Here is a 269836-nt window from a genome sequence, read left to right as displayed (position 1 = left end):
GTGCATGGTAGGGACCCGATTAGCAGACTGGGATCTAGAGGACCATTTTTAAATACAGTGGTACCTCGCGTTAAGTACTTAATTCGTTCCAGAGATCCGTTCTTAACCTGAAACTGTTCTTAACCTGAAGCACCGCTTTAGCTAATGGGGCCTCCTGCTGCCGCCGTGCCGCCGGACCCGATTTCTGTTCTCATCCTGAAGCAAAGTTCTTAACCTGAAGCACTATTTCTGGGTTAGCAGAGTCTGTAACCTGAAGCGTATGTAACCCAAGGTACCACTGTACACTTTTTGCAATGGTATTGAATATGCCTTTGGTAACAAATGCAATTATACCACACTCGGCACTGGTTGTTGACACTCTGTGGTTGAGTGATCATTTTGTAAATATAAAAGGGTCATATTCAACATCACACTCTTCCAGTCATTCCATTGGCACAAGCATTTCCGTTTGCACAACAAAACGACCTGCTGTGTGCTGTTCTGTGATTAAAATAAATATTAACATTAACACTGAAATGGTTACAGAAGGGTAGAAATGATCTCTGTCTGTGGGTCAGAGAAATTTTCTAGAAACTGTAAGAAAAAAGAGCTGTAACTGAAAAGCAGCCATACTCACGGTGTAAGTACGGTATATTTAAGACTAGTTACTGTGCATGGGTGCAGTAATGGGACAAAGGAAGGTGAAGAGTATGTGTTGTCAGTCATGCAACGCAGCAAAAAAAGGGGAAAGGCAAATTCCTTCATGAGACTTAATGCTATGCGATTGATGATCATCCAGGCAGCGTCCTTCTGTCAAGTCTATGTAGTATGCATGAGTATATGTATAATTTCTGCATGATGTAAGAAGCCTTTCAAAGGCATAAATAGCTTATTTGGAACCAATGGAATAAGACTTGACTGGTGTGAAACTGAATTGACATCTTAACTAATAGCAGTGCAAGTTGTGTTGGAATGAGGTATCATGAAAAGAAATAAGAAAGAGTATAGTTCTTTTTAAATAAGGAAAAGTGTATAAGTGTGTGGGGGGGGTCACAGCTTACTATGACAGTTCAATGCACTGGTAAAATATCTGCCTATGGAATATATTAAGTGTTGCACTTAAATTGATTTGACCCTATTAGCACCAACCGCAAACAAGTTCAAGTCAATATTATTATTTAAAAGCAAAGGAGGGACTGATGAGAAGCATAAGGTCACTAGTAGTTTCATAGCTAAGGTCAAACTGAGGTTTCATTTAAAAGTGTGAATTAAACCACCAGTTTATTTTCAGACTGCACAATTTAACCGAGTCACCAGATTTGCATGCCTGCTTTTTTTGTGCAGTGCTACATTAAAATAATGTGGTGTGTAAAGAGCAGTGAAACCATGCTTATGTTTACTAAGAAGGAAGTTCCATTGTGTTAAATGTGCATACCATATGTTATATGTGGTATCTATAGTAGAATTCAACAGGAGAACCACCGTGGTAAGTTGATTCATGGGGAATGTGCATCTGTTTTGAGCCCCTGTAACATCTTGCCAAATTATGAAGATAATTTTTTGCTATTTCCTTTCTTCTACCACCTTCCTGCTATAGTGCACGATAACACATGTGGTAAAATTCTCTGAGCCACTTGGCAGGACATTGTGGAGACTAGCTTACCAAGTGGTTACATTACAGTGATACATTACCCGTGAGGTAAATGGTCATCTATATTCAACCAGACTCACTTTGGGTTTTTCAGTCAGTACTGTACTGACATTTCAAGCAGCATCTTCAAATAGTTGGCATTTATTTATTTATAAAATCTATAATTTGGCCTTCACTTGTACTGATACCAGGACAGGAAACAACATAAAAGAAATGTTAACAAACAAAACTAGTTCTTAAAACACATGTAAACACATGCAAACAAAGGCAATCAAAAGCCTTGGGAGTCAAACGTTCAGGCTCCCAAAGTGTTCTGGTTTTCAAACATTCTTTTGGAAGCCAAATGTCCAACGGGGCTTCCACAGCTTTCAATTGGCTGCAGGAACTTCCTGCAGCAAATCAGAAGCCGCGTTTTGGAAGGCGAACGTTTCTGAAGTCGAATGGACTTCCGGAACAGATTCTGTTTGACTTTCAAAGTATGACTGTATAGAGTTCGAAGGGACCACAAGGGTCATCTGCTGCAACCCCCTGCAAAACAGGAATCTTTTGCCCAGTGTGGGGCTTGAACCTTGAGGTTAAGCTGTTGTTGAAAATTTGAAACTGAGCTGTTGTTGAAAATGTGTAAAGCTTGAGTCAATGGGTAAATCTGCAGCTGGCAGCAAAATGACAACAGTGTCAGCACCCATCACACATACCTGTAGCAGGAGGGTATTCCACAAACAGTGCTCTGCTACAAAGAAGGCTTTATTCCATGTTAACACTGAATGAGTCTCCCCTAAAAGTGGATGTGAAGTGGAACGCCAATCATATAGTACAGGCATACTGATATAGGGAAAGGAAGATTATCAGATATATTAGCCCCAAGTTGTACCTTGAATTGGTCTCAGAAGCAAATAGGTAGCCATTAGTGTTTGGAAGTTGGTGTAATATTGATCTCTTCTGGCTGCTCCTGTCAAAATTCTGGCAGCAGCATTCTGCAGGAGTCTTCAAGGGCAGCTCCCTGTCTAATGCACTAAAATGATCCCAATGGGAGTTTACTAGAGCATGGACCACTGTGACAGGGCTATTGCCTATCCGGGTATGGTCATAGCCGGCATACCATCTGAAGCTGGAAAACCTTGTTCCTTTTCATTGAGATAATGCTGGATCTAGGAGTAGTCCCAGGCTACATAACCATTCCTTCAAGTGAATCCTACCCAGAGCAGAATGTACACCTAATTCCTGGACAGAGGAACCACCTACCCCATATGGCCTCCTCTTGTCAGGATTCAGATTCAGGTTTATTGGCCCTCACCCACCCATTACTAAATCTATACGGATTCAGAATCTGCACAGCCATACCTGACTAGATTTCCATATTGCTAATACATTGAACTAACACCACATTCTTCCAGTGTGAAATGCCCGACAGAAACACTCGTTCCCTTTTTGTCCAAAACATGTATTAAAGGGCAAGCATGGCATGGCAATGTTAAAGTCATTAATACTGCCAATGTTATGGAGTTCTGATTATCTGAATATTATCTGAATACCCAGGGCAAGGTGCTTTGAATATTTAAGGTTCTGGAGTGATGGAGAACTACAAAATTTGAGTGAATTACTGCCTGAAGAAAACTGGTGAGAGTGTATGTTTTAATGCAATTGATTTTATGCTGATGGATCTACTTAAAATGCTTTCGTAGTTGGATTCCTGCAGCCCGCTGCCTTCGTTCCAGAGTGTTTTTGTTTTAATGGAGCAAAATGATGCTCAGCCTAGCCTTTTTTGTCTAGCATAATTGCAAGGTTTGCCTTGCCAGAAGACATATACAACAAAAAATCATACCAACTGAAGAAATGTCACGGCCTTTCTGCTCATAAGCCAGCAGCAGTCCCGACGATTTTGTAATAGGCTTAATTCCCTGGCCCCCTCAAAAAGAAAGGGTTTTGTTACTTCTCATGCTGGCATGGAGTTAATGCAAGCCTTCCGCCTCCAAGATTCGAGACCTCGAGGGGAAAATGTTAATCTCTTAAACTACTTGGTTTGCCAGAGTTTTCTGATGGGGAACCTATTTGCTGCACATCTCTTTTGGTACACTGGGGCATTGGGAGGGGGCGGGGGGAAGTGATGATAAATGGTGCTACCTGGAATAAAAGGTTTTGTTATCGAGAAGAAGGAATAAAATAAGAAGAGGATCAGCAAGGTATGAACTCTAGAGAGGCAGGAGTTGTCAGAAACCTTTCCCCATCAAACAGGCTTCAGAGAGCCACTGCAGACGGGTTTTTAGTAACAGTCAGTCATAAGAGTGTAGGAAGTTGACGTCCTGTCCCTCAGAGAGCTGAGGTATTGACAAAAGACATGCAAACTTGAAAAACGTACATTTGTGGAAAAATCCATCACGACAAGAGACTGCACTTAAGTCGCCAAATGGACCTCACCCCTGGGACAGAACTCACTTATGGTTGTACATCCAGTGAAGCCATCCATGGGATTAAGCACACAGCCAATAAAAAGGGAAGCATTTGGCAATCAGATCTTTCAAAAGCTATTTGGCTTTTAACACTGAGGGCTTGCTGTCATTGACATGTACTTCCCCACAAAACCTCAGTGAATCCATCAGAAGTGCTGAGCCATTTGGAGCTGCGCTGAAGCACAAACATATCATTCAAATGTCATTTAAAGGAACCCCTCAAATTACCTTGTTGTAATCCTGACTAAGCCTTTCAGCCACTGTTTGCATAAATTGCATAGGAAAACTCAGATTTTTGGTGGTGGTGGTGCATGTTTGTACCAGCTAGTTGATTTTAAGGGATTAATGTTGTGGTCCTTGACATGTCTACTCAGGAGTAAAGCCCATTGTGTTCGATGACTTACTTCCATAGAAGTGGGTATTGGCTTACAGGGGTCAGCAACCTTTTTCAGCCGTGGGCCGGTCCACTGTCCCTCAGACCTTGTGGGGGGCCAGACTATTTTTTTTGGGGGGGGGGGGAATGAATGATTTCCTATGCCCCACAAATAACCCAGAGATGCATTTTAAATAAAAGGACACATTCTACTCATGTAAAAACACGCTGATTCCCGGACCATCCGCGGGCCAGATTTAGAAGGCGATTGGGCCGCATCTGGCCCCTGGGCCTTAAGTTGCCTACCCCTGGCTTACAGCCAAATCTGAAACTTCAGATTACATTGCTTTCCTGTGATCCTTTCCTCTATTTATTTTCTTTAAAGCATGAATCGTCCTGGGGCAGGCAGCATCTGGGACAGAAGAAGTTGGCAACTCTTTCTTCTGCAGTCATTAAATTACACTCCCCAGGCTGCTTTTTTTCATATTTTAGAGGAAGGCAATGGGGAAGATTTAGAGAACTCATATCTTTCAGTCACAGAATATAAAAATAAAAAAATGGCTTGGGAAGGATTTTGAGTTGAAGAAAAAAGGTTTTAAGTTGCTTCATTCCACACACCCCTCCTCTGCTTCAAGTTTCAGCTTGCCCAGGCTGATTCAGTTTTTTTTTAAATACACCAGGGGAAAGAATAATGGAATTCTGTATGATATGTTGTTTGAGTTGAGTTAAATAGTTTATTTAGGTGCTTGCCAGAGGAGTTCAGAGTCCATCATACTCCTGGGTTGATAGTGAATTCTGAATGCAAAGTAGAAAAGTATGACTTTGGTAGAATTATACTAAAATAATATTGAATTTTGTCAGAATTGCACTAAAATAATATCAAAACATAATGTGGAACCTGGTGAAGAAGACTTTGGCCTGGAAGAGCTAATGGTACGATATATTAGCAGAAATCCCTCCCTGTTTGTGACAGATTGGCTCAGAAAATAAGTGGGATTCTTTCCAGTTCATTGTTGTGAACCAATATAATTTATTTTTATTGTTTTATTTTATTGATTGTGTTTTGGTACTTATTTGTAAACCTCTTGGTGATTTTGTTTCTTTTGAAAAGTGGTTTACAAATCTATTAAATAATCCTTGGAAGCCTGCAACATTGCCACTCTGTGACATTTTGTTTGGTGTCCTAATAAAGGTAGTAGCATGCTGTGGATTGGGGTTAGTGTATGGAGTACACAAAGTTATTCGAGCCATTATTCACAATTAACAGTACAGGTGGCATCCCAAAATGCACTATGTACCGAGAAAATTGAAACTGCTGCACATTTGTAAGTATGCCATCTTACTTTGAATATATGGATAACTAAAACTGGAAACAATTTGCAGAGAGATGGCCATTTTAGTCAGTTGTAGAAAAAAAAGAGTGTCTTGTGGCACTGTGAATACTTATTTACTTTAGTTATTTCATAAAATTTATACACCGCTTGATTGTTTTTAAGAAAACCTCAAAGCAGTTTACAAAAAAAGTTAAAACAATAAAAGTATCACTAAGAAAAACTAACAATAATCAGTGACATATGGAAAGTCAAGGTAACAACAGACTAAAAACAAAACTCACAAATACTAGAAGGGGTGTGGGGGAGGTCTAGTTTTTCCTGGGCCAGAATCCATTTGATGAAGTAGATGCTGGTCCACAAAAGCTTATGCCGTAAGTTTTGTTTGTCTTAAGGTGTCAACTAAGCCTCATTGGGTTGGATGCAGACTTAATGGTGCTTACTGTAGACACATTGAAATAAGTATTAATTTCACTAGGTCTTCTTTGAGTATGACTATAATTGGATATCACTCCTTAACTCTGATTTTTTTTTTTTAAAAAAGAACCATAAGTTGCATGGTTTGACCTCCAAGTTGGTTGGCTGGTCTTTTTCCACAGGGTTTTGCTGGAAATTTTACAGCACTATCAGTGATGCCAAGTCCTGGATGTAAGCAGAAAGGTTTGGCACTATTGGGCAGTCCATGAGTTCTGTGGTGACTTTTGGATTCCATGGACTTGGCAGTCTTCTGGCAGCTTAACAAAGCATTCTCTCCTTCCGTTCCTGTTTTGGGGACTAGAATAATAATAATGATAATAATAAAAGATTGGAACAATAGATGTCTTTAAGTATGGGAACACAAATCCTTTATCAGTCTCCTGGCCATGCACAATAAACAAAGCTGGATATTATTTCATTTATAGCTCAGCCTTCAGAGACTGTTGCTGCTGTGTGTGATATACTCAAAGAGTTGAATTTCTCTATACACTATAGCACCCAACAGCTGTTTCTGGCTAATAGCAACAAAGGCCGAGGGTAAACAAATGGCTTGAAAGCCCCAATGATGAGTTCTCATGATCTAGTTCCACCCACATGCTCATATGGTAGTGTAGATAGGATTTTTAATTAAATAAATGAAATAGAATATTTGGAAATGGGGTTGTTGAAATGTCACCATAGTTGGCCCATGGTTTTACACCGTGCCTTTGGTTCTAAGTAAGTAACAATGTAATTTGTTCAAGGAAAAACAAAGTTTCCTGCAATACAATTGTCCTGAAAGGGGGGGGGGGGCAACCTTGCTGTCATTTTAAGCATGTCCACATCTCTTGACTCAAGAAATCTCCCCCTTGTCTGGGGGGAGTGTGCAGATCAAAAGCTCAGGAGCACAGGAGAAGAAAGCTACAGTTGGAATTGTATTCAGCACTATGTGAGCAGAATTCTGTTTGTGCAATAGGAATGCCATTTTCTCACCTGCACACCCCAAAATCTGCTTTGGATGGTCCCCCAAGTCTCTGGAGTTGATTTTAAGGGTCTGCAGGGAGGTGGGGCTGGAGGGGATAGGAAAGGGAGAAGAAGTTTTGTTGCATGCCCATGGTCTGTTGCGCAAGCAGAGCTTCAGAGTTGCGCAAGACATAGCCCAAGTACTACTTCTGGTGATGGCCTATCAGGGGGTACAGTTAGCTTCAAGCCCTGCAGGGATTCTGGTTAGAGAGTACCTCAGAGTCGGACCTGATAGGAAGCAGCTTCCTTTGGAAACTATGTAAAAAAACCAGCAAGTATGGAACCTAGCAGGCAATCTGGGCTGGCATTGGTGGTTGTCATAGGACTGGGTCTCAGCAGGACTTCTTTTCCAACCCTGAACCTGCTGCCATCAGAGCTGTGGCAATGCTGCTGCTTGCTGCTGGCACTGTTGCCCCTACCTCAAGTCACTCAGTTGCACCCACTTTTACTTGCCAGTGGTATTTATTAGGGTTGTCCAGCAGCTTTAGACGAATCCCAAATCCCGAGCCAAAGCAAGGTGCTTCAGAGGCTTTTCTGAGCTTGTCCAAGGCAAAGCACAATCTGTACAAGGTGCCTCAAGTCAAAGCAGAACCTGCCAAAGCACTTGTTTTGCGTTTCTGCAAAACAGAAACGCTGCCAACAGGTACCTGCAAAAAGTGAAACCAAAGTCCCTAAACTTAACCTCCTGTATATGGAAAACACCAGGGCGGGGACTGAGCAAATGAGTGAGGAGAAGGAGTGGAGATTGCTGTGTTGTGACTAACAGGTCAGGCTGATAATAAGAGGGAATGATTTGTCCAGGCTCTCCAGTCTCAGTGCTTTGTGGGGAGGGATGTTGACAGAAATAAAACATTCTCTTGGTCTTGGTCTTCTTGCTCTGTGAATGTTGTTCTGTTTCTGAGGAGCAGCAGCATTAAAGAGTTGGAGGATTTTGTTTACCACACATCTTTCCAACCCAGCCTCTTCTTTATACCCCACTCATTTTCTTCCAAACTGTAACTGCCATGTTTACTTTGTTCCTTTGGATTTAATCTTGCTATGGTATGCATTTCTGTTTGAGTAAGTGTTGCTTGCTTGCTCTTATAAGAATTAGTTGGTGCCCCTTGCACCTTCCATTTAACATAGTTACTGGAAAGTTCAGGTTGCAGTCTTCTTTCATCTGTCTTGAGTGATTTTATTATTTTATTAATTTCTCTGCCGTAGTTTGCCTTATTAATTATTATCAAATTATTACCTTTGCCTGTTTCACACAAACACACCTGCTTGCTTTGTGCTGGCAGCAGTGTTAGTATATATTCTGTCACAGTGATTTTACTGTTTTATTAATTTCTCAGCCATAGCATCAAAATTTGGGTGTGTGTCTGTTTTGTGCACATTTCAGTCTGTTACTGAACTAAAGTGCTATTGTGTGTGCTCAAGCATTTACTGTTGTGAGAAGCAAAGCGTTACACAATGCACATTTTGTCATTTATCATCATCATCATCATACCCGTATTGTTAACAATCCATTATTTTGTCAGATAATGAGAAATGCACATGGTGTTGGCAGCAACAATAGGGGAGATTAAGTTACCATTTGCCAATTGCCATGGGACTTTTGGGGTTTGGGTTTGAGATGGGTTTTTGGAAGATGCCTGTGAGTGAATATGTTTTATGTGTGGAGATCAGTCCATACTGACCAACATGCAGTCTTTGCAGTAAGGCTCTGTTCCGATGGTATGACTATCACGATGGCCAGTAGATTCTTATCTGCTGCAACCTTCATCTGCCTTCACAGCCATTGTAACATACTGCTTGTTATCTTCCACCTGTTCTGCTGTTGAGGACTTCTTGGATCATTCTTTGTGTAGCACTTCCCCCTTGACCTTACCACCTTGGGTAACCCTACTGGGAGTATGAGACTCCCGACAGTTTTGCTCACAATGATCATAGGAATGTGCAAGCCCACTCACCACAATAAGGCAATGATCCAGCGAGTGAATGTGAAGAAGCATACAACTATTCTGTCAGCAGAGACTGTATTGAATCTTATCAGAACTGTGAAAACCAGGTGAGAATTGGCAGGAAAGGAACAGTTTTACAGGATGCTAAATTCATGTGTGCCTGGTGCTGAGCAGTAATGAGTCACCCTTGCCATGGAATGGAGTTGAACTGACCAAAAACTTTAAGGAATATGTACCTTCAGCGACTGAGAAAAGGCACAAAGGCACAACTAGCTGTAGGCACCAGTAGAATACTTGCTTTTTCATACCTAAAGGCTTTTGAGCTTTGCATTCTCCTCAGTAAAAGGGATACCTTGCCAGAGGCAATGGCATTCCACTGCAAGGGGAATATATTATTAGAGAACTGATACAGAAACAGAACAGCTGTCTGACAGAGGTGAGCTTGTGCGTGTGTGTGCCTGTGAGTGACTGAGCTACATACTCATGTACGGTTAGCAAGGCACAGTGGAAATGTGCATAACTTGTCCAGGTTTCTCCTTGCTCCACCCAGCTCTGTACCAACTTGTCACTGTTATGGCTTCATATATACCTCCCAGATAATAGTTCTGTTTTAAAATGCTAGTCAAGTGCACTCTGCGTTTCAGAGCTAAGAAGCCCAGGTAGGGCTTGACAAAGAGCTGCAGGCGAGGGGGCAGCAGAGGGGGCAACATCTTGCTGTCCCCTTGTAATGCTAGGAGGGGAGCTTGTTGTTCTCTATCACAACAGGCCAGATATGACCCTTTTCTTCCATGTACCAGCAGCCAGGGAGAAAGTGTTAGGAGAGTCCGACTCAGGTTGACTTGGTGGAACTCCACATATCTGATTGTTTCAGCCACCCACTGAACAGGAAGCAGTGGAACACCGGTCATTTCCCAGCTCCGTGACGCCCCATGAATTTACAGATGGGCCAGATACCTTGGGATGCAAGCCCAGTGCTACTGTAGCGGAAAGGGGAATAAAAAGGAAGAAACTGCTTGACATCTTCCACCATTTTGATACACCCAGCCTCAGGTTAGGACAGTGTCGTGAGGTGAAACTTTTCGTAGGGCAACAGTTAGGGCCAGAGGCACCAGCTTGCGAGGGCAATTGGGGGGGGGGGTGACATCGTGTGTGTGTGAACCAGGCAGAAGCTTCCTGGGCTTTGGGAAGGAGACACCAGAGGAACATTTAGAGGGCTAGCCTAGTTCCCCTAGTCCACTGACTGCACACCACTGGGTTAGGATTATTCTCCCCACCTCCTCAAACTACCTTATCTGTGTATCCAGATTTAAAATTTTGAGATGTATAATTGGCGTGTTGAATTCTTACAGCTCATTGTTTTAGCTGTTCTCTCCGGCAACACGCCATATACACTAGCAGGTTCGGAATCTCCAGGAGAATATTTTTCTTCTTCTTCTCACCCTCAAATGGAGTACAATTAACATGGAAAGCAACCGGCAAATATGGAAATGAGTCTGCTGCCGAGAAATCTGCACAAATAGGGTTATTGGAACACCCTTAGAAAGTAGATTATTTTTCAGTCCAGTCACATACTGGTTACCTATGTGATTGTGTGTGAAGAAAAGGATGGAGCACATCTCTGAGAGTTCTGTCTGTTCCCAGCTACGCTGTTTGAACTGCACATCACAGTCCAGTGACTGACAACTGCAAAGGCATTAGCTACTAGTCATGGGAAAAAGGACAGGGGGAGAGAAAGAACCCACATTGATTTTGTATGATCAATACCCTAAAAAGTTGTTTACCTGCATCTGTGGAAAATAGTTTGTGCAGCTAGTTTTCTTGGAGAAAACCATGCTGGAGAGAAAATCACAGTTTCATATTTTTCCTTGCTTACACTGAGAGCCTTATGTCTTGCCTATGAATAGTATGTTATAGAGGATCCACCATCAAATCACCCGAGCTCCTTGGAAGATAGGAAGCTGCTTGTACTGAGTCAGACCATTTCCTAGCTTAATATTGTCTACACTGATTCAGGCAGGGAATATTTCCAGCCCTTCCTAGAGATGACAGGGACTCACCCATCTGCAAAACAGATGCTCTAACACAGCCCTTCCATCTCTCCCCCTCCCTTTTTTTTCATTTCAATACATCTGTAAGAAAATGAAGGGCCATTTTCTTCCTGCAACTGCAACGGGATGTTTTTCAAGCAGTGGTTTGCTGCCAGGCATCCAGCTCCCAAGACATGTTGCATTAGCAAACTAGCCTTTGTATTTGTATTTAGTGCACAGAGTGACAGGCTCTGTTTTGTTTTTCTCTTTCTTCCCCATAACAGAACTTCAGAATTTTTTTGTTTCAGAAAAGGGCAACCAAAATGATCAAAGGGCTGAAGAAGCAACACTATGAGTGATGGTTGCAGCATTTGTCACTTTTTGAGGAAAGGTGAGTAAGACAGTGGCGTAGCGTGGGGGGTGCCAGGGGTGCCGGCCGCACCGGGGGTCAACATTTTGGGGGGCGCGTTTGGCCGGCCCCCCTCGAGGAAGCGGGAACCTCTCCAAGGCGCAGCGTGCCGTCGGTGGAGGAAAAGAGCCGCGCAGCAGCAGCAGCAGCAGCAGCAAAGCCGGGAGGAGGAGGAGGTGGAGCGAGCACTCATGCTTGCTTTACAGCCAGGAGGAGGGGGTGGAGCTGAGGAGGAGGGAGGGAAGGAGAGCCATGCCAGCAAAGCGGGCAGCAGCCGCTTACACGCGAGGAGGGACAGACGGGAGCCATAGGGACCCGGAAAAAGCGCCACGTAGCCAGCAACAGCTGCTGCAGCCTCAGCTTGCAAAGGTCCGTGCGCTCTCTAAACGGAGCAATGAGGCTGCAGAGGGACGGCAGGGAACAGGAGGGCTCTGAGCCACGAGCGCAGTGAAAATCAGTAAAAAAGTTTTTTAAAAGGCTGCTGGGGACAGGAGGGCACGGGATGAGGGACAGGGGGAAATTACAATTCTCCCAGCGTCTCAGCTGATCCGCTGAGCAGGACTTGGGTTGCAGGGGATTCACCATTAGCTGTGTAAAGCAGCAAAGAGGGAGAGAAGGAGCAAAGCGGGAGTGGAAAGGAGCTGCTTACACTGCTGTAAGTGGCTGCTGTCCGGTTGGCTCCTTTAAAGCAACAGTGCTCTTTCCCTCCCCCCTCCCCGCTCAGCTCTCCGAAAAGCTCCTTCTCCACCCACCCCATGCGAGCTCCTTTTCCCCTTAGACCCCCCTCCTGCATTATTAGCCACATCCTTCTCCACCCACCCCACGCGTGTTCCTTGTCCCCTTAGCAGTGGCGTAGCGTGGGGGGTGCAGGGGGGGCGGCTGTACTGGGCGCAACATCTGGGGGTTAGGGTTAGGGGGCGCAAATCCACGGGTTAGGGGGCGCAAATTGCTTGCCTTGCCCCGGGTGCTGACAACCCACGCTACGCCACTGGAGTAAGATGTGACATGATGGTTTCTGGAAAATATTGGGGCTCAGTACCCAATACCCTGTGGGTTCAGCCTGGATGGCCAATAAAATCCAGTTACCAATTGTCAGTAAAACAGAACATTTAGCTGGTGTGACAGAATCTCAACTAGCTACTGAGGTGGGGCGGGCACACCAGATATGAAAACAGCACAAACAATTATACATTTAGAAGCAAAGGGAAACAAAGGGACATTTACATCCGTATATGGCAATCCTTCTACTAGCTTGTACTGGTTTGATCAAGAGGCATAGCAAGTCTCTTATCTTTCTGCCCCTCCTGCTTCCTCAACAGTTATAGCAATAGCTCCGATGTATCTGTCGTTCCACCCTTCTCTTGCAACACAACCTTCACATTTCAGCCTGCGCTCGTTCACCCTTCTCTCAAATATTTCAATTTTTATTCTGCAATTTCTTCGGCGATACAAGTTTACAAAATTATGCATGGCATGGAGAAAGTGGATGGGGAAGAGTTTTCCTCCCTCTCTCATAACAGCAGAACCAGCGGACATGCAGTCAAGCTGAAGGTTGGAAGATTCAGGATCAGGCATAGGCAAACTCTGGCCCTCCAGACGTTTGGGACTACAATTCCCATCATCCCTAGCTAACAGGACCAGTGGTCAGGGATGATGGGAATTGTAGTCCCAAACATCTGGAGGGCCGGAGTTTGCCTATGCCTGTTCAGGATAGATAGATAAAAGAAATCGCTTCTTCATGCAGCACAAAGTTCCATATAGAAATGGGTCGGCCTGGAAAACCCCTGAAAAAAAAGAAAAAAACCACAGTTTTTTTCCATTTCCCCCCAAAGCCATTCCCCCCCCGCCCCAGAACATATTCCACACACTATCCCCCCCCCCCCAATTTTCCTGGAAAAAATGGCTTAGGAAAAAAACAGAAAAAAACTTGTGCCCTCCCCCCATTCTTTTGTTTTTTCCCTCAGGCCTTCCAGCACCCACACTTTGGAGCTCCCTGCCGATTGACACCAGGCAGGTGCTCTCACTGTACTCTTTCCGGCAACTGCTCAAAACATTTTCGTTAGGGCCAGCCCAACTGAACACAGAAGCTGCATGCGATTTACTTCCTTTTAACTACTGCTGACTTTCATCATCTTTTGAGTACTCTTAAATACCTGCTTTTAACTGTGTTTTATCAATCATTTTAATGTACTGTTGTATATTATTGTAAACTGTTTAGAAATCTCTCTTACCATCATGCGGTTTATAATAACAAATTCAATTTTAAACACACACACACACACACACACACACACACACACACATTTTCCTTTCAAACAGAGTTTGAGCCTTAGTGCAACATACTATTCAGTAACTGGATATTGGTTACTTCTGGGCCTGGCATGCAAAAAATTTGCCTTACACTTTGCCCCAGCTGTCTTCAAGGAGAGATGGGAAGGCCTGGGAAACCCCAGGGAGAAACAGGTTTTTCCCATTTTCCCCCAAAGCTGTTTTTTTCAGAAGTCCATGAGAAAAATGACAAAGAAGAAGAAGAAATGGAGAATGATAGCAGTAGTTCAGAAAATGAGATAGAATAAACTGCATGTATATGTTGCATCTTCTGTTTAAAAAGCGCTACTCAAAGGGTAGACCTTCTATGGAGCTTAAATATTGAGGTGGATCTTAACTTTATTTGCTGTTGGTGCTAAGGGGCAAATCTGATTATTTTTTATGTTGATGGTTTCTTGCTTTTTTGTTGCTTTTGGGGGGAAAGGGGGAGGGTTACCTGTTTTACTGCAAGCATAATACTTTTATATACACTGCGTTTCACGCAATTTGTGAAACTACTCCACCCTGAACTTTTTTTTTCAATTTTTCCAAAATTTCCATTTCCCCCCAGGAAAAAACAGGGGGAAAACGTTTTTTCCTCATGGCTTCAAAATTCCTGGAAATTTTACATCTCTGGTTCCATCCCTCCCACAGAAGGCAGCGATGGCCACCACCTTGGATGGCTTTAAAAAGGGGACTGGACAAATTTTTGGAGGATAAGGCTATGTTCTCCCTTCATGGTAGGAGGCACTAATGCTTCTGAATACCAGTTGCTGTAAACCACAGGGGGGTTGTGTACGTGTCTTGTATGTGGGTTCTGATTTTTGGTTTCTTTTATATATAAATTTAATTTTATTAATTTTTCTGTTTTACAATTTAAGATACTCATTTAAACATCCTTAAAATATCAATGACTTCCCTTCTTCTCTTTCCATGGTTCATTTTGCATCTCATAAATCCCTGCATATTTTTAAAAAACTAAACCATTCAGCATTCCACAATTGCATTCATCAAAACTTATTTATATTGTTGTGTTGAATTTATCTTAATGCTGCCAACATTTTCCGGTGTACACAATTCCCCCCTGTTATGTACTGAAGTTCTCACCCTGGGCCAGCAGGGGGATACTGTAGATAGTTATGCAAATGAAGGATCGAAAGTGACGTTCAGTGATTGGATAGTTTTAGAAAGTTGCTACAGTAACGTTGTACTGGAGCTCTGTATAAGCAGGCTGACTGAGTCCTTCAGTTCAGTTCTGTTCTGTTCTCTGAATAAACAAGAGCTGTTTGAAGAATCACTGTGTCGTCTGATATGTTCACCCACAACTTAACACCCCCCATATATTCAATAAATGTTTTCCAATCCTCTCTAAGCGTATGTTCTTCTTATTCTCTTATTCTATATGTTAAGTCTGCAAGCTGCGCATATTCTGTCAGTTTAAGTTGCCATTCTTTAGTTAGGACGTTGCTCGTTTTCCATTTTTGGGCTAGCAAAACACGAGCCGCAGTTGTAGCATACATAAATAACCTTTTTTGACACCTGGGAATTTCAGTCTGAATTATCCCCAACCAAAAGGACTCTGGTTTTTTTTTTTGGGGGGGGAGTACTTTTAAACATTGTTTTCAGTTAATTGTGGATTATTTCCCAGTACTCTTTTACCCTTTTACAAGTCCACCACATGTGAAAGAATGTTCCCTCAACCTCTTTGCATCTCCAGCATTTACCTGATTCAGTCTTATACATCTTAGCACTGCTTTTGGGTTTCCCACAGACATCCGGTTGGCCACTGTGAGATCAGGATGCTGGATTAGATAGGCCATTGGCCTAATCCAGCAGGCTATTCCTATGTTCTTAATTTCCTCTCATATGCATCTTAAACTCATTTTTTAAAAAAGTGTTATTCTTTTTAACAGCAAAGTCAATTTAAAACTTGACTGTGTTCACACAACTTCTCCCACCTGAGGAGAGATGTATATCTGAATTGATTTGCATATTTATTGAATATGTGTTTCCTAGGACGGCCACACTGAGATGCTGTATCTCATTTGCAGCATGTTCCTGCTGGTTTGGAGGCTTGTTAAAGGAGGGGGGAAATATGTTTTCAAAAAAAAAAAGGAGAACACATTACATGTGGACTGCAAACATAAAAGTGACTCAAGTAGGAAGAGAAAGAGATAGATTGGCAGCCTGGAGTCATAATAAACCATTAAACCGTTTACAGGAGCCTTACCACAGCTTGCTGAGTTTGTTGTTCAATTACTGTTACTGATGAAGAATGCCAATAATTATGATTTGGAGCTCTGTATGACATTTGTATTTGTAAAAATAAAAAATAATAATAATCTGACTGAAAAATCAATTGAACAACTGTGGAGCGGTAGCTACCTCTACATTTCTGGTACCCAGCTTGGTTTTGGACAAAGAATTATTATTGTACTGTAATAAAGAAAGATGGAATTGGCAGAGAAGTGCAGCTTGCCAGAATCCTGCATTTCATGTCGGAAGGTTCACACTGTAGCCTGTGATCTTACCTGAGCAGAAGCTTCTGGCTGGCTGTACAGTGATCATCTCTGATACTTGCTATAGCCCACAAAAGAGCCAGCCAAGACTGGGGTGGCATGTAACAACAGAATTTAAAAACGAAAAACCCACACACTATTTTAGGCTTCACTTCTGTACCCATTTAAGTGGGGTTGCACCATTAATGCCATTGTCTCTTCTCAACCGCCTCCACCCCGCTTATCTCCATTTTCCTAGGTAAGGATGGTGATCACTGGACCTTCTCACTTATTTTCCAGGTTCTCTCAGATGCAGTGCCACCCACTGTGTTCATTAAGGCTTACTTCCAGGTAAATGTGCTTTAGGATTGTAGCCTTAATTAGGAAGTTTCTGCTTTCTCTGTGCCTTTGGCCTACATTCCACATTAATCCAACCTGCCAACAGGTATTTATATACACGCTTGGCCTCAATTCATTTGGACACACTTTTTTTTTTTTAATAAAGGATGGTGTTAGCATAAGATTTTGGAAGTCATAAATAATATTGCGTTCTTCTGACTATTGTTCTTCTTTGGCAACACATGAAATAATAAGCTTTCTTTCTGTATATATATAAAAAACCTCAGGTAAAGACAAATGGGGATTAGGAGAAAAAGACAAATTGGAATAATGAAGGAAAAGTCATTATAAGAAAAAAAAAGAGAGATGGATAGAATCTTCTAAAATTTAACCTAGAAGAGAGAAACTTGAGGTGAATAACTACATCATGTGGAGTGCAATGCATGTTTACTCAGAAGTAAGTCCCACTAAGCTAAACAGGGTTTCTAAAAAAAATCAGGCCCTATTATTGCTGCCTACAGTGAAAGGGGTTATTTATATATATAAAAAAGGGACCCAAACTTCCTCTTCTGGAACAAAATGTGCATACAGATTTACACTAAGGTTAGTGAAATATATTTTGTGTACCAAAAAAAACAACAACAAAAAAACCCCCAAAAAGATGTCACAAAGGGCCACACAACCCTCATGTCAATGCAGCAGACCAGTGGAAGTGTCTCTCAGTTCTTGGGGTGAGGAATGGTTAGTACATAGGTGGCATGAGAAGTAAAATACAGTGTGATTGGAGACAGTGCAGCCTTTTAGGAAACGCTTTGATGCTACTATAGCACACTTCACACAAAAAGCCTCAAAAAGTCCATGAAAGTTTGAGGGCTGAGCCAAACCATGGCTGCATGCACACCATACATTTAAGCACATGGACTCTGTTAAGTTGTGGGTGAACATATCAGACAACACAGCGATTCTTCAAACAGCTCTTGTTTATTCACAGGCCAGAACAGAACTGAACTGAAGGGTTCAGTCAGCCTGCTTATATAGAGCTCCAGTACAACGTAACTGTAACAATTTTCTAAAACTATCCAATCACTGAAAGTCACTTTCAATTCCTTATTTGCATAACTATCTACAGTATCCCCCTGCTGGCCCAGGGTGAGAACTTCAGTACATAACAGACTCCACCGCAGAATCCTGGGGACAGGTAATGGTAGCTCTGTGAAGGGTGAACTACAGTTCCCAGGGTTCTTTGGGGGAAAGCTATATGCTTTAAATGTCAGCTGCTGATATTGACATGCTGCTGTGGCCATGAGTCTCCTGGCATCACTATATTCCACTGAATGTGCAAATACACATATGATCCAGAAACCTGCGCATTCAGGATTCCTGTGCTTGAAAGCTCTATAAACAGTTGTATGTACGCTTCAACTGAACTGACATCAGGAGCATGGTTGGCCATTCCCCTGTCATGTGCTCACTGAGCATGTGCCAGACTTTTTTTTTTTTTGAGTCTGTGCTTATGAGGTTACAGGCAAAGGAAGTACCGTAACCTCAGCTACACTGAAACTGGTAAAATAAGGCCACTGCACAGAAATTTATCTTACAAGAAACTCGCCCCCTCCTTCTCATAGAGTTGATGTGTTTTACATATATTTCAGTTGTTATCAAATTTCCATTTATGCAAGCTGCCCTGGGGATTTCTGTTGAAAGGAATTTCTAAAATAAATAACACAGCATAAGGCCCCTACACAGAGGAAAATTTCCTTTAATTTCTGAACATTTTCTTTCTGGTCTCTTTGACAGGTCCGGATTGGCTGGCACTTCCTGCTTCCTTATTGGTTGATGAGGCCTAAATATAGAAATAGGCCCTCAGCAAACTAGGAATGGCTGGAAAATATGTTAGTTATGAGCCCGTGATCTAGAAATCTTGGCGAGTGAGGTACACTCACCTCACTTAAAAACCATTCAGCTCTGTGAGGGAGGAAGCTGAGCTTGAAATATTTCACAGAATTACATAGGAAACTGACCTAGACCAAGTCATTATAAGAAAAAATGAGGTCATTGGTCTATCTAGCTCAGCACTGTTGACGGTGATTGACAGTGGTCTCCAGAGGTTAAGATGGGAGATTCCTAGCCCTACCTAGAAATGTTGGGGATTAAATTGATGATCCTTTGCATGCAAAGCATGCACTTAATTCATTTATTTCATAAAATTTATACCATCAAATGATAAGTAAGAAGAATTAACAACAATTTAAGACTTTGAAAAAGTTAAAGTCGCAACAGACTGAAAACTCAAATCAACTTTTTATACATCTAAGTAAAAGGTAAAGGTACCCCTGAACGTTAGGTCCAGTCGCGGACAATTCTGGGGTTGCACACTCATCATGCTCTATAGGCCGAGGGAGCCGGCGTTTGTCCGCAGACAGCTTCTGGGTCATGTGGCCAGCATGACTAAGCCGCTTCTGGCAAACCAGAGCAGCGCACGGAAACACCGTTTACCTTTCCGCCAGGGCGGTACCTATTTATCTACTTGCACTTTGACGTGCTTTTGAACTGCTAGGTTGGCAGGAGCAGGGGCCGAGCAACGGGAGCTCACCTCGTCGCGGAGATTTGAACCGCCGACCTTCTGATCAGCAAGTCCTAGGCTCTGCGGTTTAACCCACAGCGCTACCCGCGTCCCCAGGCTTGTCTAAACAAAAAATGCTTTTAGCAGGCAATGAAAAGAGTGCAGTGAAGAAACCTACCTGAATGGCCACACATGGGGTAAATCTTGCAAGTAAACTGATACTAACAGCAGCACCTTGAACTTGGTCTGGTAACAAATCAGCAACCAGTGTGGAACTTAGAGCACAGGTGTTGTATCACAGAGCAATGGCCCTAATGGTCCTAATGACCTAAAACTACAACTCTGTACCTGTATTATTAAGGGCACAGGAGCCAGTCCCATAATGTCCGTAATGACGCTACCGAGTGCTTGTGCTCCAACCATCTCTTTCCCAACGCATTCAGTAATGCCTCGAATCTGGATGAAAAGCAGCCTGAACAGGGTCTGCTAACCTGAACCTCTTGTGAAATTCTGGTGGTTTCCTGAGTCCATGCCATCAAAACATGCGCTCCACCCAAGCATGTTAAAGGAAGCACACTCAAAAAGCAAAAGCCCTTCCTTGCTTTTCAGTCAGGGCACCCAACCCCCTGTACTTATATAAGTTTTACCATTTTGTTGGTTTAAAAGGGGTGGATAGGGTGGGGTGGGGGAGGGAAACCTTAACAAAACATTCCTTATTTTCCGGAGGAGTCTATTGCTGCCTCCTTGCCTCTGATAGCACATTTCCTCCTGCTAAGAGAGTGATCAGTGGCTCCCTTGGGCTTCTGGGAGGAAGAAAAGGAGAGGAAGCTGGGGACAGATTCACACCTGCTAATAGATGAATTGTCAAAGCAGGTCACTGGGGAAAATGGATTCCCTCACGGAAATGCAAAGAGTTAAATAATTCCGGGTGTTTCCTTGCATGAATTATAGCCTGCTGGAAAGCGGGTAGAGAGGTCTCTTGGAAGGGGAGGGGAAAGCCCCCTCACATTCCAGAGGAGACTGCTTGGTAGTATTAAGAAATATATCTCTGCTCGCTCGGCTCTCACTGTGCACGCCATACTGACAGTGCCTTTCCCCAAGTACTGAACAAAAGGATATTTGGTGTGGGGTGTGTGTGTGCGAAATAACAACACAGGGTTGTGAAGCTTCTTCTTCATTGTACATCACATTCTTACTGGAAGGGAGGGTCCCCCGAGTGAAAAGTACAGCCTGGCCTTGAGTAAAAAGGGCTAATACACATCAATACACTCCCAGCGTCACTTGCACTGTTTTCAAGTTGACAGCTCACACTAGGACTCTTGCAGTGTCTCTCCTGTGTCTGGAAGAGCTGGGATGTCAGTTATAGGGGAGGAAGGACAGGCTTGGGCACCCAGGCATGAGCAGAAAGAAAGAGGGATGACATGCTCCTAGTAGCTACTCCTGGGTGTCATCCCAGACCTGACCTTTAGAATGCAAAGCATTTTGTCAGATAGCTGGCAAAAAAACCAGCTCCCTCGACCCCTGGGAATTCAGAAAAGGAATGGGACTGTTCTTTCTCCCCCCCCCCTTCTCTCTCACAAATGCACACACTTTCCTTCACATTTATCCCCTTACTTTAAATCATAGAATCACAGAATTGTAGAGTTGGAGGGGACCACAAGGGGCATCTAGTGGTTCTAGTCTTGCAATGCAGGAATCTTTTGCTCAATATGGGACTCAATCTTAATCTCTTAATCTCATGACCCTGAGATTAAGAGTCTCATGCTTGACCTGCTGAGCTATCCCAGATATGCTCTTCCTGAATAGCAGGTGTTTTTTGTGGTTTGGTCCATTAATTTATTTGAATTATTAGCCACTTACTACAAAAAAGGTCTCTAAATGGCTTAGATTCAGCGTCTAAGTCTTTCTAAGATTCAGAGCCAAAGGTACAGCATAAAAACAGAAACAATACCTTACAATCAACACTTATAATGACCCATAAAAAGACCCAGCCGTAGACAGCAGAACATTTACCGTGATCCATCATATACCTGGGGGGAGAGATAAGCTGAAAGGATGGTAATGATGGTGCCAGGTAGACCTCACTGGGGAAAGCATTCAACAAGTGGGGAGCCACAAGAGTAAAGACCCTCTTCCTTGTTGCTGCCCTCCAAACTCCCTCAAATGGGACCCATAAGAGGACCTCAGAAGAAGATCAAAGGATAGGTCCTGCCCTCAATGCCAAACTTAACATTTGAGGATGCTGGCCTGAAAGAAGTGCTGAAAGGATAGCTTGTTGGAGAAAAGCAAATAAATTTCCTTCTCTTGAGTTCATAAGTAATGCATGTGTAACTTTAAACCACCAGAGGGCATTGTTTGCTTATCAATCCAGCTAGCACTTGTTTGTAGCTCTCTAAATTAACTCCACCTCTAAAAACTGAGCCATTTTGTTTATTGGTCTTTTCCAACTTGTTGAGACAAGTTGCCTGCTCTCTCTCATCTCCATCCAACCAATAAATAAATAGTTCCTGCATGAATACAGCCTTTGAACTCTGTAAGCTGCAAGTGATTATTCCAATCTAATTCACCCAAGCTGCAAGGTCTGCCAACATAGCTAGCATTTGGTCACCTCACACCAACAATCATTTTAAAGCAGCTGCTCAACTGTGTGTGTGTGTGTGTGTGTGTGTGTGTGTGTGTGAAATCCATGTCTGCATGCCCTTAAATGACCCATAAGGTTAGGGTAGGGGATTAGTCACTGTAGACATCTGAGGAGCTTGAAAAATGGAGACTGTGTGTTGAATGAGAGGTGCATTCTGGGGCATTTCCAGAGAGTCATGGCATTAGAAGAATGCAAGGTGATAAAATGGCTGCAAGCATAGCCGAGACCTAAATTATTAATGTTGATTGTGAGCTACTAGCAGTGGTTTATTGACCTGGAGTTCTTCGGTATCCTAGCAGCCAGTGTGTACTGGAGAATTCCGCAGACATTTAACTCTACTCTCCACTGCAGAGTCAATCAGCCATGCAGATCTCTTGTTCTAGGAACCTTGTCAAGAGAGCACCACTGTCATTTCTCCAGTGACACACAGAAGGCACCTGAGTTATAAATTGGGCTTCAACATAGCCGGAGTCAGAAGAGGGTAAAGGAGAACAGCGGTCCTGCATGTGTCAGCAGCCACAAGAAAGTGTGGAGCGAATTAAGAAGCTGTTAATCAAATCCAGGCTGTGGATCTGTGCTCTGTGCTGACATCTAGCGGAGCAACTGGAACATGGCGCCAAATGCAAAACAATGGCTTGTTTCACTGACCGGGTGCTGCTACATACAAAACGGTTTACTCCACCAATCACTAAAACAACCGTAACAGTTTCCATTGTGCTTAAAAGCTGCAGAAGAAATGACTGTACAAAACAGTAATTTGGCTCGAACAAAGCCAGGTCTGTTAAAGCTCCAGCTTCTCCCAGATTGGCTGGCAGGAGCATAATCTTTTAGCTCTGGCTCAGCTAAAAATGTATCAGAGATTTTGAAGGCTACAGATATTGAACAGCCGCACACAGTAAACACATGGTAGAACCCAGCCAGACTTTAGCACTTTAAAGTCCAATCGATTTCAGTGTGCCAGTATGTTAAAAGGGTGTGTGCTTCAGTCTGCAATGAAATCAGTGTTATCTCAAGAGTGCCTTACTGGATCATGCCCATAGCTCAACCTGGTGTCTTAAAGGTGTTGTTGTTTATTCGTTTATGAATCACTTCCCACGAGGCATCTTGAAGTGATTTCGCAACGCAGTATAAAACAATTGCACATATAACAACTGTTAAAACAGTTGCATATATAAAAACAATCAAAACAATTAGATGGGTTTTTAAAAAAACACTATTTCAAATCTCATACAGATACCAGCTATATCAACAGGCTTTGGGGAACCTCAAGGTTTGCAGAAGTATATTCATATTGCTGCTTACTCTTCATCCAATGCATTCCACAAACTAGTTTTTGAAGCTGCATTCATGCATGCGCCAGGATCCATAACGACCCTGTAATTTCTTGACAAATACAGCTGTTTGTTGCATCTCTCCCCCCCTCCCCAATCCAGCTTCAATCCAACCAGAAATCTAGATGTGGAGCAAGCAGTAATGTGAACATTTGAGGAGGCAGCTGCCTATGCACAGATTACTGTGCATGCACAAATAACATTGGGTGGGGTGGGGGTGGTCATGCACATCAGGTGAACGCATCTCCGCCCTTTTCTCTGATGTGAACAACCCCTTGCAAATGAAGCTTGAGGTGCAGCAGGGGAAAATGACCTCATTGTGTCTTCACTGTCTGGCCTTCTGAGCTGAGGGCAGTAGAGTCTTAAAAATGGATTTAGAGAAGGGGTAGGCAACCTAAGGTCCGGGGGCCAGATGCAGTCCAATCACCTTCTCAATCTGCCCCGCGGACTGTCTGGGAATCAGCGTGTTTTTACATGAGTAGAATGTGTCCTTTTATTTAAAATGCATCTCTGGGTTATTTGTGGGATGAAGAATTTGTTCCTTTTTTAGTCTGGCCCACCACATGGTCTGAGGGACGGTGGACCGGCCCATGGCTGAAAAAGGTTGCTGACCCCTGATTCAGAGCATGTGTCCTTGCACCTGTCCATCTCCAGCTGTGGAACCTGGCTCACTAGCAACCTTTTGCATTTTTGGTTCACATGTCGCGACACATGTGCTTTTGGCAAAAAGGGGCACACACATGCAAGTGCTTCACATCTGATCCAAGGGAGGAATTCTGATCCCAGAGAAACCAAGCAGGGTTATACGTGCTGCATATAAAGTAATGAGGTAATTCTCCATCAGCGGGGATCTTCGGAAGCTAATAATATCCCAAACCTCCCTTTTGCCAAATACAGATGAAGGAGGCATTGTATCTGTTTTGACTGCTCCATTTGGCTCCCTGAACACGGCTAAAATAGATCCTTTCTCAGCAGGAAAGTCAGGCTCCTGCTGCTAACTTAACCTGATCTTGTGTCATATGCTCTTGTTTGCAGCAGATGCAGCACTCCTCTGGATGAGTCACGTAGACAGCAAGGCTGAGACTCCTTACTCATGGTTAAGTTTGCCTGGTGTCCCCCTCCCCCCATTACAGCTATTCACTAGAAGGTAATGCCAGCCTTGTGACCCAAGGCACCCACAACATCCATTTAAAGCACATAGCTTCCAACAAAGAATATTGGGAACTATATTTTACTCTTTGCAATTGCCAGCGTCCTACAATTCCCCCCAAACCCACAGTTTGCAGGATTCTTTGCGGGAAGCTATGTACGGTATGGATGCGCCCCTAGTGACTTTTTATTTGTGAATACATACACAGAAACTTACTTAAAAAGCCATAGCGTTTGTCCTTCTAGCTGCATACTATCTACTCTGTCCTCCAAGGTCTGGTATATTGTTTTGCCCCTGGTAATTCCTCATGCCCTAGAAGAAGGGGTGGGAAGATCTCCAATCAGTAGTGGATGATGTGGTAGGGTGAAGATGCTTACAGAACCTCCCAGCAAGTGAGTTGCTGCTAGTTACCCAGAGGGGGAGTGGCAAGGCAACAGGGAGGGTGGTTCAGATTGGCCCTGCTGGTGTGTTAGCCCTGCGCTTCCCTCCTTGCCACCCTAGCCCCCTCTTCAACTCAGTAGGTCACAGCAATACACCTGCCAGGAGGCAACCACCTCCAGCACACCACACTGCTGCTTGCTCCAAACATCTTCTGTGCCCAAGAAGCTCCATACAAGCTCATATGTTGCATCAGAAAATACATTGGAACCTGAAGAAGCCTGTTGGGGATATAGGGTCATCTTTGTTAAGTTGTGGGTGAACATATCAGACGACACAGCGATTCTTCAAACAGCTCTTGTTTATTCAGAGAACAGAACAGAACTAAACTAAACTGAAGGGATCAGTCAGCCTGCTTATATAGAGCTCCAGTACAACATAACTGTAACAATTTTCTAAAACTATCCAATCACTGAACGTCACTTTTGATCACTTATTTGCATAACTATCTACAGTATCCCATCCCCCTGCTGGCCCAGGGTGAGAACTTCAGTACATAACAATCTTAGTACATCTCCTGCACTGAAACATATCCCTCCCTATCCCTAAACCAATACTAATATATCAGCTGTAAGCAGATCTCACATCTAATGATGCAAGGGATCAAGATCTAAAACAGTAATAATCAATTTTGTTATTGATGCTGTGCAATGGACAGAATTAAGTTGTGGGTAATTTGTAAAAGCCTGGGATTATTTGTTGTAATTTTAGAGCAAATTACCTTCCTGGTACACGTTGGTTGCCAAAACTGAACAATAAATAAAACAGAAACACTTTTTTTTTTTTTGAGAAGGATTAACAAAATACTTCCAGGAAAAAGAATAGCCTTTTATTTTTGGATGCTAACCCAAATTACAGTCTTTAGAAGGCTCTTACATGAGCACACAGATGGTATTTAGCTGGAGTTCCTTTGCGCTGGTGTTGCGTTATGTTCTTGGATTTCATTTAGATCTGACCCTGCATAGAATTTGCACCAGAGGGCAAGAAGAAAAGATGGCGCACTGCAGGGAGCTTGTTAGTACTGGAGAAGGTAACAAAGCATAAGGGGAAGTATAGAATTGAGAAAATAAGGCAGGGTTGTTAGAAGTAAATGGACAAGGGGGAATGAGTGCTGTTTCTGCACGTGGAGATCATGAAAAACAACAGGAAGAGGCAGAAGTGGAAGTCACACATGGAAGAGAATGAGGGCTTTCCCACACCTCCGTTTGCCCCATTGCTTTCCAGTTGGGTTTTCTGAAGATAGCCATTTGTTCCGATTTATCATTAAAGTGCAGGTTTTCTGGGGGAAAGTGGCAGGGCAAAGCCAAAACTGCTCAGACCTGTGCTTTCCAGGCATGGGAAAAGCAGAAGTGTGGACAAGCCCAGAATGAGTAGGTAGAGCAGAGCAACAGAAAGAATGACGTTTTAGCAGGGCTGAAAAGAGGAAAATGGGCTTCAGGATACAGCAATGTGTATTTAAAGGTACGCTCATCTTGCTTTATTGGCCAAGGGAGCCGGCATACAGCTTCCGGGTCATGTGGCCAGCATGACTAAGCCGCTTCTGGCGAACCAGAGCAGTGCAAGGAAACGCCATTTACCTTCCCACCTGAGCGGTACCTATTTATCTACTTGCACTTTGAGGTGCTTTCGAACTGCTAGGTTGGCAGGAGCAGGGACCAAGCAATGGGAGCTCACCCCATCACGGGGATTCGAACCGCTGACCTTCTGATCAGTAAGTCCTAGGCTCTGTGGTTTAACCCACAGCGCCACCCGTGTCAATGTGTATTTACATGCATGCAATATATGACTGCAACAAAAGGGTTGACAAATGCTTGCATTACATATGGGGAGCTGGGGTGGTTCACTTGAGAGTACCAGCACATAATATGTGAAGAGGCCCTGTGATATGCATGTGTAAGAGCATAAGAAGACACCTACTAGATCAGATCTAATGTCCATGTACTCCGTTGTTCCATTTCCAACTTGCTTCTCGAATCTATGACTTTTGTTATTGATCTCAGAACATTCCAGTCTTTAACCAGAAGCTGACTACATCTCAATGTCTACTTCTAATTCCCCTTTCCTTCTTACAGGGACCCGCAACAATCAAGCAACCATCTTATATGAGAGCAGATTAGTTTTAGGCATATCTGTTTCCCTTACAATGACTTAAATCACCCCTGACCAATGACTGTGCTTCGTTCACCATCAAAGCACTAAGCCATAATAGCTAATAAGAGCACAAGAGGAGAGAGAGGACCAATGAACCATCAATCAATCAATGAATCAATCAGTCATTATTATGGTCAAAGACCAGACAACAGAAATAACAGTACGTAACAGCATGTATAACTCTGCATCAGCACAAGCCTGGTAGATGAAGGGAACGCAGTGGATGTAGCCTACCTTGATTTCAGCAAGGCATTCAACAAGGTGCCCCATGATATTCTTGTAAAGAAGCTGGTAAAATGCGGTCTTGACTATGCTACCACTCAGTGGATTTGTAACTGGCTGACTGACCGAACCCAAAGGGTGCTCATCAATGGTTCCTCTTCATCCTGGAGAAGAGTGACTAGTGGGGTGCCACAGGGTTCTGTCTTGGGCCCGGTCTTATTCAACATCTTTATCAACGACTTGGATGATGGACTCAAGGGCATCCTGATCAAATTTGCAGATGACACCAAACTGGGAGGGGTGGCTAACACCCCAGAGGACAGGATCACACTTCAAAACGACCTTGACAGATTAGAGAACTGGGCAAAAACAAACAAGATGAATTTTAACAGGGAGAAATGTAAAGTATTGCACTTGGGCAAAAAAAATGAGAGGCACAAATACAAGATGGGGGACACCTGGCTTGAGAGCAGTACATGTGAAAAGGATCTAGGAGTCTTGGTTGACCACAAACTTGACATGAGCCAACAGTGTGACGCGGCAGCTAAAAAAGCCAATGCAATTCTGGGCTGCATCAATAGGAGTATAGCATCTAGATCAAAAGAAGTAATAGTGCCACTGTATTCTGCTCTGGTCAGACCTCACCTGGAGTACTGTGTCCAGTTCTGGGCACCACAGTTCAAGAAGGACACTGACAAACTGGAACGTGTCCAGAGGAGGGCAACCAAAATGGTCAAAGGTCTGGAAACGATGCCTTATGAGGAACGGCTAAGGGAGCTGGGCATGTTTAGCCTGGAGAAGAGGAGGTTAAGGGGTGATATGATAGCCATGTTCAAATATATAAAAGGATGTCACATAGAGGAGGGAGAAAGGTTGTTTTCTGCTGCTCCAGAGAAGCGGACACGGAGCAATGGATCCAAACTACAAGAAAGAAGATTCCACCTAAGCATTAGGAAGAACTTCCTGACAGTAAGAGCTGTTTGACAGTGGAATTTGCTGCCAAGGAGTGTGGTGGAGTCTCCTACTTTGGAGGTCTTTAAGCAGAGGCTTGACAACCATATGTCAGGAGTGCTCTGATGGTGTTTCCTGCTTGGCAGGGGGTTGGACTCGATGGCCCTTGTGGTCTCTTCCAACTCTATGATTCTATGATTCTATGATTCTATGATTCTAGTTAACAAGAAGTATGTACATGCTTCTTAATCTGGAATTTTCAGGAGATATGGTGTAAAACAGAGCCTATATTCCACACTTTTGTCATGATTCCTATGCAAATTCCTAGTTCTTCTCCACTGCTATGTAATTGCCCCTGTTGTCACCTGCCCATGTCTGGTAGATGGTAGGTTCGTGTTGCAAACACGCAGTTGTCACTTCTGCAGATAAGTTTATTTAAAATTTGGTCACACTACAGATATCTTAATTTAATTGAGTTTAAAAAAAATAAAAAATAAAACTGCCACTGCATGCTAATTAGGAACAGATTTGATTGTTTTAAAAATATTGTGAAGTTTGTGTAATTGGCTGCAACGGTACTGAATTAGCATATACTATCTGTTGCTGCTCTTCTAGGATATAATTGGGCTTTTACTGTGCTTAAAATTGAGATTGATGACTTTAAAAAAGAAACCTTCTCTCCTCCTCCATAAGCCACAGCAGTTCTGTTTAACAGGAGCAGGTGTGTTTCCACCATGTACTGAACAAATAAGGACCACGCTAGTCTTAATTAGACACTTTCCCCTCTCAGCAACGTCTGGGGCCTTTTAGTTTAAAAATGTGAGGGGGGCAGGATATGATAGAGGTGCTTAAAATTATGCATGGTGAGAAAGAGGACAGGGATAATTTTTTTCTCCCTAGAACAAGGAAATACTACATATGGTGTAAACCTAAATTATGGAATTCAGTATCCCAAAATGTAGTGATGACAACTGACTACTAGTCATGACTGCCATCAGCTACCTCCATGATCAGAGACAACATGTCTTTGAATACTAATTGTTGGGGGGGGGGGGCGACAAGAGGTGAAGGCTATTGCCCTTCCGTCACCAGTTGCCAAAATTACTCGTCTGGCCTTAGATACTGTGCAACTTGGCTTTTGTGGGTAGTGGCCCCATTTGCTGTTCTGCCTCAGGCAACAAAATACATTTGGCCAGCCCTGTTTTCACCGTGTGTGTGTGTGAAAGGTGAACTTACAGGACTCTCTAGCTGGTCCTTGGACCACATCCCAGGCCAGACCTTCCCTCATCAGGCCACACCTCTCATTGGCTCTGCTTTGCACCCCATTCTCCTGGCTAGAATGTGTCCTTGAATTCTGATAATGTTACTTGTTTGCCTAGATCAGTGGTTTTGGGGCCATGCCCCACCTAAGCATATCTAAAATACTGACCCCGCCCCCCGTGACATATAATTCTTGTTATTCAAAATGTGGAGGAAGCCTAAAAGGCCATTAACTGTAACTCATTCTCAAATTGCCCCCTTAAAAATCAAATTGCCCCCAGTGGGGTGGGTGCCCCACGTTGGGAACCACGGACCTAGACAGAAGATGGAGAGGGGTGTGTACAAAGGTAAAAGTCCTATCCACTGATTTGTTTAGGGAAGTTTTTAATGCTTGATGTTTGATCATGTTTTTAATATTCTGTTGGGAGCTGCCCAAAGTGGCTGGGGAAACCCAGTCAGATGGGCTGGGTATAAATAATAAATTTGTTGTTGTTGTTGTTGTTGTTGTTGTTGTTGTTGTTGTTGTTGTTGTTGTTATTTGCTTACTTCTGCCTCTCACTGAGAGCCAGTGTGGTGCAGTGGTTGGGAGCAGTGGACTTGTAATCTGGGGAACCGGGTTTGCGTCTCCTCTCCTCCACATGCAGCTGCTGGGTGACCTTGGGCCAGTGACACTTCCTTGAAGTCTCTCAGCCTCACTCACCTCACAGAGTGTTTGTTGTGGAGGAGGAAGGGAAAGGATATTGTTAGCTGCTTTGAGACTCCTTAGGGTAGTGATAAAGTAGGATATCAAATCCAAACTCTTCTTCATCTCATCTACCACTGCCACATGGCCCTCAAAAGGTTGACCAGATAAGATTGTGACCCTCAGCCTGGAAAAATTTCCTCACCCTATGGCACCTGTACTGAGTTTGAATCTGAATTGTTCAGTCTTGGAGTATCACTCAGGTAGGTGCTATGTACATTTTGGCTTAGATTTATGCTTTTAAAACAAATTAAATTCCTGTTAAGCAAATCTTCTACGTTATTCCTGCCTCTGAGTTCCCTGCCTATTTAAAATTCTGTTCCATGAGCTTACCTGGATTGAAGCACAAAGGTACAGTATCTTCACAGGGATAGCATTTAGTGACTCTAAAGTACAAAACGACACATTCAACCTTCTTTGTATTTATGTTCAGGTACATTTTGGAACCTTCTGGCACATGTTTTATAGAATTCTTTTTTCTTATACAGAGCTAGATTTCAAGGTACAGGTAAATGTGTTCAAAAGCTGCCCTTGCACTACTGTCATGACCAACCACGTAAGCAGAATGACATTTGTCTGTGCATCCTCACACATGTTCTGCAGCTAAGGAACTTCAGAACTGGTTCGGGTTTTTGTGGGTTCCAAAGCAAAAGCTATCAGTGAGTTTCTGAACGCTGTCATCCCAAAGGAAAAAAACCCCCTAAAATTTCTGTTTGTGTGCGGTCAGAGATATATAGCCTAAGCAGGGGCTTTTGCACCTCTGGAGTTCCGTTAGAATCTCAGTTAAACTAATAAAAGTTTCTAAACTCTCATAATGAAAGTTAGAGTAGATACAGTTATTGTAACTTCTGCTTTGCAAGGAGAACATGCCAAGTAGTTCTTGGAATACAAAACTTTGCCTTATTATTGTGCCTCTTTCTATAGCTCCTTTCTTTCGCTTTCATCTTTTTCTTGCATTTTCTGCTCCTTTCTCCCTGAGCATAGTGGGAAATTTAGTCTCCTTAAGGCTAATACAGAAACTCTTAAAGAAGGGGTGGCTGACCTTTAGCCTTCCAGATGTCAATAGATACAACTCCCATAATCCCTAACTATCTGGCACGCTGGCTAGGGTTGACTTGGAGTTTGACAACATCTGAAGGACCACAGTCTAGCCACCCCTTGTCAGGAGCAAGCCAGCAGTTTAGGGCAGTTGAGCAGACAAAACACATCAGCTCTGCTGCCCTTTTATACTCTGCATGCTGATTGCAGCATCTGGGCTTGATGAGGCTTGTGATCCTCACCTGTTCAGAGCTGAGGAATCGCACCCCTCCTCCCAGACAGCTGAGATGCTATGTCTGCTCAACCGCCCATGTTGAATTGGATGTGCCTGGACTGTGCTTCGGGTTTGACTCTGGACTGTATCCTGGACTTCAGACTTGGCTACTTAGATTGACCCTGAACCTTGCTTCCTGATGTTTGGACTTTGGATTTTGGGCTTTGGACTCCACTTGTATGGTTCAATCCTTGGACTTTGAATTTGGACTTTGCATACTGACTTGTTGCCAGGTAGGCCAGGGGTTCAGGACAGGTGTGTGTGCTCATGTTGCGAGTTTGGTAACCCACTAATAAAAATGTAATTAGATCAGATACTGTCAGGCTTAAGCTATCTTCTAACCTCCAGCATTTGGGAAAGAATAATGGTGTGTTTTGCTGCTTCACTGTGATGTTACACACTTCCTCTATAAAGTGGGTCTGTGTACTGTCAGGTATAGGAGATATGCTATTCTGTAACCACAATACTGGCAGGAATGAAAGTTATCTTGGCTGTGCAGTTTTGTTGTTTGTGTAGTTTAGCTCTGGGGGTCCATTTTCCTATTTTGTGTCAAATGACAGTAACTGCAGATCCCACCATGACAGTGTGCCTGCACAGATAATCTTTGTCATTGTTGCTTTGTCTAGGCATGTTACTTTTGAGAGCACTAACTTGTAATGATGTTTCAGGAGTTTTATCGCCATATTATTGGGTAGCAGTCAGAAAGCAGCTTAATGCCATTTGAGGGTTTATAGGCTGAATACCTTTCCGCTTAGTTAAATTTCATGATCTAAATTATGGCTGAGATCCAAAGAAGAGCCTGGTGGACTGCCTCAATTTTCTTCTTCTTCTTCTTCTTCTTCTTCTTCTTCTTCTTCTTCTTCTTCTTCTTCTTCTTCTTCTTCTTCCCATGCCCTATCACAAATCACATTGGAAACTTCCATCAATTCCAAAAGCAGCTTGAAATGGTGTGTGTCTGTGTGTGCAATGCTATTTGAGAAAAACATTAAAGTTTCCTGGGGCTCACAGAACTAGTTTCATGTTGTTTTGGAGCCATATGTGTACCAATGTGTACTATATTGGTTTCATATAGCTTCTTGTGTTTGTTTTTAAAGCAAGGTAAGAAGATCCCTGATGCATCAGACCAGTGGCCCATCTATTCCAGCATTCTACTCTCACAGTGGCCAGCTAGATCCCATGGGGAAGCCCTCTCCTAGCTTCTCTGCATGTCTCCTTTTGGAACCTGCCAGCTTTTGAACTGCACTGCTGGGTTTCCTGTCAGAAAAGACTAAGTAGTTTGCACAGTAGAGCCTGCTTAACACATTCCCATGAAAATATTCTGTAAAACTTCCATGGCACAGAACAGTGACCTAAGAGTTGGAAACTGCCGTGGAGTCGTGCCTGGTTTTGAGCTGGGGATCTGGTGGATTATACAGTCAATGAAAGTGCAGGGAATAATTTCCCATCCTGTTTTTTTAAAAGTATGTGGTATGCCTTTGTTGACCAGACTGATTTCTACCTTTTCCATCTTCCTTTTCTCCCACATAATCATGAAAGGGTGCATTAAAGGGTTACAAAAGCTTGACTTGGGGCTTGAGGTTACGATTCTGGCTCTGAGGGCAAACTGCCAGCAAACTGGATGAATCTTAGGCATCAGTGTGAGGGATTTTATTCAATGCCCCTGCTGGGGATTGTGCTAAGCCCGAGCCATAACCTCCATGTCAAGGGTCTGGTCTCAGTCTGACCTCACCTTCTCTGCCATATACAGTGGTACCTCAGGTTACATATGCTTCAGGTTACAGACTCCGCTAACCCAGAAATAGTGCTTCAGGTTAAGAACTTTGCTTCAGGATGAGAACAGAAATCGTGTTCCGGCGGCATGGCAGCAGCAGGAGGCCCCATTAGCTAAAGTGGTGCTTTAGGTTAAGAACAGTTTCAGGTTAAGTACGGACCTCCGGAACAAATTAAGTACTTAACCCGAGGTACCACTGTATTACAAACATTTCTTTGTAGTGTGGCATTCATCTTCCTATCACATGTAAATGTTTCTTGGAGCAGTATCCCAGAGTTTGAATTATAAGTAGTTGAGAAAGGAAACTGCACAGGAAATCATAGAACCATAGAGTTGGAGGGACCCAAGGATCAGTCTAACCTTAATATAGAACCTTAACCCCATGATTATCTATATGATCATGCAAAGCTAAATGTTCTACATTTTGTCGAGTAGCATGGCTTTACATTGATGTTTAAGGCTGACATCAGTGCTTGGTATCCTTGGGCTCAAGGCCCCTAGTAGGGCCCACTGCTGTTGCCTCCCCTGCCCCCCTAATTTCCCCCTTCCTGTCCCAACTCCAAGCAATGCTAGTGAACTGGATTGGCTGGTGTTTTTTTTAAATGATTAAAAAAATTCTAAGGGAAAGCTGGATTTTCATGTTTTAAAATAAAAGCAATAGAATCTGACTGAATTCCTTACTTGCGTAAGAGCTCTCAAATCAGAGCTGACGTGAAGGAGGTTGCAAGTGGGAAAGAGCTTTAACAAATTTCCTTTGGCGGAACTTGATGCGATCTCTTCACCTTAATTTTTACCCTATTAATTTGCTTTGAAGAACACGTGTGAGCCTAATGTAGCAGCAAAATCCTCAAAAGAGCTGAACTATAAATGTTAAAAACAAAAGAAACAGCTAAACAGAGCAAGGGAAACCTCATGTATCATTAAAAAAAAATATTTTTTTTTTACCTAAATCAGTAAAGATCAAGCAAGGTAGAGGTTTTTTTAAAAGAGAGAGAGAGAGAGAGAGAGAGAGGAGAAGAAGTGTTGCTATTCAGTGTTAAAAGAAGCAAACCTGGGAGTAAGCCCAATGCTTCTGAAAGGGGCTTTTCATGATACATCCTCATGAAAAACGACAACCCTCCCATAATCCATCAGATATGGTTCTGCAAAGGCATTTAAATGTGGGGTCCTGTCAAGTAAGGCAAAAGCCTAATGATGGATGATCCAAAGGAGTTTATCTTGCTCTGGGAAAAAAGGACTTTGGAACTGACACTTTATGTATTTCCAAGCCAATAACAACATCTTAAAATAACGCCCTCTCCCTCCCTCCAAGAGGATCTGACAGCACGGGAGAGGAGGGGGCTGAGAGAGCAGCGATCACAAATGATTCAGTTTCAGGGTCTGAGAACTTTGTTGTGGGCAGCACAGCTCTGAAATGATTTATAATTAACTACAAGATGAAGACTCAAATGCCATGCTTTCATAACAGGGCTATAAAAATAACCGCATTCATGGTGTTTGCAAAATTGGAAACAAATGTCCCAAGGAAAACAAGAGCTCTTTTGCTTTTTTTACCCATGCTTTGGTGAAAGGAAAATACTGGGAGTCCGAACATTAGCACAAAAGATGAGCCAGTATCATCTGTCATGGGAAATTCATCTGGGCAAAAGCAGGATTGCTCCATTACTCCTTTATGACTCTGACAGATGTATAACTACACTGAAATGCCTTACATTAAAAGCCATTATATGCCCTCCTTCTTTTTTCATGTTTGGTTCGTTTGCATGTAAAAGGTCTCAGAAAGGAATACAATGCCCTACAGTAAAGGCGTATGAAGTATTACCTCACATTTTCTGGAAGGCATTGGAAGGTTAAGATAATTCGAAGATCCAAGTTAAAATTCATGGCCAGCCCCAATATATGATGACAGCCCTGGGCAATTATTTCCATTGGTAAAACAATAATTTTACTTCAGAACAATGTGCATTTTGGTCACAAAAAGTACCTAATTATTGTGGTAAAGTATATTTTATCACCTTCACCATCACCACATTTTTATGAATATGAATGAAGAACTGTTTGACAGTGGAATGGCCAGCCCTGGAAGGTGGAGGACTCCCCTTCCTTGGAGGTTTTTAAGGCAGTGGATGGATAGCCATCTGTCATGGATGCTTTAGTTGAGATTCCTGCATTGCAGGGGGTTGGGCTAGATGACCCTCAGGGTCCCTTTCAATTCTACCATTCTGTGATTCTATGATTATAAAAAGAGAAGTGCATCCCCCTTTTTCCTTTCTGACTTAAGGTCTGAGGAAGTGTGGCATTGATCAGGCCTCATAAACCAATATCCATCAGTTTTCTTTGTGTGTGTGTGTGTAATATATATATATATATATATATATATATATATATATATATATATATATATAAATTTATATAGCACCATCTCATGTAAAATATCAAGGTGGTGTACAACAATATATACACATACAATAAAACATAAAGTACCACAAAAGGCAATTATAGAAAAGACTGGTTAATCCTAAGAAAAAAAATAAGTGAACAGGCTTTCAGAATAAAACAATATTTAAGAAATATCTGAAAGTCAGCAGTGAGGGCACCTGCTGAATCTCTGTTGGAATAGTTTCCCATAGCATACTGAATGCCCAACGGTTAATTGTGGCCAGTTGGGTCTCTGTAACATAGGGAACAATTAAATGGTAGATTACACCATGCTGCCTCTTTCAAACAGAATCAATAGTACAATGGGACATTTCCCATTTAGATGTGAGAAAGACCCACATTCAAATTCATTTCCCCCGAAACCAGCTTTAATCTGAACTGAGAAAAAGAATGACACAGCTGCATTTTAAGCCTTCTTGCTTTGCCAGACCTTTCTTAGGCATTACAAGTATAGGCCATCATTAAACATCCATATATAAAAATTTAAAATATATACAAATAAACAGCCATGTAAAATATATAATGACAAGGATTAGCAGTTTAAGCTAGTAATGTGTACACAGCCTTTGAGGGGTCAGATGCCTTCATCAATTGTTTCATCAGTCAAACCCATACCTTCAAGAAATTACCAGGTTTTTATGAATACACAAATCAGGAATGCAGAGCTTACTTCAGCAAATGACTTTCAGCAGCATTTGTGCTGATTATTTCTGGAGTGGTTGTTCCATATTCTAACATTCCTCTATAAAAATGTTTCTCTTCTGATCTGGACCCCTACTATGCTCACACTGAGATGGGAAGGAGGAGTTTGGCAGGAACAGGACATCACAAACACGTCAAGTCAAAGCAACTTTTGTTTTCTGTGCCAAAAACCTCAGTGGCATTTACAGACTCTACAATATATTTTTTTTTAAAAAAAAAAACTTCTGAAAGTTAGCACATAGCATCCCTTAATGATAAACAGAAGTAAAATTCCAGTATGTATTTATTTAATTTGATATATATTCCTCTATTCAAAAACTGAGGGCAACGTGCAGCATTTTTGAATATTAGAAACACCAGATGCTTGCTCAAATAAAGAACAAATTACCTTTCCCCTGAAATATATTACCATCCTATTTCAGCAGTGTCAGGTCCCTAAAGAGAACATGCTGTGCTACCATCTTGGCATCCATACATCCAATATGAAATGCCTCCATGTTGCTGGTCAAGATAAACTTGCTGTTTCGCAGCTCAGTAAAGCATCCATCAAAGTTAGCAACTGCAGATCAATATTGTATTCCGCATCATAAGAATCTTCAGAATCCCTCTGCAATTAGAATGTTCTTTCCTGATGGGACATGGGTATTCATGGAAGTGGAGACGTCTGAAATATTCACAAGCCATCACACACACATTCCAGACTTAAGTTCTGGAATTAACTTCAATGAGTTTCTCCGGCAAGAAAAGTAAGCTGGCCCACTGACCAAATAAGAGCACCAGAGAGTGTAGATCTAGGCTCTAAAAAAGAAATTCAGGGGAGAGAAAAGAAGAAAGTTGCTAACCAGGACTAGTCTCTTCATTTGATCATCTCAGACAGTGGATGCAATCCATTAAGTGCAAGTAAATACACCAAGTTTTGGGCCAGTTATCACGTGGGATTGATATCTCATCTCTGACTGTCACAAAAACCTGGGAACTCCAGAGAGGCAAAGGAAGAATGAGCAACCAACTGTTTTCTTTCAGAAAGTTATTTATTGAAAAAGTCTCCAGACACAGTAAAAAAACAAGCTCAGAGTCAACCATGTCTATAGCAGCCAACAGGGCAAAGTCTAACAGGCTTTAGGATCCGGCAGTGTAACATTTAAATCATTACCAATTTATTATAGGCAAAACTTATTTCTAGAGCCAGTGTGGTGTAGTGGTTAAGAGCGGTAGTCTCATAATCTGGGGAACCGGGTTCACATCTCTGCTCCTCCACATACAGCTGCTGGGTGACCTTGGGCCAGTCACACTTCCTTGAAGTCTCTCAGCCCCACTCACCTCACAGAGTGTTTGTTGTGGGGGAGGAAGGGAAAGGAGAATGTTAGCCGCTTTGAAACTCCTTAAAGGCAGTGAAAGGCGGGATATCAAATCCAAACTACTACTACTACTACTACTACTACTACTACTACTACTCTTCTTCTTCTTCTTCTTCTTCTTCTTCTTCTTCTTCTTCTTCTTCTTCTTCTTCTTCTTCTTCTTCTTCTAATGCTGTATGCAAAACTTGCTATCCTTTTTTGCCCATTGCACTGACAGGCCATTGTTTCTTCGTCTTCTCTCCCGTCCCCCAGCTAGAACATTTTCAAGGGTAGATTTTTTTGTTGTTGTTTCATTCTCACATCAAGGTCCTTCTGATCCCAAGCTTGCTATTATCCATAAATTAATTTCTGGCACTACAATAAATTCTAGCAAACCCAATAAAACTGCAAGCTTACAGTTAATTCTTTGCCATTTTTCTTTTTAAAACAAGCGCTCCATGAGAAAGGAGGAATAAAAAGCAGTAAACGTTTGCTGGAGTGCCAGCCGGATCAACAGAATGAATTTATGTTTCCAATTGTCTTCCTTCCTCGTCAAAGCTCTTTAATTGCAGTCGACACCCTTTATTAGCTTTGTTGGATGGGGCCAGTTTTAGAGCACCTCATGCAATCATTCTCAGGGGCCTGCCTACAAACACACTTTCCATTCTCACCCAGATGTGAGCAGATGCTTCAGCTTCAGTTCAGGCAGAGTTTCTGCTGTTTTCAGTTCAAGCATCAACTTGATTATGGGTAAAAATCGTAGATATGGTGCCTGCTGTCATATGCAGCCTCTGAGATCAAAGTTTCCAGGGTTAAAAAGGAGAGTGGAATTTGTATAGTCGGGCATCACCTTTAAGATTGGGGCTGACTAAGCACATGCAATACCCCACAACAAATATTTAACTTCAAGTAAAGTTAAATAAATCAGGTTTCAAAACCCAAATGATAGCAAGAAGGGGAAGGGACAAAGGAGCATGGATACCAAACCAAACCAAACCAAACCAAACCAAACCAAACCACACAGCATCAGAACAACAACACCAAACTGAAAGGCTAAGGGCTAATTTAGCATGACAGACCCTGCTGGTTCTAGAAGGTGAGCTATACAAAACCTCTGAGCCAGCCATCTCAAATCATCCCAGGTGTTGAGGGTGGTTACCTGTCCCTCCCTCCTCCTCCTGAAAAGAACGTAGAGATGAAGAAGGAAGTTGGAAGAGTGACTCGCTTTCCTGTTTTCTCTTTCATCTATACATGCCTTTCAAAGCTCAGATTGATTCTACAGGATCCAATGTTTACACAGATGGATCCATAGAAAACTGGAGTGTGCACAAATGTGCTTTCTCTCTTTCTGTTGGTGTGGCACTTGGCTGTGACAAGAAGTGACAAGTGGCCATGGCATCCATGTGGGAAAGGGGCCCACTGTGAATCATACTGGGTGGGCATAGAGACCTCAAAGGATAGCTCCCAGAATTTCCTCCTGCTGAGAGGAGACCAGCAGTGGCTGCTATTCAACAAGAAATTGCTTCAGAGGCAGACTGTTGGGGTGCTGCTGAGATGGCGGATCAGGCTTCCAAGGAGTTTGTTGCAGCTAGGGCTGCCACTGTGACAGTAGGTGATGCATTCCTTGGAGGTTGGTTCTGCTGCTCCTGTGGATCCTGCCGCTGAGGCGGTAATCTCACCTTGCCTTGTGGGCTGCCCGGCCCTGCTTATGTCTGTAGATCTCCTGGCCTGCAGCTATTACTGAATCATTGCTCAGAGTGTGACAGTTCTGCAGAAAGCATTTGCCATATTTGTTTGTTATTATTATTTTTAGGTGATCCAGGTTTTATGTAACTTTGGTTTTCTTACGAGTCGTGTTATTATATTGTACCGCTGCTTTTGGATTATTACAATAAACAGGGGGCTAGGTACCGTATTTCTTAAATAAATAAATAAACAAACAAATAAGCCCTCATGCAGGCCTCACCATAGACTGCCATGAATTAGCCAATAGGATTTAACACCATTAACAACCAAGGCAAAGCCTGTCGCTTGCAGCTCATTCCTCAAGACAAAGGGAAATGTGTATCTAGTCCATTAGGTAACTGAAATGTGAAAATAGCTTCATTTTTCTTGGCACGATAATACAGATTTAGAGCCTCATTTCCATTAAAATTACTGGGTTGAAATGTCCACTTGGAATTCTTATTATGATTGATATGTATTTACAGGCAAAATATACATCCTGAAATCTCTGGTTAAACAGTCCGTCTCTTTTGGAGTCATCCCAGTTTGGAGATTTGTGTTAGGAGATGCAAGGTCAGTGGGAAGTAAGAGCAACTACCTCAGGACACCAGATGACCTTCGAAATAGTGTGTAACTGAGACTGAGATTCCATTTGTTGGCTGATGTTAATTCATGCCAAAACTTTTGGTTATATCAGAATATCAGGAGCATGATAGTAATAAGCTGTAATAGGCTGAGCAAAATCTACCAAGGGCCAGTTTAAGGCTTAAGCCCAACTCTTTCTGTATGGCTTTAGATTTCAGTAAATATCTTCCACCATGCTTGCTGTTTTTTTGTTTTTGTTTTGCTGTTACCTCATGGGGAAAATTACAATATCCCTTTGTTAATTATATATAAAAAAACTAAACTGTATGTCCATAACAACCAAAATTCTTCAAAACAGGAAACAACCCACATCAAATCAGCTAGAAAAGTGCACACAGTCTAACACTATCCTTAAATTTGGCAGTCCAGAATAACATAAGCAATGTTCATTTCTGTATGAATTTGTTTTTCAGTGTGACTCTTTCATGATTTCTTATATAATACATCAGCTGTGGAACTACAAGGAACTTTTAACACAGTTCATCAAGAGTTATGCATGGCTGGTCTTTTTACAAATCCAGAGTCCATGTGGAACCCATTATGGGGTTACTGCAGATCACCATGTGGTGATCATGTAAACTTAATTTTCTCATGCCCTGACATTTTCTTAGGATGCAATCCTAAACAGATATCCTAGGGACAAAACCCTACTGAATAAAGTGAAACTTGCTTCTAAGTAAAAATGCAAAAATGTTCCCTGAGGTAGCAATCCTACTTTTGAGGGAAGAAGCCTTCTTGCACTCAGTAGACCTTTCATCTGAACTGACCCATACATAATGACACGTGGTGAATTCTTTTTGTATACAGTACAGGAATGTGTATGGGACAGGAGAGCTGGCCTGCCTCACAACCTAATTGGAACAGTAAATTCTTTAAGGGTTATTGAGTGCTAGAACATTACCCTTGCATAGTTAGATCTAGCAATAAATATTGTTTCCTCCAAACCTAAACTGGCAGTCCAGTAGAAAGGCCAGAATGAGTCTGATTAATGGCACAATCCTATTCATCATTACTCAGAAGTAAAGTCCCACTGTGTTCAATAGAGCTTTCCCCCAGGTACATCAGATCATAGCCTAAGCGAATCAAAATGAGCTAGTCACAGTTGTTCAGCAATGAAGACCCAGGAAAGAAATACATTTAAATAAATGTTATTTTGGAACAGATATTCACATAAGGAAAATATCTGGGTGGCAGTCAATAGGTTCTTTGCCCCTCCCATGCCTACTGATTCTTCACAGCAAATCCTCACAGGTCTGTTCCATACACATCCCAGTTCACCTTCAATTTTGAATCCCAGTTAGAAGTGACCTGGTGGTGGTGGTGGAGAAACCAATTAGAAAGGTTTTAGTAAAGAAGGGTGGGGAAGAATTAAGAAGGAAGGAAAAGATAAGTACTCCTCTCCCACCCACTGATTATTCCATGCAAGTCATTGTCTTCCCTGCAGCTCAACAGTCACATAAGCACTGCAAGGGAACCATGTGGTTGGTACTAATCTACTGCTTCCCTCTTAATTGTAGCTTTGCTCTTGGGTGAAAAGAACTAGGAGGAGAGCAAAAGCAGAATGCCAGAATAGAATAAGTACCGATGATGGTCACAACAGCAGCAGGTATTGTTTCAGTTGCCAGAGCACCTTTCCTTGGAACACACCTGCCCACAATTCATCTCACCTTCTCCTTTTTTGATTGGTGGATCTATGGATTTCTGACTTGTAGTTATAGAGACAGGGATATAAAGCATGTATCAGGCCAAGGAGGAAGGACCTGGAAATCACTGTTGTAGCTTAAGTTGTTTCATCCCAGTAACTTGAAAGGCAGCGACAGCATCCCTGGTGATGGGATCCATGCCAGCTAATGTTTCTGAAGAATCTGGACTTCAGGCAGACTTTCCTTAGTGACATGCAGTGCTCTCTCTCTCTCACTTGAAAGAAGAGCAGTGCTGGCTGAATACCTTGTAATGTTAGCAGGTACTGCAGATAGATGGTTTTAGATACTGCCTACCCACTTAGATTTTGGAGATGTAGAATATCAAGAGCTGGTGCCTGAAGCATCTCAGAAAAAGGGGTTGAGGGTCCACTTGACTTTGCTTCAGTTGGGTTGGCTTTGTGTCCATGGAGACCGATCCTCACTTGGGAAGGTTCAGGTATAATATGAGACCATAGAACAGGCAAGGCTCCACACAGAATGAGGAAAAGCCACTGAGGATCAAGACCGGGTCAGTCCAGTGGGCTAGAAAACAGTAGAATGCACCTAGAAACAACCTCCTAGTTTATAGAATACTACAACAGGAAACATTTGTTTCCCTCCCTGTCAGCAGTTCATTGGTCTCATTTGCTCCCTCACTGGCCTTCCTTCACATTATGTTGAGTTCAGGCTAAGGCCATAGATTTCTTTTCACTTCTTTATGTCATAAACAATCAGCTGCTGACATAATGGACATCTATCTCATAGCCATTGACTTTTGCCCTGCACTTGTAGGAACCATTACTGTATCACAACAAGGTTTTATGGATCTGGTGGTCTGGAGAACAGATGGTGGGATTTAATTAGTTTTCAGACTGGGTTCCTTCATTTATTTCAGGGGTAGCAAACATGCGAGCTGCAGGCCAGGATTTTCCAGTTCTGAGCTTTTTTTTTTTTTTGGTTCTGGCTTGAAGAGTTGGTATAAAAAAAGAACTGAGTTATTTGCAGCAAATATCTTATATACGTAAAAGTAGTCATGTAAGCAATCATCCTTGATTCAAATATTTCTTCTTTTCTCTCTGTGTTAAATATGGCAGTGATTTCCAAAATACATCAATCTGCCAAGTGAGGAAAGACTAAATGTTGTAAAGTCTACATTTTTTGTTGATGTTCTTTCTGTATACTCTTCCTGATGGACTTTTCATGAGACATGATGATGGATTCTTCGCAAGAGGCCCCTGAGAACACTCAAAATACCGATACGCCATGTTGTGATGCTAATCTGGAGAAATAGCCTCTTGTAACCTGTACTTTTCTTGGAATGGTTCCTATTTACACTCAAACAAAAATGGCCGTGATGAAATCTAATCCGTGATTCCAATGCAAACAATTTGAATGGAGTTTGAATTTCCTCTATGACAACAACAACAATAATTTACAACATTGTGGAAAAAAAGTATATAGGAATTGGCCAATGGTCTCATGGCCATTTGTCAAAGTCTACTACCAGGAAAACTGTAACAGGAAAACTGAAAGATGAAGTCTTAATACGAACTGGAAGCCTTATATGAAACTGGTCAGTTTTAGAAGTTTGACAAGTGTCATAAGCTGCTGCTTAGTTTTAATCATGTCTTTGAATATATCTGAATGTTACTATTTATTAATAAAAATATTTATATACTGCCTGTTGTGTGGGCATATTGAGATGATGTGTAACAATATCACAAAATTTAAATGCAATCAAAATAGTAAAAATTCATTATAATGAGCAAGCACACACAGACACACATCCACACATCCACACACACACAGAGGCTTGGGAGCCTCAATAGCACCCCTCTAGAGGCTTCACCTGGGGCAAAAAAACCTGGCTAGACCCCCTGTAGCTAAGGCACTACCCTTCCAACAAATACTGAAGGGGCCGAAGAAACCTCGGCCCCCTAAAGTTGGCACGCCTGATAGTTAACTATGGACCAAATTGTCTCAATCGATTTGGATATAGCAGAGGATATGCTTACTACTGGTTTTCTGTTCTATCCCCCACTTGCCCCCATCAAGTAATGAACTAGACAGGGAAGCAGATATGTGGCAGTACAGCAAACTGGTTCATCTTTGTAGTTCTGTAAAAAAATATATATTCTAGGCCTGTAATGATGGCTTTTAGTTATGGAGGAGAACATCTGAAATGGATAATTTGAACAAAGGCAAAAGGACCATCACTTTGTTGTATGTGATATCTTATGGAATGAAAGCCTCTGGTGGGTGGAGCTTACTTTGTGAGTGAAGGTTTTTAAAAACAGACTAACTCCAATATGCTGCATTTCCTCTTCTGTTCAGTTTCCCCCTGTGCTTCTTGGTTTACCAGTCTAAACGACCCAAGACTTGGCATTTTACTCTAGGATCCACTGTGTATGGTGGACAATCAGCTGTGAAGCAGCGGGAAGTCATTAATTTTTCCAGCTTACTGCACCTGCTTTTTAACCAACCCTCCCATAATAATGTTGTTGTAAATCAATGAACATGGTTTATAATAGCAATGATGCCCTTGAAATCTGTTCACACTGCCATCAGCGAGTGGTTTGCCAGAGCATTTGCTGCCCTTGGCTTCACCTTGGGCTATTAGCTGACAAATCGGTCATTAGCCAATGGTAATGACCAATTTTGTAGGGATGATTGCTTAAATATCGCCCACCTTGAAAAGAGAATTATTGCTCAACTGAGAAACGAACCCTTATTTTCAACTCAGTGGACCTAATGATCTTATCTTATTTCCCATCCTACGGTGCTGTGGGATCATAGACGTGAAGGGCTGCATTCAACGACTTGTCTTCAGAGGGTGGGGGAGGGGAACGTTCTCCATCTTTGTATTAATTCTTGAAGCATCAGTGGATGAAGACAGATGGTAATGAAACCAATGTAGCTGAAAGTGACTGAAATGATAATAGATTCTTTACGATGTCCAGAAATTCTGGACTCTTAGTCTCATCACACACACACTTCAGTGCCAAAGTCTGCCATCTTAAGCTTAGTATTCCTGTCGCCGCCTTTGGGCTCACTAGAGCAGCAAAACCTAGCAGAGGTTTGCCCAGATGGCTCTTCCTCTCTTGCCAGGCTGGATGCAACAGTAGCCACTTGCTGGCATTGCGACTAATATCATGGATCAAGAAGCACAAGGTGGCCAGTGACTTCCCACTAGTCTTAATTTGGTTTCATATGCACTTTTAATTTTGGCATCTGTATGGACTGTAAGCTCTCTTGAAGGTCAAAGTTTTGGGGGGAAACAGTGGGACAGAAATAAATAATAATATGTGAAAATTAAAAATGGGATTCCAGAGCTTGACATAAATGTTGGGATGTATGAGGTGCTAGGGTAGGGGTAGTACCTCTGGTAGGGGACACATCACATTCCTCCTGGGGTAGTTTGTTCACCTTTGGTTCCCACCCTGCACTCAGGTCTCACCTGTGGCTCTTAGAAGCTGTCAGCATGTGACAGTGGCCCAGGATCGGCTTCGACTGACTGGCTAAACCAGGTGAGGGTAGCCAATGGGTCCCAAACCCTCAGTGAGTTAGGTACTTGCCCTGCATGTGAAGGCACGCTCTAGCAGATTGAGTGGACGAGACCAGTTGTGGGTCCAACAGTCAAGAAGGTGGTTTCTGCACATGCTGTAGAGGGAAGTGAGGGGCCTATGGAGTTCATCAACCTGGGAAGGTAGCCCAACTAGGAGAAGGAAAACTCTGATCCTAAACCTCTGCTGCCTTGTGGAATATCTTTGGGAGAAGAAAAGGCTAAGGAGTAAACCCTATGCCTCTTGTATACCTCCTTCTGGCAACCCCTGCTGCTAGGCTGGTGCCCAATGTATTGCTCTGCTTTCTTTTGGACCACATTATTGAGGCTGAGTCCATGATCACTGCAGATGGTGATAGCAGCCACGAAATTAAGAGACACCTGCTTCTTGGGAGAAAAGCAATGACTAACCTAGACAACATCTTAAAAAGCAGAGACATGACCTTGCCAACAAAGGTCCGTATAGTAAAAGCTATGGTTTTCCCAGTAGTGATGTATGGAAGTGAAAGCTGGACTATAAAGAAGGCTGATCACTGAAGAATTGATGCTTTTGAATTATGGTGTTGGAGGAGACTCTTGAGAGTCCCACGGACTGCAAGAAGATCAAACCTTCAATTCTTAAAGAAATCAGCCCTGAGTGCTCACTGGAAGGCCAGATCGTGAAGCTGAGGCTCCAATACTATGGCCACCTCATGAGAAGAGAAGACTCCCTGGAAAAGACCCTGATGTTGGGAAAGATGGAGGGCACAAGGAGAAGGGGACGACAGAGGACGAGATGGTTGGATAGTGTTCTCAAAGCTACCAGCATGAGTTTGACCAAACTGCGGGAGGCAGTGGAAGGCAGGAGTGCCTGGCGTGCTCTGGTCCATGGGGTCGGACACGACTAAACGACTAAACAACAACAAATTGAGGCGGAGAGGGGGGGTCTTGTCATCTAGGCAGCCCAGGATCTCCATACACACTGCCCAGCCTTGCACCCTGGGGAAGTCACTTCAATGCTGCTAGGGCAGTGGGTTGACTTCATTCTTGGAGGTACACTCCATTATATCCTGAGACAGATGGATGCCAACAACATAAATGTCCTAGTAGACACAGGTTGTATATGTGTGTAAATATATCATATATAATAAAGACACCGCAGTCTCCGCCATGCCTCTTTGTTGTAAAAGGAAACTCAGACCCTGGTAAGCACGCCTGGAACCCCTGGAATCTCGCACCACTCAGAGATTGGGGTGACATGGAACAATATGTTCTAAACTGAGACTGGAGTATTTCTCAAAAAGCTGCATGAGACCTATGGATTGTGGTTAATGTCATGTGTATTCAGCTTCAGAAGTCAGTGGTGGGAGCAGAAATTTGTACATAGCTTACCCCCCCCCCTCTCTCACACACACAGAGAGACAGAGACAGAGAGAGAGAGAGACAGAGACAGCGCCAGCGCCCCCTTGGGAGATTCATATGGAACTGCTCATCAAATGATCAGCATGATAACTAGGAAAGGGCAGTTTGCATCTCCCATCAGGGTACTGGGCTGGCTGGAGTGCTTTAAACAAACAAACAGATGAAAAACAGTGTTATGTCTCTTTACATATCTTCATTTTTGCCACTGCTGCCCAAATTGGTGGGGTCTGCAGGGGGGTGAGGATAGAAAAAAATTGTTTGGTGGCTGGATCTATAGGAAAAAAAATTCCAAATAAATTATATTCTTCCCACACAAGACTGACACACAGCCAGGTTTGTCAGTCCCTGGTCACCTCTAGCAATGAGAAATTGCTCCCTAGGTGAGCAGGCGGTGACTCAGAGTTTGTGACTTACAGCACAGTCTGAAGGGTAAGGAATTTTTAAAAATCCACTAGATGGACTCAATTGAGTGCAGATTGAATTCTAGTCAATTACTGAGCCAGTACTTTCACTAGATCTCTTGTCCTTTGTGCTGTAGAGAAACTCTGCTGTTTGCATCCCTTTAGGCCGCTGAAGACATGTTAATATTGGCTTTAATTATTGCTGGACATTTTCTTAATTCTGTTGGTGTTTGGGCTATAAACCACACTGGGATAATACTTGATGAAGGACAGTTTAGAAATTAATGAAATACGTATATAGATTAAATAAACAGAAGATTGTCATCTATTGCTCTGTGAATGCAGTCTTAGGCTTTGGAAAGAACTCTTTTATGTTCTTTCATTTGCCTTTTCCTTGCCCCGAGGCCGAGTCACAGGAAAAGGTGTGAGGTAAACTCTAATTAGCTGTTGCATTTGTTGCAGAAGCTGCAGCTGCCCTCATAAGAGAAAATAGCCTGGAAACTGCTTGCGTGCAGAGTTGAGGGCTAGGTTAAGACTGCTTACCCAGTAAATAAAAATGGGTAGTAGACTGTATTATTTTTCCATGTCCTTGGGCAGAACTCCACATTGTGTACTGTATCTTGATGTGAAATCTGTGCACTACAACTCTTGTATTCATGGAAGATAAGGTCATCAGTGCTACTAGCCACAATGACTATGCTGTGCCCAAATGGTTGGAGGCAGAGATGCTTCTAAATACAGCGGTACCTCGAGTTACAAACACCTTGGCCTACAAACACTTCGGGTTACCGACTCTGCTGACCCGGAAGTAGTACCTCAGGTTAAGAACTTTACCTCAGGATGAGAACAGAAATCGCACGCCAGCGGTGTGGCGGCAGTGGGAGGCCCCATTAGCTAAAGTGGTACCTCAGGTTAAGAACAGTTTCAGGTTAAGAACGAATTAAGTTCGTAACCAGAGGTACCACTGTACAAGTTGCTGGAAACCACACAAAGGGACCTGATTTTGTGCTCTGATCCTGCTTGAAGGTTTCCCATGGGTGTCTGGGTGGCCACAGTGAGAAAAGGATGCTAGACTAGATGGGCCATGTTCTTACATTCTTATGATGTGCAGTGATTGCCTGAGGGGTTAGTTGGAAGTCTATTCTCCATTGAGTGGACAGGAAGGAGATGGGGATGAGATTTATCAGGAGGAATGCCTTCACTTGTTCCATCTCTTGGGGGGAGTATAACATAAGGTTACCAGACGTCCCCGTTTCCCGGGGACAGTCCCCGGATTTACAAATCAGCCCCCATACAAAATCCATTGAAGTTGAAGTGTCCCCGGATTCATTGAAAAAAATCTGGTAACCTTAGTATAACATTACACCTCTATTGATGTGGATTAACCCCTGACCAAGTTTAGAATTCCAGCAAAGGCCTACTTCTTCCCCACCTCATCCCAGTTCCACCCACTTCCATCCTGCACTGGCAGCAGCCTGCTGCTGGCACAAGGCTATCTCTGCAGCAGCAAAATTTATTATCTGGTGTAGCTTTGCTCCAATGCCAACACCAGGAGAGTTTGGGAAGAACTCTGTCACGCTCAAGCAGGGAAAATCCAAGTACACCATGGCTCTTTATAATATTTCTTATCTCTGCAGCCAACTAGAAAGCTCCGTACTCAAGTGTGTGATCATAGACTGAATGTGTAAGGCAGCCTAACAAGCTGCCCAGTGCCTTTCATGATTATATCACAAGTGGTTTCCATCAGCCGACACATCAAACACACACAAAGCTTGCCACCAGAGCTGAAACAATGTTGTTGGCAACCACCAGATGGTTTAATTAAAAAAAATTTTTTTTTGAAAGGAAAAGTTTTGAAAAAATATGGACCATTCTTTTAGGCTCCCTTGGCTAATCAACAAAGGAAAGCATGGCCTTGTTTTGTTTCTAGAATCAAACAACCACCGCCTTGTCTAATTTCCCCCTCCTTAGTGAGAAGAAAGATAAATGTAAAGCTAAGCAGCCTCTGTGTGAAAATTAGATATGGACTTGGAGTTGTTACATCGTCACAATGTTGTTACATTGGAGCAGCTTGTTGTTAAGCCATTTAAACTCAACATATTCCATAGTGCTGTAGTATAATACAGTCATGTATATAATAATGCAGTCATGTCTGTTTTGATACTGCCATGTCTTGGCGCTACTTGGATAGTCTTACATTACATGGAATTAGTTCCACATTTCTTATTTTGCCATTAGCATATTAATGCACAAAGTTGATAACACTAAAAGCCAAGATACTCAAGCACTTCTAGTTTCTTCACCACAGAGCCATGCTTCTTAGCTTTATAAAGCTGCATGAATGGATCAGCACATATTATTTTTATTATGTCCCCTGTACTATAGCTGATATACTTTCTCTGTTTCCTTGTTGATGGTGGAGGTGGTCTCAAATTGGTTGAAGTGGGTTTAATGATGAAGCATGGTATTTTATGGTTTTGATTTCAATCACATCTTGTACCTAATAGTACATCATTTGGGCATAGGTATGATTCATTTAATTCAGGGGTGCCCAACCTTTTTCCAAAGAGGGCCAGATTTGATGAAGTGAACATGAGTGAGGGCCGACCTTTTTTTACAATTTTACCTCAAAGTTGTTGAGCTTTTTAAAGGATTTGACCCCAATAAATAAACTACCACAAGGGGTGGAGGGGCTGGATTAGGCCCCCAAAATGGACTTTGGGCATGCCTGATTTAATTGAAGCTGGGGGAACAAATTATCACACTGAATTTCTCTAGGGGAAGGAAACATTCTCCCAACAGATTGTGGGTGGATAGGGTCACCATCTGCAGTGACAGTAGCACACATTCTTCCTTTTCCTTGAAGTCTTCATATTTTTGCTGCTGCTGCAGCTTGCAGGGGCATCATCTGTGTTGCTAGACTGACCACCATTTTGCATCCTCCACCTAGCATCGTTCCAGAGCATGGCGAGTGGGGAAGATGACAGCTAGCACTAAAATTGGTGGAGAACACAATTCACAGCAACTGAATAATAGTTGCTGGAGGAGAGAGGGCTCCTGAGCTTGGGTCCTGCTTCCAGGATTCCCATCAGTATCTGGTTTGCCACTGGCCAACAGGATGGTGGCCTAGATGGGCCACTGGCTTCATCCAGCAGGGCTGTTCTTCTGTTCTTCTGACTGAGTGGCATTCTGATGCGTGCTTCTTTGAAATTAATTTCATTATGTTCAATGGTGCTTGATCTCAGGACTGCAGTTTTAAATCATTTGAGCTCCCCTAGTAATGCAGGGTTCCTAGTCTGATGTCTGCCCTGTATTATAATATGACAGACTTCAGATTATTTTCATAAGAACTCATACTCTTCAAAGCTATGCTGGCTAGAGCTGATTGGAGCTGTGCTCCAAAATGTCTGGAGGGCACCAGATTGATAAAGGCTAAACTAATATATTCAGAGAATAATAATAATAATAATAATAATAATAATAATAATAATAATTAATAATAATAATAATTTATACCCTGCCCTTCCCGGTTTAAAAACTGAGCTCAGGGTGGCTAACAGCAAATATAAAACATTGATTAAAATGTGACTTAACAACAGCATAAAACAGCATCAATATCAATAAAATCCAAAAATTTAGGGGTCATTTTGGGGAGAGAAAAACAACAACCCAGTCAGTAGACATCAAATGATCACCAGGGTTAACTGGTCAAGTTGGTCCTACTAGGGCCAGCAAGGAGACCAAGGAAGAATTTAAATGTGAGGTCCCAGAAAGAGTTTCTTCATAGAAGAGGAAAGAGAAAAGGAAGGGGTGGAGCCTCCACACCTAGCGCAGAGACTCCCTTCCACAGTCCCACAACAATTACAGGCAATTCTCCACTTGCGCACATTTGAGATGCATGCAGCCACACACACATGCCATTTTTGGCACTGAAAGTGGGTGGGGTGGGGGTGGAATGGGGCAATCTCCACCTGCGCATGTCCCAGTGATGCATGTGGCGGCCGGGAACAGAACCCTCTGCGTAAGTGGCGATTCCCCGGTATTCTTGAAACCATTATGCTGTTTTTGAGCCTAAATGCTGGAAGTGGGCAGGTATTTTGATATGGGAGTCTTTTTTGCAGCAAGGGAGGGTGGAGTTAACCCTGTGCAGCACGACACACACACACACACACACACACACACACACACACACACACCTTTCCTCCAAAAATCACCCACCTGTACAGCAATTACACTAGAAAACAGCCTTCTATTAATGCCAGTTTAAGGCTGCATTCAATAGTCCAATTGTTGCATCACAGAGTGTCAGTCTTTGTGGAGGTTGCATCTGGAGAAGGAAGGGCTAACCAGGGCCAGCCCACCCAGGAAGCAGATTGGGGGCAGTTGGGAGGGGGGGCAGATCCACGCCCCAAGGAGTGTGCCACATCACTCGCCACCACCGTATCCTGTTGCTGCTCCGCTGCTACCTGCCCCTTTCTGGCCTCCTTTTTCTCCCCCACCAAAGGTAGCAGGAGAGAGAGGCAGGTTCAGTGGGCGGGGCGGGGAGTGGGGCTTCAGTGACAGGTAGCATTTTCTGTTTTGTTTGGCTCAAGCAGCAAAACTGGCCTGGCTCTGGAGCTAACCATTCTCTCTTTGTGAAGGTTTTCCTTCTCAGCAGCAATTAAGGCTGGTAAAAAGCTACCGCACATGCTTTTTCCCCAAGGGAAGTTGGTGCTGGAGTGGAAAGGAAGGCATAAGAGATGTCATGCATCCAGACATGTGAATTTTGGTTCCATCTGTGGGTTGCTGCCATTGGAAGGTTGGCCACTACTGGACTGAAAAAAATCACCTGCTCCTTCAGATTCCTTCCAGCACGACACCTATGCATTTCAGGTAGTATCTCTTGATCACTGTGGACAGACGAAACTCATTCATGCTAAATTCCCATTGTAGAGTTGTTGTTACTTATCATCCCTCACACGAATAAACTACCAACCCTGCAACTATAGGTTCTGAATGAATTGCATCTTCCCTGTGCACCACAATGGAAATTCTAAAGGATGACCTGGATATTTAGATGGAAACCAGACTACTGCCTGACATAGCTGACATGTATGTGAGCACTTTTTATGGTGCATGCTAATACGCAGGTGTGTTTGCAGTATCTGCAGCGTTGTAATGGTCACATTCTGCGTGACTGCTGAAACTCTTAATCAGTCCCTCCTGATGAAACATTAATGAACTTTGTAAATGCAGGAAGCAGTGGGAAATAAATGAATTTCAGCTGGGGTTTGAAGAGCTGTCAGTTCCTCTTGCTGCAATGTTTCAGAGGAATGTCCTTTCTGATAAAGCCTCTGAGAAACGTGGAGGAGTTTGGAAAAACAGGATGCCGAATGGCAGGCTTTACTAATGTTTAGCATCTGCAAAGAATTCAGCAACAGCACACGGTGCAAGTGAGGGGAGTGCTAGCAAACAAGGGAAAGTTGTTAATCTGAGAGTGATGGGTGAAAGGGGAGAAATTAGTCGTCTGTCCCCCTTTTTCACTCTCCAGCTGGAGGCCTGCTAGCATTTTACAGTAGTGCTACAGTGAACAGACTTGATTACAGCAATAATGAACAATGCTACTTTGTGTGCCTGTAGATTCTTTCATCCTAGAACCATAAAGGACTTCACAAACACCATGTAAGTTCTGGACGTTAAGTCGGTAGGGATCTTTCACAATGGGACATTGATACTCTTAGTAGCTGATATTAGTAGTATACAGATTAGTAAACAGAGGTATGGGGGGGAATCATAGAAGTATTTAACTGTCTTGATTTTTACAACAATTCGTAAAAATAAAATAGTAGCACTACATTTGATGGAATCTTGAAAAATTATAACTGATTGGTGTCAGTGGCAAAGCTGGCATCTAGGTCACAACCTATTCAATGCGTCCATGTTCTTCTCTTATTGTGTATCACCAAGTAATACCTTGTTTAATTTTACCAATCAAACTGCTGCATCCACTGAGATTTTCTGCAAAGTCCAGCTTTCTCAAAGGTGTGTTTAGTTATACACCTTTGCTGGTCTTTTTTGGTTCAAAGACTCTGGAATTCCCACAGTAATAGGCTTGCCATACGTCTCTAGCAGTGTCCGGCAAAATGTATGGGGAATATCCGGACGTATGGCAGCCCATGTCAACAGTGCCGTTTTTTCCAGTTTCCCACAAAAATAGCTCAAAAATGGCTTCCCCTTTTTTTCTTTTGCAATCTTGCCAAAAAAATGCAAGATCTTTGGGCAAAATGAAAAAAAAATATTAATCAACTTTGCCCCCCCCCGAAAGCTCAACAACTATATGTTAGGTTAGTTACCACAAGTACAATGTTCACAAGTACCACAGGTACAATGTTCATATTACCTGACTCAGACATAATTATTTTAATATAGTTCATACGTTCACTTTGAGTATCTCAGTGTCGAGGCATCCAGCAATAAAAGACCAAGTGAAATATGCACATGTGTGAAGCAGGCTAAGTCTCCTTGGCCGTGGCTGCATATCACATATCACACCAAATCATAGTTTAGTCCAATGTGCCTGACCTACAACATGCCTCCAAATTGTGTGCTTCTGCTCCCCACATCCCCGCGTGGCTAGGAAGAGGTTTGGCTAACTAAAAATGTTAGTCAAAGCTTCCAAAGTCCTCTTTCTGGGCATGCAGGGAAAGGAAACAGGAAGGGGGAAATGTCTGATTCCTAGACCCTCTTTGGCTTATGTACTCATGCTAAACTGTGGTTTACTGTGATGAACCCAGCCTGTGGCTCACTTTTAGGCTGCAGTCCTATGTGTCCTGGAGTAAGGCCATTTACAAACAGTGGTGCTTAATTCTGAGCAAATATGCACAGACTTGTACTGCACCTCCTAGTGATAAATCTTGCACTTGTGGCTGGATTAGAGGGATCTATTTGTCTATCAAGAATTGCAGTAGTAATATAATTGGCCTTTTCGTCCCCGAAAGTTTGGTCCCCGAAACTCACTTCTGGCAGCCTGTTGCCCTACCCACAATCCCTGCCAAAGCCATTAGTGGGTTGTGCAATGTGATTCCAAGATCATAGCTATTTATTTAGGCCAGATTTCTACTCTTCTCTGCGGTGATTGGAATCTTTGGAATTCCACAAAACTCTTCCTTAGGAAATTAAAGCCATTCAGTAACCTGCTCAAACCTTTATTTCCAGGACAAAAAACATGCGCCCAAGAAGTTAAACATATTCTCAAAATCTTTGCTGAACTGAGATATAAAACATTGTTGGCTGCAATGGTAGGAATGTGAGAGTGATTTTGCAGTTTACTTATTTTATTTATCTCTCCTTGGATCGTTATGGCTGGATCATTGCAACAGAAAGGCATTCAAAACATCCTGATCTCTATCAAACGATATAACCCGAGCCTATAAAATCCAAGGACTAGACAATTAAAGTATGTAAGCAGGCATGAAAAATACAGAATTTTTCAAAGCTAAAAACAAACATGGTCCTGATCCAATGAACATCTGTACTGATGTAGTATCTTGAAGGAAGAGGCAGGAAGTCTTTTATTTGCTCTGTCCGAAGAATTCAAAGTTTCCTGATTTCTTGGGCGGGCACAACCTTACAACATTAGCCAGACTAGACTAGATAATGTAGCGCACAGCTGTGGGTCTTGTTTTTTTCTACCTAAGCAACGATACTCCTCAGAACGAACACAGTGGGTGGGCAGGAGAGGGTTATCTCTTCCTTCCGCAGTACATAGGAAGCTGTCTTATCCCAATCAAACATTGCTCCATCCAGCTTAGTATTAACTACTGGCAACAGCTGCTGTCCAAGGTTGCAGGCAACAGTCTCCCCCAGCCATACCTGGAGATGTTGGGGATTGAACTTGAGACCTTCTGACTTCAAAACAGATGCTCTACTGCTGAGCTACAGCTGTTCCCCAAAGCATGGCTGGAAAAACGCACACCCTAAACATGGCTAGGAGACTTTTCTCCTAAGGCTCCCTAGCTGTACAGGGAAGGGGTGTTGTTCCAATCTTGCTGGGTAAGGACAGCCTCCCCTCTTCACTTCCTGCGCTCCCCATCAGGATTTGTCCTTCTCTACATGCTTGCAATTTAGGAAGAAAAGACAAGGTATATAGATGCATGTACCTCTAGCCCTCAGCTGCCTCAGTAACAAATGGGATTGATATTCTCCTCTGTGTACCACTGACCTGTCCTAGGAATATGCTTTAGCTATGTCAGTGGGTGGCGCTGTGAGTTAAACCACAGAGCCTAGGACTTGCTGATCAGAAGGTCTGTGGTTCAAATCCCCACAACGGGGTGAGCTCCCGTTGCTGGGTCCCAGCTCCTGCCAACCTAGCAGTTCAAAAGCACATTAAAGTGCAAGTAGATAAATAGGTACCACTCCGAGGGAAGGTAAACGGCGTCCATGTGCGCTGCTCTGGTTCACCAGAAGTGGTTAGTCATGCTGGCCACATGACCCGGAAGCTGTACACCCTTGGCCAATAAAGCGAGATGAGCGCCGCAACCCCAGAGTCAGCCATGACTGGACCTAAAGGTCAGGGGTCCCTTTACCTTCACCTTATGTCAGTGGGAAAGAAAAGCTGCCTTTTTGGAAGGGACTTCCAGTGACACCTTGAGCTGAAGTAGACAAGGAAGACAAGTCCCATTGATTTCAATAGAAAATTCCAAGGAAATGAGTTTAGGATGACTGCCTAAAGCTACGTCGAATGACTTTTAAATTGGTCACCTTCAGTTAAATGCATTATAAGTTGTTACACAGCGCTTCATTGGTGATTGGAGAGGGAAGTGAATTTACACATCTCTGTTTTGCTAACTGGAGGGAATTGTGAAAAAGGCTGGAAGGACCATTCCCCCACTGCCTATGAGCTTTCAGAATTCGACTCACGGGGTAGAGAGGAAAAATTCAGGAAGAGAACTTGGGTCCCCTTTTGCAGCTTCCATTGGGTATCCATTGGGTATTATGCTCTTCAGTTATTTCAGAAGCTTCCTTAATATTATCTCTTTTAGGATTCAGTAACTGTTAGGTCCTCAGCAGGTATTCGTGGAATAAATGAATCTTCTTCTTATTCCTGTTATTATTTATTACATTTACGGTATATATCACCCTTCATCCGTGGAGCACAACATCTGAGGTTTACATTATAAAACCACAAAAAGACATACCGTAGCAAGTAGGTTTAGGAATGCAGTGTAATTTATTTCATTTTATTTAATCGTTAAATTTATATTCCTCCCTCCTAAAGGTGCCCAAGCATTTATGTGAATAAAATTGCAGTTAGAAACGAACATACTTAGAACTGTTAAAAACCTATAAAAACAATAAAACACAATAACACATCTGATGCAAGTTTAAGAACAGGAAACGTAAGTCAGGGAAGTGTGAAAAAATACACCCACTCTTTTATATGGCAGGGCAAACTGCTAGTATGAATGCATGGAGAATCATGCTGTACAGAAGAAATAAAAAGAAGAAGACAGAAGATAGAAGATAGAAGATAGAAGAAGAAGAAGAAGAAGAAGAAGAAGAAGAAGAAGAAGATGATGATGATTAGGATTTCTCACCCCAAAGGCTTGGAGAGCACAACAAATGAAAAGCAGGGTACTAAGAAAAGATGAGTCCCTTCTCGTTTAAGGAGTCACATGACTTGATGTGAGGAATCTGTCTGGGATTGATTGATTGACTGGCTGATTGTTCCTCCCACCCCTCAGCCCCCTGCCTGCCTCTGGCTTTAATCTTGCTCACAATTAGGCAAGTTATGTCTCATGAATCAGATGCAGATTTAACAGCGCACAGGACTCTAAGCATAGCAAATGCAATTTTAGTTACATTACACTTTTGACAAATGGAAGTGTGTTTGGCTTTGCAACTGCACAGAACTCACTTTTTCCTCCAGGGTTCCGTTTCTGATGGAACCAGTATTACCAGAACTGGGAAGGTTTCCATTCACATTTTGAGTTCTTCCAGAATGGAGGTCTTTCAATCTGGCATTTTAAAAAATAAAACAAAAATACTCATCACTTTTTCTGAAGCCATACTCTGAAATGGAATATTTGGACCCAGCACCTAAATACGATAAATGCATGTGCAAATTATGAATGCAGGGTGTCAGTAAGGATATGGTTGGGGATGAAGTGACTTGAGACATCTTCAGCTCTGTGAAGGGAAACAGCTTTATTATAGATTCCCACACTGTAAGTCAGCTCATCAAATGAATGACAGACCTTTTTGTAATAAGCCGAATAATCACATCTGTTTCTCTAGCATGAGAAAACTTAGAAAGCGATTCAAATTCCTTAAATTGGCACTGCATACTTGCGTTTTTATCAGCCTCCATGCAAGAAAGATGTTTGCATGTAATGGACCCCACATCTGTAAATATATATGCAATTGCAACTACTATCTGTATTTGTTTAAATGCATCTGTGTGAGGAGGTACGGTATATAAAGATAATACGTGACTCATAGAAGCCCTTTCCCGGTATTCAGTATCTACAAGAGTGGGGGCATCCTGTCACCCCCTCCCTCCTGCAGCAACATGTCCCGATCTTCTTTTTTCAGCCCTTCATGAGTTGGAGGCTTCCCATAGCCATCTGGCTGGCTGCTCTGAAGAGGATGTTCAACTACAAGGGCCTTTGGCCTGATCCAGCCGGCTCTTACTCCTATAATTGTGGAAATTCCCTGGGCAGATTAGAACAGGGATTGTGCAATATTCTAAATCGCACGGGGAGTCTCAATGAGCACAGGAGGCTCCCTGCTTCAGAAGATCACACGCTAGCTGCATTGAACACCTGAATAGGTCTGTTTTACCAGCCAAATTCTAATCACATTTATCAGGAAGTAAAGCCCTATATTTTTTTTTTTACTTCCATGTAAAATTGCTTAGGATTGTACCCATCCTGAGTAGTCTTATATAGTAAAACTGCCACTATATTTAGAATGCGTATCTGCCTTCACCATGGGATTGCAAACAGAGGATTCAGGTGAGGGCGCAGCGAAATTCTTTAATTAATGTTGGTGGTACAGTACTAGGGGGAATTAACCAGATTATGGGAAAGTGCATTATCTGTTGAAGTGTTTACAGTTCCAAATAGTTCCGTTGCTCTCTTTCTTTCTTTCTTTCTTTCTTTCTTTCTTTCTTTCTTTCTTTCTTTCTTGTGATAAATAGATTAGGCACCAGAGGGCAGGCTTTCCCGTGCCTGAATCGCATAGCCTGGATCCACAGCTATTGTTATGTTTATGCAAATAGCCTTTGACATAATAGCTTTGAAACAGTTGAAAATTGGATTGTGCCTTGAGGCCAAACATTCAGACCACCACCTTGGCTATATTCATCTGCCAGAGTAAATTGGGTTCAGTGTAGGCTCCACGTGCTGTATTTCAGAACGAGATTACAGGGTGGCAATAACTTTTGTCCAGGAAAGACAAACGCAGGTTTCTGGCAGGAACAGTGGAAACACTTAGCCTCCCACTATCTGATGAGATATAGATTGCACAGAGAATTTCTTTAGACTTCCAAGGACAAATTTTCAAAGTGGGATCTCCATTTCTAGCTTTTGCCTGCATCTCAATCAAATTAAGGTTGAAACTCCTGAAATAAATACCTAGTAACGAATTGAAGCTATTCAAAGAGTGAATTTACTACCCAGCACAAATCCATATCTCTTTACCTGATAGTGCCAGAAGGATTGAAGGTGCTATTGAAGGGTTAACTGTTTGCCTTTCTGAAGTCTTGCCTTTTTTAAGGCTACAGATCTGTCTGCCACAAGACAAATTATGCAGAATGTAAGTGGTAAGAGTAAGCCAATCATTAAATCTCACAGTCCATTCTGCCTGTCATCATGAAAAACTGAATGAAAGGAAAAGGAAGAGAAACAGCAACATCTAGGGCTGGAGTGGCCTGATGTGACTGCAAGGCCTCAAGAGAGATGTTTAATTTTGTTTTCATTCCAACCAGAGCTTAATGGCTCTTTTTGTTTTAGTACTCAGGAATGGTCAATGACGTGGTGCCCTCCAAATGTTGCTGGTCTATTACTCCAATCGCCCCTTGCCATTGGTCATGCTGGCTGGGACTGATGGGAGCTGGAATCCAACAATTGTTGTTGTTGTTGGCATCTGTCTGTCTCAGGGGACAATGGAGGAGTGTGCCTTTGAGTGTGAAGTCAAACTGTTGGAAGGTTGCAACGCCTGCTATGGCTGTAGAAACCGATAGAGGAGAGGCATGTTTTGTTGCAGCTGGGGCAGATGTAGGCGTCTGGTTGTGCTGCTGCAGATGCACCATGGCGTTTCTTCTCTCTGCGCTCCTTCCAGTGGTCATTTCTCATCTGGTCCCTGCTATGGATACGCAATCTGACTGCCTGTCTCCAGGCACTGCAGCAAGGGATTCCCAAACGGCGGGGTTTATGTTGCCAGCCTTCATGCCGCATTTGCAGACCTCTTTGTAATGCAGAGTTGGTCTGTCAACAGACCTGGTGCCTGAAGCCAACACGCAAGCCTGGTAGACCTCCATCTTGGTATTGGATGTTAGCGTCACATTCTCCCATACCCTTTTGGAGAGGCGAGCCACTGCTGTAGCTGCCTTGCCAATACGCTTGTCCAGGTCGGCTTTGATGGAGTGGCTGCTGGTTATGGTGGAACCCAGGTAGACAAAATTGTCTACCACCTCAAGCATGTGTTCACCAGTGTTGATGTGTGAGGTGCTGGCAATGTCCTGACCCAGGAGGTTGGCTACCCCTGGGTAAGTTATTTAACTGACTGAAAGGCTGAATGTTATGAAGGTGGGCCAGAAAAACATCTTGCTTGACTGTGGGTGTTTCATACTGAAATGCTCCAAAGATTGCAACATACAAAATTTAGGGACCTCTTAAACATGATGCCATGTCTATTTTAGACAGCCGTTGATTTGTAATAGAAGCAGGCCTGATCCAGAAGCCCTTAGCCATCACATAGGTGGGTGTGGGAGAGAGGTTGGTTAATTGTGGTGTGGATAGTTAGCACTGAGGGAGAAGCACTTGGCTTACACTCAGATATACTCTCTATCATTTTATGCACACCAGGGCTGCTCCTTAAAAAACAAACAAATGAAAATGGATTCCAGGACTAAGCCCTGTGGAAACCTGGTTTGTTTTTGATAGTCCTTTCCTCAGGCATATACTAGAATTTGATTCTGATTTCACATGCAGTGATGTACTTCATTGATTACTGTTACCACTCCAGGTGAGCTGCATTGTCCCTGGGTCAGGAAGACAAAATATGGTTGTTCCATCTGGTTTTCTCCAGACACTTAAAAACAACCTAAATCACAGTGGGCTGAAATAGGTATCCTGAATATTTATCGCATCTCACAGCTCCTTTGTATGTTAAAAGGTAAAGGTACCCCTGACCATTAGGTCCAGTTGTGACCGACTCTGGGGTTGCGGCGCTCATCTCGCTCTATAGGCCGAGGGAGCCAGCGTACAGCTTCTGGGTCATGTGGCCAGCATGACTAAGCTGCTTCTGGCGAACCAGAGCAGCACATGGAAACGCCGTTTACCTTCCCGCCCGAGCGGTACCTATTTATCCACTTGCATTTTGAGGTGCTTTCAAACTACTAGGTTGGCAGGAGCAGGGACTGAGCAACGGGAGCTCACCCCGTCACGGGGATTCGAACCACTGACTTTCTGATCAGCAAGTCCTAGGCTCTGTGGTTTAACCCACAGTGCCACCCATGTCCCCCTTTGTACGTTACACAGCAGCAAATATTATATATTTCATCCCATGTATAGAATCCAATCTCCTATATCACATTCTCTATCCTTATATATTGTATCCACACTGCCTACAACTTCCTAAATATGTCACATGTACTCTCACAGTCAGTTCCAATTCCCTATATCAGTATGCATGTCTATCCATCTGTCTGCCTGTATAATGATTCCCCAGCAGCTAACACAAAACAACAACAATACAATAATAACACATAAAAACAACATAAAATAAGAGTAGCAGAAAAGCCAATAGCCAGATTATACATAGAATATTTAAGGCCTAATTCAGGAGTAGCTGATATAGTGCCCTCCAGAAACTGCTGCACTTCAGTTCCTATCAACCTTAGCCAACAGAGCCAATGGTTAAGGATGTTGGGAGTTGTAGTCCACCAACACCATCAGGAGGGCACTATGTTGGCTGAGCTGATCTGGTCTCCGAGAGGTATCAGAGTTGGAGCCAGGAGAGTCTCCCTGGGGTGGTACAATTGAAGAGGCTCTATATCAAGTGATCCCTGCCTCAGTGCCTCAAGTCTGAAAGTGCAGGTGGAATGGGACCTGCAGGCTAGCTTCTGAGGCCAACCTAAGTAGTCAAGTATGATGCTGGCAGGACTTAAGTTAACATATATAAAAATGTACGTTATCTATAACATGGTCCTTATTTTTTTCCTCAGCTCCTGGAAGCCTTTGATTTGGGGTTGTTGGGTTTTGGGGGTTGTCCCCCCCCCGGAAGGCTTTGTAAATGAGAACTCTTTTTGCTCTCCCTACCACTTTCCCTTTCTTCTCTGTTTCTTTTACAATTAATTAGCTAATAATTTTGCTACTGATCTAGTCCTCATTTTTTTTAAAAAAAAGCTGAATCCCTGCCTTAGATCTGGTCAGAACAAAGGTGGGAGAATTTATGTCTTAATTTTAGTTCATTACGGCAGAGAGAGCATCTCCTCCCATCACTCTCGCGCTCCCCCCTCCTTCCTCCCTGCCATCCTTTGGAGTATCAGTTATCACCGTGCCCCTAAACTCCTCACACTCGGCAGCGGCACTGGAAGAGCCATCACTGCCCTTTATCTTCCGCTGCCTCATTAAGAGAAATGAACCTGAGTCTGAGAGAAATGACACAAGGGAAATAAAAATGTAATCCCTCGGTGCCACCTATAATGAATTGTTATGAAAACCATGAAAATATCTGTCTGCGGATATTGTTCTTTGATTTGAAGTCGGTGTTGTAAGCAGTAATTTTTGTCATTAAAGCTGTTAATCTGTTCGGTGCTCCTCATAAGTTTTTATGAAGAAAAACAGCCCTGCTGCCTACATGCTCATCGCAGGGAGCTCCTGAGCAACGCACCACAAAGCGCAGTGCATTTGAATAATTAGTTTTAATTATGGCTGAGGTCGCTGTCTGTTTCGCCTGCAAAGTTACGGCGCTTGTGGCGGCTTGTCCACAACAGCTCCATGTTGGGCTGATCGACCCACTTAGCTTGTCACAGTGTTAGCCCCCCCGTGCCAGCTCTGACAAATGCCAGCTTTGTGGTGGGTACAGCATGACACACCGAAGAACCAAGGCAATTCTGGCTGTTCCAGAAAGGGAAGGGGCCATATTTGAGAAGCAGGTCATAAGCTCTGGTGGCTTCCTGACAGCTGCAGAGTTAGGAGGACACTGAAGGAAGAGCAAAGGGAGCAGAAAGACCTCCTAAGAGAGCTGGCACATTCTCAAATATACCCATAGCTTTCATAGTCATATGACAGAGAACTAAAACACCATCATACATGGAGACTGAGGCCTATTTGTCACCATCAACCATGCTAGGCCAATGTGCAAAGTTTAGGAATTAACTGTAGGGACTGGATTAAATAGAAACTGTTTTATGAACCTCACTGAGGCATCTGCTGTGGTGCAGTTAAGGGATTGTAGAGTCCAGACTAATTTTTTTTAAAGGGGAGGGGCTCTATAAATAGTTATGTCTGCCACTTCACAAATAATACACCTAACTTTAGTTACTTCAGACTGTGGTAAGCCAGCCCTGCTGCATTCTGGGAGCCCTCCACATTTTGCTGAACCCAGGGCAGGACTCACCTAAGGAATCCCATCAGTGGACTTCTGCTTCCAGAACACGGCTTTACCCCTTTCTTCTCCTGTGTGCCCCCCCCCCCAAACTGGCCTGGGAGGGTAACAGGAGAACCCTCTCCTCCAAAACACTATGCAGGGGAAAGAGAGAAGTTCCATCTGGCAAAGTCCAGTGTTTGTGCGTACGGAACATTTGTCATAGAATAATACTGAATTCCACCACAGGTGGTACAAAAGATGCAAAACACTTTCTGCTGGGTTTTGGGGGGGGGTCTTCTAGCAAAAATATTTAATCAAATTTTGAGTACATGTGGTACATGTGAAAAGGATCTAGGAGTCTTGGTTGACCACAAACTTGACATGAGCCAACAGTGTGACGCGGCAGCTAAAAAAGCCAATGCAGTTCTGGGCTGCATCAATAGGAGTATAGCATCTAGATCAAGGGAAGTAATAGTGCCACTGTATTCTGCTCTGGTCAGACCTCACCTGGGGTACTGTGTCCAGTTCTGGGCACCACAATTCAAGAAGGACACTGACAAACTGGAACGTGTCCAGAGGAGGGCAACCAAAATGGTCAAAGGCCTGGAAACGATGCCTTATGAGGAATGGCTAAGGGAGCTGGGCATGTTTAGCCTGGAGAAGAGGAGGTTAAGGGGTGATATGATAGCCATGTTCAAATATATAAAAGGATGTCACATAGAGGAGGGAGAAAGGTTGTTTTCTGCTGTTCCAGAGAAGCGGACACGGAGCAATGGATCCAAACTACAAGAAAGAAGATTCCACCTAAACATTAGGAAGAACTTTCTGACAGTAAGAGCTGTTCGCCAGTGGAATTTGCTGCCAAGGAGTGTGGTGGAGTCTCCTTCTTTGGAGGTCTTTAAGCAGAGGCTTGACAACCATATGTCAGGAGTGCTCTGATGGTGTTTCCTGCTTGGCAGGGGGTTGGACTCGATGGCCCTTGTGGTCTCTTCCAACTCTATGATTCTATGATTCTATGAGCAGGGGTGCCTTATGTTTTCAATTCAATATAGAAACTCTGAAGGGGCATCATCCCCTCCCCCCTTTTAACGGCAGGTTGAGGTCCAGCAGTGCAGATGTGAGAACTTCTTCCATCATCATCATCATCATCATCATCATCATCATCATCATCATCATCATCATCATTTTCTATACTGCCCTTCATCCAAGGATCACAGGACCATTTACAACGTAAAATGCGTGATTTTGTCATTCAATTTTATTTATTTCCCTGTCTTCCACCTTTCTTCTGTCTTGGAACTCAAGGCAGTATACATGTGGTTCTCATGCAGTTGCACATCCAGATGCTGGTCAGATCTAGACCTGCCTAACTTTGGTAAGGTGGTGGTTTCATGTGCCTTCAGAGCAAAGCTGTGTATACACTATGCCTTCTAAAGCACATCCGAAGCACGTTCCACTCCTCCACAAAGAATTCTGGGCACTGTAGTTTATCACAGAAATGCAATTCCCAGCAACCCTTAACAAACTACAGTGCCCAGCATTCTTTGAGGCAGAAAATGTGCTTCCAGTTTGCTTTACAGGTGTGTGTGTACACAATCTGTATCTGGTCTGAAGCATTACTGGAGGAGAGTGGATCCAGCCATAGGGAGGTTTCAACATGTACATTCACCTTGAATAGTAAATAAGTAAATAAATTTCTATCCCACTCTACATTCCAAAGGAGCCCAGGGTAGCAAACGACAAAGCAGCTAAACAACACAATTTAAAAATAAATCTCTGAATGAACAGAGATTATTGATATTTTACATGAACAGTGTTGGGCTTCAGCATAAATCCTTGTAAGAATGAGTGGCAGATACAATCGAAGAAACAGTGGGTGGATGCATAAGAGAGATGAGACTACACTGATTTTTAACGTTTTCTTTAGGAAAGTGGAATTCTATGTAGGGCAGATTTCTCTGTCCTTCTCCTGAGTCACCTACATGCAAAACAGCAAGCATGTAAGCCCCCTGCCCCCTGCTCTTCACATCCAGGAACATTGTTAAGTTATTTTATAGTGATTTTCTGAGTCGAGGACAAGATGATTGGTGAAAGAGAGGTTTTGAAGGCACCATTAACATGGTAGGCTGAGCCCGTTGACAATAAGTCAATGATTGTTTCTGACGTGACTCTTAAGAGTAGCAAAAGGACATCTGTAGGATGACTCATATTAATGGAAGAGGAGTATGTATGAGTTGAGATTTAGGACAGATGTCAAGTTCAGGAAAGTGTAGTGTAAGGAAGATCATTTTTATCATCAGAGTAGCAGGAGACAACTTGTCAGATTGATGTTGACTCCCTTCTTTTTATTGTTTTGGCAGTTCTGTTGGCAAAGGAAGAAAGAGCAGAGGGAGAGGAAAGATACCAAGTGGCAACCTTGACCAAAATACTCTGTAGGTAAGGAGAACGACCTCCTCTGAAATATGGCTAATCTGCGACCACAGCAGGGCAGAGGGAAATGGAAAGGGAAAGGGATTGGGGGTGAGCGAGTGGGAGGAGAAAACTTTGATATTAAAAGGAAGTGTTAAGTGCAGGTATCATGGGTTTCTAATGCTGCAGTTCTGTGCACACTTACATGAGAGTAAGCCCCACTGAACACAGTAAACATACATACGATTTCAATTCAACACTTTCGTTTTGTTTGTTTGTGTTTTACTTGTTTGGGGGTGTGTTTTGCCTGCTTTAGGGAGAGGGTTCTGAGTATCGCCTGCTTTTCATCTGTGGGATGGGTATCTTGTGATGCCCACAGCTGCCCTCACGCTCTGGAAGGTTGGGCACCCTGGTTTTAAACTTGGAGTTTTGGCTGCTTCTTTATTCTCACTGTTTATTTACATATGATATTCAAAGCGATATTTGGTGTTGTTTACTCTCGTGGCTACTTGATATTTAGTTGCCTATATTTGCTGCAAGTTGAAACCAATTTAAGCTGTGCGTATTCCAATACAGAAGTTATTAACAGCAGGCTTAAAATAGCTACCATGTTAAGTTCAAAGTGCTGGTTCTGGTGTATTTAGCCCTATACAGCTTGGGACCTGAAATATCATCCCACCCCTTAAATACCCCTGCTGCAAGTCAGTTCTTTACAGTGTATGTAGGTATTGGCCATTAATGTTGTGGCACCTACCCTATGGAATTCCCTACCACTGAGTATTAGGCAGGCACCATCACTGTTCTCTTGCCTCCTCTTTCAACAAAACTTTTAAGTGGAGATCTTTCCTGATCTGCATCTGTGCTGGAATGGTTGTTAATATGTTTTGTTTTTTTTAAATTGTTTTACCACTTTTTTGCTGCCCTGGGCTCCTTTGTGAGGAGGATTTTTTAAAAAATAAAATAAAATCAGATATTTTCAGAGGTGGTCTACTACTAGCAGAAACTGCCAGGAACTCCCCATTGCTGGCATGGCACCCCTGCTATGACATCACTTACAGCACCATTTGTTTTAGCTTTTGCGGACCGTGGTCAGTTCCTTGTAGAATGTACCATATCAAAGAACTCTTATTAGTAACAGGGGCCTCTTTCCTGATTAGTGAGGCATTGCCTAGGCCTTTGTTGGCTTTTTAATATTTTAAGCCTGCTGTTAATTTTTAAATGTTGCACGGTGCTTTGTACATTTTAGTTATTTTAAAAATATTTTTTCAGTGACGATTATGCTGTGTCATCATTCATGAAGGGACCATTTTGTAGAATTTCCAGTCTAATTCACATTTCTGTAATTTCTGTAACATTTCTCCCCATCCTTGGGGATTTGGCCCTGGATAAGGGAAGGGGTGGGACACGGGTGGCGCTGCGGGTTAAACCACAGAGCCTAGGGCTTGCTGATCAGAAGGTCGGTGGTTCGAATCCCCGCGATGGGGTGAGCTCCCACTGCTCGGTCCCTGCTCCTGCCAACTTAGCAGTTCGAAAGCACGTCAAAGTGCAAGTAGATAAATAGGTACTGCTCTGGCGGGAAGGTAAACGGCATTTCCATGTGCTGCTCTGGTTCGCCAGAAGCAGCTTAGTCATGCTGGCCACATGACCTGGAAGCTGTACGCCGGCTCCCTCGGCCAATAAAGGGAGATGAGCGTCGTAACCCCAGAGTCGGCCATGACTAGACTTAATGGTCAGGGGTCCCTTTACCTTTACCTAAGGGAAGGGGTGGACCACATGATTTGCAGGCAGGAAAATCCCAGGTTCTATCCCTGGCATCTCCAGGAGGATTTGGGAAAGGTTCCTTCCTGGAGAACCACTGCAACTCACTGTAGAGACAATACTAAACTAGATAGGCAAACCATTGGGCTCAGTATAAGGCAGCTTCCAATATTCCTATATATTTATTTATATCTGCAAGTGCAACAAAGGAATCAGTACAGGTAGGATAACATGCAGATAGAGGTCCTTCCCCGTAGAGGTGCTTCCGGCACCTTCATTGTCCAGCTGTCCTCATACGCTGAAGGTACACCTCTCTGCCCTTCGACACTTGAGAGGGATATTTTTAGGACCTGCTCTGGTTGTAAATTGGTTTTAAACGCTGTATTTTGTATTGCTGTAACCTGCCCCAGAACCTTCTGGTGAAGGGAGGGTAATAAATCTAATAATAACCAAACTAGTACAGTGGTACCTCAGGTTACAGATGCTTCAGGTTACAGATGTTTTAGTTTACAGACTCCACTAACCCAGAAATAGTACCTCGGGTTAAGAACTTTCAGGATGAGAACAGAAATCGTGCGGCGGCAGCGGGAGGCCCCATTAGCTAAAGTGGTACCTCAGATTAAGAACAGTTTCAGGTTAAGAACGGACCTCCAGAACGAATTAAGTTCTTAACCCGAGGTACCACTGTAATAATATTATCATCCTGATGCTTCATGGAATGTATACCACAAGTTTCCATGTTTCTCAAACAGAGGAGAGCTTGCAGATTAGTTGAGAAGAACGTTATGGATAATGTAGCAAGTCAGCTAGGACTACCCACCTTTCTACAGTGGTGGAATTTGTTTTGGGATTGGTTGGATCTCTGTCATGGAAAATCCCAGCGCTTGTATCCTTTTTTTATCTCGATCCAAGATTAAACCAGTCCAAAAATGTTAAGAGTTTCTCTTAAATGGCTTCTTTGGAAAGAGAAATATGGAAACAATCCATTTCATTCAACCTCATCTCCAGCTGTTCAAATAGCAGAGGAGCATAAACTGGATGAAGAGCCTGCAGGTCTGACTGCTGACACCGTCAGGCTCAGAGAGACAAGGCCTTCATTCTGGCCTAGAAGTGTGAGAAGCTTCTCTGGAAGGGAACAAATCTTTTTTATCAAGAGCTGCTGTTCTGGGGCTGCTTGTTCTAATGCTTGTACCACATTTGGTTTGTTATGCTTCTAGCACGACAGAATGGAATCTCTTGCCGAGGAGTGTTTGGTGGTGGCAGCAGCTAGATCTGGCACCTGAGGCTGCTACCTGAGGCAACCACCTTACCTGATATGGGGGCTGGCCCTGTATACTAGGGTAGAGTGTGAATTAAAATATGCATTGTATGAACACTTTTACCCTAGTATATGCATCATCGCATCTTAGTAAAAAACTACAAAGATGCCTAATATTAGGGAAACCTGCTTGCAAAAATAATGCCTAGGAATAATGTGTGCAGGAGGAGAAATTTTCACGAAAACTGATGAATTTTCATGGGCACTTTTAAAAAGAAGATTTTGCAAATTCATGTGGAGAACTGAGCTTAAGATTGGAAAAATGAGAATAAGAGAGAAACTGAAATTGGCAAATTTGCCCTTCCCTATTCCAAGCAACTAGCATTCAGAGGCATACTGCCTCCCACAGTGGAAGTGGAATACAGGCATTATGGCTAGTAGACTTCGATAGCCTTATGTTAGCTTTCCCTTCCATCTTTACCTGTGTGCAGTATTGCATGCAATAAAAAGAGCCTCTAGTTTATTTATGGCGTTTCTGTAGTTCGAACTGCCAGCAGAGGTAGAATGTTGTCTCTCTGTAGGAGGAGCTTGGAAGTGAATGGGAGCTGAACTCTGCCGAATCCAGAAGGATGGGACCTTTTCATGGGAGGATCCTCTCTCCTTCTCTGAGGTGAAATACGCAGGCAGGGCTGAGCTGTTTGTGCTGTGATTTGCTTCAGAACTCTCTGTGTTCAGTTCAGCCTTGAAACAGAAGCTGCGGGATGAAACATATCTTCAGAACCCATTTGGTGTTACGGTGCAACTAAAAGGTCAGCTTGTGTCAGCAAACAGCACTGTTTGATTCTTGAAGCAATGTCGTTCTCTTTTTGCCCTGTGTGAAGCCCGCTATTGCTGTAGCTTCTGGACTCTTTTTTTGAAAAAAGGATGTCTGCATTCAATGACACTATGTCTAGCTCTCATCAAAACAAGTCTAATGAAAAAGCAAACCTCGCAGTCCACCGTCCGGTTCACATGTCCTTTAGGATTTGCTAATATTGCAATGAGTCAAGCCATAACTCCAGTGCCTTAGTTGTAGTGTTTTATGGCTGTGCTGACCTGGTGATGTCACACAGGCATCGGAGATGAGGTGTGGGGTTAGCAGCATGCCATCTCCTAGGAAACGGCAAAGTTACATGGGAGATGGGAACGTATGGCCCGAAACCAGCAGCGGGGAGCTGGGAGGAGAAAGGAGCTGTGTAGGAGTTCTCAAGGCAGGATTTCAGTGGCCCATGGAGGAAATGTGGCTTATTAGTCTGCTTGCCAAACTTTTAACCTGACCTCCCCCTTTACCCCAAACCAAATATATCCACATTCTCTTTAACAGACAGGATGTAGTTGCCAGTAAGCTCTGACATTGCAGTGACCCACACTGAGCAGAAATATCAACAAATCAGCACAGGGGAAAGTCAATGGTGAGGCAGCAGAAAGTGCCTATGTAAATTCCTTTCAACTAGGACCACCACTTTTTCCATCTAGGGACTTCCTTGGATCCTGCAGTCTAATCAAAATAATCCTGTGATTACTGCTAAGTAATTCTTTAGAAATCAAGAGATTAGCATTTTGATGATACTACTGGAATTAAGATAACCTCATGTAAGAAAGTGTATCCAGCAGATTGTGACTACTGAACAGTATTCCTTTGGATATGTTTCTGTGCTTCTAGCTTTTCAAGAAGACTTTGAGGAAGCAGCTGATGTGACTTTTCTGGACAGAGATATTGTTAGGTAAATTATTTCATTTTACAGTATTTAGGGCAATCATTGGATGTCTTACTTGTGGCCACTAAATGCATTTCCAAATTTAGCTGTGGTCCCAAATTGATGTACCTCTGAGTAAACACACTTGCCATCACACTGCTCATGTACAGCTACCAAAAGTCGGTCAGTCTCACAGTTCATCAGGTTTACAGCAGAAAAGTAGCTTGGGATTGGAGTGATGCCATCTGAACAGCAAAAGGTGGTGCCACCAAAAGGCTCTGTTTGGTTGACCATAGAGATGGAAGGGGGAGCATGGAAAGCAGGGCTTGGATGCACCATAATGGAAAGAAAGGTTAATATAGGTTAATTATAGATATTAAACCTAAGCTAAATAGTGATCAGATCTTTTTGGCTTTACGGGTCAAAACTGTACTCCTGTAGTGAAGCAATTAAGTCAGATTTTTTTGACCAAATTGTGCACTTTGGGTTAAAAGCATCAAAGTTGCCATGGACATCATCAGTTTATTTTTATACCACTTTTTGGCCAGGGCCCCCAAAGGAGTGAACAGATTAATACAAAAGAAAATACAATAAAGCAGCAGTAAATACAAATAAAAAGTACAATACAGCAAATCAATAAAAACATAAAAGAGCAACAACCCAAGCACACCATGAATCACACTTTGTACATTCACGAGTTGCATTTGTGCTCTCACCGCAAACATAGCTACCATCCACAAACAACGGACCATACAATAGGCTTCTCCCTGCAAACAGCAAAATTCTTACACTTGCCCTCCAGGTCAGGGCTAGCTGGCTCAGCCTTCTGGCTCCTCAACAGGTTGCAGATCTTCAGGTAAAGGAAGAGGAGCAGGTGCAGTAAAGGGTGGGCTAAAGCTGGTATTCACCTCCCACCCAGCAATAGTCCTATTACTGCTACCTATTACTGCTGAATGGCATGCAGTGATAATGCCTAAACATTTCCTGACATGGATTCATCCTCATGTCTATTTCTGTTTCAAAATAAATGAGTTTTAATTTTACACCGTTTCCTTATAAACAAATATTCTCTGCATCAATAGAATGTTCCCACTGGTAGTGGTAGGTCCCAACTGAATTAGATAACAAATATAAAATGGATATTCCCAGACAATAAATGCAAAACAAGAAAACAAACACAAAACGTATTTCATAATGTTGTATGTGATGGGAATTAGTAAGAGGACATATTAATTATATTTAATCCTCTACAGACCCACACGTGTGGGTTAGCAAACAAAACAGCTGGTGCTTGTTTTTTTTTAAAAAAATGTAGGGCTTGCACATAAAGAGCCCCAGTAGCAAATCTTAAATCCCACCTTTAGGCAGATTTAATGACACATAGGAATAGGTTTTTAAACCTTCTTTTAATACATTCCAGCTCCTTGAGGTAGCTGGCCCGCTTTACCCCACCTGCAGAGAAACAGACCACACACTGAAGTAAGTTTAAAATATACTTTACTTACAGTCATGCATTGCCCTTAGCAATGACAGGTAAAATATTCTTAGTTGAAAACTATAGCAACGGCATCCTCAGACACATATCTGAGGCACATACATATGTTGAGGCCAGTCTTCCTCCATCATGTGCAGCGAGAGAGAGAGAGAGAGAGAGAGAGAGAGAGAGAAGGAACAGGAAACAAACTCTACTTCCTTCCTCTCAGGAGAAGAGGGGATGTGACATTACCGAGCCTAATCTAGCAATCAGAACTCTGTGGTCCTTAATTCCTTCACATACTAACTAGAATAGTTAGGTGTGACAGTGTCTTCCGCAGTAGGAATTCCTGTAACATCACTTTTAAATAAATATTTCATAAAATAAAAATATCCATGTACAATTATTTAGTGTAGGTCAATCTCTGTGTGTGCTAAGTTTCATAGTTTTAACCCAAAGTGCATGATTTTTTTGGCTGAACCACTCCACCACTGAACTATATCTGAAAGACAATAGGCAGCTGGAGCAGATGCTAGAACCAGGATGTAGGTTGCCAGTGTGTGAGGTCACTGCTATCAACCTGCTATAAGTGTTGTCAAGAATGATGGTGTATAGGAGGCTCAAGATACAGCCGTCTCACCACTGAAGAACCTTTAGACTAACTAGGCATGAAAAGAAATAAGTACTTGTACAGGGGAGAGATGCAAAGGCAGTTTTAGTGACCTCCATTGGAGTTCCAGCTGCAGAATATGTGAAAATACAGTTTGGACTGGAAAGAAAAAGGTTGTCCTAGAAGCTCTGTGACAAGAGATGATAAATAACATGTTAAATATAGATCCAGGTAATTTGTTGCAGATAAAAGCCACACTTGCTTATTGAAGACATGTAAAGAAAAATGATGTTCTGTGTTGGGATTTTGGGGTCAGAGGAAAGATGGTATGGAGGGGGGGGGACCGCCCCACAAAATGTGGTTGGGAATCTCAGTTAGGAAATTATACAAATATGAAAGAGAACACACTGTGGTGGTGGTAAAGAAGTCCCTGGGTGACCATTTGAAATATGGGAACAGTGACCTTTCTTACAGTGTTGTTCTAAACTAGCCCTACTGAAAGCATTCAGAAAATAGCCCTACTGAAGCATTCAGAAGAATGTGTGAATGCTCACACTAGGGAGTGAGTGCCTTCATGCATGCCAGGTGCACCCACACCACTTCTGACCTTCCTAGAAGGTCTGAAGGGGGCTTGTTTAGCAGAATAAGAATAACAATGTTCTTTAAATTTATATGCTGCCCATATGTTGCCCCAGCCACATAAAGGATACCATGACCTTGTTTGAATGTAATGCTAAACCATTGTTGGGGCTTATGGAGATTGAAGGCATTTCTCTCTCTTTTAAAATTGCTCTGTGGCTTGTTGTTACCTTGAACTGAGACAAACTGTGATTTGTTTTAACCATGGTTTGTCTGAACAAGCCAACTTTGAACAATGGTTTATATCAGGGTAGCTAATCCTTAGTTTGGGAGCCTGATCCACATACACTCACCACAGTAATTTTTTCTGTCCCCATATGAACCGACTTATTTTGGTGAGAGTAGTAAAAATTAAAATAAATAAAGTATATGCAGCACTAGGGTGTTTGGAGCCCAATGCCTTTATGGAGATGAAAAATAGCCCCCCAGTCATCGGTTTGAACATATGATGAGCAGAGAGGGGGCAACAACCCCCCTCCTCAGCTGACCTGCATGGGTAAACAGGACTTCTGAGCAAAACAAGGAGTGGCAATCCATGGTTTACGTTCTTGACTTGTTTTGATAAACCATAGTTAAAACTAAACCCAACAAATGGTAGTTAGATACAAATGTAAGTGACTGAAGCTGTGCTGGTAGAGGAGAGGGAAGGAGTAAGCATTTGAGAACAGAGGCTTGCAGAGTTTTGTTCCCGTAGCACTAAATGATGGTTTGAACAGTGGTCTTGTTGGGTCACTACAACAGAGTTGGCAATTGCATCCCACAATGCTTGTCAGTGTGTATTACGTGTAAAGAGTGCTAAACTTTCTTGTCCAACCTAGAGAATGCTAGAGATGCCCAAGTCCGCAGTGGGATTTAAGCACATAATTAAAGAGTTTTATTCCCTGCGGAATTGCACATTTTGTGATTAGTCTACAATCTGTCTGAAGTGCCTGGAAATATTTGCAGTGATAACCAAATTCACTTTCCTTATTGCTGCATAATAGGTACCTTTTTATACTCTGCCTGATTAAACACCAGCCCTTTAGCAAATTGAGTACTGTGTCAACTACTTATTTATCTGGCACTTTTTCTAATAAGCTGTAGATCTTTAGTACGTTTAACCTCACTACAGCCCTGTGAGGCAGACAGCTAATATTTACAGACCAGGAAGGCAGGCTCCACAGTGAATCTATTGCCCCCTTCGCACTTGAGGCAGTGCCACAGGCTGTTGGGCTTGTGGCTGGGCACCACTCGCACAGAGGTGCTATTAGTGAGAACTGGCCCCACTATGTGAAGGGTGGACAGGACATGTGATATATTTAATACCAGCTCTCTTTCGGGCCACTGTGCTCTTGCAAAATTGTTACAAATGGCACCTCAATTTCTTTATTTAAAACATTTTAATCTCCCCCTTCTTCCCCGCCACCCCCAAGCTTCTGCAGTGGCAGACATATACTAGTTCTTAGTTACACAGATATTGTAATGAGCCAGCTGGAATTGAGCAATTTGGAAAGAGAGGAGCCAAATGTTGCTAGTCTTTCAGTAGAACTGATGCAAAGTTCCTGCAGTCTCTTTTCTCTGCCATAGCCTGATGGAATGGCTGTGGCAGATGGTGGTTGAGAGTGGAGGAGCCTGATGGAGCTGGTCTTTGGTAGAGTTGATGGAGAGGCCTTGCTGTGACTGTGAACCCTGCAACCACTTCTATGAGTTTCTGTGGCGGGCACCATAAATGTGAACTCAGCTTGTGGCAGAGGCGGAAAGGGAATTGAGCTCAGCCAAAATCCAAACACCTTGCACTAAGATGTTTTCATTGAAAGCCTTGTTTTGATTTTTGTACATTATGAATTGCCCACAAGTGTTCACCGCAGAGCTCACCAGCAGCCACAGTCTACCTTGTATCAACTCTAGTTGCAGGGTCTTAAGTAAAAGAAACAAAATAAATAAATAAATAAATAAACAAACAAACAGATTAGTATGGAAGAAATGTTCCAACTAGCAATGAGTACAGTATATGCAAGTAACACTGGAGCACTTTATGAGGATGCTGTTTTAAGGTAGCAATGTAAGATAGGTTCAAGAAAAAAATGTAAAGCATTTATAAACTGCTTAATATTTAAACATCTCAGAGCAGTGTATAAAAAACAAGCAATATCATTAAAGCAAAAATATAGCCTGAAACCAATAATGCTGCAGAAGAAAAGCATCTAAAAGTGTATAAAAACAAATAAAAAGCAGGAATTTGGGGGATTCAGACACATAAAATGGGGTTCAATCTTATTGGCCATGGAAAGCCTGAGCAAAAAGACAAGCCCAGATGATCCTAAGTGGTCTTACAGGTCTATATAGGGGCAGCCAGTCTTTCAGATGACCTGGTCCCAAGGGTTTTATATGTTAGCAAGAAGACCTGGAGCTGATTGGCAGCCGGTGGAGTTCCCTCAGCACAGCTGTAATGTATGTATGTGTCCAGGTTCTCCACTCAACAACCTGGTTGCAGCATTCTGCACTGGCTGCAGCTTCCAGACCAGTCTCAAGGGAAGCCCACAAAGAAATTGGACAAACATGCTATTGCAGGTGTCCTTATCTGGTTATTACACATCCCAAGAAAGATGGATGATGCCACATCTGGGTCATAATACATCTGGCAAGTCTGAAGAAATAAACATTAAGAAATCCTTCCAAGGAAAGGTATTTCTCACTCTTTTCCCCCATCTTGCTAATTAGGGGCTAATGAACCACAGACTTGTTACCAAGAAGGAATATTGTTTGCATTGATTATGTACCTAAAATAAATGATAAGGCATTGAAACGCATACATCTTGGGACACAAGCATGCCATGCAAGGAAGTTTTGGAATACATTAAATGTTAAGAGGCCGTGCCTGTGTAGTAGTACTGAAAGTTGTAAGAAACCAAATAAAAGTGGAACCTATTCCTTCATTTCCACAATAACATTGCTGCCATTTAGCATTTGTTCTTCTGTTCTTCTGTACTGTCAAAGCTCAATTAATGCTGCTTCCAAGTAGGGATGGGGTGGAATTTTACTTATCTGCACTTCCTGTAATAAAACGCAAACCAAAATACTCAGCTATCCTCCAAAATTCATCTTTTCCTGAATGTTGCAGTGCCTTTCTTCAACCAGAAACTATACAAAAGTGCCTATGTTAGAGGAAAGTGGACATATATTAGTGAAAACAACATATACATGATATTAGGGTATACCCTTGCATAAATATGTTTGTTGGGCATAACTGCATAGAAACGTGCAGTCCTTTTATCTGGGGGGAAGCAGGGGTATGCATACCCCTCAACATTTTTTGAATCTACGTTTGGCCTCATTGAGGGGCAATATTTAAATATGAGTCGGAAAATGAGAGTACCCCTAAACATTTTTTAAAGAAAAAAAAGCACTGGAAAGGTGTATATTACCAAACCACATCTTAAAATGCTCAAGAATTGTTCTGACGACTTTCCCCCTCTAAACTGGTGCAAAGATGTAGCAAACTGGAATTAAGATTGAAAATATGAGCAGCTGGAAGAAAATGAAATTTGACAGATTCATCCATCTCTACTTCCAGGTATACTTACAGACTTTAACCTAGATCCAGCTTTCTGAACATAGCTAAGGCTGTATTTGAATACTAGTGCTGTGTACCTAGATGCTATCATTGTTAACCTCCACAGCTGCTCTTGGAAACCACAGCAAGTTCAAACTGATGACACTTACCATTAACCAGCCCTGCCTGCTTTGTCTCTGCTACAAGGTTGGGACTGCCAGGAACTGAGCAAGCTGCCTGCTTCTCTGTTACTTCTTAATGACGGCTGTGCTAAATGTAGGTTAAAAGCAAAAACATTGAGGTGCATCTTACTGCTGTGCTTCAAGGCAGAACAGCAAATTTCAGCCTTTCTTCTAACCCTGCTAATTCTAATATAGGCATCTCCTGCTTAGATTGTTAATTAGGAATTAATTAAGCAATTTTATTTATTTATTCCCGTTTGCCCTATCCCAAGTTAGTGATATTAGAATCAAAATTCAACGAAACCCATTAAAATCCCAATTAAAAGTGCAGAATCAGAAGTAAAAAATATTCTGTAGTTGCTTTATCCCAGCTGTAAAAACCAGACCTTCCTTCCTTCCTTCCTTCCTTCCTTCCTTCCTTCCTTCCTTCCTTCTTTTTAACATTTTTGTCTCTTCTTTGGCAAATCTACTCAGGCAGGGAGTTTTAAAGCTATTGGGCTGCCTCCATTTGACATTGAACCCAACCTTCTAGTGATTATTGGAACAGTCAACAAGAACTAACAGTACAGGAAGAAGCTGGTACCTGACTCTATCTGACAAAGAGTATAAGTCAGTATTGGATCTTTAGTGGTTAGTATTGGATAAAATCTGACAGCTGGAGAGCTCAGTTGGTTAGAGCATGGTGCCGAAAACATCAAGGTTGCAGGTTCACTCAGCTGCATCTTCCTGCATTGCAGGGCATTGGACTAGATCAGGCATGTTCAACCGGTCGACCGTGATCTACAGGTAGATCCCCAGGTGATCGTTGTCAATCACAGGCTCCTTATCTATCATGGGATGGAAAATACTTGGGAATGAATGTGTCCGCCTCCCCCACCCCCGGGTCCCTCGCTCTTCCCTTCCCTTGCATGTTGTGGTGGGTCGTTTTGCGTTTGCTGTTGATGACTGGGGATATGATGATTGGCTTGTGCACTGCATGGTCTTTTTAGCGGTGGATTTTTAGGTGACCGATTTAGAAGAAGAAGAAGAGTTTGGATTTGATATCCCGCCTTTCACTCCCCTTAAGGAGTCTCAAAGCGGCTAACATTTTCCTTTCCCTTCCTCAACAAACACTCTGTGAGGTGAGTGAAGCTGAGAGACTTCAGAGAAGTGTGACTGGCCCAATGTCACCCAGCAGCTGTATGTGGAGGAGCGGGGACGCGAACCTAGTTCACCAGATTATGAGTCCATTGCTCTTAACCACTACACCACACTGGCTCTCATTTATGCCATTTCCCCTTTAAAGAAGCTCAGCAACTCTGAGCAATCCTTCCCAAAATAAGCTCAGCAACTAAGGGCAATGCTTCCCCCCAAAAGCTCAATAACTCTTTGCAATCCTCCCCTTCCACCCACCCACCCCACGCATGCTCTCCCTCCCTCCAATGGCAATGGGTAGATCACTGCCATTTTTCTTATACTGGGAGTAGATCGCAGTCTCTTGGGAGTTGGACGTGCCTGGACTAGATGATCCTCCGCGTCCCTTCCAACTTTATGATTTTATAAGATATCTATGAGATGCAGCAGAGTATTAGATAAACTTTGCGCTAATTCCATCTGCTAATGGTTAAGCTTCAAACATCTCTGAAAACAAAATAGACGGCAGTATTTAAAATCTGAAATGCTTTGTATACAGTGAAAATCATAGCTCTACTTTATGCATTGTGGGACCCTGAAATGAGGGCTGCAAATATTTAGCAAAATGTAGTTTGCCAAATTGCCTAGGAACCCTCTTGCGAGGAGGATGAGATGTAGACCTGAGAGCCTCATTGACAGGAGTTATTCTCTTTCCTTGATGATAGGTTCTGGTCTCTTCTGTTTCACCAGGCAGTGTTTAACTATCACGCCAGGTCTGAGCTGGAAATCACAGTGTTTGACTGGGAAGTTCTTTTCCCAGTGAGCTGATTGTGATTAGGGATGAAAGCAGTAAGAAGACAAGATGGCCAGTCTGCCCCTCCCAGCTCAGTGCTTTGCATATGGTTCAAACCCTGGCGTTGATGTGAAAGACTCTTGACTGAAACTCTAGAGTTGAAGTCAGTATAGACCATGTTGTGGAACCTAAGACACAGGAGCTGATGTGGCTCTCTCTGTTTGGCCATTGGGACTCTTTCCAGGCCACACCCTTAACACCCACCTGGAATCATTTTGTCTGGTTAGGATGCGCCCATAAACCCTGACAATGCCCCTTTGCTTTCCTGGATGGAGGGTAGAGAGTGGTGTCTGAGCATGTGCAGAAAGCAGTCCACTGCACAAAGGTCATTGCTATGCCTGCATTTGCCTCTGGCCCCACCTGCTGCTGGAATATGGTCCCCAGAAGGGTGCCTAGAAGGGAATGCGGCTCTTGGGCTGAAAGAGTTTTGGTTTCACTGTGGTAGTGAGCTCATGTTGGAGCCCACAAACTAGAACAAAAGCATTCATTAACAAAAATGAAATGATTGTTATGTTTTCAACAAATATTTCTCATAAATAGCTGTAGCAACCATCCAGCGGAGCCCTTCTGTGGCCATGCCTAGGCTAAAATACTTCCCTGCCTAGAGAGGCTGACTTGACCACTTGAGGTGGTCTTCTAACATTTCACGCAAAAAAGGACTTTGGGCCTAGTCAAGTTTGTAGTTGTTTTATGCTCTCTGGAATATATTTTTGTCTAAATCAATAAATAAACAAACAAACCCCCACTCTTGTTTTTCTTTCTTAAAGCTTTTATATCGTGTTTGTATTTTTATGCTTATTTGTTATTAACATTCACTCTGTAAACTGCCTTGAGTGCTTTTTTTTTTTTTAAGCAGAAAGTTTGGGGTATACATTTTGTAAAAAATAAATAAATGGATGAATCCCGTGTCTCCTTGGGAACGAGCTCATCTTTCCCATTGAATTTCTCCTTCTCAGAGTTTCTTGAATGACACCCTGTTTGTTAAATGCTCCTGGTGTACAATTTTGGTCTTATCTGGCCTACTTCAAAAGGCATTGTGCGAGCTGGAAGCTGCAGTCAGTTGATATCCGGGCCTTGACGTACATCATTATGAGGCCTAACAAAAGAGTGCAGTCCAGGTCCTGTAGCCACTCCTCTCTCCCTGCGCCCAGCTTTGCATCAGATGTGTTGTGCGGAGGTTAAGAACCTATGATTATCAAGTGCAGGACAAGGGTCCCACCTGTTCCATCATTTCCCTAATGTCTGTGTGCAGCCTGCCCTGAGAGGATTCCAGCCAATTAAATTATGCAGCTAGGTACTAAGTACAATGTGCAGCACATGGTGGTGTAAAATTATGGAATTTGGGGGATTGTTAATGAGCTCAGGTGCTATACAAAAGAACATTTTGGGGTGTTGTTTCCCCCTCCCCCCGCTTTTGCCTATAAAATTATATGACTTGGAATCAGGGCTTTTATATAACCCAAACACAACCATTCTAGTTAAAGAAGTGGAGGGAGGAATGAAAGGGGCATAACACAGCAGTAACAATGCCTGGGCCCAGTAAAATTAAATGCAGGTTTCTTCATAAATCCTTGGCTCCAGCAGATGTGTAACACATGTTGGAAATCCAGAATATGTCACTGGGACTTGAAACATAGGCATGAACCTGTTCCCAAAGACGAAATATCTGTTCACAGCGAGGGGCTGACCCTACTCTTTATGCAGAGATCAAGCCTCTGCACAGCCTATTGTGTATCTGCCATGTGTTTATGCTCCAGGATTGGGGACGAGGGCGACTCAAGGAAGGACCAAATGAAAGAAAATAACAAATTGCACACATCACAAAGGGGGCAGTGGCATGCCGGGGGCAATAAATGATTCGGGCAAAAGGTGACTTAACTACCACAGCCGTCAAGAGCCCAATTAAGCTGGGTCACTGGGAGTGTGCCAGCTTTCTCATCTGTATTTTTAGGGACTCGCGGTCCCTTGCCCTCTAGCAAAAAATATTGTCACCCACTCCATAATGGCAGATGGCATAATCTGCTTCAAAATATGGTTGTGTGTTCCCTGCCTTCTTGCTCCTTTTGTTGAGTGGGGACCTACCCCCCACAACCTGCCCTAAGTAGCCTGCAAACACGCCATACATTTAAAGGACGTGGTTTCCCCCATAGCGTCCTGGGAACTGCAGTTTCCACCCACCAACAGCTACAATTCCCAGCACCCTTAACAAACTACAGTTTCTAGGATTCTTTGGGGGAAGTAATGTGCTTTAAATGTATGGCGTGTACGCAACCATAGGTTCATGGAACATGGCAGGGTAGTGCTGAGGGGAGGGCAGTGCAGACACACCAGTGGCACCAGTCTGGCACTCCTGCTGGTGTGCCTGACATGACCTCATCCACCTCTGCACCTTCTTGGTGTGCGGCGGCAGTTCTGTTGGCAGGAAGCCAGATCTGCAGTGCTGTTCTGTTGCTCCTGGGGGTAAACAGAAGGGAAATGCCAATTTATTCCTACTTATATATTGTACAGCCTGTTGACTTGCATTGTTTGTAAACCCAGCCCCGATTATGAACACCAGCACCTCTCTTTTACCTTACTAAGGATATAGGAATTTGCAATTCTCAGCTATGATTATGGTCAGGGGAGGTCTCATGTGAGCATTTCTAGGTAGGCATTTCTAAGCACATTTCCTTCTGAGAAACAGCATGAGGAAGGAGCTCCATTAGCTAATATGGCTTTAAAGTGTTTTTGTGGCTTTGAAACTCACCAATCATGACACTGTCAGCGCCTGAGCAATTGACAAAGTAAAGCTGGCTGTCAGAGCTTAGACACAGTTTCCTTAAACTGGAAAATTTTAAATGTTCCCAGTGGCCCAGCTATTTGTCCTTTCACATGACTACTAGTCAATACGGTGCCGGGGATATATATTAAGACAAAAAAGGGGCAAAAAAGGGAGACAAGAGGCATTATTATTAATAAATGAATGGAGCTATTTGTTATTTATTATTTAAACCCTTGATACCAGCAGACCTGAGTGATACATGAAATATAGGCCAGTAATTTATTTATTAAGGAAAATAATGATTTCTTTGGGTGCATGGTGTAGCCCTCTGTGACCCAAAGCAGCGGGAGGTTTATCAAATCCAAATACGATAGCGTGTACTTTTAGAGCTTTTCAGAGTGCTGTAACTGACAAGCTTTTTAACATAAGTACGCTAAGCAAATTATTTATAGAAGTATTCTGGGAATATTTTAGGGTGTTTTATTATCACTTCTGAAAGCTATGCTGTGTTATTGATCTTGGTGTTTTAATAGAATCGAAAAGTGAGGGCACATGTATGCCGCTCTAATCCAAATCAGCATTGATGGCATCCAGTATATCTCACAAGAGGAATCCTTGGAAGGGAGGTTAAAAATTGGATAGCATATTATAGCCCGTAGCTTAAGGTAATGAATTTTGGTCATTATGGTGTTTCTTAACTTAAAGTGTCAGAAAACATCCTATACTTTCTTCTTTTATCCTAACCTTTCCGCTCACCGTTCTTCTGAATCTTTATTTCTTGCATTAGTATAATGCAATTTGCATTGTATTTATGAAGGCTTCATCCCAAGGAAGGTGTAATCATCATTATCCCTTCCTACATGCTATTAAAGTAGCACATTTCTCTTTAAAATTGGATTGCTTTCTTAGTTGAGCCTAAAAAAAAAAAAGTTCCATGTGAATAGCTGCTGTTTGGGCTGTTTCCATATTTGTCTTTGAGGACTGCTTCTGACATTAGTGTGTTTGCTTCATGGCATGCACACACAAGTTACTTCTCTCAGGGAAACGGAAACAGTGAGAGGTGCAGTGCCTAAGAACAGGGGCTGTAACCTGGCAGTCCCTGGTTCACATGTCAGATCAGGCATGCAATTACTGACATGCAAAAGTTGGTGAATCAGTCTCTGTTTCAGGCCTTCATCTGTACTATGGGAATAAGACTGGCCTACCTTGCAAGGCTGATTTAAGATTACTGAGGTTGCAATGTGGTGGGGACAAAAGAGATCAGTTGAATATGTCTTGTATTGATCAGTTGCACTGGATGTCTTTGGGAGAAGAGGAAGCATGGGTGGAGTAGATGGGAAGGGGAAATTTTGTTTTAAGACAATATAAAATCCACAACATATGGTATTCTTATTTGCGGTTGCCAAAGCAGCAGGCGACGGGGGAGAATTATACATCGAAAATAATGTTGGAAAGAAAACAAAACATGACATGTTAGGAGGCGGGAAAGGCCATCTGGTTTCCAAGGCTGCGCCTTTATAGCAGGCCTTAATCCCATTTTCCTGCTTTTTCGCCATGTGCTTGTTTGTGATGAAATGTGGACCTCCTTAACAAGTGCCACTGCATTGCTGGTTATCTCAATTGGCGACTCCTAATTAAATCAGAAAGGAGCTTTTTATATATGTCAGGAGAGATTTTCCTACACCTTTATTTCTCAGTAAAAACCCCCTTTGCTCCTTCATAGCTTATGGCAGGGCTGATGCCTTTCTGAACACACCATGTTTCTGGCAGTCCTGAGTGGTTCCCTCCACTCCTTTACTCTTTTGTCATTCCCCCTTCCTCCTTTTGCCTTTCCCCTCATTGGAGATTTTAACATTTGTTTTATCCTTTTTTTAAAAAAGGGGGGGAGGGGAGGAGGAAATGCAAATGACACAGGAGACCCGGTACAGTTAATATGCTTGTTCTCAGAGGAGAGAAACACTTGTGTTAAAATATAAATTGTGTATTGCTTTTTCTATTATGCTTATTTCCCTCGTAATGGACAATAGGTGGTTTCGAAAGGATAATCACATTGTGACAGACTAAATGAGCCTCTTTAGAGTGCTAGGAAGCAAATATGCAAATGCAAAATTGTTTTAGGGAATAATCTTTCCAGTGATTGAGGCTGGAGATTCTGCAAAATCACTCTTCCAATCCCCTGGGATGAGTTGCACTGTGCGGAGGCCTGGAGCCCCATAGGAATTAACCTCTCACCCCGACTCCACGAACATATGCATGAGAGTGATGTATATACATTTGACTAATATATATTCCATACATTTGCCCCAATGATTGCTTCCAGATACACTCTCTAGGGCCAATTCTGCAGTAATACAACTAGGGCCTCTGGAGGACCAAAAGGCAGGGAATAAATAGAAATAAATTAATTTTCTCTCCCTCTTTTGAGGGTTAGGATGGTTGTATACATAAATGTTAGGGCAGCTCCAAAAAACAGACGTGAGTAGACCTCAAGAGATTCTAGAAAACAGTGTATTAAAAAGGTCCTGCTTTGCTTTTTACCAATTCTTACGAGCACAGGAAACTGCCTTACACTAAGTTCATCTATTGGCCTACCAAGCACTTCATTTGTTTACCCTGGTTCTCCAGGGTTCCAGATAGAAGCCTTTCTCAGACCTACCGGGAAATACCTGTAATTGAACCTGGGATGTAAAGTGTGTACATTACCACCAACCTACAGCCCTTCACTATGGTAGTTAAGCCAGCCCTCTTCTCTTTCCCTTTCCCCAAGGTAAGGCTTTCATTTTTGTTTGGGGAAGGTTTGTGAGGTGTTCCTGTGCTCCTATTGGAAGTTTCTGATGCCTGTTAAATTAATCTGTGTATGGGGCAATTGTACTCTAGGACCACAGTGGTTTATCAGTCAAACCCTCTTCCCAGGGATCTCTGGGAACTGCACCCTTAATAACGATGATTCCCAGGATTCTTTGGAAAAAGCCATGACTGCTTAAAGTGGTATGATACTGTTTTAAATGTATACTGCAGATGGCTTCTTAGAGAGACAGGGCTACTGTCCACTCATGTTCTGCTGGTGCAGTTTCTTCTATCGCAGTGTCCCTGCAATACCATACCTGCAAAATCATCTATTTATAGCTGTTTGGAATTGAGGTACTGCATCCATCAATAGTTGAGTACAATATGGCTTCCTATAACATTATATGTATGAAAATTAAAGGCACGCTTGCATCATCAGATCACTGTTGCTCATGTTCGTTCTACATGGAAACTGCTTTCTGGGTAGGAAATCACATGCAGCCAGCATTGACAACAATCAATATAATATTAATAATCACAAATGATCCTCTGCTTGCAATTGCCAGTGAACCAATCCTTATCTGGAATGTTTTTCTAGATTTTTTTTAAAAAGGGAGATCTTCAAAACTGCAAAAATGTATCATGAGATTTTTCTATTGATTTTTCATCTGAATTTGCAGAGCACAGGATGGTATAACTTGTGACATTTCATATCTATAACTTGCAGTATTTTGTTATACTAGGTGAAAGTGTCATCATTGACCTGGTATAACAAAATATGTAGGTTGAAGCCAGGGTGCTTCTAATTCACAGTTGATTCAATGACATTTAACTATTGCACTTTATCAGAAGTGAAATAATGTGAAGATATTTGGTAAAAGAAATAAATTCCTCTTCCATGTATGATCATTTAACTTTTTTTTTTTAAAAAAAAGCTGCAGTGAACTCGTTTCTGAAAATTCTTCTCATAATTCTCCATTTTGAATAGCAATAGATGTCAGATTCCTCCTCCCCATTGCCATGGAAGCATTCAGTGTCCTGGAGCAACCTAGGCCCAGTGTCACCAGTGCAAGCCAGAGATGGAATAGGAAATGACTTTGTCCTCATTCAGACAGCACTTTATTCCGTCTTTGCGACGTATCCTTACCTGTTAATTTTATCCAATGTGCTTAGAACAGGCCAAGTCTCTTTCTTTTAAAAGAAACACAACAACAGCTGAGGGAGAGGAGAATCTAGATTTGGACCATAGTGTGGGAGAGGGGTAAGCTTTTTCCCACACACTGCCTCCTTTGGGAGCAAATACCATAGTTTAGCTATGCACTGCATGAAGAAATACTTAATCTATCCTGAATCTTTGAACATTCAGCTTCACTGGATGTGCACGAGTTCCAGTGGGGTGTGTTTGTGTGTGTGTGTATGAGAGAGAGAGAGAGAGAGAGAGAGAGAGAGAGAGAGAGAGAGGTTTCTCTACCCACTTTCTCCTTGCCATACATAATGTTCTACAATTGTATCATGCCACCTCTTATTTGCCTTTCCCACCTAAACTAAAAAGTCCCAAGTGCCACAACCTTTCCTCATATAAAGTGGCTCATAGGAGTAACTCATAGGAGGTACTCTTAAAATGTATTTCAGAATACTCTTTACCTGTGTATTTTCTCTCAAACCACATATTATGACATGTGTAAACTACCAAGAAGTGTTGTAATATTAAAAGGAGTACAAAATCTCGTGGATAGCTAAGTTCTGATCCACATGTTAGCTGATTGGGTCATTTTGTAGGGGAATCCGCAAAGATCCAGCCCCTCAAACATCCCTAACAGAAGGTTTTACTCCAGCTGATTAATACATACATGCACAAATTCCCAGATATGGGTTATAACCTCAGGGAGTTTGTACACACTCCGATAGTAATCTGTAGGGCTATAAACGCCAGGTAACACCATTGTTTTCTCTGGAGTTTTCCCCACAGCAACTCCTAGCTCTGAATGAACCATCAAACAGCTTCTCATACGCTATTTAATGATTTATTATAAGTATTTTTATAGTACCCTTCAATCATATTCTTAGGGTGTTTCACAAAAACAGTAAAATGGTAAAAAACAAACAAGCACACCTGTCTGACAGTATATGTGTGCAGCCCACTCAGGCAGGGTAGTGTATAGAATCATAGAATTGTAGAGTTGGAAGGGACCCCAAGGGTCATTTAGTCCAACCCTCTGCAAAGTGGAAATCTTAAGCATCCATGACAGATGGCCATCCAACCTCTGCTTAAAAACCTCCAGTGAAGGAGAGTCCATTACCTCTCGTGGGAGGAGTCTGTTCCACTGACAAACAGCTCTTACTGTCATAAAGTTTTTTCCTGATGTTTAGTCGGAATCTCCTTTCTTGTAACTTGAAGCCATTGGTTTGAGTCCTACCCTCCAGAGCAGGAGAAAACAGGTTTCCTCCATCTTCCACCTGACAGCATTTGATATATTTGAAGATGCTATCTTATCTCCTCTCAGTATATTTTTTTCCAGGCTAAACATACCCAGCTCCTTCAAGTGCTCCTTGTCAGGCATAGTTTCCAGACCCCTGATCTTCTTGGTTGTCCTCCTCTACACACGTTCCAGCTTGTCAATATCCTTAAATTGTGGTGCCCAGAATTGGACACAGTAGTCCATGTGTGGTCTGACCAAGGCAGAATAGAGTGGTACTATTATTTCACTTGATCTGGACACTATATTTCTGTTGATGCAGCCTAGAATAGCATTAGCTCTTTTTTTTTGCTGCTGCATCACACTGTTGACTCATGTCCATTAAGACACCTAGATCCTTTTCACATGTACTACTAGTAAGCCAGGTGTTCCCCATCTTATATTTGTGCAGTTGGTTATTCCTGCCTAAGTACAGAAGCTTACATTTCTCCCTATTAAAATTCAAGAATATAATGTACATATACACAAGGTTCTTTCATAGTCAGTATTCCATTTCAACAGAGAATGGTTGAGTATTTTCAGTCAGGATGAATGCAGGTTCCCACCTAGCTCACAGTGGCCATCAGTTATCCCTACAGTTGCAGCCTTAGGTTTGCCCTTTCTGCAACTTTTAAAAAAGTATTTTGTAAAGACAAAATAAAGTTACTGATTGCTAGGTTTTTGACATGCACTTGTTTGTATCTTTTCCCTGAATATGTTTAAGATTTTAAGTGAATAACTGGTGGCTTAACTCATACTTTCTCTGTTGTTTTTCTGTTCAAAATTTCTGCTTTTCTCCATAAGGGGAAAAGATTCTGGGTAGGGGGGCAGCTGTTTGAAAGGAATAAACAGCACTTTCCTCTGCTATTTCTCTGCTTTAACTCATAGCTCATGTCTGCTGAGGGACACAGGTGGCGCTGTGGGTTAAACCACAGAGCCTAGGGCTTGCCGATCAGAAGGTTGGCGGTTCGAATCCCTGCGACGGGGTGAGCTCCCGTTGTTCGGTCCCTGCTCCTGCCAACCTAACAGTTCAGAAGCACGTCAAAATGCAAGTAGATAAATAGGTACCGCTCCGATGGGAAGGTAAACAGCATTTCCATGCGCTGCTCTGGTTCGCCAGAGGCGGCTTAGTCATGCTGGCCACATGACCCGGAAGCTGTACTCCGGCTCCCTCGGCCAATAAAGCAAGATGAGCGGCGCAACCCCAGAGTCAGCCACGACTGGACCTAATGGTCAGGGGTCCCCTTTACCCTTTACCTGCTGCTGCTGTTACTGTGAAGAGCCATAGCTCAGTGACAGAGCAACTGTTTTGCATGTGGAAGGTCTTTGGTTCAATCTCTGGCATCTTCAGGTGAGAGAGATGCCCACCTGAAACTCTCAAGAGCCACTGTTGGACCCCACAGACAATATTGAGTTACATGAACTTATGGTCTGGCTCAATATAAGGCAGTTGCCTATATTCTTATATAGGCAGAGGGGTGTGTGTGTGTGTGTTGGGGAGGGAGATACAGACGACTGGGTGTCATGCCTACTTTAGGCTTTTGCGTACCAGTCACATCAGGTTTATGCTTCCGATTTGGTTGGTGCCAGTGCATTTTTATTTAGGCTTGATAATGAACGGAACAGTCAGGTGCAAGATTTTAGGTTTCAGTGCAGATGAATTGTTCACAACACATGCCGAGCAGCCAGAACGCCAGCAACTCTCAGTGACAGAATGCATTACTCACTGCTGCACAAGCTCTTGGAGGTTGCCACAGAAAGATGTTTGCAGTTACCTGAAAGTCATGTTATTAGAGTCTGCTGTTGCATTAACTCACTGATGTGCAATCAAGTCAGATACCAGCAGTGAGTGCCTATTAGGGCCAAACTGGATGTGAAGGCAGCAGTTCCCTGTGTTTAAAAAATGTGGAACTTCCCCAACCACATGTAAAAAAAGAAAGTAAGTCAAGGGTCTGGTTTTAAGAGCACAAAGGGCAAGGAATGCAGAATGCTTCACCCTGCCTTTCAGCTTACTCTTCTCTAGTTACTCTCTACTCTGGGTGTTTTTCTTGTCACCCAGATGCCACACATGACCCCTGGCTGAAAGACAGGGATGTGAATGCTGCTGAGTAATGAGGCCCTCACCTGAATGAGCCCCTTTTGCCCTTTAATCAGTTTTAAGTAGATTTAAGCCCAAATGCGTTCATTTCAAATCTCTTATGAAGGGGGCTTCCAGGGATGTTTAATCTGCACCAGGTACTGATTGGTTTCTAGGCTCAATTCTTTAGAGTCCGAAATGGTTTGAGATCTGGGTATCTCAAGAACAGCCTTCTCCTGAATGTTCCTCCCCATGTGTGCTGCTCAACATTAGAGATCCTGTTCTGTGTCCCTGCACTATTGGAAATACAGCGGGTATCTGCAAGGTGCAGGGCCTTTTCAGTTGTGGCAACTCTGCAGAATGATGTCTCTTGGGAACCCCACCTGACTCCATTTTTAAGTGTTGTTCAATGCCTATGTCAAAGATAGGCTTTTCTGAGAGGTCTTTCAGGGTGTCTGACTACTTGTTGCTGCTGCTTCAACTAAGGTGTAAGGTTTGTACCTCATTTTGCTGTCTACTTGTTATTGCCACCTTCTTTTGCAACTATTTTTAATTGCCATTGTTGGCTGCCTTAGTTTTCCATAAGAAAAGAAAACAGAATGCCATTTTCAAAATGATGAAATAATGAACAAAATCACCTTTTTAATGTAAACATGTGGACATTAGCTTGACAATTTGTCAATGTCCGCGTGTACGACATTTGGTCAGTGTCTGCCAGTATTATGGGATAGTTACACGGAGGCTCAGACGCTTCTGCATCAGAAGAGGAGGCCACTTGGGACAGCAAGACTGTGAATATTTTCCTGGACTACCTGAAGAGGCAGCCATGATGGAAACCCAGATCTTGACATTGCCACCGTGCCAGTCTTAGAGGCACTGGGAGCAGTACCAGCATCACCAAGGCTCACGAGCCCTGTGCCTTTAACCAAGAAAATTCCCCTTCCATAGGGAGAGGACATGCTGAAATACTGTAGATGATTTTCATGCCTGAGAATGCTTCAGACCAGCACTGGAGCAGTGCTTCCTGCTGTCTCCATTCTATCCAGCTCCCACAGGAGCTATCCAAGGTTCTGACCCTAGACTGATTCCATTATCTTCTCCATCACCATCTGCCAGCCAGTCCATAAAGTCCTGTAACCCATTCACTGCTCAAACATCAGCTAATTCACAGTCTTCGTCATCCCCACCAGTAAACATTGGGTTTTGTCAGGGGCAACAAAATTAACACCTGAAGCCGTATGCATAAGAGTTTCACATCACAATCAGTGTTGCTATTTAGGAGATTGAAAAACACATGCTCTCCTATCATTGAGCTCCCCCATTATCTTTTACAGAAGGAGATTCCTTGTCATTTCAAAAGATTAACTATCAAATTTTGTCACTACTTGGGCTAGTTGTGTGGTTCAAATGAGAAACTCCTGAATGGTGTAAGGGCAGTTCTGCTCACTGCGAGCCAACCAAAAGCTTTTATATTGAGGATATTAAAGGCAAAAGGAAAATGTGGGTTGTGACCAGGAAATTAGGTGTGGCTGGAACAGTTCCATATGAACACCAGTCATCACTGGTGGGCTACACCTTCTTAGTACGTTTTAAAAATAACCCAAGTGGACATAAACATATTAAAATTGGTGCACATATCAGCATTACTGTTTTAATTAGAAAGAAGCAAACAGAAACAAGGAGCCATAAGTGATTCAAGGATGCCTGCTACTCTCTTGCTTTAATTATTTATTGGAGTCAATAAAATTAAATATTTTCATAGCAATCCTGAACAGGATCTGAAGTAATTACTCTGTCAAATTCATCAAAAATTCCCTCATCAAAATAAAAACCTTGATGTCACTGAATAATTTATAATACAAATACAGGGAAATTGTAAAGTATTATAAATAGAAATCTGCAGGGTAAGTGAACATGAATTAGTTAGGGGTTGTGTTTCTGAAAGAGGCTGTCATAAGCTGTATACATTTTTAATAAGTTGTTTTTTGAGGCCTATTCCACTCCCCGCCCCCCCCCCAAACACTGTATACCAACAACTTAAGAAAAGAAATAATGGTGATTTAGGAGCACAGCTGTTTATGATACCAGATGAACTGAATGAAAATTGATGCTCAGAGATACAAGCAACACCTTGAATTAATGATATTTGCTACTGAATGAAAGCTTGTGGCTCAATACAAATCATTTACTGGCACAGCAAAATACATTCAATAACCTCCCATCTACTATGAATGAGTAATATCTCCCCACAGGTTGGTCTTCTACTGTGGAAGCACCATGAAAAGAAAAAGGCAGCAGTATTTATTGCCCAATATATGGATAAAAATGCTATTGCAGTTCCAGTGGGGTATGTGTGAGGTGCTTTGAGCCAAGCAGTCTGACAAGCAAGAGAAAAACAAAGCCAACCTCTGAAAGTAGTATATCCTTGTATAAGACAAACAGACCACCTTGGTAGAAGAGTTCTCCACTCTTGACAGGCATCTTGGTTGTTGGACTGGATACTAAACCATGGGTTTCAGACAACAAGAAAGTGAGCAATTTCCACAAAGTGCAGCCGAGCTGTCATAACTCACTGTAAATCATCAAGCACACCACCACCTCACGTGGACTGCAAGAATAGCATTGTAAGTATGGCCAGATTGATGGATCTCAGTAGATCTGCATTGCTTGCTGTCTTAACATAATGGAAACAACGTACTTTTCCTCCAGTTGTAGGTCCAGGGGGGACAAAAACAAAATCTGGATAGATTTCCTCTCGTTTATAATTTGTACCATTTTTCTTAAAGGATCTTTCAAGTCGATTTCTCCAGTCTTTTCTAGCATGTCTATTCTGATAGACATGTCAGTTTTGTTTACATCTAGAAGAGCCTGGGCCAATGTTGATCTTTTAGGAACCGAAAGCTTGCACTTAAAAATAAAATAAGATCAGTATACGTGTAACATATCAGTACAATGATTTTCAAGCTGCTAACAAGACATGATGGCTGCTATATACTGCCATCAGGATCAGAGGCAGAATGAATACTTCTGAATGCCAGTCGCTAGGGAACAGCAACACAAGAGGACTATTGCCCTCTCATGTCTTCCTTGGGGGCTTCCCATCTGCATCTGGTTGGCCTCTTCAGAAACAGGATGGTGCACTAGAAAAAGACCAGCCTTTGGTCTGATCCAGCAAGACTCTTCTTATGTTCTCAATTTTAAAAAAGTAGAATAAGATGTAGTGTTTGTTAATCTTAGTTTATGCCATCTCTATTTCTAATATACTATGGCTAGAATCCTAGACACATTAAACTCAGTGGCACGTACTTCTGAGAAGACATATAGAGGATCGTACTGTTAAGGTTATTTTTGAGTCATGGGGACATGTCTCAGTTCCATTTACAGCAGAGTTATCCTTGTGATGTACCTAGCATGTAGACAAGTAAATAAGCCAGACATTCCCGCAAATACTTTCAGTGCTGCTGGAAGTGTTCTTGTTGAACCTAATCTCTTTAAAACAGATATTGAGTTGCATTACCCCTGTGTTTGTGCAGTAGTTTGGAGACAAGTGTATTATCAGCTCTGGCATTTTGCAAAAGCTGTAACGGAATATAACGTTCAAACTCAATTACAATAGAATAGAGCCAAGCAATGTGTTCACCAATAAGGGCACATTGAAAACAGATCACGAGAGCCATATATTCCTGCAGCACAATCAGATATCTCCGTGTAGATGCTCTCCAGATTTCAAAACACACACACATGTGAGACAGTGCAGTGCTGTGTATGTGGCAACTCATTATTTAAATGTACTGTTTGACAATGAAATTACTTATTTTGGGTATTAGAACATTGATATCCTTCCCTTTTAAGATGATACAGAAGGACTTATTACTCCATTGGTGGAACTGACCCAGAGTGTGAGCCAGGAGCTCCCCAGTTCACATATATACGGAATATATGGAAAATAACTCTGATCTTGTAAGGATTATACTGGGAAAGCAGGAAAAGTGCTTTTAACTCTGAAATGCTCCAAATGAATGCTAAGTATAAGTGGTTTTCCCCCTACTACTACAACTGGGTTTTTTACACAAAAACCACAAAGTTATAATATGTAATATGGTCTTTCTTTCTTTCATAATTGTAATATGTATTTCTTTCCATTAAGAGCACCATAGGTAGAATTATTGTGGCTGTTGTGACTTTTCAGTTCTTTTCAATTCCTTCTTTTCTGTCGGCTGAGTGCTTGACAACCTTCTTTTCCAACTCTCACTGGCATTCAATAGCAGATCACTCTTGGCCACCCTCTAGAGATACATCACTGGGACGTACGGATTTGGAATTCAATTCGTATTTTGCTATTGATAACTCAACCCTTTTGATGATGGAGAGCTTCTCATTTACATCTTACATGCTGATCGTCATCAATCTGGTGTGAAAATGAAACAAAGTCTATATGATATTTCCAGATTATTCTTGGGGCATTCATGATCCACTTGCTCGAAAGCATTTTTACTTTATCCCCTTGATTTCCCCTCCCTTTGGGTTTGGAGTCTTTAAAGGTTTCCTCTTCTGTTGCTTGTGGTTTCATTGAAATGTGATTCTTATCATTTTGTCCCCTTCCATCTGTTTCATTTTCTACTTGACAAGGACCTCATAGATTTCTTTTGGAAGTCAGATGGGACAACAAAGAAAAAAGAAGAACCCCACCATTCTTTTTTAAAACTATGAATAGCCCCCTTCCCCCAACTTTTTTATTTTTTAAAATAAAGTTCTGGTTCATCTGCAGCTGAATTTATTGGAATGTGTGGCTCAAAAGTTCAGCAAGTGAGTGAAATTCTCAAAGATCAGAGGCCCTCTGCTGTTTCTACTGTCTCCCCTATTTCAATCCCACAATAGAGAGACATCTTTGGGAAGTATCAAGGTCAGCCATGGGTCTATTATTATATTGAATGGAAAGAAATTATTTTGTAGTTGTATCCAACTTCTCATCTTTATCCTGAGCCCAATGGTTTCTTTGTAGTCCCTGGAAGCCTAGGTGCCACCTCTGGCCCTTTGTAAATGTTGTGACTTGGTTATTTTAACATTTTCCTAACTTGTATAAAAAGAAAAAAAAAACTGGTCAGGAAATTCACACTAATTTTTAACTCTATTAATCATTTCCCCCCGATTTCCTTTCAAAGTTTAAGAGGGGAAATGTATGTCCCTGAGACATTATATATATATAATTATTATTCTCATGTTAGAAGCGATAGAACAGAGACAGGAAATAGAAGGCAAAAAGAAAAATACCTTTTCTTTTGGCTTGATTTGCTGCCCTGTGCATAATTATTGCTCTGGGATACTGCCCTGGGCACCAGAGTAAATGCCACACAAAGCACTCTTACTAGGAAGAAAATCACATCAAATTTAGTGGGTCTTAGAGCCAGAGGTGACAGCAGCCACGAAATTAAAAGACGCCTGCTTCTTGGGAGAAAAGCAATGACAAACCTAGACAGCATCTTAAAAAGTAGAGACATCACCTTGCCAACAAAGGTCCGTATAGTAAAAGCCATGGTTTTCCCAGTAGTAATGTATGGAAGTGAGAGCTGGACCATAAAGAAGGCTGATCACCGAAGAATTGATGCTTTTGAATTATGGTGCTGGAGGAGACTCTTGAGAGTCCCATGGACTGCAAGAAGATCAAACCTCTCCATTCTGAAGGAAATCAGCCCTGAGTGCTCACTGGAAGGAAAGATCCTGAAGCTGAGACTCCAATGCTTTGGCCACCTCATGAGAAGAGAAGACTCCCTGGAAAAGACCCTGATGTTGGGAAAGATGGAGGGCACAAGGAGAAGGGGACGACAGAGGATGAGATGGTTGGACAGTGTTCTCGAAGCTACCAGCATGAGTTTGACCAAACTGCGGGAGGCAGTGGAAGACAGGAGTGCCTGGCGTGCTCTGGTCCATGGGGTCACGAAGAGTCGGACACAACTAAACGACTAAACAACAACAACAAAGAGCCAGAGGACTTCACAGGAGACAGTCCTAATCCACCCTGAACCTTCTAACATTCAGCTTCGTTGGATATCCACTGGGAGAAAAACCCAGTTTCTCAATGCCATGTATAATTTTATAAACTTCAATCACGTTATGTCTTGCTCGCCTTTTCTCTAAACTAAAAAGTCCCAAAGACTTGCTCCACCCCCTTGATCATTTTGGTTGCCTTTTTCTGAACTTTCCCCAACTCTATAATATCCTTTTTTAAGGTCAGGTGACCAGAACTGTACATAGTATTCCACATGTGTTTGCACCACAGATTTGTATAATGGGATTACGATATTGGCAATTTTATTTTCAATTCCTTTCCTAACGATTCCTGGTATGGAATTTGCCTTTTTCACAGCTGTTGCGCACTGGGTCGACATCTTTACTGAGCTATGCATTATAACCCCAAGGTCCTTTCCTGGTCTCTCACCACCAGTTCAGACAACGTGAAATTAGGATTGCTTACCAAAAAAACCCCATTATGTAAGTTGTGGGGAGGAGGCAAGGATACTAATTGAGATCCTCCCTGCCCTCAGAATGACAGATTGGGGGGCTTCCCACTGGCTGCTGCTATTGGGGATCACTTTCCAGCCTTCGCCCTCCAAATTTCCTCTTTATTGGGAAATGCCAGGGATTGAACCTACAAAACATACACTCTACCACTGACTCATGGCCGCTCCCATGTAAAGTCAACTCAGATCTGACTTCTTCTAACTCCTTAGTAAGGTTTTCCTAATATTCTCCACCCAAAATGTAGAGTAGATCTGTAACAGACGGCCAGAGGTTTGGAATAACAAATGATTTTATGCATGCTTGGTTAACCTTTGGTTACATGGTGCAACAACTGAGGTTCAGATAAACAGGAGCCCCCAATAGTACTGTTTGCCACAATGCCGTCTCATTCCTGGTCCAAGGTATGCTTCCTCCTTTTGGGGTTGCCATCAGTGACAGTGTGATAGATTATTCCAGTCCTCTTCTGCACTCCATCATCATGCTTAAGAATCACTCTTGTAAGCCATCTTCCTCTCTAGTTAAAATAGCATCTGCTAACTAACACACTGGTCATTAATCAAGAGTAGCAATAGATTTCGCCAAGATTACAGTTCTACATGCCGTTTTTAAAGGGTGCTGGTGCTGGGGAACCTTCGCCATTTTATTTGTACTCTAAGAGTGATGTTCTTTTATTATTACATTTCTTAAAAGGATTATATGGAACATCCATGGTGATACGATATAAAAACACTGCAGAGAAACACTTAAAGAGAACTGCTACTTTACTTTTTCTGTTTTACAAGACGAAGAATCTATTCTCTGTCATCTTTCAATGGGTTTCTCTTGAACAATATGCCAAAATTAGCAATAAACACTAAGCTGTCATGGAATAGACACCATATTTTACACTTCCTATGGGGAATCGCTTTTAAAAGTCTATAACCTACAGTAGTCTTTTTATATGAGCGACTGAGTCATATAAAAATAAGAATTGATAAAAAAAGTAATAAGCCTGGATTCATATCATGAAATGACTGAACACTAAATTAAAGGGTTGTATTAAAACCTTCTGCGATGCAGACAATTAAAAAGAGCAGGCTCAAGTGATTTGGATATCAGTTCCTTACATGAAACAAAGAGGACATCCCTGTGCTACTTTGTGACTGGACCTATCCTATCAGCTATTCTACTGACACCACTGTTTGCAACCTATGCCCCGTGTAAAAGGAGATAGGTGTGCCCTCTTTGTGCCAGTGCTAGGATCTCGTCACATAATCTTTGCATCAGCTGCCATCAGTTCGGTCACATTCCTGCTGTGCCCCAACTCATTCTTGGTGCAAGGCTTTACGTTTTCCATGGGATCGCAGGGGTCATCAGAGCAAACCTGAAACTCCATTACTATTGCATTACTGAACCTTTGATGTTGAGCAGTTAATGACTTTGAGAGGCTTTTCAATGACCAGCTCTACTGCTCTTTCACACCTGCTATGTTAGGAGACAACTTTTGCTATACACAGGATAAGCAGATGTTTGTGCCATGACAGCTAAGATGCCCTTGTGGGTTGTGACTGCCTGAAAGCAAGGAGATGCTCCTTCTTACACCAGTGCAACATAGGGGTGTTTTAAAACAACTTTAACGCAGAAGTGACTATCTAGGGGTTGCATCCCACAGCCATCAACACACCTGTATAATAAATGAATAACAGGATATTCCTTTCACCAAGTCAATATTATGTACCATTAGCAAATCACTGCGGTGTGCTTTGCTGTTGAACAATGAACTTTCCCCCTTCCTTATCAGTGGTTTATTAAGATTTTCCATTACCGATAAATCATACCAGAAATGAAAGTGATGAATTGTAACTGAAAGTAGAACAAATACTAAACTTTCCCTTTTTTAAAAGAAAACAACTGCAATGTACCTTTGGGTGGTACAAAGCTCTTGGGAAGGAAAGCGTCTTCTAATAATCAAATTATGTTCCCTCTGTTGCTGCAGTCTTGGGCTTCTGAATAATGGAAAACTCAGTCTTTTGTTTCCAGTCAGATAAGTAAGGTGATAAGGAGCAAGAGAGGAAAAGATAAACAAAAGTGCAAAATGGGGCAGGCAGTTGTTATATTTATTTATAGCGAGCGGGTGGCGCTGTGGTCTAACCCACTGAGCTTCTTGGGCTTGCTGATCGGAAGGTTGGTGGTTCGAATCCCCGTGACAGGGTGAGCTCCCATTACTCTGTCTTAGCTTCTGTCAACCTAGGAGTTTGAAAGCATACCAGTACAAGTAGATAAATAGGTATCACTGCGGCGGGAAGGTAAATGGCATTTCTGTGCGCTCTGGCTTCAGTCATGGTGTTTCGTTGCACCAGAAGCAGTTTCGTCATGCTAGCCACATGACCCAGAAAGCTGTCTGTGGACAAACGCTGTCTCCCTCAGCCTGATGTGAGATGAGCGCTGCACCCCATAGTCACCTTTGACGGGACTTAACAATCCAGGGGTCCTTTACCTTTTTTACCTATATTTATTTATATCCTACATATTCCCCAGACTCAAGAAGGCTTACAGATAAAATGGGGAAAAAGCTATCGGCTTAATTATTATTTTTCTGCTGTTTGGATTCTTGTAATATTCTTGTTTGTTTCATTTGTATCATGCTCTGAAACTCTAATCAACATTGAAATAAAAAATGGTGATGGCCACCAATTTGAATGGCTTTAAAAGAAGATTACAGTAATACCTCCACAAATGTCCACCTTGTCTAGCGTCCATTCCGGCAAACATCCACAGCAAACCCGGAAGTACCAGAATGGGTTACTTCCGGGTTTGCCTCTTGCACATGCACAGAAGCGGTAAATTGCGTTTTGCACATGCGTAGAAGCACAAACCGCTCCGCGCGCAGACGCAGTGCTTTGCCCTGTGTCCCTTTCAGCTAGTGTCCAGGGCTCTGGAACGGATCCTGGCTGCACAACGAGGTACAACTGTAGGCAAATTCAGGGAGGACAAGGGTTACATTGGCCATGAACGCAATGCAATTTCCCCTAACCAATGTTCAATAGCAATACTTTCCTGAATTTCATTTGTATTTTCATTTATATTTTAATACAGCTATCATTATTATTGCCATTCCTATACCACTTAATGTGTGAAATATTTCTAAGTGGTATACAATCATTTAAAACATTCAAATATTTAAAAAAACACCCTGCAGATCTCTTGATACAAATCAGTTTTATGCATTGACTGAGTACATATTGTACTTCATATACTTTATTATGAAAGCATAAAGTGCTGCTTCACATTCCTTCTGAGTTTGCAGCCCTCTTTGTACGATGGAGAGGCGGGTATACACCACCCCTTCTGCCATGTACCACAAACCAGATGCTTCCTGGAGATGAAGTACGGTGATAAGTCTGATTTACACAAGCTTCTCTTCTTCGTCTTCTTTGGTTGAGGGGCAGGAATTCAGCCTCCATGCTTATGAAATCCCATGTGAAGTGCCTGCCTCTGATGCTTACTGTGCATTGTTGAATGTATGCCTGTGCACAAGTTATGCAAAGAGGACCATCAGCTAGATAAGAGTTGTGTTGCCACATGGACATCATTCAAAGTCTGGTTCACAAAGTTCTCTGCTGAGTAATCTTTATATAAGGGCTCTTTGATTCTCAGATTTGCATGCTTCTAAGCAGAATGTCGTTTGTAACCTATGGCTTACAATACTTACATGTGTTCGTGTTTGTCCACCCACTTCTTGCACAAAGACATGTACCCATACGCTACATTCACGATGATGTTCTACGCATAATGGCAATGGAGCTTCTGTGTGCAGAGGGAAGGACTGAGTGAACTGTTCCTCAAACTAGGAGTATTGTAAGGAATTCAAACGTCTTATTCTCTCACTGATTCCAAGAACAACCTGTGATCTCAGATAGTATTACAAGGTGAATTAAAGGTTTCTGGAAACGAATGTTTCCCTTCCTCACTGAACAAATGCCTCTTCAGTATGGGAAAGTGAAGCTCAACCCTGCTGGAATCTATTTAGATTTGGAAAAACCAAAGTGCACCAGCTGGAGGGCTTGAACCCACTCGCACAGCAACCTCTTATCATGCAAGCCTTTGTTTTCCCTGCTTAGCCTTCTCGGGTGCTTGGGGTCAGTGGCGCAAGCAAGTTGTAAATGACACAACATACAAATCAGTTGAGCCTGACATTGTGCTGGGGCATTCATTACAAGCTGTAAAGGAACACAAGCAAGAGAGCTCTCAGTTCTCCGGCCCAATTTTCCATCGCAATAACCCAATTAACTGGTGTGTGTTTGTTTTACAAAACTCTAAGCTACAATAAACCACGCAGATACACAGGCTGCAGAAAGCCTTGTAATTAGGACAAGGTGTACAAATTAAACCACTCTTTTAAAACTTCAAACCAGCTAACTTCTGACATACTGTACGGCTGGGGCTTCTGGGACCAAACCCAATTAACATCTTAGTATTTTATAAGCATCGTTTTAATTGCATTTGTATGCAATCTTCTCTCCAAATGCCTTTCAAGGTGCTAGCTCTTGTTCCAATTTTATTACTTCAGTGATTTAAATCCACTTTCTCTGCGCTTCCTGTTAATAATGACTGGTGCTCCTTCAAATGATAGGCCAACATAAACCACTCTCTCTAAAGAATTATACATGAAAACTATTACATTTAACTTTATTATTACCCTTAAAAAAAGAAATCTCTCCCCATCTCTGTTGGAACATAACACCTTGAAGCATTTTTTATCTAACTGCCAGATCTGAAAAGTGCCGCAAAGAAATGTTGTACTTTCATCACTTTGCTATGGTTCTTTTTTCTGGCCTACATATGGCACACTCTGCCTTATGTATTGCTAGAGACAGACTTTTGCCCGTGAACGTTTAGTGACTAGTCTAGAATAATGGGGGTTTAAAAGGGGTGTGTGTGATAGAACTATCCCAGAAGCTCTTTGCCCTTTTAGATGGACAATATAGGGATATACCCTTTCATTGGCAAGAATTGTATCTGTGATGAGTGTCTAGGGGAGGGCATTTCTTAGTATAGATGGGATTCAGCTAACTAGTTCTGTTAGCAGAAACCTGCACAAGGATTGCTGCTGGCACAGTAGGACTCCTTCCCCCTGCACCCCAGAAACTGGCCCTAGGGAGAAACCCAAGAAGTCCGCTCTCCTTTTCGGGTGGGGAGGCATCAGGGCCCCTGCAGTGATCCGGCGGGGGCAGAGATTGGCGCTCCCCTTTGTTTCCATCTGGGCTGTGGTACTGGCACCAGGCAGTCCCCCACCCAGGGGTGGCCCCGCTGTCCAATCAGCACCGGCAGGAGACAGGACCGCAGGAAACCTAACCTGTGGTGCGGCTGGGGAGAACTCCTCTTGCACCTTTTCGCCAGAGGGGAAGAGAGGGGAGGTTGTTCCCTCTGGCAAGCTGAAAAGCTTGGACTGCTGGGCGGTTCCCATAGCGCTACACTGAATTCCTCCCTATATGTTGCAGTCCTCTTATTTAGCAGGAAATAAGATGGAAAGATCTGGTTATTCCCTTTGACTGTGCTAACTCCTGTAACCAGCAGAAAACCAAGTACCGGTACCTGCTTGCTAACACAGATGGGGAATGCTGGAAAAGTAGTTTTCTTTGCTGTTGCAATGGCAATTTCAGCTTGCGGTAGTTTGTTATAAGGGTAATTAGATGTTTTCTACTGTATTATCTGCTGGTCTGTAACTATTTTCTCACTCATTGCACATAAGAGTCTGAGTACATTCATTGTTTGGTTTTATAAGGCTGTTATTTACTAGTGATTTTGGCCTATGGTCTAGACTAGTGGGGTTTTAAAAGAAAATATCTTCAGGGGATGCTTTCCACAAAGCTTGGGAACGTAAGAAGAGCCTGCTGGCTCAGGCCAAAGGCCCATCTAGTCCAGAATCCTGTTCTCACAGTTGTTACCTAGATACCTGTGAGAAGCCTGAAAGCAGGACCTGTGACAGTGGAGGTAGAACATAGCCATTATGGCTTGTGGTCATTGATAACTTTATCATGAAAATGAAGCTTGCCTGCCCAGTGATGGATCTGGGTTTTGTGAGGCCTGCGGACAAGATGCCAACAGGGTGCCGGAGTGCTGCCACTTCCTCCCTTATTGGCTGTTTTAGTTGCCTATTTGCTTGGAGGAGGAGGAGTAGGAGTTTGGATTTGATATCCCGCCTTTCACTCCCCTTCAGGAGTCTCAAAGCGGCTAACATTCTCCTTTTCCCTTCCTCCCCCACAACAAACACTCTGTGAGGTGAGTGGGGCTGAGAGACTTCACAGAAGTGTGACTGGCCCAAGGTCACCCAGCAGCTGCATGTGGAGGAGCAGGGAATCGAACCCGGTTCCCCAGATTACGAGTCCACCGCTCTTAACCACTACTCTCACACTTGCCTGTTCCTCTAGGCCCAATCAGAAAGGAGAGCTGCAACTCTGAACTACTCTCTTGTTATTGGTCTTAACTTCAGTGGGAGGTGGGTCTGCTGATGAGTTCAGAAATGTATTTTCCTCAAGGGAAAAACTGCTTATATGATGCTGGTAATTCAAACCAAATGTTCACATCCACACATATTAATGTTTCTGTGTGCACAAAAGTAGAGATAGGGGAGAAACTGATTCATATTTTAACAAGAACCAAACTAATTTACACTTTTTGAACATACCAAAATGAAGCTAGTCTTCAGAATTCATACTTCTCTCAATTTTGCAGTGCAGTTTTCCAGCAAGAATGATTACAACATTGCATAAACTAGGGGAAAGTGTGCACAAAAGGCACATATTAATAGTATACAATTGTATTCTGTTAAGGGAAGCTGCTTTCAAACAGTGCATATTAGGCAAAATTGCATAAAAAATGTGGATACTGGAAATCTGTCCTAAAATGCTGACAAATTTTCATGATGATTTTTTAAAAAATAGACTGATGTAGAATGTGGCGAATTGAATTTAAATGGGGGGAAATTGGAAAACGTAAGAAATTGATTTGCCCATCCCTATAGAGGCTGTGGAAGGACTTCTCTTTCCAGACTTCTCTTTCATTAATCTAAAAACACATGACAGTGTTAGTTGCAAGCCCTTAGAAAAAGGCTGAATATCAGAAGAGAGAGGGGACAAACATCCTCAAAGTATTTACTGCTGCTGATACATCACACTGACTAATCTTTCACCAGTCAGTCTGGGATTTCCATTTCTAAAAAACATATCACATAAATAATTTTTAAAGATTCTTTGTTTTGAAAATGTTTGGCAACCTCAAATGCAAAATTCCTCAAAAGCTTCTTGCTCTGTGTGAGCAAACACATTTATTCTCAGATTCTTGTATAAATACAAGCCTTAATGAACATTAAGGGTTATTCTCTTATATAGTGTGCCCTGGGCCTAATCTGGAAAGGAAGCGCCACGCTTGAAGAAAGAGGGCCTGATCCTGAAAGCTGAAATCAGAGAACTATTCTAGATTCAGGGTTGTTCCCAAGAGGTCCATGTGCTTGACATAAGCAGTGGGAGACTTGGTGGGACTTTGCCCTTTGCCCTCCTCATCTGAACCTGACAGAACTTAAATCCAGTCTCATAGATTATGTCACATATCCAGAAAGCTTCTTTTTTTGCAGTAATATTATTTCAATGTTGTTATTATTAGCAGTAGTTGCAACAGCCTACAGCCACAGCTACATGTCTCTCCAATGGTTTGACTTCATTCCCAAAGGCACACTCCTCCATTGTCTCCCAAGGCAGACAGATGCAAAAAACAATCATATATAACTGTAGAGCTGGAAGGGACCACAAGGGTCATCTAGTCCAACCCCCTGCAATGCAGGAATAGGCATCTGTCCCATACGGGGATTGAACATACACCTGGTTATCACTATAGCAAAAATGTGGCGCTTTGTGTCTCATTTGTTAAGTTTTTATTTTTAAAGTAAATTTAGTGGTTAATTAAAGACAAATAACTTCCATTAAGTTTTAGTTCCTTTAGTTTGTTTGCTACATAATTTCTTTTATGAGTGAGTATTCAATGTTCCCTTAAAAAGAATTTCCTGGGTGCAAACCCTACTGGCAAGTGCTGTGAACACCTTATATGCTACTTTTCAGGACAAAGGCCTTCCAAGACACCTTATGAAAGATAATTATTTTCACACATGTGTTCCACATCAGCTAAAGACTTAAACATTTAAAACACACCACTGCATGTGGTGTGTGTTGCGGATGCAGAGCATAGAATTTTCATACCTCTGGAACACCCCGAAACCAGAGAGAAGACTAGGCCAGGGATAGTGATTTTTCCTCCCATAGGTTTCTATGGGAGGAAAATTGCAACAGACAAACAAAAAGAACACCCCAAAATGATGCAGAACAAATAAAAGGAAATAACTCTAATGTCTACCCTACCAGTGTAAGCCAAGATGGCTCTGCCCTTGGTGGTTCATCTGCTTTCTCCCTCTGGCCAAGTCGGATTGGCCTGCACATTGTTAATTAAATAAAAGCACTGGACAAATTCACAGTGGAGGAATAGATCTAGTAACCACCTCTGTGCTCAGAGGCAGAAGGCAGTGAATACCAGATTCACAGGGGAGGGCTGTTGCCTTCATGCCCCGCTTGTAAGCTCCTCAGAAGCAGCTGGCTGGCGGCTGTTGGGAACAGAATGCTAGACTACATGAACCTTAGATCTGAACCAGCAGGACTCCTCTTCTGTTCTTAAAAGGAAGTAGCTCGGGAATCTTTCTCATCCAATTAACAAAACCATGCATACGGAGTGCATGATGAGCCTTTCCCGCCAATGTGGTATTCATGCACTTTCATATAGCGAAATGAAAAAGGAAGAAAGAGAGGCTATAGGAATACTTCTGCTAGTCCTGAGATGATAAAATGACGAACGTGTTTATGTTAGCCGTAACAGAAATGTTGGCAACTGGGCTCACAATATTCCCCCCCCCCCCGCCCCTGCCTCACAGAACGCAGCTTATGGGGAATGTATACTAATGTTACTCATTTAGGATTTCTGTTATCTGGATACAAATACTGGGTCTTAAAAATGCAAAAGGCTCCTCCTGGAATATTTTGAACCTTTCCTCTTGATTGAATGTCTTGTCAAACAAAAGTGGCAGCAGCTCTCTTGGAGCTGTCTGAAGCTATGCAGATATGATTTCTATCATTTCTTTATTATGTGTAGTCCATAATAAGCACGAGCGTGTATAAATCATCGGCAGCTGGCACTTCGGATGCAATGCTCAAAGGAGAGAGAGAGAGAGAGAGAGAGAGAGAGAGAGAGGAAGACATTTCTCTCTTCCAGTGTCTAGCAATTTCAGATATTATACAGCCCGTCTTCCAATGGCCTTGCAACGTTCTCTTCCATGCAAACCTTCCTTGGAAAGAATAAGGCTTTTATATCTGCCTTGCGACAGAGTCACCGGTAAGATAAGAACTGCAAAGCCGCCACATAGCTACCTTGGTGAGTCGGTGAAGTTGCTTTCCAATGATTTCTGTGATGAATTTGTACAAAGGAAGTGGAGTTATATACCTGATACTCTCGTATAGGTATAATATTTTCTCTCTTCACTTGGCTCAGTCTTCGATAGTGTATTGAGACACACAATGTGTATACAGAAGCGTTTATCTATATCGCTTTTCTGTGCCTTAGACCTCTCCTATAATGTGTTAGATACTTTCCAACACATACGGAGAAATCCTTTTCTGAGTCCAGATGGCAGTCATGATCCCAGGGCACACCCATAGTGTCTCCATGCATGAGTTCAGACTTGGGGAAGGAAGTGCTGCAGTTTTCCGCCTTCGGTAGCAATTCCCAGTTCAAAGCAAGCTTGTGGACTAATATGGTTCACTAACACAGCCATCAACATCTGAAACCTGGCCTTCAAGGATCTGTATGTAGGGTCTACTCATAAAAAGGTGAAGGTACCCCTGCCCGTACGGGCCAGTCGTGTCTGACTCTAGGGTTGTGCGCCCATCTCACTTAAGAGGCCGGGGGCCAGCGCTGTCCGGAGACACTTCCGGGTCACGTGGCCAGCGTGACGAAGCTGCTCTGGTGAGCCAGCACCAGCGCAGCACACGGAAACGCCGTTTACCTTCCCGCTATAAAGCGGTCCCTATTTATCTACTTGCACTTAAGAGTGCTTTCGAACTGCTAGGTGGGCAGGAGTTGGGACCGAAAGACGGGAGCTCACCCCGCCGCGGGGATTCAAACCGCCGACCATACGATCGGCAAGTCCTAGGCACTGAGGTTTTACCCACAGCGCCACCCGCGTCCCTTCTACTCCTCATAGGTGATTCCAAATTTGGACACCTGATGAGTTGACTGAGATGACTGCAGTATATAGAATCTTATACACTTTGTATAGTCTTTGTACACTTAGGAGAGATTTTCCACTCATGCAAAATACCATGTATGATAGCTCATAGGATATGGGGAAATCTTCTGTGACTCAGTCCCTGCTCTCCCTAGTAATGCACAATATACCAATGAATAGTCAGCTGCAATAGTAACCTAGAGCAGTGTTCCCCAACCCCTGGGCCATGGCCCGGTGCTGGGCCGTGAATCAATCGGCACTGGGCCACCCGAGGAACTTCAAATCATTTCACTGTGGCGGGTGGCCAAGGTGCAGAGCATTGCGCCCTCTCAAGCCCGCCAATTGTGTGACAATAGCGAATGAAAATTCGCTATTGTTACACTGATGCTCCTCCTGGCCAATCAGGGAGCAGGTCCTCCCGCTTCCTGATTGGCCGAAAGGCAAACCTCATGCCATTGGCCGAGGAGGAGGTACCACGGGAGGACTGAGGACTCGAGGTCAGAGACGCGGGGACTGAAGAGAAGCTGCCGTGAGGTAAGTGCACGGAGGGGGGGGGGCTCAAAACAAGCGGGCCACGGAAAAATTATCAAACATTTACTGGTCCGCGGCGATAAAAAGGTTGGGGAGCACTGACCTAGAGCATCACAAGATGTTCCATGCTGGATTTATTTCCTAGCACAGCAAGGCTTAGAATAATGTTGTAAGTCAGTATTTTCAGTTTAACACCTCTCATTTATAGGGACTGTTTTGTTCTGTTTTCTCTTGTAGTTTGCAGTGTTGTTGCTGAGAAAATGATTGAGAAATCATTGATGACATGTTTTGTAAAAACACTTTAGGTGGGTGAGAATGTACACAAGCTTTCAACTTTCTCAGCCTTATCTTATATGTAAGGGTTCCACTACTCAGCCAGGAATAATGTGATCTAAGGCAGGTCATTGTGCTTTTGCAGCGGCTGGGATGTGTGAGTTCGTTGGAGGAGCCAAATTCCTCTTTGCATGCCAGCTGCATGTAGAGAAAAAGTACCCTGACAGAGACCTTGGGGCCATTCCTTTAGCTCTGCTTCTAAGACACCTGCTTCTCCTGCCAACACTCTTGCTGCCATCATTTTGAGAATAATGTCTGTGGTGTGGAGCCTTCTCTCATAGAATCATAGAATCATAGAGTTGGAAGAGACCACAAGGGCCATCGAGTCCAACCCCCTGCCAAGCAGGAAACACCATCAGAGCACTCCTGACATATGGTTGTCAAGCCTCTGCTTAAAGACCTCCAAAGAAGGAGACTCCACCACACTCCTTGGCAGCAAATTCCACTGTCAAACAGCTCTTACTGTCAGGAAGTTCTTCCTAATGTTTAGGTGGAATCTTCTTTCTTGTAGCTTGGATCCATTGCTCCGTGTCCGCTTCTCTGGAGCAGCAGAAAACAACCTTTCTCCCTCCTCTATGTGACATCCTTTTATATATTTGAACATGGCTATCATATCACCCCTTAACCTCCTCTTCTCCAGGCTAAACATGCCCAGCTCCCTTAGCCGTTCCTCATAAGGCATCGTTTCCAGGCCTTTGACCATTTTGGTTGCCCTCCTCTGGACACGTTCCAGTTTGTCAGTGTCCTTCTTGAATTGTACCCTGAGTAGAGCTTCTCGCAAGATTTAGAGAATTCAGGGAGGCAAGAGAAGCCTCCACACATCAAGAAGGCTTCCTAATGCAGGCATTATTCTCAATACAACAATGGCAAGGGTGAGGAGAGAAGATTTAGCATGATTTTGGAGGTTGAAGCTAAATGTTCACTCAAGGGTCCATTTCAACATGCCTTCCTTGCATGCGTGAGTAATGTGTAGAGAGCTTAAAACCAAGAAGGAAATAAAGGAAGTGAAGTGGCTTGCTCTGCCCACTTTTGCCTCTGGCCTCACCCACCACAGGCACGTGGCCCCTAGAAGACTGTCTATATGGACCGAGAGGGTTTCCCCTCATAAAAATCCCTATTCTAGTGGAAACATTGTTCATGGAATTTGTGTGAATTCTTTGCAGGTTGAATTTTGACCAACCACAACGTGTGGCTATACATGCATGCTTTTAATAGACCAAGAAGTTGCATTACTGGGATCATGAAGGTGAAAACAGGTGTTTTTAAAGTATGATAAAGCTTTGATGGGTGATAATAAAAAATTACACTTCTTAATTTTGATTCCTCTGTTAAACATAGCAAACTGCTTTGAAGGGTACTATTTTCTATTGCATGAGCAGATAACAAATATGACAAATGGTGACATTTTGAGTGATCTCATTTAGCAGACTCTGTTTCTTTGTTCCCAGCCACATTGAACAGGTTAAGGCACATATGTTGGCTCTGGGTTGATGATAATGGAAACCCGAGCTCCGTTAATTCCCAGCTGATGTAAACCCACACTGTTCTCATTGAGAGGAACAAAGAGTCTTGTGGAATCTGAAAGTCTAACAAACTCTGCTTTGACATGAACTTTGTAGAATGGAGTCCATTGGGGTCACAGCTAAAGGACTTGCTCTGAGGATTCACTCAACCCACTGTCTTTGCTGGTGTCATGTACTGGTATCAGGCACCAAACCTGGCTCAAGAATTTGAAGGAAAGCATCTGGAAATGAAGTCCTTGGTGGCATGCCCTCAGCACTGACCAGAAAGCACTGGGCAGTCCCCAGCACTGACCAATCCCCCTGCCCACCAACACTTGGGCTGCCTGGTAATGACATTGCTGCAGTCATTCACCTCCTCATGCTCCCTTGTCTGCTTACTTGCAAGTAGTGGTGTCAAGAGTGGGCCAAGAGTGGTGGTGTCTTGGTGGGGCAAGAGTTGAGCCACCATTTTACCTCTGAAGGTCACATGATAGGTATCATATTTTATCTCCAACAGTACAGGAAGTGTTAATTTGTTTATTAGTGTTGCTCCTTAGGTGAACCTGCACTAGGGATAGGGGAGAAATTTGATTCAGTCCACAGTTAAAGGGGATTTTACCCAATTCGCTTTTTCGAAAACAAGATGCAAACAAAAAGACAGCTATCCCCAACACTTATCTGAATTTTGCAATGCAGTCCCCCAGCCGAGTAGTCGGATTTTAAATAACAATCTGATGTGGAAATGTGGAGAACTCAATTTAAGAAATGAGAAACTGACAGAAACTGGAAATGAAACTTGCCCATTACTAGCCTGTACTCAGTCATAAGTGCATGGGAGAAGGCAACACTGATGTGAGGGTCCCAAGTGGTAGTGAGTGATGGTGGGCAAAGACTAGGTGCCAGTTCAGGTGAGCCCTTAAGACTCATGTGGGTCCTGGCAAATGCCCAGTATGCTAGGTCTGTGAGGCACCTTGCGTTAGTATAGAAATAGTTAGACATAGTTCCTTTTCAGCCCTGGCCCTGGTCTGGTGGAACGCTCTGTCGCAAGAGACCAGGGCCCTGCGGGATTTGACATCTTTCCACAGGGCCTGCAAGACGGAGCTGTTCTGTCAGGCCTTTGGTCTGGGCCCAGTCTGACCCCCTTCTTCCTATGGGATCCTGTATGTAAGTGGCCTCCTTGGCTCTCTCTATCGGCCCATATAGGACCAGCAAGTGGACAGGCCTCGTGAAGTTTTAATTCCCTACCCCTACGGTTATGATTCTTGGGTTCCCACTTAATTTTATTTTGTTTTAAATGTGATTCAAATTGTATTTTAAACCAATCGTTTGATTTTGTGTTTTTAATGTATTGTATATTTGGTGTTAGCCGCCCTGAGCTCAGTCTCAGCCAGGGAGGGTGGAGAATAAATAAAATCTATTATAATCATTATTATTATTATTATTATTATTATTATTATTATTATTATTATTACTGTTCAAAGGTCAGAGGATCCTTTCTGATTCTGTTTCTAAAGGGAGGGAAAAGCAACTGAGCAAGAGAATAAAAGGGAAGTAAAACAGCCCAGCAGTATCAATTTTCTCCACCTATCTGCCTGTTCAAGGAAAAAATGTTGGCTCATGAGGGGAGGATGCATGAGCCGCAGCTGGTAACAAAGAGAGGGCTTCTTTGGCCATGAGTAGTTGCCAGAGCTGATAGCTGTTGCACGACATGGAGGCTTTTGAATGTGTGGGGCCTTGTTTAGATGATTGTATGTGGGCCAGATCTCTGCACTGTGTCACAGCTGAAGAGAGTACGAAGGATGGACATTTTCTTTCTCAGCTATCACCAGATGGCACACAATAGGGAAGAACACACCTGGTCTATGCAACACAGCCTAGCCATTCAACAGAGGGTCTTTAGAGACCCTGAAAGGCTAATACAATGTTTAATGCATGGTCTTAAAGTCTTTGTTGTCATAGGTAGTTTCTCCCTGAGACTTCCTGACTGAGGCTTCCTGTTCCTCATAGCTGCCTTACAATAATTGGCACATTTTCTGCATATCTCGATGACTTGTTGTGTAATCTGGTGTTTAAAAGGGGTAACCTGACTGCTATTTATTTACTCCCAGCTACATGATTTGTTTATACAAGGGAAGGGGAACATTTCCAGACGTTGTTAAGACTATAATCCAAGACCATTGGCCAATGCAGACTGGGGATGAAGGGAGCTGGAGTCCAACAACATTGGAGATCACAGATTCTCTATCCGTGGTTTATCCAATGGAGATTAATCTCTGGGTCAAGCAGCCTTAACAGGATGGGCATTTTCAACCTGCCAAACGTATGATACCACTATAGTTACATTGTCATGCTACTGGCATGATTATATCTATTCAACCAGAGTCCAAAAATATCGAATTCAAATGCATCAGATTTGCCTTAAACATTTAAAGCTTTCACTAAAGGAAATAGTGGGCTCCTTAAATTCAGTGGGACTGAAAAAACAACATTACAGGGTGCACGTGATTGCATTCAACTATGATCACTACTAAACCCTGTGAACATGGGTCTTTAGGAGCAGTGTGACTATTAAAGGAAACAGATATATTGTGGTACAGAGAATCAGGCAGCTTAGCTTGCAAATATATGTCTGCTTTAGATTCTCTAATAATTAGATAGGAACTGCTGTAGGCTTTACAGTTTGAGATAGGGCAAGTCTGGTTTGCAAGACTTCCCAGGAGTAAAATCCATAAACAAAATGATTTTATTTAGAGAACTGTTTCATTAAATGCAACTATTAATTGCTGTGAAAATTGGGGAAGTGTGCAAATATTTATGACATGGCAAGCTGAAAATACAAATACGACCAAGCAAGGATGTTCATGGCTCAATGCAGAAGCTCAGCAAGGCTGTACAGTAAGGCGTTTTAGGCTTTGCACAGCTACAAGGATAATTCACGATGAATTATTGATCCAATGAATCTTGCCTCTTTTTTTTTGTCCTGTAAGCAAATTGCCTGCAATAAGCATGTGAAATTTTCAAGTGAATTAATTATGGACTAGAACAAGTCTCTATTATGGACCTGATTGACCAGTGTCCATAAAACAGTGTTAAACCCTTGTTTGATTTGTTTTGGAGTGAATATGACTGAGCTGATTCCAGTGTAATATGGATCAAGCCAGGTTAACACCATTCACCATCTTCGTCTTCACTTTCTTGTCTTCTTTTCTTTTCAATATTTGCATCATCAAAGACAGGATGATATTTTGAGGATAATTAGTGGAGAGAAATCAATCAATAGGCTAAGTAGCACAGATAAATTATTAGCTCATGGTGAGGAAATATCCTACATTGCAGCCCTCTGCATGACTGTTCAGAGGTAAGTCCCTTTCATTTCAGGAAGGCTTTCTTGTAGGCAAGTGTATACCTGAGAGTAAGCCCCATTGAACATAGTGGGTATTACTTCTGAGTTAACATACACGGTGTTGCACTGTAAATGTAATATTGAACTCCAGGCATGCATCGGCATGGCGCCATTGTTATAAGCAATCAATTCCTTTATACAAGTGGCAGCTCTGATTAAAAATCCACAGTTATAACCTGCAGTTAACAAACAGATTAAACATATTGACAAATCAGTTTCAGCCGACTATTAAGTCATAAAAGAAATACGTTTAACTGGAGTTGCAGGGCTAGCAATACTTCCTCAGTTGAAGATGCTACTATAACTAGTTATACTGTGCGAATGTGACCTACTGTGTTTGTAGTCAAAGGAGGGAAAGCAGATTCACAGGATTTTTTAATTTATCCAGATTTTTATTTATTTATTTTGCTGTTCTAATGTGGTCTTATTACCCACAGTGGTTCACAACAATTAAAATATCACAATCCATTATAAAACAATGATAAAACCAGGACTGGCAGATTAAAAAGCCTGAAACATCAAGACAAAAGCTGGCCAGAAAACGAAAGTTTCCCCCTGCGAAGCCTCCGCAATTATTTGTGCAGTTTCTAAATCCAGAATGTAACCATTAGGAGATAAAGGGAGAACAAGATGCTCAGGAATATTGTCCAGTAAAAAGTCTGCTTTTCAGACTGTTCCTGGAAAACATTCTCAAATTCAGGGGCTTAATTTATAGTTGCCAATTGAGCAAGCATTCCTGGCTTTTCTTGCTAGATGGCGCTGCTTTCTAACAAAAGTTAGTTTCGAGATTGCCTTGTGTGGTAAAAGCTCTGTACGCCAAGGCCACTGCCAAAGAAGAAAGAATTTAAGTTAGATCAGCTTAAATACTAACACTAAGTTATTGGGGTTGTTATTATTTAGTTGAATTTCTGTCCTGCTCCTCAAGACTTGGGGTGAGTATCAAAATACTTAATGTTGACCGTAATAACAGAGAGCGATCTCTACCAGAATTAAATGTCTTGAAAGTGCCCCCGATCTCAGTTGGAGTGATTTATGCCCATCTCTCTCTCTACACACACACACAATTCTAACCAATGAGGTGTAAAAGTGGCCAGCTTGTTCTCGTAATAACCAATTATATTAAAATTATCCTCTGTTTGCTTAACCAGCTCTGTTGATGCCCAGCCCAAATATTCAAGTTCAGTGTTTGGTGGACCTTTCAGGGCAGGGAGTCCCTCAGTGATTGAGAACTGAATACACTTTGCTTTGAATGTTTGTATGTATGTTTTGTATGTTTCCTGGCTCTTGAATGCTTTAGCCAGTGCTCCCCCCCCAAAAAAATGTTTAGGGGTACTTTCGTTTTCCTACTCATATTGAAATACTGCCCCTCAATGAGGCCAAACTTAAATTCACAAATGCTATGGGGTATGTGTACCCCTGCTCCCCCCCAAAAAACCCCACTAGGTATAGCCAAGAGTGCTCTCTCGTGTGTGTGTGTGTGTGTTTTATGCAGGGGCGGTACCAGAGAGGGGCAGCGGCAGCCCCACCTGACCCCCCCCACCTGGTTATTTTTCTTTCAGAACTCTTAACATGTGGGACACAACTCGACCACCTAGAAATATACTCTGTCTCTTCTTTGCTCTCTTCTCCTCCCCTGATTCGTTTCCCCCTGGTGTCACCACTGGTTTTAGGGAAGCGATGGTTTCAGGTAGGGAGATGGATGCTGAGGTGAACTCTGGCGCATCACAGAAACTAAGAGCACAAAAGACTTAGGGAAAAACCAAAACACAAAACTCCCCGCTGCAAACTTGACAAAACCGAGATAGGATAAATGTGGGCTTCCTTGTTCCTTCTCTTGCAGGAATTCTCACACATGTTGTGGAATAAAGCGATCAACTCTGTCTTCATGTTTATTGATTTCTGCAAGTTTCTCTACGTGAAAGTACTTCTTTGATGAATTGCAAAACTGGACAGGTTTCTTATGACACACACACACACACACACACACACACACACACACACACGTAATAGTAGTAAATGTTTGGATAACACTCACAAGACTTCAAAGCACTTAATATGCATTCATTGTTCAGCCAGATGCATGTTATCTGCTGGTTTTCATTCACACATATAAGCGTAAGCCAAGTCTGACTTCCTTTGTCATCTTACACTGACTTCTAAGCTCCTTGTTTTTGACATGTTTTGGGTTTCTTTAACCAACATCTACCAGGAGTGTCATGAACAAAATAGCAGATGGCATGGTGGGGCTGCTCTGCTCACCTGACTTCCCTTCAGCTAAGTTGCTGCTCCGTACCAGGATGGGAGGGGCAAGGCAGCAGCAAGGTTGGCACAATGCTATCGTGCTGGCAGGAGCACCGGATTGGCTTGCTGCCACCTTGCCCTTCCCTCTCTCCATCCTAGTATGCAGCCGAGACAACTGGAGGAAGGTCAGGTGAGTGATGTAGCTCCACCATGCCACTCACTAATGCAAACGTATTACCCCTGACCCTCATCAATAGGGGGGTTGCTCTTGTTTTACTTGAACAGGATGTAAAGGGTTGTAGAATCCTAGAATTGCAAAGCTGGAAGGTACCTTGAGGGTCTTCTAGTTCAACCCAATGGAATGCAGGAATCTCAACTAGCTCATCCTTGACAGAGGGCCATCCAACCTCTGCTAAAAAACTTCCAAGGAAGGAGAGTCTATCACCTCTTGTGGGAGTCTGTTCCGCTGTCAAACAGCTCTTCCTGTCAGCATGTTCTTCCTGATGTTATATATATATTCAATATCTTTTGTAAAAGGAAATCTGTTCTGAATACCAAATGCCTCTTTGGTCAATGAGGCAACTCTTTATTGTTTTGCAAGCCATTTGATGCCTTTTAAGGTCTGCAAATGGGTTGTGTGGCTCTGCTGCCATTCTTCTAATCTAATGTGCTGCCTTCCAGATTTGTGAATCTCTGCATTTGATCTCCACAAGAAGTATAATATTTGCATTGTTTTCATGTCATTGCATGTCCCCAGAACCAAACTTTTTTTTTTTTAAGCCAGGCTTTGGGGTTGTGTGTGTTTCCCCTCACAGCTTTCCTTGCACTCCCTGATCTTGTGTTTATTTGTGTAGAATGTTTGCACAACCACTGCTGGGGGCTGCAAACCCATCTTCAAATGTTCATTGAAAGGATGAAAAATGTTTCCCCTATCGGTAAACAAATGGAGGGTAATGCAAGGAAATGTTTTGACCCAGTGGTTATTTCCATGGAATAGATGGCATAGACAGTTTCAGGATAATAATCTCAGTTTGGAAACATTGACTATTCAGTGGTTCTCAACCTCGGGTCCCCAGATGTTTTTGGCCTACAACTCCCATGATCCCTAGCTCACAGGACCAGTGGTCAGGGATGATGGGAGTTGTAGGCCAAAAACATCTGGGGACCCAAGGTTGAGAAAGGCTGACTGGTGAGTGGAAACATCCCTCTCTTCCAAAGTTATCACAGAGCAAGTTTAGTATCCTCCTGTTATATTAGTCAGCCACTAGTTCCTGAATCATCAGTCTCTGGCTTCTGGACTGATCGTATCCATGGCCCTTTCTAATAGGAAATGAGAGATTGCGTAGAGAAGGGTAGTTCATTTGATTTGTAATTGGCCACCCTATCATGGTGTTGTTTCATTTCACTTTTTTTGGAGGGTGGGGGTTCAATGGAGAGGAAAGCAATTGCAAGAAAAGGAGCAAATAAGCTCAAGGGCTGCACAGACAGCAGCAACCAAAAGTCTCTATTTTCCTTTCCTCCCTCTGTCTTTTCTTCTGTGACCAAGATGCCCTAAGTGTTGCTAGTATGCTGACTTCTTCCTTGGAAGGGCAGCAAGGGAGGGGGGGGGGAAAGGAAGAGATTAAGGTCATCAAGATAATACAAAGAATATTCAAACTGGAAGCTGACTTTTGTGGGGGATATATAGAAGGTCTGTTTTTCCAATAGTATAAGTCATCAGGCTACAGGAGGATGTAATTTGCAGATTAGGGAAATGAACAAAGAGGTTAAAATTAATTTTATAACAGGGAGGAAGAAAGTTCGTTTGAAGGGGACGAAGTAAAAAATGGATGGGAAAGCTCCCATAAAAGGGTTCTGGTTGATACAATCTGACGGCAGATTTAAAGTAAGCTGGAAATATCAGCAAATAAAAAGAAGTATTTTTTTCTCCCTCTTTATCCTTGTGGTATAAGCTGGTGCGTCTCCAAAGTTTGATAGTCCCGGCAGTCAGTTCCCAGAGTGTGGGTGGAGATGGTGCAGAGGAAGGGACAGGAATGTCACGCGCTGGTGCAGGGCCAGGCCTTTCCTCTCTGCATAGAGGAGGCAGACTCACTCTATCAGTCTGTAACTCCGGCAAAGGAGAAAAAACAACCCTTTTAAAAAGCCTCAAATCCTGTCTAAAGTACTCATTAAGCTCAGTTATTTTCTCCTACCTTTCTCTGGCTTCCAAAGTCAGGCACCCAACGCCTGATAAACATCTTTGCTCACGTTGTAAGATAACATATTTTGTGTGATGCTGGAAGGACCCAGATGCGCTTTGGCCGCACACATACTGTGCATTTAAAGTACATTTCCTCCCCACAAAAACCTGGAAACTGTAGTTTTAAAGGGTGCTGGGAATCGTAGCTCTGTGAGGGGGGTAAACTACAGTTCCCAGGATTCTTTGGGGGGAAGCCATGTGCTTTTAATGTATGATGCGTATGCAGCCTTTGAACATCTTGTGACTTTTTCTGGAATCTGTTTGCATTGTCAGTCCAACATAGCCACTCTCTTTGCACCGATCATAAGGGTATAATCAGGGTTCATGCCTTTTCCTAGTCATATTTTCTGTAGATAGGAATATCAGTCTTGTAGCCTTTTCTTGCAGGGCTGATGCTCTAATCCAGGGAGGATAACCTTTGGCCCTCCAGATGTTGCTGAATGGTATCTCCCATCTTCTCCAGTGGTTGGCCATGATGGCTGGAGCTGATGGGAGGCAGAGTCCAACTGCACTCTGGATGACTACAGACTCCTCACCCCTGCTCTTACCACTTTATCATTTTGTAGTGCAATATCTATGCATGTCTACTCAGAAGTACACTTATCTGGGGTCTAGGCCCATGTAAGCGAGCATAAGATTGCAGCCTTCCTTGTCCCTTTCTTTACCTTTCCCAGCATTTTGCTATTCTTTGTAAGGAGAACCAACCAGAACAGATCAGGTTCTGAGAACTGACTTTAAGACTGTTTCCAAGATATAAGTTCCTGGCTGTTGCATGCAGAAGCAGCCCTTAGAGTATTTATACAATCAAACACCCCCACTAATAACGGCTGCAAGGCTGGAATGTTTAAAATTTATACACTGCACAGATGTTAGCATCCGTGGAAACTGGTATTACAACTCCTGCTTTGGAGCCTGGGGTACTAATAATCAAAATATGTCAAATCTTGTGGAAGTTGTTGGGAAAGGGACAAGTATTTATTAGAAAAGGAGAAAGAAAAGAGAAAGAAACCGATATATTAGTCATTCAGGGGAGAACTACAAAAAACCAAAGGAAGTTGCTTGGCTGGTCAATAGTTCCGGGTGCAGTAGCCAATGTGGTGCCCTCCATATGTTGTTGGATGACAACTCCCATCAGTACCAGCAACCATGGCCAAAGGCAAAAGAAGAGTCCTGCTGGACCACGCCAATGACTACTCCAGCATCTCTTCTTACTGTGGCCATCAGATGCCTTTTGGGAAGCCCACAAGCAGTACCTGAGCACAACTTCACCCTGCCCACCTGTGATCCCCAGCAACTGATGCTCAGAGGCGTTCTGTTTCTGACTGTGAAGGCAGAACGTAGCCCTCGTGGCCAGTCACCATTGATAGCCTTATCCTCTGTTAACTTGTCAAAACTACTTTTGAAGCTATCTAACTTGGTGGCCGCCGCTACCTCTCGTGAGAGCAGGTTCCGTAGTTTAACTACACACAGAGTGAAGAATGTGCAAAAGGAACAATTGCATGCAATGTCCAGAAACCTACACAATGACTAGGCTCTACCTCTGTAGCTGGAGGCAGCCATGATTCTGAATATCAGTTGCTGGAAACCACTAGAGGGGAGATTTCTCTTGTGTTTGAATCCTGTTTGCAGGTTTTCCATAGGTCAGCCACTGTGAGAAGAGGATGCTGGACTAGATGGGTCATGGACCTGATACAAAAAGGCTCTTACGTTCTTATGGAATTGTTTTCTTCCATACAGGGTAAAAAGGTAAAGGACCCCTGGACGGTTAAGTTCAGTCAAAGGTGATTATGGGGTTGTGGCGCTCATCTTGCTTCAGGCTGAGGGAGCCAGTGTTTGTCTGCAGGCAGCTTTCTGGGTCATGTAGCCAGCATGACTAAACCGCTTCTGGCACAAAAGAAACCAGAACACACGGAAACGCCGTTTACCTTCTCACCGCAATGGTACCTATTTATCTACTTGCACTGGCATGCTTTAGAATTGCTATGTTGGCAGGAGCTGGGGCAGAGCAAAGGGAGCTCACCCCGTCGCAGGGATTCGAACTGCCTTCTGACCGGCAAGCCCAGTTGTTACCTTTGTTCCATACAACTGATGTACAAAAGAAAAATTCTTATTTTATTTTTTTCAGAAATCTAATCCTAATCTAATAAATCTCCTTTACATAAAGTGGAATAAATAGGATAGCTTAGATAGAGCAGAATATATAGAATAACACTTCCATTCTGCCAGTGTAAGTTAAAGGTTCACATACTCAGTACACCATGAGTAAATTAACCTAATACAAGTCGTTACTTTACCTATTTTGGATCGCCATGCTGGCATTTCTTTTTCCAAGATGTAAAAAATTTCATTTTTTTATTGAAAAAAACCCTGCCTTGCTGATGTTTGCTTGCACATTTATGCAGTAATGCCATGGAGCGGGTGTGCTTCATTTAAATAAATACTTTACCAAACCTCTATTTTTCCACTTTATTTAACATCAGTCCATGTTGCATTAAATTCTCCTGAACTGAACTGTAGCTTGTGTATTACCCTGCTGAAGATTTTTATGCAAAGGAGGGGATAACCCCATTTCCATGCTAAAGTTGCCTTAGCATCCCAGATGAATTGATCTCGCATACCAGTGTTATACACATGACAGAGCAGAGTCTTCAGGAGCTGAGTCAGTCTTGTTGTGTGCCTCCGGTCAATCTGTGCTTTCTTTAACATGAATAACATTAGAAATCTTCAAAGATTGTAGAGATTCCACCACTGAGAGATTATCTTTGAAGATGTCAAACACTAGGTTAGACAGGCTAGTTTCTGAGACAACCATTGGCTCTGCTTTCTCTTAGAGAAGAGGGGCCATGGATGCTGGTTTACTTTTGTATTGGATTTCAGTACAACTAATGTTCCCTCCATGCTCCTACCACAGGCTTGCCATTTTATCATGTGGCTGGCCTGGCCTGGCAACAGCACCTGGTATGCTTAGGCAAATACCAGGTTGACAGGGGCTGACACTCCTTGCAGACATCCTTCCTTTTAAAACTGTTCTCTCTTTACCTAGAACAGTGTAATACAAATGGAAACAATTGCTGTAGCTTCCAACCATCCTCATTTCCCCAGAATGCCTCTTGGCCCTCCTTTGGTTTGCAGCATACCCAGCACACTAGTACAAAAGTTAGGAAGGAAGGAAGACAAGAAGACCCCAGGGTTGCACAGTTGCCACCTTGGACCTTGCCCTGGCCCTCCTCAACCCTGGCACCCCCTCTGTGCCTGCCACATAATATCTCGAGAATATAGACACTACAAAATGGGGGTTGGAGTAAGTACACTCACTAAATTTGGTAGATGCTTTGACACCAAACTCATCTGGTTTGAGGGTTTGCCTGTGAGTATTTGAGAACTGGACTTTGTGGGTCAGAGCTTACTTTTATAATGAGTCTCTATTGTATAGAGCCAGTGTGGTGTAGTGGTTAAGAGCGGTAGTCTCGTAATCTGGGGAACCGGGTTCGCGTCTCCGCTCCTCCACATGCAGCTGCTGGGTGACCTTGGGCTAGTCACACTTCTTTGAAGTCTCTCAGCCCCACTCACCTCACAGAGTGTTTGTTGTGGGGGAGGAAGGGAAAGGAGAATGTTAGCCGCTTTGAGACTCCTTAAAGGGAGTGAAAGGCGGGATATCAAATCCAAACTCTTCTTCTTCTTCTTCTACTCAAGAGCACATACATTTTGTGTGAAGTCCACTGTTCCCGGAGTCCACAGTTTGTGGGGTCACAGCAGCCATTGCAGCTTCAGCCCAACCATTCCTGCTTTCCATAAAGATTGGCTTGAAACGAGGCAGGTGTAACTGCTACTGTTCTTTCTCACTTTTGGAAGGAGAAGGCAGTTAGCAGGCTGAGGCAGGTCTAATAACTGCCTGCCATGGTTTGGCAAATCCTGATCATGTGCTGTTTTACGTCGATTACATTTGTCATGGTTCATCTCAGTTGTAACGCCTGTCGGTCAATTACACAAGTTTGGCTGGCTAAAAACCCACAAACTAAAGATGGGATAAACTCCATTCCATCCCAATTTGACAGAGTTTATGAAACTATCATTCTGGTACAGATCATTTGTAACCTGGGAATGCAACAAACATTTGTATAACATAGATGCACGGGTTATCTATGGGTGTATGCGCCCTGTTATGTGTCTACTCAGTGGCAAATCTGGCTTTTCGTTTGTTTTGATTTATACAGGAATTTGTATCTCACATTTCTAGTGCTTGAGAGCAGTGCTTTTTTTCTGGGGGTACCCAAGTGTACACAGTACCAGCACATTTTTTTCTAGAAGAAAAACACTGGTTAGAAGTATGGCACTTAATGTAACAACTTCATGGCGACTGACACATATTTTTTTCTAGAAGAAAAGCACTGCTTAGGAGTCACATACAGGGTTGCTAACAACCACTACAAAATACAATACTTTCCAAAAAGACACTACCGTATTTTTCACTCTACAGGACGCACGCACTTTCCCCCCTCCAAAAATGAAGGGGAAATGTGTGTGCGTCCTATGGAGTGAATGCAGGCTTTTGCTGAAGCCTGGAGAGTGAGAGGGGTCAGAAGAAGCTCGGGCTTCCCCCGCCCCAGCCCCATGGCTAAAAAGGAACCAAGACAGCGAGCGGGATCCATTTCCCCCCCTTTATTTCCCTCCCAAAAAAGACTAGGTGTGCCCTATGGTCCGGTGCGCCCTATAGAGTGAAAAATATGGTATATTAAGAACAGAAACTGGTGCAGCAGATTCAAGCAGGCACGGGACAAAACCAGTTCTCTGTTTACTAAATCAGAAGCCCATCTAAACTTTCAGGAAGCAAAGTTCTTAACCCAAGGTACTATTTCTGGGTTAGAGGACTCTGTAACCTGAAGCGTATGTAACCCGAGGTACCACTGTATTTACTATTGCATTTGGACCCAACACAGTTTCAAGGTAGCGCCAGCGTACCTTGTATTGTGATAATCCCGTCAGATGGCTAATTATGGCATGTGTCATAGTGGATGGGCCTGACCTCATCAGGAATGGATGCAGTTGGCATACCAGCCTAAGCTGGACAAAAGCACTCCCAGCTGCAGCTGCCACCTGAGCATCCACAGTAGATTTCAGCACCAGGGACAAGAAAGGTACGCAGACCCTGAATTCTAAATTTTATTGCATAATTGGCCTGAATAATAGAAATGCTTGTGCGTAGCATATCAATAACAAGGGTTTATTTGAGGGAGGGAGGGAGAGAGAAGGGTTCTGAATACTTTGCTTTATTGAAAACTTCCACCAATGCTTCTGTTGCTTTAGTTAATCAAATTCTTCTATTGCTGCAGTGGGAGTTTAACGCATTCTTGTAACTTCCTGTCTTAGTCCCAAAGGTTTAAACATTATTTCATAATTAGCCTTTACAGTTATGCTATATGTTCAGATAGGAGGGGAGAAAGGAGGCAAATAGCTTCCCTTCCCCTCCTTCTTTTTTCTTTTTACAGGTAGAATGATTGTTTCTATCTGGGGATTAAAAAAGAAAAAAGAAATGTATGCATGTATGTCAGAGAGAAAGAGCCAGAGTTGATCTGCTCATTTTTTTTTAAATAAAAAAAGTTCTTCTTCCGTTAACACAAGAAACTCCAGCTCGTGAGCATTGGTGGGATCCACGTGCTAGGCTGAAGGTAGAAAACACCATATGAGGCTAGATGCTCATGTTCATGGCTGGCTCATTCAAAGCATAACCCAGCCCTGAGTATCCTTCTACAGCAGCAGCAGCAGCATAAGGGGCGGGGCCAGAAAGAGTGACAGCAGGGCCCTCTTGGTGTCTGCAGGGCTGCGCTCACTGGGATGGAGATGGGTGAGTTGATAACGAGGTCAGGGGAGTTCTGTATTGGTTTCCTATTAAGTGTTTCTGCAGAAAGTGAGTTGTGCATCCACCTGGTGTGGTCAGACAAACTGCATCTCTCCCACTCTCACTCATTATATATTTAATAGGGTACAGGCAACAACACATTGAGCATATCGCCATTTTGTACAAATAGACTAACTGAAATGAACACTGCCAAATCTGTCATTGACAGGATAAAATCTGGCAAAAATGTGCATTTTTCACGTTTTAAAAATTCAGGCTTTGTGTGAGTGTGTGTTTAAAGTTGTTTTGGTTTTAATGTATTTTTTAAAGCATTAAAAAAAAACCTTTCCAAAATTGGAGCAAAGTTAGACTGGGATAATTTTCCAGCAACGTTTTGAAAAGAAAATATAATTATAGAAGAATACAGGATTCCCTGTGTGTGAGCGTGTGTTTGTGTGCTACAGTTTCGGCAAATAGTAAAAATGTAGACTTGCCTTACAATAGCCCTGCTAGGAGCCCATTTCCCAAATGTTTTGCTTAGAAGGAAGTTATCTGCTTTGGCTCAGCCTATAGCTGAAGTCTTTGTAGGAACATTTTCTGAGGGGCAAGAAAGAACATGGGAATCAAATGGTTAATTTCTGCCTTCGGCACCAGGAAAAAAGAAAATACATGCAAGCAAGGAAAAATATTAGTCTATGTCTTTTGAAAGCCTCTGAAAAGATTTGTCTGAAGCGTGTATTTTAATGGGAGCCATACAGGTGTTTTCTGAGCTGTGGAGCGCCTGCGAGCAGGGCCTGGGGGCAAACCCAGGAATATGGTATAATGTAACAAGAAACCTTCCTCCACCACTCTGCATGCTTCAGTAGGAAAATGCAAATCAACTCATTTCCTCTTTTGAGGAGGACTTTAGATAAGGGGTCCTGGGGCAAAGTAACCCCTTGCGCATTCCTTCTTCCATCAGCCATTCTCCTGCTTTGCCTAGAATGTGCTGTGGGGGTAACAGCAGGCACTGAGATGAGGGAGCAGATGCATACTAATGAGCTGGGGGTATAAGAAAGAAGAGCCGTGTGTGTGTGTGTGTGTACGCATACACGCCTATGTGTGTAAAAGGGGAGCTGCTTTTTTTTTTTTTTGCCAATTCTAAGCATGTTCAGAATCAGGTTGTCCAAAAGATTTGTTAGGAGCCAATTGTGCAATGCTCTCACTCACTGACAGTATCCCTGCATGCACACATTGAATTAATCTCAACTGAAAATTGCTGCAACCTGAAAATAAGTCATCTTGCTCCCCTACCTCTGTGAAAAACGCAACAGACCCCTGTACTGCTAAAGAGGCATGCTTATCACTGAGTCAGTTTCTGATTCCTGATTCATTCCAAACCCCCCCCCCCCATTTTGTTGTTTTATTTTATTTCGTGCGAGGTTAGAATACTCTGTTTTGTTTTTCCATTTGTCTGGAAAGGTAAAATACTCCCATATTCGTGTTAAGCCTTTTAGTGGTGGTTTAGTGACAATAATCAATGCTAGTCATCATTATTACTGTTTATTTCCCAGTTTTTCAGGGGACTTAGAAATGATTTTGATATGCCACAGATTTTTTCATCCTCTTTACTTGTTTAAAAGGCGCTTCCCCCTATGCAACTACTAACTACTGTTTAGTGCAGAGATAACCAACATAGTGCCCCCTGATGTTGCTGGATTACAATTTCCATCAGCTCCAGGTGCACACAACATTGGCTACCCCTAACTTAGTACTATGCAGTTTAAGGTGAATACAGACATCATCCTTAGGACTGTTGCTGACATATCCACCAAGTCCAATGGAAGGTAAGCTCAAATGAACAAAAAGAGAGGCAGAGAAATTATTGTTCATCATCTTCATCATCACTGAAATATATTGCTATAATTAAAGGTGCAGTCAATGCTTTAAAGAGAATCAGGCATTTGACTAACACCACAATCATAGCATGGACCTACTCAGAAGTAAGTCTGACTGTGTTAAATGGGACTTATTCCCCAGCATGTATGTTTAGAATTGTAGGCTTAAAATCTCTAGGGTTCTGAGGCTGCAATCCTATACCCTCTTACTTGACATTAAATCCCATAAAACCCAAGGAGACTTACTTCTCAGTAGGCACAAAAAGGATTATACTGTGATTCTATTAAGGAATTATTAGCTGCTTAATCACCTGCCTTTAAAGTGATTGATAAATTGACTGATTATGTTTACATATGCCCCAAACTTCAGTATAGGTACAATTTTTGACATACTGAAGGAAATCTAAGAGAAAATTCAATAAACACATGCGACTTCTCAGCATTAGGAGGAAATAGCGGATTAATATGATGAAAGCTTGCAGCCCTAGTATTCACATACTATGGTTAAATTTCTATGGCCCTTCAATGCATTCCTGATGACCGTGGAATTTGTGTTTTGTATTAGACAGCCACTTTTGGGCCCCCCAAATGGTTATTCAAAAGCACAACTTACACCTCATAAGAAATGATACCCTGCATATACCACTCTTGGACTACTGAAAGCTACTGAAATTGCCACACTGCTGGACAAATTCTGTGCCCTATGGTGACATAAAATTAAAGCATGGTCATGGCTTTTCCATGGGTGCTCACTGTACATGTCCAGATCATCATGATGATTCTGTGGAAGAGGCTAGAGACCACAGATGTGGTGCCTGCAAGGCCCAAACTGGGATCCCATCCCCAACCTGATTATTACCCAGCAGTGGTGGCTTAGTGAGGGTGCTCGACCTCCCCCTTTCATAGAATCATAGAGTTGGAAGGGACCTTGGGAATCATCTAGTCCAACCCCCTGCAATGCAGGGATATGCAGCTGTCCCATACGGGGATCGAACCTGCAACCTTGGTGTTATCAGCACCATACTCTAACCAATTGAGCTATCCAGGTGCTTTGTTTGACTGCTGCTCAGCAGACATGGACTTCATTGTGCAAATGCACACAGACAATGAGTAATAAAACAACTCAGTTGATCTGGATAACCAGAGGCAGGTATTTCAGCAGCTACTGAAGCCACTTCTGAAAAGGCATGAAACAAGCCTGAGTCTCTATAGCTCCAGTGCACTGTTTTCAGCGTCTTTATTGCAGGGGTGGGAATGGGAATGTGCTATTTTTGCCTATATGCCATATATTCCTTTGTTGCTGTCTTCTTCGTACCTTTACCAGTTGTGGCCAGTGTTGTCCAGCAGTCAAGCATCCCTGGAAGGCAGCAGAGCCCAAGATGAAGGCGCCAGATGAGAGTGGAAGGGAATGGTCCGGCAACAATAATTCTGCTTCCTCGTTGTTCTGTTCTCCTCTCGAAGTGACTGGTGCCGTCACAGAAATTGAAATCTCTAACCCTCAGACCAGAAACCTAACTTCACAGACTTACTTGGTATGTAAAAATATTCCATTTAAATCAGCAGTAAAGCTAACATGAAAGTGCCAATAAATAATATATGCAAAGAGTTTTTTTTATCAATATATAAAGAAAATGTGGAGTTGTGAAGCTGTTGAAAACAAGCATTAGGAGATGTAATGAAGCAGGAATTAGAACAGCACAGTTCCTCTGGCCATTATAAATGAGAACACCGGGTACCTTGAGAACAGGAAAACTGATGAGTACAGTCTGTTCAGGAGAGAAGGAGGGAAATTTCCCCCAGGAACACATTTCAAATTACTTATTTATGAACTGATGAACTGGGAGACCACCTATAGAGAGATAGGAGCAAGCAGTCTGCTGCAGACAGCTACAGAACTCCGAACTAATTGTGCTGCTGTTTTCTGTTATAACTCCTGCTATCCAGCTGGGCTTTGGAAGCAGGAAATTTAGGCACCAAGTCAAAGTCGCGCTTTCCCTCCTTCTCGCCGGCATAAATATATATATACATGGATATGTTAATCTGGCAGAACCACTGGTCAAGGGCCTGGGAAACAGCTGCTGCCTTTGTCTCACAAAGTGTGAGGGAGGGGCAGGGTATAGCGGTGGGCAGGGAGGAAGAGGACTTTCAAAGGAGAGGCTCTGAAACGGCAAGAGGTTCTCCTGGAAATGTGCAAGTGTGAAAGACGTCATGCAGCTTCTTGTAAACGTATATCGCATATATGGGTGTAGACCAGCCTTCCCAAATGGGCACCCTCCACATGCTATTGGATTGCAGCTTCCATCATTCTGACCGTTGGCCATGCTGCCTGGGGCTGATGGCAGCGGGTGTCCAAAATGCCCGGAAGGCTGGCGTAGACCATGAGACTAGCTTCTGATCCCTTATTGACCTAGGGATGGCAAGAGGAGTCCTGTATCTGAAACAGAATGCCGTTGAACATATTGTGATGACGGAACCAGTTCTCTGTTTAATAACAATTATCCCTTCCCATTCATAAGTCTTTGTCTCAAACTCACTATTTATGAGAGTGTCTGGATGTAATTCTTTTGTCACTGAAAGCTCACAGCAATATTTTCCCCGCTTTAATAATTGCACAATACCGTTGTCAGATAAGTCTCTGTAATCACTCTTTTACAGTTATGGAATTGGGGAGGGGAGTGTTGGTCATCCAACAGGTAATCTTGCATCAAACTGTTGATATTTGACCTCTGACATCCAGCGAATGAGACCAGGATTCAACCCGCTGAGCCTTGTGCATGAGGGTGGGCTGATATACACATAGGGCTTTCAGTAGAGGATGGCACCTCTGCATTCATCAGTCAGTAGAGCATGGTGGGTGGGGGGGTTTAAAGTCCCACACTGGGAGAAAGATTCTTGCATTCCAATTCTACAGTACTATTATTCCACAGGGGCCAGGTTGCCCCCAAGTTTGAGGGGGTCCAGGGCGCATTGTGCGTGTGTGTGATATCGCAGGCGTGTTGCATGCAGAATGTGCGCAAAGTCATGTCCTCTGGAGGAGGCCATGTCCTCTGGGGGAGCCGAGCATTGAAGCTGCGATGTGTGTTGCGTCTGATGTTGTGTGTGCGCAATACACAACTGGCCCCCTCAGCATTGACCCCTTGAAACAAATATCGAGTTGGCGCCCATGCTCCAATATTAAAGTCAACAGGGAACTGAGTCAATGGAGCAGGAGTTCTCCATTTCCTTCAGTGTGGGCAGCTTGTTGGGATGGCCTTAAAGAATGGGAGATGCTTCTTGATCTAATCCATCATGCTTGGAATGATGTGAAGGGGCTGCCACATCAAGGGCCTGGTCCAGAATGGAAACAATACATGGCAATGCCTCAGCTCAACTGATGCCAAGGACTTCAAGAATCAAAACCCTCCTAGGATTATACAGCAAGTGAGAATGCTATATAAATATCAGGAACTTCCTTTTCTATTGCCTAGTTAACAAAGCTATACTTTCTGCTGAATCTTAAGCCTCCACTTTCACTCCAGCTGCAGCAACTGAACTTGGGGACTGTAGTTTGGAGAATAGACACTCAAGGTCTGGATTTGATATGACTCCCTACAGCCCTGACATGCGCCAGTCAGAAGAATTACATCAATACTGTATGTGCTTTCCTTTGGCTTATCAGTCACAAAGTAGTTAAAACATGGAATCAGCTACAAGTGGAATCCAAAGGATAGTCAATGAGCTGTATATATTTTGTCTGATTATACAGTCGTACCTTGGAAGCCGAACGCCTTGGCTCCTGGACAAATGGGCTCCCGAACGATCAAACCGCAGAAGTGAGTGTTCCAGTTTTCGAACGATTTTCAGAAGCCAAACATCCAGCGCAGCTTCTGCAGCTTCCAATTGGCTTCAGGATGCTCCAGCAGCCAATTGGAAGTCACGCTTTGGTTTTCGAACGGTTCCAGGAGTTGAACAGACTCCTGGAACACTTTCTGTTCAAAAACCAAGGTACCACTGTATGTACCACACTCTGGGCTTGGATGATAAAGGGTTGGTTATGAATATATTAGCTGAATGAGTCAATCATAGTCAAACTTCTTTCATTACATTCCCTCTAGCTACATATAGGGAAGAGGTCACATTTTCTATAAAAGATGGAAGACCAGGAGCTTTGGGTGTCTTCTGCCTTTGTAAATTATGTTCATGCAGGGCAATCATATTTGTATTGTGGTGGCCAGTACAAATCATTTGTGGCTAACTTTGGAGAGCACAAACAACTTGGATGTTTCAGGCATCTGAATTGGGACACAAAAGAATCAACACCCATCTAAGAACACGTCCCTGCATTAGTTAGCAATTCAGAATGATTTCCAAAAGCAATCCGTAAGTCTCCAATGATATCTGTCTGACAACTACTTAATCTCACCGAGAACTGGTGTTAAACGACCTGTCATCAATACTGCTTCATGGTGCTATGTCTTGAAAGAAGGGGATGGGGGCTTCAATCATTTGGAATAAATTATAACTTTTTTAGAAGACTGTCTGCTGATAGCATTACTATACTGAACGGAAAATGACAGTTACCATGTAGACAGGGTGGCACAATGAAAACTGCCAGCTACTAGTAGATTCCATACCACTTTTGGGCTGCTGAGCTATCAAATTAATGTCAAAGTAATTGTCACTTGTGAATATAACTGCCAGCATAACCAAATTTGGATTTTTTAAATAAAAAAAATAAAAGGGGAAAAACACTGCAGTTGATCAGACTCACAAACTGTTCTGTTCATTTTTTAAAAGTTTCACTAAGTCCATTAAATACTCCTTTCTTTCAGAGAAATTGTTTTCTTTAAGTTTAAGCAGTGTAGAAAGTTTGAAGGCTTGGATTTAGAACCAATACCTTGTGTGTGCATGCGCACGTGCCAATCATTTAATAATTACTATTTTCCTTCTTACACAGTTATTTATGTATCAAAACATTTACATCCCGACTTTCCATTGGAAAATAAATAAATCAGAACGCAGCCAGTGATCATTAAAATCCAGCACAAATATCAAAGCCAGAATGTAATCAGAACAAATTAAATCCACAACAATCTATCAAAATGACATCAGCAAATGAATACACATTTACTCCAGAGCCATCATACAGTTAATGGAAGAACACCTTTTCAGCAAACCAGGGCTTCCCATCTACAAGTTCAATGAATGTAGAAGGGAAGAAGTAGGATCTCAGCCACATGCTTGTTCCATGTTGCTGCTGATCATATACCTTGTTGCCTTTGCATTTGGCAGCAGTGTAAAAGGGAACTATACTGAATACGGACCATATCTCTCTGCTCTGAAGAGGAGGAGAATTTAGAGGAGTAATGATAATGTTTCGAATTTAATGGACTCAGAGCATCATTAATATCATGAGTGAGCATATTTGGGCAAATCTCTGTTTAATTCAGGCACAATCACATCATGTTTTAATGTCTCCCTGAAATTGATGAATGAGATTTGGAATTGGGTGTGATCAATATGCAGTGACAATCAACCTTGTTTTTCCTTTATATTCCCCTTAAGTAGTATTTCCCAGCTTAGTGCCCTCCAGATGTTTTGGACTACAAATCCCATCGGCCTCTGCCAGCATGGCCATTGAGCAGGATGGCCAAACTTCTGGGGAGTTGGGGAAGGCTGCCCTAAAGGACCAGATTCACAGACAGAGAGTGCTTACTGATCCAGCGTTGTAGCTAGAGGCTTAAGTGGCATCATTGGCATGGAGTAACAGAGGTGGATTCAGGAGAGCGCAACCAGTTCAGTCGTACTGGGCATGGAGCCTCGGGGCTGCAACTTTGACTTACTACGGAGTGTGAGAGGCACTGGATTTTGGCACTGCTTAAATTTGAGACCCCAAGATCCGCCACTGGGAGTACCATTCACCAGCTGAGCTTGGTGTGCAAGCTATTGTTAGAGAAAGCTTGCCTATGGTTTTCCATATGTTTTCCATGTTCCTGCCTTAAATAATATTTGTCTAACCTGAATGACTTGGCAAGTGGGTTAGGCAAATTAATTGAAGGTAAGGCTACCAATGGCTCCTAACCCCAGGGCCAGCATCCTCCCATGGGGCAGCACTCCTACAGGTGCCCCACCCACCACTGCCGATGCTAGAGAAGTGAAGAGAAGTGGTGGTGCTGGCTTCTGATGAGAGTTCGGGGGTGGGAGAGTTCAGGCAGTGAAATGGGCCAGACCACTCCTGACCAACCCTGGTGGGTATTTCAACCTCCACAGTTGGAGCCAGTATGTTTCTGAATACCAGTTGATGGAAACAATGGGGGAAGATGCTCTTGCACTCAGGTCAGGCTTGTGGGCTTCCCGTGGGCTTCTGTGATGGACCACTGGCCTGATCCAGTAGGCTCTTCACCAGACATTAAAATGTCTGTAAAAATGTGTCATCAGCAAATTATGTGATGCGTCCAGCTGAAATCAACAGAATTGTTGTGACTGACTTTGGTAGTTTATGAGAAGGCTTATGGATCCACAGTGAAGAACAGATGGATCCCAACAGGAAAATCAACACTGCTGTGTAATATATATGGACGACATGAGGAATGGATAAGCCAATGGGTCAGGCGATTAATTGACAGTGTGCTTGATGATACAATGGATGGGTGAGTGGGTAGATCAATGGATGGATTAATTGACCCCCCCCCATTTTTTTTATAAATTTCCCATGAAACCATGCCTACAATAGTCTCTTGGAAAAATGACCATAGCAAGAATACAGTCAGTTTGCATCTGTGACTGAGAGACTGGAGTGTATCTCGCTGAAGAATAAAATGTCTTCTGCTAATAACAATTGAAAAAATAAGGAGGAAAAGTTGCATAGAAAAATTGCAATTCGTAAAGTTAAAATGGCATTACATTTAAAGGATAATTTTTGTGCATACAGGAAAATGCTGCTTCTGCTGCTGCTGCTGCTGCTGAGTCAAGGAGAGCATGGGATTCCTGAAAGGTCTCCTATGAAAGAAGGCATTTGCTCATTTTGGCAAACCAGGCCCTCAGTAGCTTCACCCTCCGACTTTGTACATTGTAGGCATGAAGTGCTATGATGACTAGGCTCCCTAGGACTATTAAATGTGCACTCTTCTTTTAGTAGCATTTTTAATAGCTGTTAAGGAAGACTCCTGGGAATTTTTGGCAGGGGGGAAAATGCTTGGAAGCTTAATTTCTATATGAACGTACCCTGCAGGCCAACAATGCAAGATCTGAATGAATTTCGTTCTCATGCATTGTAAATGGGATTACAATGAAAGCTAGAAGGGAGTTCGTTCATAGATAAAATTGTATATATTCTTGCAGTTCAGTGTGGATACAGTTGAGAGGCAATGTGGCTGTAGTGGTTAGAGCGGGAAAGATCTATGGCCAAATCTTCAGTCAATCACTAAGGTCATGGGCTGCCTTTGAGCCAGGATAACTAATTTGTCCAGAGGATAAAGAGTAAGCGGACCCATATACAAGCACACAGCTCTAAGCTCAGTGGTGGAAAAGTGTGTGTGTGATCAATGTGGACAATATTGATAAATGCAAAATACTTTGGCTTCAGAAGGACATGGAACAGTCCCGCCCACAGGCAGCTGACTTACTAGATTGGAGAAGTCTTGTGTTTGGTTGGCATGTTCTATATTATATTAATGGTAATGGATTATTGCCATGCTTTCCTGAAGCAATCACAAAAACCCCCAAACCAAACCCCTCACTAAAATTTACGTTTCTGGTATCAGAAATGTTCATCCTTGAACCTCCAGACTGTCTATTTAAATGCACTATGGATATTATCAGTAATGTATCAAGCTGTCTTCATGCAGGATGGCAGAAATGTCTTCTGTACTTATTGCTATAAAGCATTTCCCCCAGTTTTTATTTATATGCACATTAGCAGAGTAGTCTTGGAACTGTAGCCAGCAATTGGAATTGGAAGAATATATACATATATTTCTCTAGCCAGTGGCTGGGGTGCTTGAAAGGAAGCAGTAGCTCTATTTAAACCATCAGCATCTGGATAAATTGGAAATAATTCTCTATTTAGAAAGCAAGATGTAAGCCACTTGGCAGTCTGGGTCCCAGCATAGCAGGGTTATGCTAAAGAGACTTTTAAAATTTCATTTTCTATGCCTATGGGACCAAAGACATAAAATTTAACTTTATACTTCTGCTATTAAACATAGTCCTAAGAGGGAGAAAGGCTCATTTTTAAACTTTCTCAAGTGCAATGTGGAACAAAAATTCACACACATGAATAGTAACTGATTCACAATAAAGTGCTTTGCACAGTGTGATGCCAACCACTACCTACTAATGATTAGTTGAAGCATCAACAACCGGCTCAGGCTGCAATCCTGTACCCACATACTTATACCCACATAGCCCAAGTGAATGAAAGTAGACATGTATACGATTGGTCAAGGCCAGGGGTCACCAATGTGAGGGGCTCTTGTTGCTTTTAGACTACATTTCCCATCATCCCTGACCATTTATGCTGGGTGGTGCTGGTGGGAACTGTAGTCTAACAACATGCAGAGGCGTCATATTGATTACCTGTGGTCTAGACTTGCTTTGGAGCAAAAGCCCTATCTTCAGCTGTCCCCATAACACCATGAGGATAATCTTTATTTCATTTACTTTCTAATCTTAAAATAAATAAGGGGTGGCTGCTTGGTGTGTATTCTTCCTTGTAAAATTTTTCAAACACTGCAGCTTCATACCAGCTTTTCCGGTGCTATTTTGTGCCTCCAATAGCCCCAACGCTGTCTAGAAGGATGCCTATGGAGTTCTGAAGAGCTCTAGGGAGGGGAGTTGCTTGCTTTCAGTCATATAACAGCAATGTAAGTTTTTTAAAATAAAAAAAATCAATGAAGTTTTAAAAACTTTAAATAAATAAATAAATCCCGTGCTGCTGTATGTTATCACAGGCCCGCTCCCTGTGCTTTTCAGTGCTCTCACATTTTTAGACAGCCTCACATCTTGCAAAGCCGACGGCTATAGGAAAACATAGAATTATAAGCAGCAGAACCAAAAAGAGAACAACTGGGAGACACAAGGCTTTGTGTGGGGCCCTGATAACTCAGGGTTTTTATTGACATACCACTTCGACATGGGAGAGGAGAAAGACTCTTGAATCACCTAATTTGCTTCATTATTTGGCCAACACAATAGCAGCTATGACCACCACTGACTGATAGTCTTATGCCACATGAAATTTTCTAATCTCCTTTTAAATCCATCCAAGCAAGGGACCGTCAGTACACCATGTGGTAGCAAACTCCGTTGCATTTCTTCAGATCTTCCATAACATTTTAAAAGATATGTTTGAAATGCTGCTGAGTATTCCTTTCCTCATTTTGCTGCTTTGAACTTGGTTCAAAACATTTGCCAGTTTCTCCAGGCAGGATCTGTTCCATACCACTAATTCAAATTATAATTTCTGATCTTTTTCTTTCAGACAGGTGGTGGGCCACTGTGAGTAACAGGATGCCAGACTAGATAGGCCTGTATAGAATGATGCAGCTGGGCTCCCCCTTTTACGTTCTTTGCATAGCTAAAACGATACAAGTATCACACCCTCCAACATTTCTCTGATGAAAATAGGGACGTCCTAAGGAAAAGTGGAACATTCTGGGATCGAATCAGAAACTGAGACAGCTTTTGTCAATCTGGGACTGTCCCTGGAAAATAGGGACACTTGGAGGTTCTGCACCTATTAGCCATGTGCTTAGAGTAAATTGTAAGGGGAGCTAAAAACCACATGACATTTTTAAAAGGGATATACGTCAAGACGCTCTTGGGTTCATAACTCTGCTTATTACCTTTGTGTAAAGCCAAACAATTAGATTATCACCTTTCCTACCGTTCTCCTTTATCTTTTTTAACCTCTGAGAAGCTGAAATGTCAACACAGATGCTGAATTTACTCACACCCTTCCTTGGGCAGGATATGAACCACTGGCGCATTTGTCCTTCCATTTGCAAAGCAAAAGCCAAACAGAAAAGCGAGCTGGAATCCTGTCTGTTAAATTTGTTTAACCTGAAAGGCAATCTGCAGCGCAGCCAGAAGGGAGAGAAGTCATTTCTGAGCAAACATGCAGCCTAGCCGATATGACCACAGGCTTTCCCCTCCAGTCCCCTCCCTCACCCCAAGGGGCGGAGGGGAAGAACATTGAACAAATAACAACGATATGGTGTGCATTAGCATTCTTGCCTCGAAGAAAACTCCCCCAGCGGAGTCCCATGTGCCACTACGGCACTTTGAACATTCCCATTGCTCTTATGCCTCAGACAAATTAAATCTGTTTTTATTCTTATATCCATATTTTACCATGCTGTTCAGCACTTACAAAAAATAAAATAAAATACAATGATACTATCTGCAATGTCTTGTGGTTTTAGCAGGCAGTATACGTTGTGCCACAATATGTGACATTCTTGTGTGATGATTCTTCCTTCAATCAACTGCAGAATGAGAGACCTCTTGAAGCTGCTGCAAGTCCAGGGAAAACGGCTATGGCTGCATTATAGCCGTGCCTCCAAAAGCAAACCATTCACACCACCGAAAAAGGGCTGTCCCTATGCACATGCTCATGACTTTGACATTTCCTGGCCAAAGGAACACAAAGGTCCTTTAGGGGTCTGACTGCCGCCACTGACTTTTTCTAAATTCAGGAAGAGCCTGCCATTAGTGCAGAAAGGAAAACCCTGCACTCACTCCCTGATAATAGTGACATGTGAGCGAAGGTGCGGACTATCGGTTACAAATTCATTCTTAAGAAGGTTGGACCAAAAGCAACTGTTGTTGCTTAGTCGTTTAGTCATGTCCGACTCTTCGTGACCCCATGGACCAGAGCACGCTAGGCACAACTGTCTTCAAACAGCAACTATTCCACTATAAATAGTATGTGTGGAAGCCTCCTTAATTGAATACCAGTCATAGAAATGACACGTGACTAGCTGTTTCCAAAGGTCTGGGCAAACAGGTGTGTCTTCAGCTGCTGGAAAAGAACATCAGTGATGGAGCCAGATGCACTTCTGGGGCGGGGATCATTCCAGAGATTTGGTGGCACCACAGAGAAGGCCATACCTCATGCCCCTAGTGGCACACCTCAGCTGGGATCAGACCCATCAAGAGTGCTCTATCCCTATGATCTTCAGCACAGACAGGTTGATACAGGGAGAGATATTTATCAGTGATATGAAAAAGCGTGAGGTGAATTCCAATATATAGTAAATCTAGGTGTGCTTGAGATGGTTTTTTCCGGGGGGCCACTAGGGGGCGCATCGGAAGATGGCTGACAATAACATCTCTCTGACCCACACGAGGTAATTTGGAGGCTATGATGGGGGTAATTAGCCTCCTTACCCCCCCCCCAGGATGGTGGGGGACTGCCCTTGCCTGCTGTGCCCTACACCACCCCCGAATTTGTGGGGGTGGGGGCACTAGGCACAAAGCCCTCCTGTGGGATTCCGGCACTCCTGAACACTATCCCTGATCCATGCCACTAGCTTCAAGAACTTCAAAAGAAACAATTTGGATGAAGCTAATTGCACATATTGCAAGGAAGGAGGGGGAGTAAAGACTGCTAACAGAAGAGATCTCTGATAAAACAAGACAAGAATAAATCATGAGAAGATACGCCAAGATACAGTATGGCAAATGACTGATGGGGGAGGGGGAAAAACTTTCTTTCCTTATGTGATTAAACAAGAATCCCCTCCCCTCACGAGTCAGAAATGTCATTTTAAGGACTTAAGCTGAGGATTTAAGACTGTTTGGAGATAAACTTTCGAACCAAAGCATGTTTTAAGAAGAGCGTGGAATGTACAAGAGCTCTGGAATGACACAGTTAAAAATGCCGTCGCCATATTGGGAAGTTCTGTCGGAGGTCTTGAGTCTGGGAGGAGAAATAGAGAAATAGAGCTGCTTTTATATTGTGGGTGAAACTCCTCAGAGGGACTTAAGAGCAACAGTTTTGTGAGATAATGATGGAAAGAGCAATGTTATCTATGAAGGTGATGATATATGGAAACCATCTCGATTTGAGGATTGGAAGAACGGAAAAATTCACACAGGATTAATATTGGTGTTTATCGGCTTAAGGAGACTATCAGAAGAGATCATAAAGAAAAAAGAGAAAATATATGAACAAGATGTGATGTGGAAACAGCAAGATAAGACTGGATAGAATTAAGAACTCTGTTTGGACTGATTTGGTCTGATTTGGACATTAATGCAGTAGCAAGAAGATGATCAGAATCCCCCTTCGGATCTTGAAATATGGGTCCCCCCAACAAAACTTAAAATTCGGCTTTGTAATTCGGAACTTATGTGATGTGATTTAATTTGATTTGATTGGCCGGTTAATAAAAACTATTTTTTTTAAAAAAAGAGATGGCTTTTTTCCTCCTATGATGCTGATCAAACAACTGGCACAGTAGTGGGGATAGTTCTGATGTCCTTAGAAAAACAGAGGAAGTTACTATCACTTTAAGTATGTTTTAAAGCAATATTCTAATTAATAGAAAGCACACAGAGATGTTTTATGTTATGCAGAGATTAGTTCATCTCTCTGCATTTTGTGAGAAAATAGAAATATAAAAAGCTTAGGGAGAATGCAAAATAGTTTTGCATATCTACTGTTCAGAATTCTTCTATACTACTGTATGGAAAATATAAGAACTGTACGTTATAGCCCAATACAATGTATAGTCCTGAGTTAATGTGCCATTACTTTACACATGAGTAAGATGTGACTGGGGCTTGTATCTTGACTGGATGGCTGAATTTGATTCAGTATCTAGGTACGGTTTACAAAAGGCAGAGATAGCCCCTCCTGCAAAGGATCCATTGCAGCAAATGAAAACTTGCAGAATGCATGCCCTTTTTAGAGCTCTGAGATCCATTCCCTTTTAGATTCCTGCTTCAGTAAAAGTCAGAACAGAAAGCTGTTTTGGAAACTGGGCTGAAAAATGCTGGAAAACTGATCGTAGTTTCAAACAACACCCAAAAGAAAGTGATAATTGCAGTTTTGACACATTATTGCAGCAAATTTGTATTAACTGAAACATGTAAATGAACACCAGATGCTTTAATATTGTAAACATTTTTGCTATAAAATTGCCTTCTTCTTGTATCCAGCTTCTTCAGAAGCACCTATAATTGTGAGGTGTTTGTTTTTTTAAGTACTTTTTACTTGGAATAGGGAATGTGAAACATTATGAATTTTGTACCAGAGGGATTGGCTTTCCCTTTAAGGCAGCTGACTGATGATGAAGTCTGGGGAGAAAAATAAACAAAGGTGCCAAATGAAAATTGTGCCATGCTACAAACATTCAGGTGCAGTAGCCTAATGGACAATAAGTCTGTCAATAGCTACTAGCCATAATTGAGGCTGAGCTCTGCGTTTATGGACCAGGAAGGCAATGCTGCGCTTCCATGGTTGGAGAACAGTATGATGCAGGATAATAGTTGGTGGAAACCATGAGAGAGAGAGAGAGAGAGAGAGAGAGAGAGAGAGAGAGAGGGAGGGAGGGAGGGAGATGTTGTATTCAGGTCCTGCTTGCAGTTTTCCCATAGGCACTTGGTTGGCCACTGTGAGAACAGAATGCAGGTTCTTCTTTTGTTCTTCATTCAGGTTTGTGGTCAATCTGGGGAGCGTTTAAATGGTCAGGGCTTAGTGGCTAGGGTTGTGTTTTAGAAAAAGTAAGTCGGCAGAGGCTGACACTTCCAGCTGCATTCTTTGTGCATTAGAATGCATACCCCGGCTCTCAAATCATCATTCGGATACAGGTTTTACTGCCTTAGGAAACTGATCATTGTTCTTGAGGAATGCTCTAGCATAAACTGTCACAGCAGTCTGTAGAAATGCTTGTCAGTCTCATAGCATTTCATTTTTTTGAAGCTGTCATTTCTGTCACAGGATCCTGTCATTTCAATGACATCTGTTTGCTCCTCTCTTAGGAAAGCAGAGAGAGGGCTACAAAGTTGCAGTTTGGGGAAGTCTGGGGTCTTGATCTTTTAAAAGCATTTGACTAGCCATGCCTTTGCTTCAAAGGAAAGTCAGATCCAGTGCACCCCACAAAAAAAGACACTATGCTGCTATTGCTTTTAGCTGCTATTATTTTGGTGGTATGAGCTTTTAACTAAATAATCAAGAACATGGTCCTGTCCCAACAAAGGTACCTGCCAGATGTTTTGGTCTACAACTCTTGCCAGCCCCAATGAACATGGACAATGGTCAGATATTATGGGAATTGTCACCCAAAATATCTAAAGGGCACTACACTGGGAGAGGATGATCAAGTCCAGGGATAGAGAAGCTTTGGCCTTCTAGATGGTGTTGGACTACAGCTCCCATCATCCCTTGCCAGTGACCATGCTGGCTAAGGCTCATGCAAGTTGGCATCCAATAACATCTGGAGTGCCACAGGTTCTCCACCTGTGATCTAAGTACTTTAGGGCCAAATGATTTCAAAGGACAAGTTAAGCATAGATTTTCCCTCATTGCTGTATTATTATTTTTTTGGAACTTGCTTAAAACATTTTTGTTTAGGCAAGTCTCTCCAGACACGTAGATGCTGTTATGTTGTTTAATCTCTTTTTAGTTTACTTTTAAAAATGCTTTTAATCACTTGTTTTTAAATATTTTTATTGATAATTTTAATGTTTCTCGTAAACTGCTTAGAGGTTTTGTTACAAACAAGCAGTATATGCATTCTGTCAAATAAATCAATAAATCAATAAATAAAATCAAATAGATAAAGAAAAATAAATAAACAAAATGAAAAGGAAGAAGACAGAAATGGAACACTATAAATTTTATTGATTTTTGCAACAATAATGCTTTATATCAAAATATTAAACCTGTTTTTACAAAAATAGAATTAGAGGAAGTTGAGATCGATCATAGGAATTATAATATATGAAAAAATATTAAAGTAGATGCACAATGCACCATAAGATACTAAAGTATATTATATATATCCAATGACAAAATAACTATTATGCAACAGTAAAATTTATGTAAGTATATGGCCAACATGTCACACTGTGTTTTCTTGTTTTAGTAAGATCTATGTATTAACGTCATTTAGGAAATAAGATATGAGTTCTGTTGAAAAGTAAGTAAATTAACAGAAATGAAAAGTGCTTAACTTTGGCTGATTTGTGCCTCAGGTAACTAGTTAATGCATAGACATGGTATGAGATTTCAATATTGGTGATGCTTTTAATAATAGAGAAGGACTGGATCAAAGATACTACCTCCCTGACCCTCACTACTTCCAAATTGTGATTGTGAAATCGCTAGAAGCACTAGATTCTCTAGGTATAAAGTCATATCATGTTTCCATGCAGGAGTCTCCAAACCTCACACCAAAATATAAGGGAAGGCTGTGCCCATGTTAAAAAGCTTTCCATTTTGGCCATTTGTGGATATAATCTCACAAGGACTTATTCCTACTGGGTCTGCAGTTCATTTTTAATAACTGGTAAGATGTTGCATTCATAATAAGATTTCAGCAACTTTATGGCCACAACCTGTGCTTCTACAGGTTTGCAAGGAATGCTGCATAGAGCTCTACCCATACTTTTCTGCATTGGGGAATGTTCTGCTTAGGCAATGGCCACCTCTGGCTCACAATTATCATACAGCGGACTATGCACTGGTATTAAGTTCTGTTGTCATTCTCCAGAGCCTCTTGGCAGCCTTTGGTACCATTGACCATGCTATCCTCTTGGACCAGCTGGCTTGGCTGACATTTAGAGTATTCTCTACATCAGTGTTTCCCAACCGGTGTTCCGCGGCACACTACTGTGCCGTGAGACATCGGCTGGTGTGCCGTGGGAGGGAGGCGGGCGAGAGGCGGCGGCGGCGAGGATCCGGCGGGGGTGGGGGGAGCGGGGGCCGTCGCGCGCAACCGAACTCACTTGGCGCGCTGCCGGCTTGTCCTCCTTCAACCCGGGTCGGGCCAGGCCTGCTCACGTCCCCGGATCCCCTAGCAGCAGCTGCACGCTCTCCAAAAGCGCAACGCTGCGCGCAACCGCTCGGCCAGCTGGTGCTCTGCGACTCCGCCCTTTCCCCTCCCAGCGCCGGAGGGTTCGCGCGACCGCAGCTGTTCCCTTTCGCAGCGCGCGGGAAACAATTCCAGGCCGATTGGCTTGTGCCGAAAAGCACCGCCTCTCCTTCCAGCTCAGGCCCGGGCCGCCGGCTCCCCGAATGACGTCACGGGGGCGGGGCTTTAATGGTGGTGTGCCGCGAGATTTTTTTCCGGTAAACAGGTGTGCCGTTGCCCAAAAACGTTTGGGAAACACTGCTCTACATTACAGTGGTTCTAGTTCCTCCTATTCAGTTGTGTCCAGAAGGTGGCCCTTAGGGACTGCTGTTTGACACCTCAACTTATGGCCTATGTTGTCCCACTGGGTCCTTTATTGTCCCTGCTGTTATTAAATATCTACATTAAACATCTGGGGCAGGTCATTTGGAGTTTTGTAATGAAGTGCCACCAGTTGGTTGATGATACTCGCCTCTATTGCTCCTTGCCATCTAATAGCAAGAAAGCACATTGTTCATTACTTTTCTCTCTGGTTGCATGTAGTATATTCTTAACTAACATTTGGTATGCCCACTATTTATCATTTGATTCTTTGGCTAAATTTAAGGGGAGCCAGGCATCTTTTTATTTTGTAGAAAAATCACTTAATTGAAATTCTGCTGTTCCCCTTTCTGGTTTTCAGTACTCCACTTCCCATAATGTTGCTTTGGGGTGTTTTTTTTTTTACCTTTGAGAACTCTGTCTCAAGACATCTGCGTTAGACAGAAGACTGATAGGATAATGATGATAGCATGTTAAATGCTATCTATGTTAATCACCTCCATCAATGGATACAAGATGCAGCTACATTACACCCCTTTTTTGACATACATTTTCATATTTTAAAGGGGAGAATACTGAACTATTATTAAGCTATTTTAGAAATACCTTTGCATTACCCGGCATGTTGCTATTGTGCATAAAGTCATATTAAATTTTGGGATGATGTACAACATAATTTTACTTTAAAGGGCACTTTTAACTTCTAAGCATCTCTTTTGTAGCACTGGCTGAGCATTTTGTTTATGCTAACTGGAGATGTGAGCGGGCTGAGATTGTTGGGAGTAATTCATTACTGTCCTTCTATATATCTTGATGGAGGCAGATTTGAAAGTGCACCTTTTTATTTCAACTGAATGAGGTTGGATTGACTGACAAAAGCCATACCCTTAAATTCAACTGCATGCTCTAATGTCACTGAATGAAAAACAGCAACCATATATGAACCCCTTGGCTTCCGTGAACATAGAAAAACTGACGGGGTCATTTACTTCTACAGCTTTGTAGCTTACTTTCTACCCCCCACTTCTCCTACATGACCCTCTTGTTACTTGAGACTTTATGATTAACCTGAAGTTGCTGTAACTTTAAACTTGCCTCCTAAGATTAGGCAACATTTCTAGTCACTGTTGTGAACTGGGGGCAGTACAGATACTATTCTGGTCAGCCCATGCAGAAGATCTCAAGCTGAGAAAGGCTCCTTTAGGGCCTTGCTAGAGTGAGATGAGGAGGGAGGAGGCACAGAGCAAGGGAAGAAAGGTGGCACTGACAGCATATGAAGAGGGAGAGAGGCCACAGGAAGAGATGAAGAGCAGGAGTGAGATGGTTGTGGCAGTGACTCACGCAGTGCCCTCTCTTGTGCTTGCAATAATGATGCCTCAATAAGTAGCTCCTACCAGCAGCAGAGGCTTCTTGAGAGGACATTCTAATGTTCTGGGGCTCTCTTCCAAGAGAGATGTGAACAGCTTCCTCCCTACTTACTGGCTTTCCTGATGTCGACGAAAGCTTTGCCTTTTTCAGAAATCCTTTGGAAATGGAGTCTGATCGTTATGTTCTGTGCTCTGCTTGGTCTGCTAGCCTTTTAGTACGGGTGCTGTTTTAGCAATCATTTTATTGTATTGTAAATGTTGTTTTTAAAATTGGAAATTTGCAGACTAAAAAATAAAATAAAATGAATAGGCCCTGATACCAACAAGTTGTGCTCTGAAAAGACGACACAGCTGGCCCCAAAGATAAAATTTTAAACATCATGATGAGTTACACCACTGACAACTTACTGTCCTTAAATGATGTGCAAATTCTGCTGCCTCACTTTGCCTATTGACAGGGGTAAAGGTAAAGGTAAAGGGACCCCTGACCGTTAGGTCCAGTTGCGGACGACTCTGGGGTTGCGGCGCTCATCTCGCTTTATTGGCCGAGGGAGCCAGCGCACAGCTTCTGGGTCATGTGGCCAGCATGACTAAGCTGCTTCTGGCGAACCAGAGCCATTTACCTTCCCGCCGGAGCGGTACCTGTTTATCTACTTGCACTTGGAGGTGCTTTCGAACTGCTAGGTTGGCAGGAGCAGGGACCGAACAACGGGAGCTCACCCCGTTGTGGGGATTCGAACCGCCGACCTTCTGATCAGCAAGTCCTAGGCTCTGTGGTTTAACCCACAGCGCCACCCACGTCGTTGTGAGGTAAAATGAATAAATAAATCCTCCTGCAAACCTGTTTTACCTCACTATCCTCTTCACAGTAAAGAATAACTGCCTGGCATTTGGTGAATTTGTGCTGAGAATAACATCAGAAAGTAGGCAGGGACTGAGTAATAACGCTTAACAACAGCAATGGAGGCAATATAACACTCTTGCCACTGCAGCCTAGCCTTGCCATTGCCCTGCCCTGTCCAGGCAAGCTGTGGCAGCCCTGTGATTTTGTCCCACCACACCAGCCACTATTGTTCTCAGCACTTCAGAAGGGAAATAGGGAAGATTAGCCACCACTGGTGAGCACTTCAAGAGCCTCCTGTATTCCTTGCGAATAGGGATGGAGCCTTCATTCTAAACAACCAGAACTAGGCTGCTATCCAAGAGGCAAGTTTATTTATGTGGTTTGGATCTAGGGCAACTGTCAGGGGAGCAGGGAAGGGGGGGCAGTGATGGACTTCCTTGCAAGGTTCTCCTGAGTGTTCAAGGATCCATTTCTGCTCAGTGTTCCTGGGGATAAGCCATGTCAACTGATGTGCTTTTCCTTCTTTTAGTATGCTGCACCCACCTACCTTCATGTGAAAAATTCCCACCTGACTGCTACTGAAGAGATAATGTGCAAAGAGGCAATTTCCATTATCCCATTTGTATAAGATTCTCATTTCTGTCATATTAGCTGGCTGGCACAATTTAATTTAGCTGCAGGTGGACACATGAACTTTTTGAATTAGGAGAATCGAAGGTGCCTGAATTTGTCACTGGTCACAGCAGTACTTCCTCATGTACCATGGGTCAATGGGTGATGAATTGGGCTTTGGGAGGACCTAGACTTTTTTTTAGCAACCCAGTTTGTAGATATCATCAGTTATCAGATTCTTAGGTTAGAAAGGATCAAAATACGAGTCCCACTGAAAGTATAGTACTGGGCTCTTTAAAAACTTTTTGTTAATGGCAAGGGCTTAAACCTAATTTCCCCCCTATAACAAATGGCAACCTAAATATGTCAGTGATGATTTAGTGTCCAGAGACTATGGAGCTGAAAATGTGGGTGAAGCTAATTAACCTAGCCCCCCCCCCCATATAAAATGCTGCCACCTTCTGAACATGCTGTGGTAGATACTGCTTTGGCATCCAGTCTGTATGTCACATCCTAAATGGAAATGAATGGACTCAATATACTATTTTAGCCAGTCCAATGCAGAATATGTAAATTCTCAGTAGATGGCGTATCCATTTGGATGTGAAAATGGCACAAGTGTGGAGATGCAACACTTGCATGTGTATATAACACCCAGTGCTGGTTCCTCTGGGAATCTGGCAGGCAGGATAGACCCAGTTGGCTGCAGGTTTCTTATCTTCCTTTGATGACAAAGTAAGGATGCCACTGAGGCCAGAGGGGAGCTTCAATGGGAAAGAGGCTCATTGGTCTGTTATTTAATACACTTATATCCCAAGGCAGCATAGATGGGATTCTCCACTGTGGTACTGACTAGAACTAGACCTGCTTGGCTTTAACAAGGTGGCATCAGCAGACCATGCCCTGGGATAAGCCACTACCACTTAAATGGCAATATGAGGAGTTCAGGGCAAGATTGTCTGAATGTATACTGAAGGGTGTAATGTTTTCCTCTAGCCACCCATTGCCTAACTTTCTATCATAGAAGATTTTCACAGGGGACAAAAAGGTCACAAAATGTGCCCCCAGATCCCAGATCTGGTTTCATCTCCAAACCCAACTTCTAAGCTTTCACACTGAAGCCTAATTAATCATTGGCTGTAATAGGGAATTGATGAATTGCATTGTTGCTCTTTTACTAGTGTAAATCTTTGATTTAATGATTGTGGTCCTTTGATTTATTGTGCACTAGGTCCGTAATCAATATTTATGGCATGTGGATAATTTTATGGACTGCTTAGTATGTAATATCTTCTTACATATGTATTTATTTGCATATCTATAACTAGATAGATAGATAGATGATAGATATATAGATAGATAGATACCTATAAACAAATACTGTGTATTGCTTTATAATTCTACAACAGGGGATTGCTCACGTCTACACACTGAGAGCTGCATTTCCCCCCTGAATTTTAGAACTATTCCTAGGTATTGTATTTCTAGAGAATCAAACACTGTCCATTATATTGATAAAATGAGAGAGCTTGATATTTTGTGCAACGACGCCTTCCCTTGCAATACAAAGAAGAATCTGGTCCTAATCTCCAATCAAAGAACAAGGACCAAGTTTGCAAGAGATCAGCCCGATTCTTACTCTATGGTGTGTATTTAAAACTCATGTTCTCTTCTGGCATTGCCAACTGACCAGCCTCTTTTGCCTTTCCATGAACCATAGGATTGCATCCTAAATTATGAATGATATCAACATGTAATTGATATTATAAACCCTCATCTGTTTTTTTAATATTAATATAAAAAGGAAAACATAAATGCAGTATTCTGAAACAAGCACACAGGAGTATATTGTGGAGCTACCATAGCTGAGGAAGCTGTAGGTTTGAAGCTGATAAAGAATAAAATGGGAAAAGATAAATAGTTCTTCAAACAGGATACTTAAGAAATTGATAACCAAAAAAACAGCTGATCTAGATGCTGTAAGTGTCATATACATGAATTCTCACAAATAAACTTTTTTCATTAACTCTATAATAATAATAAAAACCTATCACTTCAGTGAAAAGAAATTTTATGGCATCACTTTTGGATCACCTTGATATAGAGAAACAGAAACCAAGAAACAGAGAGCAAAGACTTTGGGAGAATGTATTGTATCTCATAACATGTAAGACATACATAGACCCAATAATGTATAATGCTAATTAAAAACAATTCTACAGAAATTTGGAGAAAGAGGCAAAATGCTACTACAAAAAAAGCAGGCAAGTATTAATATTAAGAATGATGATGATGATGATGATGAAAAAATGATCTCTTGAAAAGTGACCTGGTCCAGACTGATGGCTCATAATGCCGTAAATATAAATGGTTTCTTTTCACAGCCATTAGAAGTAATATTATAAATGACTTGGAATTGGAAATCAATGATATGGAAGAAAAGGTTGGGAGAAGGACAGCTGAAAAAGATGTAAGTTGGAAAGCCCCTGGAAAGGATAAAATATAGTATAATTGGTGGAAACATTTTGAAAGTACACATAAAAATCTATTGGTATCATTCAATCACATTTCTTTATGACATGGCGTCACATACGTGCTCTATGTGCCCTGAGGTTATTTATAACTAGGGGCAGTATAAAAATTTATTGAAAGAATAAATAAATATAAGTATGGCAATCCATGTTGCCCTATCACCTGCTTACCAGTTATATACACCACCTCAAATTCAATGATATATAAGGGCAATGGGTGGCATTCAACTAAGTTTTGCTCAGAGTAGACCAATTGCAATTAATGGTCTAAACTTAGTCATATTCATTAAGAAAGGAAGATCTGAAGGAGATAGAAGGAGATGACACACATGTTCAAACTGCGAAAAACAGGCATCACCATTCCATAATTACTTGGAACATCTGAACACTCAATTCTCTAAGGGCTCCAGGCTGATCAAAAGTTTACCTCTTGAAAGCTGCAAGAGAAATGCTCTGTGTTAACAGAGGGGATGTGAATGTAAACCTCATCAGTGAAGTGGTTCTCTAGCTTTCCTGAAGCTACCTGAGAGATCTGTGTGCCCTGAAGGAAAGACGGGTGAGAAGTCTAGGTCAGCAGGGATCCTGCTGGAGTGGGCTGCCCTGTTTTGCCCAGTACATAATTATCTTGCCAGACACAATGAGGTTGCAAAAATTCATTCACTGCTAATGGCACATGCAGAGCCAACTAAATGGTTCAGAAACATTCAGTTCCTACAGAACTATAGTGTTGGCCCTGTTCTTGAGACTAATGATTACACCATGTGTTGTGATAGAATTATTAGCACAGATAAACAACAGATGACAATAGACCAAACATACATTTAGGTGCACAGAAAAACCTCTGAAACAGACCTTGTAATACTTCTTGCACATCAACAGGGAGCAAGGTATGTGTCAGGAAATCATCATGAAAATGAAAAAACCCAGCCTTGGAAATACAGGATTTCTGGAAACTCAAGACACTTTATAACAGCTACCAGATTTGTTCATTGGTGATATCCTGAAGCAAAACGTAGAGAGTACGTGTGCCATTGTAACTATGAACTACCAATGTACAAGGCAAAAGCACTAGGGATGCCAGGAATTGAACCTTGTACCTGCTGCATTCTGAGCTATGGCTCCTCCTCCCTAGAAACACCTTCTTGATGGGCAGGATATACCTTTCTAACCAGCCAAGCAGGGAATTACTAATGAGCAATTAACACATAGCATATTTCATATTTAAAATATCCCGTTTCTTTCTTAGCAGTCAGGAATCAGATGCCCATGTAAAAAGGTTTCTAGTAGCAGATTCCTGATCCTGCCTCAGTAAACATCAGGAGTGCTAAGAAGAAATGGAAAGAGAGTTTCTAATATGAATTATGCTACTCTTATTATTTTTGGTACGGTCCAGAATCATGCCACCTACTGCCTTGTTCAGAAGAAAATGTGTAAATTTACTCGGAGAAAGCTGCCAATATGAGATGAATTGGAATAGGAATCTTCTGTTGGTGTGTATTGATGAAGCTCAAGGATTGGAGATTTTCTTGCATTCCTTTTACATTGTTCTTCAAAGCCTGTCAGTTCAATGTGAATCCGATCTCATGGATTATTACATAGGAGTCTGACTGTCTGCAGTCTTTTTGAATTAGAAACTAATTGTGGGATAAGAGCTATGTATAATTTAAAAGCTATGGATTTGTTGTCTTGCTTTCAAAAGGCTCCTTCTCCTGTCCCTATTGCCGACCATGAATTATAGTACAGAAGGGCTGCGACAGGCAATTGTTCTAGGTTTCTGTACCAAGCTGGGCAAGAGAAAGCAAAAGTAGAGCTTGTTTGCTGATGGCCACCACAATATTGCTTAGGCCCTCCTGATGGAGTCCAACTCCCATCATCCCCAGACAGAGTGGCCAGTGGTCAGGTATGATGGAAGTGGTAGCTCAGCAACAGATAACCTTTCCTTTCGCTGTGGAATGACAGAAATTTAAAAAGAAAGTTTTTGCCAAAATGTAAGTAAAGCAGTTTCTGGCTGAAAAGAACAAATTGTTTCAAGATCATGCGTGGCTAGGCAAGAGGAGAGCCATGACTTCAAAACAGGTGTGCCACTGCTGGCAAGTGTTACTGATGGGACATTTCTTCAGAAATGCAAGGCAATTTTCACAAACCCCTTCTCCTGCAGTCCTTACCCCACTTTGCCTCCCAAGCTATTCCAGAGTGTTCCTCAACACTCTTGAACCAATTTCTGAGGGTATATAGGGCTGGAAAGAGAAGGGAGAATCAGTAAATATTGCTTTCCTCCTTCCATTTACAAAAACCCTTGGAACAAAGATCTTTCTGTGCACAAAGGGAAGCCACTGGACCCAACCTTTTGCATTTTCTGGCCAGTGTAGAATGTCTAAGACACTCAACAAAACCATATTTGTGCTGTTTCATTATTAAATGCATGGAATGTTCTCCCCAGGGAGGTGCATCTGGCACCAACCTTCTCATCATTTCAGCACCTGGTAAATAAGTTTTTATTTTCCTGGGCATTTGGGCAGCATCAGTAATATTATAGTATATTGTTAAGTCTGTTTTTAATATGTTTAATAATATTTTATTATTGCACTTCTCCTTGCTTGTAAATTGCTTCATGATCTGATAGTGGGATAGTGAAACTTAATAAGAAACCTAAGGTGGTGCCACTTTGTTTCTGGGCACCAGAATGGAAGGGGCTCACATGAGTGTTTAAAGCCCTGAATGTCTGAAATATCTGAAAGACCCCATTCCTCCCAACCTTATTGAGTGTTAAGATCTGCAGAGGGGGCTGTCTTGGTAGTTCAGAAGTACCCTCAGAAATACCAGGAATGTTGGCTTGGAGGTTTTCTCTGGGGCAGTCCCTAAATTGTGAAACTCCCTCCCCACAGCGATGTATCTGACATCTTTGTGGTATGGCTTTCGCCATATGCTGAAGCCACAACTTTTACTCTGGCCTTTGCTAAAATTATACTGTTCTGTTCTATTTAGTTTTATCCGTTTTTGATAATGGTCACTATTTTCATAACTATATGCTGTACTGTTGTAACTTGCTCTTGAACCTTATGATGAAGGGTGGGTACAATATCTCATAAATAAATAGAACAAAACCTGTATGTGACTTGATTGAATCAAGGGACCAGCAGGGGCTATGACTAACCAACATAAGAAGAGCCTGTTGAATCAGGCCATTGGTCCATCTTGTCTACCATCTTGTTCTTACTTTGCCAACTAGGTGCTCTTGGGAAGCCTGAAAGTAGGATATAAGTACAACAGCACTCTGTCCACCTGTGATTCCCAGCAACTGACTGTCGAGGTAGAACACCTGCTGCTGTCCATCTCTACTTTTTTGGATGGTCACGTGTCCTACTTTACAGTGGAAAGTCTTCTACAAGAAGGAATCCTCTATTTGAAGGGCTGCCTGCTCCAGATCTGGTTTAAAGAACCACCAGAATGGACAGTAGGGGCCTTGAAGCTTCCCATCAAAAGGTAGCATCTTCAACCACAGATTTAAGTAAGCACAAAGGTCAACTTGTCAGTTTCCCCCACTATGATGAATGGTACTGTATTTCTATTCAAATTATTTTTTCAAATTTGCATCCATACAAATTTTACTCTGGATCCATGCCCTCTTTTTGGGCGATGCATTTCTTTCTGCATAAGTGGCCACCCGACACACTTCTATGAGCTACTTCTATGAGCTACTTCTATGAGCCCCCCCTTGGGACCTGATTATATCCTAAGTGGGAAATCCAAAGCATGAGCTACCACAAGCTCTGCTTCTTTCAGTGCCTAAATTGACTCTTAATATGCTTTGCTCTGTAAAAACAGTGCATTATTCCATATTAGAATTGACCATGGGGCCCGATCCTCAGTTACTGAGAGCTGTCACAGTCCAGCTATCTGTGATGGTGCAGCTCATAGAGGAATCTTCCTGGAAGGATAAATCAAATTAGCTTTAACTTCTCGTTTCCCCACCTCTTCTTTCAGTGAAATAATATTGACTCTCTATTGGAAGCAGACAGTGGGGCCTCCTCATTGTTAACATTTTCAGTTTCAGTTCACCCATTCCTACAAACTAACCAATTCCTGCTGTTCTGTATTATTTATTTTGTTGCACTGAATACCAAGAGTTATAGCCAACATTCTTCACATATTGATATACATTACGAGAGTTGAGAGGGAAGCCATTCATCTGCCTTGCCTCTCTCTAAGCCTGGATTTCCTTGATTGCAAAATGAGATAAAAACTCCTATCTTGCCTCTAAATACTCTGGGAAGGAATGCTCTCTCTCCCTCTCTGGTCGCTTCCTTCCCTAAAGCATGAAACACACTTCGCTCTCCCCACCCCCAACTTCCTGTTGATGGGCTGGCAACATCCTCACTTGTTTTCTTGGCAGGCTGGAAGTATTACAGCTGAAGATTCAGGAACCTTTGAGGCCTCTTGGGGGATATCATTTCATCCCCTTTGCTTCTAGGTCAGGAAGGTAGAGACTGATCCATTGAGTTCATTCCCCTTGATGTGAGGATGTCCCCCCAGTGATTAACAACACTGGGCCAAGCTTGGCGTGCACAATGGCTCCATCAGGAAACTCTGGCAAAGCATCTCATATTCTTTCATTTATATTTATGGGAATGGAAGAGAAAGAGGTGGATGCTATGCATTGTCCCCAAAAAAGAGGATAAGGAGGGGTGGGGTGGGTGGGGGAGGAATGCTTATTGCTGAGCCAGAAAGTCAATTTTGCATTGAACACAAAGCCTATCAGCCATTGTGGCTGACAGGACAGCTGCAAAAGCAATGGATACATAAAGTGAAAGAAAGGAAAAAGGAGTGAGAGAAGCTCTTGCTTCAAGAAAAACATAATAAATCCATGAGCTACATGTAGCCCTGGGCGTTTTATGACCAGGAGCAAGCATGAGGGAATGACTCGAACTTAACTAAAGCCGTTAATTACCTGGCTACGATCAAAAGCCTAAGTAAAGGGAGTATATTTATGATGCACCTTAGAGGAGACGCTTCAACTTTCTGCATTTTTTTTATTAATTGGTTTGATTAAATAGATTTAAAGAGCCTAGGCAGGGATTCCTAAATCATACCCCATATTGATCTAACGAAATACTCGATAAATTTTCTAATATGGTTCCTTTCCTTTCTGAGGTCTGGAGGGAAATGTTGCTCTTGGCAATAACTCAGCGCTGAGCCCTCTGTTGTGACATGTGGATTGCAGAGAGAATGCTGCGCAGGGTGGGTGGCAGCGAGAGCCTCTGCTGCGATTTGCAGGAGCACACAGCATGCTTAACGCTTATTTTCCATGCTCTGTCTCTTAACTGGGGCTAGGCAAAAGTCATAGAGGAGGGAGTGGCAGAAGCCTGGACAAATGGTCTAGTAGTGGCAAAGCCGGCCCTATTTTGAGCCAGAGTGAGGCTGTGTCCCCAGGTGGGAAATGCTGAAGGGCAGGGAATGGAGAGAGCTGTGCATGCAACAAGGTGTGCCCTGTGCCCTCCAAGCTGGTTTGCTGCCCTCTGGTGTAGTGGAGGACACTGCCCCATTGCCCATGCCAAAGTAAGATTCCATTGCCAGTCTGATCAGTTTGTGTCAAGTGGGGAAAGCAGCGAAATATCTTTTCTTTCTAGCTCCACCTAGTTGCTAGATTATCAATCCAATCTTCTATCATGTTTTTTGTGACTTGCACATCTGAACTGACATGACTATTTCATTGGAAGAGCTCATGCCAGTGTAGTCCTTGTGTATCATCATTCATCATTATTTGGTAGGCAACAGACATGTCTAAATTCAATGCAGGAATTCTCTATAGAAGATGAACAATATATTTATCAAAATGTACAAATAACCTAAGTTGGTTAATTCGATGTTATTTTCAAGTTGGTGCAAAACACACACAACTGTGGACATGGCCCACCGACCAACATAGAAATTGAAGAGTTAAAAAAAGAAACCAGTCTAGCTGTGAATAAATTGCATGTGGCTCCAAATAGAACCTTGCTGCTGAACCAGATGAAGGAGGAAAAGATGAAAAGCATAGTTCAAAGTATCCTTGAGCAGACTTCCTCCTTATCTCATCTCTCCCTATAGTGGTGTGAGATTGAATCAGCCACAACTTATGTGGGAAGTCTGTGGGATAGCTGTGCAATTCAAGGTAACTCTGGTGTTCCAGCCCTTGAGTGGGTTTATCCTTGCCCTCTTATTGTGTTGAATAAAGGACAACTTCCTTTGTTAGCTAGCTGATGTTGATGGTCAAAGAGTAATGCTCATTTTTGGGGTAGCAGTTTGAAGTTTACTATTTCCAAAGCTCAGAGACCGCAAGGCATCACAACTTCTACTGTATTTCTCAAACATGATCCTGTTTCTCCCCACAATGATCCCAGTGAACAGCCACAGCTTTTATGCATGGGATGGAGGTGCTCCACCGACCCAGAGCCCCACAAACCCACTCACTGAAGTAAAGCCTATTGAATTCAGTGGAGTTTACTCTCAAGTAAGCAAGATAAGGATTGCAGCTTAAGCACCCCACCTGGTAACTTTGCTTCCACTCATGTGGCTGGTTGGCAAGAAGCCTGCAAATCTCTAACTTTGAAAAGGCACTTATTACATTTTTTATTTTTCTGATTTTGGGGGAAAGGAGGGAGGAATTCAACTCAGTCATGGGGGAGCAGGAGGAAGAGAGAAAGAAATTGATGCTGATCTGCAGCTGCCTGCTCTATGCTTGGCTGATTGACAGCCATGGGCCCGCCCCCTAGCCACCTTGTCTAATGCCACATCTTGCCACACTACTGCAGTTATTTTGTTGGTGAATTCTCACTTGCACGTTCTCTGATCATTTTACCTTCATACCGTCTTGCCATTGCTCCTACCACTCAGCTCCCATCTCTTATCTGAGATGGATACTCAAGGCCTTACAGATAACTGGAAACAGATTTACGGGGTGACTTTTGTGCCCCATCTGGGTCTATGCCCCCAGCAGAGGTCGCTTCCACCAACCCCTAGGTACACCTCTGCTGGAACTTGCTTAGGAATCCTTGGAAAATAATCTCTATCCATCCATGCATCCATTTATCCATCCATTCCATGTGATTAATAGTTTGTCTGGAGAGAGAAAAAAAGATCCCAGGTAAAATGACATTTGTTTGGAAACTTTAAAAGTTACCTAGTTAAACTGCTGGGCAAGATAAAAATAAAATAAAATAGCCTGATTCAACATAAGACAGAGCAGCATGCTCATATGAGCACATTCTTTTGTGGTGTAATGCAAAGCGTTGGAGAACACAACAATACTTTTGTTAATTTTAGGTCCTAACTAGACATTGCCGAAAAACAGGGTAGGAAGTCACAGGAGCCACACATGAATTTTCTCCCCCCCCCCTTGTTGTTGGAAGTGAAATGCACAGGTCTTTTTGAGTTGCAAACCCTGAGGTCTAAAAGTCATCTGCATCTAATAGATCTAAGATTCCCAAATCCCACTTTGCACATTAGAATGGAATGGGGAAAACATCAGAGTGTCAGAAGATGACTGCTGGATCAGGCCAAAGGTCCATCTAGCCCAACATCCTGTTCTCACAGTAGCCAACCAGATGTTTATGGGAAGCTCAAAAGCAGGACTTGAGTGCAATGGTACTCTCCCCACTTGTGATCACCAGCAACTAGTGTGCAGGGCTTGCTGCCTCTGACAACGGAGGCAGAACATAGCCATCATGGTTAGTAACCACTGATAGCCTTATTCCCCATGCATTTGCCCAAACCTGTTCTAAAGTTGGTAGAAAAGAAGAACCAGGACTTACCCATTATTTTCCTTTCGTTATGGACAAACCAACAGTCTGATAAACGAAGCCTATTTAGCAAAGAGAAATTGTTCTTTGTCAAATAATCCCCCCCCAACAGAGAGCTGGATTAGAATTAATCAGTACAGTTTTTGACAGTCAAGTCTGTTTTTACTGCAAGATGCAGATTACATGGCAAGAACTCTGCTTATATGCTTCAGCTAAATTATTCCTTATTTAGAGGAAAGTGAGAGCAAAGGATCTAATTGCCCTGCATTTTCATGTAAGTAGTGCAAGAAAATTATATATATTTTTTTCTTCTGTTAAGGCATAGGCCTGCGGAAGTAGCAAAGGAGGAAGTCTTGAAAATAATTTGTGACTAATGTGCAGCAACCTCTGAGCATATAACAACATCTGATAGCTTCTCAAGGCTATAACCACACCAAAGGGTACCTGGCAAAGAATGGATAAGTTGTCCCCTTCCTGTGCATTGGAGGAAATGTTATATCTGCACTGTTGGAGGTAAAATACTTCTGGGTACCAGCTGATGGAATACAGAGGACAGGTGAGCACTACTGCACTCAGATCCTGCTTATGAACTTCTCATTGGCATCTGGTTGCCCTTGTGCGAAGAGGATGCTGTAGTAGATGGGCCACTGGCTTCACCCAGTAGGATCTTCTTTACTTAAATGGAAATGGCCAAGTGCCATGTGATCTACCCAAAGATGCAGCAATCTGGGATTCCCAAGGAATTTCCATGATCAGCCTGTGAAAGAAGACTAGAACACCACTCGAATCATCTAGCGTCTGCGAGCTTGCCTTCCTGCTGTTCACTAATGAGAGAAGCAAAACAAATGGCACACTTTAGCCTTCATCTGAATCAAAGCTTTACTTCTAGAAAACAAACGGCCGGTGGAAATTAAAGGAATTAGCTGGAGGATTGCATTTCTCATTAGTATAAGATATTTATTTTATTGGAGTTTTTTTTAAAAAAAATAAAAAGTTTTTTAAGGAAAATGCAGAGGGAAGCACAATTCTTCCAGTCACCACTTTTGTTTTCAGTGGGGCTGTATTTAAACAGTTCCGTCGACAAATGCAAGGGATGTGGGGACGGTTAGTGGGATCTGGTCTCCCCTTCTCCAGTTCCACTTGCTCATCATGCCAGATGACAGCATCATTTAAGATGAGCTATGCTTGGGGCTGTGTATATTCACTGTCCCCAAACATCCAGACTGTGCGACAGAGAGAGCCCCAGAACCTGCTCTTGGAATAAATCATGTAAATTGTGGCCATATTGACAAAATTAGAATAATTTATTCTTCCAAGACTCGTGTTAGTCAGAAAAAAATAGGAGTGGCAGAGTGCAAAGAGAGAGAAAGACATTTGGGGTGATCTGCAGTAGGAGTAGTAAGTGGGAAAAGGGAAATGTCTGGACATTAGAATTCATCTGCTGATGGGTCATTGCTGTTGTGAGCGTATAAACAGCTGGTATGAAACATCTCCATTGGCTGTCAATCTGTTTCAGTGCCCAGCGCTGGTGTGGCCTTCATCTTTAAAGCCTTGAAGAGTTTGGGTCTTGTTGTTGCTGTATCAGCTCCCCATAGTTCTCCTATTGAAATCATGTCTGGGTACTATCCTGAGGGAGCAATATGCGGCTAAGAACTGGAAACCTAGTGAGAAGGAAAGTGGCACAGTTTATGCAGATCGAGAGGAAGGGATGAAAGAGGGATGTAGAAGAGGGAGTGGTGCCTCAGGAGAAAAAAGGCAGGCAAGGCAGCTTGGGTGCTGGGAGGCATTTAATAAGGAAATTTAAGTAATTTCAACCACAGGTATATTTTGGCCATTTCAAGTCACATTGATTGAACACGCTATGATATCAACTGCCCAACAAAGCAGGGTTGTATTAGTGAAGAATGCTTCCTCTTGGATCTTCCTTGTGCTACTTTGGTCATATCACTGCCACCAACTTTTATTGAAACAACAGCGGGGCGGGGGCGGGAACTCATGTTTCCATAGTTTCCTCTTTCTCCTTCAATTTTCCATCGTAAGACACTTGTATCACAAGGTAAAATACAAATTGCTTCTCTTGAACAAAGTCAATGGAATTGTTTATATAGTACGTTCTACAGGAGATTTAAGCTGTCGTGAATTTGTGTGTCCTTTATTCTACTCACAAAGTCATGAGACCATCTCATTAGCATGAGGAGGTCATTCCAGGTCTCTAATACACTTCCAAGCATATCAAATCACTTCCATACAATTAAAGGCACAGTGGACAACTTCGCAATTAGTTATGCATCATATTTTTATATTATTTTGTGAGTGAAGTAAAAAAACTTCTCTAAAGTTGTTTCCATTTCTCAGCTTACCTACCTGCCTGTCAACAACAAATTCATGCAGAAAGAAAATTGAAGGCATTATTCCCTCTCCCGAAAACAAGCCTCTCCTTAACTTCATTTCTGAAAACTACATCCAAAACCACATCTCCAAATGTTTACTACCTAATATATTTTTGAATGTTTTAACTGATATAAGGCATTTGTAGAATAACATTAACATCTGGGCTAACCCTAACTCCCCTACCAAGTTTCGGCCTGATGTTAATTAAAACAGGCAAGTTATAAACCTCAGGAAATGGCAGCTGACCCTAACTATGAATGTAATGCTATAATAATATGCAGTAAAAATACAGCATCGTAGAACTGCTACCCAAACCACTCTGGGAACGATACTCTTTCTTTCCAGAATATATTCTTTTTGCTCAAGGAAAACTGGATTGTAACTCCATTCGCTCTTCACCACCATCATGGTACCTTGGTAGGTTATCTTTTTCAATTCAGTAGGTGGCACTCTCTTCTATGTTGCTGTGAAAACAAATATCCATTTGCTACTTTAGAAGTCTTTTGTATTCCCAATTTTAGTATATGTGCTGCCGAAGCGAGCACAAAGTCTTTTGTATTCCCTAGTCAATATCTTCTGGGGAAAGCCTTAACAAAACTAAAGCTAATTCAGGTTCTGTTCACTAAAGTTTTCTTTCAACATCTGACCATGGACAATTTGGGTTCTCATTTTGTAAAACCATACCAAGATGTTCTTTGAAAATTTTGAATTCATTGACTTTTATCAGCTTTGACTGATGTACCCAACCATGACTCTGTCTGGACAGAACGAGTCCTGCTACAGTTTTGTATTCTCTGATAAACTCCTGTTTGGATTACTGCAGTGTGTTATACATGGGACTACCTTTGTAAGCAGTCCAGAAACTGGGACTAGATTGATCCAGTAATATTACACCAATGCTTTATCATCTTCATTGTCTTCCAGTTCATGTCCTACCTCTATTCAAAGTGCTGGTCATAGTCTTGAAAACCTTACATGGATGGGGCCAGGTTACCTGAAAGACTGCCTCCTCCCACATCTACCTCCCTGGATTATCTTCTCTGGCTCCAGGTCCGAAATAAGGAGGGACAGAGAAGGCCTACAGTAGCAGTATCTCTGCTGTGGAATGTTCTCCTTAGAGATACTTACCTGGTATCCACATTGCAACAATTCTGGTGCCAGACTACCTTTCCTTTACTGCTCTTAAATTGTATGTGTCCGTGTGTTTAGATCTGTTGTTATCATCTGCCACTGGTTTTATTCTACTGTTGGTTATGTTATGTTTTAGATTTTATGTTCTATTTTTATACTTTATGATCTTAATTCTTAATTGCAAACTATCCAGAGGACTTTTCTTAGTGGACCATATTTAATATTGTAAATCTCTCTCTCTCTCTCTCTCTCTCTCTCTCTCTCTCTCTCACACACACACACACACACACACACACACACACACACACACAAAATTCTCTAAGGCGAGTGGTTATTTGTGCACCTAGAACCTTAGAAGCAATATTCTTTTTGTGCCTGTGAAGGGACTGGAAAGAAAAAAATCATAATTGTTCTATTCATGTGCAAGATGGTTATGTAGATAAGGACCCTCCATGGATATGATTTCAAATGACAGCATTTGCTATTTCAGTATTGTATTAATTGCACATGGTGTCCATTTATTCAAAACATTCCTCCAGTTTTAGTACAAGGAAAATAACCCCTTTCAACTGGATTGTCTCATGCAAGATTGGTGACTTCTCACAAAGCGCAAGGCGGGATGGCAGTGCTTTTTATACAGCTGCAACAATGTAGAAACAAATGAAGAACTACGTGCCTTTTCACATGCTGAGCTGTAACGTTGCTATCAGGAAAACAGGAAGTGCACCAGGAAATACTTAATTAAAGTGTTATTCCGTGCTATAGGCATTTGATCTGCTAGATTGGGCCTTGGCAAGACAGTGGCTCTTCCAAATCAGGTCTTCTAGACTGTGTAGATCAGCAGTCATCAGAAAAAGACCTACACATTTATCTTATGAGCAATTGGCTCCGAGTGCTGATTTTATACAAGCATTACATGTAGAAGTATCCAAAGTAGCAGAAAGACCATTCCCCTTGTTCACTCCACTGTGCGTTATTTATGTTCTTGATGGTGCAGAAAAGGAATATGCAAGCCAAAATGACAGGTTGAAAATGCCTGAAAAAAATTCAACTTATGAAATAATTGTTTTTAATAGCAAAGTGCCATGGGGAATTCATGTTTTCCTTGGAAGCAGGCCCTCTATCTAAAGAAGCTAGTATTGTGTAGTGGTTAGAGTCCTGCGGACACCATGGCTGCAACCCCCATTCAGCCATGAAGTTCATTGGGTGGCCTTGGTCTAGTCTCAATTACTTACCCCAACCCAAGTGGAGATGGAGAGAACCATGTATATTACCTTGAGCTCCTTGGGGAAAAGTTGGGCTATACAGTGGTACCTCAAGTTACAAACGCCTCAGGTTACAAACACTTCAGGTTACAAACTCTGCTAACCTGGAAGAGTTACCTCGAGTTGAGAAATTTGCCCCAGGATGAGAACAGAAATTGTGTGCCAGCGGCGCAGCGGCAACAAGAGGCCCCATTAGCAAAAGCACACCTCTAGTTAAGAACAGTTTCAGGTTAAGAACGGACCTCCAGAACGAATTAAGTTCATAATTAGAGATACTACTGTAAATGTAATAGGTAAGCTAGCAAGTTTTAAATAGACCTAAACAGTTCAATAGATATTGCTTTTCCTAGCAGTAGACATGCAGTGATGGTGAACTCTTCAACAGCTGAATTTCAGTTGGTCATGCCACTGTTAAAACGCACAAGAACCTCCACTGGGGCAACACTAGATCAGTGGCCCTGCTCCATTAGCTTCCTCTCTGGCCACCTGCAGCTCCGTGCATCCCCCCCCCCCCCCGCAAATCTGATCCACAGGGTTCCCCAGCTCTGCAGAGCAGATTGTGAGGCTATTCAGAGGGCTGCAGGGGTAAAGAAAAGAAGGTGAAATCCCAGTTCACAAGTGGAAGTTTATTCACTCATGCATGGGCAGCGTATACAACCCTAAGTCAATAAAATTTTGCTGTATCTGATTATATATGGCTGAAGCCATGGCCCAAAAATAAAAGGATGCCCAACAGCAGCAGCAGCAGATAACCAAGTCATTACTGCCATTGGGACTATAAATTAGTGGCAGCAGAGAAAAAGGTGATGGGAGATTGTGGAACTTTTTATCACCCAACAAGACTTCTGAAGCAAATAGGTCAGCCTTAGTGAAATCTGAGGTGCTAATAGCAGACTCATGAGCACGTTCATCTCCAAAACCTGGAATTGAAATATTCTCTTCACTTTTATTTACTTGGTTGAGTCAGTGTGGTTAGATGAAGGATGCAGCAGCAGCAGCAACAACAACAACAATAGTCTTTCCGGCACTGCCCACTGGGATTATTCCCTCTCACAATTTGTAGGTAGCTGAATATTAGGAAGTATATTTCTCCCTTCTTAAAGATACTTAATGCAATCAACTGCAAGTAGAAAATCCTGTCAACAGGCACAGCACATTTCCTAAGCAAGGAGAGTGGCACAGCTGGTGGAGCATTCAGAGAACCCTGGATAATATATTGCTAGGGAAATGTTGGGGTGATTTGAGTTAATTATGGTGATGATTATATAGTTATTTATACCCCGCCTTTCTTCCTGATGGGACTCAAGGCAGCTTACAGATAAAAATAAGAACTGCTAAAAGCATAGGGGAAAACCAATCATTAAAAACAATTAAACATTCTTAGAATTTAAAATATCTGCCTGCCTATCTACCTACGATATATTAAAACTATACAAATAATTACAATGAAAACAGTATGCCTGGGATAATTTTCCCTAAGGGGGAAGAGAGCTGCACAAGTCAAAAGTGTCACTGCTTATTGGGCAACTTTGCTCAGGACAGACATGGCGTTGTCCCATGTTAAAGCCGTGTAGGGGAGAGTCAGGCCCTGTTTGTCACCTGATGAGAGCCTTTCTTGCTGGGAAATGAGAGGTCACTACAGATGCCTGGGCTGGCAGAATGATGTCTTGACCAGAGGTCTCTGGCCAGTGAAGAGCTTGGTCAAGGAGAGTCTAGCTCAAAATGAATTGATCACTAATGAATTGATACTGATGCAGATTCAGGATTCTACCCTCTCCCTGGCTGAAAAGCACAAGTTATGAAGGCATGTCATTTGAATATTCTCTATACAGGAGCTATCCCAGATGGATGTAAACCAAGCACTTGGGAAGAGGAATATTTGGCCCATTATAGATAGTAATATCCTGGAAGCCTACCTAAAATGAATATTTCAGGCCTTTCTATATGACAAAAAAAGAAAGGAAAAAAAAAAGAATCTCTTAGTTGGTGGGCGGGGAAGCCATGGTCTCTTTATGCAAGGTCTGAAAATACAAAGACAATGGTAGAGAACTAAATTAGTTGTAAATAAAATAAAATACTAAAATAAAAGTGAGATTGAGTAAATGCATTTTATGGTCTGTGAGAAGCTGATGCATCGGTGATATGCAATCACCAAAGGCAGGGTTATGATGGATGCCCCCACAGACCTTCCTTCTGTTTATGGCATGGGAAAGGTCAATTTTTGTCCTGTACAATGTGTCACTGCTAAAAATATGACTCCAATAATTTATGGCAAATTGCTCTGCTAATTTACCACAAACTATAAATAACACTGCTTGAAAACAGCACAATATGCTCCTGCAATAAACAAGGAAACTATTCGCTTGATTCAAACCATATTGATGATAACATGTTAATTGGCACGGCCTAGTCTTTGAATTGTGTATTCTCAGGAATGTGCTTTCCCACTTTCAGTCAGCATTCATGTGCCATTTTGGGTGCAATTAGATAAACCTACTGGCAAAGTTACACTTCTTAGGTGATGAGAAAGCATTGACACAAGCTAGATCTGGGCCTTCAACTAGGTCCATGCTGTGTAGGATGCCAATAGCATTCTGGAACCCTCAAGCTTCCTTTTGAAGCAAGCTTCTATATCTTAATGCTGCAGGGAGAAAAGGACCTGAATACTTGACAACAAGGAATCCACAAAGTGAAGAAAGAAGTGAGCCAATTCATTATGACAATCAATATTTCAGATCTCATAGTTTCTAAATATATATTTTGATACACCAGCTAACAACAAGAACAACAACAACAGCAACCAATTTATCATTTATAAGCTGCCTATCTAACTGGGTTGCCCCTGCCACTCTGGGCAGCTCCCAAGAGAATATTAAAAACACAATAGAACATTAAAAACTTCTCTATACAGGGCTGCCTTCAGATGTCTTCTAGGTCAGATTGTTGTTGATTTCCTTGACATCAGACAGGAGGGTGTTCCACAGGGCGGGTGTGACTACAGAGAAGGCCTTCTGCCTAGTTCCCTGTAACCTCACTTCTCGCAGTGAGGGAACTGCCAAAAGGCCCTTGGAGCTGGACTTCAGTGTCTGGGCTGAAAGATGGAGGTGGAGATGCTTCTTCAGGTATAAAAAGAAGAGGCAAGGCTTGATATGAGGCTTATATCCCTAGGATAGTTATATGGTGATAACAAGAACCTCCACACAAACATTTCAATAATTTTGCCATATAGAGATAATGTTATCAGGAGTTTCTCAAACCATAGAAAACTTGCCTCGCTTTCCAACATACTACAGTTTTGGGTGGATTCCAAATCAAGAACTGAAATGAGCTACTTTGGGCAGATTTGGCACTTATTGAAGTCAAAACAGGATCTCTGCAAAATTCCCTAATCCAAAGTGGGCACCTCTGAAGTGATTTGGTGATTCAGATTTTTTAATCAACAACAACTATGCAGATACTGTGTCTGCAAAAACTGAAACATTTCTCCCCTGGCTTGTCAAACAAAAATGCAGGGATATTTGGACACAACGACAACAACAACAACAACAACAACAACAACAACAAAGATTCTGCACATTCAAGTATTTCTGTCCACACATCCACCTCTGTCAAATCAGCTTTACACTCAGTTTCTCTGAACTATGGTGCCAATTCAGCAGAACATAAGCTTGAAGCTGCCCACCTACATTCACCATAACTCCCACACCCAGTCTTCTAATATTTTCTTGGGGCACTTCCACAATTTTTCCAATAAAACCACAGGGAGGGAAGAAATTCCCTTTAATCCCCTCCCTATTTTAATGCAACCTAGCACAAAAGCCCCCAGGCTCTATCTATTTGAGGGGGGGGTGTGCTACAATGTTTGCAAATTCCATTCAATTCTGCCAAACCTATAATCTTTTAGAATTTCCCTAAGGTAGTGAATGAGGGAGGAACAACCCCCCCCCCCGGAATTGGAATTCATACCTAAATCAAATTACAAATGCTGTTTTCTGCAGCACCAAATCAGGATCCGATCTGAATCTTGTGGTTGGTGCACATTTCTTTACCTTAATGGTCCCTTAGGGATGGAAACACTGAGTATAAATATTTCAATAAAGAATAAACAAACCTTTCTGAAAGGTGCAGTTAAACCTTTTCTATTCCATCCTTTTTATAACTTCACCATGTCCTGTTCCCCTTGCCTTTCTGTGATCACCCTGTCCTGTGCAATACATTGAAGAAGAGAAAACTGTAGCTGGAACTAACTGTAAAGAAAATATGCAATGTGTTCACCTTCCATAGCCTCTCAGCCTCCAAAGTTCATGTCCATTCTATGCCAAATTTATGGCAATGGCACATGAAAGCTACTTGCTTTCAGGGCATCTACCACCATCAATTCAGTAACTATCCCTTATGATAAGGTTCCGATCTCCAGTTGCTCTCCGATGACTGGATATTCCAGTGACTGCTAGGAGCACCTACCTATGCGTGTTGAAAAATGTTGTGAGAGTGACCAAGCCTTTTTGTCAATGGCTTAAAGCTTAGATAAGCTCAGAGTGTTTAAATTGGCAATTCTAATAGCTACCCGAATCCAATTCAATTCACTGTGGCTTGACTTGTAAAGCAATTGGTGATACAGCGTTAATGCCAACTAATCTGATAAAAATTGACACAGTGACAGTGCTTGGCCGTTAGTACAGACAGCCCTTTATGTTATTGTAAATCCATTGCAGTTTTACAAGTTATCAGGGCGAGTTCATGAAAGGGCAGAAAATTTCCCCTCGCTACACAGCCAGATAAGGTGACTGAGCCTGCAAGGCAACCTGCAGTCTCCTGCCACGTTTCTGCCAAACAAGCCACTGAATTCAAGAGCGTTAAAAGGCAAAATTCATCACAACTAATTTCTATTTGCCGTCTATTAGGCTACATTGTTTTGTCCTCAACGTCAGGTTAAATAATGAACCTCTTGGAATAGAGTAAATTAACCTCCACTTTATGTTCATGTCATTGTCAAATGGAAACATCACTTGTACAAATGAAAAAGATTCATTAGTAACACTAATGCATAAGCTGCACTCTAGTAAAAGATAAGAGCGATTGAGGTCCTGTCATAATGCAGTGTCGAACTGCCGGCTTGTTATTTATGACGCCTGCCATAATCTTTGGAGATTATTTTCAGCAATGGTAATTAGCACACAATGCATCAAGAACAATTATGGAACAATGTCTTTGCTTGACAGGTACGCCACACAGCTGCGGGCGGGCTGTGATCCATGAGAAATTCAATCAAATCTGCATGCTGCCAGGAGTTTATTAATATTTCTCCTTTCTGAAGCAGCTTGAAAGGCAGCTATGCTTGACCGGCCACCCAAAAATACTTAGCAATGTGACATGAGCATGTTCCTTGTTAACATGTACCTGTTAGCACCAAGACTTCCCAGGCACTTAGACCAGATGAGAAAATGTCAGTTCATTTGCAGCTTGTAACATCAAGGGGGCAAGTCTGCTCATTTCTACATTTCCATTTTCTCTCTCTTATTCAGATAGTATGAATATCGTTAAATTGAAATGTCAGATCAAAATGCTGATCTGGCTTAAATCAATGACATAATCTCTGATGGATCACCTGTGCTGCCCAGGAGGGCATCTGCCTCACTGAATACCTGGCCTACCTATTAAATTAGGATAAGCAACATCCATTGAGTTCCATATGTCCTTAAGGCCAACTGACAGTAACTTCACGACACTATGCACCTTACTAAGCACTCTGAGGGCATAGAGGAAAGACTCTCAGCCTTACAGCTGTGGGACACTATCCCTGGGAGAATCATCAAAGCCCATGCATTGGGGGATCAACTCCTGTTATTTCTGCGCTATGGGAACCACAGCATCCTGTTCCCCAGAGTGGCCAACAAGAACTTCCAAGAAGCCCAGAAGAAGGACATCAAGGCACTAGCTCTCTCCTATTCTGGCTGCCCAGCAGCTGCATGGTTTTTGTGTGTGATGTGAAATGAGTCTTGAAGTGAGTTTCATAGCAAGTTCAGTTCCAAGCAGTAAACTTCTTCCTCCAGAGATGGTTCTTCTCTCCCCAACCCTCCTCTAGTTGCCAACATTCTGTTACTTTGGAGGGACAAAGAAACATAACCCAGGAAGGGCCTGTGCGGACAACAGCAGACTTGATTCTTCATGGCTGGACCTGAGAACAACTAGGCAGGTGCCTAGAGGGTCTCTTGGCATGACTGAGGTTCCTTTGTGCGATGGAAACTTCTTCCCCTCTTCTCCTCATGAATGCCCTCCAATCTGTTATGGGGTTTCCCCTCCCTCCAACCTTTCAAAGCAGAGTTGGGGATGGCACATTTGAAGGGCCACAGGTTTCACATCCCTGCAGTAGCAGGCAGGCCTCTGCAGAGCTTGTTTGAGGCCTGGGGGTGGGAATGTTGATAGAATAAACTCAAACAAAAAAGCAGCTGGTCCCTGGCGGGGCACCACGGCCAGCCTAACCCTCCAAGACCTGGGGCAATGTGCCTGCCTGCCTCCTCCCCCTGCACAGGCCTGGTAGCAGCTATGTCTTTGCATGAGTTTATGCACGGGCAATTTGTGTCTGTGTTCACAGAGTGAAGAAGTGCATTGTGTTCCCCAGAGATTCTCGCAGTATACAACCATCACTATCTCCATCATAATAACATACATTTTAAGCATAGAAAGGCGCAGCACCACTGATACAGTCATATTACATTACTAATCCTCATGGTGAAAACAGCAACTTCTCCAGTTGTACAGTTCAGGAATTCCAAGCCATTATCATGACTAAAGTCTGGGCTGTGGGGTGGAAGGAGTGAGTTTAGTTCAGGTTTTCAAACTTGTTTTAATTTACTTTTTTATATATAAAAAAGTCAATGTTAAGCAAATCATAGAAACTAAACATAGTACATACTATGGACTCGGGATGGTTGGCACCAATTTGCATGTACATGTTCATAGATTTATATCATTGACATAACATTTACATGGATAAGCTGCATAACAGGCTATGAGGGTCATGTCACATTTCTTTTGTGATGTCACTTGAGCCAGAAAAACTCTCTTTGGGATTTTTCAATTATCTGGAGAAACTGACGAATGGTGTGGGTGGGTGTGATATTAGAAATTCTGCAAAAATCCAGTGCAAATTCAAATTTGCAACCCTGCTCTTCAAAACCATAATATTAAGATTGGAAACCATGGCATTTAAACATGAAATACATTAGAGGACTTCTGTGTGCATGCCTTCTGTTTCCTGAGCTTTTCAGCTGCTTTCCTGTTTTGTTTTCAAAGTTTTCTAGCCCCAGTCAGGAGACTATGGCTTCTCCGTGTTAATGAACACTGCCACTCGATTGAGATGTCAGTAAGGGCCCTGCAAGGCACACAGTAGTGACTGAGAGAATATATGCGGCCCAATGGACTGTGGAAATACGTGGCCTGCTCTTGTCATACAGCCTCGTTAAGATAGTTTGCCTGGAGCTCCAAGAAATGGGAGACAGAAATTTGCTGTACTGTCCTATGTGCAAGGTTAGCATGGTTTGAAGCCTGGAAAGTGGCTCTATCTGAGCAATCTGTTGGCACCCTCCTGTTTTTACCTTGCATTCGCTAGTGGTTTCACTAATGGTGCGGCGGGAGGTACATCACCTTCAGTTTTGCCAGTGCACAAATTTAGACCAAAACGCTGTGTATCTGAAGATAATTGTACTTAGGAGGCCCTGTTTCCAATGATATTCATCCTGATATTATTCCAAGTTGTCTCTGGCAATTGTTCCTCTCCTCACACAGTTCTTCCAGTTGTGCTGTGGGAAGAGCAAAACAAACAAGGAAATAAATAAGTGTTGTCAATGAGAGTCATTTTGTATTTGCGTTCTTGATTTGCGTACTTAATAGTAATGTATTCCTCTGGAAGCTAGAGCTCTGGTGGACTTGTCTCTATCTCCCCGCTGCTCTGTCCCAAATTCCCTTTTGCTAATTGTGACGCTATTTCCCAGCTATTCTTTGGTGGCTCACATTCTCTCTGAATATCTCCAGGTATTTGACACTCAACAGACAGCTGATATCTTGGAATATTTGCAGTCTGCAGCCACATTCAGTATGTGAATGTATTGTTTGCTGATTTGAAAAATGGTACACCATAGTGGTTTTCAGATTTTCTGCATTCAGGGAATATTTTCTAGAGCTGGGTGAAATGTCCTCTAGCTCACTCCACAAATTAGTTCAACTTGGGCATTCGAAAAGCCCAGTTACCCTCTTTCCACAAACCTCCATGCTTCTGTCCCTACTGCCATATGCTCCTCTTCCATCTTTCCCCCTTTAGAAGCAACTTACCTTAGGAGTGACTCCCAAGTGGTGGGAGGCAGAACAGAAAGTCAGGAGGCCAGGAGAACCTTGAATATAACCTGTATGGTGCCTAGCAGAAACATGTTCTGTGGGTCATTTCCCACCAGGTATTGTGGACATTATCTTGGGAAAGGAAGAGGGGATAATGGGTGGTTGCATGCAGATGAATGGAAGAGGGAGACCTCACAGGGTCTTTCCTCAACTGCAAAGCTTGCCCTATTTTCCACAGAGGATCATGGAGCACATAGCCAAACCCTATAATCCCTGGCAGTAGATAATGCTTGACAGGAACATCATTTGTAGCTGATAAATGGTCCTGCCAGGTCTTTCCTGGTCTACTTCTTGTCCACCACTTCCTGTTACCTCTTTTACAAAAGGTAAGCCTCTTTTGCTTCATAAAAATAGAGCACTGGCAGGGAAGTGGTGGAAGTTTGGTGCGAGCCCTATCTCAGTTTGGCTCCAGATCATAGTGGATTGGCCCCAACTTGAATTAAGAGCATATGCTTTGCATGTAGAACATTCCTCCATAGCATGCAGGTAGAGCAGGGTATATTGCAATGTTGTTTTTGTGAGCACAAGGATATATTTCAAAAACCAACAAGAAACTGCACCATACAAAGTGAGCATGGCATGGCACAGAGATGTCCCCAGGTCCACTAGCTCCACTTCATATGGAATGAGACTGGAACCCAGAAGCACACCTGCCCCAACTGGAGCCCAACTTGCTTGGATTTCTGCTCAGGTAGAACTCGGATCCATTTCTCTTTGTAGAGACAAAATGGGATAAACCCATGTATGCCACCCTGTACTCCTTAGATGAAAATGATAAATAACTTAACAATCCATTACGGCTGCAACCTATTTCATTCTGCTGTAGGTTCCCTTAATTAGTTAAGCTTCAGTTTTGCAGACAGTTTCATGAATCTGAATCTTGTTAATTGCAGTGTGCATTAAGTACTGGGCGGGGTGTAACTTTGTGCTGAATTGCAACCATGAATTCATCACAATGGAAACATAAAATAGAAAACAACCCTTAACACACTGCAAGTATGAGAAGACAGAACTTGTCCTGTCCACTAAAATATTGAGGCCGCTTTGACTTGGAACATGTTCCTTCTAATGCAGAGGCCATTCAGCTAAACCTTGACCAAAATCCATTTAATGCCTATTCAAGAAATCTGTTTTCCAGCTACAATTCAGGCCCCCATTGCTGATTTGAGGAACCAAACTAATTTCATGTGGTTCTCCCAACACCCCTCATGACATTTATGACATATTTTTCTGTTTAGAAGGAATGATCTTTTCCAGATGCCAGCTGATCTGAAACTACCTAATGAGATTTCCACAGATGTAGAGAGGTTTTTTAAAAAATGGTATTTTATATATTTTTTCCACAAAGGATGATGCTCTCCAACACAAATATTTCTGTTCCAAAAAACATTACAAATATACTTGGATGAGTGCTGAATTAATGAACACTTGTTCGATGAGAAAAAGAGAGAGGCAGTGTTCAGTTATTTCACTCTTTTTTGGTTTCATAATCTCAATGTGCAATTATACTTAGGCTAGAATATAGTCACTGAAGTCCATGGGACTTCTTTCCAAGCAAGCAAGCTTTAAATTTGGGCTGTTAGTATACTTAAACACTGTTAGAAAGGCAGTTTTAAGAGATAAAATGAACATTGTTCATTTTATTCCATATATATCTCTACAATTCCATAGTTCTCTGCCCAATAAGACTATGATTTTGAGCTGTGGATTTCAAAATAACTCGCACTAATTATTATCAACAATATAATGTAAATTGTGATTTCTTAGTGGAAACAGAAAAGTCACACCACATGTAATAATTCTTTTCTTTCCCCTCTGTATGTGTGTTTGTGTAGGGGAAGGAAATAAATATATTTGGGTGGTGTTTTTGTGTGTGTGTGTTATTTTGGGATTGCAATAAACATTATGAATTTTTAATATCCAGGTGAGTGATTGATTCTTAATCCCTATCCAATTCCTGCCTCCAGATATATCCATCACTGTCCTTACTGCTGGTCTACCTCAGTTTCCCAAAGATACAAACTCCCTCAGTTCAGGGCTCCAGCTCCTTTTCAGGGTGCAGAAATGTTGCATAAGCTAGCGATATCCTTCTGATTATGCAAAGTAGCACATTCAATCAAATGGACTCAAAACCATGAAAGCTTAGACCATATAGTCTGTGCTCAGATATAATGACAAACCATGCTTTAGCATGTCAAGAACAAGTCAAGGTGAACCTCAGCCTCATGTACTTCCCTCTCCCCTCTCCTCTTCTGGCACAGCTGTTGCAAGGAGGTCAGAAGCTTAGCTTCTATTTTTGATTAGCCACAGTTTGAGCTACATAAAAACTCTAAACCAGGGCTATGAAACCTGTGGCCCTCCAGATGTTTCTAGACTACAACTGCAATCACCCTTGACCCTTGATCATGTTGACTAGGGCTGATGGGAGTAGGAATCTAACAACATCTAGAGGGCTACAGGTTCCCTACCCTAAGCAATGTCTATGGTTTGTTTCATAACCCATTGTTCGAAGTTGGCTTGCTTTAAACAAACCATGCTTAAGGTTTGTTGTATTTGGATGAAATGACAATGGGCAGTCAATCAAAAATGGAATCTGAAGCTTCTGAACTCCTCCTTACAGCAGCACTGCAGGATGAGGGGGGAGCATCTAAATGCAAAGGGGGGCAGGCCTATTCCCATAATAGTAAACCATGGTTTACTGTGACATCCAAAGGAAATGACAAACCTTTTTTTCTGAAGCAAACTGACCCAGGCTAGTCCTCTGGAAGTTGTTCACATTAAGTGTGTGGAGCTCCCATATACCACCTGACAAGCGATTTTCTGTGCTTGATTAATTTTAATGTGCTGAATAATAGATGGGATGTTGCATAGGCTCCAGTTAACCCTTTAAGCGTACCCTACGTCAGGCTTTACATAACTATTAAGTTCAAATATCTTTGATTTTCCTCTGCATTCATATTCTGTTCCTTAGTAAGTTGACCTCTTCCCACACCCAGTTACACTTGGGGGGGGGCGGGAATTGCAGTAGAGTCTGGAAATATTTAAACGATATCCTTCTCACTGTTGTCAGAGCAGAACACCCACAATTGAGCATGTGAGGCCAGGCCCGTTCCAGCTCTGAGATCAGCTTCACAGATGTCTGTCACCTGTTTCTAAGGAAATGTGCAAGTGTTTGGGAAAGTGCAGAGCCTCATTGTTGTTGTGGGAATCTGAAACCACTCTGAACTCTGCCCTGACGTTGCTTGTCAAAAATATTTAAAAAGAAATAGCAACATTCTTTCGTCAGTCATTAGCCAGGACCTGCACTAAAGGCTCTGTCCTGTAAAATGCCAGAATGACTGGCAAGGATTTGAGTGGCAGGAGAGGCAGCTCAAATCCTAGAAGGCCTTTTCAAGGACCACGAGGACTTTGACAGCCAACCCTCTGCTTAGGTTAACTGGTTTCCCCAAAGATACTTAACTTTGGGGATGGGAAGGTTATTTGTTTGCAGGGGTCATGACTTGAATACTGTAGTCCTCCATTTGTGAGAATAAGGTAAAGGTAAAGGTACCCCTGCCCGTACGGGCCAGTCTTGACAGACTCTAGGGTTGTGCGCTCATCTCACTCTAGAGGCCGGGAGCCAGCGCTGTCGGCAGACACTTCTGGGTCACGTGGCCAGCGTGACAAGCTGCATCAGGCGAGCCAGCGCAGCACACGGAACGCTGTTTACCTTCCTGCTGGTAAGCGGTCCCTATTTATCTACTTGCACCCGGGGGTGCTTTCGAACTGCTAGGTTGGCAGGCGCTGAGACCGAGCGACGGGAGCGCACCCGCCGCGGGGATTGGAACCGCCGACCTTTCGATCGGCAAGCCCTAGGCGCTGAGGCTTTTACCCACAGCACCACCCTTTATTTGTGAGAATACCTGCAGTCAATTCAGCAGAATCGTTCAAGTTTGGCCTGACTTGCATATGATTTCCTTTTCCTCTAGTATACTTTCAATAACTGCTCTTTTGCTGTGTTGATAAAAGTGAGGTTTGTGTTCTGTTTATATTTCACGATGCTCTTTAGAGGGTGGAAAGGTGCAGCAGCAATCCTGGTGCAAACATACAAATGACAAAGCTGTTCCTGAGATGTACCACTTAAGACTGTAGAGGGAGGGGGTATGTAGGATGGGTGGTGCAAATTTGGATGCTCCCCCCACCAGCAAGGTTATTGGGGCATATAAAATAGCATGTCAAGGAATGACCAAGCGCTTCTTCCTGACATGCAAGTTTCTACACGTTGGGACTTTTAAATCAGGTGACCATTCACACATGCAAGTCCTCATTCTGAAGTGTACAACCTAGGAAAAGCTTTCGCCAGATTACCACTCCGTAAACTGATCCTTTCTGAAGTTCAGACTACAGGCAAATGCTATGCTAAACATGTTGCGATGCTCATGCAATGGGCCATGACATGATTTACTACCATGTACATAAATATTTTGGGAAAGAAAATATATCACAGAAAACTGAATCTTTGACCTGGTCCGGTTTTTATGGATGAGTGCCAGGATTGTGTCAGAAATCCATTACTGAGTCACTCTGTGAGGATTTATCCTTCCAAATGTGGCACGCTTTCATTATGTTCACTGTTAATTTCCCCCCACCATGCACACAGGGAACTGTGTTACTGCAAATAAAAAGGGTGGACTGTTTTTAATATTAATCATTTACACAGCACTTTTATGGCCAAATTCCAAACAGATTTATTCAGCAGTAAGTCTCACTTAGTTCCATGGGACTTCCTTTCTAGTAGGTATGCATATGAACCTAGGAAGCTGCCTTATACTGAGACAGACCATTGGTCCACCCAGCTCAGTATTGCCTACACTGATTGGCAGCAGCTCTCCAATGTTTCACTCTTTACCGGCTCTACCTGGAGATGTTGTGGATTGAACCTGGGACATCTTGCATGCAAAGCAAATGCTCTGCTACTGAGCTACTGCCCTTTGGATCACAGCCTTAGGCAACCCTACACATATTTACCAGGAGGGAAGTCCTCACTGAGGGAAAGCTTCTTTTCCACAGTTCCCTTCCCCCATGGCCAATCTGGCAGAGTAAAATGGCCACTTTGGGCAGCAGTAAAATGACCACTTTGGGTAGCATGGAATGGTGCTGAGGTGTTGGAGGGTAAATGTTGGGCTATGTACACAATATCTTCTTCTTCTTTGGCGATCACTCGTATCCGAGTAAGATTGTCTTCCATAAATACAGTTTTAACAATGAGTCCTTAAGTGACTGTGGAGGCCAATTCTGGATCCACACATCCTTCCACAGTGGGGACATTGGTTTCCAGGCGGGAATTGATCATGGTGTGGATTTGCCAGGCCTACCTTTCTCTTAGCGTGTTCCTCCCTTGCGTCCTGAGTTCGAGTGTCTTCAAAGCCCATGACACCTTTGGTAAAGGCTGTTCTCCAACTGGAGCACTCGCAGGCCAGTGTTTCCCAGTTGTCAGTGTTTATACTACATTTTTTTTTAGATCTGCACAATATACATATAAAGCACATTTCCCGCCGCAAAGAATTCTGGACCTTGTAGTTTGTTAAGGGTTACTGGGAATTGCAACTCTGGGAAGGGTAAATAACAGTGCCTGGAATTCTTTGAGGGAAAGTGTCTTTAATGTGTACGTAGCCTATGTGTTCAACTAGGCCTGGCCTGTAGTACCTAAACTGACTGGCTGCTGTCCTCTGGTACACTGGGCAATGCTATCCCAGTGCCAAAGGAAGATTTAACTGCCAGTGCAGTTGGTTTCTAGCGGCAAGGAGTAGGGTGCTTCAGTCATGGAGCCAATGAGGCTCACATGTTTCCTCCTTCAGCAGTATGATGGATAGAGAATAATCTGCTGGGCCCTCAGGACAGGATGTTTCTTGGGCTCTCTGCTTGAAGGCATCTTCCCCCCACTTCATAGTTCTGGAAGATGATGGACGTGTTAGCTGTGGTTGTGCAGAATTTCTGCCTTCTCTTGTGGCCCTTGCAGCTTCTTCTCCCGCTCCTTGTTCTTTATGTTGTAGAGTGGTGAAGTCACTGTGGAGAAGGCCAATCTCTATTGCACAGTGAGGCATCCTGAGCAAGGGGCATCAGACAACGTAGGAGTAGGGGTTGGCAGAGGAGCAGAAGAAGCTGGTAGTCAGATATGCCTACATTAGACTTCATGAAAATAAATAATGCTAGCTTCTCGCAGTCTATTACCCACATAGATTTTTGGGCTTTAAAGGAACCTTCTGACGCAGAACCAGGAAAGGAGAAAACATGAGCAAGGAAGTTGGAAATCAGCCTCTTTGGCGCAAAGCCAAGTTCACAGCTCTGGTAAAGATGACTAAGATTCTACCATTGTGCTAGAAGGGCAGCAAATTGGTGCTATGGGGAATTCTTTAATGCCCTGATTCCCCCTATAATGCTAGAATGCAGCATCGTTTTAGTATCATAAATTCTATTAAGCAAGACTCTTGCTTAAAGTTGTGGGGGATTAGAGGCCAACTGAAGGCATTTCTTCAAAAAGAAGTCATGTGAAGCTGGATTGGAAGGAACGTGGCCTCAGCAACTAACCAACTTGTTTATTTCATGCAAAAGAATGGAGCAGAATGTTGATCTTGCTAGCGAGCTGTTATACTCTTGGTCCTATGAACCAGTATAGCAAGGCTGCCCTGCACATTTTATACCTCACCAAGTCGAAAACAATTCTCCAGCCCTACACTGTGGTCTGCTAGGTTCTTGACAAACCTTTCTGAATCCCCAAGCAATCAACAATACTAGGAGATTATTATATTATTTCTCAGGTGGAATTCTGTAAGCGGCCTGTGAGCTCTGCTCAGCTTAGGAGGTAAGAGGTTAGGTGAAGGACTGTGAAGGTAGAAAGCAATAGATTTATTTAAGAGCTGTACAGTATGTTGAAAGATCCAGGCCAGAGAGGTCTAGATAAACAAGGCTTTGCAGAATTCTGAAAGGGTGGAGGTATCCAATGTGCAGCCTTCCAGATGTTGCCTATCAGTGTGGCTAATGGAGAGGGATGATGGGAGTGGCAGTCCAGCAACATCTGGTGGATGCCATGTCAGCTACCCGTTTTAAAATGCTTCCTTATATTCATGGATGTGTTACATTCATGCACGCATACATGTTCTCAGAACCTGGATTAAGAAGAAAAACTTTAGTCTCTTTTCGCCAAAATGGAAAGGAAACTGAAGGCAATAAATAAGGGAAATCATTATGTACTAGTTTAAAGTGAGATTTTTTCCATTCAGCAATTTTCAGAAGCATCTGGAAAAAATCTTATTATGGATGAGGCATGCCATGATATCTACAACGAATATTTCTGCTGCACATATCCATCCACTCTCCATGCTCCGTCAAGTGCTACACACATTTAGATGCTTATAAAGCATCAAGTAAATATAAAAGTTCCCATGATTTATATAAAAACAAAAATGATAACGTGCTTTAAGTGCTCACATTTCTTTTTGTTTATTCTTATTTTCTTGTGCATGTGAATATCTGTGGATTGTCTTTGCTTTGTTGCAGTCATCTCCTGAAAAAGCACTATGAGTTGAACTAAAAAAAGGAATTCTATTTAGAAAATTTCGCAGTCATGGGATAGGAAGATAGTTTCCCTTACGAATCACTGATTGCTTAAAGAACAGGAAGTGCTATGTAGACATGCCTCCATCATGGGCTGAAACAGTTCCGGCTTTTCGGTCCCAATCCCTTGCCTACGAGATCCTTAGTGGGCTTGCTGACTGGATAAACCTGGCACCATATGGACATCATGTCATTTATGTTCCTGGTACTACACTTAAATGAGAACGTTTTGTGCAAATCTTTTGTAGGCAGCTGTGACAGCCCTTTGGGACTAAAAAGTAGGGCAGGAGAACTCTACACAACAAAATAAATGTAGGAGTAAATGGAAATGGACAGTTCTTACAACGGAGCTTCCAGAAAAAGGCAACCAAAATGACCAAGGAATTGGAACACCAAAGCATTTGGAGCTTCTGTGTTTAGGAACAAAAATAATGTCAGAAAGGGTGTACATGGTAAAGGTTTATAAAATTATGCATATTGTGAAGAAAGTGGGCAGAACTAGTGTTGTTCATTTATTTGCAGATTTATAAATCACTTCACAGCTACCAAAGCAATGCACAAGAAGATAAAAATAAGATAAATCATGGGTTCAAAAACTAAAAGCTATAAAATCATTTCTACCATTGTAGAATTAATAGTCCAAAATATGACTTCGTGGAAAGCCTTTTTAAACAAAAGTGTCTTCTATTTACAAAAATATTACAAGTTATATGAATGTTAAGAATCTGCATGATTTGGGAAATCTAGCTTCAGCAATCAGGATTTGGAGACACAGGAATTTAAGTTATAAGTATGAAAGGGTTAAAGTTTAAAGTAATATCATATCTAATTTAAGGTATAAGTAAATTGATAATAAGTATCTTAAACTCAAAACATAATATTTGAAAAGTACAAAGGAATGCATGAAACAAGGTAATAATTTGCTGATATTTTTATTGTAAAGAATGCAGGGTGAGGGAGATGTGGGGAAGTCCGGTTGGTTATGAAAAAATGTTTTGGAATGTTGGATTTCTTCTTTCTTTTTTCTGTTTTCTGTTACTTCTTTCTTATATCTGACTTTATATCTGTATCTGAAAAATGTAATAAAAAATATTTTGAAAAAAATATATATAAATGTTATGGAAAGGTAAAAAAAAATAAAATAAAATAAACAAAAGTGTCTTCAATAGTTACATATTCTTTCTCCCCACCCCAAGACAACAGAATTCAAGGTCACCCAATGAAATTGACTGGCAGTAGATTCAAACACTCAAACTAAAGCACCTTATCACTATTGAGCTAATTTATGGTTTGTAGACCACTCCAGAGAACTCCTTTAGACATGATTGCTGGTTCCAGGTTCAGAAGTGTATACCTCTGAACGCCGCTTGCTGGGAAGTGGCAAGAGCAGTTGAAGGATATTGTCCTCCTGTCCTACCTGTGGGCTTAGCAGCAGCATGAGATTGGTCACTGCAAGAAACTGGAGGCTGGACTAGACGGATCTTTGGCTTGATGCAGCAGGCTAGCCTAACAACTCCTCTCACAAGGATCACTTAGGTAATTTATATGAAGAGCCCTGAATTCTCTCAGAAAAAGAGGGAGAAATTGGGTCTGGGGAACAGAAAGTTTCCTTGAGTTCCTAGGGAAGGCAAACGGGATTACACCCAATGTAGAAGTGGATGATGATGATGATGATGATGACAATATACAAAGCTGATCAAAGATGTCTTAGCATAAGCTTGTATAATCCAGTATGTTCATATCTGCTTTTGAGGTATTATCATATCCATTTATGAGCTGCTATGTTGTATGGCTTTGTGTGTCTATTAAAAGGCAAAGTGGTTCTGAGAGGGAAGGTGGATTGCAAGGGATCTTGCTAATGAAAATCGATAGCATAAAAATCATAATCAGCAGATGCAAATATTTATGCTGCTGAAATAATTAGGGGACTTGCCCAATCATCTCCATGTCGCTAAGCTCCTCCAAAACCACCTTGATTGATTTCTAGCTGCCGCCACCCTGGAGGCTTGTCTCTAGAAGCAGGTCATTTATAGTTATGATAATTCATTTTGGTCCTGTAGGTTTACAACTTAGCAGTATATCTTAGTGACTTCTTGGGAGGTATAAAGTTTATAATAGATCCATGTTTTGATTCTAGCCAGGATTCAAGAAGACCCTGAGTAATTGCAGTCTAGTCCGTTCCAAGGTCTTATACCACTCAGAAGATCCATGCTGTTCCCAGCATTAGTGTGGCACCTTTTAAATTGCTTGCTTTAGATAAAACTGGATGCTAAGTTTATGCTTCCCCCCCTCTATCCTATCCCCTCCCACTTCCTACCTCCTTTGTTTCGAAGCCTCATAAGTGTGAATGCTGGAATTTGGTGGGTTCTTGAAGACACCCCAAGCTATATCTCTCACGAGATTCACTGCTTGTGCTGTGCACTCCAAGGTTGGGGCAAACAAGGAGTCAGGAGAGGACAGGTAGACTCCAAGGTTACTTGGAGACTGTCTGCTAGTAGTTTAGAAAAGCCCAGAGTAAGAGCCTAAGATCTGTGGTTTTCTTAGCAGGCATGGACATTGCTCAGTGGCAGAGTGTCTGCCTTTCATGCGTAAGGTCTCAGGTTCAATCCCTGGAATGGAACAGCTTCATTCAGTGCTGACAGGGAAATCTCAAGCCTGTTATCTCCGAGCCCCCCCCCCCCCCATGCACAGGGACATAACATGAAGCTTTGCCCCTCTCATAAGTCTCTTAGACCCACAGACATATTGAAGCAGACATTATATTTCCCACACTGTTGGAAAAATAGATCATTTGGTGTCTGGATGCCTGTGCCTAAGGCATGGGGGAAAGGGGTTATAGAAGAGAAATGCAATAGCAGCACCTCTTTTAATCCCAAGGCTACAGCTCTTGTTCGACCTCCAAGGCTATATAACATCCCATTTATTGCTTTCATTTTGGGTTTAACGCAGGGGGAGGAAAAACTACGCTTACCTGCCAGTGCATGTACACAAAGTCCTCAGCCATTCTTGTGCCATGCTCCTTCTTTACAAAAAGCCCATCTAAATACCAGAGTCATAGACGGAGAATGGAATGTAGCATGACATTCAGGAAGACACACATTTTCCTTCTGCATGCCTTTTCCTTATACTCTGGGGGAAAGGAGGACCTTTTACTGTGGCCTCCATGCATCCCTCTTCTCTTCTCTGTTCCCTTTGCTTTTCAGAAGCCAGAGCAGTGAATTTTCCATTCTCTGGAGGACCCACCAAACGGAACGGGACAGACAAAGGCAGCGTTGCTATTAATCTTAAACTTTTATCTCCTATTAGTGTGTCAATAAGCAAACCTTTTCTTCTGCCACCCTTTGATATACTGGACGTGTGTCAGAGAAAAAACACGGGCCATCCATATCTTATCTTATATTAAGGAGAGTCGTTGAGAAACATACCTTCATTACTGCGACAGTCATGTCAAAAAGAATCGACTTATTGTCAGCGCATCTAACCTAACAATGTTAATGGACCCTTCAGGCATCTCCTCCTCCTCATTTGTTTCTTACATGCCTATCAAAGAGACAATGCAAGGTAGTTACCAAGCTCTGGGGAGTGGTGTGTGTATGTGTTAAGAGAGTCCATGACAGCTCTTTGGGCTGCTCATAATGAAGTGAGATGAGTGCGTGGGAGGAGGGAAAGGAGAAGCATTTTGACAGTACCAAAGACCCAGAATGGTACTTCAGCCATCTTGGCAGCTCTGTTTACTCCAAGGTTCTTATTGGTCCAAGTGTTTCATCTGGAGTGACATCTTCATCCTTTCTTCTAATGTTCCATTGCATAGCTGTGAAGGTAAACCATTTTTACAAATGCTCAGTTATAGACATCTTAAATTATAGATTCCTTAAGAATGGATGTAACTATACAGTGGTTGCCTGAAAATGGTCTTCCCACCTTTCTCCAATACAGTGGTACCTCGGGTTACAGACGCTTCAGGTTACAGACTCGGTTAAGCCAGAAATAGTACCTCGGGTTAAGAGCTTTGCTTTAGGATGAGTACAGAAATCACATGGCCGCGGCGTGGCAGCAGCGGGAGGCCCCATTAGCTAAAATGGTACCTCAGGTTAAGAACAGTTTCAGGTTAAGAACGGACCTCCAGAATGATTTAAGTTCTTAACCCGAGGTACCACTGTATTCACAAGTCTGGCTTTCCTAATTCTTCAAGTACATAATTAGCTGCCCCTGCCCCACAATACTCGTCCTCACACACATAGCTCTACCTTTCACATCACAATGTTCCCTGTTATTTCCTTGCCAAAGTACACAAAATAATGCAACCCAGCCTCCAGTAGAAATAATTTGTAGAAATACCATAAGAAGAAAAACCAAAGGTACTGCTACCACTGCTGAATTGTCTGACACACGTGAAACTGTAAAGTTTCAAGCACTTGCTCAGTGGTTTGGTGATGGCAGCAGTATAAGGCCTAGCTATATATTATGTGAGGATCTGTGATGTTATTGTAAATAATAATAATAGTAATAATAATAATTTATTTATACCCCGCCCATCTGACTGGGTTTCCCCAGCCACTCTGGGTGGCCCCCAACAGAATATTAAAACACGATAAAACATCAAACATTAAAAAGTTACCTAAACAGGTCTGCCTTCAGATGTCTTCTAAAAGTCAGATAGTTGTTTATTTCCTTCACATCTGATGGGAGGGCATACCACAGGGCGGGTGTCACTATCAAGAAGGCCCTCTGCCTGGTTCCCTGTAACCTCACTTCTCTCAGTGAGGGAACCGCCAGAAGGCCCTCGACGCTTGACCTCAGTGTGTGCAACATTTTTCTATCTCTGCTGCATTTCATTGTCTGCAGCTTCCAGGGGGTGAGGGTCGCTGAATGCACTAACCTCACATTTTAGTAAATGTTACCTGAGAATCACACAAGGCAGATAAGGTTTAATGGCAGCTGTGCATTCTCCATGCATAACATCTAGCTACGCCTTAAAACTCTTTTCTGCCAGAGAAGGTGTCTTCTGGTTCCATTAGAGAGGTGTTCTTGACTATTCTTACACATTTTCCAATTCAGCTGCTCTAGCCATGCTGCATTAGTTTTTATGGAATGCACATTCTCATCCACACTGGAATGTGATTCTGACACACATCTCAATGTGTAGGCAAATCAGTGTGGTGTAGACTGAGGGCCAAAAAATCTGTAGAGCAGTTTGTGCTTGTAGGAGCACATGGGAATTTGGTGGGTGAGGTGGGGCCAGTGGCTGCTATTAGTATACAAGTAAGAAAACAATATGGAAGAGCTAAATGTAACAATCACATAAATATCAGAATAGCATAAATATTATCATTAACTTAATTTATTTTACTCTTCACTGTAAGGAAAAATATTTCATATAACAGTTTCTCTTCAAATTTTGTTTACTAAGTCACAGGGGGAAATCATCCATTCATTCTACCATCACCCTATTTTTCTTCTTGTGTGTATGTTTTTATCAGCCATATCACAGCTCAAAAGAGAATCACATCATTGGCATAAACTTTATTTTTGTATTATCAAAACGATCATGAAAACATGAGGAGATAATTGAAGCCACATATATATGTGCCTGAGTGTAAGCCTTTGACAAACTTGTATGGCAGACTGAACAACGAATCCCAAGTTTGGTAAAAAATAGCCAAGGGCACAGCAAAGTTTGTCATCTTGCAAAAATTAGTGGCAACCGAGCCCTATTGGATTACTTTCAAAAGTTGTCCAAAATCTTTTCCTCAGATTTCCTCACAATTTTATCCTGCCACAGGTTCTTTGCTTATCCACAACTTACAGTCTCTAAGATGGTCATTTTCTATATCAGCCTGGCCCACTCTGGTACCCTCCAGATGTTTTAGACTACAGTTCCCAGTATTGGCTGCTGCTGATGGGACTTATAGTCCAAAATATCCAGAGGGCACAAGACTGGGGAATGATTAATTTATTAACACCTTTCTATGCAAGCCCATTAAGCCACATGACTGTTTATAATTTGGGAGTATTTTTAAAATAAAAAGTATTATTATCATAATTATCACATATACATTCTAGAAACAAAGATAACCCAAACCCATACTGAGGAAAAAGAACTTTCCCTGGAGACCCCTGAAAATACATTATGAAAACCTGTATTTCCATACATACACCACTACTTAGAACAGTATACATCTGTAAAACATGTTCTTATTAAGTGATCCACAAGCTAGTATGAACCTTTCAAACAGGTCTTTGGTTTTCTGGAGTATTTGTGAGTGAAACAAAGCTCACCATCCTCTAGTAAAGTGTTGTTGTGCTTTGGTAAAATTTATGCCCCATCTACTAACCCAGGTTCTCAACGTAGTTTACAATATATTTAAAACACAACAAAATAGACAATGATAGTTTCTTATGGATATGACATTCAGACGAGCAGGTTCTTCAAGCCATTGGGTTTACTCAGATTTTCAAGCTACTGATTATGTTTAATGTAATTCTTTAATGTTGGGATGGGAAGCCTCAGGCCTGGGGGCTCTTATGATGTGTGAATTGAGGGGTTTTTTAATCACTTGTTGCCTTGAAATTCACATCCATCAGCATGGGCCTTTTCATTCCCTGATTTCTATTCAAATGCTTTTTAGAGAACAAATGAAATGAAGTCATAATAATAAAAATAATGCTATACATGTGCATGGCAGAGAAAGGGTATTCTGAATATGGATTTTGTGTCAAGGTATGAGAGCGAGAGAAGGAGAGATCACCTTAGTGACCCAGGTTTAACTATAAAGCATATTTTTCAAATGAGCAAACTTCTTAAATAACGTGGAAGGGGCCCTTTTTACCCTTAATGTGCGGAAAATGATACAAGTTACTTTGCAAAGGAAAAAGTGTGCTAATGTGCCAACAGCAATTGAATTCCACTGGCCTTCTATTCATTAAACCTCCATTGCTCTGCACATAATTCATCTCAGCTCAGTTATGCTCCTCAAGGGTCTGCTACTAAAATAAAGAAGTAATCACTTCTATGTCGCCAAATAAGGTGCACTTGGCTCCAGACATCCACTTACAACTATTGACAAAGAAAAGCAGACACACGGTGCCAAAAAACAAATGAGGATTCTCTCCCCCCCCCCAATCCAAACTGGCTATTGGAAGGCTATTGGAAGCTGCACTTCAAAGGTTCCATTTTCTTAAGTCTTTCATGCTTACAACTCACAGGAACCTCAATATTTACTAAAATTCCCAGGGAGTGTTTTGCAAATTCAATAGGTTCTGACTGCTTAGGCTAAGTTGTGCTCTTGTAGTTCAGTGGAAGACAACATATAGTTTGCAAGAGAAATGTTCCAGGTATGCATGGGGAATGCTCCTCTCTGAAACCCATGGGAACCATTGCCAATCAGTGTAGAGAATATTATCCTAGATGGGCCAGTGGTTTGAATCACCATAAGGCTGTTTTCTTATGCCCTTAACATTGGAAGCAAGCATGAACTTAGCATAGCAAAATTTCATTTTCTTCCCTGTCATGTATATTGTCTTAAAGGTACCCCTGACCATTAGGTCCAGTTGTGGCCGACTCTGGGGTTGCGGCGCTCATCTCGCTTTATTGGCCGAGGGAGCCAGCGTACAGCTTCCAGGTCATGTGGCCAGCATGACTAAGCCGCTTCTGGTGAAACAGAGCAGCGCACGGAAACGCCATTTGCCTTCCTGCCAGAGCAGTACCTATTTATCTACTTGCACTTTGACGTGCTTTTGAACTGCTAGGTTGGCAGGAGCAGGGACCGAGCAACGGGAGCTCACCCCGTGGTGGGGATTCGAACCGCCGACCTTCTGATCAGCAAGTCCTAGGCTCTGTGGTTTAACCCACAGCGACACCCGCGTGCCATGTATATTGTCTTACTCAGCTCTAAATATGCAAAGGTGGAGGGGAAAGACAACACTTTCTTACCAAAATGAAAAAGAGCCAGTGGTGTCATGATCATTTGAATTGATAGGCAAGAGGTGATACAGCATGGCATTCCATCTTCTTCTTACAGCAGAGATGAGGCGCTTCAGGTGGGGCCTTCATAAAGTCCCCCCCCCCGGTCTTTTTAGACCACATCCACCATGCAGGCTACACTCTTTCCCCAGGCCACATCCCCCTCTGGCTCTGCTTTCCACCCTTCTGGAGCGTTTTGTCTGTCTGACATTAGTTCTTGAATCGTGATAAAATGCCTCGCTTGACAGGATGGAGAATAGAGAGGGGTTTGGCTCCTGGTAAGTGGCCCTCCGGCTGAAAAAAGTTATTATTTCATCATCATCATCATAATACATTTGTACCTTGGAAGTCAAACGGAACCTATTCTGGAAGTCCGTTTGACTTCCAAAACGTTTGAAAACCAAAGTGTGCAGAAGCCCCGTCAGAAGCTGCAGAAGTCCTGTCAGACGTTCGACTTCCAAAAATAGTTCGCAAAACAGAACACTCACTTTCAAGTTTGTGGTGTTCAGGAGCCAAAACGTTCGAGAACTAAGCTGTTCGAAAACCAAGGTACGACTATAATCAAAATTTAAAGGTGCTCAGCATGAAAGCACCTGGTCCTATTTACCTGTGATTTGGCAGGATTTATCTGTTCTAGAGGGCTTATCACACATTGAAATTTCATTGACTTCTGCCAAAAAGAAAAGATTTTTGAGATTTGTTCTTAAAAATATAAAGCGGTATAGAAATGAAATGAATAATAAAAATAAAAATAAAAGATGCTGTAGCCATTGTTTGATTCTCCAATAGTGAATGGGGGCCAGAAGGGGAGGAAGTGAGACAAAGATCATTCAGATCAAGTATCTGATAATGGTTTCTAAAGCACCAAATGGGGGTCTGAACCATATCTACTTACTACAGCTAAAGCTAAAATACACTTACCATTTTTATGTTTCTTAATTTCAAAATTTGATTTTTGTTCACTAGTATTTCCTGTTTTGTTAATTTCATCATAATGACTGTAAAACTCATGATATTATTTATGGGGTGTAGGATGTATTTTTAAATGGAATTTGAAAAATTTAGTGGTTTTAATGGAACTGGAACCAGACCAATGGCATTAAACAAGAATGACTCGCTTTGACCATATCTAGTTGACCACTGTGGGAAACAGGATGCTGAAACAGATAGCTTTGGGGGCTAATTCAGCAGGGCTTTTCTTATGTTCTTATGACCCAGAGGATCATGAGTACAGGGAGGTTCACACAGAGCTCCTGTATCTGCAGAGTTCCCTTTTAATTTCCATGGAGAATTTGCTTGTATAGAGGAGTGTGCATGTAGTTCAGCTTTCTCTGCTGAAAAAGGATGCAGAGTTTTGTGCACATACTGGAACTTCCACATCTGTGACATGTTTCTTGTTCTGATTGACAGTCACTTAGAAGCTCCATTACAATATCTGCATCTTAGGCAAGCCTATAATTTTATCTGTTGGTTTACTTGAAACTAAGTTTTGTTGAACTCCATGGGGCTTAATCCCAAAGAAGCAGGGATAGAATTGCAACCCCAATGTGAATTCGACAAAGGGGCTGAGTTCTCCTCTAAACTCTAAACTCCAAACATGAGAATGTTTGCATTGGGAAGTTCAGGGTCAACCTTTAAAATTTCAACTTCACAAAGAACCAAACAAATAGAACTTTCAGTTCATTTCCCCTCAGCCCTGGTCTAGAGAAGATATGTCAGAGGAGAACCACCTTTGCAATAATATTTCCAAGACCCTTAATGGTAGCATATAACTGATATCTACCACCATTAATGGATACATTTTTTAAATGCCCCATTCATATAGAGCGGCTCAATGAAAATATTATTCCATTAATGGTTTGCAACTGCAGTAGAGCTCCAGTGGCAGAAAATTGCTCACCAGGGATATGAAATTGCGCAGACAAGCCCACATGAAAAATGCAAGCTTACTCATTAAAATTGCTGTTATTTTAATATGTGCTTGCTGCTGTCACTCAGGTATTGGCATCCCACCTCAGCCCCCCATGCCAAACCTGCAAGGGAGGCCATGCACTTTCTTGCAGCTGAAGCTTTGGGGCTCAAGAGAATTTCTGAAGGTAGATTTATTGGAAGAGATCAGGTTACAGAATACCTCACTTTAGGCTTCCCCTTGAAATTAATGATGCTATTAGGGATACTGAGGCTCCTTAGAGCTGTCATTTTAAATTATGGCCATTCTTGCTTTGACACAACACCACAAGAGCCTTTCTCTTTAAGAAGCAGTGGTATGGGAGAAAGGTGTCTGATTCAAAACCCAAGAACAGTGTTCAAAAGGGCAGATATTTTCTTTTCCAAAAGATTAGACTTGACTGGAGTTAATAGCAACATATGTGTTTCTGTCCTCAGAGAATTCTGCCACTTTCTGAATCTAGTTCTGTAAGGCAACAGGAAGAGGATATCAAAACACCCACAGAGTGACTAGGAATAATGGTTAATTATAGTGTCATAGAGTGAGATACCTGCTTTAAAGGAGTGTGTTAACCAATCTTTTCGCCAATGGGAAACGGGACTGAACAGTAAGACCCTGTGGGCAACACCCTCCTTTCCTCTTCCTGCCAAAATGAGGAAAGCCGTTTCCATGGAAAGCAAAACAAGATGTGGAAAATAACAGGTATACACACAGACGTTCTTGAAAGGAATGTTCATCCACAGTGATTCAGAAAACCTTTGAAATCTCTGGTTTCTGGCAGGCCCCAACTTGTACTGTACTTATGTGGACTACTCAAAGGACAGGCAGACATGACACTGGTGGCAGTGCTAGCTAGTAGACAAATGGTTTTGTTTTGTTTCAGGGCCTGCATATGTCCCTAATATGGTTGCCCAATCATCCTCACAACGCTCCTGTTAGGTAGGTTAGGTTGCGAGACAGTGACTGGCCCACAGTGAGCTTTGTGGCTGAGTAGGAGCACCCTGATCTCCTTGGTCCAAGTCCAACACTCTAACATCTCTACATCTCACCAGCTTAATCGTAAAGGCCAAACTACATGTTATGACAGATATGCAGTGGTGGTTGGAGAATGACATCTCCCTGTTATCCTTGATATCTCCCCTTTCTCCTTGAAACATATAATTCTATTTTTCCAAGGCATAATGTTGTTTCTTCCCCACCCACTCTCTCTGTGACACCGGCTGTCACTGGTGGGTGGGGAAGCAATGTTGTGTCTTCAGACATGGAAACTATTGTGGCAAGTAAGAAAAAAAGTGTAAAGAGGCACAAGATGATATCACATCATGGGTAGCTGAAATAAATTACATGTTGGAGGAGAAAAGGGAAAATGCAATGCAAAGAATACTTGACATAACAATGTCATATCAAACTGAGAGATTAAAGGTTTCCCCCTGTATTTTGTTGTTCGGTCTGCCCTGGGCTCCACCCTTTCTGAATTCTAGCCTAGCTCTGAGAACTTAGTTTTTAGCTTCAGTTCCTTTGCATCTCTTCCCACTATGCATGACCACCACAGTTTCAATCATTCCAACCTCCCCTACTCCACGGCAGGTGGGAATCAGCAGCTTTTGACTCTTATGAAGGCAGTCACTGGGCAGATCAGCCATTTTATTGCCAGACAGAAGTAAGAAAACACAGAGGCAGGGGGAAGAAGATAGCCCAGATAACCTCTCCCTACTGGTTGCTGTACCCACCCAGATTCAGGGTGGTTGCTTGCTTGGTTGTCTCTGACTTCTCTCTGGCTTCCACAACTCCTCCTTATAAGCCATTGGGAGCAGTCTGAAAGCTTGCAGCATCTTGCCAGCCCCATCTGCCGCCCATCTGAGCTGATTGCTGGACAGGCTACTGTAGAGTAAGGAGTTGGTCTTATGACTCCTTCCTCCCATTTCCCACAATGAACTAACCAATGAATTAAGAAAGGGAAGCTGTGGAAAATTCAGATGAGCATGCTGTTTGCCTTTTAGCATTCAACTTTGATGCAAGCTTCCATTTTCCATGCCTAAGAAAAATAATTTGACCGAAACCCAGCAAAATAGTTAATTTCTTTTAAAATATTCTGAGGGCCAACACCCATATCTTCAGAATTGTTCTTTGCACACACACACACACACACACACACACACACACACACACACACAAAATACACACACGATGAGTCCTTTAAAAGAGGTCCCATGGATACAGAGTACGCATGTTCCATGGGGCCTCTTTTAAAAGACTCACCCTGTATATAACAGGCAGTGTAATCACTACATACTGTATTTACTCAAACCTAATGCACCATAAAATCTAATGCGCACCCTAATTTTCACAATGTAATTTGGCCAAAAAAGGTGTGCATTACATTAGAGTAAATATATAACCTATATATTATATGCCACAAATGCAGATAAACATTTAAAGATACATGCCCATGAATAGTTGTATGGTCTTTATTGTCTTCTGGTTGCAGGAATAAGTTTTTTTTTAAAAAAGCAATTAATCACTTGAAATCATCTCCAACATATTATTATTATTAGCATTACTACTACTACTACCCCCACGATGGGGTGAGCTCCCGCTGTTCGGTCCCTGTTCCTGCCAACCTAGCATTTCGAAAGCACTTCAAAGTGCAAGTAGATAAATAGGTACCGCTCTGGCGGGAAGGTAAACAGCGTTTCCGTGCGCTGCTCTGGTTCGCCAGAAGCGGCTTAGTCATGCTGGCCACATGACCCGGAAGCTGTACGCCGGCTCCCTTGGCCAATAAAGCGAGATGAGCGCCGCAACCCGAGTCGTCCGCGACTGGACCTAATGGTCAGGGGTCCCTTTACCCTTTACCTTTACTACTACTACTACTATCACTACTACTACTGCTGCTGCTGCTACTACTACTTTATTTGGTTATATCACACATTTTTCATTGATAGTAACTCAAAAACTCTTTCTGAAATAAGAGAAGCAGGTCTTCATAGTGAAAACTGATTACTTTCTTGCTGTCTTTCTCCCCCTCTTTCAGGATATCCATTTCACAAAAATAACTATTAAAAGAGAAAAGGAAAAAAGTAAGCAAATGGTAGAAAACCTCTTCTTAGTGTTCCCAGTTGTGACCTACAAAAGTCCCATCTCTAATCTCTTGCAGAAGAAACTCATAGCTTTTTGTGATGTTTAGGGATTTACAGAGTTGGAGGCAGTGAAAGCATTTATTGCTCTAATGGCAGTACAAAAATTGTCTGTACTTTGAGAAGTTGTATGGCAAAATTGCTCCAAACAACTAATGCCCTGTCCCTCTGCACAATGAGCAATTAAAATGAAGTAAGCTGTAAAACTTGGGCAATGCATTTTAAAAGAACTGTTTCATTTCCAAAATTGTTAAACTAACATGTATGAAATATATATTGGGTTGTATCCAGCAGCATCACTCAGCTGATGGTAAGGCTTTTGTTGGCAGAATGGGGAGGGAAGCAACCCTCAGCACCCTCATGCCCCTAAATCTGCTCTTTTGGGGGATCCTCTTTTTGGGAATTGTCCAAATTTAGAGAGGTACAAAAGGAAGGGGAAATTGACGAAAATTGCTTCTCTCCCTAGTCTTATCATGTGCTGCGCAACACTGGTGGACGTTCAACCCTTTTCTCCTTCAACAGTTGCTTTAATAAATAGCCAGGAGCCAAGTCTCATTACAACTAAGGATTAGGGATGGGAAAATCATTTTCCATTTACGTACATCATGTTCTCATGTTTTCAGTCTAAAATTCTGTCCTCCACATTTCCACATCAGTTTGAAATATTTCTTTTAAAAGTCCTTGTGAAAATACACCAGCATTTTAGTACATCTAGCACTAATATACAGGTACACAGGATGGTATGCAGTTTTCCTTAAGATGCACATTTTTGCAAAGCAATTTCTCCTAATAGAATTTATTTTTTTGTTACGTCGGTGTCACTAACACCTGGATTTTTATGCACACTTTCCCCCAGTTACATGTACTTCTGTACACATTACTTGGCTGAAGAACTGCATTCACATTCCTTGAAGTGTGAATTTCAAAGTATGGAGGTGCTCCATTTCTCAGAATGGCTTAGACTAGGTAGATTCATCTTTAAATGTGGACTGAATCAGATTTCTCCCTCATTCCTACTGAGGATGCAATCCACAAAAGGCCTCTTGGAGGGGGTTTTAAGACCTCTTTTTGGATATTCTGTTAGGTGGAATAACCTAAAATCCAGCATGTAAAATGTGGAATTCCCCCTTTCAAGAGGGATGGAGCCACCATTTACCTGCTAGTCCTCAAGGGAAAGCAGAAGATCCATTTATCTTGACAATCCCTTACCTTTTTTTTACTCCACAGGCTGTATGCGCTATGGGGCAGTGCTGTGTGTGGCCCAAGGGCTTTATACTGCCCACAACTGAGGTGCAGTAAATTGGCCCATTTCTTAGAACAGAGTTAACATTCTGTAGCTTTTTTCAGCATGTGTGCATGTTACATATAACACTTTAAAGATAACAGGATCTTGGCAATAAAAGGGAGCTTCCTTAATGGTTTTTATGATGAGTATTCATTATCTGTTCAAGCTTAAGAAGGCAGGTGCAAGATGGCATTTCTAATTCTGTTAAGTAACAAAATCAATGCTTCATGGGCTCTGTTGGTGCCTATGGCTGCAATCCTACACCCACTTATCTAGGAGTAAGCTCCACTGCACTCAGTGTTACTTATTTCTAAGTAGACACATATAGGATTGCACTGTCCATTACTAGGTGTGTGGTGTTTTTTTTTTAAAGAGACAGGCTATGTAGAGTCTTTAGCTATAGAATAATCGAGGCCTCTTTTGAAATACAGCTTGCTTAATAAGGTTCTGTTTTATTTATTTCATTTTTATTTTCTGAAATCACAATGCTATTTCCACCCCATCACTTAAACACATGCCATGATTTGCTGCTTTCTCTTGGTCAAGGGCTGATTCTGTAGCTCTGGAAAGTTCCCAAACATATTAAGCTTCTTTATTGAAAGCAAATGGAGAAAGTGCGGGGGGGGGGAGAAGGAGGGAGCATCTCTTGCTGAGCAGAAGCTGCATAATTGGATTAAAATCTCTCTGTGTGTACAGTATGGGGATCTGAGGACCCCTGCTGCCCTTTTGATTCCTATGGAGATGGCAGGCAGAATGCAAGAGCATCGCTGATGGAAACGGGAGCCAGAGGTATGCAGCACAATGTGATTTGCCATCCAAAGCCTGAGGATTTACCCAGTCGCGGCTTCCCCGGAGGAATAGCAAGCGCCTTTCAGCAGCTGTGGAAGGGTGACCAGCAGTGCTCATTAGAAGCTGGTCTCTTCTGGTACTGAATGCAAATTAAGGAGCCATGTTTGTGGTTCATTAGCAGTCAAGTGGTTTGTCCAAAATACACCTTGTAGTTTTAGGGGTGCGGGGGAGAGAAGATCCACGGCCTAAGATTCCTTATGCATTTCAAATCACTTGCCCCAGCTAGCCTTTGATCTCCCTGTAATTTAAAATAAATGTGGGCTTCAAGTCCCTTTAAAGTTGTAAATCTTTTACTGTGTGAAGGATTTGTGACAAGCTAAAATGTTTGTATTTGTGTTTGTTTTAATTTAAATTGCCCAAAATCTAGAAATGAAACAAATGTGTGAGTCATCTAACTTGCAAAAATTAACACATTAATTATAATATAATATAATATAATATAATATAATATAATATAATATATATTCAACAATAAACTTGACCTATCAGTATTTATCATTATAGCTGCAAACTGTTCACCAATAAGACTTTTAAGGTTTAGGGTCCCCCCCCTTAAAGGTCCAGAAGAAATTTAATGGGGTTTCATATGACCTTTTAAGTTCATAGAAATCTAGTGCAAAGTTTGCTCAGGATAGACAAGGGACTTATTAATGAGTTAATCAGGATCTTTTGGATAGCAGAGGAACTCTCATCAGCCCCAGTCAGACTGTGGTGCAACTCTATAATTTCCCTTTTGAGATAAGGCAACCAGAACTGTCCACAGTGTTCCAAATATGGCCACATCATAGTTTTGTATAATGGCATTATGATATCAGGAGTTTTGTTTCCAATTCCTTTCCTAACAATCCCTAGCATGGAATTTGCTCTTTCCACTGCTCTTGCACACTAGTTTGACATCTTCATCAAGCTGTTCACTACGAACCCAGGATGCCACTCCTGGTCAGTCATTGCCAGTTTATTCCCCATGAGCATATATGTGAAATTATTATTCTTTTTTTGCCACAACATGCATCACTACATTGGCCATTTTACTACCCATTCACTCAATTTGGAAAGGTTCTTTTGGATCCCTTTTTATTTGAATGACCCTGAAGAATTTACTATCATCAGCCACCTAGCTCTAGATAATTTATCAATAGGTTAAAAAGCACAGGTCCCAAGACCAATCCTTGGCAAACTCGACTTTCTGCTTCTCTCCATTCAATGGACTGTCCATTTATCCCTACTCTTTGCGTCCTGTTACTTAACCAGTTTCTGATCCACAAGAGGACCTCTAAACTTACCTCTTTGGTGAGATACTTTGTTGAAACTTTTTCAAAATCAAAGTACAGAATGTCACTCAGATCACCTCTATCTATATGCTTTCTAACACTCTCAAATAGCTCTAATAGTTCTATGGGAAAGGATGTGCCCTTGCAGAAGCCATGTTGGTTTTGCTTCAGTAATGCTTTTTCTTTATGGTTGGCTATTTTATCTTTAACAATACTTCCCACCAGTTTTCTAGGGGCAGGCATTAAACTAACCAGTCTGTAATTTCCAGGATCCCACTCCCACTCCCAGATACTGGGGGTGGGGAGGGAAGTGCCATGCTTTCTTAGAAGAACAGCAATTTCACATCTGAGTTCTTTGACCTGGAGATTTGTCAATTTTTATTTTGTCTATTGGGCATAGTACGTCAGGAGCAACCCCACAGAATTCAAGACTTCAAAATTCAGGTGAGAATTTCAAAAACTGGGCACAATCCACCAAGTGCTGCCATCGAAGCATTATTTAAATGGCCTCATGTTACACGGAAACGTTGCATTGGCGGATTTGGCCAACTTGCTTCAAATTGTCACTGTAGCGATAGAAAACAGGCTGTGGTGGGTCCTAGTGGAGGGTACTGAATAGAAACAAGCTGTCAGAGGGATGGTTGGCTACTTGCACAGGATACTTTTATTTTAATATGAATTAAGCATCTGGAGTCAAGCCAGAAGCAGACTGTGTCACCTTTTTGACACTGCAAGCCACTTGTGAATGGCTTTGTGTCATTGTTGCTGTTTCTCAGCTTCCCTGTTTCTCCCCCCAACCCCAATCACCAAACACACACACACACACACACACACACACACACACACACGTTCCTTGGTAATATATACTGTATGTGCTAAATAGGATTAGCACTTCCATAGTCTGCGCAGGCTTCTTCTCTCCCCTCCCCCTCACGCCCGCCAGCACACACTTCACCTGCCTCCCATCCTCAACCCCCAGCTCCTTCAGTGGCCTGACACAAGCCTTATGTAGAGTTTAGCTTTCTCACTGTAGGGCAGCTGGTAATGGGAGCTTGGCTGAAAAGAAGCCTTTCAGGCTCATTGCTTTGGAAGAATAGACGGGTGTCTGCTCTGCAGCTTTCCTTTTTTGATAGGAAGGGATAATCCCTTCCATAAGTCAGGGTTGTGTCAAAGCTGCAGAGAGAAAGAGAGATCAGGGGGCTCTCCCAGGATATAGAAATAGACCAGCCTTCCAGCCTAGGACAATCTGGGTTTTTGACAGCTATACCACTTTGGGGTTGGCATTTATTACTACCCAACTCATTTTAATTCTTCCTGTTGAGGCTTGTTTCCCCACTCTCCCTTCCCCTAAGGCACACTAAAAATATCTTCTTGAAAAGTGTTTCTAGTTAAAAAAAGAAAAGAAAATGAAAATGAAATTTTGAATCCTAATCTATCTTTTTGGACAGAGTCAGCCTCCCTATATGTCTTATTTGTTCTCAGAACATCCGGAGGAGCAATCGATTCTCGTTTGGTTTTATTACTTATTTATAGCAAAATGTTGAAGCTCTTACTAGCTAATTTAAGAATCCCCCCCCCCCAATGAAATAGCCCTATGAATGTCATCCTGTGAGAGATAGAAAACAAAGATAAAGACTTTGGTAGCTGCTGGTTAGGTAGATAAATAGCCTTGTGATGTATGGCGTGTGGTATTTTCATCCAATGCATGGAACGGTGGGTTTGACCATTTAAAACAGCATTCAAAGGGTTTCATTCTCCCACTGCTTGCTACCCATCTCCATTCTCCAAGGGCAAGAAAATTGAAACAGATCAGCAGCGGCAAAAGTAGGTTGACAGTGGAGACAGCTCTCTTGGTATGGGAGAATGCCTCTGGATGTTTCCTCCTGCCTTCAACTGCTTATAAACTGAAGATACTTCAGAGAATTGATGACACCTGTGTCTTCCTCCACCATGTTCTGCCACTGCAATGGGTATCAGATTGCCTTATGCAAGTAAGGCTTTTGTAACTTTAGCAAAGCCTGGCTTGTTAGTTTCATACCACTGATGGACAATTAACAAAACTGCATGCAAGAAAGGGCAACATACATAAGTGTGCTGTGGATTTCTTGTTTCATGTGCTGTTAATTTTATCCTGTTAAATTTTTAGTAGCTCCTGGGTTACCTATTTAATACCGACTCTCATAAACCTAATAGGCTATTGCCTTCCACATAAAATGGTTAATGCTGAAATGCATTAATGAGTATAAAAGAAATCCCAGGTCTTCCTTCATATATTGCTCTTGGAGCATTGTGTCAGCAAGAGTTTGGTTTAGAACTCTTGGGTAGCTGGTAGTGCATGTCAGGCTTGTAGTATAAAGGACTTTGTCAGGGCTGTCAATCTAAGACGGGCACAAGCTTTAAAGTTAGAAATGTTGAGCAGTGGCCTTTGTCATTTCAGGAGTCCCTGCATCCATCCCTGCTGAGGATGGCTCCCTGCTAAGCTACACTGGAGACTGAATTAACCATTTACATACTGGAAGTCACTTCTTCAGAAGCTGAATGAAACTGATATAATGAATGAAACTTGTGTTCTGGAAATCCATCTCCCGCCTGTCCCCTGTATGGTGTGTGTGCCTTCAATAAGCATTTAACAGGCAGAACTTACAGACTTTTCCTTAGCATGGGGAAGACATTACCTGGTCAATTTGTGATGTGTTTGCTGGCTGAAATAAGAGTTTGGGATCTAAAGACTAGGGCTTGGGACTTAGAAGAATAGGCTTGGTTGAAGTCCATTGTCTTAGGGTTCCAGTCTTATGCATACATAGTAAGAAAGTCCCACTGAAAGCAGTGAGACTTGATTGCCAGTAAACATACAGAGAGCCAGGCTGCTATGTTATGTTCCAGTCAAATTACCTTCTGTTAAAAATAAAAACCAACATTACAATGGACAGGGCTTTCGCTATTAATTATTAGAATATTAACATATACAAACATGTTTTTCAGCAGCTATTTCATTTATGTATGCAACTGGGGTGTATGAAAGAAACTTCTCCCAAATGCAGAAGTGGGGCACCAAGATGGGGTCAATTCAAACATGTATCATTTAGAAACCCTATACATGAAACAGAACAGTAGATCTCTGTGGTGCCCCTTTTCTGCCTTTTGCATTGTAGTTTATTAAATTTATATTATGTGCTTTCTTTCAAAAGAAAAAAGCAGAAAAAAGATTATTGAAGTCTGGGACATTGCACATATGCAATATAAAAGCTCATGCTTTTGGAGGCATATATGTTTTTTTGCTGTTCCATCACATGACCAGTCTTTCTAGGTAGCAGGTGTGTAATCTGACCCATACTCATTTGCCCCTGACTGAGCTTGGTTATCAGTCCAGATTCTAATCCAATATGTACTCCGTATTTGATCACAGTGTCTGCATTGTTAATAATCTGTTAAACTCTGCTTTCACAGGAAACAAAATAAATAACATCACATGAGGTTATAGATCACAAGGAGGTTAAGATTTTTCCATTAAACCTTGGGAATGCAAGGGTATTAATTCTTCACTTAAATCTAAGCATCTATAATTTGTTTAGAATATTGTATTATTTGATAGGTCTTGTTTTATTTGCAGACAAATGGGGAAGGACAATCATCATTACTTGGTCATATATTTTAAAGGCCCTTCTGGTCATTACGCTTTGGTCAAGTTAGTCTACTCCTAAGTGATCTATGGAAAATGAATAGTGATGCCTGCTTCCTTCAAAAAAACACCAACATCTCTGAGTTATTATTCTACAACTATATGAAATTCATATGTATCCAATATTTAATCTGCCAGTTTCTCAAAAACTAATTGGTATGTAGGAGCATAATGCAAACCAGCCAACATTCTGTTTTGTACTTGGAAATATGGAATAAGCAAGGCCTATGTTTGAGAAAGGGTGGGAGTGGGAAAATCTTGGATCCTCTCAGCCAAGGGGGTTGGCATGCCAAGATGATCACTGTCAGCAATGCTCCTGGAAGATTTCTTGCCCCATTGTTGTGGGATGTGATTAAATTACACCATTTTCATTTTTTCCATCCTTCACTCTCACCACTTAAAATGGTTTGTCCCATGCAATCAAGCGTGATCTTCAAGTTTCAGTTTGACTTTTTTAAAAAACAAAAACTCTTAAATCAATAAAAGTATTTTGTGGGATGGGGATAAAGGGAAGAAATTAAATGGGGATCTATAGTAATTCACTTAAATTTTTCTGTAGAATCCAGCAGGGTTTTACTGCAAATAGGCCACAATGAAATTCATACCATATCTCTGAATTGGGTGCACCCCCCATTTTTTTCCTCTTCATGTATATGTGGAAAGTACCATGATGTTAGCTCCGTCTGTCCATAGATGAGTTTGGAAAGCTGCATCGGAAAAGTGCTGTAGAGAAACAGGGTGAATGGGAGGGCAAGGCCATCTCTGCAAAACACTACAAGAAAACCAAATAAAACTGACCACAGAGTTTGTACTTTCAGCTGAAAATGGGTCGGCATAGGATCCAGTGGGACCTTGGCTAGCACAGCTTCACCCTGTGTAATGGTTCTAGGGGTTGCTCGTGCGTAAGCTTGTCCCAACACCTGGCTGGGTTGCCTGAGTGAACCTTTTCTGTCCGGGCAGCCACTCACTGCCTCAATCGCTGGCAGAATCCGTCAGTGGGCATTTCTTAAACTTCATCCAGCAGAGAAGCTCTTTGACGCCCAGTCTCCTCTTACTCTCCCTGCGCGAAAGCCCTCTGCGCAAGGAGGGCGTAGGCAGCGGAGGACCCTTCCTCTCCCCGCTGGTCCCCGGCAGGGAGTCATGGGACCGCCTCGCCGACTCCCCCATCTGCCTCCCTTCTCCACTGGAGCTACACTGATTCTCTTCCCCAGAAGATGGGCTGCCTCTACCACTCCCGGGACGCTCTCTGGGATCCCTTTGGAGCTCGCTCTCTCCCTCGGACACTGATGGCAGTTCCCTGACACCCTGCCACAAAGCACTCTGTTTTGGTACCAGCTACTACCAGACACAGGACAAGGGACAAGGGACGCGGGTGGCACTGTGAGTTAAACCACAGAGCCTAGGACTTGCCAATCAGAAAGTCTGTGGTTTGAATCCCCGCGATGCGGTGAGCTCCCGTTGCTTGGTCCCTGCTCCTGCCAACCTAGCAGTTCGAAAGCACCTCAAAGTGCAAGTAGATAAATAGGTACCGCTCCGGCGGGAAGGTAAACGGCGATTCCGTGCACTGCTCTGGTTCGCCAGAAGCGGCTTAGTCATGCCGGCCACATGACCCGGAAGCTGTACGCCAGCTCCCTTAGCCAATAAAGCGAGCTGAGCACCGCAACCCCAGAGTCGGTCACAAATGGACCTAATGGTCAGGGGGCCCTTTACCTTTACTACCAGACAAGATGACTGCTGGTGCTAGCTTCCTACCTCCTCAGGCAGATGTGCCTCCATCACAGAGAACCGCGGAGAGGGACCCACCGTTCGTCCTAACACACATACACCTCCAGCCATCAACTTTGTGGTGGGGTTTGGATTACTTCCAGAGTTGCACTCTTTATTTAGACTTTAAAAAATTCAAATATAAATTAATTCCTGCTATTGCTTCCACTAACATTAGTTTGACCAAACTGTGGGAGGAAGTGGAAGACAGGAGTGCCTGGCATGCTCTGGTCCATGGGGTCATGAAGAGTCGGACATGACTAAACAACAACAACAACAAATTGCTTCCATGTTGTTGCCTTCCTCTAGTGTTACCCCAGTCCAGTTTTTCTTGGTTTTTTATCCCACCCTTCTATCACAAAGCTCAGGGCAGGTAGGTTAGCATCATAGCTGTCAACTTTTCCCTTTTCTTGCAAGGAATCCTATTCAGAATAAGGGAATTTCCCTTTAAAAAGGGGAAAGGCTGACAGCTATGGTTAGCATACCTTCCAGCATTTCCCTGATGAAAATAGGGACATCTTAGTCCATATCAACAACAGTACTTTTATCATTTATCCCCACCCTGGTAGCTCTGCTCTGCTCTCTGCCAAACCTAAGCTTACAAGGCAGCAATGGGAAGGATTTTTCTTTATTTCAACTAATGGCTGGGTGGCCAGCAAAGCAAGACCAGTTCATGTTAAAATCAACAGTCAAAAATACAGTAGCATAATAATGATTCCTAACAAAAAGTTTATCCCTACAAAATAAAATAAAACAATTAACCATTCAACGAGCATGCTAATTCAACTAGTAAGCATAAAGCCAACCATAAAGTCAAGTAAAAAATATCCAGTAACTTCACATCCACAAGTAGCCTCAGCGTTGGCATTAGTACCTAGCAACACCCACTACCCTCCAGTCTTTTATGTCTCAACCCCAAAGGGTTCATGAGTTCTTCTGGAATCAACTTTATTATGAATAAATAAAAAAAATCCTTCCAGTAGCACCTTAAAGACCAACTAAGTTAGTTCTTGGTATGAGCTTTCGTGTGCATGCACACTTCTTCAGATACGCACACGAAAGCTCATACCAAGAACTAACTTACTGGAAGGATTTTTTTTATTTTGACTATGGCAGACCAACACGGCTACCTATCTGTAACTTTATTATGAATGTTATTGAAGTTGGAGGAGGATGGGGAAAGGCAGTTGGGAACAGCCATCCACTGATGCTAAATGCATGACTGGCAGGAGTGTGGCCATATTGTGTATAGGTGTGGAGATAGTGCCAGCCCACATGGACCCATAGCATGCTTTTAATTACCGTATTTTTCCACGTATAACACTCCCCCATGTATAAGACTATTTTGGGGGACTCCAGATTAAGAAAATGGGGGAAGATTGCCCAGAGTTGTTGAGCTTTTTATGGGGGGGGGGGGATTGCCACAAATCACTCACCTGCCAATTTTTAACATAATTTTTAAATAAAAATACCTCGTTTTATACCTGGTAATCAGTTGCAGTGCAATTTTACAAAATTAAAATATCAGCACCAATAGCACCAGTTAATAAAAACCACCAGTAGATTTTTTAAAAAAACAGAGCAATTCGCAATATTTTAATGTGTAAGAGAGTTAGTCTGAGTGCTGCCTGCCTTGTGAGTGGCACTTCACTGCCCCCCCCTCTCTCTCACACACACAAACACACACATTGTTGGGGTAATTTTTTTAACTCTTTAATAATAATAAAGAATTTATTTCTTTTGGGTTTATTTCTTTTGTTGTGGCCATTTCCCCCCTCATGATCTGGAAGTTTTATTTTAATTTGAATAAAAGGCATGTGATAATTTCATGTCAAGAGCCTGCATTTTCCTGTGCTTGCAATCAATATTCCAATGTAGAAACGTTTGTTTTAAAGCGAAACTGTCGGTTTCTTCTGCTTGCGCATGAAAAATTGTCACCGGCGGAGTGGCTGCCTGCTTAGAAGCGGTGAGCTTGAGGTAATTAGCTTGCAGAGTGCGGCTAGTGATCCACTGCAGGCAGCTGGTCCATGGGACTGAATGTCAGACCCTGTTTATCATCTACACTGCTAGGCCCAATTTGGCACCAGTGGTGGCGGCTACTCAGGGGAAAAGACTAGGCCTGAGCCAGCATGGATGATTAATTATCTTTCACATAAGCAGTGGCCCTCTGAGGTCAGAAATGAGGCCTCGGGGCAGTGAATATATGTAGTTTCCTTTATTGTGCCTGAGTTTTGTGGTTGCTTAAAGGAAATCAGTATTATTAGTCTCCTGCAGTTTGGCTAACCCTTGTGCTTAAGAAAAGACTAGAAAAATTGAATTTTATGGGGGGGGGGAAATTCGGGGACAATGTGTTTGTGTGTGTCAAATGTAAAATCAACTTATCCATATCTAGCTAGCTAGCTAGCTAGCTACTGAGAGAAGTTTAGAATTTGAAGGCTATTTTCAGCTGACTAGGCCTAAGTTCAGAAAGCACTATTATGTGCTTGCAACAGTTCCCTCCTCTCCTGCCCTGCTTTGACACATACGTATCCTTCTCTCAAGCACTGCCGAGTACTCCATTACAAGTGGCTTTATAGATTCAGAGCACCACTATTATCCTCTTCAAAACGTGGCGCATGTGGAGGGAAGGGAAAGTACCAGAAAGCACTCCGATTCAGGGAAACTGCCATTAATTCTAGGTCTCATCTGCATCCTGGAAACTTAACGCCCTCAATGTCAGGCTTCTTGACAGAGGATAGATGAGGCTGCACTTTTGCCTTCTGAAAATGCAATACTTTAATACCCTCGTTGTGACCCTACACAACATTCAGCCTATCTAGGCTTAGCTGCATGTGGAAATGCATGCACGAGCAGGTGCTGCAAAAGCAGCTGTTGAGAGCTTCCATTGAACACACGGAGAGAAAGGCCAGTGTGCGATCTCACCCTTCTCTCTCCCCACATTGATTCCCAGTTACATCACATGAATAGAACTTCCGGCTTATAGCCAATGCAACACTAAGTAAGCATCCTATCAGTGCAAGGATTCCCTCTTGTGCAACAGGTCTCCGCCCCACTTCTCCCCTCATGCACACTCTGCACCCAGTGGCGTAGCAAGGTCAGGTGGTACCCGGAATGGAAAATTTCTTGCCACCCCCTCCATTGAAATTTGGTTTGACTTAATTTCAAAAAAAATTCCGCAGCCAGAGAAGCCTGTGCATGCCAAAGCCACAGGGTCTCTCACAGAGATTCAGTGCCGCACAACATTTTGTCACCTCCCCCTCAGAGGTGACACCCGGGGTGGACCGCACCCACCTTGCTCCACCTCTGTCTGCACCCTCTCCAGATCTGCCTAGAACTGGGTGTCGAATCTTTGCCATACCTTTGCTTTCGCCAGCAAGTTCACTGGCTCTGAGCTTTTCAGGCTAGGAATGTGTATGCAGCTGCCTACTAGATAGATGGACCATCGATTATTTTTTTTACAATCTTACACTACTTTCCAATATGAAATATCATGGGATTTCAAAAAATTGGGAAGTTTCACTTTTTGTCCTGGAAGCCTTTGGTCTCTTGAAACCCAGGGATGGGAACCTCTGTCCCCTGCTGCTGCTGGACTCCAAATCCCAGCCAGCATGGCCAATGATCAGGGATGATCTGGGAGTTGTAGTCCAGCACCATGCTAGAGGGACATAGGTTAGTTGCAATTGCTCATCAGTTGTAGTCACTAATGCATTTCAGGCATAAGCCCTGGCTCTGAAAACCAGCCCTGAAGCTCAACTTCTAAAGTGCCGGGTGCACTTTAGAAAGTAACTTTGCAGTACTTCAGAATGATCCTTTATTTCTTAGCAAATGGTCCTTTACGTACTACTACAACAACAGTATTCATTGATTTCAGCAGGGCTAATATCAGCCAATTGCTTGATGAGGTGCTAGTTTCCACTCAAAGTTTACTTCTCTCCCTCTCTTTTCTTTTTTTTCCAAAAAAGGCTTGTTTTTCTGTCATTCTGTATCAAAGCAAGAAAATACTCACAAGTCAAGTCGCTGCAAAGAAAAACAAAGGAGCCACTCCATGAATAGGGCACGTGCATCTGAAAGGAAATGCAGGACTGCTGGTGTGGCTTTACAGAATCATTTCCACTCAATAATAGTAAAAGAGAGAGAGAACCTTTCACAGGAAGATCTGTGACCTTGGCTCTCCAGAACTGGTTAACCTGTTGTGTATATTTCACAGATGAATTCTGCCCCACGATTTCTACTTTGCTCTACCCTGTGACAGAGAGACACGCGCAGCATCTGCTGTTCATATTCCTTCCCAGGCTCCAAAAGCCAATCTCGTGGTGCCAAGGGAAGCAGTAAAGAAGAAAAGAAAAGAAATTATGCAAAAGAGCTGAGAACAGATTTACTTTCCCAGCTGCTCTTCTCCCACCCTAATCAAGGGCCTGCCTGAGAAAAGCCTGTCTAGATTTCATTTTTGTCTATTGGATATTTTCTGAGCATACCCCACAGATCTTTGGAATTTTCCACATTTGGGAAGCCTGCAGCAGCTCATAATGAATCACTCTTTAAGAGTCAATCTCTAAATCATCTCAGAGGCAGTTCCAGGACTCACCACTTGCTCCCCTGCTCTCCCTGTGTCCTGGGCTGATGTAGTTTGCGATCAGCAAGAGAGAGGCTGAGCTGCACTGCTTCTCAACATAAAGGGGGCTGGCTGGTGATGTTAACAGCAACGTATTTTCCTTGACTCCCTTTAAAATTAATATATTCTTTTCTTTCTTTTTTTGTCTCCATAACAGCAAGAGTTTAGCACCATTTCGTCTTGTCATTGGGGAATACCCATCAGGTGTGACTGATCGCGGAATTTTGTTGGGGGGGATTTGTACAGGCTGCAATATTGAATGCATTTACTCGTGATTAATTCACCGGATTACTTGAGAATAAGGGGGCAGCCAGAGCAACATTCATGTGTTGCATTTAAGTAAACAGAACTTTTTTTAAAAAAAAAGTTTGCATGCCAGCCTCCAGCCATAATTCCAGGGTGGTTCTCACTTTCCCTTGACATACCTCCAGAATAGAGAACAAACCACATCAGCTCTGGAGCTGTCTTAGCTTATTATTTTCCCATTGGAATAAATGAGCAGGAAGCTATTATTTTAAATAATAATAAAGAGGACCCCATAAAATAGGAGAAAAAATGGGAAAAACCACAAGTTCCACCTTCCAGCATGAGCATGATAGGGTATAGGAAAAGGATGTTCACCCACTGTTGGTTCTTCCACCATGCTTTTTGTTGATCTGTAATTATCTAAAACCTTGTGTGACAAAAAGAGATGTGCAGTAAAGAGATCATGGGATATGTGTCATGGTAGCAAGTTGTGCAGAAAATTGTCCACAAGTACGCTATAGCCATGGGCTGGCACAAAGTAAGGCATGTTTTGCCCATTGAAATCAATGATTACCGGTATAATGAATTGAAAAAAATTTGTTTAAAATAACTTTTGTAAAAACAAACCCAGAAGCCTTTTGTTAGGAATTGTAGGTACCAACATTCCAAAGGAACAGAAAAGACTTTTCATGTATGAGGAGACCAGTCTTATAGCACTCAGTCAACCCAAGTGGAGGTGACGATCTTCTTGTCATTGCCCCAGTCCATTCCTTGAAACTACAGTCTGCAAAGAGGAAAGGAGACACTCTAAGCAGAACATGAAGAGAGAACTGTCTTCTACTAAGCTCATTCACAGGGCCGTCTTAAGCATATGCAGTGCCGGGGTGCAAAGATCCACCTGGCGCCCCTAGGTTGCCCAGAGTTGTTGACCTTTTTTTGGGGGGGGGACCCCAAAGTTTTGGCTTTTTAAAAAGGAAATAGTTGTTTACCTTTAGAACCTTTAGAACAGTTGTGGGACACAGGGACACAGGGTTCTTAACCTGAGGTAATATTTCTGGGTTAGAAGAGTCTGTAACCTGAAGCGTATGTAACCTGAAGCATATGTAACCCGAGGTACCACTGTATCCCCATTTCAGTTCCTATTTTGTAGTTTAACTCTTGAAGCCAGAGGAACACAAGAAGCTGCCTTATACCAGGCTAGACTGCTTGTACTAAGGGGATCTACTCTGACTGGCGATGGCTTCCCAGGGCCTAAGGCAGAGACCAGTCACATCAGCAGCTACACTAGGGTCCTTCTGCGTGCAAGGGGATGGAACCTGGCCCTTCCCTTGTGCTGGGCTGCAATTTTGTGAAATGATGTGGCCTTATTTTTAACCAATTCTGTTTGCATGCATTTGATAAAACATCAGGAATGCTGAATGGGCACTTGAAAAAGTAAATAAAGTACTTCTTTTATTTTGTTTATTAAATTATCATGCAGCCCATGATATAAAGTTATTTGGGTGGCTTACAATAAAAAAACTAAGAAAACAATTTGAAAAAATAAAGACACAAAAACATAAAATCCAGAGCCACATAAATGCAACTGAAACACAGCTGGGCGCACACACACACACACACCAAAGTTAAAACACAGATTTTAGTGACATGTTAGTTTTTTTTACAAAGCTCTAGCAATAGTTGTGCTATTATTTATCCATGTTCCATTTGCATGTGTGGAAAGCAAGAGAGGCTCAGTGTCATTTTGAATTGGTCATCTCAGATTTTAGACAAGTGGGATATGGTGGCATACTCAGGAGTGGAAAGTGTCAGGAGCAGTGAGTGGTATGGGAATTCGACAGGACCCAGTTTGTTTTGTGAGTTCAATGTGCGCATTCTGAGCTGGTTTTAAATTGTAGCTTTCCAGTCAATCTTTAAAAAACAACAGGGCACAATAAAATGAAACGTTCTTGTGGTCTGTGCAGTTTTTATTCTATTTTTAATCAGTGGAATCTTTTCAGTCATTGCTACCCAGTTAATCTTAAAGCTAGAATATGTATATCATTCTCTTTAGCAACAAAAGGAAATGGGAAAGGTTAAAGGTTAAAGTTCCCAGCACAATATTTCATAGGGTTATTTATTGAAGTCTGAGTCCTTGACGAAGTGGATGCAGTTATTATACCTACCTGGTTTTGCTGTTTTCATTCAGTAGCATTGGTTCTATTTCCAAATAGTTGGGCAGTCTTCCCCAACCTTGTGCCCCCCAGAAGTTTTGAACTAGAACTCCCATCAGCCCCAGCCAGCAAAGGCAGTGGCCTGGAATGTTGGGAGTTGTGGCCCAAAACATGTGAAAGGCATCAGCTTTGGGAAGCTTATACTAGGACAGTAGCACTCTGTGTCCCCATGCTCTGCCCAACATTTTTTTAATGACAACATCAGTAGTCATGTCATTCCATGGGAGGGAGTCATTTTGCACAGCTTGTCTCCACAACATGCAGGTTCTGTGCTGCACCTGTAACAATACTGTCACAATTTTCTAGCAAACCAAAACTTCCAAAATAATTAATGGAGTCTGAAAGGAGAAATTTCTTTCTTTCTGGATTTCCCATTTTCCACAGAAATCAAAAATGAGCAATGAGCAACAAACTCTGGCAGTGGCAGCTGTGTGTCAATTAATCTGGCAAACTAGTTTGCATACTATTGTCATAGCTAATGAAGTTTAGATTGAAGAACGTCTGCTGGTTAAAGGACACACATACATACACATAATGAAATTACGGAAACTATTCCCTAGAGATGCATTATTTCATGGAGAGAAGCCTTTAGCTTTATTGTGATGTCACCTTTAGTCACATCACTGCAGTGCTGAGTCAGTGCTTTAGCGAAGTCATCATTTTTCAATTGGTGGTGGTCATGTGTCCCACCTGTTCAGCAGCTAGTACGAGCATTATAGTAAGGGTAGTTTGTATCTGGTATAGGGAACATGCCCCAAGTGACTAACTGTGGATTTTGACCCCATGCCAGGGTCCTATCCAAGTCCATTAGAGCTGCCTTCTAATATCTGAAGGGTTGTCACATGGAAGATGCAGCTTCCATGTGAATGTTTTCTGCTTCTCCAGAGGTTAGGACCCAAAACATTGAATTCAAATTGCAGGAAAGGAAATTGAATATTAGGAAGAACATGCTGATGGTAAAACTGTTCAACAGTGGAATGGACTGTCTCGAAAAATGGTGGACTTCCCTTCAATGGAGGTTTTTAAGCAGAGGTTGGATGGCCATCTGTTAGAGATTGCAGGGGGTTGGGCAAGATGAGTCTTGGGGTCCTTTCAACTCTATCTATTGGGGTCCTTTCCCTGGAGAGCCAGGGTGGTGTAGAGGTTAAGAGTGGTTGACTTGTAATCTGGTGAACTGGGTTCACGTCTCTGCTCCTCCACATGCAGCTGCTGGGTGACCTTGGGCTAGTCACACTTCTCTGAAGTCTCTCAGCCCCACTCACCTCACAGAGTGTTTGTTGTGGGGGAGGAAGGGAAAGGAGAATGTTAGCCGCTTTGAGACTCCTTCGGGTAGTGATAAAGCGGGGTATCAAATCCAAACTCCTCCTCCTCCTCCTATGATTCTATGAAAAACCACCACAGCATTTTGCTGGTAGAGCATAACAATCTGAAGCTGTCCGTAAATGTCCTTCCATTTGACTGAATGCCACCCAGGACACATGCTGATAGCAGAGGAGTCTGCTTCATTGTGTACATTTTTTATTAAGCTAACAGCTGATGAATTTTAGCAGACAGTGTTTAGGGAAAGCCGCAATTACAGCTGCGATGCTGACACAAAGTTCACCTACTTTTGAAAACAAGCTTGGAAGGGTTTGGAAGCTAATGAGCTGCAGCTCAAGGGGTGAACTTGCCTTCCCTTCTTTAGGTGGATTTCATCTGAGAGCATCTCATGGCCTTCTGCTTTTCCTCTTTGCTCTCCAATGACTCACCGTGTTGACATTTGCCTTCACCTCTCCAGGACTCATTCCTATTAGCTCCAGTTGGAAAGCTGTCAACAGTTTCCATCTGTTTTCTCAACATTAAAAGTACAGATTTCTCCTTCCCCTCCCCTTCAAACAAATTTTTCCCTTGGAACAAATGATTATAGATGAGAAAAACTTTCATTCCATTCAATGTAAATCTGCACATTTATGCTATACATGCACTATGGGGAATGTAAGGTAAGGAAAGGCAATGCTTTGCAGCACTTTGCCTCCATTAGCCTCACAACAATCCCTTTCAGAAATGTCACTATACATATTCCTATTTTGGGGGTGGTAAGAAAAAAAAACCTGAGATTGACTTTCCTAAGGCTATACACTGAGAGAGATATGGCAATTTTGCTTCAAAGATATCACTTTACTGTAGGAAAATTGCATGTACACCACCATAACATGTAATAAACACATACCTATCTTTTCCACTGTGTAAATACTATGAAGTAAATGCATTGCACTTCAATGAATGCAGGCTGTGGACGCACTATTTTTCTTCACCAGAGCATTCTCTTTGTAGGGCAATCACTGTGTGTTAAGTGGTCTCCCATTCCTTGGTTAAACTGATTTATAAAACCCATGTTATGTTTCTCAACTCTGGCTCGAACCCTCCCTCAGTTCACTGGGATCCCACTGGTTCTCAGAAAGTACTTGTTTGCAGTTTTATTTTATGTCTTTGAAATCATGTATCCTAGGAAAAGTATGGCTCTGTCATCTTGGCACTGTGCTACTAAGTTATTTTTGAATCATACTCTCCTTAGCAGATTTGCACACACACACACACACATATATATATATATACACACATCACCAGTGCAAGAATTGACAGAAAGCAAGCAAGGGCAGAACACAATTGTGTTTTGTCCTAGTTCACATATCTTGATAACAGCTTGCTTGTTAGTTAGGATCTCCTTCCCTCAACCTCTGTCAAAATGATGGAAGGTGACAAGGATAGATATATTTTTAAACAAAAGTCCATTTTGATTTTCAGGTGCCAAGCTGAACCTACTGCTCAGTCAGTGACTACTACTACTGTATTTTGACCTTCAGATTGAGTGGATTTGATAGGAGCATTACAGAGAGGAGCATAAATATAGAACATTCATGATGTCATGTCATTTTAAAGAGTTGCTCATCTGACCCTAAATTCCACCCGCTGTGCTGCTTTAGTTTGAGATCAGACAGTAAAATCCAATGATTTCTCTTTCATCTTCCAACCCCTCCTAAACACGAAAAGACATTTGAAAACAGACTCATCAAAAAACCAAAACCAATGCTCTCGCACATGTTCCCAGTTTGAAATGTGCCATGTGTGGAAAACTCCGTAATGATCAGATAAAATTTGTTTGTGTATGACTTGTATGTGTCATAAATCTGATGAAAGCCTGTCAGAACAAACTCTGTCTTACCGAAGATATAGACATGACCCACTGGACAAGATTTCTGTTCTGCTTGTGAGATACTGGCTCTTCCGATTTGTTCACAGATATGCAGGAAAGTTTGCTCCGAATCCACTCCCCCTCCATTTCTGACCTCTTAAACATAGGGACTCATTTGTACTGATTTGTAACTGCTGGCACCAATATGCGACACCTTGAGTGGGTGTGTGAATGGTGGAGATGACAGTCGTGTAAGCAATGAACATCCACACTGTATTTAGGGTGAAGCAGATATTGGTAACAATCACCAGGATCATATATAATGCAGTAAAGCTGTCTACCTGAAATACAAACAAAAGCCCTTTCCCGAGGCACTGTAGGATAATCACTCACAGTGACAGCATCCTCAGCCAAACACAGGCAGCTGCAGAGACTTCATCCGGAATACATGGGGCTTTGCTTGTCTGCATTTGCATCTCAGGATGTGTGTCACTTTTTCCCTTTATCCTAAAACTTTGTACAGAATGTGTAGCATCCTCATTGTCGTCGGATAATTTTGAAATTACACAGAGCAAGCCAACCTCAGAGCATGTTGTTTTGAGGCAACATTTTGACTGATGGCATCTTTCCAGCTCAATAGCTTCTCACCGTGTATTTGACAGAAAGGGGAACTTAAGCTTTTGCTGGAGAGAGCTGGGAAGCATTGCAGGGCAAGTTACATCTTCATCATCTTCACTCCAACTAAGAGAGTGTTTGAGTGCTGAGGACTGGCAGGAGTGGATCTAAAACTGGCCACTGATAAGCAAAAGAGACACATCACCATACTGGGAGGAACCCCCAAGTCTGCAAAAGGTGTTTTTTGTTTGTTTGTTTGTTTGTTTGTTTGTTTGTTTGTTTGTTTTTAAAGATCCTCAAGGCTGGTGGGGAACCTCAGACTCAGAGGCAAAATGAATGGAGCCCTCAAGACTACCGCCAGGTCATTGCTTATCAGTCATACCTCCTCTCTCCAGGCCTTCCCTCTCAGCCCTGCTTTGTATTATCATCATCATCAACAACAACTTCATGAATTTATTTACACCCTGCCTTTTTTCCTGATGGGACTCAACGTGGCTTACAGATAAAAACAAGAATTGCTAAAAACACACACAAAAACAATAATTAAAAAACAATTAAACACGGATAGAATTAGAATGATATATGTATATAAAATATGTTTAAAAGATACAAATAATTACCATGAAAAAACAGCAATGGCACTAGCTGTTTCATTAAAAGCAGCCAGCTCCCCAAAGCTTGTTGGAACAAGAAGGTCTTCACCTGCTGGCAGAAGGACAACCAGGAGGGAGCCAGTCTTTCTTCTCCATGGAGGGAGTTCTAGAGTCTGGGTGTAGCCACCAAGAAGGCCCTCTCCTGCTTCCTCCCCCCAAAGGTCCTCCCCCAAAGAGCTCAGAACTTCATACAAGTGTGTAGGAGGGAATATGATCTTGGGCCTAAGCTGTGTAGGGCTTTATATTACCTTCCTTGAGAATTTTCTGCCTGGCTCAAATAATTTGTCCTTGAACTCTGATGATACCTCTTGCTCATCTGGATGAAGGCTGGAGAAGAATGTGATTCATACTCCAATTTTTGCAATGCAGTTCTCCAGCCAAGTAATATGGGCAAAACTTTGTACAATAGGATACATTTGCATTAAAATGTTGGTTGTCATAAGAACATTTGAGAACTTTTAAAAAATGACAAACATATGTGAAAATGTGGAGAACTGAACTTAAGATGAAGAAACGGAGAGAAACCATAATTCACAGAATTATCCATCCCTAGTTCAAAACAATACATTTGTACTTTGCCTCCTAGATGTACCATTCCCAAGAGACGATAATGGCTTCTGCATATCAGGGGAAACAGCCTAGGTAAATGTGTGTGTGTGTGTGTGTGTGTGTGTGTGTGTGTGTGTGTGTGTGTAGGTTGGTAGGTTGATAGAGAAATAGAAGGAGAGGTCAGATTAGGGAGACATTGCAGCAAGAGAGCAGAGTTCTGGTGCAAAACTTTGGTATGATGGGTGGCTGAGCCTGACAGGAAGCAAGCGGCAGACCTAGGACCTAATAATGGGAGGACACAAACACAGCCTAATTCCATTTTGTCTCTTCCAGGATCCTTGAGGAAAGTCGGTGTCCCTAAAAGGACCTTTGGATGAGGGTATTGGAGGTGAAAGCATTTTCTCCGCTTAAAATTTACCTCTCATATGACTTTTTCATCTGTAAAAGGGAGAGCAGACCTCCTTCTCAGAAGCTTTAAAGTTCCTGGCATGTGGACGTTGGGGTTGTGGGGTGAGTGCCAACCTCAGTTACTGCCTCAGCTGTCTGGTGTCAGCAGGGGGGGGACTTAGAGTATCAGATGGTTTAGGGATGATAACCCCTGTCCCAAAGCTACATTATCCATTTTGGGTGTATGTACAGAGAGGTACAAAGACTTGAGCTCCATTTGTGACTTGCATTTTTACTCAAAGTCTCAAACAATGTTTTCCCTGCCAAGTGCCTTCAGTGTTGGAACACTAGAGAGGTGTTCTAAAGTTGTGAGGTGCTGCAATTACTGTGGAAGACTGAAGGGGTTTATGATGATTTTTTTAAGAAACTAAATTGATTGTGTTCTCGCTAATATTGTTTCACCCCACCCAAATTGATTCCAACAGCAGGAGCGTTTGCCTTGGAAAGATTTTCCCAAGGTCACTCAGTGAGTTCATCTGTCTTGCAGCAGCTGAATCCCAAGGGAACTTTGTTCAAGTCTTCCTCAGCAACCACGTTTCCCCCCTCATAAACTTCTTTTCATCATGAAGTGTGTGGGTGGGGATGGGGGCAGGGGGGAATCGTAAGGAAATGGAATACAATTTGGTTTGGAATATACCACAAAAATGTCCACCCCCTTAATTCTCAGTCCAGCCCATTCTTCCCTCTGCATTCCTGAAGGAATAGATTATATGTGTACTTGAGAGCTGTTTTATTTGGGATGGGGTGGCTGAAATCAGAATCATAGGGTTGGACGAGATTATTTGTAGAATGAAGGAAAGGATCCTAAAATATAAGGTTCTACACTTAGGTGGGAAGAACCAGCTGCACAAATATAAGATGGAGGACACCTGGATTACTTGTAGTACACGTGAAAGGGATCTAGGGGTCTTAGTAGTCCAGAAGCTTAACATTTTGACAGTGTGATGCAGCAGCAAAAATAAAAAAAGGCTAAATGCTATTCTAGACTGCATGAACAAAAGTATAGCGTCCTGATCAAGGGAAGTCATAGCCCCCCTCTATTCTGCTTTGATCAGACAACACCTGGAGTATTGTGGACAATTCTGGGCACCACAATTTAAGAAGGATATTGACAAACTGGAAGGTGTGCTGAGGAGGATGACCAAGATGATCAGGGGTGTGAAAATGTTTGGGGGAAATGGGCATGTTTAGCCTGGATAAGAAGAGACTTGAGAGAAGATAGCCGTATTCAAATATCTAAAGGGCTGTGGAGCAAGTTTGTTTTCTCCTGCTCCAGAGGCTGGGACCCAAACCAATGGATTCAAGTTACAAGAAAGGAGACTCTGACTAAACATCACGAAGAACTGTTCAACATTGGAACAGACTCCCATGAGAGGTTGTGGACTCTCCTTCCTTGGAGGTTTTTAAGCAGAGGTTGGATGGTCATCTGTCATGGATGCTTTAGCTGAGATTCCTGCATTGCAGGGGGTTGGACTTGATGACCCTCTGGGTCCCTTCCAACTCTACAATTCTGTGATTCTATTAACTTGGGACCTTTTGCATGCAAAGCAAAAACTCTACCACTATGGCCTTTCCACCATTATTACAAATCTGTGTTGTTATATGTTGAAGAGCTTCCATTTCCACCCCACTGACTACAATGGGGCTTCTTCTGAGTAAATGCAGAGGGGATTGTGCTGCAATCCTATGCACACTCAACTTTCATCTAAATTCCTTTGAACTCAAGGAAATTTACTTCCAAGTAGACATCTCTAGGACTGCACTGCACAGGACTTATTTGAAGTAAACGTATTCTGGAGCAATGTGTGTGCATCACTAATTTCACTTGTAAACTGAAGGACATGAATATGTGTTATAAGGGCTAGTTTTTTTGATTCACTAATTGGCAGCTGCTCCTTCTCTAAGTCAGCAGAACAACATGTTTGCCATATACACGTGATTTTTTTAAGCTCTCACATCTTTTGATCAAAAACCTGGCTAGCAGAAAGTCCTTTTGTATTAGCTCCCTATAATTATGATCACATCCTTTATTCAGCAGAAAGGCTGGGATGCCCTTTCATGCTTATACAAATACTGCCTTCTGGGATTCATTTAAAGTCTCCCGATGCGCTACTGGTCACCTGTCAGTTATACACCTGAAGGGTGTGGGAGGCTATGGAGCCATGTCAGCTGAAAAGGAGCCTGACTTCAAGCATTTAAAATGAATATTGACAAAAGGGGCAAGAAAATCAAAAGGTAGGAAATTGCTGACTAAGGCCAACCTTAGTGACTATGATACGAAATGGCATCATTAAGGGAAAGAGAGCACAGGGGGAGGGGGGGGAGGTAGCAGTTATGCAACCTTCTCTTAACAGCTAGCCAGAGAGATCAGGTGAAAAGAGAACCCTAAATCTGGAACATGATTACTAAATCCACATATTTTGAAACCAGGGTAAAATTCCCCAATGGGAGTACTTTTGTGATATGAAAAGGGGGATTCAATCAGATATCTTTTTGTGCTCTCATTAAAAGGGAATTAGACCCTTCCTTGTGCAGAAATAAACACCCCAAAAGATGACAAGGCTGCCACAACTCTCCTGTGCAGAAAGGAAAGTCTTGACAAGTTCGTAAAATGATACGTGGTGTGGAGAAAGTGGACAGATGGAAGCAGAACCCAGGACCATCAAGCACAGCTGAAGGTTGGAAGATTCAGTGCAAACAAAAGAAAGTACTCCTTCACACAGTGCATAGTTCTTCACCCAGCAGAACTGTGGGATTTGCTCTCACAAGAGGCAGCGAGGACCATCTCTCCTTATATGAACTGACCCGGACCCTGTCATCATCATCTGAGGCCCTTCTTCGTGTGTCTGCTCTGTGAGAAGTCCAGAAGGAGGCAACACAAAAACAGGCCTACTTGTGGGCTTCCCATAGACCAGGGATGTCCAACTTTCAAGAGACTGCAATCTACTCCCACTATAAAAACACTGGCAGTGATCTAACTATTGGATTGACCAAAGTTGTTGAGCGAGGAATGAGTGTAGACTTGGTCTTCCTAGCATTCCTGTGATGCTAAGGAAAAAATCATGGGATCGGCAGAACATTTGGCCTATGTGCTTTGGATTTAACATGTAGGGCATGTTCAGTCATTCTGTCACTGCATAGATGTGCAGTGATGGTAGACTTGAGTCATGTGCACCAGTTAGGCAGAAGAGGCAGGCCCATGCTTGCTGTCTTCTAAGCTTCGAGCTGGATCAGGGGAGAGCTACTATTTGATTCAGCAAAAGATTAATCTTAATTAGACATATTTTCCAAAGAAGATATGCAGCTCAACTAGGAGAGCTGGGTGGAAAGCTACATCTGCCCAAGCCACCCTCCCCAGCACAATGAGATGGGTTGGATATCTCTGTCTCTGGGAAAGGGGTGGATGGGTTGTTCATATACCACTTGCCCATGTCCTTCTCCATTAGCCATTGCCACAATGGACACATGCATCCAACCATTGGTCCAAGTAGGCACTCTGCCTTTCCCTTTTGGGCATGGTGCACCATCACCCAACCTTCTCTCTGAGGAAGGGAAAAGGAGCAATTTTCTCTAATGCCACCTGAGACCAAAAAAAGTGTTTACCTATCAGCAAGGTGGAAATTGTATGAACTTACTTTGGGAGAAAAATCCATATCACTGATGCTGCTTCTGAATCTGCTAATCCAGCCACCAACCCCCATGAATCTGGACCACAGCCTCCACAGAAGATCTTAACTGGGGACGTGCCTACACAGGAGGAGACTTTCCCTGTGATAACCAGTACTTGAGCTAAACAGGGATTGAAAGGTGAGAACTGGTACTTGGATATTGAGCCTAGAAATGAACAGGATATTAGGTGATGTATCAGAGTATTGGTTAAACAGGTGGACCACTGTAGTCTGCACTAACTAAATTTCTATCTTCAGAGGTAGCCCCACATAGAGCACATTACAATGGTCAAATCTGGAAGTCATCAAAGCGTGAATGGCAACAGCCATTCATTAGAAAGGCACCTAATGAACTGAGCTCTGTTCCCTCACAAGCTCATGACATAATAAATATGTTAATCTCTTAAAATGCCACAGAGGCTGTTATTATTGATGCTAGTTAAGGAAGTGTGTGTATGTACAGAAGTAGCTCCTTAGGAAGAAAAGTGAAACAACTCAGCGCTTTGCAATGAGAAATTCCTACATTCATGTGGCACATCTCTCTCATAGAGGAATGCGGGTAACCTGCAGGACTCTGCAGCGTCTATATTCCACAAGAAAGGGTTTTGGCACCAAAATCAGATCTATTTTTATAGCATCCCTTCAAAGATTTTAAAACGAAGCTATATCTTGGTTCTCACATCGATTCTAGGAACACTGCTTTAGAATTTTGGCCCTAACATGGGCAGCTGGATATTCCAGAATCCCAGAGAATCAATGACTGGGAGTGATTTTGATCTCCATCTCATATAGCAGAACTGAATGAGCTCTCAAGCTGATAAGTAGCTACCCTCCTATTTAAACTTGTTGGCCCCTCAAACATCTTGTCATGTGAGTGCCCTGCTGCCCCACTGCTGGGCAAAAACATTAGAAGATTTCTAGTGCTCTCCTTAAACTCACCCATTGCTTACCGTACCTTGCTTTTCCCATTCCCTGTCTCTCTCTGAAATGATACTTTGTCTTCCCATTCTTTCTCTTAATCTGGTATTTCTGCCCACATAGAATCATGCAATTGTAGAGTTGGAAGGGATCCCAAGGATCATTTAGTCCAACCCCCTGCAATGCAGGAATCTCAACTAAAGCATCTATGAAAGAAGGCCATCCAACCTTTACTTAAAAACCTCCAAGAAAGGAGACTCCCAACCTCCCAACATGCAGTCTTTAAATTTAGATTATTAGCTCCTTGGGTCAGGAACTTATATTCAGCTTATGTTATCCTGGAAAGCATTATGAACAATGATGCTTCTATATAAATCATAGGATCATAGAGGTGGGGTGGTTCCCATAGGTAGGCCTTCTAAACCACCTGCTTGTTCAGTGCAGGAAATCTAGAGCTGGAGCATCCCCAAGAGATGGCTGTCTCATCTCTAACTGAGGACCTCCAGCATCTTCAATTATCAGACACACTGTTTGCAAGACACACTTCAGGTATGTGTAGAATTCTCAGTATACTCATGTATGACCTGGTGAGTTCTGACATCGTGGTTGCATTATCTGGAGGCAGAAACTGTATCAGCAGCTCCATGATCCACACACAAGAACAGGAAAGTATACTTCTCCGCCTTTCCATCTCCTCTAGGATGAACCTTTAAAAAGATTTTATGGGCTGTTGCAAAATTCACAGCATTGGCAAACTAAATTATTACAAGGCAGATGTGCTGCGTTTCCCCCACCCCTTTTTAAGCAAAAGTACATTGCAACTAGTAGATACCCCTTAGTTCCCTGAAGCATTTCCTTCCCAAAGGCCGTATAGTGTTTATTTTGATAGAATGCCATGCCAGTTTCAGAAAACCTTCTTTCTTATTTTTAATGCAGTAGGTTTCTTCTGCATATGCTCCTAAGTGAATGTGCGGGTTGTCTCTGGCATGCTTTAAACCTTCATGCATTTTTTATGATTTACAAGGCAGGGAAAAAAATTCCTCTCATTTGCTTTCCCCTCTCCCTTTAAAAGAAGAAAACAAAATAAATTAAATGACTTAATACACATCAAGTGGAATTGTTGGATTGTGGTGACGGTTTTATAATTCCAGGTTGGAGAGTTTCTCCCCCACCCCCACCCCACCCCGTTTAATTATGCACAATAACCCTTGCGGTCTATAATATAATAACCAAAAGCAGGCACCAATTTTGGCATGAGCTGGCTGGTTATTATAAGGGGAGCCAGGATTGTACTTTATGTTTGAAATGAAATATTTGCAACTGATGTGAATATATATATATATATATATATATATATATATATATATATATATATATATGCTTTCGTAGATTTTCACGGGTACAGGAATGCAGGTTTTGGTGTCTTCGGGTGTCTTCCCGTGTAAGAGTTGGGGTGTCTAGGCGACGTTTCGACGAGGTCTCACTCGTCATCTTCAGGCTGGTGCTTTCGGCTTCTTGTTACTAGAACAGAGCAGGGTCTCAGTGTTTGAGTTCCTATAAATACTGTTGAGGGGGTGTGGTGTATAGCCTCCAACGTTCTGGGCAGAGAGGAAGTTCCCAGGTTAATGTGCCTTTTCTTCTTTTGTTCATTAATTACTTGAGGGATATCTTGAGTGATTACTTGAGTGATATTCTGAGTACCACTTAGGAGGGTCATTAGGTGTGGATTAGTTGCTAAAGCTTTCGTGTCTTGACCTCTTGAGCTTGTGAAAAGTTTTTCTGAGAAGATAGCTGTACTGCACTTAGTTGTGCTCTGGCTTGGCTTCGTGTATAGGGGCGAGCTGTGGTTTTGTGCCCTGTGCCAGCCAGATCTGTGTAGGGATTGCAGGGGGGTGCAGCATCCGGAGGTGCCACTATGGTTTGGCTACTGGATGGTGTCTGTAATTTATCTGTGGAGAGGGTCTGGGTTTGGGTCTGGTGTGGTTGATTGGAGATGGCGTTCTGTGTGCCTCTGGTTCTGGTGTCGGTTTTTGTGGGGAGGGCTAATTTCCAGATGTCTGGCAGGCGGGACGTGTCGTCACGCTTGTTCATGTTGTGAGGGTGTTTCTCTATCTCGATGGCTTCCATGATTATTCTCTTGTGGTGATGTTCCATGTTAAAGAGCAATTTGGAATCTGCAAAATTAATTTCGTGTCCTGTTTCTTTCATGTGTTGGTAAAGAGAGGAAGTTTTTTCTTCTTTTTTGACGGCATTCTTGTGTTCTGCGATACGTGCATTTATTCGTCTGTTTGTTTGTCCAATGTACGTGGCTGGGCAGACTTTGCAGGGTATTTCATAGACCCCTTGGTTTTCTAACTGGATTTTATCTTTTGGGTTTCTGAGGATATTGGCTATTTTTTGGTTGGTGCAAAAGGCTGTTTTGATATTGTGTTTATGGATATTGTGTTTATGGAGGATTTTACCAACACATGAAAGAAACAGGACACGAAATTAATTTTGCAGATTCCAAATTGCTCTTTAACATGGAACATCACCACAAGAGAATAATCATGGAAGCCATCGAGATAGAGAAACACCCTCACAACATGAACAAGCGTGACGACACGTCCCGCCTGCCAGACATCTGGAAATTAGCCCTCCCCACAAAAACCGACACCAGAACCAGAGGCACACAGAACGCCATCTCCAATCAACCACACCAGACCCAAACCCAGACCCTCTCCACAGATAAATTACAGACACCATCCAGTAGCCAAACCATAGTGGCACCTCCGGATGCTGCACCCCCCTGCAATCCCTACACAGATCTGGCTGGCACAGGGCACAAAACCACAGCTCGCCCCTATACACGAAGCCAAGCCAGAGCACAACTAAGTGCAGTACAGCTATCTTCTCAGAAAAACTTTTCACAAGCTCAAGAGGTCAAGACACGAAAGCTTTAGCAACTAATCCACACCTAATGACCCTCCTAAGTGGTACTCAGAATATCACTCAAGTAATCACTCAAGATATCCCTCAAGTAATTAATGAACAAAAGAAGAAAAGGCACATTAACCTGGGAACTTCCTCTCTGCCCAGAACGTTGGAGGCTATACACCACACCCCCTCAACAGTATTTATAGGAACTCAAACACTGAGACCCTGCTCTGTTCTAGTAACAAGAAGCCAAAAGCACCAGCCTGAAGATGACGAGTGAGACCTCGTCGAAACGTCGCCTAGACACCCCAACTCTTACACGGGAAGACACCCGAAGACACCAAAACCTGCATATATATATATATATATATATATATATATATATATATATATATATATATATATATATATTCTTTGTTAAGATCACACAGAAGGCTTCCTTTGAGAAATAATGAACTTTATGTTAACTTTCTTTTTAGAAAAATTGTAGGGCCATCGACTTCGCTAATATTGAAATGACAAAGCATAAAGTATAATGGTCAGAAACTGGCCACATTTTCTCTTGCCTAGCAATGACATTCAGTACTGCCTTCTACTGTTCACTTGTTACCACATCTAGCACTGCAGCTGGTAAAAGAAGAACATGCTCTGTTTATTTCTGTGAGCAGTCAGGAGATGTTGCTTGTTCATAGTCCCATAATAGCCACAGTAATAATTTGATCAGTCTGTTGCTGTTGCACTGACCTGGAGTCCTCCATACTCTTTTACTTGTTCAAGGGTAAAAGTGATTACTTGATGAAAGGTTGTTTGTCATGCATATTGACTTATTACTTAGATAATGATATCCCTTAGATGTCAGACTTTGGATCAGCTGCTGTTATTGTCTTGATGTTAGAATGACAAGAGGAGGTCATGTTGTCTGCAGTCCCCATCACTTGGAATAATGCCCACTGTGAAAAACAGTGGGGAACTTTCCAGCATCAAATTTATCTTAAAGGCCCAGAGGTCACAATTCTGGAACAATCATGCAGTTATGAACAATCTGACGGGTTTCCTTTCTTATAGAACTATGTCTGTATTTAAGATAAGCCACAGGATAGGCAAAGGTAAAGGTACCCCTGCCCGTACGGGCCAGTCGTGTCTGACTCTAGGGTTGTGCGCTCATCTCACTTAAGAGGCCGGGAGCCAGCGCTGTCCGGAGACACTTCCGGGTCACGTGGCCAGCGTGACGAAGCTGCTCTGGCGAGCCAGCACCAGCGCAGCACACGGAAACGCCGTTTACCTTCCCGCTATAAAGCGGTACCTATTTATCTACTTGCACTTAGGGGTGCTTTCGAACTGCTAGGTGGGCAGGAGCTGGGACCGAATGACGGGAGCTCACCCCGCCGCGGGGATTCGAACCACCGACCATACGATCGGCAAGTCCTAGGCACTGAGGTTTTACCCACAGCGCCACCCGCATCCCGCAAGCCACAGGATAAATACTGGCAAATTGAAAAATGGGATGTCAATACCTAGTGCAAATTCGGATTATGTTCCAAATCATGCGGAAATGTTTCATTTCTTATTATTTACACTAGTTATATCCAGTATGCCCAACATAACATAAATAATCTCAGATCATCTAACAAGGTAATAAACAAAGTACATCAAAAAGTAAAAAATAAAAAATAAAGCTTACCAAAAAAAGCATTGCAACTAATGCAACAAACAACAATAGCAATAGCCCATTCGTTTAGACAGTAAGATCAAAAACATTTCTAAGTTTAAGAACATTAGTAATGGCAGTTTTTTTAAAGCCTGGAGAAACAGTTTCCGTTTTTGCTTAGTGCCAGGCAGGTCTCCCTGGGGAAGGCATTCTAAAGTCAAGGAGCCAGAACTGAAAAGTTGGTCTCTCCAGTTGGCACCAGCCACACTTTAGATTTCAGGAAACCCAGACAAAGATCTCCATACCATCCATCTTAATGGATGGGCAGATTGATGCTGGAGAAGAGTGCCCAACAGATATCAGACTATGATATCATAGCAGCAGAGAGGGAGGCAATGTGTGGCACCATGGGGGCAAGCAGCAGCTTTGGGGAAAGGCCCTGGTTGCCATCAGGTGGGGGCCCATTAGTGGCCCCATGCTGAGGGCCCAGTGAAGGCAGTGCTGGCCTCCACCTGACTTAGCTGGGGAAGACAGAAAGACCTGGGAGTCATCATCAGCATACAGTGGTACCTCAGGTTAAGTACTTAATTCGTTCCGGAGGTCTGTACTTAACCTGAAACTGTTCTTAACCTGAAGACCACTTTGGCTAATGGGGCCTCCTGCTGCTGCCGCAGGAGCACGATTTCTGTTCTGTTCTCATCCTGAAGCAAAGTTCTTAACCTGAAGCACTATTTCTGGGTTAGCGGAGTCTGTAACCTGATTCATATGTAACCTGAAGCGTATGTAACCCGAGGTACCACTGTAGATTCATCTTTAAATGTGGTCTGAATTAGATTTCTCCCTCATTCCTAGTGAGGATGCAATCCACAAAAGCCCTCTTGGAGGTTTTTTAAGACCTCTTTTTGGATATTCTGTTAGGTGGAATAACGTAAAATCCAACATGTAAAATGTGGTAAATTTCCCCTTTCAAGAGGGATGGAGCCACCATTTACCTGCTAGTCCTCAAGGGACCACTGTACTGAAATGTCAGCATTTTTATTGGCATGAACATATTGAATATTTTAAAGGATGAAGTAGAGGATGCTTCTTGTAGCTGGTTTAGCATAGTGATGTAAGAATGTGATCAGAGAGCTTGGAGCTTTTGGACCAGCCTTACGTAGAGTGTAATCCAGTCTTGAGGTCAACCCAGTGGTGAAGCTACCTGCTCCGGTACCAGGAGTGGCATACATCCGGGGGCGTGGCTGGTGAGCGTCTCAGGAGGTGTGGCGTGCATTGAGAGGGTGTGTGGCAAGCAGTGCGCATCTCGGGGCATGCACGGTGAGTGGCGAGTGTCCTGGGGGGTGGGGGCGGCTGCGATGCCACCCCCCCAGATGGCACCTATGTCAGACCGCCCCCACCTTTGTCTGCCAGTGGATCAAACGCTGCATGGAATACAGTGGCCAAGTGATCATGATCCAGATCCGGCTGTAGATGAACCTGGTAGAGTGATTTCCGAGAGGTCAGTTGGGCCTCCAATGACAAAGGTGTATCCAGGAGTATCCTGGATTAAAGGAGCAAGTTACATACCTGCTCCTTTAAAGGGAGGGCCACTCTGTCCAGAATAGGCAGCGAAGACAGGCCAGTAAAAGTATACCCCAAATTCTCATTTTGCCCCACACATACATTTTAGCGAACCAAAAGCATCCATTTCAGCTTTAAAATCTGTAAAGACCAAGCACAGCAAGGAGGGAGATTTAAGCCAAATTAGCCTATTACTGCTTGTGATTTGGAACTCTTGGTCTTGATTCAGTGTTACATTCACCCATCTGCTGGAGGCTTTTGTCTGTTATCTCTTGCTTCTGATTACCCAGGATTTGCTTTATTTGTCTACTTTCGAATATATATTTGGTCATCCTACTTCTGAGCTACTCCAAACAGAACTAGATTGTCTTATGTAGATATGATCTTATAAGATATGGAGTAGGATTTCTCTCAACAAACAATCGACTTAACAAAGAGCAAGCCTTCAGAAAAGCACCTAGTTTCTTAATTTCCATTTTGATTCTAAGGTCACAGGTGACAGTGGTCTTTTATTCTCTCCCCCCCTGCCCCTAATGCATCCATAATGGGTCAACAGACGTTTATTAGCTGTAGACATTAAGTAGGGCTAATTCTTCTTCATAGTTTTAAACATTGTTATTTATGAAGCAATAAATAAGTTTTAATACTGAGATTCAGTTTCTTCACTGGGCATCAGAATATCTGCTGTACATTACAAAAAATAATATCCAGAAACAATTCATGCCAGAAAAAATATTCAATAAAAAGTAATAAGAGTTGCTTTTTGGAAAAAATAAAATAAACTTATTACTGTGGATCTATTTCTTTCTGTTCCAATCTGGTGTCCAGGAAAATATGTTGGATACAATTGGAAAATTAATGTTAGGTTTTTTTAAAAGAACAATTCTCAAACCTGCCCCCCCCAAAGTCAATCCTATTCAGAAAATGCCCCATTAGGGTCAGTGGGACTTATTCCCAGATAAATGAATCTAGGATACCTCCTCCCAAGTTTTGAGAGGGTGGGGACAGGATTAAGCATGTGTTCAAACAGACATGCAGAAAGTTTCCTCAGAAGCAACTTACAAGGGTGGATGTATTGTTCAGAAGATCAAGGGTTTATTGAATGACATACAACCTTTTTTTAAAAAAAGATGTTTAATTTTTATTAGAATTTTATTTACAACATAACATAAACCCCAACCCCCCCAATACACAATCCACCCTCATTAAACATGAACATAACATACAGTGAGCATAACATACAACAATACAAACAACGAAATAAAAGACTTCCTTTATCCTGTATCTGGCCTCCTTATATACTTCTTATAAACTGTTTTCTTTATGAATAATTATTAAGATTTTTCTAATTATACCTTAAATATCCACAAAGTCTCCTGCAGACATTAATCGAAACAAGTCCAGATATGTATTTTAGGGCATTGAAGTATTGAGGGAAAACCTAATTGAGATGTTTTATAGATGGTACCTAAGGTAAAGGGACCCCTTACCATTAGGTCCAGTCGTGGCCGACTCTGGGGTTGCGGAGTTCACCAAAATAGCTAAAATGTATAAGACAAAAACAAATCTGTGCTGGAGGTGTGGTAAAACAGAGGGGACACTTATACATGTTTGGTGGACCTGTGAAAAAAACCAAAAGCTTCTGGAACACAGCACCGTATTTTTCGCCCCATAAGACGCACCGGCCCATAAGACGCACCTAGTTTTTTTTGGGGGGGGGAAATAAAGGAAAATTTCCCCCCCAGGTGCGCTGCGCTAATCCCGAAGCTTGGGGCGTGTGGAGCTCAGCACGCCCCAAGCTTCTGGGTGCCGGAAAGGTCTCCGCTAGCCGTGGGAGAGCCGCGTGGCTCTCCCAGGGCTAGCGGAGCACTGCGCTAATCCCGAAGCTTGGGGCGTGCGGAGCTCAGCGCGCCCCAAGCTTCTGGGTGCCGGCAAGCAGTCCGCTAGCCCTGGGAGAGCCGCGCGGCTCTCCCAGGGCTAGCGGACTGCTTGCCGGCACCCAGAAGCTTGGGGCGCACTGAGCTCCGCACGCCCCAAGCCTCGAGATTAGCGGAGTGGTCTGCTAGCCCTGGGAGAGCCGCGCGGAGCACTGCGCTAGCAGAGCACTGCGCTAATCCCGAAGCTTGGGGCGTGCGGAGCTCAGCGAGCCCCAAGCTTCTGGGTGCAGGCAAGCTCTCCGCTAGCCCTGGGAGAGCTGGGTCTCCCACAGCTAGCGGATAGCTTCCTGAAGCCTGGAGAGCGAGAGGGGTCGGTGCGTATCGACCCCCCTCGCTCTCCAGGCTTCAGCGAAAGCCTGCATTCACCCATAAGATGCACACACATTTCCCCTTCATTTTTGGAGGGGAAAAAGTGCGTCTTATAGGGCGAAAAATACGGTATATGATGAGCTTAAAAAAATGTTTAAGTATAACTTTATGAAAAATACCGAAGCTTTTCTACTAGGGATAATGGACACAGGTATAGGAAGAGAAGATAATAAAATATTCCTCTATGCCACAGGAGCGGCAAGGATCCTAACGGCTAAAAACTGGAAAAAAGAAACTGCCAACAAAAAAGGAATGGCAAGACAAACGGTTAGAGTATATTGAACTGGCTAGATTAAAAGAGGCAATTAGAGATCACACTAGACAACAGTTTCAAAAAGCATGGGGAATATGCAGAGAATACTTCACAAGATATACAACCTTTTTGAGCAATAGCAAACTGGTATACAGTATGAAGGGAGAGGACTAATGCCTACTGTCTCCACCCTGACTTCCTTGTGTTACGAAAGGGAGTTGTGTTGGCTCATAAGAAAAAAAATCCAAATCCCGTATTAGGCCAAGCCAAATATCACAAAAGTTTTGAGTTCTCCATAACTCTTCCATCAGGCTAAATGGAAAACAAAGCAAAACAAACAAAGAGTTGGGGAGAACCCAGTTGTAGTAGTGTTGCTCCAAAACATGTCCTCCAGGTTGTCAAAAGTTTTCTTGCCCTGCAAAAGAGGCTTTCTGTCCTAGAATTTCTTTATAATTCTGTTGAGTGTAGTTGGATCAAGTTCACCCTTTCGGTTGTGAAGCTGTGTTGCGGCAGTTATTTGCTGGGACCGGAGGGGACATTCGGTCACTTTTATTTATTTATTTTAAACAGTTTGCTACACATGGTTCTTTGTGACTTGTTATCAAAAATTAAAACAAACCAAGCAGAAAAATGGTATTTAAAAATTATCTAGAATTACTTGTAGGTGCATTAATAGGAATCCCCATTGTAAAGTGAATAATTTCAAATTGGACTAGACAAACCTTTGAGTCTCTTTCAACTTGACAATTTTATGAAACCAGCTCCATGATTTCTATGAAATGAATGTGGATATTGAATATTGGCAATGTACTTGACCTCTGCATTTTCTATCTATGCCGCTGACATTGTATTTACTGCAAAAAAAAAAAAGTTTTCTAGAGAGTTAAGAAACATTAGAAGTAAGTTAGTATTGGAAGCTACTGAGTCACACAATACCATTTAGTTCAGTATTGTCTACACTGGCTAGAAGTGATTCTCCAGGGTTTCAGGCAGGGAATCCTTCCCAGCCCCAACTGGAGATATCAGGGTTTGAACCTGGGACCTTCTGCATACAACCAAATGCTCCACCACTGAGTTACTGCCCTTCTCCTAACTTAACAACTCTAGCACCCTACACAACAGAGAGATTTAATTATTTGTTCAGTTCCCCCCGTTACCTTCTCCCTACCCCATGTGCTGCTATCCTGCCAGTAGCACACATCATTTGCTTCCCTTCATCTCAGGAAACTAAATCTTGGGGCATATTCATTTTTCAGCAGACAGAACAGCAGGCTTGCAATCCTCAGCCCACACGTCCTTCTTGTGTGCCATTGGGGAAAAGAGTACAAATCAAACAAAATTACTTTTCTTTTTACATTGAAATGCCATTCAAGCTGGAACAATGCTGCATTTTAATAAACATGCTGCAGGATATGTCAATGTGCTCTCATGACAGTACGAGGGGGGGGGGGAGAAAGTATTTTAGGTGTTTCTCACTTTATAACTCTTTGACACACCCACAGTAAATAATGGCAAACTCACCTGCCATTTGATAGGGATTTTTCTGCAAGCTGACACAAAAAGGGACAATAAGTATCTGTATACCCATTCTGGCTTTAGTAGGCTTCTCTGCAAATAAATGTGAGATTTGGCTTCTTTCAGGCACTGCCACTGTACAGTATTATGAAATAAGAAAGCACTCATTTCTTATTGACACAGCTACCTGCACATTTTAATAGAGCTCTGCTAAATCTGTGTTCATCTGTGAATATTTCAGGTGAGGGAACTTGTTTGTGTGGGCTGGGAAGGGGGGGTGTCAACACTGTCTTTCTTTGTGCACTGGAAGTACCCTCCTAAAAGCACCCCACTTCTTTTGCAAGGTTTCCAATACCCACATCAGGAAGCAGCTGGGGCAGAGCAGCTGCGTTAATTTCTGGCAAATAGGTTGCTGTTGCTTAGTGGGAGGGAGAGGTGGGAGGCAAGAGAGACAAGGCGGCAATGAGGTCAACACACTGCAAATTGTACCAGTGGAGTCAGTCCAGTACTCCTGTTCTCTAGAGGCTGGAGTCTTCAGGCCAAGGAACTGAACGAGGCTCTCTAGTCCTCTCTGTCCATTCTCGGGACACATACATCCCTCCTTCAGCCATAACCTTCACTGACCCTGCACACGCCTTGTGTGCTTTTGCCTGAGTAGAATGTGCCCTTGAACCATGAAAATGGGTCTTGCTTGTCCAGATGGAGAATGGAGAGGTTGTGTTGTGCACTCACCTTTAAGTTTTGCGTGGCTAGAATGTAACCTACTGAACAAAGCAGGGGTGACCTTCCAGAAGCCCTTGGACTCCAACTCCCATCAGTCCCTGCCTGCATGACCATTCTCCAAGAATAGGAGAAACTGCAGTCCTGTAACATCTGGAGTACCACAGGTTCCCCATTCCTGATACAGAGCTATATGTAACTCACTGGCCTGAAGTCCCTGGAGGTCTGCCCACCATAGGTTCTCCAGTGTGAAGACAGAAAATGCTTTACTTCCAGATTGTTATCTACAGACAATTGGTTGCTGCCTAACTTGCTGGAAGTGTTCAGGGGTGAAAATATTGGCAAAGGGGTGTGGACAATAGAAAGAAACAGTGACTGCATTGACACATACTGTGCTACTTACTGAAGAGCTGAGACGTCAGGTGTGAGGCAAGTGGCTATGGTTTGGGAGAAAAGGCCTCGCAGGCCAAATCAGAACCCCTGCCCAAATCTTTCCACAGCTGCTTTGAAAAGATAGGAGCAAAAGGTGTTCTTATTTCTTTAGGGGAAGGGAAGGGCCATAGAGCCTCAGCTTTGCATGCAGAAGGACCCAAGTTGAATCGCTGGTATCTCCAGGCAGGGCAGGGAGAGATCCCTATCTGAAACTCTGGAGAGCTTCTGCCAGTGTAGACAACACTGACCCAATATAGTGCAACTCCCTATGTTCTCATTCAGAAAAGTCCTCAGAATGCCAGCCTCTCCACTTCACTTCCATAAACCACACATGCAGAAAACTTTGCCTTTAGAACTTGGAAGGCTTGCCTTTCTCTTTCCATCTGAATAGCAAATAGAATGTGTCTCGCTTGCCTGACAGGTGGCCTGCCTGTCAGAGACATTCTCTGGCATTAACACAGCTTTAATCCTGTCCCAGATGAATTGCTTTTCTCCAGGAAGTGCAAGGTCCTTGCTTGTAACCTGCAAGGCATCTCTGTCTGGAGTGCTGGTGCCAGTTTGTGAACAAGCCACAGCAGTGACAGAAGAAAAGCAATGGGAAGCTTTACTCATGCTCTCCTACTGTATGAAGGTTTGCTCTTGTTTATTCCCTCCCTCCCGCTCTTCTAGCAGTTGGGTTGGAGACTGACTTAACCATGAGTATTAGCTGCGAATATGGGTTACCATCAATATGCACTATTTACGGTATTTGGGAGCTCTCAGTTTATCTATTCATATATTGTGTCCTCCCTAAAAGAAGGCACATGTTGTGGTGAGACCTGGAGACAGACCACCTGTGTTGTGGGTAGGTAAGATTGGTCAGCCACAACACCCGATTGGTAGGTCCCTCGATATTGGGTTCAATCTGGCCAATGGGGCGCAGTCTGAATGGATCGAGGGACCTATATATACCCATGCACGTGACCCAGAGCTTCTCTTTCGGCTCGTGCATTCAAAACACCCGCCCACCTCTCCCTACTTTTAAGGCATTTTGCGATTGACCTTGCTATGCTGTCGTGTGTCATCTGTCATTGTGACAGGGGCACGGCAGGAATTTCCCTACTTGGCTGATTGGATGTTGCCGTTTGGGTTTCGCCTGCTGTGTAGCAAATCGTCACAACTTGTAAGGTTGTGGATAGGCACTGGTTCAGGTGATAGGGATGGGAGAACGCTCTTGCCATCCCTATGTGAAGGGTATTCTGTTAAAGGAATCCAGGGACTCAATGGTTTGGTCAACCCCCGAGGGGGCTTGTGCCCGTGCCTGAGTCCAGGGGGGCATCTGGGAGGTGAACATAGTCTGTTCCCGGCTTTTTGCCTACCCAGGTGTTCACTCTTGGCTGACCTATGCTGGTGCCCTGGGTCAGCGCTGCCTGCAAGGGTGCAGGGAGCTAGTCGAACCAGAGCCTATGCAACCACTCACCTACTATAATCAATAAAGTTGTGGCCTATATTCTGCCAAAAACCAAAACTAAAATTTGAGTCAAGTGTGACTTTATTTAGGGGGGAGGTCTCTGGATCTGAACATGCAAATTGAAATTTGAACAACACCCCCTCCCAAAAAGTGTGTAGGCTCCTTCCCTGTTCATGAATTATCCACCCCCTCTCTCTAGAGTTGTATTGTCCCCCAATTGGAGTTATGGGCATCTCTTGATCTGGGTAAGCAGAGCCCAAGCCCTGAATTTCTTTCTGAGATCCCCAAATGGCAGAGCTGCTTCTCATGATTTCACTCTTTTGTTTCGTCAGAGACTACAACACCATGGGTAGCTACAGTCAGTGTGGCATTCTGCAGTGGCAGCACTGCAGCAGCTGGGCAGGTGGGGAGCAGGAACAGAAGTGGAGGAGGAAGTGGTAAGCTACAAGTACAAAGGAGCAGGGAAAGGCTGTTGCAGTTGCCACAATGTGAAGAAGCTGCTTCAAAAACTGGAAAAGTTGTATAATACCGACAAAAACAGAGTGGCTTGCCAAATTATTGGAGTATTACAATATATCCAAAACAATGGAAGAAATTGGAAGGATTTCAAAAGAAAAGATAGATAGGGACTGGAAGGTGTTTAAAATATACTTGCAAAATCATATCGAAAAATCAGAACTCCTATTAGAATAAACAAGTTCCGTTTCAAATACTGAAATATCAAATAAGATGGAAAACAATGTGTAATAGAAAAAGAAGAAGGAAATTAGGGTAAAGGTGTGTGAAAGAAAGTAATAGAAGTGGAAAGAAATTGTAATTGAGTAGATTGGAAGTCAAACACAAAGGTGGGGTGAAGAGTTGGTGGATGGTGATGGGGAAAGGAACTATTTGTGGGATTGAGTGTAAGTATGTTTGAACATTTTTAAGGATTGTAGGAAATGTATGTTTGTATGCTTGTATATGTGTATTAATGATGAATTTAAATTAAATAAATAATTTAAAAAGCAAAAAAAAAAAAAAAAGAAGAAGAAGAAGAAGAAGCTGCTGCTTCATCTCCCTCCCGGCCTCAGTCCTGCTCCTCTACAGCCCTGCTGGCAGAACTCCCGTGTGGTATTGGCGAGTTGGAAATAGCTCAGCCTTAAAATCAGATTCTTCCTGAAGGAGTCCATATTGTTCAGAAACTGAGTGGAGGACTGATAGTTGGAAACTCAGTCTTCAAACCAGTTGTTATTTTGTGTGTGGTGTTTTTTGGATTTACCCAGAGAACTTTTGTTATTGGGCAGTATACAAATATTGAATACAAACAAACCAATTCTGCTCAGCTCTGAAACTCACGGCACGGCTCTGGGCAAGTCATTATTTTACAGGGGAGGTTAAACCACCCTCTACATTCATTGAAGGAAGTTTAAGTATAAAAGCAACAAAATAATAACTGAAGTGGGAGAGTTGGCTTGCCCTTACATTGGACAAGCCAACTTTCTTGGAAAGTCCTTGAGTTTACCCTGAGAATTCTTCAAGAACACTCAGGAAAATGGATTTCCTTATGAGGTGAGCCAGAGGAAACTGGCCCACCACTAATAAAAACTTTGAGTAATTGCAGTGCTCTACCTAAATGCTTAGTATTCTTTATATATGTATTTCCTTTTCAAGACATTTACATGAAGCACTTGGAATATTCTAAGACACTATATGCATGCTAGAGATATTGGGTGTTGTCCATCTAAGTAATATTGAGAGTAGATCCATTGTATATAATCTCCCAATGGATAAGCAGTGTGGCATCAGTGGCAATCAGCCCCCATGAGGCCTCTGTGGCTTTTTGTCAGGAGTTCAAAACTAACACCTGATTTTCATATTTACTGAAGGAAGTCCTCTGATTGCAGCTGAGGCCTTGACCCAAGAATCTGATTCATGGTATACTCAGAGTAAACTGAATGGACAGTATTCAACTACCAAGGATTTCTGCTTGCACAATGGTACTTCTGCCCCTCTGTGTGCACTGCAACTTCCTGATATTTGCTCCAGAGGGTTGGGGGGGGGAGACTCCTAGAAGCAATTTAAGGAGTGCAGAGGGGAAGGAGAGGGAGAGAACATTCCATTGCCCAAGAAGGCATAATTGCGTTGACAGAACAAGAGACTTAGTGCTACGTTGGAATACACCAATTGAGTATATGCTGAGTTTGGCAACTGTTGGATATCACCAATTGTGATTATGATAGTGATGGTGGTGATAATGATGCATGAATAGTGCTAAGCCGAGGAGAGCTGCAGTATCCAACTCTGAGACATAACCACACCACATAACTTAGATTTTGCAACACCATGAAGATGAAGCATTCTTTTCACAAGGCACCTGTTTACTATTAAAATGTTTTGTGCTGACATTTCAGGACTAGGATGCAGATAAAGTGGTCACTGTAGTACAGGTAATGCAAAGAAGGACAAGGCTGAATGGTCTGCTGAGGAGAGGGTTACTACAGCAGGCTACACCCCTCTCCAGTACTATGCTGTGCTGTGTGCTACTACAGTGGTGCCTCGCAAGACGAAATTAATTCGTTCTGCAAGTTTTTTCTTCTTGCGAGTTTTTCGTCTTGCGAAGCACGGTTTCCCATAGGAATGCATTGAAAATCAATCAATGCGTTCCTATGGAGACCGTCCGGGGACAGAGGGGAAGCGCCGCTCTGTCCTCTCTTTTGAAGCAAGGGGCGGAGAGGAGAAGATCGCTTCTCCCCCTTGCCGCCCCTTGGTTCAAAAGGGGTCCGGGGAGAGAGGGGAAGGCGCTGCGCCTTCCCCTCTGTCCCCGGAGCTTGCGGGGCTGGCAACGGGGAGAAGATCGCTTCTCCCCGCCGCCCCTTGCTTCAAAAGAGGTCCGGGGACAGCGGGGCAAGTTTCGTTTTGCGAAGCAAGCCCATAGGGAAATTCGTCTTGCAAGGCAACTCGAAAACGAAAAAACCTTTCGTTTTGCGAGTTTTTCGCCTCGCGAGGCGTTCGTCTTGCGGGGCACCACTATACAGCTCTTTTCATGCTACGTCACCCCCTCCAACATTAGGCTGTGATTAACAAAATAAAAACAAGAAGTTCACAAAATAGCATGTATAAAGATGAACACCTCTTGGTCTCCTTTGTTTCTCTGCCTTTTCTCCATTGCAATGGGTAGGAATGGTGCATATATTACTGTGGGACCAAGGAGTATCCAAGGGGAATGAGCAAGAGTGTTTGTGCATATGTGCTCATAAGGAGTAAGCAGTGTGATGCCAGCGCAAGGCACACATACCTGCTCTACCATTTGAGCTTCCTGCTAAACGATATTGTTAAAGACTGGATCAGGGCCTCACCTGTGATCAGATGGCTTTCTTCAGTGAATATGAAAATCAGGTGTTAGTTCTCGACTCGAGACGAGGACTGGCTGCCCCTGATTTCACATTGTTTATCCAATGGTGAGAGAAATGTCCTTCGGTTATGAGAGGTTATTTTCTGCTCTCTGCAAAAGTGGCTGACTTTGCTGCACACATGGAAGTTTTAATCATTACTCTCAAGCAGCCCTGGGAGAGTTCCCCCTCCCCCCTGAACATGGAAACAAGGTCTACATTACTCGTTAAGTGGGTCAAATTTCAAGAAAGTCAGGAAAACATCTTGAAAACAGCAAAAATGTAATTTACAAAGAAAACAATCCAAGCATTACTGCCAAAGAGTTTTCCAACAGGAAGGAAGAAAGAATTTCATTTTCCCCCCACACACAGAATGAATGTACTGTACATTTAATTTGTGGTTTTGGGAGCACAGGAAACATCCCCTGGCCCAGCAGCATTGAATGCAATGAAGTCAGTGTGTGATGTCGAGAAATGTCTCACCTTTGTTATAATTCTTGATGGCTCATGCTGATTACATCTTCTTTTATTTCTCCTTCTATAAATTGGTGCCTGGCAGAAGGCTTGGCTTTGCTGCTCACTCATTTACTGCAAGGTAGCAGAGAATTAAGTCTCAGTGCTAGAAATAGGAGCATCAGATCAATGACAAAATGCTGATGGGGACAGTGGGGATCTTCAAGCCTGGGGGATTATCTACGGGCCATACTCTCCCCCCCCTAAGTCCTCACAAGTCTTTCTCTGTGCCTAGGTTGAGTGCTTTTGCCCAATTGGAATGCATCCCTGAACTTTGATCATTCACATACTTGCCAAGGTGTAGTATGGAGAGATGTGTGTAGGATGCATGTGTATGTAGAAATCTCTGACTTGCATGTGGCTAGAGTTCAGCCTATTGTAGGATAAAAGTCACAGATGTTGCCCTGCCCACTTTACCTCTGTGGCTCCAGCTGTGGGGACTGAGACTGCGGGCCTGACAATATCTACTCAAAAGTAAGTTCCACTGAATTCAGCGAGGGCATCTCCACATTGACCTTTCATTCTACTCTTTCAAGGCACAGGTCCTCATGCCTTGTCCAGAGTTTTCCTCATGAAAACCTGCTCTTTAAAGCTGAAGCACAACAAATGGCAATTCAGGTTTTTCTGCAGATTGGCGCTTGATCCAGTTCAGCTTTAAATAACGGGTTTTCATGAGGAAAGTGCATAAAAGCTCAAGCAAACAAAAAGCACTCTGAGATGGAGATTCAAAGTGTGGAACATGTCTGGAAAGCACAGAGGAAAAGCAAGTGTGGAATCAGACCTGAGACTTACTCCCAGGTTGAGTGGGGTTAGGATTGTAGCTTCATTGTGTGGGTCAGGGTTCTAGCTGCTTTAGTCCAGCTCCAGAAAACATCACTCAGCACTATCCTGCTAACATGGTACCCAGTCCAGAAGTAGATACCAGACTGCTAGCAAATGCACAGCATCCTCAGTCTACCAGGGTATGTATGTATAGCAATAAATATGACCCCCCCCCCCTCAAAAGAACCCTACTAAACACATATTATTAAAAACAAAGGTGTTTTTAGCCAAATTTCTTTGGGATAGATTGGAATGGCACACTAAACTCAGAGATCCAACTTCGCACCCTGCTGATATGGAGCTACTGGGGCACAGCCCTTCCACTAAAAATGGCAAGAAGTTTTTGTTTTTGTTTAATCATCCTCACAGTCTTAAAGCCGCAGACTTTTTCCTGACCCACAATTTTATACTTCCTTGAATATATGGAGGCATAGCTGTCAATCTCCTGCTCTCTGACCAATCACCTCTCTGCCCTGCTCAGGCAATCCCAGTCCAGCACTATAGAATGGCAACTAAGCAGAAAAAGCATGTGACTGATTGGGCTGCCAGAAAGTCAGCCCTGGTAGGAATGCTCTGACTTCAGCTGTTGTTATGCAGCCTGTCCAGCACAGCCACTATAGCAGATATGGGAGGAGGTGGGAGGTACTGTACTTTTCCGTGTATAAGACTGGTTTTTTCCCTTTAAAAATCTTGTTAAAAAGTGGGGGTCATCTTATACATGGGTAGTGCATAGGGTGGACATTTGATTGGTTGCTGCTGTGGCTGTCAGTGGCTATTGGGTGTATTATAGGTTGCAATGGCTGGTGATTGACTGACGCTGCGATAATTGGGCGGGTGATTGGCAGCTTCTGCCGGCGAGTGGACAGACAAGAGGCGGAATGAATGTTGTTGTTGTTCTTGTTTAGTCGTTTAGTGGTGTCCGACTCTTTGTGACCCCATGGACCAGAGCACGCCAGGAATGAATGTACATTTAATTTGTGTTTGTGTACATTTAATGGACGTGGGTGGCACTGTGGGTTAAACCACAGAGCCTAGGACTTGCCGATCAGAAGGTCGGTGGTTTGAATCCCCGCGATGGGGTGAGCTCCCATTGCCCAGTCCCTGCTCCTGCCAACCTAGCAGTTCGAAAGCACGCTAAAGTGCAAGTAGATAAATAGGTACCGCTCCAGGGGGAAGGTAAACGGCGTTTCCGTGTGCTGCTCTGGTTCGCCAGAAACGGCTTAGTCATGCTGGCCACATGACCTGGAAGCTGTACGCCGGCTCCCTCGGCCAATAAAGCGAGATGAGCGCCGCAACCCCAGAGTCAGTCACGACTGGACCTAATGGTCAGGGGTCCCTTTACCTTTACCTTTACATTTAATAGTTTGCTTGGCAGTGGGAAGTAGGCAATGGTTACCAAATACCTGCATATGCAAATATTTTAATACAGAGCAGGAGTGATCACGGCTTTATTACACTGAAGTGTAGGTCACAACATTAAATGGGAATAGTATTCATTATTCCCTGAAAACCAGCTTTACCCAACATGGTGCCTCCCAGATGTTTTTGGACCACAACTTCACAAATTCCTAACTCTTGACCTTGCAGACTGGGGTTGATGGGCTTTGGAGGTCAACAGCTTTGAGAGGGCTGCCCTTAGCTATCAACTTCCTTGCTGATGCAGCTGAGAGATGTGAGATTTTTTCCCCCATATCATTTTTATTAGTTTTACAATAATACTTTCCATTGCAATATCTCCTCTTATATTATACATTTTGGCTTTTTAGGGCCCTGAATTCCTGCAAACCTTCCTTATGATTTTCTATCTTTCATTTCAGATTTCTGCATTTTCACTATTTAACCATTGCTTTAAAATCCAAAGCATTAAAATATCATACATTCTTATTCTTATCTGCAGTGGTTTTTGTACTTTTCCTTACAAAGCTTCTTGCAATCCTACCAGCGTATTTGATTGAATACAATTCTCTTTCAAATAATTTACAAATTTGGTCTAGTCCTTGATGAACTTTTGGTCCCGCTGTTCTCGGATTCTTCCTGTCATTTTGGCCAGTTCCGCATACTCCATTAGCTTCAACTGCCATTCTTCCTTTGTCGGTAATTCCTCGTTTCCACTTCTGTGCTAATAAAATTCTTGCTGCTGCTGTTGTGTATAGGAAAAGCTTAATATCTTGTGAGAGATGTGAGATTTTGGGCTTGGTTTTTTGTTTTTTTGTATGTTTTTTTTACACTAGCATCATTTGTAGGCCAACAAATGGGAGTTTGCTCATAGGGTACTATTTGGAAAGTCTGGAAAGGAGGATTGCACCTAGAATAATGTGCATGGTAATAGGATAATAAGACAAGGACTACACCCTTAGATTACAGTCATCAGATATTTGGCCAGTGTGCATTGCTAAACAAGTACTTAATTCCACATTGCTGAAGTCAATGGGAAAATAGAGAGCACATTAGGAATTAACTGATGGAGAAGACTAATGAATGAGAGAAATAACTTGACATGTCTCCAGAAACATTCTCAGAAAAACCATGGATGGTGATCTCCCTCTTTTGGCTGTTTGGTTTCCATAATCCTTCATCTGTGCTGCTTTGCATCTTAATCCAGTAGTGATTACAAACTGCTTTGATACCCTTGGCTGTAAGAGGCTTTAAGAGGACAATGTTTTATTGTTGTTAGGTATTTTCAAGGACAAAGCTGGCAAAGAAATAAGTGTGGAATGCTGGACTCAGTAGCACTAGGCTGAGTGTACAGCTAGCATATTGCTCTTATTAACGTAGCTCCTTTTGGCCCTTTTTTTGCTGCTTTTACAACAGCTGTGCTCCATCTTTAAGGCATATTTGTCTTTATCTTTCACTCTTTTGTCATCATTGGCAGATGGCAGAAGGAATCTTAGGTGGGGTTGTTCTTTTAGCAAATTAAACAATGACCCAAGGTTTGCTCATTCCTTCCCCTCATGATTTCAGATTTCCATTTCTTCAGCTTGGTTGAGACAAGACCTCTTTGCTCAGAAACACAAGGAGATGGAGCACGGGGTCAACTGGAGCTGTATGGCGGCCAATTCACATGAGCACATGGACTGGTGTGGGTTGAGTCAATCTTTATTCAAGCTGGTAGTTTGATTATTTTGTCACTCAGTTTATCCATCAAGAAGTGTTTAGTTTTGTAAATTTTAAACTCAGGAGTGAGCCTGCTCCTAGATGTTCATACTTAAGAGCCAGTACTCAATTGGAAGTGTCAGTGGCTACCAATTTAAGGAACAATTAAAAATGCTAATATTGACCTACAGACCCCCAAATGGCTACATCTAGATACCTACCCGATTTGAACTTGCCTCATTATTGATATATTCCCCAGAAGCTCAAAGTGAAGTGGGTGACAATGAGAGAAAGGGGTGTTTCAATTGTGGTGCCATGAGTTGGCGATGAGGCTACTGAGGTCTACCAGTCGTACTGGCTATGTACTGAATACCAGTTGTTGGGAATCACAAGCAAAGAGTGCTGTTGCCCTCAGGTCCTGCTTGTGGGCTACCCACAAACACCTGGTTCGGCCACTGTGAACTTCATGAGCCTTTAATCTGATGCAGACAAGCTCTTATTACACTCACCTTTTTCTAGCTGTTCATCAGCACCCTCCTTTTAAAGGCACTTTCCCTGTGAAAACACTTAATAGGATTTAGAATCTCTGGAGTATATTTTCTGTTGCTTATTTGAAATGACTTTCAGTGCATTATGTTTTGTGTCCTGCTGTCACCATCGTTTTTATTACTTTGGATTTAATCCTTTGTCCGTGCCCTTTTATTGTATCCTAAGTATGTTGTCTCCTGGATCAAGACTGAGGTGGGATATAGATGTTTAAAGAAAAGTAAATATATTAGCACAAGCCCACTGATTCAGATGCATGCCTTCCATGGAGCCTTCCGGGGCTAAGCCATCTACCCAGGGCTGAAATCATGGGCAGATCACAGGGTCAAGTAGCATCAGCCCACTGCTCCTTAGTGTGGACTCCTTCAGCTACCACCACAAGGTCAAGAGAGCTAAGAGGGCATGAGTAGGCCTGCTTTATGTGGTGCAGAGGCCTTTGGAAGCCTGCAGTAGCCAATGCAACTGTCCACTAAAAATCACAGTGGTTTGCTGGCATCTACACAGTGTCATGATTTGCACAAAAACATCTTCCCTAGGAATCCACTTGCACTTTGTGTATACGTAAAATATGCCTCCTAAAATACCCTGTTTGTGTAGGGTCCACTGATGACCAAGTTAATATTTTGATGATCCCTAAGTAATCCCAGGTGGAAGGAATAGACTACCAATTTCGATCATTCACACACAAAGTCGGTGAATCCATCATTATTAATCATGCTGTCAGTTTTAATACCGGGGACATTACCTCACTCAACACTCATAGAAAGGAGCTGCCAAAAACGATGATGTCATCATCAACAGGCACATCTAACCACGGCTGCTGATTGCTAGAGCTAAGTACAAGTTAATAAATCCCTTGGTACCTGGATATGCAGTGGAGTTTTATTACAATGCAGGCAATCCGTGATACTGCTTTAATTAAAGGGCCTGAATGGTGGGGGAAGTAAAGCCAGGCAACTTTTTCCCTATTTAGGAAAACTGTAAAATATAATTGTCCCAATACATTTCAGATCAGCATCCTTCAGCTGCCATGTAAAATCCATTTTTATTTTGCCACCATGCTTCTTGTAACAAATTTTTTTAATACCAGCACTTCCACATTTGAGCCCACTCCCCAAAACACTTAGAAGAATAAAAATCCTCCGTTTGGATTTTATAGATTAACCCACTAAAGTCAAATTCAGGCACTGAATGCCTTCCCTGGAAATAATGCAGGCGTGTTTTGTGTGTGTGTGTGTGTTTGTGTTTTAAAATCATCAGCATTATTGATTTGGACAGAAATGATTATATTTTCAACCTGGGCTGAAGTTTCCATTGAGCGGAGATTGAATGTGAACACAGAAGACCAGATGGATTGTTCCAGCTGTCTTAAATGAAGTGGTGGTGCTCTCTTTCCTTCATGAAACCCTCCATGGACACTGAAGTCTAACCCTGAGAACTGATTGTCAATAGCCACTGCTTGGGCCAGGTTCTTGAGAGAGTTTTGGCAAGCTTGGGAGAAGCTGTTTCAGGCTTGCTTTGGCACCAACATAGCTTTGGACACTCTTATTAATAACTTGCATTGGGAGAGAGTTGGGAGGAGTGTGACTCTGCTAATTCTCTCTGAGATCTCTCAGTGGCTTCTGATACCATTAACTATAGCAGGGGTGAGGAACCTCTGGTTCATGGACCAATCTTGGCACACCAGGGGGTTCCAGTTTGGAACCATTTTAATATGCTCACCTGTCAATCAGGTGGCATCAACTTATGAGGGGAAGTTGATGGACACAGTGAATCCCCTGCCCATCAGCTGATCGGCGAAGAGTGATCCTGCTTGGTCACTATTTCCCTCCACCTGTGCTGGCCAACTTTGATAAGTGAATGTGACATAAAGATATTGAGTCATTAACAGACGGTCCCAATCACTTGTCAGAGTTCGCACATGCGGGTTGGGGGAGAGACAGATCTGGCCATGGGATCCAATTGCCAAGGAGCTGGAGACAGAGCGATATGATGGCTTTGCTCCTACCTGCAGGGTTGCTTCCAGAAACAGGCATTGGGAGACTCCTGCTCAGCCCCCCGGCAGTTGCACTCTAGAGGCCCCCGGAATTCCCTTCCATTCGCAGTGCTATTGGACATCTATATGAATCTCTGGGTGTGGTCACCAGGAGGTTTGCACCTAGCCACCATCAGTGTGTGGAGGACCCCCAGCTCTGCCCCTCTATATCATCTGAAACAGATGTAGCTGTCTTTGTGCTGAGTCAATCCCATGAAGCAGCATTGGGCTGGATGACAGCCAGCAAACTGAAGCTGAATGATGGAGGTGCTTATGGTAAATGACCTGCTCCAGATGGAGATATACTACTGCTGAAGGTTCATCATCTGGGAGTACTCCCTACTCCACCCAAAAGAAAACCACAGGCATAACACCCACACCTCACAAAAAAGCAAAACCCAGGCAATACTCCTTGCCAAAGAAAAGGCCCAACACACACACACACACACACACACACACACACACACACACAAATCTAAGAAAACACTTAGCCTTCTACTATACACCCACCCAATAGGAAAAACAACCCTTGCCCCCTGAATTTACCAGGCAGCAGCAGGGGCCTCTTCCTTTCCATTTCTGAAGAGTTTTAGAGGGCTTCCAGTTACTCCGACCCCTTCTTTCTTTTCCTATGATAAGAAAGTGGGCCCAGAACCATTCTGCAGTTAGAAGGGAGCTGGATACATACAATACACTCGGCTTTCCTGCCAGCCCAGCTCTGCCAATGGTGTGGGGTTGTTGTTTTTTTAAAGTCTTAAAACCTCATTTCAAACTAAAATAAAATAAAATTTGGGGAGAAAGGAGGCCAAAGGGGTATCTGAGGGCTCTAGTCTATGGTACCCACAGGCACCAGGTTGGGAACCGCAGCTCTATTCTATCTGCTGTACCAGGGATGTTTACAAGCTTTGTTTTGTGTTCCTTAACTGGAAAGGAATTTTAGAATGACAGCAGAGTCTATTATGGTCCTTTTTTGAGCTTGTGTATCTGTGCAGATTCACATCCTGCTGTCTTAACCCGCACTGCCTGTTTGTCCTCCTTGTCCCCTCTCTCCTCCCCCCCCCACTACTTCGCAAGCTCCCTGTTTCTTTATTTGCTTGATGCATATTCTTTAAATATTAGATTATGTTTTCTCTGGGGCAGGGTGTGCCTTTGTGTACTTCATCTTCACGCTGCCTGCTCTCATGAGGCCCTGAGGCCTGCTTGGGGTCCTTAGGTGCCACTGCAGTTGGAATAATGAATGAATAATGGATGGGAATTTTGCCTCCTGGGCCTATCTCCAAATATAACTGTAAAACGAGACAAACAAGGTATTCATAGGGTTGCCAGATTCCCATGTCGGCATCATCATAACTGCTCCTGGGCTTATAGAGTTCTTTGCATGAAAGCGTAATTGAAGGAGGACTAGTGTAAGCTAACAGAAAGCTTTGAACACAGGGACAGACCTAGGGATTTTCACACCGGGGAAAACTTTCAAACGCAGCTTGCATGAACTCAGATCCATTTACCTTTCAAATGTTTATAAATAATATTGCTCTCTATTTGTGCTATTACAGACTTTTTTGAGGGAGGGGAAAGCTTCATATCTTCACCATCTCCTATCACTTCTCCTTAGCTCTTTGACGTTGTCATCGCTCAAGTAGTCTTCACAGCATCAAAAACTGATGACATGAAAACACAGGTCCAGATGGGAAGAGGGCATAACTGCAAGGTAGAATTAGCTGTGATTTAGGAGCAACAACAGCAGCAACACCCATTACCTAATAACTCCACAAGGAATTCAGAAATCCATTGGCTTTTGGATAACCTGCTTCAGCTTCCAAGGCTTTTCAAAAAGAAACTTCACTTCTTGAAACTCCTCTTTTACACAGGGATAAATGAATGTAGTAATCTGAAAAAAGAATTATTATTTTTTTGCCACACATTGTATAGGTCGAAGCTTTGCTAATCATGATCTCAACAAGTGGAAATGCCAAGCATGTTATAATTGTATATATTTTCAGATAATGGTGGCTCATTCCCCTATCTTCTGAAAGAATTTGGGCAACTTACGTGATTTCTAGTCATGCCAAACAAGAAAATTTGTGACGGGTCAAGTTTCTTCACATTCTTGATGTGATGCAGTACAGTGCTCTGGGTTTGTGAGAGCACAGAGCAGTTTCCCCTTCCAGCTTCATTTTGCTGTAACTATTCTATTTCTTTTAAAGTGAAGGATATGGAATGTGTGAAAATATGTAACCGAATGCATGATGTCAGAGTCACTAAACAATATCCTGTTGACAATTCCAGTTCTGCATAGAATATTGTCCTGACACAGCTGCAAAACTTCAATGAATATAGCTTTAATAAAAAAATGGCGAATAACATGCAATCAATAACGTATTAAGTCAAAATTAAATCCTTACACCAGGCATGTAATATAAAGTATGACCAATGTTTCTTTAATCAAATCGGCTATTCCTAAGTTTAACCACAGGGACAGGAGGCAGGTTTGAGATACAGTTTATATATAATTGCTGCAAAACTTGTTTGCAATTTGTTTGCTGTCTGCTTGACTAGGTGAGTATCACCCTCATTTCATTACTATGCAAGTAGAGGAGACGCTGTGCTTAGGTGGAGGGAAGGATAGCACAAAAAAGAAATGGGGGGGGGGAGTGAACCCTAAAATCAGCTGGTCTGGATGCAGCCATAGTCAAAGCCATAGTCAAATGACGAGCAACCAGTGTGTTGCCCTGTGCTTACCTCCTGCCCCTCTAGCCTTTAGGTTTGCATATATTCAGTCTTCTTTGGTATTTGTGGCTCACTGTTAAATCCATTTCTGCTGCAATCCTATACCCACTTATCTGGGAGTAATAGCTCCCAGTGGTAGAGCATCTGCATACCTGCCAGGGGCCCCAGGAAAAATGGGACATCCTGGTTTTTCAAGAGATTGCAGAGGCCATTTTTGGTGCCTCCACGAAAGGAGGTTTATACTTAAGAGGAAGTACGTGCTCTACAATACACATGTATGTGAAAACACCATCAAAAGGAGAGCAAGTCAGAAGTAATCAGTCTTACTGTGAAATTCGATCTAGAATAAATCTACCCACAGACAGACTCTGAAGTGGAAAACAAATTCAGGTGCTTTTGTCTCACGGCTCAAGGTTTACAACATTTCTCAGGAGAAAAGATGGTCTTTTGTTAGTGTGCTAATTCATTTAAATGTGTGCACATCTTTTTGTGACCAGTGTTTATTTTTCCCCATTCAGATTCATAATATACAAATTCCTCGTATAGAATTTGACAGAGAGTATTTAATTTAAACTCTCTGACAATTAGCACATGCTATTAATAAAATAACTGATAATGTTTGAGTACATTAAAAAAACTGAATTGAAAGATCCATTATACCTTCTCCAAAAGGCAATAAGCTGATTCTCCTTTTCAATCAATAAACTTTTTCCACATCTCTTCCCTTAATTTAACATAATGTGTTAGTTTAATGAGACTCATATTGTTCTTAACCATTCTTCAATAGACAAAGTGTTTGCAAATTTAGCTCTGAATACTAAATACCAGACTAATTCCTTGTGAACAAACTGGAAATCATCCACAATTCCTAATACACTTGACATCATAATAGAATATCCTACTTTCCCACTTATTATATTTGCCACATTTCTTATCCAAATCTTATGCCCAAAAAATCACCACAAACCATTTAACACTGGCCACAAAATATGTGCGCATTTATCATGGTACGTTTCCTGACTTTAAAACTGGCCTGTAAACATTCCCAAATGTTTGGATCTGTTTAGAACTGGGCAAGAAGCAAGCTCAGTTGGCTCCAGGCATCCTAGAGTTACCAAAAGCCTCTCTTTGCTGGAATTTACATTGACTGTAGGTTGAGAACATTTTTTTCATCCGACTGCCTCATTCTCGCATGGCAACCTTCCAGGGGCTGCATCCCAGTGTTGGGTGGGGCCAGAGGCCAAAGTGTGTGTCTTACTTTTGTATATTGTGTTCTAGACACTCCATGTGTCCCTATTTTCCAGGAACAGTCCCAGATTTACAGAAGCCATCCCGCTTTCTGATTTGATCCCTGAACTTTTCTTTAGGACATCCTTATTTTCATTGGAGAAATGTTGGAGGTTATGGAGTTATGTGACTCCCAAACCAAGGAGATAAGTAACTATACAACCTTTTGAAGACACCTGAAAGTAGCCCTGTATAGGGATGTTTGTTAATGTTTAATGGGCGCCATACTACTATTACTACTACTACTAATATTGAATAGGAAGTCCTTATTTTCATTTGATAAATATTGGAGGGTATGGAGTTATGTGACCCCCAAGCCAACGAGATAAGTAACTTTACAATCTTCAGAAGACATCAGAAGGCAGCCCTGTATAGGGAAGTTTTATAATGTTTAATGTTTTCTTATGTTGCAAGTTGCCCAGAGTACTGGAGCAACCCAGTCAGATGGCTAGGATTTATGTTGTTGTTGTTGTTGTTGTTGTTGTTTGGAACGCCCCTATTTTCATTGGAGAAATGTTGGAGCGTATGGTATTCCAGCTATATAAAAGCCAGAGGTTTTAATCTCTCTCTCTCTATCTATCTCTCTCTCTCAGGAAGCAAGAGGCATTATCTCTCTTCAGTGATGTGTTTCATCCAGGCCAAAGCACTCAAGGACGGCCTGGAGCAAGGCTGGTTAGAGGTGAGACTTATGTGACTTAGGGAGAGTTTTAAGGACTGAATAGAGAGGCCTGAAGGACAGCATTGGTCGTCCAACCCTGAGGTTTCCCACCCTACTGTAGACAAGTCAATCCCAGTGATTCAAACGTATTTTACTTTAGCATGTGGATCTTGGGACACTTTTATATATTTCCACTTATAAAGAGAGAAATAATTGAACCCATAATTATCATAACAGGGCCTAATGAACTACATTGGGAGGAATTCAACACAGCACTGTTACAGATGTTCCATCAGTGAAACCATTTCTGGTTGCTCAGTGGAGAATCTCCCATCTCCTCTCTACTCATGCTGTTCTGGGGGGTTCTCCTAATGTCCCCAGAGCCAATTTGTGGAGGGCAGGGGATCGATTACGTTCCATCCCCCTCCCCCTCCCCCTTGCATAAGGAACAGTGAGTCAGGGAGTAACATAAACATTTGCTAACTCAGAAGCATGTCAGCACTAATAGGAGTTGCACATGTAAATTCCCTTATGTGTAAAGTTGGGGAGGAATCTACCTCATGAGATGACATGCCAACAAGCTACTAGTGCCAAGAGCACAGCTGAAGAATGTCCTGCCTAAAACGATCTGAAAGAAAAGTTTGAAACAATATCCTATGGCAAGGCAAGGAAAACTAACATCTTTGCAGCCTGTTTGCTTTTGGTTTAGTTAGCATGCTAGTGATTTGGCTGAATTAATACAAAAAAGGGGTAAATGACAATTTAATGAAAGAAAAGACCCCCACCCAGGTCAAACAGTGCTTGGCACTGTTGCTCAAAACGTATTATGAAAGCTCATTTTATTAAAACAAAACCCATATGCTTCAGTTTTAAAATGTTTCTAGCTCTCAGTTTTTGCTTGCCGAGAGCTACTATTCTTCCTTAATTATTATTTTTGCATGAGACAATGACAGCTATGTATTTTCTCTCAAGTGCATAGAAAATTGTAGGCACTGTGTAAAAGTTCAAAGCTATAACACTTCAGCTAGCCACAGGGGGGCTCTGCACCTCAGAAGGTCTCTGGGCCTGCATGCACTCTTTTTCTGTCACCTTCATCACCTTAGAAATTAAGGCTGTTTAGTCAAATTAAGAAATATTGGTTCTCCAGAATCCAGATGTGCTGCTGCCATGCTTCAAATCCTCATGAAGGTCCCAAATCAAGATACAACCGAAAAGAAACTTAAGTGGATGAACTACCAGCCTCTCTGCTTTGAATCATAGAATTGTAAAGTTGGAAGGGATTGTGAGGATAATCTAGTCCAGGCCCCTGCAAGGCAGGAATATTTTGCCCAATGTGGGGCTCAGACCCATGACCATAAGATTAAGAGCATGGGTAGGCAAACTACAGTGGTGCCCCGCAAGACGAATGCCTCGCAAGATGAAAAACTCGCTAGACGAAAGGGTTTTCCGTTTTTGCGTTGCTTCGTTAGACGAATTTCCCTATGGGCTTGCTTCGCAAGACGAAAACGTCTTGCGCTTTTTTTTTAAAGCCGCTTGAAGAGGCGCAGTTGCGACGGACCATGCTTCGCAAGACGAAAAACATCGCAAGATGAAAAGACTCGCGGAACGAATTCTTTTCGTCTTGCGAGGCACCACTGTAAGGCCCGGGGCCGGATCTGGCCCAATCGCCTTCTCAGTCTGGCCCACAGACGGTCCGGTAATCAGCGTGTTTTTACATGAGTAGAATGTGTCCTTTTATTTAAAATGCATCTCTGGGTTATTTGTGGGGCATAGGAATTCGTTCATTTCCCCCACCCCTTCAAAATATAGTCCAGCCCCCCACAAGGTCTGAGGGACAGTGCACTGGCCCCCTGCTGAAAAAGTTTGCTGACCCCTGATTAATAGTCTCACAAATTACTGACTGATGTCAAATTACTCTGCTGTCAAGTGGTGTAAATGTCCCAGCTTCAGGAAGATTTGCAGGTAGCCCAGTTTTTCAAACTTTGCAATTAGTGAGATTATGTGACATCAACATGAAACTGAGCCTTTAGTGTCGTTGTTCCAGTCCTGGGGAGTGTTCTTTCAATAGAGATTCAGCACGCACCTTCTATCATCTTTAAACAGTTGCTGAAAACTTTGCTTCGCTGCCAGACTCATGTTTTGTAGACCGTTAAGAAAAACAATTTCCGTAATGGATATCTGGTGATCCATTTTAAATTCTTATGTGCTTTTTTCAGTTTGTGTGTGTGTAACAGCTTTGGTTTTTTTAAAATATAAAATTGTGGTGTAGAAGTATTTTTAAAATAAATAAATATACATGAATAAGCATAGAGTTTAGCAAAAGTATTAGGAAGTAACTACTTATTCCTCATGCAAACTCCTATGTGGAAATATTTTGCTCTTCCCCTGATTAGGATTGTTTTAGAGAATGTTTTGGGATTTAAAACACACACACACACAAATATAAATACCCCAGCTGAGAAGGAGCACTATGTAAGTACATTAATTTTATTTATTATTGTTGTTCATTTCGTTTCTATACCGCTTTATATTTTAAAGAAAAAATCTCAATATTTGAAGATTAATTTGAAAAGTGTTGCTTTTTATAGTGATAATGAATGATAAAACAAACACAACACTGCAAGCATAGCCTGAAGGATTTGATGGCTTAACTTTCAGGTGGTAAACCCCACTTTTTAAAAACCAGACTTAGGTGACCAGGTCTTGGACAAGATGTGTCAAAAGGAAATCAGTATCTGGTTAGAGCAGGGGTCAGCAACCTTTTTCAGCTGTGGGCCAGTCCACCATCCCTCAGACCATGTGGTGGGCTGGACTATATTTTGGGGAAAAAATAATGAATCAATTTCTATGCCCCATAAAAAACCCAGAGATGCATTTTAAATAAAAGGACACATTCTACTTATGTAAAAACATGCTGATTCCTGGACAGTTCGCGGGCCATATTGAGAAGGCAATTGGGCTGCATTCAGCCCACGGACCTTAGGTTGCCTACCCCTGGGTTAGATTGTGAAAGAGGGATTAGAGTTGGGAAATTGGGATGTAAATTTGCTAGAAAGTGAGCAGAAACCTAGGAGATGTGAAATACTGAAAAAGAAGAAACAAGGGCAACAGCTTGATTCAATGGTTTTTCATTTCTGGAGCCGATACCCCAAACCAGGCCGCTCTGAGTGCATTATTGTGAATGATACGAGAGCCACGACGAGATCTAGAACACGGTCTCAGGAATCAATCATCACTGCCTCATCTTGCACTGGAAATGCAGGGTCACCTGGGATTTCATGGTTCCAGCCTCTCAGCAGCTCTTATGAAAGGAAACAGGAAGAAACTGCTGGTGGGTTGGGAAACAGCACCTGTCAGAGTGACCTGACTCATGCATACCACTTGCACTACTTCTCCTTTGTTAAATGACTAATCTAAAATAAGAAATTTAAAATCTTGTAATATAAACAAGGAATAGGGTGAGGAGAGAACATTCAATTGTGCAAATAGAAATCCTTCCACTTACGGAACAATTGTCTTTGTGGCACACTGGATTCCACCTGTAGCAGTGATGGCCAAACTCCAGCTGTTTTCGGACTACAATTCCCATCATCCCTGACCACTGCTCCTGTTAGCTAGGGATGATGGGAGTTTAGTCCAAAAACAGCTGGAGGGTCAAATTTGACCATCACTGACCTATAAGGTAAAGGTAGCCCTGCCCGTACGGGCCAGTCTTGACAGACTCTAGGGTTGTGCGCTCATCTCACTCTAGAGGCCGGGAGCCAGCGCTGTCCGCAGACACTTCCGGGTCACGTGGCCAGCGTGACATCGCTGCTCTGGCGAGCCAGAGCCGCACACGGAAACGCCGTTTACCTTCCCGCTAGTAAGCGGTCCCTATTTATCTACTTGCCCCTGGGGGGTGCTTTCGAACTGCTAGGTTGGCAGGCGCTGGGACCGAGCAATGGGAGCGCACCCCGCCGCGGGGATTCGAACCGCCGACCTAGGCGCTGAGGTTTTACCCACAGCGCCACCCGCGTCCCTATTTTGGATTATACAAGCTGCATAAAAGCAGCACGGGCACTGTAATTCACTGACCTATAGGGTAAAGGTAAAGGGACCCCTGACAATTAAGTTCAGTCGTGAACGATTCTGGGGTTGCGGCACTCATCTCGCTTTACAGACTGAGGGAGCTGGCGTTTATTGGCTTCCGCAGAAAGTTTTTCTGGGTCATGTGGCCAGCATGACTTAAGCCGCTTCTGGCAAAACCAGAGTGGTACCTATTTATCTGCTTGCACTGCGTGCTTTTGAACTGCTAGGTCAGCAGGAGCTAGGACAGAACAACAGGAGCTCACCCCATCATGGGGATTCAAACTGCCAACCTTTTGATTGGCGAGCCCAAGCGGCACAGTGGTTTAACCCACAGCACCACGCCCTCCCATCAGATGTCAAAGCGATAAACAACTACCTGACATTCAGAAGACATCTGAAGGCAGCCCTGTTCAGGGAAGTTTTTAATATGTGACATTTTAGTGTATTTTTCATCTTTGTTGGAAGCCGCCCAGAGTGGCTGGGGAAACCCAGCCAGATGGGCGGGGTACAAATAATAAATTATTATTATTATTATTATTATTATTATTATTATTATTATTATTATTATTATTATTATTATTATTATTATCTTCACTGACCTATAGTTTTGTGGAAGATGCACCCATCTACCCCAACTCTCTCTCTCTCTCTCTCTCTCTCTCTCTCTCTCTCCCTCCCCACACACACAGAGACCCATCCTATTCTTCTGACTGTAATTGGTTTTAAACTGATGTTAATATTCTATATTTAAATTGCTGCAACCTGCCCTGGGACTTTATGGTGAAGGGTGGGTAAATAATATAATATAATATAATTATAATATAATATAATATAATATAATAATATAAACACTTTAATGAAATTATTTAATCCTATTTTAGGAAGACCATTCCAAAACTTCACTCACGTGGTGGTGAAACCCGTCCTTGACAATAAAAGTTGGAAGAAATTTTTCAGAACCAATTGCTGTTGTTTCAATTCCTCTCTATTCTCTGATCCACAAAGAATGAATGTTAACCCTTATAATGAGAGAAAGGACATTGGCAGGTAAATAAATGTACTTAAGTAACATGTAATCTAAGTACAATAAGGTATAAAGTTAATTCAACATAGGAGTTTAAAGTATGATTTCTTTCTTTCTTTCTTTCTTTCTTTCTTTCTTTCTTTCTTTCTTTCTTTCTTTCTTTCTTTCTTTCTTTCTGTCTTTGCTCTCTTTTTTGTCTGTGCTGAGATATGCTTTCTTGTATAAATACCATGTCAAAGGCCATGAAAACAAAAGAATCCCCTAATCAAGTGTTGGGAAATAAAGTAATGAGCCCAAGTGACTGAAAGAAGCTGTAATATAGCCAAATCAATACTTATTTATGAGGAAAAAGCAACCAATATCTTAGCAGCTGGAATTCTATTGAATAATCAATATCTGATTGCAGTTGGACCTTGCGAGAGACAGAGACCTCATTTGCACTGTGCATTTGAGGCGGTATCATACCACTTTAAATAGCTATGACTTCCCCCAAATGGGAACTGTAGTTTGTTAAGGGTGCTGAGAGTGCTTAGGGGACCACTATTCCTCTTACAGAACTACAATTCCCATTATAGTTTTACAGTCAATTCCACTTTCTGGGAATGTAGGCTGCAATCCTATACCCACTTATTTGGAAGTCAGCCCCATTGTATTTAATTGGTCTTACTTCTCTGAGTAGCTATGTATAAGATTGCACTGTTATTTTTATTTACCACTAAAAGCTGGTTAACTTAATTGGGATACAGTGGTACCTCGGGTTACATACGCTTTGGGTTACAGACTCCGCTAACCCAGAAATATTACCTCAGGTTAAGAACTTTGCTTCAGGATGAGAACAGAAATCGTGCTCCGGCGGCGTGGCGGCAGCAGGAGGCCCCCATTAGCTAAAGTGGTGCTTCAGGTTAAGAACAGTTTCAGGTTAAGAACAGACCTCCGGAACGAATTAAGTACTTAACCCGAGGTACCACTGTATTGAAGAACAGGTGTAAAATCCATTCTAGGCTTCCTTTTATTCCATCATCCATTAGTAACTCTTTGTCATCTGTGATGGGAGCTTGTGTGTCTCTGTGTGTGTGTGGGGGGGGGGTGTGCACTTATTTGAACTTTATTTAGAATGGATTTGCTACATTTGTTGGGCTGTTAGTGACAAACTGTGCGCAACTGTTCCCTGTTAAGAAATCCCTCAACTGAACAGAGGAAAGAGATATTGTATATATCACGGCAATGTTAATTAAGTGAGTAATATTGCCCTAGTCATGTAATACAAATAGGACTGACTGAAGTGTGTATGTTTCAAAATTGCAACAGTATTTTAATTTCTAAAAACCTTTGAAGTTCATAAAACTGTTAGTTTTGAAAAATCCGTTCTCTGTCTCTCTCTCTCTGTCTCTCTCTCTCTCTCTCTCTCTCTCTCTCTCTCTCTCTCACACACACACACACACACACACACACACACACACTTCCCTTCAAAGCTTCTGTTCAACAAACTTTATGAACTATTTCCTGAGTTAGATTAATGACAACAGTATCAACTGTCCTGGCCTTCAGTAGCCTAAATTTATAGCAAAAGTATAGCAAAATATTCAAAAATAAGGGGCCTAGAAGTCACTCATCTCACCCTGGAAACACATTCCTTTAATTTGCAGATTTACAGGTATGCTGCATCTCTCCAGTACAGTGGTACCTTGGTTCTCAAACTTAATCCATTCCGGAAGTCTGTTCCAAAACCAAAGTGTTCCAAAACCAAGGCACGCTTTCCCATTGAAAGTAATGCAAAATGAATTAATCCGTTCCAGACTTTTAAAAACAACCCCTAAAACAGCAATTTAACATGAATTTTACTATCTAATGAGACATTGATCCATAAAATGAAAGCAACAATCAATGTACTGTACTATAAAATAAATAAGAGTATTGTAGATGATAAAAATAATAATAAAAAAAATTTCTTACCTGCACTGATGATAATTGTTTGGATGGGGGGCTTTTATCCATTTCCGCAGTCACACAATCAATCAATCAATCAATCAATCAATCAATCAATCAGTAGTTGAACTGGGTTCCACACAGTCACAAAAATAAACTAATCGAAAAAGCCTCAAAAACAATACAAAATAAATAGCGCCAAAACCAATAACACAAAAAACCCAAAAGTACCAAACTTAAGCAGTTCCAGAAGTCCATTTGACTTCCAAAATGTTCAAAAACCAAGGCACAGCTTCTGACTGCTGCAGGTGCCCTGGAAACGATAGCCGACAGCCACATCAGATGTTGGGCTTTTGAAAAAACATTTGAAAATTGGAACACTTACTTCCGGGTTTTCGGAGTTTGAGAACCAAGGCATTTGAGAACCAAGGTACCACGGTACTTCTTCTTCTTTGGCAATCTACTAGTGAAAGAAAGACCACATACCTTATGGTTACTACATATTCTAGTGCTTAGCTGGCTCAGTATGGGCCCTGCATTGAAAGCAGCCCAACACAAATTTGCTTTCTGGACAGAAACAATCCGTGGATGGGGCATAAAACAATTACATTCCATTTTATATTTATAATTATTTATATTTTCCAGAGGTCCTTGAAACCATTATGCTGGTGCAAATTCTGGCTTTGAATGAGTGGGAACGAGGGATGGATAGTTCAGTCTATTTCCGTTCCATGTGAGTGTTGCATGCATACAGTCACAAGTCCGTTCTCTCCTGTTTCTGCAGATTTCACACAAAAGTCACAGGAAAATTGTACATATTATGTACGCACTTCTGCTCCAAATTCGGGTTTTGTGTGCATTTCCTCCAAATATATAATTTTTGAATGCTTTTCTATGTACTTCCTTTCACCAAATACACTTTCCCTCCTCCCAAAATCAACACCATTTTGTATGCATTTTGGGAACCGAAAGTGCATCATGGAATTTTATAGAGACACATGCAATACAATTGCTAACTGCAATCCAGTACGCATATACTGTAAATCTGGGAAATGCAGATTAGGTTGATTTGCTTTAAAATGCGGACTGAACAAAGTTATCCTCCGTCTTTTGTGAGGACCCAGCACACAATACTTCATTTTCCAGGACCAGAAATTTCTTCCCTTGGCCAGCAGCAACACAAGACTGGGCTGCTATTCTTTTCCAGCAGCTTAATGAACAGCTGTTTAACTTAATGGCCAATATGTGAAGTCTATCTCTAGTAATGGAATTAGAAGCAGACAAATAGTTGCTCCTGAAGAATGAATGATGGGCCTTTAGAAAAGGACATCTGAAGGTCAAGGATTCAATTCTGGTTTATATAGCAGGATGTTTTATTACCCACATGACTGATGTCATTATTTTTTAAAAAAATTAAATAGCTGCTTTGTTTTTCCATTGTTTCCAGGTAAGAGATAAGAAGTGGCTTTGCTCAGCTGAACTCCGCACAACAGTATTGCTTGTTGTCAATTTTTATTTTTATCCTGGTGGTAATCTTCGTAGGGTTCCAGGATGGCTGTCCATAGGCAGTGCAGTTGAATTCATTCGGTTCATTGAATAAGCCAGTGCACCTCTGCAGCTGCACACCAGCAACTTTGAAATCTTGGGTTAAATAAAACAATTATCCACACTTCCTCTTGTCCCACTGCTTTCTCCTGGGAAAAGTGCTCTTTAGCACTCAGCCGGATAAAACAGCAATTGGGTTTTCCATGGATTGTCGTTTGTTCTGATCAGCTCTGAGTGCTCACTGGAAGGACAGATCCTGAAGCTGAGACTCCAATACTTTGGCCACATCATGAGAAGAGAAGACTCCCTGGAAAAGACCCTCATGTTGGGAAAGATGGAGGGCACAAGGAGAAGCGGACGACAGAGGACGAGATGGTTGGATAGTGTTCTCGAAGCTACCAGCATGCGTTTGACCAAACTGCGGGAGGCAGTGGAAGACAGAAGTGCCTGGCGTGCTCTGGTCCATGGGGTCACCAAGAGTCGAACATGACTAAATGACTAAACAACAACAACAACAAGAGCTAACAAGCAGGTCTCCCTTGGGAATGGAGTGGGGCAAGGGGGAAACCACTCAGATCTGTGCCTAGAAAGTGTGGGTCAGGCGGAAAACTGCTCTGACCTGTGCTTTTTAGGCGCGGGACAAGCGGAAGTGTGGATGAGCCCTTACAATAGTTGGCATTTACTCAGAGTAGTCCCATGGAAAGTAACAAACATGACTAAGGCTGCAGTCCTATAGCCACTCTCTCTTACCTGAGAGTAAGCCCCATTGAACTCAATGGGACTTAATTTGAAAACAGGTGTATAGGATTGCATTGTACGTTAGGGCTACTAATTTCATTGGGTCTACTCTGAGTAAAACTTTGCTGACTACCACCCGCTGATCTTGAAAATTTTGAGGAGCTTCATTCTGAATACGAAATAGCTGGCGATTTTTTAATAATTTGAATTTGGTTCCTAGTGGCTGAGTCTCTGGTTATCTTTGGCCAAAAAACCAATTTGAATCCCATTTGAGGAGTATGCAATAGATTAGCTTTATATTTATATGGCGATTTCAGTTACCCCCTTCTAGTGCCTACTGACCAGTCAAGGAGGCTTGCAGTGATTAAAATTCATGCCATGAAATAGAATAAAAGGACAATAAAAACAAACGTATTGTAAATACATCAAAATATTGGGTCCACTTTGAATTCCTGTTTCCGACCTTCAGAGTGCAGAAATAAAATTCAGATTGTCCCAGTCCATTTAGAACACAGGAAAGGCCCTAGAAGATCTAAACGAAAACTTTATTATTATGTAGGCTTGCATGAGGCCTTCACAAAATTTTCTCCACTTCACATTGTAGGGGAAAGTTATTTTTCAGTGGGTTGAGGGGGGTGCACGCACTTCAATATATTATGTTCACAGAGCAACGATTTGCAGGCCAAGTACTATCCAGTGGGATTAACCTTAGGAGTGGCCTGTAGTATGAGTCAGTAGAGATTCTCATGGGAATCACAGCTGTGTTAGGGTTCTGGAAACAGCACAGGGTCTGGACAGTTGGACAGCCCTTCAAGAGTATAAATGCTTCTTTGTTTTATCCTCATAATCATCTCCTGATTGCTGGGAGGAGCCCCTTCAGTCTTTCTCATCAGATTCCTTCCCACAGTAGTAATATTATCTTTCCAAGGAATATTAGTAAGTGAGAAACAAATGTAAACAGCATATTTAACCAGTAACCAAGGGCTGTTTTATTAATTGCTGTGCTCTTATTGTACAGGAGCAGCAGGGATAAAGGATGCAGAAGGAGTCCAGTTGAAATGTGGGCCTTCTTCTACTCAGGAGGAAGGGGAGTTCTTAGGTTGGAACTAGGCATCACAGCAGGTACCACCCAAATAGCAGCCCCCTGCCTCTTTCCCCTCTCTTCCCATAATGTCTAGCTTGGGACTCTCCGAATGGGAAGGTCATCTTGCTGCAGGCTTCCCAGAAGAACCCTGCTGGATCAGGAGAAAGGCCCATTTATCCCAGAATCCTGTTCTCACAGTTGCCTACCAGATACCTTCAGCACTCTTCACACTTGTATTTTCCTGCAACTGGCAGTTAGTGGCATACTGCTGCCAACAATGGAGGTGGAACAGAACCATTGTGACTAGTAGCCTTTTCTTCCATGGGTTTGCCTGATCCTCTTTTAAAGCCACCCAAATTGGCGGCCATCATTGACTTTTGAGAGAGCAAATCCCATAGTTTAAACAATATGCTCCATGCAACCAAATAATGGCTCCACACACACACACCATCAATTTAAAGCACATGGCGCAGCCCCTCAAAACAATCATGTGAACTGTAGTTTGTTAAGGGTGCTGGGAATTTTATTTGTGTGAGGAAGAAGCTACAGTTCCCAGCATTTTTGTGAGGGAAGTAATGTGCTTCAAATGGATGCAGCCAGTTCGTTCACTGTTAACGTATAGGATGGTATTCTGCTCTGTGGGTTTACACAATGGCACTGCAGGATACATTGATAGGCATTGTGTTATATGACAAACACCCGTTCCCAAACAGTTGATAGTAGTAGAAAGAGAGCACCGACTCCATCACGATTCCTCACAGGTTTAAAATGTGACACACACTTATACAGCTTGCCGATTCAGGGGCACAACTTGTTTTTGCAGCCTGTGGAAATGTTGTCTAACTCCCAGACTAAAAATTAAGAGCTGTGGGATAACAACTATGCCATGAAAATGTCCTAGCTTATTAAAGACTTGAAGATGATAGCATGCTTTTAATGTTTCACATAAGTCATTTGGGATTTGAAGAACTTTCAGCGCTTGCAAAGAAGTCAGAATAAATGCTTACATGGGTAAAGGGGGGGGGAGAGGGAGACAACAATGCTGAATTAAATTTTCTGAGCATGGCATTCCTACATGTTGCTCCATTCCAAACTGGGTAGGGTGGGGGGGACAACATCAGCTTTGTTCATGAGCATACGCTTTTGACATTTTTTCCCCCTTCTTGAAGCCTGTGAATTATTAATGAACTAATTTCTCTTTATAGTTCAATCTTTGGAGATTTAAAATGCTCACTCAAATGCATCGAGAAGGGAAATGCTTCAGCTCCAATCAGCTCCTGTCTTCAGGAGAGATGTTGGCCTTGAGGTATCTTGGAGTCTTTGAAAACCATCTTTTATTCAACCGGGAATTTTTGATGGCTTGAAGGTGTAGTCTGTTAATTCTACCTAATGCCCTGTTTATGTTCGGGCCATTTCTCAATCATTATGAGTACTTGCCCTCTTCTTTTTTTAAAAAAAAACTTTGCTCATGAGCTAAATGCATTTTCCTTTCCTTTCCACCAACCCTTTAAGTCACCACAATTTATATTTCAGAATGTTTGAGATACCTTGGATCCTGTCCTGAGAACCACCATCTTTTGGCTGCTTTCTTTCTTGCAATAGTGATCAAATCAGAGACATCACAGCAAACTATAGTTTGAGCAGCAATTGCAGTCAGAAATTAAATTTCACGCGTTATAGGACCAAGGAAGTAATGGGAGGAGGAAGAGGCAGCAGGTTTTGGACTACAACTCCCATTATTCCTGGTCATTGGTCAAGCCGGATGGGGCTGAAGCTGGGCAAAGCTAGACATTTGTGCCCACTGAAGAAATGCTAACTGTCCATTAGTAAGGAAATACAAGAGCCACTTGCCAACCATTTTGATACCCTTGAACATTTTTGATCCTGTTCTCTGTACCACTTGTGGATGGGTATTCTGAATTTCACCTATTCCTTAGTATTTATATAGACATTATGTGGAATGCAGCATAGTTCTAAGACTATTGTTCCATCAGTGCAAATATTTCTGCTTGCACAACAGAACGTTCTCCCCCTTCGCTTCCCTCCCCTCCCCAAGCACCCTCTAATTCTGTTCTAGGGGTTCTCCCAACCCTTTGGAGCAGGGTGAGTGTGGGGTGTGTGCAGGGTGGGGAGTGGGGAGAGAATGTCCCTTTGCACAAGTGGAAATCCTTGCCCTGATGGAACTTGTTAGTAGAATATCGCCCAATAGATTTATATAAAACCATTATTGGGTTTTTTATATATTAATACTTTTCCTTTTTTAAAAAAACAAAAACCCTCTGGGATTAACACTGCCACAATCATAATGATCTGTTTGCTTACTGCTGCTGCTGTTTTTAATGGCTTTAGCGCTGAGCTGACATTTTTAGGAAGAATGATCTCTGCAACTCTTCACAATATGGGTTGAAAGCTACAAAACCACATTTTACCAAAGACCTCATGCTTGCCTCGTGTGCATGAAATTAAAGCACTATACAATGCAGCAACATGGTTTGATCTTTTGTTTCCCTTGCTTGAAAAACATGCCCCCCCAAAAAAAAGCTAAGCAAGAATTAAATACAAGCCACTGGAGGGTATGGAAATATGCACGCATTCAAATTTGAAAATGTTCCTAAATGAAGCTATATGATAAAATTGTATTTCTTTATCAGAAACATTTAAATAGGAAGAACTGCAAGAGGCAATAGCCTCATTAAGAAAACTAACTTGGATGGAGGCAGAATTTCCACTAATGGCAAGGGTAAGAAACAAATCTGGGATATATTTTATAATAGATGCATTGCTTATTCCTTATTATGGAGGCTATTCACATGAAAAGCATCAGTTCAAATCACTTTTCCCCTTTTCTTCTGGCTTTACTTAGTGCAACTCAAGAAGGCCAAAAAGGAAAAAAATTGATGCCTCGCCATTTACTTTAGAGTATGTAGGAGAAGAATCTGAACTGAAGCCATGCAAATACCTGTAAAATTAGCACAATAAAGATATTACTCAGAGAAAGGGAATTGTTTCTAGATAGGATCTGTATATGAATTTTCCCTGAGGCATCAACAGCTCTTTAACACAAAGAAAATATACTGAAACAGAAAACAGGAATGAGTTACATACCCACCACCATGAAAAACCAGAATGCTTTTTTTCTGGGAGAAAACTATTTCTTAATTCAAAAATTATTGATGATAGCTCACAAATCCACATACTTTTGCTTGAGAAACTATCAGGGAAAAGGGTTAAGAGTAGGGAAGCATATTCATCATAATAGAAACAGAAGTGTTTTTTTGGGTTTTTTATGTCTTAAATCACCTCAGTCCACCATCAACTTTTGAGGGCCAGTCTATGATGAAAGGTTCTGACTGTCATGCAAATGTTCCAGGTTCAGAGATACTTTGCTGTGGAGGCACTTGCGTGGTGAGGCCCCGTGGCCCCCCTATCCCCTAAGGTGCAGATAACTAGACAACACACAGCATATTGGGTTTTGGGGATCAAATAAGGCCACAACTTTATTGTGAAAGGTTTGGCCATAGGCATTGAGGTAAGCAACAGCACATGTCACTTCCGTCTGTCTGCTGGGAGTGTTTCTAAGGGTGAGGCCAATGGGGGGAGACGCCCTATGAGCTACATTAAATTGGAGCGTTTCCCCCAAGTGTTCCCCTTTGGAGGAGTGGTATGGCCCTAGCCCCCATCTGGGCATCAGCCAGGAGCTCCTCTTCCTGGATCCTTTTAACAGGATACCATTACCCATGGAGGGGCAAACAGAGGCTACAACCTTTCCTCCAACCAAGACTAGACTTAACGCAATGCCTATCCACCTTACAAAGTTGTGACAATTGCTATGAGGTAAATTAAAACGCAAATGGTGGCGTCAGTTTGCCAGATGGGAAAAATTCCTCTCCGGACCCTGAATATAGCGACCGACATTGTCCATAGCAAGGTTGTACCATTGGCAAAAAACCTAATCTGGGTGGGATTAGGGCGGGAGAACCGGCACGGCGAGAGAGAGGCTGAAAGGCCCTGCTGGCCAGGTGTTTATCCTTCCCCTGGGTGCAGTGCCAAGCTCTGCTACTGGTCAGCTGGCACCACATCTAGGTGAATGCCCCCTAGATTCCTGCTGCCATTGGTCAATTTGGCGACAGGAGTACAATCTGGCTGGCAATAGGCTGGTTCACAGGTGAGACGCTGTGCCAGCTGCACGCCCAAGGAGGGCAAACAGACTTAAAAAAAACCTTGCTAAGGTAGCAGAGCCTATTGAGAAGATGAATAACTCATGCCATTTGAGAACCAACCCTTTAGATTAATTGTTCATAGGGGTGAGGGGAATCTATTGTCAGTCTATTAATTTCCCTATAATTAATATACATAATTAAAATATGTATACACATCGTTTCATGTAACAGCAATGGTGCACATAGCATATATTCTGTTTCTGGTTTAGTCAGCCCACCATAAAAGATAAAATACAGAGATAATGTCCATATCACATTCCTGTCAACATGTTCCTTCCCACCATAAAAGAAATGAATCTTTGAGGTCCATATTTTTCAGCTGTCTAACGTGTTAATTTCTCCATTAAACTGATTTGCCATATTTGTCTGTACCAGTCCTCCATTAAGTCATTACTCATTACTTCCCAGTGTTTTATTTGCCAGTTCTTTATTATCACGAATTTAGAAATATAAAACACCAATCTTTTGCAGGAGTGTGACGGAGAGGGAATGAATGGTGTGTGCCCATGCAACACAACTCACACAACACACACAACTCTGGAACGTTTTTACTAGCACAGAAGTGTTGATGAACACCAGGACAATTGACAGATCTTCCATGCCCTGATTATTACATGCAATGCTTTCAAGTTTTTATATTCTTTGTGACATATCAGCATAGTGTGTGGAAGGAGGGGGCATATGATCGAAAACCTTGATAATGTCATGTTACGGGGCGGGGGTGGGCGGTGGCAGCAGCTTCTAAACATGTTCAGCCAAATGTGCCTTCAACCCCTCTTAAGATCTTCCTTCCTATGTGGGGAGGTTGAAGGTGAAATGGTTGGGACACTGAAAGTGGTCTGCTCCCTTTACACATTTTATGGCCACTCACAATCTTTTGAATAGGACTTAAATATATGAAGGCTTTAAGGCTGTTTGGAAGTCATCTGCTTTAGTTGTTACTGTTTGAAATATAGCATAACCTTTCTTACATAATGCAAGGAGGAAGCTTGCTTCCTGGCGATTTATAAGTAACACCAAAACCTAAGAAGAATAGGCACCATTGCTGCCTCTGCCTTCTTTTGCCTCAACAACAGAAGATTCATTTCACTTTCTTGGGCAATTTTAAGGCCCAAGATGCACCTTATTATTATTATTTTAAGAAAAAGGAAGTAAGGAAGGTGGTTCTGGATGATGGCGTTAATTTACCTCCTTTTAGTGGTGTATTTGTACTTTCAGGACAAAGAAAAGGAGGGAAGCAGGAGAAGGACAAAATCTGTGTTGTGAGGGAGCTTCATTTTGGCATAAGGAGAGTATCAATATGAACGTAGTAAATTTATTAGAGTGATGTTCAAATAAGTTTTACTCAGGGTAAAACAACTGAAATTAATCAAAATGACAAAGTTAGGTCTATTAATTTCAGTGGGTCTACTCTGAGTAAAATGTAGCTGAATACTACCCATAGTCTTTAAGTTGCCGCAAAACTTTCTGCTGTTTCTGCTACAACAAACTAATATGGCTACCTTCCTGGAACTTATTGCTACAGAAAACATTTAAAAAAGTATGTGATTAAAAAAACCCAACCACAACCAAAATGAGGAAAAACATGTCTCTGGAAAAGCAAACGATTACTCTTAAACCAATGTGAGGCCAACAGTAAAAAGTCCCATTACTAGATTATGTGTATTTCTTTAATGGCTGTTTCTAGTCTCGGAGGTAACAAAGTTGTCATGTGATGCAGTAGGTTGCCATGGCAATAATCTGTAATTGTGCAGAAAATCCACTGAACTAGTATGCAAGTCCTTAGTGTATTGGATGGAAAGAGGAATCAAGCCTGTATAAGCCACGAATTGATGTTGTGAAGCTGCACTGAGATAAGTTAGTCCTGTTAAGCCATAGCACATTTTATGTAGTTACCTTCCTCTATTCTTCTGGTTTTATGGTTCCCACACCCCTTTGTCTTTCTCGCTCTTTGGAGGAGAACTGCATTGTTTCTCTTTTAAATGTTTTCCAGAAGTAAAAGAATCATTTTGGGGGGAAACACAAGCACATTAGAATAAAGAGAATGAAATGCCTTTTGGACTTGAACTGGTTGGCATCCTCATTGGCAGAATGCACATGTTCTGGCTTCCAAAATGGTCTGTTTACACACACAAGATGAGGCACACACATGTAATTTTGGTCCCGCTTCAGCACCAGATTAAAGTTGAAATCATATACCCACTTATCTGGCAGTAAGCCTCATTTGATTCAGTGAGCCTTAATTCGGCATATACAGGCATTGGTTTGCACTGAAGATCCGTTGTGATGATCAGTGGATTTACGTTCACTTAGCTCTCTGTTGTACTGTGGCAAATGCCTCGGGGGGGGGGGATCCAAAGTGAAGTTTACTTAAAGTAGGTGGTGTTGAACATTGCTAGCCATGTTGGGTGCTGCTCTAGTGGTTGTAACTTGGCAACCACATACACTCATGTAAACATACCCATTTGGTGGCCTGCCAAGCACAGCATCTCTAACTCAAACCAGACCCATGGTGAAGAAAATGAGAATGTGGAGGCCACAATTCAGCACAGAGTTATTTGTGTTTTATACCCAGTGAAGTCAATAGGCATGAGTACACTCAACTCTGTGTTGAATATTCCTGCATAGATTTCCATGCACTGGAGCCCACTTCATCAGAAGTTGAATCTCTATTGGGTTATGACCAAAATATATCTTAATTATTTGAAAGTAGGGTTTTTTATTTTTTTAAAGAAACAGTTTCTTTTATTCTGTGCCTTGGATTACCTCTATTAGGAGAAGGTTGGACTGGCTGTAGTACCTGTAAGCTCCATGATTCTAAGGATCATGCAAGCCCAGTTGCCACAACATATCAGTTATCAACACTGATCAACACTGTACATGTTAGAAAGGGAGATCTGACATCACATTTCCCCTTCCCATGACCTCTGAAGCTTCAAATGCCCTGGTTCAATTGACATTGGAGCTCTGACTTCAGTAGGACCAAAAAAAAGTGTGTGTGTGTGTGTGTGTGTGTGTGTGTGTGTGTATGTGTTGTTTGGAGGCATGCTGAGGAAGACCAGGAAACATCTGAGGAAGATCAGGAAACTGCTTGCATCTGAAGGATGGCTTTAAAGGAATATTCAACAAATTCATGCCGAATCCATGGTTACTAGCCACAATGAGAATGGTGTAGCAGTCAGGTCCTGCTTCGGAGCTTTGGTTGTTTAGCGAAGCTTTTAAAGTTTGATATTTTAATATTTTGTTGGAAAGCCGCCCAAAGTGGCTGGGGAAGCCCAGCCAGATGGGCAGGGTATAAATAATAAATTATTATTATTATTATTATTATTATTATTATTATTATTATTATTAGCCACCTATGAGAACAGGATGGTGGACAGGATGTGCCATTGGAATTTAGACATGCTCCAGAGCAAGTGTAAATCTCTCCCTCCCTTTTAAAATGGTTTAAGAATGTTAAAACTAGACAGCAGTGGGAGGAATGCAAGGTTGTTCCTCCACTGTTGCTACTGCCTTGTTGGCAAGAGCCTGCCAGGGCACTGGATGTGGCCGTTGAACTGCATTCAGTTTCACCACCACCACCACCTTACATCTGTAGCCTGAGAACTCATCAATGAATGTCACGGCAATCAAAATTCCTTGCCTGAATCCCTGCTGTGAAGGAAGTTAAAATTCAGATAACAGTTAATGTTTAATGTCATGTAGTGAGTTATTTATTTTTTTAAACTATGCATTAGGACAGGATGTTGTTGTTGTCATATTTTAAACATCACTATGTATTTATTTCCTTTGATTTATTACCCCCTCATCTTGATCCCAGGGCAGGTTACAGCCAAACGCCAACATAAAACAGAGCCAGTCAGCCCCAATTGAAACATAAATAATATTCTTTTAGAAATCGTAACACAGAAGCTGATACTCTCAAATCGCAACTGGTCATTTATCTACTCTCTTCCAAAAGACTGAGCCAAGAGGTGCATCTTTAAAGCAGCACTGAAAACCAAACCAAGCTAAGCCTGCAGGACAGGGTGTTGTTGAACTTCCATCAGCCCCAGCCAACATCAGGGATGATGGAAGTTGGGGGTCCAGTAACACCTGGAAGGCCACAGTTCCCCATCCCTGCATTAAGAGAAGCATATTGGTTGCAAATACAGACTGGTAATGGAATAAATTGCAGAGTCCCCTCCCTTCCTTAGAGAGAAGTCCTACAGTCCTAGGGCACAGTCTGCATGTGGATGATACATCAACTTTATTGAAGCTAAGAAATTCTGGGTTTCATCTTTGCCTGGACAGGAGACTGCCCAGGAATCTTTTGTGTATGCTGCCTTAAATTCTGTAATGGAAAAAAGGTGGCATATAAATATTAGTAAACATGAATGAAATGTTTGTTTGTTTGTTTATATTACATATATATAAAGTGGTTTACAAAAAGATTTTAAAAATCAAGGAAAAATTACAAACAATACTTTAAAACATAATAAAGTTCAGATACTAAAACAGATTAAAATTCACCTCAACATGCTAAGCCTCTGGGCAGGCTTGCCTAAAAAAGAATGTTTTTAGCAGGCATCAAAAAGAGTACAATGAAGATGCCTGTTTGATATCAAATATGCAAAGCTGCAACACACTGAGTCATAATATTAACCTATCTAGCCCAGTACTGACAGGCAGCAGCACTTGCTCCAGGAGATGCAATGGAGCATCTTTTAGAATACAGGTTATTAAGGTTCTCTTGGGGCATCTGCTTCACAGGGCTGCTATTAGTATAAAACAAGGGAGGGAGCACAACCCTGAGCTCCTTTGAGGAACAAAAATATAACAAATATAACAAAGAATACCTGAATAAAGGAAGAGCTGGCTGAAATGCTTTGACAGAAATGGGTGGGGAAAACTGACACAGAGTCTGGTCCGCATTATTCCTGGCCCCAGTACAAGGGGGTGGGAATCATTCATTAGTTTCAATTGTACAAAACGAGAGAGATGAACATATGGTAATCAGATAGTCCAAAGAACTAAGGCTTCAGCAAAATGTTTATATAATGTATTTTTGAAAATCTGCTGGGTAAAGCTAAAGTAATGCAGTGACATACTTCTGAATAGCTATCTCCATGTGTTATGTTTGTGGATATGTCCCATTCTTTGGAACATCTGGTTTTAACAAGTTGAGTTAAGTCCCCCTCGAAACCTCTAAGTTCTATATGCTTTAATTTAACTCCGTTTTTAATGAAAGCAAAAATCACATTTACAAGCAATTGTTGAAGCCGTGGAGACAACTTCTGTTCTCAGTCAGCAACAGGGGTGGAAGCCTGCAAAATAGTTTTTGAGCTGCCTTCCTCTTAGTTCCAACATAACCAGTGGTTGCCAACCATTACCTTGCCAGTTCAGCCAGGATGGCTGACCTAAGTATTGTGGGGCAAGTTAGGGAGAGTCTTCCTTTGGGGCCTTCCCTAATTACAAATAACTCATTGCATAAAAATGTGCGCTCTCTCTTTGTTTCTGTTCATATTCGTGAAAATATCATGCATTAACCTTCAAGTCTGAAAAGTTGTATGCCCCAATAACTCTCTGTCACTGTTGCCTTAACTCTAAACACATTGCGGGTGTGTTTACACCACAGTGTCATTTCATTCTTATAACAGTTTAACTGCTATGATTTCCCCAGTAAATCCTGGGAATTGTAGTTTGGTGGCTGAAAATTCTGTCAGAGATCCCTACAGCTCTTCACAGAAAATAGTTCATACGGATCCCTAGATAGTGGAAATGACAATTAAAAATGAGTTTAAATCCATAATATAGATGTCAATGCACTCTGATCTCAGTGGACCTAACTTTACTCATGTTCACAGCATTGGGTGTGTACAGTGTAGATTAATATTTCTTTGCCATTTCTTTGCCACCATTGATTCCATCAACGGTGTCTCTGAAAAATTGTACACATCACCTGGGAAGACAGGCGAACTAATGCCAGTGTACTGGAAGAAGCAAAGATCACTATTGTTGAAGCAATGATTCTTCAACATCAACTTTGTTGGACTGGTCATGTTGTTTGGATGCCTGATTATCATCTTCCAAAGCAACTACTCTATTCCAAACTTTAAAATGATAAGCGTAATGCTGGTGGTCAACAAAAGAGGTTCAAAGAAACCCTCAAGGCAAATCTAAAAAAATGTAGTATGAACACTGACAACTGGGAAACACTGGCCTGTGAGTGCTCTAATTGGATAACATCCTTTACCAAAGGATGTCATGGGCTTTGAAGATGCTCAAACTCAGGACGGAAGGGAGAAATGTGTTAAGAGGAAGGCATGCTTGGCAAACCCTTACCATGATCAACTCCAACCCGGAAATCTACGTCCCCACTTTGGAAGGATGTGTGGATCCAGAATTGGCCTCCATAGTCACTTACGGACCCACTTTTACCATGTTTGTTTATGGAAGACAATTTTACTTGGCTACAAGTGATCACCAAAGAAGAAAGAAGAATATTTCTTTGGACTTTGGCGTCTTGGACCCTACCTAATTAGCTGCTGCAGGCAGCCTGCAAAACAACAGCCACCACTGATCCCAACCTTACCAGTCACACTGGCACAGAAAATGTGTATGCTACTGTCTGATAAGGAATGACTGCTATTCTTTCAAGAGCTCTGGGGCTTTAATAGGTTCTTAATGAATTATGTACCCTCCCCTTCTCTCTCCCCTACCTTAATGAGTAGGATTTTAGCTCTACTTTTCACTAAGTGAGTTTGCTAGAGTTGGATTGTTGCACATCATGTGGAATGCCTGTAATCCATAACTGCAGCCAACCAGAAATCATTGAAAATACTTCAGGATAGCATCTTCTCTACATAGTTCCCATCATGGGTTTTATGCAGACTGAGACCCAACACTCAAGACTGAAACTCAATGTGAGCCCTCCCACTACTCTTTTCCTATTACTGGGATGTTGCAGTAGGAAGAAGCAATGGTAGGTGACATGGGACTGCCTCCACGAGACACTGCACACAGCATCTCCAGGTAGATCTGGCAAAGACTCAGCTCTGAAAGTCTGGAGAGCCATTGCCAGTGTTAATTAAGGAAGGCAGTCTAGACAACACTGAACTAGGTGAACAAACTTAGTATAAGGCAGTTTCCTATACTCTTGTGGGAAAAGTGATGGAAGCTGATATGTGTGGTTTTATTTATTTGCCTATTTTTTGTTTTTGTTTTGAGAGCTGGGATGAGTTTACATCTTCATCCTTGACTTCTGCAACAACCTAGCATTTTTAGAATCTGGTCTATAGAAGCAATGCTAGAATGTTATCAACTGTTTACTTTTTGGTTGGCAGATAATGGAGAATAAAAGTTACATGGAAAAGAACATCACCAGCAGCCTATGTTATTCCTTATCATTTTAAGATATACAAGATTACATATGAAGCAGAATTAGTCCAAGGGCCAGTGAAGGATCTTTTTTTTTTTTTTTTTGCTTTGTAAATTCTCTTACTTTTGCGACCTTCTTTGCTGTCACTGCATGCACATAAATGGTTTGGGGTTGTTTTGTTTTTAGTTACCATCAGGATTTTTTTTTTGTAGCTATGAAACAGGTCCAAGAATGTGCCAGAGATTATTAGTATGTGAGACGTTACACATAGAATACCAACTGTTTGTAAGTACGCACAGCGGTTCCTCTTAAACTTTTCTGTGTTGCCATTTGTAATTATATAACATTACCACAATACCCCCAATGCTTAGAATAGAGGCTACCAAGGGAATAGTGTGAATACCGCACTACAATTATTTAGCTCGAAAGGCAATTGAAAAAGGGTTGAGTGTGACTGCAGCAGAGAGGAAAAGCTCGATTTTAATGACTTCTATTAATGTGATTTTAAACATTGTTTCCAGTACAGTAACGTCACATGCACTGTAGGGCATTTGTTTCCTTGAAGGCAATATTGAAAATGGGAGCTGTTTGAATGTTTTCCAAGGTTCAGATACAATAAACAATGCAATGACTCTCCACTGCAACACAAGCTAATAAAGTGCATCAGATTTGCCCCCTACTTGTGACAGTCTCCCAGCCCCTCCGCCCCTATATTGCCAAGTTTAGCTCAAGGACTTCAGTTAGTGGTGTGCTGCAGAATACTGGAACGAGTGCGCCAACATTTAACATATGATAAACACCTCAATCCCTCCCTACCGCCACCACTGCTGCCCCTGGGCCAGCAGTAAAGCCAACTTAGTTGTGAGAGGGAAGAAGGGTGGATGGGTGCAGAAAAGGCAAGGAATGAGGAGGTGATCATATTAAAAACCAAGACGGTGAGGAACTCACAAAATTGTAATCACCTCATTGGGGAGATAAGCATCATTTGTCACCAAGGTCTGTATCCAAGCCAGGAATTATGAAATTATGTTCAACAACGAATTGTCCTGCTATGGTGAAGTGTCTGGATTGTATTTTTTTTTTTTAAAAAATTTTTTATTGCGTTTCTTTTCATGGATTTACAAAATTGTTTACATGGCAAGATACAAGAAACATTTTTTGTATATATGTATAAGAAAAAATAAAAACAAGAAAAAATGTTATGAAACTTTCCTTAACATCCTTCAGCATTTCACTTTTGGACCTCCTCACATCCTCTCAGCATTGCGTTCATTATTCTAACCAGTTCAGCAATTTGTTATCTTGTTTCCCATCTTATTGTACCTTTAAATATATTATGTTACCAATTTCAAAAATTTGTAATTTAATTTTAAGACTCTTAATAAACATAATATTTTGTTTCAAATATGTCTCGTTTTTTCCATCAATGCTTACTTTATCATTTGCTTAAAATAAAATGCAGAAGCATAGTATTTCTTAATCGTGCGCTATCTTAACATTCAAACAACTTATAATGTTTTTGCAAATAGTCCTTAAATTTTTTCCAGTCCTCCTCCATTGTTTCTTCGCTCAGATCTCGGATTCTGCCAGTCATTTCTGCCAACTCCATGTAGTCCATCAACTGCGTCTGCCAGTCCTCCAGTGTGGGTAAATCTGGTGTTTTCCAGAACTTAGCGATGAGAATCCTAGCTGCTGTGGTTGCATACATAAACAAGGTTCTGTCCTTCTTTGGCACCTTCCGATCCACCATGCCCAGGAGAAAGGCCTCTGGTTTCTTAGAAAAGGTATATTTAAATACCTTTTTCAGCTCATTATGTATCATTTCCCAAAAGGCCTTTACTTTCGGGCAGGTCCACCAGAGGTGAAAGAATGTCCCTTCTGCCTCCTTGCATTTCCAACACTTATTATCAGAAAGATGATATATTTTAGCCAACTTGACTGGGGTCATGTACCACCGGTATACCATTTTCATAATGTTCTCTTTCAAGGCACTACATGCCGTGAATTTCATACCGGTGTTCCATAACCTTTCCCAGTCTTCAGACATAATGTTGTGTCCCACATCCTGTGCCCATTTTATCATAGCAGATTTAACTGTCTCATCCTGTGTGTTCCATTTAAGCAGCAAGTCATACATTCTCGAAAGTACCTTAATCTTTGGTTCTAGCAACTCCGTCTCCAGTTTCGATTTTTCCAACTGGAAACCCACTTTTCTGTCCATTTTGAATACCTCTTGAATTTGAGCATAATGTAGCCAGTCTCGCACCTTACCTTTTAATTTGTCCTGGCTTTGGAGCTTCCAATTATCTCCAACTCTTTCAATCAGTTCCCAATACTTTGGCCAGTAGGCCTCCATATTGGGTTTTTTTTTTGAAATCTTGGCTTCCACAGGTGATAGCCACCTCGGGGTCTTGCTTTCTAATAAATCCTTGTACTTCGTCCAGACGGCAAAAATTGATTTTCTGACAATATGGTTTTTGAACAATTTATGCACCTTCGCCTTGTCATACCACAAGTATGCATGCCAACCATACACGTTGTCAAACCCTTCCAGATCTAGGACATCGGTGTTTTCCAACAGGAACCAATCCTTCAACCAGCAGAAGGCTGCAGCTTCATAGTACAACCTTAGGTCCGGCAGGGCAAACCCCCCTCTTTCTTTTGAGTCGGTTAGTATTTTGAATTTTATTCGGGGCTTTTTGCCCTGCCAGACAAACTTAGAAATATCCTTCTGCCATTTTCCAAAACATTCCATTCTGTCCACGACCTGAAGGGTTTGAAATAAGAACAGCATTTTTGGCAAAACACACATCTTTATAGCTGCGATTCGGCCTGACAAGGTAAGTTTCAATCTTGACCAAATATCCAGATCCTTTTTAATTTCCAACCAACATTTTTCATAGTTATCTTTAAAAAGATTTAAATTTTTGGTGGACAAATATACCCCCAGGTATTTCACTTTCTTAACCACACTTAGCTCTGTCTCTTTCTGATACCCCTCTATCTCTGTAGATGTCAAATTTTTGACCAAAACCTTAGTTTTTTGTTTATTTAACTTGAATCCCGCCACCCGACCAAACTCCAGGATAAGTTCCAAAACTCTTTTTGTGCTAGATACTGGCTCCTGTACTGTCAAAACTAGGTCATCTGCAAAGGCTTTCAGTTTGTATTGTTTCGCTCCGACCTCTATACCTTGCACCAACTGGTCCTCCCTAATCATATTCAGCAATACCTCCAGAACAGAGATAAATAGCAGAGGGGATAAAGGGCACCCCTGTCGTGTCCCTTTTTCAATTAGAAGTTCATCCGACACCACATTGTTCACTATCAACTTGGCTTTTTGCTCTGAATAAATTGCTTCTAGTCCATTTTCAAACCCCCGTCCCACTCCCATCCCCTTCAAGTTTTTCTTCATGAACATCCAAGAAATGTTGTCAAATGCTTTCTCCGCATCAATAAAGATTAAAGCAGCCCTTGTGTTTCTAATTCTCAACAACTCCAATATATCAATGATGTTCCTGGTGTTATCAGACATGTGTCTACCAGGGAGAAAGCCTGCTTGGTCCTTGTGAATTACTTCGTTTAAAACGTTTTTAAGTCTACTTGCTAAAATGTCTGCAAATATTTTGTAATCCACATTCAGGAGTGAGATGGGACGGTAGTTCTTAAGCTGAGTCTTTTCCTTCTCTGACTTAGGAATCAATGTGATGAATGCTTCTTTCCACGTTTCCGGTGCCCTTCTCCCCTCCATAATCTGGTTGCAAACCTCCAGCAACGGTTGTATCAAACAATCCTTCAAAGTCTTATAATATTTGGAGGTGAGACCATCTGGGCCTGGAGATTTGCCAAGTTGCATATTTTGTATGGCACCTTCAATTTCCTGTTGAGTTATTTTACTGTTGAGAGTTGATCTTTTATCTTGACTTATTTTGGATAGTCCATTTGTCCTCAAAAATTGGTCTATTTCCGATTCTTTCTGAGGCCCCTGTGCATATAGTTCTTTGAAATATCTGTGGAAGCACTTTCTTATTTCTTCTGGTTTCTGAACTATTTTTCCTTGAATCTCCAAGTTTGTGACCGTGTTTAGCTTTTGTCTTTTTTTCAATTGCCAAGCTAGCAACTTTCCACATTTATTTGCTGATTCAAACGATCTCTGCTTCATTTGTTTGATTTTCCACTCAATCTCTTGATTAATCAATTTCGAATATTGTGCTTGATGGAATTTGATCTCTCTTAGCACCTCCTTTGACTTCGGATTAGTTCTCAGCTTTTTCTCTCCTTCACTTATTTTCTCTAGAATTTTTTCCTTTTTTCCATTCCAAAATTTTCTCTTTATTGTATTCTGTTGTATCAGAAACCCTCTCATTACAGCTTTGCTAGCGTCCCAGATTATTCTTTTCTCCACCGTAGTATTCAAATTTATTTCAAAGTAGTCCTTTAGCGTTTTTTGGGCCTTCTTAACAATCTCTTGATCTCTTAGCAAGGTGTCATTCATTCTCCATCTGAAGGATCCAGTTGGGAAAAGTCTCAATTCCATTTTTAAGGCATTATGGTCGGAGCAGGTTTTTGGGCAGATTTCCACTTTTCTCGTTTTCGGAGCCAGCCCTCTGGATATCCAAATTTGGTCGATTCGTGTCCATGACAAGTGGGCCTCAGAAAAGAAAGTTCCTTCTTTACCCAAGGGGTTCCTTGTCCTCCAAATGTCAATCAAGTCCATATTGTCTGTCATCTCAAAGAAAGTTTTAGGGAGTCTGCCGTCTGTTGTTAAGTTTTGATTTTGAGATTTGTCCATATTTGTAGACACCACCCCATTCATGTCTCCCATCACAATAATATTTGCATAGTCCAGATAGTCCATCATTGTCTCATGCAGCTTCTTGTAGAATTCTGATTTTCCATCATTTGGCGCGTAGATTCCTAATATCAAAATCTTTTCCCCTTGTGTTTGGATTTCAATTGCGAGGATTCTTCCATGATCATCTTTAAATAAAAATTTTGGCGACAGGTTCTCCTTTGCATAAATTACAACACCTCTTTTTTTAACTTTATCTGATGAGATAAATTCTTGGCCAAGTCTTTTATTGATTAATACTTTCCTGTGGAGCCTGGTCACATGTGTTTCTTGCAAACATATTACATCCAATTGTTCTTTTTTTAGGATATGAAATATCCTTCTCCTTTTTTCCGGAGAATTCCCGCCATTTATGTTCCAACTAAGTAGCTGCAGAGACATCCTGTTCTAATTAAGATGTTCTTAAGATGGGGTGTCTTTCTTTTGTTCAGATCCCGAAGGTATAGGCGTTGGCCCACTTCCGGGCGGTGCTGGTGCTGGTAAAACTGGAAGCCAATCCGCTCCTTTTTGGAGATCTTCTTCGTGATCGTGAAGGAACCTTTGGTTATCTTCAGGTGTTCTTATTTTAACCTTCCTTTCTTTGTAGGTGAAGGATAATCCCTGTGGAAACTCCCACCTATAGGGAATTGCGTTGTGTCTCAGCAATTTTGCTAATTCTGTATAGGTGGCTCTAAGGTCCAGCAGCTGCCTCGGAATATCTCTGTAAATTTCCACTCTTTTGTCTTGTATTTCAATTGCTTTTTTGAAATGAAGGCCTAGGATCTTGTCTCTCTCTTCCTTTGTTCTTAAAATTATCAAGCAGTCTCTGGATCTGTCTTTCCTTACCAGTCTTCCCAATCTGTATGCCGAGACAATCCTAAAATCCGTGTCTTCCTTTAAACCCCAGAACTTCGAGAATTCCTGTGTTAAGTATCCAATCAAGTCTCCTTGCTCGAGTTCTGGAATACCTCTCAATTTGATGTTGCTCTCACGATTTTTCAGTTCCACCATTGACAGATAGACTTGTTGTTCACCCACCTGTTTGTGCAGGGGCCTAACTTCTCCTTTTATTTCTTCAACCTCTTTTTGTAGGACTCCCACTTTCTGGATTGCTTCTCCAGCTAATTCTCGATTTTCCGCTGTTGCTCCTTGCAATTTCTCTATGGCTTGCGTGTGCTGGGAAACTTGGTCAGTCAGTTTTTGGATCGAGGAAGTTGCTTTATCTATCTTCACAGACTGATCGTCCACCTTCTGATTTAAACTTGATAGTTGCTCCAATATTTGTTTTAATAGTGTGTCTGACCCACCTGCTGCCATATCTTCCTCAGTGGACTTCTCAGTTATTTCCCCTTGTTCTCTATGAGACACCAGTACAGCTGGAACCGACGATCGGCGTCCTTGGGTCAATGTTGTTTGTACAAATTGTGCTGGTCTTCTTTCCTTTTCCTTTTCTTTTTCCTTAGCCTCTTTAGATTCCTTTGCTTTAGACGCTCTTGTTCTCCCTGCACCACTCATTACACATCTGTCAATGTTCAAGGTCAAATTGTCTATTGTTCCATGGGAGAGACAAATTCAGGAGTAAACAGCCAGTGAGATGGAATTCAAAACAAAAGTCAGTTCCCAGGATTTTATAATCCGAAAGCCCTGTAGGGGGAGTGCCACCCGGTTTCAAAGACAAAGAAGGAAGTAATCCGCCATTAAAGTTCCAAATTGTTTCAGAACAGTAAATTCATTAATCCAAAAGTCCCTTCATAAATTCAAGATCTCCCAAAGCACCTTTTATAAATCGACAGAGTTCCACAAAAGGTGCTTGTAACAGTATCCCAATCAGACTTTTCTGCTCAAATGTAACAATTACTTTCTAGCACAGTTTGCAACTGTTTCCGCAGTTTGACACAGTCTCTCTCTCTGGCAGCCCGACAATCTGGCTCTTTAAAAATACAGCCCAAAGAAGAAAAAAGATAGGAGGAAAGTCACCATCTGCTGCTTCTTTTAGTCAATGTCCATTTCCACCTTCAGCTCAATAAAATAGGCAGATTTTGTAGCACGAAAAAGTTTAAACTTCCCAAAGTCCCGTTTCAAATGCTTCCGTTTCTAAGAGCTTTGCTTTGATCTTTCAGCAATGTCGGAAGACGGACTTCCCTTTTCTCGTCTCCCGCTTTCAGCCAAATTAGCCGAATTTCTTTTGCCAAATTTTAAACCCCTTTACTCACGGGTATGTTGCTTGCAGTTTAGCGTTGATTTTAGGAAGAAGGATCAGCGCTCATCTGTAACAGCCGCGCGGCTTCGCTTCCGCGGAAAGAGCGATGAACTCACAGCACCGCTACCCCTCCTTCACTCCGGGTCTCCTTACGGGGTCCCTTCTGTGCTTTCGGAGCAGCTTCTGGTGCCCGCCGAGTCCCACGGCCACGGGCTCACTCTACCCGTGGTTTATCTTAATGGGTCGTCGCTATGCCGCAGCGAACGACCCTTTTCCGCGGAGCC

General features: G+C 42.3%; 1 protein-coding gene and 2 long non-coding RNA genes across 4 annotated transcripts; 2 read left to right on the top strand and 1 right to left on the bottom strand.

Annotated features, from left to right (window-relative positions):
* Nucleotides 1-52797: 52797 nt before the first annotated feature.
* Nucleotides 52798-208107, top strand: LOC308582124 (uncharacterized protein). Of its 2 annotated transcripts, XM_081185002.1 has the most exons (4): nt 52798-52870; nt 65365-65436; nt 124758-124965; nt 208008-208107. In XM_081185002.1, the coding sequence occupies exons 1-4, from the start codon at nt 52800-52802 to the stop codon at nt 208014-208016; spliced, it is 360 nt and encodes a 119-aa protein (XP_081041128.1). In that variant the 5' UTR covers nt 52798-52799; the 3' UTR covers nt 208017-208107. The 2 variants fall into 2 exon arrangements, 1 of the variants encoding a protein (XP_081041128.1); XR_014005497.1 differs by lacking the exons at nt 52798-52870; nt 65365-65436; nt 208008-208107 and adding exons at nt 120792-120855; nt 192609-193082.
* On the top strand, nt 163863-165587 carry LOC308582144. Its single transcript, XR_014005515.1, has 2 exons — nt 163863-163930; nt 165031-165587. It is a non-coding gene; the product is annotated as an uncharacterized lncRNA (long non-coding RNA).
* On the bottom strand, nt 172995-177430 carry LOC308582141. Its single transcript, XR_014005512.1, has 2 exons — nt 177147-177430; nt 172995-173273 (listed from the first exon to the last, which is right to left on the bottom strand). It is a non-coding gene; the product is annotated as an uncharacterized lncRNA (long non-coding RNA).
* Nucleotides 208108-269836: the final 61729 nt, after the last annotated feature.

The sequence above is a fragment of the Podarcis bocagei genome (genome assembly GCF_964188305.1).
Source record: "Podarcis bocagei genome assembly, chromosome: 2".
NCBI classification, from domain to species: Eukaryota; Metazoa; Chordata; class Lepidosauria; order Squamata; family Lacertidae; genus Podarcis; species Podarcis bocagei.
Note: the sequence above shows the minus strand (reverse complement) of the source record. Positions and strands in the feature narration are given on the sequence as shown.

Coding starts and splice junctions, on each gene's coding strand:
- LOC308582124 (XM_081185002.1), top strand. CDS start 52,800: ATGAACAATGCTACTTTGTGTGCCTGTAGATTCTTTCATCCTAGAACC. Junction 52,871..65,364: donor AAGGACTTCACAAACACCAT/GTAAGTTCTGGA, acceptor TTGTTTTGGCAG/TTCTGTTGGCAAAGGAAGAA. Junction 65,437..124,757: donor AACCTTGACCAAAATACTCT/GTAGGTAAGGAG, acceptor TACCTTTACCAG/TTGTGGCCAGTGTTGTCCAG.